Source organism: Ahaetulla prasina, chromosome 3, assembly GCF_028640845.1.
Source record: "Ahaetulla prasina isolate Xishuangbanna chromosome 3, ASM2864084v1, whole genome shotgun sequence".
In the NCBI taxonomy this organism is placed as follows: Eukaryota; Metazoa; Chordata; class Lepidosauria; order Squamata; family Colubridae; genus Ahaetulla; species Ahaetulla prasina.
Window position 1 is genome coordinate 62,523,717 of NC_080541.1, and position 229,679 is coordinate 62,753,395.

Genomic DNA, 229,679 nt, shown 5'->3' on the forward strand with positions numbered 1-229,679 from the left:
CAAGGTGCCTATTACTACTAGTTCTATCTTTGGTTTCTATTGCCACAGTTGTTCTAGTTCTATTTGCAGATCTTTGTATCTTATAATTTTCACTAGTTCTATTCAGCTGTCTCCAGGTAGTGTCATAAGCACTATCAGAATTTTTTTAGTTATTATTATTTGTAGCAATGAGTAGCACAAAGTTTTAGACAAGAAACTTTCCCAGCCCTACTTGAATGCAGAGAATGCAGAGATGATTAAATATTTCTTATTTCATATGACCATTTGTTCAACGTTAAGTCATAATACAAAACATGGGAAATTGCTTTATGCTTTGGCTATTAAAAATGATTTTAAATGTTTTTTAAAACATTAGTTTTTCAGTAATCTGTATAAGTCATTCAATCAGGTTAAGTTCAGGATTAGAAACACAATTAAAGGAGAATATTTGTAGCTCAGGTTTGAAATGAGGAGTCTAGGAGCTTGCTGACATTTCATTACCCAAACTTGGTAATATCATCAGCACACTGATGATGATACCTGGTTTGGGTAATGAAACAGCTGCAAGAAAACAATCAAACTGAGATAGCCTCAAAGAACCCTCAGAAATACAATTATTCAACGTTCATTTCCAAATGAATTTAATAATGTATCTGCTTTTAATTTGTTGAGATTATGGATTTCCTCATTAAATTAAGTCTTGGAGTTCCTTTTTTTTAAAAGACTATTTCAATGTTACATCAGACATGACATGAAAAAAAAATCACTTGCTGAAATCTATTGTTAGCCATGAAGCTGCAGCTATCTATAAAGTACATATTTAGCAACTAAACCAGGATTACCACTGTGGAATCAATGAAGTAGTCCTGAAAGTTTTTGCACTATTTATACTTTATATGAACCTTGCACACCAACTTATACCAGCAGAGATGGCACAGTCCTAATTCTTCCAAGAAAGAACAACTGTTCAGCAAACTGTACTTTGTACAAACTGTACAAAGCTGAGTTAAAGCGAATTTCTCAATTTATGTAACCATTTTTTAATTACAAAAGTCACCACCCTTTAGTTTAATTCTTTAATTATTTATTTATATATATCGCATTTCTAACCACCCATCTCTCACAAGCTTCCTCACACCTGTGATGTATCATTTAAATATATTGAAGAGAGCTATAATAGAGAGAGAATATCAGTTCATTAATAATGTGTTTTGGAATTATGTCAGTGGGAAGTGTGAAAGGATGCGAAATACAGCATGTTTGTCATTGCTTTCCTGAAGATGTACTCTTTTGCACTCAAAGAATAAAGTTTACATTTATGAACATTAATAAAATTGGCATTATAAGGATGAGAGTATTGGAAGAACTGTATTTTCCCTAATGTATTCTGCTCTCAAATGACTGTACAGATATGAAATGAAATAATACATAAGCAGGAAGGTTTGTTCACCCTTTTCTCAAAACACATCTAGTCATTTCTGATTTTAATAACTGATTATTTCATACTCTTCAGATTTCTATAGACTAGACAAAAATATTCTGTGTGATAGAGGAGCCAAATATATGTAAAATTAAATAATAATTAGGAAGCCTACAGAGATTTCTGTCAGGAGTTCAAGTCATCATGATTTCCCCATTATGAGTCCTATGAAAAATATCCCGCATTCACAAGAAACATCAAAGATTTATTAAGCTTTAGGTCTTAAATGGAGTAAAGCAGTCTTCCATAACCCAACCCTTTCTCATAAATTTGGGGAGTTGCAGTCCCACTTAAGGAGTAGGGAAGAGTGCCCAGGTTGGGGAAGCCATGAAAAAAATATAGCCAAGTAGCTAGAATTATCTATTGTTGTTTATGTAACCTTCTGAGTGCTTTTTATTCATCTCCGGCCAGCCAACAATTGCCTCTGGCAGAAAAAGTCAGCTTCATCCCCAACAATTGATAGCTCAGCCTATCAAACATGATTAAACTACACTATTTTCTGATTATTGTGGATCAGAAATAGTACAGCTGAAACACACATTGGTCAAGTTCTGCTTAAACATTGATGAAATAGAGTCCTCTAATATATGGGACTTGAATGTAGCCACACACTCTGGTCATTACTCTGTGACTGGCGGAAAAAACCATTTTTCTTTCCTCATCTATTCCCATTTCCTCAGATTTGGGAAGAACCACATTATTTGGATATCAGCTTTCTGGTATGCATTGGCTTTAGTTTTTATACCTGATTGTCATACGAACAAATGAGATGCATTCCTGTTGGGAAACACTAACTTAAAAACCTCTTAGGCACATTCCTTGAAAAGTTTGTAATGACAGGAATAGTGTGTTTCTTGAAAGATGAAACAATATGACAGAGATTTTGTGGAGGGAAGAATATATGTCTGTGATAGTCAGAAAAATAACCAATTAAAAGGATGACAAGGTGAACATTGGGAAATTATTTTTCAATTCATTCTAAAAGTGGCTGACAGTGGAAATAGAGCAGGGATCTGTTCACATTGAAAGGGTGGTACAGAAGTGAAATTATGCAGTCATACTTACTGATTAAATTTGGAAGACGTATACTGCAAAATATACCTTTTAAATATCTTTGTGCAATTTCTAATTTAAAAATATGTACAAAAATACACGTATGGAATTAATTGGGAAGGATGATTGGATTAAGAGATTGGAAAAGATGCCTGGAAAAAAAACAAGAGCAAAAAAGTACAATATTGACAAATTACATGAAGATGGTATGTTTGCATATATGTTTTTCCTTTCCCATTTGAACTCAAAGAGGTTAGATGGTGGAGGAGTTTACTAATAGATTTTAACTAGGGAGCTGAAGAACTTTATAGATTTCCCTCTCTGATTTCCAAGAACAAATTGCTGAGAAAACAGAACTGGTTACAAACAATGTTTTCTCACTAGCTTTAACACTACACTTTATGCAATTTTTTTCGATCAGTTATTCCTCTTTATTGACAAAATAGCAAATGTACATAATAAAGAAAGCTCTAGAGTTGTCTTGTTTTTTAATATGAATCTATAATTTTCTCAAATGAACAGTAAATATGGGTCTATAAGGAACATATAAAACACCAACAAGTGCTTCAAAAAATGCCTTTTGTGGAGGCTTTATGTGGGCAGTCAAAATGGCCACAGAAAGCTATGCCCAGGAACTAGAGGGTAGGAGATGTTCACAATGTCCAAAAGAAGTTGAGCAGATGCCAGCCGATAAATGTATCATCACAAGCACTTTGAGGAAGCAACATAGATCATGTTCACAGCAAGAAAAGATGTCAAGAGAAAAGACAAATATAACTGTAAAATGTATGTTGCATTTTTGGTAGGCTGAGGATTAGATAAAAACATGTCCTGTAAAATGGTTTGTGAGGCATCTTCATGCCGCAGTTAGAGGGAACATGAGGATTAGCCCCAAGAGACTAGAATACAGTTGATGAGCTAGGAAAGTATACATAAAAAGCAATGATGCTATGGGAAATTTTAGAAGAGATACTGTTTTGGATTATCTAGGATTACTGTAAACATAAATCATACATCAATATAAGAATAGCCATTTCTGTCTTAGATTCTGATTGAACCTTTAATGCATTCTCAGTTAATGACACCATCATATTATATTGTACTTTTTAAAACTAACAGTTATTTATCCATGCAAGGAGGTTTACAGCTCTTAAGTATAGTACATTGTGCTTTGGAACTGTATCTGAGTCAAAATAATATTTAAAGGGTGCATTAACATTGGTTTTTCTAAGTTTTCCATAATCTGGTAGCCTTCAGATAAATTTAACTTCAACAACCGTAATTTCCAGCCAATATGAGAGACATTTTTCAGCTATTTTATCTCTTTCTTTTTGCTTCTTTTTCGTTTTGTTTTATTAAAGGCAAAAATGGACTAAAAGTTGACTAGAGAGTTACAGAAATGGAAGTCTGTAAAGGTCTGAAGTGACCAATGCGTGCCTTCCGTGCATGTGCATGCCATTGAAAAACCAGCGATTATATAGGATGTGGTAGCGCCAGGATGAGTGGACAGGCCCAGCCTCTGGTCAGAACTACCAGTCTGCCTGAACCATTCCAAACTGGCAGCAGCCCACCACTGGGCAGAAGTGATGGGATTTTGATGGAGGCAAAAAGCTAAAAGAAAAAAGCCACACATACCATTGTGATCTATCTAATTCCGAGCACTCAATTTCACCCACTGAATTCTTGGGAAGGTATGGGAAGGTGAGCTAGGCTGGTTTGGTGCAAGCCCACTAGTTATGCAAGGCTGTCACAAGGATCAGTGCCACATTAGGCTGCTACTTTTCTCTTTTACAGTCAGTGAAAGCCTTTCTCAACTGGACAGCCAGCAAACCCCTCTGTCCTTTTGGCCCTAGGAGCCTGGCCACTCCTTAATGGGGCAAGTGTGACAGAGATATCACCATCACCTATGATAAACTGGCACCAAAATTTATCCAGTGTGCCTTACCAAGTGAAGCCTGGCAGAGGGCTGATATCCAGAGGTGAGTGTACATACCCCGAACTGAAAATATGAGCATGTGTGCGCCTTCTGCACATGCACACGGCATCGAAAAACCAGCGATTATATAGGACATGATAGTACCAGGGTGAATGGGCAGGCCCAGACATTGGTTGGAACTACCGGTTTGCCTGAACCGATCCGAACCACCAACAGCCTACCACTGCATTTATTTACTTATCCATTTGTCTACTTATCTATCTGTATCCTGCCTTTATTAGTTTTTACAAATAACTCAAGGTGGCAAACATATCCCACATACCTTCCTTCTTCTATTTTTCCCACCTGTGAGGTCAGCTGAGCTGAGAGAGAAGGTTACTGGCCCAAGGTCACCCAGCTGACTTTCATGGCTAAGATAGGATTAAAACTCACAAATCTCCTCCTTTCTAGCCTAGTGCCTTTAACCACTAGACCAAGCTAGCTTTCTCTCTTATACATGGATCCATAAAACAGGAAGTGGAAGAGAAGAAAAAAGTGGATGAGAGAGAAAAAGATATAAAAATAAATGGAACTAAAGAAGAATGAGCTACCCATTTGTAATATAAGCCTATAAATTTATTTATTTTTATTTATTTATTTTGTCACAACAGTATATATAAGCATAAGCATGAAATAGCTATACAATATATAAGCATATATATAAGCATAAGTATGTAATAACTATATTAATTGGATATAATGAAAGGAAACAATAGGACAGGAACGATAGGCACACTTGTGCTCTTATGCACGCCCCTTATAGGCCTCTTAGGAATGGGGTGAGGTCAATAGTAGAAAGTTTTTGGTTAAAGCTTTGGGGATTTTGGGAAGAGACCACAGAGTCAGGTAGTGTATTCCAAGTATTAACAATTCTGTTACTGAAGTCATATTTTCTGCAATCAAGATTGGAGCGGTTAACATTAAGCTTAAATCTATTGTGTGCTCGTGTATTGTTGCAATTGAAACTGAAGTAGTCTTCAACAGGAAGGACATTGTAATAGATGATTCTATGAGTTAAACTCAGGTCATGTCGAAGGCGGCAGAGTTCTAAGTTTTCTAAACCCAGGATTTCAAGTCTGGTGGCATAAGGTATTTTGTTGTATTCGGAGGAGTGGAGAACTCTTCTTGTAAAATATTTCTGGACACGTTCAATTGTATTGATGTCTGAAATGTGGTATGGGTTCCAGACAGTCGAGCTGTATTCAAGAATTGGTCTAGCAAATGTTTTATATGATCTGGTTAGTAGTGTAGTGTTTTTGGAGAAGAAGCTACGCAAGGTTAAGTTTACAACTCTTAAAGCCTTTTTTGTGATGTAGTTGCAGTGGGCTTTGGTGCTTAGATCATTTGATATGAAAACTCCATGGTCTTTAATACGGTGAGGGTCATCTGTAAGGTAATGTCCATCAAGCTTGTACTTGGTGTTTAGGTTCTTTTTTCCAATATGTAAGACTGAGCATTTGCTGGTTGAGATTTGGAGTTGCCAAGTCTTAGACCATTCTGACGCAAAGTCAAGGTCTTTTTCAAGGGTAGCTGTATTGTTGGTGGTGTTAAATAGTTTGACATCGTCAGCAAAGAGAACACAATTACTTATAATATGGTCACAGAGATCATTAATGTATAATATGAAGAATGTTGGTCCAAGAACGCTGCCTTGGGGAACGCCACTTTTGACAGGAACAGGATTTGATAGAGCATTGCCAATTTTGACCACATTGTCTGTTTGACAGGAAAGCTGTTATCCAATTGTGGAGGAGTCCTGAGGTGCCGTAGGATTTTAGTTTTAGGAGAAGTTTATCATGTACCACTGAATCAAAAGTTTTACAGAAGTATATGTAAATTGCATCTATTGCTTTGCCTTGATCAAGATTTGTAGTCCATAGGTTTTTGCAGTGAAGAAGTTGTAAATTGCATGATAATTTTTTTCTGAAACCAAATTGTTTATTAGAGAGTAGGTTGTTTGTTTCTACGTGGAGGGTAATGGATTGGTTGATGATAGATTCCATTACTTTGCAGGTGACGCAGCATAGAGAGATTGGTCTGTAATTTTCAACTAGGCTGGGGTCTCCCTTTTTTGAAGACAGGGATGACCGTGGCTAGTGACCAAAGTTTGTAACCAAATGTAATTTTACATTTACTTTTTATTGGTTATAGAAATCAAAGTTGGATAAGTGAAGGGCCCAGGATTGGTTACAAACTGGTTACAAAATACAAAGTTAGTGACCAAATGTAAGCATAGTAAATATGTCATATTTGTTACTGATATAAGTACTTTTCCATCCCTTTAGGAAACATGCTAATCTTTCTCTGTGGGTTTTTAATATTGCAATTTTGTTCACTTGTTAGGGAGATGGATGGTTAAGAAATATGAAATATAAATAAACAAAAATAAATATGTATTATAAATGGTTCCATGAACCTGGGAACATTTTAATCTCCTAGAACAGTGATGGTGAACCTATGGCATGCGTGCCAGAGGTGGTACGCAGAGACCTCTCTGTGGGCATACACACCATCGCCAGCTGCTCTTCTGGTTTCCGGCATGCCGACCAGTTGGTCTTCATGGGCACCAGAACGCTGGAAAATGGCCTGGAAACAGTGAAAAAAATAGGCATGCGCTTGCCGGCCAGCTGGTATTCGGGTTTCTGGTGCTCCAGCGCATGCACAAGCAGCATGTTCCGGTTTCGGTCCCGAAAAGGTTCGCCATCACTGTCCTAGAACTACTACATGTAAAATCTCATTTTATGTTCTTAAGATTTAAATATTAATTAATTCTGCAGTTTAGGTGTAAAATAATCCTCAGACATTTAGTGCAGTGTGATAGTTCAACGACAGAGCAAGAAAAATCAAACATATTAAAGTAATGATTTGTTGAACACCTCACAATCCTGGGCCCTTCACTTATCCAACTTTGATTTCTATTGCACTTCACACAACCAATAAAAAGACAAATCTATTCAGGACTAGATGACATTTTGCTTTGTGGTTTCCTTAGACACAGTAAATGCTCCTTTATATTATTTATTAAAGTTTAATATATTTCAGGAAGATAAAAGTATCACATATAGGCAGTCCTCAACTTACAATCACAACTGAGCCCAGAATTTTGACACTAAGTTGTTGTAGTCGTTTAGTGAGATATCCACGTTTCTGCCTTCCTCAGCTACCATAATCCCAGTTCTTTCCATTATAGTCATTGGTTCCCCAGGAGGTGGGAGAGGCCTTGGAAAGCCTGGCACCCACTGGCATATGGAAACCTGCCACAGGTTAGAAAGCTTTGACCTGCTAGGCCCAGTAGTGCTCTGGTCTCCTCCCTCCCAACTCACTACTCCCAACACCTGGCCTCCTCCCTGTTCCACGATACCTGGAAAGCCTCAGCCAGCTAGGCCCAACAGCATGTGGACCTCCTCCTTCCCCTCCACTCCTGAGGGACCTAACCTTCTCTACATCTCATAAGTAAACCAATTCCACCATCATGACTTGCAAAATTCTTGCCACTGTAGATTTGTAAAGTAGAATTCGCTTATCTGGTTATGATTCCTAACTGGTTTATCTCACAAAAGGCTAACCTCAATCTTGCACATCTGAAAGTACAATTTTCCCTCTATTCCTGTCTCATTTACAGCCTGAGAAACTAGGGAAGGTCACTTCTGAGTTTCTTGCCCCACCTAATATCCAGCTGCTAGCTATGCTGTCTCTGATCATTCCCTTAGCAGCGTGTCTCCCAAGGTCTTTCCCATATATCATTACAGAAACTGAAGGACTGTAATGTGCTCTATATGGAGATATCTCTGAAAACCCCTAAACAGCTAATCCAGAATGTGGGAGACCAGCTGTTGGTTAGTGTCTGTTGCCATGAGCATGTTAATCCTAAAGTAAAAGTTTTTACAACTGGATCTATTAAGATGCAATTCAACAATTGCCTGTATGTATGTTTAACTCTCTGGCTTATATTCTCAGATAAACACAGCTGTGTTTATTCCAGTATTTGGGTTTCCAGATGTGTGTGATCACATGTTCAAAAAGAGTTCTCTACCTTATAATGTTATACATTTCCCTCTATATTCTTAAACAAAATTTTAATGTCATAGAGATCTGCTCATCAACCTCAAATGCAACATTGCTTATCTGAATTAAGAGAAGGGCAGTGATTTCTGCATCTCTAACATATTGTATATTTTGTGCTCCATTTAACATTGGCATGAGGTATAAGATACTATACGGTACTGATATGAAGAAATTCATTCCAAATCTGAAGTGTATATAGTATAAATCTTAACCAAACTTTGCACTAAATCACTGTACATATATATATGAGCTTTGCTCACAGAAGCATGAAGCCGAAAGCACCAGCCTGAAGATGATGAGTGAGACCTCGTCGAAACGTCGCCAAGATACTCTCAACCTTACACGGGAAAAGACCCGAATATGCCAAGTGAAAACCTACATACATACAACTGAACACTATAACCAGAGAATAATTATGGAAGCCATCGAAATAGAGAAACACCCCCACAACATGAACAAACGGGACGACACCTCCCACCTACCAGACATCTGGAAACTAGCCTTAGTCAACAAACGAGTCCAAGCCATGAAAATTGACACCGGACCCAGGATAATACACAACGCCACCACCAATCACCCTCACCAGATTCAAAGCCAAACCCATCCCACAGACAAAACACAACCACCATCCAGAAGCCAGACCATGCTGGCACCACTGGCTGCTGTGCCCCCCTCCGATCCCCGCACAAAGCAAGCTGACACATGCCAGGAACACATGACAAGACCTCAGACTTCGAGCCAAACCAAAACCCAGGATGCTGGATCACAGCCATCTGCTCAAGACATCACATCACAGAATTCCAGAGGCCACAACACCAAAGCTCAGGAACAAAAGACTAGGACCACACCCACACAGAATGCTCTGAAACAGCCGACCAATCTGCAAACACCCTCTCCATTTACCAATCAAGATGCAACTAAACAGCCAACCAACCCACTCACAGCAACACTCCCTACCTCCCAACCAGTATTTATAGAGAGATGGCAGCTCCGACCACGCTTTGCTCGCACAAGCATGAAGCCGAAAGCACCAGCCTGAAGATGATGAGTGAGACCTCATCAAAACGTCGCCAAGATACTCTTAACCTTACACGGGAAAAGACCCAAATATGCCAAGACCTACATACACACACACACACACACACACACACACACACACACACGGTGTAATTTTAATTTTAACACCCAAGTCAGTACTTTTTACCTGTCACATTGACACAGGTAAAAAGAAGTGGGGCTTGGATCTCTACACTACAGCCTCCATCCTGCTTATTTTTAACCCTTCCGTCTGTCAGCAGATACCTAGACTATCTATGATATTTATGTAATTATGCTGAGTTAATTTATGAAAAAGAATTTTTTTAATTCATTTTTAAATTTTTAATTAAATTTAATCAGGATTATGCTAAATGAACTATTTTGACTTCAAGCATGCACTTTCTTTCACTTTTAGTGTGAAATAGTTCCTGATTCAAGACATTGTTTTGCTAATGAAACTTTATGAGATCAAGTGTGACTTTTTCCTAAGTAAAACTCTTATCTCTCCAAAATAGCCTATGGTGTAGCAAAACTTCCCCATTTTGCTGCAATATAGATACATGGACTTCCAATGCAAGTATTTTCAATAATGATACATCGATTTTAGGGAATTAAGCAGGGAAAGTTGGCATTGCAGTTTGATTTATTGACCACAGTGACTTACTCAGGAACTAGAATTGGGTTGATATTTTAGTAATTTGATAACAGTTTATTAGATCAAATGACAATGTCATGGGTTGAAACTATTAAATACTGGAAGATATTTGTAAATAATTCAGTCTTTGTCATAAAATATTCCACAATATCATGCAAATGAACATTTTAGTAGAATCCTGAAACTTATATTTTAGACTAAATTAAATGTTAAGAAGTATTTTTATAAAAGTAAATTATAAGTTTAAAAAAGTCACCTTGGAAAAATATTTAGAGCATGTGTTTTTGCATTTTGTTTCTTTTTCCAGGTCATTACAAGCTTTAGAAAAGTTTTAACTTATGGCTGGTTACAGCTGTTAAATTTACATTAACTGCTTTTGCTGGAACTATTGAGCCCATATCATGTGGAATTGTACTTAAAGAAAAACTAATCATGCCCCTAAGATGTATTATATTTTCTGGAATGCATCTTTGACACAAATATACTTTTCTTTTCTCCATTTAGAATAAAACATTTAAATACAGTATTTATTTTTCCAGTGAAAACCTGCATTTGAGCAATAATAACTTATGACATTCCCCCCCCAAAAAAGAAACAATAGTAGAGATGAATCATTGCAACTGTTAATGAATCTACCCTGGTATCCTGAAATTAAAATATTTTTATATCTTGGTTCCTTTAATTGCACACTGTTTCTGACATTTTAAACTAAAGGCATCATCTACAAATGTATCAGACCACTCCTACTAACAATCTTCGATTTGATAGTCCACTGAGAGAAAACTTGAGAGCATTCAATAGTGCCTCAAAATTTAAGTGCATAATGGAACCCTTAGAAGAACTTGATTTTTATCATATCAATATGGAATCTAGCATGGCTCATTAATCAAGCAAATCAAATAATAAATTATATGAAAGCCTCTTAGTCTAATTCAATATGATGCAAGATTCTTTAATGACTTTGTTTTAAAGATGGACCTGTTAAGAAACTACCAACTTTCAAATCTACCATCTAAATGGCAAACTACTTGTTGAAATACTGTATATTATTGATTTTAAGATTAAAGCATCAATAAGATTAAAGATTCTAATAAGATTATGGTGCCATATCATTTATAAGTTAATGTTGGTACTTTATAGTGGATCTAATGCTTTTGGAAAGTGCTGGTTTCAGTCACCAAAAAAGAATACTGGCTTCATAACTTTTTTACAGTATCTCCAAGCTATAAAGAAAGCTGGGACTTAACTGTTTTAGCTTTTTCAACTTCTGTAGATTTGTAAGAGACTACAACCCCACTGTGACATTTTCATTTTCCATGTTGCAGCCAAAAGTTCAGCAAGAGGCTGAACTTGTGGCTCTCAATTCTTATGTATCTAGGAAACCCATGTTAATGCTTGACCAGTGACCTAAAACATTCTGGGACAGATTCTAAATTAAGCTCTACATGCAACTCAACTCTCAATTAGCAGAAAATCAGCAGTGCAAAAACCTAATAGGATGGGAAAACATTTTCCCACTAGAGCTGTTCTATCATATATGTTAACAATGAGTCATAGCCTTGGGAGCTGCTGGGCAAACAATGTAGTGGAAAACAGCATGGAGTGGGTTAGTTCCACAAAGTAGGAATTCCCTGCTCTGGATTTTTCATTATTCAAACAAACCTGTTCAGTTGTTAAGCTTAAGTACCTTCCCTCCTCTCTCAAGTGTATTTCTAGCACATAACAGGTGATAACAACCATCTGCTCTTATGTATAAGCTTACCATTAACTTTTGTTATGTCTGAAAAGGATCCTGGCTTATTTCAATGTTAATCATAAATCTTGGTTTAGACAAAACAAACTGCAAAAACTAAAAAGTAAATGTTTTCCAAAGTGGTTTGCCATTGCTTCCTTCTTAATGCTGAGAGAGAATGACTGGTCCGAGGTAACCCAATTGGCTTTGTGTCTAAAATGGGACTCTATGATAATCTTCCTTTTCTCACCAGTATTAGGATTGGGGGGGCGGGTTGGTTTGCATTTAGAAATGTGGGTGGTTTGTCAGATATATCAGTATTTGTATTTATTATGTTTGGTTTGCTATTTAAAGTAAATAAAATATTTTACTATTAGAATAATGAAATAATACAAAAACCAAAATTCTACATTGGATACTAATAGTTGAATAACACAAAAAGAAGCAACCGATAAGTATAAGTATGATAGGAAAATTTTCTAGTGACACATTCTTCTCTTCCCTTCCATTTATTTCTCCAACTGCTAGGTACAATTTATGTATATATGCTTTATATTAAATATTAAAGATTATTGCCAGTATCTATTTAAATCCTTTCATGTTTTATTTTTGATCAGTGTCATAATTTTCTTCCTAAAAATCATATTTAAAAGGTCTTGCTGTGTAATATGTCATTTCAGAGGAGATATTTTGCTTAAATTCTTGCTTAAACCTTAAATAGATTAGACTTCTATTATTGATATATACTGACAATTTTGTCAATATTCTCCGATGTTGGTTTCCCAGTTGTATGTCCTAGAAAGTGTTCTTGGTTTGAGTAAGTGTTCAGTAATTCTGTCATCATTTATTCTTCCAGCAATTTATAAATATACCTACTGTGATAAATTCCTACTTTCATTTACTGTGGTTGCTTTTCACTATATTTTTCATTTGGTTTTATATTTTTATTCATGCAGAATTGTTTAAGATGGGTTTCATATACATTTCTAAATAAGCAAATAAAACAAAAATGAATATTTTACCATGTAGCTGTTATTGTTGTCCTTTAATGTTAAGAACAACAAATAAATTATCCTGAATGCTTTTGCCCTATCAAGATCCATCAATTCCTACACATATTCTGTAGTACTGTTCAACAGACAGAAGGGAATTAGTTAATGAGACCAGTCATTCAATGTTTCATTATGTTGCAATATATGGATTAGTGGACAGAGATTCAACTATCTACAATCCTAGTAAGCTTGACAAGTAGTTTCAGTCCCTAAAAAAGAGGTTGACCCAGAGAAAAACATTGGGGTTGGTAGCGAAGGAACACACCAAGCCTTGGTGTGTTTTTTCATGTATTCTGTTTACCCAAATGGGGGGGAGGGAGGGAGGGAGGAAGGAAGGAAGGAAGGAAATACATCATTGTGGAGCAGCAATATCTTAAAAGTTTAGTCTCCAAGATAATGACTCTTATAATTGCTTGTTTTGCTACCCCGCACATAGGCCAAATGATCCATTACTGAAGTTGCAACAAACACAGGTACTCAGATCTGTTACTGACATTCAAAAACTGAAGTGTTCATAATGTAATTCAAAAGGGTGTGTTTATAAACGTTTGAAACTACCTTGAGATTGACAGTTTCGACATTTTTGATGAAAAAACATGTTAATGTTTTTATATATGTCAATGAAAGAAAATCCAATAGTCTGTTTTGAGATTAATATTGTTTTATTCTGGATTTTCTATCATTTCTCTTTTTTGAGAGAGAGTGGGAGTTTCAACCAGAAAGAGTTTCAAATTAGCATTTCAATAAAGTAGGAGAGTTTGGTGCATCATTTGGTGCAATTGATGCATTTCAAGCACATCTGCAATTTCAATGAAAAGCAAACTATTTTATTTGTGATTTGCCCTACCAGAATGTGGGCTAGGCAAATTTATATAGCGGTAGCCACATTTTATTTATTTCATCAAGCATGTAATAGGTAACAGATATTAGTATAAACATAATTATAAATACATGAAATGGATACATATAAAAGGGAATATTAGGACAGGGATGGTAGACACGCTGGTGTGCTTATGCACGCCCCATTAAAACAAACAAACAGCAAAACCTGACCCTCTCTGTCTGCAGAACTTTCCCATCCTGTCACTCAAATGGCCTTTAAAGTTGCTTCTCATATTCTTTTGGAAAGACATGGATCAACTCTGTAAAATTATGCAGGGAAAGTCCATTGCGTGTCCCTCTTGCTACATCAGAAGGCAGCCATATAAAATTCCTGACAAGTGTTTCTCACAGTTTGGGACACTTGGAGGTGCAGTCTTACCCTCTCTGAATTGTTCAACTCTGAAAATAATTTAAGTTGAAGTTGGAGCTGCCTGTACTTACATGCAAATTAGATATAGCTAGGCTTACCTGAATCTAAAATATTTATCTGTTACCTAAACAATAATCTATTGAAATAACAGTGAAGGGTTTTTCCTAATAATATATTCCAGGCCAAACATACATGTTTCTTAAAACCTGATAATAAGCACCCTATAATGAGATATTATCTGAATATAATATAATGGAAACAAAAACCCACAAAAACATGACTGATAAAATCCTAAGAACAATGCACAATAAATATTTATACTAAATATATATACTAAGTATATATATATATATAAATAAATATACTAAGGAGAAATTTCCTGACAGTTAGAACAATTAATAAGTGGAACGACTTGCCTGCAGAAGTTGTGAATGCTCCAACAATGGAAATTTTTAAGAAACTGTTGGATAACCATCTGACTGAGATGGTGTAGGGTTTCCTGCCTGGGCAGGGGGTTGGACTAGAAGGCCTCCAAGATCCCTTCCAACTCTGTTGTTATATTATATTTATTTCTGACTATTAAATGAATTGCACTGTGAATCTCCTTACATTTCATTGAACTCAATAGGACTTAAATGAATACGATAATAATGCAATGGCTAAGGAGCTACAATTATTTTGTCAGTCCTGTTGGCATTAATGAAACATGCATTGATTTAAAAAATTTTAATGTTCAGTTGCACTATTTATTCAAATATAAGTTTGTATAAGGGAAGGTGATATGTACATATATTAAATTTAATTATTAGTGAGCTGAGTTTCAATAGAATAGTAAATCATCCCTGGCAGGTTATATATAAAAGGTATGAAAACTTACTTACGCAAACCAAAAATAGAAAATTTTATTTCTGCATTTGATCTGCGTATTTTCTATCTTAAATTAAAAGCAGGAAGTTTTAAAAGCTAAGATTTTACTATGAGTATGCTTTGAATGTGCTGGTAAAAGTAATGGTGGTAGATTTTAGGAGAAACCACCTCTTACAAAAATAGACAACACAATATCAACAGTAGAGACCTTCAAGTTTCTAAGTTCATTCATATCTCAAGACTTAAAATGGACATCTAACATCAAAAACGTTATCAAAAAAGCACCACAAAGAATGTTCTTTCTGTGCCAACTCAGAAAGCTCAAACTGCCCAAGGAGCTGCTGATTCAGTTCTATAGAGGAATTATTGAGTGTGTCATCTGCACCTCTATAAGTGTCTGGTTTGGCTCTGCAACCAAACAAGACAGACACAGACTTCAACGGATAATTAGAACTGCAGAAAAAACAATTGCTACCAACCTGCCTTCCCTTGAGGACCTGTATACTGCATGAGTCAAAAAGTGGACTGTGAAAATATCTACAGACCGCTCACATCCAGGACATAAATTATTCCAACTTCTACCCTCAAAACAACGTTATAGGGCACTGCACATCAGAACAACTAGACACAAGGATAGTTTTTCTCTGAATGCTATCACTCTGCTAAACAACTAATTCCCACAACACTGTCAAATTATTTACTAAGACTATATTACTATTATTATTCTCATCCTTCCTAGTACCTATCTCTTCCCACTTATAATTATAACCATGTTGTTTGTGTTTTTACAATTTATATTGTTTTGTTTCTAGTACGATTTGATTGCTTATTAGTAACCTATGACTATCACTAAGTGTTGTATCTTATGATTCTTGATGAATGTATTTTATTTTTCTTTATGTACACTGAGAGCATATGCACCAAAGACAAATTCCTTGTGTGTCCAATCACACTTGGCCAATAAAGAATTCTATTCTATTCTATTCTAAAAATAAATTACACTTAATATAATTCAGTGTTTAACTTGATTAATATTAAACCCAGATGTATAAAAAGCCAAGTACAGACAGAGAAAATAATTCATTGATTTATTCAAATAATGTGGGAATTTGAAAGAAAACTTAATGGAAGAGCTTTTGTGTTTGTTTTGTATTCAAAGGGGGGAAAACCTACTACTAATGCTGTTGCCATAAGCCTTAGCATTAAAGCTTCATCTTCCATCAACACACTGCATAATTAACTTATGGAATTCATGGCCATGAAATGTGGCAATCAGCCCTAAGCTGAATGCCTCTATAAATTATTCATCAAAATTATTTATTATTAATCATAATGTAATGGCTTTAAAAAAGGCATGACAAGTTTGTGGAGAATAGACATATCAGTGGCTGTTAGCCATCAAAGCAAACACAGAAGATAACTCCTGGCCACCAGATTACCAGTTGCTAAGAATAAAGAGGGGGGGGCAAGGTTCCCTGTATATACCTACCAATAGAGACTGAATGTATATTTTCTAGTGTACGTAACTCTGGATGAAGTATTTGAGAGCTAGACTTCCACATACTGTCCCAGATAACAGCCTTTCTCAGCATTCAACAGCCTGGCCAATGCTTCTGGAAGTTACAATTTGGCAATATTTATTTATTTATTGGGGACGCGGTGGCTCAGAGGCTAAGATGCTGAGCTTGTTGATCGAAAGGTTGGCAGTTCAGCGGTTCAAATCCCTAGTGCTGCCGTGTAATGGAGTGAGCTCCCGTTACTTGTCCCAGCTTTTGCCAACCTAGCAGTTTGAAAGCTCGTAAAAAATGCAAGTAGAAAAAATAGGGACCACCTTTGGTGGGAAGGTAACAGCGTTTCGTGTGCCTTTGGCGTTGAGTCATGCCGGCCACATGACCACAGAGACGTCTTTGGATAGCGCTGGCTCTTCAGCTTTGAAACGGAGATTAGCACCGCCCCCTAGTCGGGAATGACTAGCACATATGTGCAAGGGGAACCTTTACCTTTATTTATTTATTTATTTATTTATTTATTTATTTATTTATTTATTTTTGTATCTCATCATTTTAACCTGTTGTCCAAATTTTCTCAGATTTACTGGAGCCACTCAGAAGAAATATTTTTTAAAATTACTTTCAGAGAAAGAGCAAAATGGATTCTAGTTCTCCTGAATTATATACAAGGAGTGCTTGCAGAGTTGAGCTGGGTTTTGTAGTTTTAGCGGCGTTTATATTTTTGCTTTCTGTAAGGCAGATTTATTCTGGAAAGACAAAAATTAGGTACAACAATAATCACTGTGGTTATCCCATAGCCACTGAGAGCCAAGAGATAATGCTGATGATAGGATTTCTTAGCTGAATCCTATGTGGCTAAATATCTCAAACTATCTGCTATGTACCATATGGCCATGTCTGATGATAAACATGAAGCAGTTAGCAAGAAATCCAAAAGTTTAAACAAGGAGACTTAAGAACAGCTCAGAAACCTATTGTGATTTTTGTTACCAAGTAGAAAAGATAATAAACAAAAGCATGAAAATGTACTAGCATGGCAACTGAAGTTGAAGAGAAGCTGCCAAATGCATCATCAACTTCACAGATCATTCCAAAAATAGTCAGAAGCAGGATAGAGAAAAGTGCTACAGCACATGCTTCAGGCTTGATCAGATTCAAAATTAATCCATGTTCAGTTCTAGTTTATTGACATTGAAGGAGCTTATAGGTTCCAAGCAAAAAGGAAAAACTTTTGGTTTTGTCTTGGACTGATATTTACACAATGATGTAAGACACTAAAATATTGTAAATATTAAAGGAGATCTCTAAAGTATGGGGCCATAAATTAGTGGCCACAATACTAAAAATTTGAGGTCCCACCGGAAATTGGCAAATGGGCTGTTTCTGGCATTTGGAGGACCTCGGGGTGGTGGTGGTAGGGAAGGCTGTTTTTGCCCTCCCCAGACTCCAAGAGAGGCCATGGAGGTTGGGGACAGCAAAAAACAGGCTTTCCGGTCCCATCAGAAGTTGGCAAACAGGCCGTTTCTGGCATCCGGAGGACCTCTGAGAGGGGTGGGGAAGGTCGTTTTTGCCCTCCCCAGCCTCCTAGAGAGGCCCTGGAGGCTGGGGACAACAAAAATTGGACCTTCCGGTCCCCCTGGAAGTTGGCAAATGGGCCATTTTCGGCCTCCGGAGGACCTCTGGGGGGTGGGGAAGGCCGTTTTCATCCCCCCCGACCCCTAGAAAGGCTCTGGAGCCAGATGAGAGAGGAAAACAGGCCTACTGGGCCATCACGTGCCAGGAGCGGGGGGAGCCGGGGGGTAGCATGTGCATGTGTGGGGAGTGGGCCCGATACCCCCCCTCCCAACCGCCCCGGCACGTGATGGCAAGAAGGTTAGCCATCATTGTTATAGGATAATGGATGGGTTTGGGGAAGTTGAGATATCTATTTGAAACAGGAAAGTGACGTGCTATCGATTGCAAGTCACTTTTTTATATATTTCTTTTGCTCTTATTTCTTTTGCATTTCTTCTTTCCTTTTTCCTTTTCTTTCTTAAATTTTTACTTTTTCTTTCTTTGCAGTTTTTAATACTTTTAAAAATTTTCTTTCTGTTTACTTTGCATTAATTTTTATTACTGTAATTAAAAATTACTAATAAAAATTATATATTAAAAATGACTTACAAAATTATTTCAGTTCCCACTAAATTTTTATAGTTCGTTCCAAAATCCTGTAATAAAACTTACAATGTTCCAAAATTGTCTGAACCCTTAAATCATTTAATATTTTCTTATTCAAAATCCTATTTTAAAACCTATAGGGCTTTAAACTTACAGTTAATATTTCTTTTGATCAGAAATGAAGATAGACTCACCAGGTGACTTTTCAAACTTGTCATTCAGAAGATTCCTAATAGCTTTTAGAGGTTTAGATTGGCAGTTTCCAAAAATCATTAGGAGCGAAGTTAGTATCCTTTAAAAGGTTGTGCCATGGTTTGGAGCTTGATAACTGATCCCTTTGTGCTCCAACCCATGGCAGACCACTGTCCGCAGTCTCCTTGTGAGGAGCAGCCATCCAGAGCACATGTAGGCAAGCTCCCATTTTCTCGTTGCCCAGAAAGGTCCTGATGAAGCAGGCTGCTAACAGCCACAGTCATTGTTTTCTGTTCCCTTGGAGACGTGTTTAGCTCACAATGCCTCCATCAGAAATCCAACAACTGTATTATTTCATGCTCAGAAGCCATTTTACTTCCCAAACTGTTAAAGCAGGAACTTTCTTAATCTTGGGGAAGCTGTCCTTTTAACTGATATGAGATAAATGCCCAGGTATATAAAATGGGGATGTTTCTTAAGCTCGGAACATATTAATTCAGTTAGTTTATGGCATTTTCAAATTACTGAAAAATCTATGTTGGCCATATTGGGTTGGCACCACAATGACCATTTGTGTTACTCCCAATCCTGTTTAGTGTATTATGCATAAAAGGTATTGGTTGTCCATAAAAAGTGAGGATAAATGGGAATAATAAGGAGAATAACAACTTTGTGAGACAATTTTACACAATGATGAGCTTAATTTGCCCAGAGAAAATCATTTAAAGAAAAACTTATTACAAATGCTAAAACTCTACTCGTTAGCATAATAAAGATGCAAGTGTATAAAAAGAATTACCTTCAGATTTCTCCAGAGAAGACTAATGTATGTTCTCAAACCATTTGGGATGCTTTTTATGAGATATAAATAATTGGCACGCTAAAAAATTGAGTTTCATCATTAGCCAACAATAAGTTATCCTTTAGAGCTTTCCAAGCATTGTGGGATTGGGCATTTTTAAACCGTATTAAAACAGATTTCTTACAGCCACTTGTTTTAGATGAACATCTGAAAATTTTTATCATCTTTCTAGTGAAAAAGTTTTCTACAGCAAGTTCATCTTCTTTTTGCAGCCAACCTCAGCAATGGAAAAAGACAATAATAAAATGTTATGGTACATACGTATTATGGAAATTGCTGAGGATATAAGTTACTTTCAGGTAACATTATTAGCTGAAACCCAACCCTGAAATATAAACATCAAAATTCTCTAAATTTTGCCCTAGCACTAATAAATTCATACTGGAGACCTATAATATATGTCTATATGACCTGTCATTACTCCTTTTATTTCCAATTGTTATGCCTGACATAGTCAAGAAATATGCCCAGTTCTTCCTAAGTAAAAAAGAAATGGTCTATTTATATTTGGTTGCTAAATCTTGAAACTTTTTGTGTGTACAAGGATATAGTAAATACCTTAAAAACGGATATAACTTCTTCTTCAAAATTATTCTAAGTTGAATCATTACATTAGGGGGCATTTTTAAATTTCTCAGATGCATTATTGTAATTTTTTTATCTATACTTTTATTTTAAATATATGTTATTCATGGGAATTTTTTTTAAATAGGAGGAGTAAAGAGTATTATATGTATAGTTGAATTTTATAAAAGTAATTTTAAAAAACTCAAAACAAAAACCTACCACTTAGTCTTCGCTGGTAGAAAGCACTTTTTAAGTGCTATAGCTCCCTCTAGTAATGGAAAAAAAGCTGCAGAATGTGTTGTTTTTTCCTTAGGAAAGCTGCAGCAACTGAACTGAATAGGTAGGCCTGGCAGTTTCTTCTGTACCTCTATGGTTAGTCATTTGACTAAAGTGTTGTCATCCCAGCCACTGTAATTTGTCAAGCATGGTTTATGTCTGTATGCATGTCTGTATGTTTGTATGCATCTTGGTTTATGCATAAACCAAGACAGTATTGGCTTGTTCAAAAAACAGTTGTAAAACAAATCTGGATTAGTGTAGTGTGTGATATCTTGAAGTAGAGATTGCTTCTTGTCCATATCCCAGCAAGCCACATGCGCCATATTCCAATAAAACTCCCTCCATTCCCTTTCATGATTTTCAATCCTTCTAACTCCAGCAGGCAGCCAGACTTCGAAATGGAGAGAAAATAAAGATAAAAGGTAAAGGTTCCGCTCGCACATACGTGCTAGTCGTTGCCGACTCTAGGGGGTGGTGCTCATCTCCGTTTCAAAGCCGAAGAGCCAGCACTGTCCAAAGACGTCTCCGTGGTCATGTGGCCGGCATTACTCAATGCCAAAGGCGCACAGAACACTGTTACCTTCCCACCAAAGGTGGTCCCTATTTTTTCTACTTGCATTTTTACGTGCTTTCGAAACTGCTAGGTTGGGAGAAGCTGGGACAAGTAATGGGAGCTTACCCTGCTACACAGCAGCACTAGGGATTCGAACCACCGAGCTGCCGACCTTTCGATCAACAAGCTCAACATTCTAGCCCCTGAGCCACCGCGTTCCATGGAGAGAAAATAGTAACACATTAAATTTCCCAAGAGTGATGCCATTTTTCTCTATTGCTTGCACCCCACCTCTACAGTGTCTATTAGCCATCATGATATTTACTATTCATCCTTAGCAAGCTGCATTAAACAAACTGCTAAATAAATGTCTTTGTGAGTATCAAAAACTGTACTTACTAGAATACTGGAATATATTTTCGTTGCTCTCCATTTTCATCAGGCTCTGTTTGCATGCAACTTAGCAGTGCAATAGGAATGTTGCAGCCGCCTCTCCTTATTTATGTCTGTAGCAGTGGTGTTTTCCACAAGTATTTTTGGATCCAGTTGTAGAGAAGGTGATAAGTGGAGAGTAGCAGTTATATTATTCCTGTATGGTAAGAACTGGTTGTTACAATAGGCCAAAATTCAAAGGTATCCACTTTTATTCACCAAGATTTATTTGCCAAAAAGTAGAAATAAATAGATTTAATTAAAACCATATGATCCAAAACCAAATCACTTATATATCAATTCTTAGTCCTTTATTCAAAGGAAGTTTTCATCAATGAATGCTTTTTATACAGACAATCCTTTGCCAAGAGAAAATAAGACATCTTTACACAAGATTATAGTTCCCACCAGAAAGATTCTGAAATGTCATTAACTAGTTTGATTTGGAGGGCATTTGATGACTGATTTTCAATATTATTATTAGAGTTGTTTTATTGAGAAGATGGATGGTATATAAATTTAATCAATAAATACATTATTATGTTGGTACTGTATGGCCTGATGATAGATAGATGATAGACAGAATAAATTCATTCATTAATACATATTCTCCATACATCCGTACAAATCAGTATCTATCAAATGAGAATATATGTGCAATGATGTTATGACATAATGACATCAAAACACAAAGGCTATTACTGTATGTACTTAAAATATATACAATATATGATAACATTTGCATGAAAATATCACAATGTCATTTTCCCCTTGTACCACCATCTCTTGCCTCCCTTTGCAGATGTTGTTAGCATTCAGGATTGACAGATTAGTTGGTGCATTTTTCAAACTGAGCTCCATACACATTTTTAAAATAATTCAAAAAGAAGAAATGCAAAAAATATAGCTACTGTAATCCAATTTAATAAACATTTCAAATTCTGAGAAAATATATTTATAAACATATATATAGCTAGCAACCACCTATTGTTCATGTGTGTGCATGTGTTTATATGTGTAGATGGTTTTTATGCCTCTTAAAGATCTTAATGACTGAAGTAGCATATACTGTAAGCGTTCATTTTATATTGGTATATATCTCATACGCACAGAAACACACAAACTGTTACTACATATCTATTACATATCTCGCTCCCATTAAAGGATGTCAACTTCCCCGTGTATTTCCTTTACATAATCTCTATTCAAGACCCTACGGTTAAATAGGTCAAGATGCCAGCCACAATCGTGCATGTAAAAAGGGCAACCATCATATGGTTGTGACCCTCATGCTCACTTTTTTGGCACCCCTGCTTGGATCCGACACATGGAAAAGTGCTGCTTGTATCACACGCGCTAATCTTAAAGGCCAATATATGCATCAGTCTGAAAGGATCTGTCTCTAATGAGACAGGAACTCTGGCTAACCAGGGTTTCCTGCCCACATAAGATCTAGATACATATTCAGTATATACAGGAACAGTTGACCATTTTGTTGGCAACATGGGCATAATGCTCTTCTGCTTCACATATTCAATCCCCACGTTGATTAAATATCTGAGCAGCAATTAAGGGTCCTAGCTGTTTAACTGAAGAGACTTGGACAAGGCTATTGGTCTGTCTTAGTATCTCACCCTTGTGATACTCTGCATCACATGGACAGTTCTTAAGATGAAAGAGCCTACATATCTGAAAGTTAAGCTCATGATTTACCCACATGTAGGCAGAGCTTTAAAAGGTTGCCACTGAAATTGCTCACCATTGCTTTTTACTTACTGTTAATTTATAAATGCTATTTTGTACCAGGCTAACAACTTCACTACCAAGAAAACTTGGAAGTCTTTGACAAGACCTAAGTTTAACTCATAGAATCATCTACTGTAATGTCCTTCCTGTTAAAGACTACTTCAGCTTTAATTGTAACAATACAAGAGCAACCAACAGATTTAAACTTAATGTTAACCGCTTTAATCTAGATTGCAGAAAATATGACTTCTGTAACAGAATCATCAGTGCTTGGAATACTTTACCTGACTCTGTGGTCTCTTCCCATAATCCTAAAAGCTTCAACCAAAACCTTTCTACTATTGACCTCACCCCATTCCTAAGAGGACCATAAGGGGCGTGCATAAGCGCACAAACGTGCCTACCGTTCCTGTCCTATTGTTTTTTGTTTTTGTTTTTGTTTTTTTTGTTTTTGTTTTCTTTTCTTCTTCCTATATATATGTTGATGCTTATACCTCCTAATATTTACTCATATATATGTTTATATACTATATAATCCTTTTTATATGATGTTGTGACAAAATAAATAAATAAATAAAATAAATGTGTACCCAAGAGCAGTTTTCTTTCTATGTGAAATTTCTATAAGCCATATACATGCCGACTGAAACAGGAACCCCTTCTGCAGATGTGTCTCTTGAATGTCTTACTGGCAGTGTAACTTTTTTTTAACTTCTGGTAATTGCTTTAGAAGAACAAAGCTCTTTGTTTAAGGAGAGCTCAGGGAGATCATAATTGCCATAAGGTACAATTCTGTTTCCAAGTATTTCTGAATTGCTTTTCTTTCTGCATTAAATATTTAACATCTAATCTTGGGCCAAACTATAGAAACTCACTAAGGTCCATGGGTGATGACATCAGGAAGAGAATGGAGACCTGCCAGTGAAATGCTCTCTGAGATTTTTCACTATATAATCACAGCCGAAAATGTCTGCCTTAATTCAAAATAATATCCAACATCAAGAATATGCAAGGTTGCTGAAATTGAAAAGTGTGCCGTTTTCTATTTGTTCCATATGCCTGTGAAGAATTAAGTGTTCAGAAATGGGTATTAAAATACATCCAATCCCATTTTTTCTTGCTGAACACTGTACAACAAATATTTATTGTTCCCTCCCTCTACACTGTCTTCACCTCTTGTGGGTTTTCATGTGAAAGACATCATTCTTAGCACTTTCTTGCCAGGACTGGCTCTATCCAGAAATATCCAGCAGTGAAACTATAATTGGTACTGTAATTTTTTTTTTAAAGCAAGCATTGTCCAAAAAATTTGCTAGGTCAGCTAAAGGGCACCTGTTTTCTCAACTGAGATCTTAGTGATTCCAGATGCTCTGCTTAATCCAGACAGAATAAGCTATTAGGTTTTCCAAATGATAGCCTAGTGTGAATTTAAATGGTACAACGAAGTAAAAATCCTCATGGATTGCCATAGTTTAACACAGTTAAAACTGGAGTTGGATAATTTAAAACCTTGCTGGCAAACCCTTTCTTCAAGGATCCCAGGTAAAAGATACCTATGGTAGGTTGCCACTTTTTGATGTTTATTTATTTATTTATTTATTTATTTTATTAGATTTTTATACCGCCCTTCTCCCGAAGGACTTAGGGCGGTGTACAGCCGGAATAAAATACAGAATATATACAATTAAAAGAAATTAAAAGAAACTATTAATAAACGGCCGATAATTTAAAAAAATTTAAAAATTTAAAATCACTAAAACCCCAATTTAAAATCAACTATTTATGCCAGTCCTGCTTGAGTGAATAAATATGTTTTTAGCTCACGACGAAAGGTCCGAAGATCAGGCACTTGACGTAAGCCAGGGGGGAGTTCGTTCCAGAGCGTCGGTGCTCCCACAGAGAAGGCCCTACCCCTGGGGGCCGCCAGCCGACATTGTTTGGCGGATGGAACCCTGAGAAGGCCCTCTCTGTGAGAGCGTACGGGTCGATGGGAGGCATAAGGTAACAGCAGGCGGTCTCGTTACCCATTTAGATGGGGAGTTTTACTACCTTTAATGAAGTAATTGTCCATTTAGCCAGATACAGAAAAAGCAGGAAATAAGTTATGGATTTTCCAGTCCAAAGCCTAACATGCAGAATTAATAAACTCACTGGAATAGAGTCTAATGCTGAGAAAGAAGCAATAGCAAAGAAGGGACTCAAAATTCTTTAGCCAATCCACAACACCTCTCTACCTGATCAGATAGGATGGGTGGATGTGATTGGGATGAGATGGTTCCACAGATAACCTGATCTTATGCCATGAATGGTTTTAAAGGTAATAATCAATATCTTGAATTGGACCCAGAATACAACTCATGAAGCAGAGGTATTACAAGGACAAACCTAGGGGTGCCTAAGACTGCTCACACTGCTGCATTCTGCATCATCTGCACTCTTCAGATACTCTTCAAGGATAGCCACATATAGAGCACATTCAGTAGTCAATACAGAGGATGACCAAGACATGGTGACTGTGGAAAGGGCTTCTTGATCCAGTAAAGGGTCCAACTGCTGCACAATACAAAATGGAGTGACTGCCCTCCTAGCCAAGATTGTAGGAGTCATAAATCCAGGAGGACTTCCAGATTATACACCAGTGCAATCCCATCCAGGACTCAAGATACAGAGGAACCTCCTATCCAGAGTCACCCCATCTCATCCAGTGGCTTCATGTACATGTTAAAAAGGAGCAGAGAGAATACCAACCCTGCAACACCCTACAAAGCAGAAGCTGCAGGCTGAACCTCTTATTCCTTATCAAGAACAATTGAAACTGGTCCCGGAGGAAAGAGGGGAAACAGCCCAAAACCATACTCCTACTTCAAATTCCAAAAGTCAACTACAAAGGATACCATGGTTGATAGTATCAAAGGATACCGAGAGGTCAAGAAGAGTCAAATGGATGCAATACCTCCATCCCCTTCCTGCCAGAGGTTATCCAAAAGTGCAACCAATGCTGTTTCTGTCCCATATCCAAATCTGAAACCTGACTGGAAGGGGTCCAGATAATCCATCTTATCCAGAATTCTCTGGAGCTGTAGCACTCCACCTTCTCAACCAGCTTCTTTAAAAGAGGGAGATGGGACATGAGAAAAAAATTATCCAGAACAATTGAGAAGGTGTACAGGAAGTCTTTAAATGGTGTCAGGGACTTTCCCTCTGTCAAGGATGAATTAACCATTGCTAGGAGCAACCAACGTCTCACTTCAAATGACCTTGACCAACTAGAAGGAGCATAGATTTAAACCACAAGAAGCTGCACTTACAGTCCCAAAGATGATAGAATATTTAGAATAGAATAGAATAGAATAGAATAGAATATTTTAATTTGTATACCGCCCTTCTCCCGAAGGACTCAGGGCGGTGAACAGGCAGATAAAATACAAACATACACAATAGTAAAAACAACCCTTAAAAAACTGATTTAAATTTGCCCAAATATTAAAATAACATACACCCCCATAAAATTACAAAAATTTAAATTTTAAAAACCCATCAAAAGTCAATTAAAATTTAAAGATAAAAAAATCAAGCTAGTCCAGCCATACGAAATAAATAGGTTTTAAGTTCGCGGCGAAAGGTCCTAAGGTCAGGTAGTTGTCAAAGCCCGAGGGGAAGTTCGTTCCACAGGGTCGGAGCCCCCACAGAGAAGGCCCTCCCCCTGGGGGCCGCCAGTCGACACTGTTTGGCTGACGGCACCCTGAGGAGTCCCTCTCTGTGGGAGCGCACCGGGCGATGGGAGATCGAGGCCGGCAGTAGACGGTCCCGTAAATAACCCGGTCCTAAGCCATGGAGCGCTTTAAAGGTGGTAACCAATACCTTGAAGCGCACCCGGAAAACAACAGGTAGCCAGTGCAGTCTGCATAGGTGTTACGTGGGAGCTCCGAACCGCTCCCTCAATAAGCCACGCAGCCGCATTCTGGACTAGCTGAAGTCTCCGGGTGCTCTTCAAGGGGAGCCCCATGTAGAGAGCATTGCAGTAGTCCAGGCGAGAGGTAACGAGAGCATGAGTGACCATGCATAAGGCATCCCGGTCCAGGAAGGGACGCAACTGGTGGATCAGGCGAACCTGATAAAAAGCTCTCCTGGAGACGGTCGCCAAATGATCTTCAAAGGACAACCGACCATCCAGGAGCACGCCCAAGTTGCGTACCTTCTCCATCGGGGCCAATGACTCACCCCCGACAGACAGCTGCATCTGCAGCTGACTGTACCGAGATGCCGGCATCCACAGCCACTCCGTCTTGGAGGGATTAAGTTTGAGCCTGTTCCTCCCCATCCAGACCCGTACGGCTTCCAAACACCGGGACAGCACTTCGACAGCTTCACTGGGGTGGCCCGGGGTGGAAAAGTACAGCTGAGTGTCATCAGCGTACAGTTGGTATCTCACCCCAAAGCCACTGATGATCTCACCCAGCGGCTTCATATAGATGTTGAACAGGAGGGGTGAGAGAATCGACCCCTGCGGCACCCCACACATGAGGCATCTTGGAGTCGATCTCTGCCCCCCTGTCAATACCGTCTGCATCCGGTCAGAGAGGTAGGAGGAGAACCACCGATAAACGGTGCCTCCCACTCCCAACCAATGTTCCCTCTAATTTTTCACGAGTCTGAGCAAGCACACTAACTCCCTTGGACCACTGTGAGCAACATCAGACGTGCGCACTGTGGTCATGCCAGCATCGCATCCATTCAAGTCACATGATTTATTAAAAGAATCAAATTACAGCATTTACATTTCTGTTATAACACTTTTAATTAAGTGATTTAGCCCACTTACACAATGAAAATTACAAAAATCTTGTTCATGACCTGTGTAGTATGTTAACGCTATTGGAAGTATAAATATTTAATTTTAACTATGGCATAGCATGAGCTTCCAACCAAACCAAGCCAACTGTAAACTCCCGATTTTGAAAACATACTTAACATTTTTATTATAAAGCTCTGACTTGCATTATGAGCATAAGCCATTGTGTGAAGCTCCTGCCATGCACTGGGTGAGATTGTTCTACTGTGGTCTGGGAGACAGTCAAGTAACTCTTTTTCCACAAAATTCAGTATATGACACACTCATTTGATTTTTACAACTCAAACTAGTGGCAGTGTTCAATGATCAATATCCATAAAAGAAAATTGTAAATAAGTGACACTAGATGAGCACATTCTGATTGAAGACTTAAATTTCACCTTAATTTTCCCGTCTGTCCTTCTCACGTCTCCAATGGTTGTACACATTGTCCAGGTTGATGGCCTCGTCTGCTTGCAGCTTTGACTTTATGCGCATCAGCTGGTCCAAATGATCCACTTCAAGACGATTTCTGGATGCTGTTTTGATCCGATTCATTAAACTAAATCCTCTTTCACAATCCGCACTGGATGCTTGAAATGTAGCACAAATATCCACAAGCTGTGAGACGTGTTTCAGCTCCTCACATTTTAGTGTTGCAGCCACCATATCTGAAAATGTGCTGATTGACCCTTGTTTCAGTTTTTGCCTCATTATGTACTTGAATTCAGCATATTCACCGTTACTGGCCTCCACAGAATGTGGTTGGTGGAGAATAGCCTCATACTTCTTTGCCAATGTGGCAATGTCTGCTGCTCCATACTCAAAACTGATGTCTGAGCTCAATGCCTCAATGTCCAATGCAGACCACTCCTTTAATTCATCCTCTGGAAAACGAGCATCCAAGTGATCGCAGAGATTACGAATAAAACAAATAATCTCACCGGTATCTCTGCCATCAGCTGACGAGGCCCTCATCACCTCTTTGACGCGGTCACTCCACTTGATATCCTTTTCCCCTGTCAAGTATTGGGAACGCAGCTTCTCAATCTTTGCTCTTGCAAAGCAGTGCCCCTCCATCACAGTCAGGTTGCGTTTTTGAAAAGAAAGACACAGGTGTGCCAGCTTGCCCAAAACATCTCCTAGAGCAGTGAGAGTAAACTTGAACTTTGAATCGGTCAGCTTTTTGTAACAGTAATTCGCCACTGGATCTCTGTTATCACTGGATTCTCTCTTGCAGTATTCTTCCAGGACAGTGTAGTTCCTCAGAACAGCATTCACGGCTTGGTCCCGCGACAGCCACCGCACTTCGTTCAGAGGCCTGAATGACAGCGAATCCTCATCAAGAATCTTTGCTAGCTCTTCCAATTTTCCCCTCTTTACAGTGGATCTAGAGAAAGTGGAATAAACCGTTCTAAGAAAAGTTTCCACATCACGCATCAAAGGTACGTCTTTCCACGCATCATCAATGCCCAAGTCCTCTCTATGGGCTACACAGTGTTGCTCAGTTAGATGTGGTATTTGCTGCTTTAATAAAGCTGCAACTCCGTTGTGCTTTCCTAACATTACTGAGGCACCGTCGGAGGTCAGCATCACCATTCTCTGCATGTCTAGTTTATGATTGGTGTAAAACTGAGTTATTGCCTGCATAATATCCCGAGCGGTGCATGCCGTCAGCTGGACGATGCCGCCAAATACAGTTTTATGGTTGACGTTGTTTTCCTCTCTGTATTTAATATACAGGACTAGCATTTTGTGCACTGTTATGTCTGTGCTCTCATCTACGATCAGGGTGTGCCAAGGTGCATTTTTAACTTTACACATCGTCTCATTCTGCACTATTTGATTAATGGAATTCACAAACTCAAAGGCATAATTTTTGCTTCGCCAGCTTTCTGGAATACTCACGTACTTTGCCATGTGATCGTGAATTTGTTGAACCGACAGCATAGAGGCATTCATGTTGATGGCTAGGAGAATATCGTCGATGAGAACTTTAACTTGCTCGGGGTTGGATTTCTTTACGAGTGACAGCTCGTTCCTCTTCTCTCGATCTTTGGTGCTCTCCCTCAACAATGTACCGATCCCCATTCCCATCTTGCATCTTCTTACAATTCCCACCGCTTTCAAATGACTTTTGTGCTGAATGTGACGCTTGAGGTAGTCCAGCTTCCATTCTGTCCACATTTTCCCCTCCGAAAACTCTCTTGCTATTTTGGCTTCGCAACATGTTTTGCAGAGCAGACCTTTCTCGCTTGAAAAAGAAAAAATCTCACCCAGTTTCACAGTTTTTTCTTCCGTTTGCACATACTCCGACAGCCATTCCATCTTAAAAGAATCGCATTTCTTTTTTACTTTGGCTTGATGAGGGGATGTGCCACTGCCCGTTCGTTTTGCCATTATTACAAGGGGTTAGCATAAACAGCATTTAGCATTATTAGCGAGTCTTCACTCCACATTGGCCACATTGGCTAGCTAAAACACTGGTAGCCACAAATGGACGCCTGTCAATGACGTTGATTAGCTGCGTAAATACGTATGTGAATCGCATAATTGGCTGGAACAGCTAGTCACCGGTCACTCACTGACTCACATTGAAAAATAGCACAGAATGAATTATATGCGTTTATTTTATTTTCAATTCAGGTTGGATTTTTTTTCTTGTGTGCAGCACAGATTTTCTGTGTGCGGAGACCGTGTCAGCAGTGCGCATTTGCGCACGCGCGCAGTTTAGAGGGAACAGTGCTCCCAACCCCTCCAACCGGCGCAGCAGGATACCATGGTCAATGGTATCAAAAGCCACTGAGAGGTCTAATAGGACCAGGGCAGAGGAGTAACCCTTGTCCCTGGCCCTCCAGAGATCATCCACCAGTGCGACCAAAGCTGTCTCCGTACTGTATCCGGGCCGGAAGCCGGACTGGAACGGGTTTAGATAGACAGCTTCATCCAGGTGCTGGGATAGCTGACATGCCACCACACTCTCTACAACCTTCGCCGTGAAGCGAAGATTGGAGACTGGCCGGTAATTCCCTAAAACAGCTGGGTCCAGGGAAGGCTTCTTGAGGAGAGGTCTCACCACTGCCTCTTTCAAGGCAGCGGGAAAGATCCCCTCCCGCAATGAAGCATTTGTAATCCCCCGGAGCCAGCCTCGTGTCACCTCCTGAGTAGCCAGTACTAACCAGGAGGGGCACGGATCCAGTAAACATGTAGTGGCATTCAGCCTACCCAGCAACCTGTCCATGTCCTCGGGAATCACAGGATCAAAGTCATCCCAAACCACCTCAACAAGACGGGTCTTGGAACCCTCGCCTGGATCTACCCAATTTTGATCCAATCCATCCCGAAGCTGAACGATTTTATCGTATAGATAACCGTTAAACTCCTCGGCACGCCCTTGTAGGGGGTCCTCCCGCCCCTCCTGATGAAGGAGAGAGTGGGTAACCCAAAACAGGGTGGCCGGGCGGTTATCTGCCGACGCAATGAGGGAGGAAACGTAGAAACGCTTCGCATCCCTCAGTGCCACTAGATAGGTCCTACTATAGGACCTAACTAGTGTCCGGTCAGCCTCAGAACGGCTGGATCTCCAGATACTCTCTAGGCGTCTTCTCTGGCGCTTCATCTCCCTCAGCTCCTCGGAGAACCAAGGAGCTGGTTGAGACCGACATCGGGTCAGAGGCCGCAAAGGCACGACACGGTCCAAAGCTCCAGCCGTGGCCTGTTCCCAGGCCGCAACTAGTTCTTCAGTCGTGTCATGGGCCAGGTGCTCAGGAAACGGCCCAAGCTCCGTCAGGAATCTCTCCGGGTCCATCAGGCGCCTGGGACGGAACCAGCGATGTCTATTTACTTAGGTCCAACAGGATCAAAGATGACTGAACAAGAGCATTCCCCAGGCATCTCCATCAGACCTGCATTATACTTATTCTCCAACTGGGAACAGATCTGAGCGATTTTATTTGCCAGGTAGATGAAAATTACTCTATGCATCTCTGAAGATGAACCTCAAAGTCCCCTTTATTCAAAAGGGATCAGGATAAACAAGGCCACCAAGAGGAACTCTGCAGATGTTTTATCCCGACACCTGCATAGTATTATTTGTGTAAATTTGGTCACAGTTTATTAAAATTGCTTGGAAGTGAAAAAATAATTCAATAGGAAAGTTTGTCTTATAATACCACAGTTAAGAGGCAGTTGGATGAAAACTTAAGACACTTCGACTAAGAAAATGCTTTCAGATTGTTTTCAGTTGCTTTAAGCAAAATGTTAATTCAAATAGTAACAAGATCTATCATTTAAAAATAAGTACTGGGCAACAAATCACTATAGGTTTTCTTTTCTCCACCATGTAAGTTGTTCGGTTTCAAACTAGCTCCCTAGGAAACATTTTAAAAGTTGTAAATTATGTGAAATTGCTAAATATAAATTCTAAAGTATTCTAGTTGGAATTCCTTGGAATGCTACATATTTTAAGTACCATATACAGACCATTGCTTATTGATTCTGAAATAACGGAAGAGAAAATGTTGGGCAGGAGGATCAGCAATAGATGAAAGCTAGAATAGTTATGTAAGCTAGGGTGATAAGCCTCTTCCCTTTGTACTTGAATGTTGAGTGGAAAGTGAAATGGCTTTCACTTTTCTACTCAACATTCATCACAAATCAAGATCAGATAAGCTTTAGGGTAGATGAATGTTATAGCCATCTTGTTCCTTAAAAGGTAAAGGTTCCCCTCCCACATATGTGCTAGTTGTTCCTGACTCTAGGGGGCGTGATCATCTCCGTTTCAAAGCTGAAGAGCCAGCACTGTCCGAAGACATCTCTGTGGTCATGTGGCTGGCATGACTCAACGTCAAAGGTGCACAGAACGCTGTTACCTTCCCACAAAAGGTGGTCCCTATTTTTCTACTTGCATTTTTTACATGCTTTCGAACTGCTAGGTTGGCAGAAGCTGGGACAAGTAACGGGAGCTCAACCCATTACGCCGCACTAGGGATTCCAACCGCTGAACTGCTGACCTTTCGATTGACAAGCTCAGCGTCTTACCCACTAAGCCACCACGCCCCTGGTTATCTTGTTCCTTACAGCCATTCATTTCAGTGTATGACTATTCTTCAGCATCAAAACATATTTAGTTAGCACATCTCAGTTATTGTTAATGTGTATGGGTGAGGTTTTTTTCCTAAAGAAAACTGAATCCAGAATATATTACAATTGTTCAAACCAACCTACAAGGAAGAGAATTTGGATGCTATTAGTAAAAACTGTGAGAGGTTTTGTTTTGTTTTTCTAACAATCCTGGATTCAAAATAACGCATTGACAAGTGTAGGGCATATTTATAACTAGTTTTTATACTCTGTATTTTAAACTGATCTTTTATTTTGTTGAGAAGTTTAAAATGTTTGCTGTGTTTCACTGTATTAATTTTCTGGCTTTGGGAAAGACATGTCAGAAACATAAATACAATTTGAAAATGCTTTAAAAATATTCTATATAACGTTGGTAAAGTCTTAATGTCCAATCCAGCTACCATGCATCAGCATGTTTTTTAATCATTAATGAAAACTGCTTTTTTTAAAAAGATCATGATATGTTTACATTTCTTAGCCAACAGACACTGTTTCTCTCAAATTTAATTTGATTCTCAATTTTGGTGTCCAGTTATAACAAATTTTTACACAGTTACAAATTTGAAAATTAATGCTGTCTTTACTATCGTCTTTGAGTAAAGACCCAAGAAAACAAATATAATATAATAATGGATGTTCTTAAAATAAAAATGAACTAATTTTTGACCGTGGCAAATTCATTTGCCACATTCAAAAATCAGTTGTTGTTTTTAATCTTAAATTCTGCCAAAAGTTCAATCACAACTATCAAAATCAAATTAGATGCATTACCAAGCAAGTATAGTTCTATATGGACAAAAGTTTGCCTTAAGCCCCAGAGCGAATATATGCGTCAAGGAGAGAGGAGATATTGGATTATGGCTCAAATAGTTTTGTACGTTTTAGTGAAATAAAATTAGAGAAGTGGCTGCCAGCAACAGTAACCAGGAATTTACAGTATGCTCTGTGGGTTCTTGCCTAGACCTTGACTTTCATCCAGGACTATCACATTTGCTCCTGCCAGATGTTCGGGCTTGAGCCAAAAATCCCATATAGGCTCACAGGAAAAACAAACCTGTATCCTGATGCGTAACTATGAGATTCTGGCTCAGTTAACTATACAGCTTAAAGTTATCCCATGACTGCAGCTGGATCTGCAGTTTTGTTTGGCTTTTAAATCCTTTCTTAAATTTTAGCCTCATATCCCTTTATGATAAAGAAGGAAATTTCTGGTTTTCAAGTTGGGGTTCTAAATGGCATTGTTAAATTCTGGTTCATAGAAGAGACAAGACTCTGTCAATAGCTTAAAAGGGAATAGATTTGTTTTTTATGTCATCCCAACCCCCAAGTTCTTAGGTAGACAGGAAATTCTGCAGAACCCCTGAAGTTTCTTTTATTTTTTTGGTGCAGTAATTGAGCACTAAAATAGCTGCTTTGTCTATAAAGGCACAGGGGCAAAGGACAATGTAATTTACATTTTATTTAGAATATTGTTATTCCATTCTTCAGTAACACTGTTAAGGAATCACAATTAAAATTCAGCATTAATTAATACATCAAAATAACTAAAGATTATTTCATGGGAGAAAAAGAAGTAGAATTGAACTGTCAGCAACTTGCATTAAGTATTGTACATACTGGGGCAAATAAACTTGCTTTCTCTCAGAATATTGGGCCTCTGTGGCTCAGGCTGCTAATGCAGTCTGTTATTAACAGCAGCTGCCTGCAATTACTGCAGGTTCTAGTCCCACCAGGCCCAAGGTTGACTCAGCCTTCCATCCTTTATAAGGTAGGTAAAATGAGGACCCAGATTGTTGGGGGCAATAAGTTGACTTTGTATATAAATATACAAATAGAATGAAGACTATTGCTAACATAGTGTAAGCCACCCTGAGTCTTCGGAGAAGGGCGGGATATAAATGTAAATAATTTTTTTAAAAAAATATGAGTAACTTCACAGTTGGCTCCCAGACAAGATGCTAAACACTTGACAACTCGAATAGATAGATAGATAGATAGATAGATAGATAGATAGATAGATAGATAGATAGATAGATAGATCAAGCCATTGCTGAGGAATGACTCTCTTTAGCAACCTAGAAAGACAGCATACTCCAATGGAGAATCTAAGGCAATTGCCAGCCCAACCAGGTACATCAAACCAGAAAATCAGCTTCACAAAAAGACCAAAATTACACTGTATTGAAATTGATCAAAATGAATCTTGCAAGTCTGACTATGTTGTATCTTCTCCATGCCACTCCAGTAATTAGTTTCCCAGAACTTAATGTTTCAGCCCTCTTTGCCTAGGACACAATTCTTGCATATTTTTCTCAAGCCCACCTCCATTACTCTCTTCAGTAATGGACAATGTTCAGACAGGTTTATGTGCAGGGGCGGGTTTCAAAACCCGTTGCTACCACTTTGCTTGTGGGTGCGCTTGCGCTCGCGAGTGTGTGCAATGCTTCTGTGCATGCACAGAAGCTTCTGAGCATGCACAGAAGCGTCCAGGTAGGTGGGTGGAGCCTCCCACCACCACAGCTACCGGTTCACCCAATCCAGAGTGAACCAGTAGCAACCCACCACTGTTTATGTGTCAGAAAAGTGACAGTAATCAACCAACATCTTGATTGTTTAGAACTTTAACAGCAGCGCATTTCCCAGAAATGGCCAAATGGCTTGCCTTTGATATGATTGATATAATTGGTTATATTATGAAAAAGATATTGTTTGCATATTTTACAGAAATCAAGTGATTAGGCAGACATGATCCACATATTCACATTCTTGTCTACCCTGGTACCCTTCAATTGCTGACTAGGTATTGGCTGAAGTCAAGCCGCCCTGAGTCTTCGGAGAAGGGCGGAATATAAATGCAAATAAAATAAAATAAATAAATAAATATATTGGAGTATTCGATTGAGAAATTGGATTGAGAAAGACTGGGCCATCATGTAGTTGAAAGACAGAAATTTAGTTCATTAATTTCTCAAATTGTATTTCTACCAGGATACCATTGTATTTCTACCATCATGGAAGAAAAATGTTTGCTTGTTATAAGCAAAGAGATATATTGTAAACTTAAGCCATAACCTACTGAAGAATTATTTCTTATTCACTGTACAGTTTCAAATTGTTGTTTTTTTAATTTCCTTTTTTGGGTCTTGATTCTTGGCAACTGTCTCAATTAGTCCTTGCAGTTTTCTTGACAAGATTTTGGAAGTGGTTCCAAAGGCTGAAGTAGAGTGACTGGCCCAAAGTAGCCCAGCTGACCATTTCCCAATTTCTAGCCTGGTACATTGACCACTAGACCAAACTGGCTCTCTTCAAGCCTATACACCTACTCAAAAATGAAATGATTGACTTCAGTAGAACATGGTAAATAATATGCACATTTTATTTTATTTTATTTTATTTATTTATTTATTTATTTATTTGTCAAACACAACAGTATATATAAGTATATATATTCCCATCGCCAATCTCTTTCCACTTATGACTGTATGACTATAACTTGTTGCTGGCAATCCTTATGATTTATATTGATATATTGATCATCAATTGTGTTGTAAATGTTGTATCTTGATGAACGTATCTTTTCTTTTATGTACACTGAGAGCATATGCACCAAGACAAATTCCTTGTGTGTCCAATCACACTTGGCCAATAAAATTCTAGATTCTAGATTCTAGATTCTAGATTATTATTAAAAGTATAAGCATGAAATAACCATACGAATTGGATACAATCAAAGGGAACATTAGGACAGGAACGGTAGGCATGCTGGTGCTCTTATGCACGCCCCTTACAGACCTCTTAGGAATGGGGTGAGGTCAATAGTAGATAGTCTTTGGTTAAAGCTTTGGGGATTTTGGGAAGAGAACCACAGAGTCATGTAGTGCATTCCAGGCATTAACAACTCTGTTACTGAAGTCATATTTTCTACAATCAAGTTTGGAGCGGTTTACATTAAGTTTAAATCTATTTTGTGCTCGTGTATTGTTGCAATTGAAACTGAAGTAGTCTTCGACAGGAAAGACATTGTAGCAGATGATTTTATGAGTTATACTCAGGTCATGCCGAAGGCGATAGAGTTCTAAATTTTCTAAACCAAGGATTTCAAGTCTGGTGGCATAAGGTATTTTGTTGTGATCAGAGGAGTGGAGAACTCTTCTTGTGAAATATTTCTGGACACGCTCAATTGTATTAATGTCTGAAATGAGGTGTGGGTTCCAGACAGGCAAGCTGTATTCGAGAATTGGTCTAGCAAATGTTTTGTATGCTCTGGTTAGTAGTGTAATCTTTCTGGAGAAGAAGCTACGCAAGATTAAGTTTTTGGCGATGTAGTTGCAGTGGGCTTTGGCACTTAGATCGTTTGATATGAAAGCTCCAAGGTCTTTGACGAGGTGAGGGTCATCTACAAGATAATGTCCATCAAGTTTGTATTTAGTGTTCTGATTCTTTTTTCCAGTGTGTAAGACAGAGCATTTGCTGGTTGAGATTTGGAGTTGCCAAATTTTTGACCATTCCGACACAAAGGCAAGGTCTTTTTGAAGGGTAGCCGCATTGTTGGTAGTATTAAATAGTTTAACATCATCGGCGAAGAGAACACAATTACTTATAATATGGTCACAGAGGTCGTTAATGTATAATATGAAGAGTGTTGGTCCTAGAACGCTGCCTTGGGGGACACTGCTATTGACAGGAGCGGGATTTGATAGGGCACTGCCTATTTTGACCACTTGTTGTCTGTTTGACAGAAACGCTGTTATCCAATTATGGAGGGGTCCGGAGATGCCGTAGGATTTAAGTTTTAGAAGAAGTTTGTCATGTACCACTGAATCAAAGGCTTTACAGAAGTCTATGTAAATTGCATCTATTGCTTTGCCCTGATTAAGATTTGTAGTCCATATGTTTTTGCAGTGAAGAAGTTGTAAATAAGTTGTAAATATTTTGAATGCTTTAAAAAGATAATAATTTACTAAATTTATATTCTGCCCAATTTCCAACAATGTTAATAAATTCATCTTTGAAGTTGTTTTTTTAACCAAAAATTACCATTTCTCTTATGAACAATGGAATTCTAAATAGACATGTAAAATTCAGTGAGATGTCACTGGAGGCAAGGAAGAGCAAGTTAGGAAGAAATTGTTTCATTAAGACTGAGAAAACACAACACTAACATTCAAACCATACCAGGAATTTGGTTTCAGTATACCTCCATGAAGCAAGGAAGTTTAAGGAATTACACAGATACTTCTTTAGGCATTTCTATTAAACATGCCTGATAATTTTCTCCATATTAGTCATTCCTAAATATGTCTCTGTATCTTCAAGGTTTTTTTCTTCTTCCTTCATTTGTATATGTTCAAACCAGAGATGGGTTTCAGCAGGTTCTGACCAGTTCTGGAGAACCAGTAGCGGAAATTTTGAGTAGTTCGGAGAACCGGTAGTAAAAATTCTGACTGGTCCTGCCCCCATCTATTCTCTGTCTCCCGAGTCCCAGCTGATTGGGAGGAAATGGGGATTTTACAGTATCCTTCCCCTGTCACACCCACCAAGCCACACCCACCAAGCCATGCCATGCCCACCAAGCCACACCCTCAGAACTGATAGTAAAAAAATTTGAAACCCACCACTGGTTCAAACGTATTCATATATGTTAAGGATAGCATCATCAATATTTCAAAATAATGGTAGAATTTAGCATTTTTGGATGCTGCTGTTAGTATTGTTGTTGTTGTTGTTATCCTCCTGATGGTGACATTGTTGGTGGGTTTTCAAGAGCGGTGCATTGAAATTTCATTTTAATGTGTGCCATTGTGTATACAGATGCATAAAATGAGATAACTATCAATAAATTTTTTGCCAAGTAACTCAGGGGTCATTACTGTCATCTATTCAGGATCGATTTGTTTCCCAAAGCACATTGTCAAAAGAACTTAGACTCCTCCGTCACATATGTCTCCTTGGCTACAAATGGCTGCAATTTTAAGTCCCTTCATTTGAGACTGGGACTGACCTCTACTGAACTGAGAGGAACTATTTAGTAAACATAGTTAAAAATATGTGGGTATTTCAGTCTTTTTGGTTGAATGGTTTTTTTTCCCTTGCAAAACTGGGGGAAATTATAAATCCCTTAATGGAATCAGGAAACAGAATTAAACAAAGTAAAGACTTAAAGTGAGTCTGTTAATAATATAGAAATAAATTATGTATGTGTACAGCTATTTATCAACTGGCAATCTCATTCTGAAAGATTGTTCCCATTTGCATGATTGGCTGAAAGATTGTTCCCATTTGCGTGATTGGCTGAAAGATTGTTCACATTTGTGTGATGTATTTTAGGGCGAAAGTACATAATATATGAAATAATTGACATGCAGTTGTTGGTGTGCTTTTTCTTAAATCTCAGGAGAAGTAGCTCACTTGAAATGGATCAAGACCACCATGGTTAGGTGAGGAAAGAAGCTTAATCCTTCTTTCCAGGCTGCTTGTTTTGCAAAATGCAGCTGCCGTCACACAGACCTATGTAGGTTCCTTTTCTTTTTTAACTTAACAGAATAACAAAGTTTGGAAGGGACCTTGGAGTTCTTCTAGTCCAACCCCCTGCTTAGGCAGGAAACCCTACACCATTTCAGGCAAATGGTTATCCAATCTCTTCTTAAAAACCTCCAGTGTTGGACCATTAACAAGTTCTGGAGGCAACTAGATGACAAAATGAGCAAGGGGTCAGCCTCTGCCTATGATGCTTGCTTGCTATTGGCTGCCATTGTAACAGGAGGAGGGATGCTTTGCTGGCATATGGGTGAGGGCAGTGGTGGGATTCAAGTAATTTAACAACCGGTTCTCTGCCCTAATGATTTCTACCAACAACCAGTTTGCCAAACTGCTCAGAAAGTTAACAACCGGTTCTCCCAAAGTGGTATGAACTGGCTGAATCCCACCACTGGGTGGGGGGGAAGCGAGCTGGTGGAGACGTCTCAAAAAAAGGGAAGAAATTTATCACAGGCTTCAAGCAGCTATGAAAGGAACTGATAGCTGTCAAGGTCAACCGTTCCAGCATACCAGAGAGATGGGGCAAGTCTGAAGAAGAGCCCCACATGACACCTTGGGAGATGTGGATTGGACACTGAACCTGGTTCCTTGGGGAGAGGGATTTGGGATTGTTTTCAATGTTTAATTTTCACACCTATTGCCTCAGACCTTGCTTTTCTTTTGTTGCATTCAGTTCATACTCAGTAAAAGTAGCTTTTTCTATAAACATGGAGTTGGGGTTTTTCTTTCTTGGGTTTTGAACGGAGGCACGCCTGACAAAGAGGGGAAAAAACAACTTGCAAGAAATGATTACCTGCTCCATTTCTCATTCCATCCCCATGCCTCCAATGAGAATGCCCATATGGAATCAATTACTGATTATTTTGGGTAGCGGGGAAAATACTCTATCTTCAGGGTAAGATTTCCAGTATGGTGTAATGGTGCTGGCCTAGGAGCCAGGAGCCTGTGAGTTCTAGTCCCATTTTAGGTATAGAAGCTGGCTGGGTAACCTTGGACCAATCCTTCTTTCTCAGCCCAACTCCCCTCTCAGGGTGAGAGTGCAAGAACACGAGGTATGTTTGCTGTCTTGAGTTATATATTAAAGAAAGTGGGATAAAAATATAATAATGATGGTCTAAAAAGAAGTCAAGGTGGCAAGCAGAACTCTGAACTGTCACAGCTACCATCTGCTATTGTGTATTTTTTTTTAACCACACTGTGTGGATACTCCGTTTTGATGCAAAAAAAATAATTATAAGAGCAGCTACATAAATGCTATGTATTGAATCTAATGAATAAATTCACCCAGCTTGCTATGACTTTGTTTGCTTAATTATAGTTCAAAGAATAAACAATATTTGGATGAATGTACCCAGCGGGTTAAAACAAAATGGCTTGCTTGTTTGTGGTTACTACTCTATGTATAAACCAGGGGTGAAATCCAATTTTTTTTACTACCAGTTCTGTGGGCATGGCTTGGTGGGCCTGGTAGGGGAAGGATACTGCAAAATCTCCATTCCCACCTCAGTCCAGAGGAAGGATACTGCAAAATCCCCATTCCCTCTCCACTCCTGGGGGAAGGATATTGCAAAAATTCCATTCCCACCCCACTCTGGGGTCAGCCAGAGTATTTGCTGGTTCTCGGAACTACTCAAAATTTCCACTACCGGTTCTCCAGAACCTGTCAGAACCTGCTGGATTTCACCCCTGGTATAAACCCAGTTAGTTTCACTTTAGCAGCTGCCTGTTTATTCCATGTTTCAGCCTTACTAGATCCTTTTCTCTGAGTATAATACAAAGAATTATATAAATATGAATAGTACCACGAAACTGAGGCTAATTGTATGGCAAATTCTGAGTTCATAGTTGAAAAGAGGGTTAAGCTCATTTATGATCCCTTGTTCTCTGGTTCATTTAACCTCAAAACGAAAGACTGGTCCTCACATATTATCTATATCATAAACTTATGCTTTTTTTAATCTTTTATTTTTCTGGATACAATAAGCCTATCAGATTTAAATTGCATAAAGTTGGAGTTTCCTATGTTTCTTAGCTATTTTCTAGTCATCTGATAACCCTGTAAAATGCTGAAAATGAACTGTAGTTTCACATGTTAAAATAATCTTGAGTCAGGCTTTCTTATTCTGCTAGACTAGACGTTATTTTAAACCGAATCTACTACAGTGAATATAGTAGCATACATACTGGCTGACCTTGTGGGTCTTCAGAAACAAAGTTGAGTCAGACCTGCTTAATACTTGAGTGAGAGACTACAAGGGCTACAAACTACTATGAGAAGATGGAAAATATCCTGGAAGATGCCAATGAGGAATCACCTCCATATGTTGCCAATAAAGTTGTGTGCCTGTTTTTAATAGTCACAAGAAGTCGAGTACAATTCAAGGACATATTTAGCTTTATAAATGTCAGTAGGTTCTGACATTTATTGTGTTACGAAAGTTAATTTTAATTATACGATTTTGTAGGATAGTAGTTGCATAGTACTTTATAATTTTTTAAAAAAACATGTTTTTATTAAAAATCTGCATTATTCAGGCAATTGTTCATTTTAAAGCAGCATTACTGCTACCTCATTATAGATGAAGGGATAGATACAGCTAGCTGTAATCAGCATGTTAACACTCAATTTCAAATTCCAAGGGAACATGCTATAGTAGTTCCATGCAGAAGTTTAAAAGCTTTAGGGACAATACAGAATTCTGCCAGTTTTTATACCAAATCAGCAGTCCTGGAGCACCATCTTCTGGAACAGATTCTTCCAAAAGGATTATCAAAGTTTATAACAAGAACTGATAAATGAATCAAAATCAGGACCACAGAAAAATTCTAAATGTCTGTAAATAGTTTATATTAATCAAACAAAGGGGAAGTTAGAAACTAACATTTATCTGTCCTGCTTCTGCTTCTTCAAGAAATAATGGATATTTTGGCACATCTCAGATAGTCAAATCCTTACTCACCCTGTTAAAATAATTTAATGTATTTTTTAAAATACCTCATCAACAATATATTGAGTTATAATTGTACAGTCTTGTGACACCTTATAGACACCTTGTGACTCCCCCTATAGATATTATATTTCTTTTCTCCGCTTCCTTACTCGTTCAGTTCTCTTCTTTTTAAAATTAATCTTTATATATGATTAATATATTTTTTTTAAAAACTACTATAAGTACAATGTTTTTCATGCACCATATGTACCATGGTATTAATGGAAGTAAGCAACTATATAAACAATTGCTGATGTTATTGTCAGCAAAGTGACAATAAGTGCCAAAAAGATTTTCATGACAAGGTCTGATTCAAAGTCTAGAAATTGCTGTTTTCTAGCCAAGCGTTACAATATTGAGCATAAGTGCTAAAGGCGTCTTTTTTCCCTCTGAAAAACATTTGTAACATGATAACAATGTTTATGGGAAACCCAGTCTCAAACTCTTTTTACAAATCAAAAGTCAGATTCCCATATAGTGTATATGAACTGTGGAGAAAGTGGAGGCATAATATAAAGCTAGAATCTAGGATATCCAATGAAATTGAATGAAGACAGAAAAGAAAGTACTGTTTTATAAATCATTTATAAACTGTAACACGCTATCGCAAGATGTAATCAAGTCCTTTTTCCTGGCAATTCTTAAAGAGTATTAGCGAAAATTCATGGAGTTCATGGCGAAGATATTTTTTGTGCTTTTTCAATTAGCAACCACAAAGAAACACATGTGCAGTTTCTCTGTCTGGACTTCCTAAAAACATCTGGTTGGCTAGGAAAAGAATGTTAACTTGATATATCGTCTTTTTATCTGACCAGCAAAGAACTTCTCTTATGTTTAACATCTCAATATAACATTTTTAGCACACCAGAACATCCAACTTTGAATTTTTGGTCTAATGTGCTCCTTAGTAAATCTTGAGATTTTGAAAAGAAAGTTTGGCTTTAATGCTGTGGGAAATGCTTTTCATCCTGTGTTTATTTTCATATTCGTGATTTGACATAGCATGGCAGCACCCTCCAGTGATGCTTTCGAATAATACACATTGAGGCCTAGAAGTGCAGAGTTCTAAGTAAGTTCTGTCATATATAATATAATATAACAACAGAGTTGGAAGGGACCTTGGAGGCCTTCTAGTCCAACCCCCTGCCCAGGCAGGAAACCCTACACCATCTCAGTCAGATGGTTATCCAACATTTTCTTAAAAAATTCCAGTGTTGGAGCATTCACAACTTCTGCAGGCAAGTCGTTCCATTTATTAATTGTTCTAACTGTCAGGAAATTTCCCCTTAGTTCTAAGTTGCTTCTTTCCTTGATCAGTTTCCACCCATTGCTTCTTGTTCTACCCTCAGGTGCTTTGGAGAACAGCCCGACTCCCTCTTCTTTGTTGCAACCCCTGAGACATTGGAACACTGCTATCATGTCTCCCCTGGTCCTTCTTTTTATTAAACTAGACATACCCAGTTCCTGCAACCGTTCTTCATATGTTTTAGCCTCCAGTCCCCTAATCATCTTTGTTGCTCTTCTCTGCACTCTTTCTAGAGTCTCAACATCTTTTTTACATCGTGGCGACCAAAACTGGATGCAATATTCCAAGTGTGGCCTTACCAAGGCATTATAAAGTGGCACTAACACTTCACGTGAGCTTGATTCTATCCCTCTGTTTATGCAAATCACTCGGCTGACATATGATAGGGAGGAATGGTTAGGTTTTGTTCTTTACATATCACCTGAACTCAAAAACAAGTTTCTCTTAACTGAAGGATTTTAGAGGAGCAGGGAAGGAAAAAAATAACTTCAAAGAGAGAAATTGTTTTAAAAGTTGACCAATCATAATTTAGAATGACTTTATCAGATTTTTTTTTCAGGTGATTCCTTCTTACACGGCATAAAGTTGAATTTTATCAGCTTGAGATAAGAATTTAGCTAGACATTGAACCAAGAGGTTCATCGTTGACTTATATGGCTTAGCATAGGAAATGGGAAGACTAGGTATGGCAAAGCAAACTTTGAATGCCCAGTCCCTGTTTCAAAACCTTGTATCTCAGAATTTGTTGTGATCCATCAGCAGCCTGGGGAGCTGGCAACGCAGTCCGACAGCGATGAGGCTGAGGTAAGGCCAGGGCCATCGGGGAGTGAGGTACAGATTCCAGAGCCTCCAGAGACTGATAGTAGTGAGGCAGAGGAACAGGAGGAGCCTGTTCCTAATGCATGCATGAGAAGAGCTGCCAGAAGGCAAGAGCAGCTCAAGCAAAAAGGACAACTTGGGAGTAGGGCCAAGAGATGATTGGCCCCTCCTATAAGGCTTAAAACAGACCAGTAACGGCATTTGGGCTTTGCTGGAAAACAACATTGGTAGCTTCGTCTTCTTTTTTATTTATTTATTTATTTACATTTATATCCCGCCCTTCTCCAAAGACTCAGGGCGGCTTACAGTGTGTAAGGCAATAGTCTCATTCTATTTGTATATTTTACAAAGTCAACTTATTGCCTCCCCAACAATCTGGGTCCTCATTTTACCTACCTTATAAAGGATGGAAGGCTGAGTCAACCTTGGGCCTGGTGGGACTAGAACCTGCAGTAATTGCAGGCTGCTGTGTTTTAATAACAGGCTATCTTGCAGCCTGAGCCACCACGGCCCTGTTCTGCTTCGTCTATGTCTTGCATTTATTTTTGTGACTTCTGAACGTTTGCCAAGAAAGGCCTTTGGCAGTTTGCCTAATTGGACCAAGGTTTGCAATAAGACTAAGGACTTTGTGTTGGGAAGAATTTGTTTTAATTTGAGTTGAACGACGCTGGGAATGAAGTAATTCCCAGCTGTTCGAATAAGGTTTGTTGTTTTTTCACAAACTGAGTTTCCTACTACCTACCTGGGCCTGGGTCACAACAGAATTATAGAGGTAGTCCTCAACTTAAAACAACAGCAAGTTATTCAGCAAGAACTGCACAGGTCATAAGTGAGGATTCACAAGACCATGCTTTTAATTTTCTGCAGACTTCCCATTTATTTTGCTTGTGGGAAGCTAACAGAGTACATTGGAAATTACAATTTTATGACTGTGGGGACCCAGCAACTGTTGAAACTCTTAAGGACCAGTTATAAGTCCCCTTGTTCAGTACTATTATAATTTTGAGTGGTTGCTGAACAGAGACATAAACTGAGGAGAACCTGTCAAAGTATAATGAAAGATATAGTGCTGTGAAATATACACTACCAGTCAGAGCACTCCACACTATATACAGGTAGTCCTCAACTAACAATGGTTCATTTAGCGACTATTTGAAGTTACAACGACATAGAAATAAAGTGACTTATTACCATTTTTAACACAACTTTGCAGCATCCCCATAGACCAAAATTCAGATGCTTGGCAACTGATTCATATATTATGATAGTTGCTGTGTCCTGGAGGTCACATGAACCCCTTTTGCGACCTTCTGACAAGCAAAGTCAATGAAGAAGCCAGATTCACTTAACAGCTGTGTTACTAACTGAACTGCAATGATTCATTTAACAACTATGGCAAGAAAGGCCTTAAAATGGGGGTAAAACTCACTTAATGACTGTTTTTTTAAAACTATTACCCAAGTCTTGAAACAATTTCTTCTTAGCAGATCTCAACATGCTCTCCATGCAATAACTGCCTTGAGTTACCCTGTTATTGATATGTGATCACAAAAGCAGGAACTCTTTTACACGTTGCCCAAAACATGAATGCTACAATTGAGAGAAATCCTTCCTTCCACTCTCTCCAATAGTTGGCCCTCCAGTCAAGTCTATAAATTTGTCTTGTTTTCCCTGGAATGCTATGCTATCAATTCACAAATATCTTATGAAATGTTTTTGGATGCTTCTGTAGATGAATCACTTATCAGAAACACACTGTAGTTTCTTGAATAACTCATAGTGGCAGCATGCATAGAGTAATCAGTTCCATAAACCAGAAACATAAAACCTGAAGCCCCAAGACTATGTTTTCAAGACCACAAAAGATTGTCATCTAATTTTAGTTTCTAAGTGGTGATGGTGGTAATTACTAAATACATGACTGGAGAGTCATCATATTCTTAGATTAAATATCTAAATGAGATTAAATGAACTTTTAATTTTTACCCTAATTCCAGCCATTAATATTAGAGTGTAGGCTTTGATGAGTTCTCAGCCTGGAAAAAGTTGTCTACCCTGGATCTAAACCATAGTTTGTAAATCACAATGATTTTACACATTATGCAAAGCGAATATTAATTGAATTATATCGTCTTAATATGATGTATGAATATGACTATGATTTGCTTCTCATTTAAAGGAGCAAATAGGTATCTTTATTGTTTCTTTTTTTATAGGCTATCTACATTACTTTGGGGGTGATGGGAGATTGGTTTTATAAATTAACTTCTAACTGAAAGCACAGATTCACCGATTATCTGGACAAGTGCCTGAAGAAAATATTCTACCGTATTTTATATACTTACAACACAGACTACATGTTTCAAATTTTCAAGTAATTTACCTTTCCAATATTTATGATGTACTTTTTGTCTAATGACAGAATGCGCCAGTAAAGTATCTGCTGTTGCTTTAGAATTGCTGTGACCTTGAGTTTTGGTGATTGCAAACAACATTTAAGATCAATAAAAGAGTGGATAGCCAGATATTATAACTTAGAGAAGGTAATCAATATATCTTAAGTGAAGTCTCCATTTATCTGCTTTATTTAAAAAACTAATAAGAATACAAGCCTATAAAAAAAACTCAAATACAAATATACTTTGATGCATTGCATTAAACAATATATTACAGAAAGAAGAAAGGGTTTGTAACAAAACACTTTCTAATTTCTAATTAATGCAACAAAATACTGTACTATAATGACAGAATCATCCGGTCAATAAAAGGAGATTTCTTGCTGGCTACATATGATCCTCTCATCCTAGACTTTTCCCCTTTATTTTCTAAATTAATAAGCGAGACTTTTATAAAGAGAAAAGATCAGTGGTGGGCTACTGCTGGTTTGGACCGGTTCTTGCAAACTGGTAGTTCTGACCATCAACTGGCTCTGCCCACCCGCCCCACCCTATCCTATCCTATATTTCCTTCTTTCTGGCTCAGCTGATTCATGCGGCACAGCAGATTTCCATGCCTCCGCTGTTCTACTTACCGGGGCTGTCTTAGAAGGTAAGCAGCTGAGCTTCAAATTGCTGTATTTTGAATGCTGTGCACAAGTGTGTGTGCGCACGCAAAGCACGCACTCACAGAACTAGTTGTTAAATGAGTTGCAGCCCAACACTGGAAAAGATACACCTTGTATTTTACACTATCTCCTCTTTTTGTAGCTATTACAGATAGTCCTTGACTTACAACCACTCATTTAGCAATCATTCAAAGTTACAATAGCACTGAAAAATGTGATCTACAACCAGTCCTCACACTTACAATTGTTGCAGCATCCCTATGATCAAGCGACCATAGGTAACTTGGTAACCAGCATGTATTTACAATGGTTCTAGTATAAACATCCTGGGGTCATGTAATCTCCATTTGTGACTTTCCTAGCTGGCTTCCAATTAGCAAAGTCAGTGGGGAATCTGGATTTGCTTAATGACTGCATGATTCACTTAACAACTGAAATGATTCGCTTAACAACCATGGCAAAAAGTTGTAAAATCAGGAGCAACTCACTTAACAGCTGCCTCAGTAACAGAAATTCTGGTGCCAATAGTAGTCATGTTGAGGACTAGCTGTATGTAAGAGGCTGCTTCATTCATAGAAATTCTTCTTTGCCATCTAGAAACCTTCTGGCATGAGAAAGAGTGAGAAGGAGAGGTGGGAGGAGCTATGCAAGCTGTGAGGCCTATAATTCTCCAGTTCATTAAATCTAAATAATGCTGAAATAAGGGTAGGAATAATAATCCATAACCACTAACATAAAATAATGTAGTTAAGCCTGGAGCCACCAGTCTCCAAATTTTGGGCTTAGACAACTTAGAACTACGCAGATTTCAGTCTGACCTAAGCATAGTACATAAAATTATCTACCACAATGTCCTTCCTACCTGTCAAACTGTCAGCTTCAACCATAACAATACACGAGCAAATAATAGATACATACTCAAGGTAAACCGCTCCAAACTTGATTGCAGAAAATATGACTTCAGTAACAGAGTGGTCAGTGCCTGGAATGCACTACCCGATTCTGTGGTTTCTTCCCCAAACCCCCAAAACTTTAAGCTTAAACTGTCTACTGTTGATCTCACCCCATTCCTAAGAGGTCTGTAAGGGGCAGGCATAAGTGCACCTGCGTGCCTACCGTCCCTGTCCTTATATTCCTTTTTACTTACTCTTTTCATGTATCCAAATTATGTTTATACTTTTACCTGTTATACTGTTACCTGTTATTTATTGAGAAATAAATAAAATAAATAAAAATAAAAAAATAAATTCACAACTTAGCTTCTGTTGCTGACGTCAATCTTTCTCTGCTTAGATTTTAATCAGGACTAGAGGTTAAGTATCAATTTTCTCCAAAAATATCTTTGGAATCAGACTTTTTCAGAACTAATCATACACATGATGTAAATGGGAGGATTTGTCAGTTAATTGTTGCTTGGTCAGTCTTTTTCAAAAACCCAAATCCTAATTGTTACATCAAACATTTCAAAAATCACTGCACTAATATTAAACAAGCTCATGAAAATTATTTCTTTGTACCCCACGTACAGGCAGTTTTCTTGGAAATTTACCATATTTGAACTGCAGCATGTTTTATAAATTTCTAATATGTACATTGCATCTTGCTATATAGGAAAATGTAAAAGAATGAGTTTAAAACCTTCATATAGTAGCTCAAATAAATAATGCATTATAGGCTGTCTCAAATACCTGGACGATCATTTGTCTTACTTGAATGTTGAATGTCTATAGAAGCTCTTAGATCCGTTAGTGCATTAATCTTTAATTAGCTGAAAAATATTATGTTGAGAGAGTTACAGATGTATAATTCACATGCAATGGCATGATGGCATTACCACGGTATGTTGATTTGGGTCCTGGATTGAACTTGCAGAGAGGTAGAATACAAAAGTTAACCACAATATGGACAATCCAGCAAATATAGGCCTGAACACTGAAGTGATCTAAATCAAAGTACAGACAGTCCTCAAGTTATGGAGCTTGCCCATTAGGGCCAAAGGTCGAAATAATGTTAAATGAATTGCCTCAAGTAACGGCCAACTATACCTGTTCTCCCTAGTGCATTCGTTAAATGAGTTCATCAGTCATTATGTGGAGGTGGGGGGACATCCTGGGAGGCTTAATGCAAATGCTAACCCACCTGCCTCAGGCCTTCTCCACCCCAGATAGGCAGCAGTGGCACAACTGTCTGGCTAGCAGGAAACAATGGGGAAGGAACACACTGGGCACCCCTGCCTTTCCCAATTCTGCCTCTGTCCTTCAAGATGCCCTGCCAAGGTGCTCTCCCTTTCAGGGCAAAAAAAGAACCAGTTCTTTAGGAGCCTTTTGGAGCTTTGTCTGCTAATCAGCTGTCCACCCATCAATTGTCCTTGGGGACACTGCAGAACTCTCCTGCCTCTCTAGGCTTTGTGAAGAGGGCCCTTGCATAAAATGCAGGTTCAGGATGAGCTTCCCAAACCTTTCCCTTCCTTAATGCCCCCTCCTTCCCTTAGAAAGTCACATTTCTTCAGTTAAAAACAAAAAACAAAAAAAGCTGGGAGGGATGGACTTCTTGATCTCCCCATCCCATCACAATTAAGTGCTAAAACTAAATTCTCCCCTCCAATTAATATCCCTTTTAAAAACCTTACATTGGCTGCAGGCTGAAGAGCAGAGGAACCAAGCAAGCAAGGAAAGCACATCTTTCTGCAACTTTTTTACCCTGAAATAAAGAAAAGTTACCTCTAAAAGTTGTGCCACAAAATGGAGGATGTTGAGTCGTTGCAAGCTTTAGCTGTCCATTTGACTGCCTGTAAAGTCTAGCCAGAACTTAAGCTAGGTAGACTTCTTTCTACAGATCATTCATTTAAATGGAGAATAATGAAAGCTTAGAACTATGAGCTTTACTATTAGATTTAGGAATGGAATGGAATGGAATTTTACTGTAGTGTATACTTCCGTGATGACGAACCTATGGCACGTGTGCCACAGGTGGCACACATAGCCATATCAGTGGCATGTGAGCTCAGCTCCGGTGCGCCAGCCACCGGATTTTCAGGCTTTCTGGGCCCACCAGAAGTAGGCAGGTAGTTTCCTGCCTCTGGAGGGCCTGGGGGGGGGAAGGCCCATTTTTTTCTCTCATCTGGCTCCTGAGCCTCTCTATGAGTCTAGGGAGGGTGAAAATGGCCTTCCCCACCCTTTCTAGAAGTCTTTGGAGGCTGGGGACAGCAAAAAAGTCACTTCCTGTCCAACTGGAAGTTGGCAAATAGACCATTTCTGCCCTCAGGAGGGCCTCCGGGGGGATGGGGAAGGCCATTTTCACCAGGGGTGAAATCTTAAAACTTTCCCTACCAGTTCTGTGGGCATGGCTTAATTGGTGGGCGTGGCTTGGTGGTTAGATGACTGGGTGGGCGTGGCCAATAACAATAAATAATAAAAATAATAAACAAAGTATAAAAAACAATAAGAGGTACCAAAAACCAACGCAACACAACTGACTCACACACAATGTAAAAGCAGCTGCACTTCACACTTCACACAGCCACAAAAAGCTCAAAAACCAACTTTCACACTTTACACACACACAACTCACACACACACACACACACACAAAATGCCACATACAGCTTTCTGAGATTTTGTGTGTTTATATAGTTAGAGTGAAACACTACAGAAACACACCAAATCTCAGAAAGCTGCACAAATATTTTATTTTATTTTATTTTATTGTGGACTTCAAATCCCAGAGTTCCTCAGCCAGCAAAGCCAGCCAGTTCATCACCGAGGAAATAGATTAGCTAAGCGATTGTCTGGCTAAAAGTGAAACTGCTTTCGGACTGGAAAAAGAGCCATGCGTTCATCAGTAATCAGGTAAGTGCCTTAGAATCTCTACTCTTACTTGTAGAAAACATGTTTTCTACAAGTAAGAGTACAAGTAAGGTTCTGCTGATGAGGATCTCAGGTGAGATCGCCAGAGAAGACTTTAATTTTTTTTTAAAAAAATTTAAAGTCTCTGCTGATCTCAGCTGAGGGGCAGGATCCTCAAAGGCTTTTTTTTACTTTTAAAGGCATGTTTCGGCTGAAGCAAAACCGGCTTTTAAAAGTAAAAAAAAAACACCTCTGCAGATGGTGCGGCTCAGCAGAGGCAGGGGGGGAGGGACCAGGGATTTTTGCTACCGGTCCTCTGAACCAGCAGCCGCCATCGCTACCGGATCGCATGAGCCAGTCCGATCCGGGAGCATTTCACCCCTGATTTTCACCCTCCCTAAACTCATAGAGAGACTCTGGAGCCAGGTGAGAGAGAAAAACAAGCCTACTGAGCCATTGCATGCCAGGAGAGGGGGGGAGTCACCCACGCATGTGCGGGGCACATAGAATTATGGGTGTGGGCACACATGCACGTGATCGCCCTGCCCCGCCCCCCGCATCCTGGGTAACTTCAGAGTAAATTATTATGGCAAAAAATAGATCTTTTTCATTTCTTTTTTTACATTTTCACTACTTGTTTGAACTATGCCATACATAATGTCACAATGTGTCAGAAATCCATTACCTATATTTATACGGTAGAAAGTAATAGTGGATGGGTTGTAAAATTGTTATCATCTCCCTAAACATTTACGATAGACCTTAGAATTTGGGGAAAGTTCTTCAATCAATAGAGCTGAATAAGGTATAAATTAATCGTTATGAAGTTATTATGAAGCTAAATGTCCTGATTTTTTTCTCAGGGCACATTTCTTCCCATCTATTATTAAATTATAATCGCTTAACAAACTGGATACATAAACGTCAAAGCTCTCAGCATAGATGAGATTGAATATTTTTACAGGTAAAATATTATGAGTGTTCAGATGACAGCCTTAATTTTTATTGTGTTTTTTTAAATCCTACCTTTATTATTGTTTATAAACAACTCAAGATATACTCATTCCTTCTCTTCTTTTCCTCATAAACTCACTTGAAGTGAGTTTGGATGAGAGAAAATAACCAGCCCAAAGTCACCCTGGGCTTTCATGTGTAAAATGGGATTAAAACTCAGTTTCCTTCTTTCTAGCCTGGTGCCTTATCCACTAGAACAAACTGCACTGGAAAATTTGTAGTTTCTATGCTTTTTAAAGCATAAATAAGCAGTGTATGCATCAACTGTAATCTTAAACAAAATTTATTGACTATATGAGTATATAAATCATTTCCAATGAATAATATGAACTTGGAGCTAGTAACATATCTGCACGTTGGTATAATCTGTTTGGAAGTGAATCTTAATCAGTGCTAATTAAATTCTTAATATTGAACCAGTGTGCTTTCTTTTATGTCAAGCCATTTGAAAAATGTGTTTTTCTTGTGCACAAACTTTGGTGCAAGATGTTTTACAAGGTCTTTCTCAAGACCTTTGAATGACCTGCTGAAGTTAATATGCTACAGCCGGTTTCTATATCCTCATATTTTAATGTGAGACACTGCTATCACATGCATTGAAATTAGCAGAACAATACTGCTCCCAAATGGAGCAGAATATTTTAAACTCTATTTTATTTTTTAAAATTTGGATACATAACAGCTCTCTGCTTTATGTTCTGTTAGATTCACTAGCCCTTGGTTCTGCTACAAATGGGGCAGGGCCTCTTTGCTCAATCAAGTAAGCAAGTAAGACTATTTTAGTCAGCATGGAGCCATTTTTTGAAAAAACAACTCACTAGAGAAATTTTTTCCTACTTCCAAACAGATTGACTAGAATTTTTTTTCTATATTCCTTGTAGCTGACCACATCAGTATTCTTTGCACTGAGAAGAATAACGATATTTTTAATAAGCTGAGTACAGTACCTTGCAAACCATTCCCAAAGTATCTCAGTTTTGATAGGATTTTCTTAAGCCAATTAGATTAAAGTTGCCATGAAACCACGACCAGCTTAAATATGAGCAGTAAGTACAGTTGTAGCCTTAAACATGAAAAGTTGTTTAAGGAAAAATCTTAACCTGAATACTTAAAAATGAAACCAACTGAAAAGCATTGTTTCTTTTAATGTTTGTATGGGCTTCAATATTACAGAGCAATGTATAGTATTATAAATTGCGCATATGTATTTGCAATCAGAAAGTTTTCTTCAAATACTACTTTCAATATTTCAAACATTTAGGTAGCTTTACTTAACTCTAGAGAAATCTGTAGATTTCGGTTCATTTCAGTGCATAGAATTAGAATTAGAATTCTTTATTGGCCAAGTGTGATTGGACATACAAGGAATTTGTCTTTGGTGCATATGCTCTCAGTGTACATAAAAAGAAAAAAAATACATTCATCAGGAATCACAAGGTACAATTAGTGATGGTCATAGGTTACTGATAAGCAATCAAATCACACTAGGAAACAAATAAAATAATATACATTGTAAAGATACAAGCAACATGGTTATAGTCATAAGTGGGGGAGAGACAGGTAACAGGAAGGATGAGAAGAAGAATAGTAATACAGTCTTAGTGTTGGAAATGAATTCAGCCAACAAGCATGGGTCGATGAAAACAAAGAGTCTTTGTTAAAATCTATTTTGCAAAATAGGGTGGGTATATCCCAGCAGATCTCAACAAGGAGTTTGAGCCAGGAAGCCACACCTGAAATTTCAAAAGGATCACATTTTATAGTTCCCTATCACAACGCCCCCCATGCCCCTCCTACATCGGATCCAGGGACCAATCACAGCTAATCTGGGGTACCCTCAGAGACAAAATCATCTCTTTCTTTAATTTCATGTTCTTCAACACCTCCCTTTTACTACCAATACCTCCCTTTTTCTACCCATAAAATATTTTGCAAGCATGGCTCTTCCTTATCTCTACTGGAGTTGCACTATATATAAGAAATAACTACATCTCTACAGAAATAGAGCACAACAATGATGAAAATTATTTTGAATGCATTTGGGTCAATATTAAAGAGAGGGAAAATGATATGGCCATAGGTCTATACTATAGGCCACCCAACCAAACAGAGGAAGCAGATGAACTTTTTGCTAGTCAGCTAACTAAGGTATGTAGGAAGCACATCACAGTAGTAAAGGGGGATTTTAACTACCCTGACATCAACTGGGAGACAAACTCTGCACCAAGTGGAAGATCCAACAGGTTCCTAACAAACCAAGCAGACAACTTTGTTTCCCAAAAAGTAGAGAAGGCAACAAGGAGATCAGCCATACTGGACTTAATTCTCACTAACAGGGATTAAATGATAGAATGTGTTGAAGCTACAGGAACTTTGGGGGCAAGTGATCATGCAATATTGGAATTCGACATTAAGCAAATACAAGTAGCAGAACAAAGTCAAACTAGAGTCTTGGACTTTAAGAGAGCTAATTTCAATAAACTTAGAGAGAGCTTGAGAAGGATTCCATGGATGAGAATCCTCAAGAGGAAAACAACTCAAGAAGCTTGGGAAATTTTGAAAAGTGAGATTATAAAAGCGCAGTCTAGCACAATACCAATGAAGAAGAAAAATAATAGATCTCAAAAGAAACCAGCATGGATGCATAAAGAACTATCTGACAAATTGAAAGACAAAAAGGACAAGTACAAAAAGTGGAAAGAGAGGCAAATAACTAAGGCAGAATATCAGCAAATAGCCCGAGCCTGTAAAGATGAAGTGAGGAAAGCTAAGGCTCACAACGAACAAAGGCTAGCGACAAAAGTATAAAATAACAAAAAAAGCTTCTTCCAATACGTTAAAAAAAAGAAAAAAGTCAAGGAAACAATTGGCCCATTGCTGGGAGGAAGTGGCAAGAAGGTGACAAGCAACAGGGAGAAAGCAGATCTACTTAACTCATTTTTTGCATCTGTCTTTACACAAAAGGAAAAAACAATCCAACTGTCGTGTCCCACTCCTCCGCTGACGGCTGGGTCCGGGAAATCCGAATCAGGCTTGCCTCTGCAGCTCTGCCCAAAGTCCTAGCAAAGTCCTCAGAGCAGGCAGGAGACCAGTAAGTGACTTCAGCAAGATAAGTTTGACTTTTGCCTGACTCAGAGACTGCCAGAAAGTAGCTCCTTTATATAGGCCATGGGGTGTGGCTCCATGACTCAGCACTCATTAAGGCCTGCCCCTCCCTTCCCTCTGTTGCCTCCGCCTCTCCAATCTTCTGATGCGAGGGTCACTCCAATCAGCTGTTCTTGGGAGTAAACCCTCCTCAGGCTCACCTGCTGTGGATGAGGGGGAGGGGTCTAGCTGTCTGCTTGCCTGGGCATGGAGTCAGGGCTGGGGCAGGGAGATGCTCCTTCTTCTGCAGTTTGTGGGGGCATGGAGCCAGGACTTGGGCCGGAAGGCATACATTCCTCAGTGTTGGGGAGCAGGTAAGAAGGCCCCGGCTGCTCTGAGGGCGGGCAAGACACAACACCAACCTATCAAAAACAGCATCACAAAAAACAGATTAGAGGCTTCTGGGTGGCGCCACCTTTCTCGTTGGGTGCTAATTTATGGCACTCCGCATTGAATATGGTAAAAGCCGGATTTAACAACTGATCCCGGCTTCATTTCTCTCTCTGGTTGAAAGAGAGAGACAGAGCAAGGGGGAGGATTTGGGTAGATTCCCTAGGGCTTTGTTTTGTAATACAAAGTCCTGAACGGTCGAATCCTTATTTACCCCTCCCCACCTCCAGTATTCTCTGCGCCCTGAAAAGCAGGAAAAGAGGAAGGTGTCCACTTCTGCTAACAATTGATTTCTTTTGTGGATACGAAAAGCAGGCGGAACGAGTGTGAGGAACAATTATTGGTTTGCAAGTATTTTTGATTTTCTGACTTCGCCCCCCTTCAGTTTCGCTTTAGAGAAACTGAAAGCAGAGCGATACATCAAAGGGAGCTTTGCTGTTGAATCGAAACTGAATGGAGATTTTATCTTATTGTGTTTGACTGTGGACTGTTGGATTATATTACGCTGTTTAAGTACTTTACAAGGGGATTCTCAGCAGGAATTTTGTTATGGAGGTTCTTTCAGAAGAATGGATTCGTGACTTTATACAGGACTACACAGAAAGTATGTATTTAATTATTCAAAATACGAATTGATAAAAATGGGGACGTTTTGGATGAGAGTTTGGAGCAAATTAACCAGTGCAATTATTCGGAAAATGGAATGGAGGACATACAAATAAAAGTGGATAAATATGAAGATTTGATCGTGAAGAAACAAGGTGATCTAAAGAAGTTTTCTTTAAATAGTTTGGATGAGCTGCCTGAATTTGTGCTACAGGAGATTGTCCTCAATGGAAAAGACTCACAAGCTTAATGTTTCCCAAGAGTTCTCTTTTGGACTGATGGAATATCGGCAGTAATTTTGGATTTCTGGACATAAGGAATTACTAGGAAATATTGTGATTGACTTTTAAAAGGAGCAACGAAGGAAAGACAGAGATTAATGCACCAAAAAAATGGCAAGAGACAAAAGTATTATTTTGAAACAAGGTTTTTAAAATATTAATAGACAAAATATTAGTGTCCCGAAAGGCAATTTGTGATTATAAGAGACTAGATATTTGGATATACTGGATTTTGATGAGGAAGGACTAAAGTTGAATAGATATTGTAATTAATTAAATAATATTGTAATTTTCTATTGAAATTTTATAAATTTTATAATCTGTTGTATTGAATTTTAAATAGAATATTCTTGAAAGATCTTATGTAAGAAGGACTTGGGGAAATTATATGGTTATATGGTTATAGAAGCTATAAGGAGATATTCTCTGAACTGGATTGGATTTTTATGCTTTAGCTGATTTTAAATATTTTAGGATTAATTTGTTCTACTGATTTATATATTTTATTACTGTTTATTGTTAATTTTTGAAGGATTTGGTTATGTAAGGAGGAAGTCAGAGCTAGAGAGGAGAATTGGTATAATAGTTTTGGGAAAAAATTTTTTAGCATATGTTTGTTTTATTTTAACTATACCTTGTGTTTGTTCCGGGAAGCCAGGGGAGGGGAGGGGTTTGTGAAGGGAGAGGGGTTGGGGGGAAAGGGGGGGGGAAATTTTTTGTAAAACTTTTTGAATAAAAAAAAAAAAACAGGTTAGGAACACAAGTTAAAATAAGGAAGAAAATGGTAAGTGAACATCTGTCTACCCTAGACGAGTTCAATTCACCAGGACTGGATGGATTACACCCCAAGGTTCTGAAGGAACTGGCAGACGAGATCTCAGAACCACTGAACTATATCTTTCAAAGATCCTGGAGCACAGGGGAGCTGCCAGAGGACTGGAAAAGAGCTGATGTAGTTCCCATCTTCAAAAAAGGGGAAAAAAACAGATACAGGAAACTACAGGCCTATCAGCTTTACCTCAATACCAGGGAAGATTCTGGAAAAGATAATCAAGCAACGAATCACCGAACACCTAGAAGCAAACAAAGTAATAACCAAAAGCCAACATGGGTTTGTCAAAAACACATCATGCCAGACTAACCTTATTGCATTCTTTGACAAAGTGACAAAATTAGTGGACCAGAGGAATGCTGTCAATATAATTTACTTGGATTTCAGTAAAGCATTTGATAAAGTAGACCATAACCTACTATTAGATAAAGTAGAAAAATGTGGGTTAGACAGCAGCAGCACCAGATGGATTCGTAACTGGCTGACCAACCACACTCAACGTGTAGTCCTCAATGGAACTACATCCACATGGAGGGAAGTATGCAGTGGAGTACCCCAAGGCTCTGTTTTAGGCCCAGTACTCTTCAACATCTTCATCAATGACTTGCACGAGGGGATAGATGGGGAACTCATCAAATTTGCAGATGACACCAAGCTGGCAGGAATAGCCAACACTCCAGAAGATAGGCTCAAGATACAGAAGGATCTTGACAGACTTGAACATTAGGCGCTATCTAACAAAATGAAATTCAACAGTGAAAAAAGTAAGGTTCTACATTTAGGCAAAAAAAACAAAATGCACAGGTACCGTATATGTGGTACCTTGCTCAATAGTAGTAACTGTGAGAGGGATCTTGGAGTCCTAGTGGACAACCATTTAGATATGAGCCAGCAGTGTGCAGCAGCTGCTAAAAAAGCCAACACAGTTCTGGGCTGCATAAACAGAGGGATAGAATCAAGATCACGTGAAGTGTTAATACCACTTTATAATGCCTTGGTAAGGCCACACTTGGAATATTGCATTCAGTTTTGGTCGCCACGATGTAAAAAAGATGTTGAGACTCTAGAAAGAGTGCAGAGAAGAGCAACAAAGATGATTAGGGGACTGGAGGCTAAAACATATGAAGAACAGTTGCAGGAACTTGGTATGTCTAGTTTAATGAAAAGAAGGACTAGGGGAGACATGATAGCAGTGTTCCAATATCTCAGGGGTTGCCACAAAGAAGAGGGAGTCAAACTATTCTCCAAAGCACCTGAGGGTAGAACAAGAAGCAATAGTTGGAAACTAATCAAGGAGAGAAGCAACTTAGAACTAAGGAGAAATTTCCTGACAGTTAGAACAATTAATCAGTGGAACAACTTGCCTGCAGAATAATAATAATTATTATTATTATTATTATTATTATTATTATTATTATTATTATTATTATTATTATTATTATTATACCGCCCTTCTCCCGAAGGACTCAGGGTGGTGAACAGGCAGATAAAATAATACAATACATTACAATAAAAACACTATTTAAAAAACTTATTCAATATAGCCTAAATTTAAAATACAATACAAAATATAAAATAAACCCTAATAAAATCCATGTTTAAAAACCCTATTTAAGCCAGTCCTGCTCGGAAGAATAGATATGTCTTCAGCTCGCGGCGAAATGTCCGGAGGTCAGGAAGTTGTCGAAGTCCTGGGGGAAGCTCATTCCAGAGGGTAGGTGCCCCCACTGAGAAGGCTCTCCCCCTGGGGGTCGCCAGCCTACACTGTTTGGCTGACAGCACCCTGAGAAGACCCTCTCTATGGGAGCGTACCGGCCGGTGGGAGGCATGTGCTAACAGAAGGCGGTCCCGAAGATATCCCGGTCCTATGCCATGGAGCGCTTTAAAGGTGGTAGTTTAGAAGTTAATTTAGAAGTTGTGAATGCTCCAACACTGGAAATTTTTAAGAAAATGTTGGATAACCATTTGTCTGAAATGGTGTAGGATTTCCTGCCTGGGCATGGGGTTGGACTAGAAGACCTCCAAGGTCCCTTCCAACTCTGTTATTATTATTATTATTTTATTTACACAAAATGACTGTATACACAGCAAACAAGATAACTATGCTGGAGTTCGTATCACAGATCACTAGTTGAACACTTCCCAAGCATTTAGGACTGTGTGATGTATCGGCGAATTATGCGAGCAGATCCCAGTAAGGTGGCCTTCTGCAGCTGACCAATGGTGATCTTCTCAGCGCCAATTGCTTTTAAGTGCTTGCCTAGGTCTTTAGGCACAGCGCCCAGTGTGTTGAGTACCACTGGAATCACCTGCACTGGTTTATGCCAGAGTCTCTGCAATTCGATTCTCAAATCTTGATATCTGGTGACTTTTTCAAGTTGTTTCTCGTCGATTCTGCTGTCACCAGGTATAGCAATGTCAACTATCCACACTTTTTTCTTTTCCACAATCGTGATATCCGGGGTATTGTGTTCCAAAACTTTATCAGTCTGTATTCAGAAATCCCACAGTAGTTTTGCATGCTCATTTTCAATCACTTTTTCAGGCTTATGATCCCACCAGTTCTTTGCTACAGGCAGATGGTAGTTGTGACACAAGTTCCAGTGGACCATCTGAGCTACTGTGTTGTGACGTTGTTTGTAGTCGGTCTGAGCTATTGTCTTACAACAGCTCAGTATGTGATCAATGGTTTCATCTGCTTCTTTGCAGAGTCTGCATTTGGGATCATCAGCAGATTTTTCTATTTTGGCTTTGATTACATTTGTTCTAATGGCTTGTTCTTGGGCCGCAAGAATTAGGCCTTCTGTTTCTTTATTCAATGTTCCGTTGGTCAGCCATAACCAGGTCTTTTCCTTATCTACTTTTCCTTGGATCTTTTCAAGGAACTGTCCAAGCAGTGCTTTGTTATACCAGCTGTCAGCTTGAGCTTGCATTGCTGTTTTCCTATATTGATACTTGGTTTGCCGTACTTTTAGCAGCTTCCTCTTGTTGACCTCCATCAAAGCTGGTTCAACACTGTCTTTCACATAATCTGCCAGAGCATGTTTCTCTTCTTCAACTGTCTGCTTCACTTGCAAAAGTCCTCTGCCGCCTACCTTTCTGGGCAAATAGAGCCTGTCAACGTCACTACGTGGGTGCAGCGCATAGTGTATGGTCATCAGTTTTCTTGTTTTCCTGTCCAGGCTGTCCAGCTCTGTCTGTGTCCAGTTTACAATTCCAGCAGTATATCTAATAACGGATATGGCCCAGCTGTTTATAACCTTGATGGTGTTACCGCCATTCAGTTTACTTCCTGACCCTTTGCGTGTATTCTTTGCTGACCACATTTTTCACTTGCCCATGCTTGATATTGTATGCCCAGGTATTTGTGGCACATTTGTCCAGGCCGAACTCCATGCTGATGTCAGTGCTGAAAACTCGAACTGTATTGGTCAGTAACTGGATTTCAATTTCTGATTTTCCGTATAGCTTCAGGTCATCCATGTACAGCAGGTGAGAGATTTTCTGTGAATTTTTAGCAGTTTGATAACCCAGGTTAGTTTTCTGTAAAATTGTTGACAAGGGGATCATAGCAATGATGAACAGCAGAGGTGACAAAGAATCACCCTGGAAAATCCCTCTTCTGATGTTGACCAGTCCGTAGTTTTCACTTCCAATAAACAGTTCTGTTTTCCACTGCTTCATCGTATTTGCAATGAAATTACCGATGCACTTGCATATTCCGATAATGTCCAGGCACTTGATGATCCAACTGTGTGGTAGTGAATCAAATGCTTTCTTGTAGTCAATCCAAGTTGTATGCAGATTTGTTTTTCAGCTTTTGCAGTTTTCTAGAATCATTTTGTCAATCAGGAGCTGATCTTTTGTTACTCTGCTTCCTCGTTTGTTTCCTTTCTGCTCTACTGGCAAGATGCTATTTGCTTCTAGGTAGTCCTGGATCCTATCAGCTATGATGCCGGTCAACAGCTTGAACAAGGTTGGCAGACACATTATTGGCCTGTAATTTGCAGGTGTTGCCCCTTTTGCTGAATCCTTCTGTATCAATTGAGTTTTCCCAGATGTTAACCATTCATTGATGTTTCCTGTCTGCAGCATCTCATTGAATTGTTCGGCCATTTTTTTGTGTAGGCTGGTCAGGTATTTGAGCCAAAAGCCATGCAACTGATCTTTGCCAGGCGATGTCCAGTTCTTGATTTTCTTCACTCTGTTGCTTATCATTTCAGTAGTTATTTTCAGTTGGTCCATTTTGTTTTTTAACAATTTTGTCTCAAAGTCTCTGATCCACCCAGCATTTTTGTTATAACCTTTCTCAGTCTCCCACAGGTCTTTCCAAAACTGGGTAGTTGCCGTTTTCTCAGGTTTTTCCATTTTCATATCCCCCATCTGGTTCAGACTCTGATAGAACCGACTTTGGTCTGATTGGAACAATTGATTTTGTTTGTACTGGATGACTCTGGCTTCGTATCTTTCGATTTTTCTTGCTGTTGCTGTTATCTGCTGCTTCACAATTTCCAATGCTTTGTAAATTTTTCTTATGCTGAGCCCTATTTTTTTATCAGATGTTTCTTGATCTTATTATTCTACAGCTTTTTCCCCTGCCAATTCTTCAAGTTGCTTGCATCTGCTCCCAGGCTCTTGATTTTCAACTCCAATCTGATTTTCCACTGCAGTTTCCCATTCAATTTTCTAGGGGGCTGCGGCTGTTGAATCCCCAGTTATTCCATTACTATAGCTGCTGCACTGTAGGCAAGCTGATTTGTTTGTTCAATTGATGTTATCTGGACTGCTGCAAGTGCATAGTTCGCATCTGTCACCAATGGCACCCAATGTTTTCTATTCAATGTTGGAAGCCTTCTTCTTTCTGCATTTGTTGCAGCATGTGCCAAGATTTTAACTTTCAGTTCTTGCTGCCTGGCATTGAGTACTCCTGGTGTTTCAATGATGGCTTCAGGCCCTTGCTGATTCTGTTCTTGCAAAATATCTGAATTTTCTTCGAATTCAGGCTGTTCAGTTGCTCCAGATGTTATTGGATATTTTCTGCTGCTACTTCAACAGTCTGCTGTTCAGTCTGTGTTCCCGTTTCACAATTTTTCCGTATTTCTTCCAGTTCGACTTCACTGAGCACTTTGTTCTGAGTGATGAATCTTCGCTGATCAGCTAATCGTAATTCAGTTATCTTGAGTCTGGGTATTCTTCTTTTCATAATTTGTACATCATTTTTTGATAGCCTCATTTTTCTGGTTCTGCTTTGTAGTAGCATTTCATTACATTGCGGTTCTCTGACAAGGTGTATCTCCGCTGCTTCTGAGGTTGTTCTGCTTCCAGTAGCTCTACAGGCCCAAGCCCTGGTTGCTCAGCTATGGGACCCATGGCCTGTAGCCCACTTGTCAATGGATGCCCAGGTTCCCCAACATCCAACACGGTCCTTTGTTAACCTGAGTGACGACCGAGCCGGTACAGACTTCGTTCGGTTGTGTTTCACCATGAATCATTGCATGGGTTGTTGGGTGCACTCAGTTCTGCTCCTTGGCCTAGACCTCTCTGGCATGGTTGGACCTACTGGTAGTTTGCACTCCCACCAGCACAGCTCTCAGCTTCATTGGAGCAGTTAAGCTCTCCGCCACGTCAAGGCAGCACCCAGTGGGGGGATTATTATTATTATTGCCTTGGCATTAAGAAATGTCCCCATAGCTGGGCCTCTTTCTAACTGGTCTCAAACAAAGAAGATTTATTCTAACACAACATTGTTACATTTTCAGCATGTCTCTTCTCCACTATCTTAAAGCAGAATAATGTCTAACAAATTTAACAGAATAGCAGAGCTGGAAGGGACCTTGCAGGTCATCCAGTCCAACCCCCTACTTAAGCAAAATTGAATCTCCACTTATATCATTTCTAACCTATATACCTACATACTAACTGATTTTTGAATGTTCTTGTATCCTACATTAGTAAATAGTTTGACAGTGTTGTGGGAATTAGTTGTTTAGCAGAGTGATGGCATTCGGGGGGAAACTGTCCTTGAGTTTAGTTGTTCTGGTGTAGCGTCATTTTGAGGGTGGAAATTGAAACAATTTATGTCCAGGGTCTGTAGATATTTTCACAACCCCCTTTTTGAGGAATTTCAATCAAAAGCGTGTGTTAGAAGTGGATAAACACAACCCTATATAATGTATGGTCCCAAAGTTTGTATGATTTGTATAATTAGTAATTAATTTTAATCTCATAGTTTTTAACTTTGTTTCAGTGCAATATTACTGATTTTTATATTTCTGTTGAAACCTTGAATTGGTCAAAGATCATAATAAATATTTGAAATTGAAGCGGTGTAATCACTAGAAAAACATCCCTAAGGGGGGGGAAAAAGAGGAGGAAAGTTTCAGTTTTACAGAAGTTGGAATCATAATATTCCAGCTTCTGGATTATAAAAGCTCAGGTTTGAGTGACAAATGAAGTGCTATAATAATATTTTCATGGAAGGTCAAACATTTACATAAACAACTGTAACTAAATTCCCAGAAATTTTCAGAGGCAGAAATACAGAAGAGATGAAAAAAGAGAAGCTGTTTATTTGACAGAGAATCAATCCTCTATTGCCACTAGCCACAGCGGCTGGAAATTCAAGAAGTTGTAATCCACTACATCTGGAGGTCAGCAAGTTTCCCTCAATTTATTCGAATACAGGATTTATTTTATTTTATTTTATTTTATTTTATTTTATGTTATTGTTTAAGGCTGCCCAAATCCAAATGCTTGGGATTCATGAAACACAGCAGAAATAAAAGCAGTTCATTCATTATAAACCATTTATGCAGATATGAAAAATAGCTGTGGTCAACCAGCACAATGCCTCAAATGCAGTGATAGGAATGCTTCTGGGGCATTGTGTTTCTGCCATATAACCCTGTTGCTTCAGGTGCCTCATTGGTTACTATTTTATTTTCAAGGACAATTCAAGATGCTGGCTGTCAGCAGTAAAGCCCACAGAGTTTGCAGTTTGGATATCTGTAAGACTGCCTTTCTCAGATTGGCCAAATGAACAAAAAACCATCCTGAAGGAGGAGTGGGTATCCTATCTGGGTGCTCCTCTTTTTTTGGGACAGCTTCTGTCCTCCCACTCAGCAAAACTAATCCCCACTCCTCTGGCCTTCCAGTGACCTTCTGAAGATCTATTTCAGAAGGTTTCTGGAGCCAGTTTGATGTCAATGCCACACATTATCTTTAGTGAATTGTTCCTAACTGGTATTTTGTTGATTGGTTGTATATTGTTGCTATATAACAAAATTGTATTCTTATAAAAATGCAGATTAATAATTGACTCTTGTAAATAAACAGAAATCAGGATTAGAGATAGTTTGAAAGGACAATGGTGTTTTGAAAGCCTTTTCAGTCTATTGAAATGAGCTGGGTTTTTTTTTGCTATCTGACAAAATCTATAATTCTTTAAAAGCAGGTCTAATAGCTTTAAAGTTTTTCAAATTGTAATAATGATTCAATGTTATGTATTTCTAATCAGAAATGAGACATGGTTAGAAATTCAAAGGCATCTGGAGACCTTGCCTTAATATATTCACTCGCTGATAAACAATCAGGATAGGATACTGGTGTGTGGGTGTGGGTGTGTGTTCAGTTTCCAAGATTCAGTAACATAACCCAGTTCTGGTTGTAATAAACCTGACAACTCTGAATCTGTGATAAACTTATTTTCTTGGTGGGAACTGCTGTAAGGAGCTTGACAGATTGGTTTGTGACAGTTGCCTGCCTGGTGTAAAGATTACAAATATCATGTGCCGTTTAAATCTGAATAGTGCTACAGAGGAAGCAATAGCACTTAGACTTATATACCACTTCATAGTGCTTTATAGCACTCTGTAAGTGGTTCACAGAATCAGCATATTGCCCTCAACAATCTGGGTCCTCATTTTACTGACCTTGGAAAGATGGGAGGCTGAGTCAACCTTGAGCCCGCAAGACTTGAACTGCTGAACTGCTGGTAGTTGGCAGTCAGCAGAATTAGTCTGCAATACTGCATTCTAACGACTACACCCCACAGCTCTAAGCAGCAGCACCAATGAGGGCACTTAGCACCAATGAGATGGGGAAATGCTAGCCAGTACTAGAACTGAAATCTAAGCTGGACAGTCATTTATCTGAAACGGTATAGGGAGGGATGTCAAACCCCCGGCTGGATGCGTCATGCACTGGCCACGCCCACACCTGGTTTAGCAAAGAGGGGGAAAGTCCCGATATATCACGTGATGCTGCTGTGATGACATGAGTTTGGTTAGGGTCTCCTGCTCAAGGACAGGGCTGGACTAAAAAATCTCCAAGGTCCTTTCCCATTCTATGCTCTATGGTCTAAATTGCTAAATAGCAGACTGAAGCCCAGATTGCCAGTGTTTTCAGAAATGCTACTTGTTCCACATAGAGGGACAATTAGATTGGCTCAACAGTCTCAAAGCATCCTTGACACAATTACGCCAAAAAGAGGAGTAGAAATTTGTTAAATGCTGGGGGACCAGAGATGACCTGTCACATAGTCTTGACCAGTCCCATAGACACAGGCTCAACTGAATTGAAATGGAAGCACACTACTGGAGGAAGAACAGTTAGCCAAGACTGCATTGGAATCTGAATATTGTGAAACTAATCAGGGCAAAAATCTTGGGGTTACAGTAGATCTAGACTTTCTGGTAGCTATGAAAAAGGCAAATTTTACACTTGTATCTTTCGGAAAGGGAGGGGCTTAAAAATAAAATTGAAAACACTGTAATGCCCTTATAAAAAATATCTGGCATGTCTTTGTCTTTTATACAATTCTAGTCACACGTATTTGGAAACAGATAAAACAGAGCTAGAAGAATTGCAAAAAAAAGGGGGAGATGAACTTAATGAAACATTCAAATATCTATGTTATAAGAAAGACTTAAAATATTTGGGAATCTTTAACTTAGAAAAATCATGTCCGAGAGGAAACATAACTGAGAAAAAATAATGCACGGCATGGATAGAATGTATATTTCTTAAAACACTAGGTTCTTGATTGAGGGATTGAGGGGGCTTTGCAGTATTTTAAAAGACACTGGAGCACCAAGGCTACAGTACAAAATGTGTTGTTTCCAAAGGAATTATATAGCCAGTGAAATCGCAATAAACAAGTATTGTTATTATTCCCATTTAACAATTTTTCTAATAACTGTTTCCAAAATGAATTAATAAACTGCAAAATAAATGTATATGTGCATTTGAGGGAAAGACAATGCACTGGTTTGCAGCATACAGCAAGAATTAATTCTGGTGATTTAAAAACCAACAGCTCCACCTCAAGGCCCAAACAATTATAGTTTGCTTTTAATAATGTTCAGGGATGTCTATGGAAATTCTCAGTCATCCAGGTCATGGTTGTCCCAAAGGTGCTTTTTCAAGAGGGAACTGGACTTTCTTGTTTTTCTTTGAAGATGCTTTGCTTCTCATCCAAGAAGCTTCTTCAGCGCTGACTGTACGGTGGAGAATGGAAGGATTTATATTCCTTGCAGACAGCTGATCATTTGCATTCTTTTAGAAAGTCATTGAGGCCCCTTTGGAGGTTTATCTGTGTCCTCAGTGTCCTGAATGGTGCAAATGGGTATGGAGCCTTCTTGGAACTGCTGAAAGCACTGTGTTGTAGACTAGAGATAGATGATGTCGTATCCTTTCCCCTCTGTTGAGAGAGGGCTGTTCAATTTTGACATAGATGGCCTCTTTGACCCCTCTTTCAAATCAGCGGTCTGCTCTGTCCAAAATGTGGACTTTGCTGTCTTTAAAAGAGTGCTCTTTTTTTTTTAATGCAGATGGACTGCTGAATCTTGTCATGATGGGTTCATTCTCATATGTTGTGCCATGTGTTTATGAAGTGGTTGTTTTGTTTCACCAATGTCCAGATCTGCACACATCCCACTGCATTGTACTGCATATACCATGTTGCTCAGTTTGTGTCTGGGTGTTTTATCCTTGGGATGGACAAGCTTCTGATTTAGTGTATTCTTGGGTTTAAAAGTGTGTATGTATGTTGTGTTGGCTAAAGACCCTCCCGAGCTTTTCATGTTCAGAGATCTTAAAACTGTTTTAATCTTTGTCTGATGTTACTCTACCTTCTTTTCTTCAAATTATTGGTAAAAACAAACAAATGAATAGCAGACCCATGATGTGAATATTGCTGATAATTTGAAGGATACAGATATTACAGTTATATAGAGATCCAGATATAAAGACAATGCACAATCCATGTGAAACATCTGTCAGAGATGCCTCAAAGCAGATGTCTTTTCTTGTACTGATGCAGCTAACCTTTTGGACCCCAAGAAAATGGGTGTTTGGTTTAGGTGTTCCTGACAAGTGCTACATGTAGACTCATATATACTGTACTCTGAATCACATTCTGCCCTATGAATCTAAATCAGAGGTCTCCAACCTTGGCCACTTTAAGACTTGTGGACTTCACTCTCAGAACTCTGGGAGTTAAAGTCCACAAGTCTTAAAGTGGCCAAGGTTGGAGACCCCTGATCTAAATTGTGCAATCAGAAGAGAGATCATTTTTCAGTCAGCACAGGCCAGTCAAAACCATTAAGACAGCCCTTCTTCAACCAAATATAACCTATCTCCTTGGCTATCATTGTAAGCATTTTCACTCCAGCCAACATCAGAAATTGTTATTTAATATCTTTGACTGGGTTCTGGAAAAGGCAATGGATCCATATGTCAGATCTTATAATAATATCTTGCTGATGTTCCAGTGAACATTAGGCCATAATTAGCAGTAATTATGGCTTGAATGATAATAGTGGAAAGGTCTAATCAAATATGGTTGCTGATGGATTTCCTCACCAAACATTTATCTGCTTTTGTTACTTCCACAAAATCTTTTACTGATGGTTGTTTTCCGAGCAGTTTTAGACATTTTTATCCAGGTCAAAAGGTAAACTTCAGTTAAGTCTTATTAGTACATAATTATACTTCTCAAGGCACTTTGTAGATAAAAATGACCACTAATTCATAAGCCACTTTCATTGATTAAAGGCCATTATTGTTCCATTTGCTTAGATAGGCTTCAGTTGTGATGATAGTTCTTTTAAGAAATCTCTCCCCAGTAAAATTTGCAGCCTCTTTCGATTGAAGAAATGGTACAGGTAGTCCCCATTTAGTGACTATTCATTCAGCTATCGTTTGAATTTATGATGAGGCTGAAAATAGGGACTTATAGCCAGTCCTCTAAATTGCAACTATTGTAGCACATGTTCACATGATCACGATTTGCTGCTTGGCAACTGGCAACTGGCCTGCAGTTTACAAAGGTTACCTGATTGCCATTTGCAATCTTCACAGCTGACTTCCAAAAGCAAAATCAGTAGGGAAGCTGGCAGGAAGTCACAAGTCACATGTTGTCACCACTATGGCACTTAGCAACAGTGTTGCTGGTCCTAATGCAGTCGTTAAGTGAGGACTACCTGTACCTAAGAAATCTTTCTTATAGTCAGGCAGACTATACTTTACTTTACTTTCAGAAGGGGCTTAGATCAGGCAGTTACAACTTCCATCTTGACTTTTTGCTATCTCTGCAGATCCCCTTGTTTAGGACTTTCATTTCCAAAAACAGCCAAAACATTCATGTGTCATCATTCTCTTTTGTTTTGATGTTAAAACATCACAACACAACAGCGAAATATCAACAAGTTCAAAGAACTATTGAGGCTTGTAGATGAACAAAAAAAAAACATCTCAGTTGCTCTAGAATGCTCATTAACTATACCTGGGAATGAAAGCAGAATGAATTACCGTATCTTGAAAGATATCATGACTTACTGAAACATTACTTAAGAGTATAGTACCTAGTGATACCATGTGGCAGATCCAATTACTTCTCCCTCATTCTGCAGTTAAAAACTGGGTCCAATAATTCTATAACAACATGTGAGGAAAACACGGCTGAAAACAAAACCCACCCGCCACAACTAGATTGGCGTTCCCCAAGGCAGCGTTCTTGGACCAACACTCTTCATATTATACATTAATGATCTCTGTGACCATATTACAAGTAATTGTGTTCTCTTTGCTGACAATGTCAAACTATTTTATACAATACACTATTATAAAATACAATATTTTATACAATACACGAGCACACAATAGATTTAAGCTTAATGTTAACCGCTCCAATCTTGATTGCAGAAAATATGACTTCAGTAACAGAGTTGTTAATGCCTGGAATACACTACCTGACTCTATGGTCTCTTCCCAAAATCCCCAAATTTTCAACCAAAAACTGTCTACTATTGACCTCACCCCATTTCTAAGAGGTCTATAAAGGGCGTGCATAAGAGCACAAGAGTGCCTACCATTCCTGTCCTATTGTTTCCTTTCTTTATATTCAATTAATTTAGTTATTACATACTCATACTTATATATATACTTATATATTGTATAGTTACTTCATGCTTATACTCATATATACTGTGTGACAAAATAAATAAATAAATAATAAATAAATAAATAAATATTTAACACCACCAATAATACAACTACCCTTCAAAATGACCTTGACTTTGTATCTGAATGGTCTAAAACTTGGCAACTCCAAATCTCAACCAGCAAATGCTCAGTCTTACATATTGTAAAAAAGAACCTAAACACTAAGTACAAGCTTGATGGACATTACCTTACAGATGACCTCCACCTTGTTAAAGACCTTGGAGTTTTCATATCAAATGATCTAAGTGCCAAAGCCCACTGCAACTACATCACAAAAAAGGCTTTAAGAGTTATAAACCTAATTTTGCGTAGCTTCTTCTCCAAAAACACTACACTACTAACCAGAGCATATAAAACATTTGCTAGACCAATTCTTGAATACAGCTCGACTGTCTGGAACCCATATCACATTTCTGACATCAATACAATTGAACGTGTCCAGAAATATTTTACAAGAAGAATTCTCCACTCCTCTGAATACAACAAAATACCTTATGCCACCAGACTTGAAATCCTGGGTTTAGAAAATTTAGAACTATGCCGCCTTTGACATGATCTGAGTTTAACTCACAAAATCATCTATTACAATGTCCTTCCTGTCGAAGACTACTTCAGCTTCAATTGCAACAATACACGAGCACACAATAGATTTAAGCTTAATGTTAACCGCTCCAATCTTGATTGCAGAAAATATGACTTCAGTAACAGAATTGTTAATGCTTGGAATAAACTACCTGACTCTGTGGTCTCTTCCCAAAATCCCCAAAGCTTCAACCAAAAACTGTCTACAATTGACATCACCCCCTTTCTAAGAGGTCTGTAAGGGGCATTCATAAGAGCACAAGTGTGCCTACCGTTCCTGTCCTATTGTTTCCTTTCGTTATATCCAATTAATATAGTTATTACATACTCATACTTATATATATGCTTATATATTATATAGTTATTTCATGCTTATGCTTATATATACTGTGTGACAAAATAAATAAATAAAAAACTAAATATTAATATGTTCCACAACTACAGAGCACCAACTTTGGGGAAAGATAAGTGGAAAAGTAGGGGCTTCCTCACTCCAGCAGCAGGAAACCTCTATGGTGCAGTATTTTGTTGCAAGTCTCATTGTAATGATATATCTATTATGCAAGTTTGATAGTTGTATAGCAAAGGCCATTATATACCTGTCACTAAATATCTGAATGGAAAATATGAAGTGATGCAGACAAGCTATAAATATTAAAAGCACTATTGTCAAGATCATCTCAGTTATTAGGCAAAATATGGTGCCTGCCTCTAGTAACTAGATATGGGTATCCTGGAACAGTAGCAGAGGATTAATCATGTTGTGTTAATTATTGCATTTTCATTGTTAGGAGGAGCTCTTGTAAGATTTTCTGACTCAAGTGCCAGAATAACTGTACTAGCTTTTGGTTGTACCTTCATCTGAAGTTAGTAAAAATATCAACCCAGTGCGCAGCTACTGGAGAAGGGAAGGCAAATTCTGTGCTAAGACTTAATGGACAATAGATACAGCCAACACAGGAATATTCCAAAATAAATTTATGATGTGACTTTAAATTTTATATACACTTCTAGTCATATTTCAGAAGGTTGTTGTTTAGCTGGAATTATACAGAAAAGCGCAATCAAATGGGGTGGGGGAAGGTGGGGAGGAATTTGAATCACTGGTATGCACTTTTAATTTTAAAGCAACATTCATCTTTCTAATGAGGTTTCAATTTTTTATATATATATTCAGCATTGAGGTTAAATGAGTTTACAGCCTTATCTCATCCTTTTGCCAACTTGGAAACAATCTATTTTCCCGTTTTCTGTTTATACTGGGGATAACTATCCTGTATATGGGTTTTGAATGAGGACAATGTGATTTTTTGGGATTCGTGTTTTTCTAAAGACATTCCGTGCTTGACATAATCCACATCACTGAAGGTCTTTCTATTATCAACGAAGCACATACGGACTTCAGTTTCTATACTCTTTTCGCCAATACCCCATGTGCCTCAACAATAGTATCTCATGTTCCTTGGCCTTTTCAAAAGCCAGTCTGAACATTTGCTGTCTCTTTTGCCATACTTGGCTCCAATTTGCATTGGAGGATCCTAAACATTATTTTCCTAGCGTGTGAAATTAAGGATATTGTACAATGCTTTGCACAGTGCCTTAAGTATCCTTGTTTGTTACTAGAGTATAGATTGATCTCTTCCAGTTGATTGGGCATTGGCTTGTGATCCAGATTTGGAGAAAGTGATTGTATTGTACTTAGGTACTGTTGTTGCTATACCCTTACCTATTATAAAAGCAATGCCATTCTTTGTTTTTTGTGTCTGGAGTCTGACTGAAAGCTATTATAGCAAATCAGAAGCAGATTACATTGAGTAACTTCATGTAAACTTTCAGCAGAGGTATGCATAAACAATAGCTGTAGAAACCTAAGTCAATGCAGTGACACCGACATGCTTAACATATAAAAGGCTAGAGGAAGACAAATGAAATTGTCAACTCTTTTATAAGACAAATAAGCATACTAATATCAAATGATATAACCAATCAAATAGAATGGTGCAAAGACTAACATTTGGTCAGATAATTGTCTGACTAATCATATTAATTGTTTATTTAATATGGCTTATTGTATCCAGTAGTTTTCCATCTATCCAATTGTACTTTCCATACATTTTCAAGCCTGTGATTTCCCCAAGTAAACCTAAGTATCAATCTTTCATCCCTTGTAAACCAACCCCAACATAAGCACAAGCTCATTGGGGTCTTTACAATTTCTTCATTATGCTTGTTTGTGCTTCCCAACATCAAGGCTTTGCAGAGGATGCCGATACAGCCTTACGAGACCTGATGGAGTACTTTAATGGAAAGATACTCTTCCAGTCCAAATATCTGAGCCACATAGCAGTTTGATGTTGGCTTTGTCAAACGTGAATGACCTAGCTTAAATAGCAAAAATGTCCATTATTCAAGATCAAGCAATTCTCGCAGAAAAAATAAGTTTAGGAATCTTTTTGTATCTTAGGCATTTAAATGACAAAGCATCAAGATAACGGATGTACATTTCTTTCTCATTGCAATATTCTGCTACTGTCTTCTTGAACTGTGATGATACAGACACAGGTGGCTTCATGCTAATCCCTGTTGTAACTGCTGGTGTTTTATAAAGCACAATGCTAAGGAATAGACTCAGACAATTTGAAGGATTGCCACATTGTTTGTAGAAAAAACAAAAGTAATGTATAAGTATAGTAAGTATAAAAGTATAAAAAGTATAATAAGTCCAGAACTAAATGCTCTTTAATTTTACATATCAACTCCCACATCTATATTTGGAACTCATTAAGGAGAGTTGTAATAGAATAATGTTCACTAATCCATGAACGGAATTCCCATGGAATGCTTCCTGTTTTTGTTGGCTCTATTCCCTCGGTCCTGGTTCTGATCTCACACAAAGAATGAGCCAAGTGACAATTATAACTAAACTTTTACCAGTAAATAACGGAAGCCAGCCTTCATCTGAGAAAGATGGCCTTTCTGAAACTCAAATAATTTACTTCCATGTCCTATACAATAACAGATACAATAAATCCTCTAAATTGCATTCCCCGATTACAGGAATAGGAACAGAAAAGATAACTGCTGCCTTGGTTTTGCAGGCAACAAGGCTGACATTCACTTACACCTGGATTCCTGAGACAATTGCACAGACATTAGTAGTTTGTCCCAGCTATTAATATGAAGAGGGATTTTGCATAAGTCCCATTTCCCAATTACCTATCATCAAATTCTTATTGGTTTGTTCTAAATGCTACAAAGAATTCTCACACTTTGGGGATGTTGGCCAATCATTGTATCCATGGAAACTAGCTTTTCGGTGATATGCATGATTTGGAGAAGCGGGTGTCTGTTCATTGTTCTTTCCATGTTTCCAATCTCCACCATAACATTATACCTCTGAGAAGATATGAAGAAGACCTGACTTCTGCATAGATAATTTTTACTTTCTGTCACTGTTAGTGTTAGACTTCACCACTGCTGAGAGACAAATTTCAATATACTATCATTCCTAATGATTTTTCACTATCTTCAATCACTTTTCCTAAAATCTGTATAGTACATGTGCAGGGAAAATCAGTTTTCCGACGAATGAAACCATTTAAGACAAAAAATATGGCCTTGCCCTGTCTAGCACACATAGCAGAAGGGCAGGAAATAATCTCAGATTTACTCTACTGTGTGATTACCTATCAATATGTATGCATCAGTGGTGAAATCCAAATTGTTTTACTACCGGTTCTGTGGGCATGGCTTGGTGGGTGTGGTGTGGCTTGGTAGGTGTAGCTTGGTGGGCGTGGCAGGGGAAAGATACTGCAAAATCCCCATTCCATTCCCCATTACTTACGGGACCGCCTACTGCCACCGATTGCCTCCCACCGACCCATACGCTCTCACAGAGAGGGACTCCTTAGGGTGCTGTCCGCCAGGCAGTGCCGACTGGCGACACCCAGGGGAAGGGCTTTCTCTGTGGGGGCTCCCACCCTCTGGAACGAGCTTCCCCCAGGGTTGCGCCAACTTCCCGACCTCCAAACCTTCCGCCGCGAGCTTAAGACACATCTATTTATTTGCGCAGGGCTAGCCTAGGGTTTTTAGTTTTAAATTTAGTTTTAAGGGGTTTTTATCTATTTTAGTGATATTTTAATTTCGGCCTAATTAATAAGTTTTTTAATTGTTGTTTTTATTTGTATTATTCTTATGTTTTTAGTTGGCTGTACACCGCCCTGAGTCCTTCGAGAGATAGGGCGGTATAAAAATTCGAATAAATAAATAAATAAATAAATAAATTCCCTCCCCACTCTGGGGCCAGCCAGAGGTGGTATTTGCAGGTTCTCCGAACAACTCAACATTTCCACTATTGGTTCTCCAGAACCTGTCAGAACCTGCTAGATTTCACCCCTAGTATGCATGCATCATTTTCCACTCCTTTCTGAAATCTATAGATGACCACAATTGAGCCCAAAATTTCTATTGCTTAGCCAGGCAGTTGTTAGAGAGTTCCGTCTCATTTTACAACCTATTGGCCACAGTTGTTAAGTGAATCACTGCAGCTGTTCAATGAATCATGCAGCATCATTAAGCAAATCTGGCTTCCCCATTGACTTTGCTGGTTGGAGGCCAGATGGGAAGGTTACAAGTGGTGATCACATGACCCCAGCACAGTGCAATTGTCATAAATACATGTCATTTGCCAAGCACCTCAATTTTGATCATTTTGACCATGGGGAAGCTAAAACAGTTGTAAATATGAAAACTGGTGATAGTCTCCTCCAAAACAAACCTGATTCCAGATGAGTTCATTAACACTTCCAAACAGTTCTTATGGCAGCAATGCCAAGTGATTACTGCTGCCTTCTTCCAGGTTGTTTTCCGATATTTCAGCCTACCCTAGAACCAGTTACTAACCAGACCCAACTCTGGTTAGCTTTTCAAACTCTGTTATAATGGATTAAGTACTTGACATGGTTGCAAATATGCCTAACATGCTTTGCTTCAAAACCCATTTTTAATATCTGACCTAAGATGTAAACTTTATAAAAATAAGCCTATAGAAGACTTTTTAAAATATTATTTCTGGTCAAGGATAATTTGAAAACAATGAAGCCATGGATCTTAACCAGAAAATGATTTATATTGTATTGATTTTGACAGCCAAGATAGATTTCTAATTTTGGAAGCCCACTAGGTGGCAACGGGCTCATCATACTCCCTTTATCAATCCAACCAATTTAATATATAGGGATAAACTGGGAAAAGAGAGTATATACTACGCAACTTGCAGTTCAACAAAGGAAGATATAAATCAAACGAATAAATGAAATGAAATGAAATGATGTTCAATCTGCTAATTTCCTCTGGATTATATTTCTGATTTGTTTGAACAGATCACATACTTTATAATTTTAAAAAGATCTGTCCAAAATACCTTTATTTGGAGTTAAACTTCATACATTTATGTACATTTTATAGGCAGTATGTTTAAAATGGCAGTCTAAAAAATTAGCAATGATAGTGTACATTGTTAACATTAATCAATAGTAATTTATGTTTAAAAATGGGATTATTTTGTAAAAATATATTTTGACTTTAAGAAGAATGAACAAAAATTTCCGGGAAGTCAAACAAAGATATGGTTATTGGGGAACATGAACTTTTTAGCTATAAAATTAGTTGGGCAGTGGAGGGAATCATGAAAAAACACACCATCGAACATTCAAGTAACTGCAAAAATATATAGGCTTTGCAGGTAGTCCTCAACTTACAAGCATTCGTTTAGTGACCATTCAAAGTTACAATAGCACTGAAAAAAAGTCTTATGACCTGTTTTCACACTTACGCCCATTGCAGCATCCCCATGGTTACATGATCAAAATTTCCTTGGCAATTAACATACATTTATGACAATTGCACTGTCCTGGGATCAGGTGATCATTGTCTGTAACCTTCCCAGTCAGCCTCCGATAAGCAATGTCAATGAGGGAAACCATATTTGCTTAAAGATTGTAAGATTCACTTAACAACAGCAGTGATTCGCTTAAAAACTGAAGCTAAAAGTCATAAAATGGGCAAAACACACTTAACAATCTGCCTTGCTTACCAATGGAAATTTTGGGCACAATTATGATTGTAAATTAAGGACAATCTCTTCTTCTTTATGCTGCATACCCTTATTATTACACTGTACATCGGACATTAACACGATTGAGCAGGTCCAGAGGTATTTCATGAGAAGAGTACTCCACTCCTCTACTCACAATAGAATCTGTCAGCCTGCCCCAGATCAGTGTTTGAGAAAATAAAAACCCAACTTCATCATGTTGAAGAATTTGGTAATCTTTATCATACAAGTCTGGATGCGGTGAAAGCAAAGCTGGAACTGGAAGTAAATCAAATCCCCAGAGTCATATTCTCTCCTGAACCCTCCCCCTAGTAGAGGTCATACAATAATAGTTCAATGTCTTCTTTCTCCTCAGCCACGTGTAGTTTCACTTCCGATATTCTCCCTCTGTCAATCTTCCGAATGGAATGTGGAATCAGCAGCTGCCATTACATTCACGCGCCAACACAATTCAAACCTCTGGTTTTGAAAATGGCATTTCCCCTCTCCCCCACATACAATGTCAGCCGACGCTGGGAACAGTGAAAACCTCCCCCCCTTCTCCATAAAGCATGTAAGACAATCAGTAGAGCAAACTTTTAACAAGGTAATAAAATAGAGAAATACACTAAATTAAAGCGGAGGCTGACAGAATCCCTTATGCTACCAGACTTGCAAATCTGGGCTTGGACAATCTGAAACTGCAGCGCCTGCGGTCTGATCTCAGCATTGTACACAAAATTGTCTGCTACAACATCTTACCTGTCAACGACTTCCTCAGCTTCAACCACAATAATACACAGGCAAACAATCAATACAAACTCAAATAAACTGGTCCAAACTCGATTGTAGGAAATATGACTTCAGCAACAGAGTGGACAATGCCTGGAATGCTCTACCCGACTCTGTCACAGCCACAAACCCTCTGTTGTGGTCCGCCAGCAGCCTGCGGAGCTGGCAATGGAGTCAGACAGCGATGAGGCTGAGGTAAGGCCAGGGCCATCGGGGAGTGAGGTGCGGACTCCAGAGCCTCCAGAGACTGATAGTAATGAGGCATAGGAACAGGAGGAGCCTGTTCCTAATGCATGCATGAGAAGAGCTGCTAGAAAGCAAGAGCAGCTCAAGCAAAAAGGACAACTCAGGATTAGGGCCAAGAGATGATTGGCCCCTTCCATAAGGCTTAAAACAGACCAGCAACAGCATTTGGGTTTTGTCGGAAAACAACGTTGGTAGCTTCATCTTCGTCTTCATCTTGCATTTATTTTTGTATCTGTGACTTCTGAATGTTTGCCAAGAAAGGCCTTTGGCAGTTTGCCTAATTGGACCAAGGTTTGTGATAGGACTGAGGAATTTGTGTTGGGAGGAATTTGCTTTAATTTGTGTTGAACGACGCTGGGAATGAAGTAATTCTCAGCTGTTTGAATAATGTTTGTTTGTTTTTTCACAGACTGAGTTTCCTACCACCTATTTGGGCCTGGGTCACAACAGCCTCATAGCTTCAACCTCATACTGTCTACCGTGGACCTCACCCAATTCCTAAGAGGTCCATAAAGGGTGAGTGCCAGGGATGGGTTCTACTCACCTTTACTACCGTTTACAACGGGACCGTGTGCATGTGCTTCTGTGCTTGCACAGATCACCCATGATGACATCGTGGCGGGTGGGCAGAGCTTCCCACCAGTTTTACTACCGGTTCTATAGAACTGGACAGAACCAGGAGCAACCCATCACTGCTATGGGCATAAGCGCACCTGCATGCCTACCGTCCCTGTCTTACTGTCCCCATTTATCTGTACTTACTTCCTTTGTTTATTTATGTTTATGTTTATACTTGTACCTGCTCTCTTGTACATGTTTGACAAACAAATAAAATAAATTTAAAAATAAATATTAACAACATTGATTTGGTAGTTCCTGTTTAGTTTAATGCTGAATCATGTCTTTAAACTATTTGGGATGGATTTGACCCTGTGACTCCCAAGGACATGGACAGGTTGTTGGGGCGGTTGAATGCCACCACATATTTATTGGACCCGTGCCCCTCCTGGTTGGTGCTGGCCACATAGGAGGTGACACGAGGCTGGCTCCAGGGGATTATCAATGCTTCTTTGATGGAGGGGGTTTTCCCCGCCACCTTGAAAGAGGCGGTGGTGAGGCCCCTCCTCAAGAAGCCCTCCCTGGACCCGGCTGTTTTAGGAAATTATCGTCCAGTCTCCAACCTTCGCTTTGTGGCGAAGGTTGTTGAGAGTGTGGTGGCACGTCAATTACCCCAATACCTGGATGAATCTGTCTATCTAGACCCGTTCCAGTCTGGCTTCTGACCCGGGTACAGTACGGAGACGGCTTTGGTCACGTTGGTGGATGATCTCTGGAGGGACAGGGACAGGGGTTGCTGCTCTGCCCTGGTCCTATTAGACCTCTCAGTGGCTTTTGATATCATTGACCATGGTATCCTGCTGCACCGGTTAGGGAGTTTGGGAGTGGGAGGCACCGTTTATCGGTGGTTCTCCTCCTATCTCTCTGACTGATTGCAGACGATGTTGGCATGAGGGCAGAGATCGACCGCGAGGCCCCTCACATGTGGGGTGCCGCAGGGGTCGATTCTCTCGCCTCTCCTGTTCAACATCTATATGAAGCCGCTGGGTGAGATCATCAATGGCTTTGGGGTGAGGTACCAACTGTACGCTGATGATATGCAGCTGTACTTTTCCACCCCAGGCCATCCCAACGAAGCTATCGAAGTGCTGTCCCGGTGTCTGGAAGCTGTATGGGTCTGGATGGGGAGAAACAGGCTCAAACTCAATCCCTCCAAGACGGAGTGGCTGTGGATACCGGCACCCCGGTACAGTCAGCTGCAGCCGCGGCTGACTGTTGGGGGCGAATCATTGGCCCCAGTGGAAAGGGTGCGCAACTTGGGCGTCCTCCTGGATGGGCGGTTGTCTTTCGAAGATCATCTGACGACCGTTGCCAGGAGGGCTTTTTACCAGGTTCGCCTGGTTCACCAGTTGCGCCCCTTCCTTGACCGGGATGCCTTATGCACGGTCACTCATGCTCTGGTTACCTCTCGCTTGGATTACTGCAATGCTCTCTACATGGGGCTCCCCTTGAAGAGCACCCGGAAGCTCCAGTTGGTTCAGAATGCAGCTGCGCGGGTGATAGTGGGAGCCTCACGTTGCTCCCATGTAACACCACTCCTGCGCAGTTTGCACTGGCTACCTGTGGTCTTTCAGGTGCACTTCAAGGTGTTGGTGACTACCTTTAAAGCGCTCCATGGCTTAGGGCCAGGGTACTTACGGGACCGCCTGCTGTTACCTAATGCCTCCCACCGACCTGTACGCTCGCACAGAGAGGGACTCCTTAGGGTGCCGTCTGCCAAGCAATGTCGGCTGGCGGCCCCCAGGGGAGGGCCTTCTCTGTGGGGGCTCCCACCCTCTGGAACAAACTTCCCCCTGGACTTCGGCAACTGCCAGACCTTCGGACTTACCGCCGCGAGCTGAAGACCTATTTGTTTGTTCACGCAGGACTGGCATAGGATTTTAATTAGTTTTATTGTTTTAATATTTTATAATTTATGGGGTTTTATTCTAAATGTTTTAATTCGGCCATTTGTGTAATAAGTTTTTTAATTTATGGTTTTATGTGTATATTGCTGTCGTTTTTATTTTGGCTGTAAACCGCGCTGAGTCCCTTGGGAGAAGGGCGGTATAAAAATTTAAATAATAATAATAATAATAATAATAATAATAATAATAATAATAATAATAATAATAATAATAATAAATACTTTTAATATTACTTATTATTTGTGAAACATTACCTTTTAAATGCCCTTCTCTTATATTTATATTAATTATTAATTTCCTGTGTTTTCCCTCACTTTTTATCATTCTTCCCCATTTTAGCTGCAATTTCTGAAAAACCTCCAAAAGTTTGAATGGGTTCTTACTGATCCGGTGAGCAATTGGGTGAATTTAAAAAAAAAAAAAAGATAATAAAAGATAAAGTTTACAGAAGTAGTATTTTTACTAACTTGCTTTAACAAATGAACAAGCTAAAGTTTTAATTAAATCTTTTACAGTTGTGCTGTAAAGTATTCATAGGAAACATGTAGTTTTATAAAACAGCAATTAAAACAAGTCAACTAAGTAAATCACTGTTTGTACTGTTAGTCCTTGAATATTGCAGATTTTTCTTTCAATAAAGGATGCATAATATAAATTTCCACATTAGCACAAATTCAATATTTGTTTAAAGTTTATCCTATTTTAATTTATGTAATTCATCTGAAAAAAAATCTAGACCTGAAGCTTTTGAGGGAAATTTTGCACTAGTCTTTATTTTTACTGGAGCACACAGCAATAATTCACAAATAAGTAAAAAAGCATCTGTATCTGCATAGAAATATATTTGCTTTACTGGGTCAGGAGTAAATAAATCTGATTCTTCCAAGAAAAAATATGGGAGGAAATATGTCTTCTCCAAGAAAAATAAAGTATCAAATATAGAATCTGGGTTTAATAGAATAGAATAGAATAGAATAGAATAGAATAGAATAGAATAGAATAGAATAGAATAGAATAGAATTTTTTATTGGCCAAGTGTGATTGGACACACAAGGAATTTGTCTTGGTGCATATGCTCTCAGTGTACATAAAAGAAAAGATACGTTCATCAAGGTACAACATTTACAACACAATTGATGGTCAATATATCAATATAAATCATAAGGATTGCCAGCAACAAGTTATAGTCATACAGTCATAAGTGGAAAGAGATCGGTGATGGGAACGATGAGAAGATTAATAGTAGTGCAGATTTAGTAAATAGTTTGACAGTGTTGAGGGAATTATTTCTTTAGCAGAGTGATGGCCTTCAAGGAAAAACTGTTCTTGTGTCTAGTAGTTCTGGTGTGCAGTGCTCTATAGCGTCATTTTGAGGGTAGGAGTTGAAACAGTTAATGTCCAGGATGTGAGGGATCTGTAAATATTTTCACGGCCCTCTTCTTGATTCGTGCAGTATACAGGTCCTCAATGGATGGTAGGTTGGTAGCAATTATTTTTTCTGCATTTCTAATTATCCTCTGAAGTCTGTGTCTTTCTTGTTGGGTTGCAGAACCGAACCAGTTATAGAGGTGCAAATGACAGACTCAATAATTCCTCTGTAGAACTGGATCAGTAGCTACTTGGGCAGTTTGAGCTTACTGAGTTGGCACAGAAAGAATATTCTTTGTTGTCATTTTTTGATGATGTTTTTGATGTTAGCTGTCCATTTTAGATCTTGCGATATGATAGAACCTAGAAATTTAAAGGTTTCTACTGTTGATACTGTGTTGTCTAGTATTGTGAGAGGTGGAAGTATGGAAGGGTTTCTCCTAAAGTCTACCACCATTTCTACGGTTTTGAGTGTGTTCAGTTCCAGATTGTTTTGGTTGCACCACAAGGCTAGTCATTCGACCTCTCGTCTATATGCGGATTCGTCATTGTCTCGAATGAGACCAATCACTGTTGTGTCATCTGCGAACTTCAGTAGCTTAACAGATGGATCATTGGAGATGCAGTCATTGGTATACAGAGAGAAGTGGGGAGAGCACACAGCCTTGGGGGGGCCCTGTGCTAATTGTACAGGTATTTGATGTGATCTTGCTTCACCTGCTGCTTCCTGTTTGTTAGGAAGCTTGTGATCCACTTACAAGTCTGTTCCGGTACCTGTAGCTGATTTAGCTTAGTTAGAAGAATGTCTGGAATGATGGTATTGAATGCTGAACTATTCATATGTGTATGCATGCCTACCTACAATTCACACAATAACAAATGAGTATATTTCATGTATATGAGAAAAAGTTCCATAAATATCTCATAAATCTTAGATGCCCAAATGTGCCCAGAGATATATGCCTGGATCCCTGCCCCACCTCTTTAAGAAAAGTAGTTTTTAAAAATTGGAAGTTGGTCTGCTACATAACAAAGCAATAGTGCCAACATGATTTTTTTTTAAATTTCCAACACCATTCAAATGGCCCAGTTGAATTCTGTTAGAAAATAGAAATATTGGTGTGTTTGGATCTGTGCACATTTGTCCAAAAGGTAAAAATAAACAAAAGAAAATTTTAAAGGGTGAGTTGGCCAGGAAAGTGAAATTTTAGTGCAGTATTTCTCAACTTTGGCAATTTTAAGATGTGTGGACTCCAATTACAGAACACCCTCCCCCCCAGCCAATTTAAACTTGCTAAGGTTGAGAAACATTGTTCTAGTATATCAGTGCTTCATAACTGTTTGTGTCTCAGAGAAGCTTTTGGTGAGAAATGTCCCATGGTTTGAAGGAGACCTTATGGATGAAAAAGAAACTAAGTGCTGGATATGAACCACTGAAAATCTTTCTGGAGAAAAAGAGATCTTGAGATCACCCATACATATACCTGACAGCTGTTTTTTGTCTGAATATATGGCAGAAACTGATGCTTTTGCAGTCTCTTGCAAATAGATGGGAATCACAGGATTCCACCAAACTCATAGCCGCTAATGGAGCCTTTTATGGACTTAAAGATTTGACCAAACCTCACATTTTAATCACTATGGAGTTTACCTGTTATTGTTTTTTTCTTTTTTACTGCTTGTTTAAAACCTTCAGTCTGTTCTGGTCCTATTTGCTGAGTTAGTTTTCCTTCAATACTCTAAGAAAGAAAATCACGATTTTAAAGTTTAATATTTTTAATACACACCAAAAGGAAGATTACAGTGTTGATTTTAATTTTAAAACAGTTAAGGGTTTAGATGGACTTCATATAGTTAAATAAGAACTTTGGAGTTAATTAAAAGAATTAATTTAATTTTTAATTTAAATTAAAAATCGAATTAAAGAATATTTTCCAGTGAAAAATATCTATGGAAACAATTGATAAGATGACTTTGAAGGCTGGACACTAAAGAGCACTAGAAGAAGACAAAAATACCAATGGCTACCTTAAGAGAGTTCTAAGATGAAAGGACCAAAGATGTAATCATAAAGTTATCAGTTATTATAGAATTGGAAAATTATAGAAAATTTCCACTGAAAAAAATTGAAATTGATTTGAAGGTGGATTTTAAAATGATGGTCAATAAGAAAGAGATGGAAGTAATAGATTTGCAAATGAAACTGGATGATTTAATAATTACAAAATACATACAAATATTAAACCAGAAGAGTGATGTAGATAGAATGTATCTGCCCTCAGTGTGGAAGGGATTGCCACTCTCGAATTGGCCGTTTTAGCCACACTAGATGCTGTTTCCAGAGCACGATACCATAGCCTTTTGAGACTGTAGGATGCCAATAGAAATAGATGTAGATAACTTCTCTACATGAAATTTAGCAAAGAACTTGTTTAAGTTTCAAATATTTCATGAGAAGAATGAGTGAGAATATGAAGTGATGTGAATAACTTTCTTTTATTGGAATTACAAACGGTGCTTGTCAAAAATATCAATGATTCTGAGAGAAGAGACAAAAGACAGTATGAGAAAGCAGATGTTACAGTATGTCGCAGAAGTGAATACAACCCCTCTCATTTTGTAAATATTTAAGTATATCTTTTCGTGTGACATTGAAGAAATGACACTTGGCTACCATGTAAAGTAGAATAGAATAGAATAGAATTTTTTATTGGCCAAGTGTGATTGGACACACAAGGACACAAAGTAGTGAGCATACAACTTGTGTAACAGTGTAAATGTGCTGTCTCCTCAAAATAACGCAACACAAAGCCATTAATGTCTAAATTGCTGGCAACAAAAGTGAGTATACCCCTAAGCAATAATGTCCAAATGGGGCCCAAAGTGTCAATATTTTGTGTGACCACCATTATTTTCCAGCACTGCCTTAACCCACTTGGGCATAGAGTTCACCAGAGCTTCACAGCTTCCACTCCTCCACGTCACAGAGCTGGTGGATGTTAGAGACCTTGCACACCTCCACCTTCCATTTCAGGACGCCCCACAGATCCTCAGTAGGGTTTAGGTCTGGAGACATGCTTGGCCAGTCCATCATCTTCTCAGCTTCTTTAGCAAGGCAGTGGTTGTTTTGGAGGTGTGTTTGGGGTCGTTCTCATGTTGGAATACTGCCCTGTGGCCCAGTCTCCGAAGGGAGGGGATCATGCTCTGCCTCAGTATGTCACCGTACATGTTGGCATTCATGGTTCCCTCAATGAACTGTAGCTCCCCAGTGCCGGCAGTACTCATGCAGCCCCAGACCATGACATTATGTTTGATATGTTTGAACAGAAAGGGAAATATAAGTTAATAGGAGGGATTCAAATTGGGTTTAGTAGATATAACTTGTAAAAGTTATGCTGTTATTTCTGATAATGGATATTTGCTAATTAAGATGGAGAGATGAGGCTTTACAGATTGGTTTCTAGAGAATGGAGTGAGGATATGGGTTGAAGGTATGCTTGGTTTTAGTTTTAGAGATAACGATATATTTTTCATTTTGATCCATGGTGAGATGGAGGGGGAGATTTCTTCTTTTCTTTTTGCATGTTTTTATTTCTAAGGTTTTTTTTCTTTTTAATATATTTTTATGTAGATTATATTAGTTTTATTTGTATAATGTACTCTTCAATAACATTATTAAAATGTTATTAGGCAATTGATGAATCAGTGATCCCTATCTGAATTTCCTAAGTGACCAACCAAACCCAAAATATCAGAGTCCATTGTCTTAAAATCTGTCAATGTTTAAGTCTGATTCTGATTGACACTTGATTATTTGAAATTACTTGAATAAGCACTATTAGAAGAGAAGACATAAACTGAGAATGACTTTTATTTGTTTATACACAGGACTGTTGATCAAAGCTAGCACAGTTCATGGGGGTTCATCAATACCACTAAAACACCTTTACTGAAAATATTTAAAAGCTGGCAGGACATGCAAAAATTCACACAAAATATCATTTTTTAGGCTCCTGGAATCTATGAAAAAATATAATATTGGCAGTTCTAAATAATGACTGAGAATTTTGGGCGTGCTAACCGTACATACATAGAAGGCAACGGGTGAGGAAATCATGGGGGGGGGAGGAAATCCTGTCTTTGTTGGGGGAAAAATAAGATTAAGCAATTTGCATGTCTCATTTGATAGCAGGAAGTAAAGGGAGAACATTGTAAATCTGTTTATTCTTCCTATGATTTGTTGGCTGGGTAGGGCCACTGGGTGTGAAGCCTTTTGCACTGGAATGATTGCCTGTGAAAGGGGCGGCCCTTGAGCGTGGAAGAAAGGCAAGGTTGTCCGCCTCTGCGACCATCGCAAGGAGCCAGCAGCTTTCTATATAGATAACAGCTCCGTCTCTGCGGGATAACACGATTTGGCCTACTAGTTCCGCGTGCGCGCGCGTTGTATGTGTATGCGTGTATGAAGGACGACCCCTCCTTGAACGAGAGCTCTGCGCGCGAGTTTACTACGCACATGTGTACACATCAGGTCTCCCCTCCAATTCTTCTGTAGCTTTTAGCTACGCCGTGGACACGCAACGGCGTTATTTACGGTAAGGTGGAGTGGACCCGACGGTGGCTCCGTGTCAGGTGATCTGAGGCGAGGAACTACCGCCGCCGCCGCCCAACCAAGACCGCCGCAGCTGCTCTTGCTCTTGTCCGGAGGAGAAGGGAGGAAAAATGCAAAATGGCCCAGCAGAAGCTGCAGCGGGCTTATGAGGAGGGGCTGCCAGGCGCACCCCAACCCACCCCCCCGGCCCTGACGCGCGGGGACAACGCTAAGCGTTGAGTCCCTCCTTTCCCGCCGCCAGCCCAGACGTGCGCCCGCTTCCTTCGCTCCCCGAAGGGCCATCCAGACATGGGGCTCTGCTACAGCCTGCGTCCGCGGCTCTTTGGCGAACCCGGCACAGCAGCAGGCGGCGGCTCCATCTCCAGCGCTGCCGCCACGACCACCTCGGAGACAGAACAGCAGCCATCGCCACCGCCCACGGCAGAACCCTCGGCCCGGCCGCCGCCGCTTCTCCTCGGAGCCCAGGCCGGGAGAGCCAAAGGCAGAAGCGCAGCGAAAGGAAGCGGCAGCAACAGCATCAGCGGCGAGAGCGAAGGAGCCGCTGGAAAGGCGCGCGCGGGGGAGGCGGACGGGCCGCTGCTGCTCTTGCAAAACGGAGAAGGGAACGGGGCGGCTCCCCGGGAGAAAGAACGGGAATCGCTGCAGGGGCCGCCGGCATCTCAGGCCAAGCCTGCCGCTGGCAAACAACAGTCTCTGGCGCTGCAGAGACCCTGGGAGAAGGGACGCTTGGAAGAGCGGGAGGCGGAGAAGGAAGCGAGGCGAGTCAGCAAGAGCATTGACCGGGCGCTCAAGGAACAGAAGCGGGAATACAAGCAAACGCACCGCCTGCTGCTGTTGGGTACGTACTACCCCGCCTTGCCTCGCCTTAGCGCACAGGTGGCGCTGGCTGCTCCCAAAGATGACACATGACAGTGTACAAAAAATTAAAAAAAAATCAGCGGGTGGCTGAATTGGGGGGGTGGGGTGTTGCTTTGTGATAGGATGGTATTTAAACCCAAACTGCCTGCTCTGGCGCCGTTCAGGCTTTGAACAAAGCACCTTTCTGCCATGCCTCGCCGAGTCGAAACTGCATTCTCGGGATTTATGCAGTTCTTCAATCATGTAATCTTCCAGCCTTGTCCCCCCACTTCTGTGTATTATTTCCGGGTCTCCAGGTTTTTTTTTCTCTCCTCCAAATGACCTGATGCTTTTATTTCTGCCCTGCTAAAAAACCGGTGTTATAGGATGAAATTGTGGGCGTCCTAACCAAGCACCACAAGAGGAAAGATGTCCCAGTTTATGATTGTTAGCATAAAAGTATATGGTCTGTGGTGACCTTATTGATGAGAAATGTACAGAATCCCTGTGCTGTCATTTTGACAGTGTGAAGAGATCGGATTGTTAATAAGAACAGGGTTGTTTTTAAGGGTAAAATCTTAAATATATTTTTTTCATCATAATTGGTGGTGCCCTTTTGAGAAAAGATGGTGTGCATTTATAATGGATAAGCGAACCATGGAAATGTTAAGATATAAATGGAATAAATAAGTGAAATAATACTCATGTTTATGTACAATGTACATAATTATGTACAAATAATAAAAAGTTCCACGTTGTGAGGAATTGATGAGCATAAAAGAATTCAAAGTAAGACTTAAACCAAATCTGTTCAATGTTTTGGACCTCATCCTAAAATAGGACTTTGTACTAGAACGGGATGAAAATGTAGCCCTTCTCTGCAACTCATTAAGGCAGTCATATTTTTCCTTCAGGTTGACCTGACAACTGTCACAACCTGGTACCTCAGTATTCATTGTTAATTGGTTCTGGGAGGCACGATAAAGTACCAAAAACTGAGTACTAAACAAATTTTTCCCATAAAGAATAATGTAATGAGAAATAAAGCAATAACAAGGCAGTCAACACCAACATGTTCGAACTTGTGCATCTTGTGCATCCAGTACCAAACAAACAATGACAACATTTTCGCATCAAAATGCTGTGAGTACCAAATTTGGTGAGTTTCAAAGCAATTGAGTACCAAGGTACCAACCACTGTGGTTGCTTTAAAGAGCACCATACTAGACGTGTTATGCTTGCAGCGCTGTGCACTCCAAAGCATCTTTTCCAAATTATTCCCAAAGCACTAAGCAGCCCTTACTTATAACATATTTTTTACATAACATATTTAAAGTGTTTTAAAGCATTTAAAAGCATTACAGAGGACTGGAGAATCCATGTATGTCCTGAATAATAATCCTGAAGTTAAACTATGTAATCAAGCAATTCAAATTACTGGGATACTTAGCCCTTAAAAATAGTTTTCTAGTACTGTTTTTGAGAAGAATCTTTCAGATAAACATCAGATTGGTTTGCTTTCTATAAGGCAATTTGCAACTCCCACAAAATTGACAAGAAACTTGACCTACTTGGAGATGCCACCTCCTCCTCCTCCTCCTAGTCCTCCTCCTCTTATGTGTTGTAATTACATCTTTAATAGGCAAGGACTTTTTTTAATGAGGGCTTTCACCAAAGAAGTAAGGGTAAAAGAAACTTAATTTTCTGAATATAGAAATCATCCAGTATTTTAAAGTTATAAAAGTAAGCTATTTTTCTATAATTAGCTTGTTGATGTGTTTTAATTAATAATTAAACTCTCTAGGAAGCTCATTAGGCATGCTGCTTTTACAGCATGAATGCTACAGGGACAGTTAAATGAAGCATCTGATTTCCCTGAAGAAATAATCTGCAATCACATGTGTTTGATTTGTTCATTTTAAGTAGTGAATCAGTGGCTGTGCAGTCCAAAATAAGATTAGATCAGATATCTTTCATACTCATTATTCTATTGAAAAATAGTTAAAATTATATATCATTTTTTGTTCTCCAAAATTCCCTCAGATGTCTAAAAGAAAGAAACCAGTTAAAATACTTTAATTTGTTATGGTGCAGAACCATAATTGTTTCTAAATCATAGTCTCTGACTGGCTGGACATAATCCTGCATTATTAGGTGGTAGTAAGGGAGCAAATAGAATCCGTATAGCAGATTTTGGAGTGTCAGTCACAATTTCAAATGCAAGTGAAAGATGTTAAAAATGGAGATAATAACTGCTTTGAATAAATAGTGAAGTATGTGAAAAAGCTAGCAAGGAAGAATTGAACTAAAGTAAATAGTTGGAGAAGTAAAGAGCTATTCACTTGTGTAATTAAGGGTTGCCCCAAGGTTACTAACCAAATCTAATTCTAAAAAGCTAGTGACTCTTTAAGATTATGTGGGGGAAGAAGAAATCCTAAGTAAGTATTGAAACAAGATTGCAGTCTGTCATTCGTAAAATCCATCTCATAAGATGGGGGGAAAGTACATGTTAAACTGTCTCTTTAGAATGCATATGTGTTTATCTGAACTATGGATCCAGGATCACTAGAGACTACCTGTTTCTTCTAGAGTGCATTCCTGTTCAACACAGAGATTCTGCTATGAAGGCCATCTAAGACCATTAATAGATGCTATTATATTATGCTTGCATCTGCTGCTCTTTATTCCTTGTACTCTGTCACAAGATTTGTGTGGCTATGGTCAAAAGGACTAGTCATTTTAAAAATGGAAGATGTAGAGACAAGAATTGGGAAATAGTGGGGAGGTTCACTGGGTTCAACTAAATATGGTAATCGTTAGGGATGGAATGCAATACTGTAAAATAGATGTGGACATCTATGCATGCTCCAAGACTACTACTAATTCTCGTCTCTGGATTCAAATCCTCCAAATCTGTGTAGAAGGATTGAGGAGACCTCTGGAGGAGGCTTTGAGGTATGGAAATTTACATGGAGAAAGCTAGATTGTGTCTCTTCTGTTCTGGGTACAGAGTTGGCTTCCATTCTCATAAGTATACTGTTGCATTCTACTCTAGTTGAATTCTACTCTAGTTTATGATTGCTCTGGAATGTGCTTGTGCTCATTGCTTTATTGCTGTGAATTGTGTGTATGGGTGGAGCCATTTTAATTTCTTAAGGCAGGTATTTGGAGAACAGAATTCACTATTAATATAGTTGATGATCTGAAGGAATAGCAGTACATCTAGTATAAATAATGTTTTACATTTTTAAATGTCTATGGAGATTCTCAGTCATCCAGCTCATGGTTGTCCCAAAGCTGCTTTTTCAAGAGGCAACTGGACTTTCTGGTTTTTCTTTGAAGACGTTTCGCTTCTCATCCAAGAAGCTTGTTCAGCTCTGACTGGATAGTGGGGAATGATTTACGTTTTTAGATAGCAGAATAAGGATTATTTTATACTTTGTCTGAGATTATTAACCAATAAAGAAAAACTGAGGGAGAATAATATTAGGTATTTAAATCCTCACAGCATAAAGTACATTGCCTTAGGATCATATCTATAGTTAGCAATTCATTTACTATGTGAATAATAATCTCCCTTCACTGGGTGCCTCTGTAAACACTCCTGCTAAAGTTGAATCTTGTAAATTTTAATTAAACTTTTTCATGAAGGGAGCTACCTTCTAAAACCTAACTACAGTTTGCTTACATTAGTTCATGAATTTTATTTCCACAAATAGATACATATTTTAATTAGCAATTTAAATATAAAACAAATGTATTTTGTCTGTTCACATGTTGCCTTAAACACATTATTTTGTACAAAATATGTACAGATTCAGCTAATTTCTAAAAATCAGTTCTGAGAAAATTGTTAAATTAGATGCTAATACTGAAGTGTTTCTCTGTTCTTTATAGAAAAATGTATGTTGCTTAGAATATGACATAGATTAGTCTTAAAAACTACTGTGAATTGAAGTATGCATACTATTCTTATAGGTGTTACTATATTGTGGGATAGTACATATCTCATTGACTTCCTCATGGTTAGATATAAATGTTCACATAGTAAAAAAGGAAAATTTTCAGTGAATATAATTAACTTGAAAAAAATGTAATATCTCAAGTACAATTTATTCTAAAAACAAGCCAAACTCTACATTTTTTCATAATTAAAAGTGGCACATCAATCAATTAGCAAGTGTGCTTGTATTTTGTAAAAATTGACAAATGTATCCTGTTCTACAAATATTTAAAGTTCACAAGGAAATCTTGGCAAAATATCAAATATTTGGAGGATACTAATCATGGTAAAAAGCAGCAAATGTATCTATTTATTCAATTTATATAGTTGCCCATTTCTCATGTGTGACTGCTTGTAATTAAAAATGTATCAAAAATCAAAAACTAAAACTACTATAGAAGCAATACAAACATTAAAAACAAAATAATTAAAAGCCATACCGTACCATACCACAGCCTAAGTAAAGCAGAGATTTACTTATATAAAAATAGCACAATAAAACCCCCAATTTTATTGAAAATTCCTCCCTCTAGGAGACACAATGAGTTGGGGGACACTGGAGCACAAGACTGCAGGGAAAGGCTATCTGGGAAATAATGGTCTATTTGGGTGTTGGTGTTATTTCAGAAAAGATCCAAGTACTGATCTTGTTGATCTGAGCAAGAGCAATTTAACTGGTTAGAATAAGACTTGAGACATAAGCGCACATTTGGAGGTAATTCAATTTTGGAAGTAATTTTTGAATGTGTGTTTTATGATTGGTTACTAGAATTCCAATTTCATACGCTAGGACTGATTACTTACACCAGATCTAATTTCTGCACTGTTTACTCGTTTTGTTCTACCTGATAGCACAGTATTTGAAATTTTCTTGATTCCCAACTGGCAGACCTTATTTCTGCTATGCTCCTTGGCTGGAGGGTCCTTAGCTAAAATAAGATCTCAAACTTAGCAAATGCTGACATAAGTTTCTTTGTAGGAACAGGTTGAATTCAAAAACACACAAACCACACTACAATATAGTGAGATGACTGAACCGATCCAAATTGCCTTTCCTTTGAGGGTATAATCTGAACTTCATCTTATAATTGTTATATTCTGAGAAGTCTGGGAGTCATGAGGCTTTGGCAGAAGTAAATTGCATTACACATATGACAATAGAGTGGGATCTTTAATTTTCTGCCCTGGGATATATTTATAACTTTAGAAATATATTGCAGAAAGGCTACTGGTAGGGTTATCCATTTCATTTATAAAATACATATAGGACATAACTAATAAACTAGTATCATTTTAGCTGAATCCTATCTGCTGTCACTTACAGTACCCATCCTGAAAGATCATTTCAATTACTCATTTTATAATTTTATTCCCTTTTTTTTCTAGGCAGGTGTGTAGATATTAAAAGTAAGTCATATTAGCCTTTTTTGCATGCTTAAGAATTCTTATGTGGCCATTTGGGAGTAAAGATGATGCTGAAGGTTGGCCAAATTTCCCTTTTTAATTTTTGTTTTAATGTAGAAGGATGTGTGGTGTCAAAAACCAGACAAACATCAGGGAAAATGTTTGGGCACCTACAAATCCATTGTTCTTATTGTAATGGTAGGTAGAATAATATTTTGACAGAATAATATTTTTAAAAGGAACTTGCCAGCCATGTGACAAATTTATCCCTAAGTATTCAATAAATACTAGTCAAAATGCGAAATAACGCTTATTTAAAGAACCTGAAGATACCAGATAATTGGCATAGCTTTGCTGTAGAATGAAGATGGCCTACTAGGCTTTTTCAGAGGATATGTCTGGGTGCCACTGCCTGTATTTCATTATCTCCTGGCAGTTGAGAAAAACTGAGGCTGGCTTTAGGTGCCTGTTCTAGATCTTGTGTTTTTGGTCATATTCTTTCTCCAGATGTCAAATGTGGACATTACAAGGTGTACACTGTTGCAAAAAATATGATTTGAAACAATATGTTACATTGGCAGACTTGTGCCTCTAGTTGGTTCTAGTGGAACTATTCCCACCTGGTCCCTGATCTGTTCTCCCACTCCTAGTCCTCTGTGAGGACTACAGTCGCTTATGAGTTGGCATATTGGCGTCTGATTAACCTAAAGCAACGATGGTGAACCTATGAAACGTGTCAAAGTGACACACTAGAATTCAATCCAAATGCAGCAAGCTATAAGACTGCAGGATTTCCTGTAGACTTTGGAATAGGAAGGAGCACAACAAAGAAACAGATAGCAGCTGTGTCCAGGAAGGTCTTTGTATGGCTTCGTCTGGTGTGTCGGTTGCTTTCTTTTCTGATTCAGGGAACCCTTCAGTACAGTGATCCTCACAAATGCAGTGGGATTGCCCTTGAATGACCACCCAGGAAGATTTGTTTGGTACAGAATGCAGCAGTGTAGGCAGAGATGGTCATATGTTAATATGTCCATGCAACACCTCTGCTCTGCAAACGGTTTGCTAGTTTGCTAGGTATGATTCCTAGTCATTACCTATAAAAATTCTAAGTGGCAATAGCGGTCCACTTACATGAATGCCTTACTCTCATAGTATTTCCTCTGCTAATTCAATATTGCAGGGTCAGCATGCTTTTAATTAAACAATTCCACTTATTAGGAATCCAGAGCTCTCAAAATCCAGAGGTCTCCTAGATGGCAGTGGGCCGAGACTGCTGAAGTTAGGCAGTTTTGTCAGGACTCTGTTATCCAAGAAGGTGACAGCAGCAAGCATGTATGCATGACCCGCAACTGGCAGTAGGCTTAAACTGCTCGAGCCTGGCAGCCAGGTAGGCAGAAGGTGACAGCAGCAAGCATGTATGCATGACCCGCAACTGGCAGTAGGCTTAAACTGCTCGAGCCTGGCAGCCAGGTAGGCAGAAGGTGACAGCACAAGCATGTATGCATGACCCGCAACTGGCAGTAGGCTTAAACTGCTCAAGCCTGGCAGCCAGGTAGGCAGTGGGGACATGTATGCATGAACCCTGGTTAGCAGCAGGCTGAGACTCTGAAATGTGGTAGGCCTGCCAGGAGCCCAGGAGCCAGGGTTGTAGCAGCTAGGTGGCAGTGACGAATCCAGCACCAACTGTGGTGTGGGGTTTGAGCCGGGTTGGTGGAAGCAAGCCCCAGAGAGGGGAAGCATGGAGAAAAAGATGAAGATTACCTGGGAGCAGCTCCAGCAGGTATGCATTGGTGGAAGAGAGTAGCCCCTTCATCTTGGTTCAGGATACCAAAAGGTCAAGAGTTGGTGGGGAGATGGGTTTGGGTAGTTGAAATGGAGGCAGTTCATGCAGGATAGGAAACATGACTGTGTGGGGTGCTGCAGTAGTCGTAAATGTGAGAAATGGTTATAAGTGCATTTTTCTGCACTCATATGAAATATGGTCTCTGAAGAAATGTTCATAACTTGAGGACTACCTGGATGTGCTACGTTAGGCCTGTCAAACTGGCGGCCCGTGGGATGAATATGGCCCATAAAGGCCACGCCCACCCCGCTGCAAAGGCAAAAAAAATCACAATACAACACAATATGGCCCTTATGCTACGTAATACAAATATCTGGAGTTGGTTTTTGGAGGGGTATAAAAAAGGATGCCTGCTGAAATAATTTAGTGAAACAGAATGTGAATGAGGAAAGATGTATATTAAGAAATTCATTGTTGCACAACTGAAGATGAAAGATACTGCGAGATGTCTGTAGTAAGAAAAATATAGCTTCCAAGAGGTAGTTTCATCAAGAAAATGGTGAAATTTGGGAGGAAATTGAAGTGAAGGAACACTGAATAGAAAATTTTAGAAATGTGTATGAGAAATATAGTAATATGTCAAAGAACTGAATTAAATTGAACAAAGAATCATAGGGCTGGAAGCAGGGGTGAAATGCTCCCGGATCGGAGGGGATCGCGCGATCCGGTAGCGATGGCGGCTGCTGGTTCGCAGGACCTGTAGCAAAAATCCCTGGCCCCGCCCCCCCCGCCTCTGCTGAGCCGCACCATCTGCAGAGGTTTTTACTTTTAAAAGCCGGTTTTGCTTCAGCAGAAACAGGCCTTTAAAAGTAAAAAAGAGCAGAATCTTACTTGTACTCTTACTTGTAGAAAACATGTTTTCTACAAATAAAAGTAGAGATTTTAAGGCACTTACCTGATTACTGATGAACGCATGGCTCTCTTTCCAGCCCGAAAGCTCTAGTTTCACTTTCAGTCAGACAGAATCAATCGCTCAGCTAATCTATTTCCTCGGTGATCAACTGGCTGGCTTTGCTGAGGAACTCTGGGATTTGAAGTCCACAATAAAATAAAATAAAATAAAATATTTGTGCAGCTTTCTGAGATTTGGTGTGTTTCTGTAGTGTTTCACTCTAACTACACAAACACACAAAATCTCAGAAAGCTGTATGTGGCATATTGTGGGGGGGGGTGTCAGTTGTGTGTGTGTAAAGTGTGAAAGTTGGTTTTTGACCTTTTTGTGGCTATGTGAAGTGTGAAGTGCAGCTGCTTTTACATTGTGTGTGAGTCAGTTGTGTTGTGTTGTGTGTGTAAAGTGTGAAAGTTGGTTTTTGAGCTTTTTGTGGCTATGTGAAGTGTGAAGTGCAGCTGCTTTTACATTGTGTGTGAGTCAGTTGTGTTGTGTGTGTGTAAAGTGTGAAAGTTGGTTTTTGGTACCTCTTATTGTTTTTTATACTTTGTTTATTATTTTTATTATTTATTGTTATTGGCCACGCCCACCAAGCCATCTGACCACCAAGCCATGCCCACCAATTAAGCCACGCCCACAGAACCGGTAGGGAAAATTTTTAGATTTCACCCCTGGCTGGAAGGAACTTCAGAGGTCTTCCAGTCCAACTCAAGCAGGACACCTTATATCATCTGGTCAAATGATTATCTAGTCTATTTTTGAAAACTTGCAGGGATGGAGTAGCCCTAACTCCTAACTCCAGGAGGTAGCTATTCCATTGATTAATTGTTCTCACTGTCAGAAAATCTCTCCTTAGTTCTAGGTTGGATCTCTGTTTAACAAACTATTACTTCTTGTCCTACCTTCTGGTGCTTTGAAGAATAAGTCAGTCTCCTCTTCTCTGTGACAGCCCCTCAAATACTGGAAGACAGTTATCATGTTCCCCTAATCCTTCTCTTTGATAGTCCAGACTTTGCTCTCTCGGCTGTTCATCATATGATATAGCCTTAAGACTCTTTATCACAGGGGTGTCAAATTCAAGGCCCGTGGCTGGATCCAGCCTGCAGGGTGCTTAGATCTGGCCCACAGGGCCGCTCTGGAAACCGTGAAGGACCGGCCCACGGTGCCTCTGCCTGTGCGGCCCTTCCTCGCTCCATCCTAGCTGAAAACGGAGCTTGTGCAGACCGCACATGGCCCTCCCAAGCTCTGTTTTCTCTGGCAGACGGTGCAGGAGGCTGTCCCAGCTGAAAACAGAGATCGGGGCCCATTTTCACTGGCAGAGCACTCGGGCTACCACAGGCACATCCAACACAAATGATGTCAAGCTGACCACACCCACCCTGGCTACACCCACTCCATCTGCCAAACACAATCCTGATTTGGCCCTCAATGAGATCGAGTTTGACACCCCTGCTTTATCATCTTTGCTGCTTTTCTCCGCACACTTTCTGGAGTCTCAGCATCTTTTTTGTATCATGGCAACCAGAACAGTACAAGTGTTCCCTCACTAGTGTGTTATAAAGCAGTATTAATCACTGCTTGTGATCTTGATGCTATCCCTCTGTTGATGTAGGCTTTTTTTTTTTGGTAGCTGCAGCACACTGTGGCTAATACTTAAGTGGTAATCCACTAGGACACCTAGATCCCTCTTGTAGTTACTACAGTTGAGCCAAGTACCACCTATTCTGTACCTGTGCATTTGGTTTTTCCTGCCTAAGTACAGGACCTTATTTTTCTTACCACTGAACTGCATCTTGTTGGATAAGGCCCATGGTCAAGTCCTTCTGAATCTTGAGTGTATCTTCCAAAGTGTTAGCAACTCCCCCCACCCCCCAACTTGATGTCATCTGCAAATCAGAGTTCCCCTTCTAGATCATTTATGAATGTATTGAAGAGTACTAGGTCTAAAACAGAATCTGGAGGAACCTGACTACATGCTTCCCTCCATGTAGATGTAGTTCCATTAAGGAGTACACACTATTGATTACATTTATCCTGCCTTTCCTTTGGGAAATCAAGGCAAATTACATTGGGCTCTCTTTCCATTTTATCCCCGCAAAAGCACCAACGTGGAAGACTGGTTTAAGAGAGAGTGATTAGCTCAAAATCATATTGGTAACCTAGTCCAACAGCTTAACTTTAAGCTTTAAAGTAGCCTTGAGAATTAGCCCATAGGATTACTAACCAGCACATTTTTCAGTAACCTCCTAAGTTTTTTCATGCTGGTTAGGGAGTAGATGGTAATAATTTGTTCTACGTACTCTAAATCCTGCATGAAATGTATTAATCTATAACAGGGGTCTCCAATCTTGGCAACTTTAAGCCTGGCGGACTTCAACTCCCAGAATTCCCCAGCCAGCTTTAGCATTAGCCACATTTTAATTAACTATTCTTTAAATGTGTTTGTGCCTTTAAACTGTCAACATTTTAAAATTTATTAGGAAGCAATAAAATGGGCTGAACGCACTTTTTGAAATGACTTAAAATCAGTTTCTGTACCCATGGTGATAAAGCTTGAATAGTTATCCCCAGTTACTTCTTTTCATTTTTAACAACAACCCCCTGCCATTTCATTATAAAAATGGAAAGAACAAAATTAGAGTGCAATGCGATCATCTGCATTCCAGCACAGAAATAAGCCTCACCAAACCCAGTGTTTTTACTCCCACAAAAATAAAAATAGGATTAAAAGAAAATAAATTAATTTAAGTCCCCCCTTGCTGGAAGAATATCTTATTTTTAGAATTATTAAAAGGAGGCACTCATCTGAAATTAATTTTTACTTTCATTGTGTTGCTTCACACTTTGCTTTTCAGAAACAAAATGAAGTAAGGACCCTATCATTAACATTTCTGACAACTTTTGCTAAACATGATTTACTTACAATGAAAGCTATCCAAAGATAGGGCTGGCCTGGGGGGAAATTGTTTATTTACTTAATGTTTTTCTGTCCCACTGCAGTCAAAACCTTCTCAGTGGTTTATATAGAATACAAAATCAATTAAACTATCCATGGTGCAAATTTCCATCAAAACAATAAAATAACAGCACCAAAAGTAAGAATACAAACAAAAGGTAGAAATTGCATGATAAAATTAGGGGAAGTCTCTCTGAAATAGTTTGATCTTTATTATTTCCCAAAATATTAACAAAGAGAGGACTAGTTTGATCTTTGCTCAGCACTCCTACTTGAAGGGAGCACTTTCTCAGTTTAGTTCCCAGAATCTGCCGAAAATGTGGAAAACGATGTTCACACGTTCAGCTTCCACTTCAGTCCTGCTTTAGCTAATTGTGAATTCCAACAGCACTAAAAGTCATCTCTTTCTTTCCTGTTACATATATTATACAAGCATTTTTTTCTTTTAGATTCGTTCTATTTTCTTAAGTCTAGAATAGTAATGATTATGCTATTTTATAATTCTTCTACTTTTCCCTAGTTTTTTCCATTATTAAAATAAAATATATTGATTTTATATTGCTGTTATTTGCAAAGAAAAGCTTTTCTCATTTCAGTAGCTTAGAATGTAAGTGCATCCATGTTTTCAATACCACAATATGCATTAATATATCTGTAAGATGCAGAGACAGTTTACCATTTAGATGGCTTAGGGCCTGGGTACTTACGGGACCGTCTACTGTTACCATATGCCTCCCACCGACCCGTACGCTCTCACAGAGAGGGACTTCTCAGGGTGCCGTCCGCCAAGCAATGTCGGCTGGCGGCCCCCAGGGGAAGGTCCTTCTCTGTGGGGGCTCCCACACTCTGGAACGAACTTCCCCCGGGTTTACGCCAAATACCTGACCTTCGGACCTTTCGCCGCGAACTGAAGACACATCTTTTTATTCGCGCGGGGCTGGGTTAACTTTTATGGATTTTATAGTTATTATTAATTTTAAACGGGGTTTTAGTTTTTATATATTTTTAAATTTTTAGGCAAATTATAATAAGTTTTTTAATTTACATTTTATATATAGTGTCTTGTTTGTTTTTATTTGCCTGTACACCGCCCTGAGTCCTTCGGGAGAACGGCGGTATAAAAATCAAATAAATGAAATGAAATGAAATGAAATGTATTGCATGAAAAGCATTTTTGAAAGCTACCAAATAAAATAGTTTAATCTATGAAATTAAGCTAGCTTGCTTACATTTTATGCATTTAGTTTGCTTCATTAATTAGATCCTGATGGTGGCAGCACTTGTTAAGATATAAAGATCATACTTATATTCCCACTTGGAGAAATGCTAATGTAACGTTCTATTACTCAGAAATGTAGATAAACTAAAAATCCTCCAAGTGTGAATAAGGTACTTTTCTTTTTCTTTCAACAATTACTGTCACCCTGAAGATTTAATTAGAATTTCTAGCTAAGTAGGTATAATGTGAGCATTAAAATATGTCATGCAATATTAGCATAACCTTGGAGTTTTGATCCATAAAACCATATTCATTTTTGTGGTATTTTTTAAAGAATTGTAGATACGAAGTTAAGAAACCATGGCTATTTTCAAATAAAGACTATTTGATGAACTAAATAAACCTAAGATTAGCTATGAAAACAGCCATGAGCCCTATTCTTTACCAAATGTTTGTCCAGGAAAGCATAAGATATCTTGATAGAGAAAGTGCAGGACAAATACATACGTATATCCTGGGTGCCAGACAAGTAAGCCATTTGGGCATCTTCAGAATGGTCTTTCCTTTAATACTCTCAGCTTAAGAAGAAGAAGAGGCAGTCCCTCATGGAATTCGATCCCAACCTGTTAGGAATTTTAAAGTTTAATTAAATTTTATTCAGATAATACAATTTATTGCCAAGTAATACAGATCTTTTGTTATAGGTATCAAATGTCATCCTTGGGTTTTGTACTACTTAATCGCTTATCTGCAATTTTGTATTAACTACACTTTCTGGAAACTTTTCAAAGGGAACCCCCACATAAAACATGTCACAGCAGTGAAGACAAGGTGTGACCAAAACACCACAGGTAATTATTGCCAAATCCATTCAGCTGAGGAACAGCCACTACCTACACATTAATTGCATTTGTGAAAAAACACTCTTTGCCACAGCCACCACCTGTAAATCAAATAAAGAATAAACAAAGAGCACTCCCAAACTATTTCCTTGCTCTTTTATGGGAGTGCAACCATTCCAGAGCAGAATCTCAGTTCCCAAGTCTAATTTCTTCCTGTTGAAAAGCATTTCCGTCTTATTTGGATTGATTTCAGGCTGTTCTCTGTCATCCAAGCAGAATCAAACCTAGGTAAATTTCATAGGTGCTGATTGCTTCCTAAGAAATGAATGATACAGAGCAGTAGAATTTGGTATCATATTAATGGGATCCTATTCTTGGGTTCTGACTGACGTTTATTTTTCTGTAAATTTTGATCAATCTTGGGTGGCAAGATAGAACTATCAAAGGTTGCTTTGCTGTGTGTTCATCAATAGATTCGGATTACTGCAAAATAGAACTCTGTGCTATCTATCCTACTTTAAATTTGGTTTGTATTCAAAACAATATGCAAACCAGTGGGGGAAAGGTCGAGGGATTTTATTAAATGAAATAGATTAAAAGTGAAAATAATAGGCACAGCAAAGATCATCTTACACCCAGTCTGCCTGCCACAAATCTGCAAGGATACTAGTGGATAGACCCTTGAAGCTGGCATGTTATTCCCAGAATCCAGGTCTTCACTGAGGTTCGTCCTTGGAGAGATACTGAGAACTTGTAGAGTTGCTCAAATCTATCTCTTAAGTACTTTTTGCTACTCTTATTTCTAATTATTATTATATTATAATCACATTAAAATTTCAATAAAATACATGTTATAACTAATTAACACATTATATTAGCATAATATGAGGCAAACAGCATTTCTGTATTTTGTCATCAAAGTTTTTCTAAGTAACCATAGCCTTTTGACAAAGAATATTTATTATGAAAGATAAATCAATCTTAAAACTAAGGAACATATTAGAAACCAATGATGTGTCTATTTCATATACGGTATACAGTACATATACATATGTATATGTATTACATTATACAAGCTCATATACATAAGCTTGAGGAAAGGGGATGAATGAATGAATGAATATTATAATTTGTATACCGCCCTTCTCCCGAAGGACTCAGGGCGGTGAACAGGCAGATAAAATACAGATACACACAATAGTTAAAAACATCCCTTAAAAAACTAATTTAAATTTGCCCAAATGTTAAAATAACATACTCCCGCATAAAATTATAAAACTTTAAAAACCCATAAATTCAATTAAAATTTAGAGATAAAAATCAGGCTAGTCCAGCCATACGAAATAAATAAGTTTTAAGTTCACGGCAAAAGGTCCTAAGGTCAGGTAATTGTCGAAGTCCGAGGGGAAGTTCGTTCCACAGGGTCGGAGCCCCCACAGAGAAGGCCCTCCCCCTGGGGGCCGCCAGTCGACACTGTTTGGCTGACAGCACCCTGAGGAGTCCCTCTCTGTGGGAACGTACCGGACGATGGGAGATAGAGGCCGGCAGTAGACGTCCCGTAGATAGCCCGGTCCTAAGCCATGGAGCGCTTTAAAGGTGGTAACCAATACCTTGAAGCGCACCCGGAAAACAACAGGTAGCCAGTGCAGTCTGCGCAGGATAGGTGTTATGTGGGAGCTCCGAACCGCTCCCTCAATACCCGCGCAGCCGCATTCTGAACTAGCTGAAGTCTCCGAGCGCACTTCAAGGGGAGCCCCATGTAGAGAGCATTACAGTAATCCAAGCGAGAGGTAACGAGCGCATGAGTGACTGTGCATAAGGCATCCCGATCAAGGAAGGGGCGCAACTGCCGAACCAGGCGAACCTGGTGGAAGGCCCTCCTGGAGACGGCCGTCAAATGATCTTCAAACGACAGCCGATCATCCAGGAGGACACCTAAGTTGCGCACCCTATCCTTTGGGGCCAATAACTCGCCTCCGACAGCCAGCTGCGGCTGCAGCTGACTGAATCGGGATGCCGGCATCCACAGCCACTCCGTCTTGGAGGGATTAAGCTTGAGCCTGTTTCTCCCCATCCAGACCCGTACGGCTTCCAAACACCGGGACAGCACTTCAACAACTTCATTGGGGTGGCCCGGGGTGGAAAAGTACAGCTGGGTGTCATCAGCGTACTGCTGGTATCTCACCCCGAAACCACTGATGATCTCACCCAACGGCTTCATATAGATGTTGAACAGCAGGGGCGAGAGAATCGATCCCTGCGGCACCCCACACATGAGGCACCTTGGAGTCAATCTCTGCCCCCCTGTCAACACCGTCTGCGTCCGGTCAGAGAGGTAGGAGGAGAACCACCGATAAACGGTGCCTCCCACTCCCAACCCCTCCAACCGGCGCAGCAGGATACCATGGTCGATGTGCCAGACTAATCAGCAGTTATTGAAATATTTACTTGCAGTTATTGCTGTCCAAGGGGAAAACACCAAATATTGAAAGCATCTTGCCCCCAACAATCTGGGTCCTCCTTTTACCGACCTTGGAAGGATGGAAGGCTGAGTCAACCCTGAGCCTGTCAAGATCAAATTCCTGGCAGTGGGCAGAGTCAGCCTGCAGTATTACAATCTAACCACTATGCCACCACGGCTCTTATAGTTTTATCCTTGTTCAGTTCTTTAATTTGATGTCTTATATTTTAATATTATTTTTATTTTGCCCCATAATGTAGTCCTGTTTCCCTGAAGCTACATGTAGCAGAGCACTTTTCCCCTTATTATATCATGTAATATTGCTGTAAAAGTCCAGATAATTCCGATATTATTTTACCAGTTGCGCCAGTGGTTGTAGTCTCAGGGTCAAGTCATCTCATCTGGTGCTAGAGATGATTGATTTGGAGATAATTTGGAGTCTCATCTCTTTTTCATAACCTATAAATAAGGTTAACTACCTTTGTTTTAATAATTTCCCTTTGGATACATTATTAAAATTCTTTTTTCAACAGTCCTGTGCAAACACCAGAGCAGTGCTTAACGGTCTATTACAATACATAGTCATTTGGTTTTTCGAGATTGCAACCACTATTTAAACTGAGATGTTCCATGATAAATAGTTGCATGTATTTTATTAAAATAATATTTGTACTGATGTGATCTTGTACAGTCTTCAATATAAATAGATTATGTTTACTAGCAAGGTTTCATATAGATAGATGTTGTTAATAAAAAGTGGCAAGAATTGGGCTGGATAAAAAGAACACCTAGAGTTTTTCAGTATATGTTAAGTCCTTATAAACAAATTTCTGGCAGTTGATTTCTAAAAAAGATCAATAGTTTAATACGGCTTTTTGAACTGACTTCCCTTATCAACACCATTTTCTCTCATCAAAGTTTGTCTATCCACATGTAAAATTTCAGAATCCAGTCCAAGATCTACATTTGGAATCTACTCAGCTGTGGATAAACATCTCTTCATAGCATCACAATATTGTCATAAGACCAAAATTATACAAACACTAATGATGTATTATGAGAGTTATTTTAGGAAAACTATCAATTCTTTCAGAAGGTACAGTTGTGATTCACATCACAATTTATTTGTTTGAAATTTTGCTAGAGGAGCTGAAAACCATTTAAAATGGGATAATGAAAACAATTCTGAATAAAAATTAAAAAAAACATTAAAAATAAATATCAAAATTAAAAGACAATTCATTTTAACAAATCAGAAATGCAAAATAAAACCAATCTAAAACATAGCTAGAATATGGTATACTTGTTAGCTACAAATGATTATGTGGACAAGCAGGTATTCCATTGTTTTCTGAAGGAAAACAGTATTGAGCCAAGTTTCCCTAGAAAGAGAAAGACTCATGTTTGATGTGCTGCCAAAAAAAAAAGTCTACTTACCACTGCACTGTGATCTAAATCCAACAATGGAAACATAGGCTGGGCTTCCCTAGGTGATCTGAGTGCATGAGTTGGATGATGTTGGGCAAAAGCAATTTTTAAATATAGTAATTGAGCTTATATTATATAATAATAAGCGGATAGATGTGAATCTTAAATTAGGTTTAGTATCTTATAAACCAGGGGTCACCAACCTTTCGGACCTCAGGGACTACTAAATTCATAATTTTAAATCCCGCCGACCACTAATATGAATTTTTTAAAAAGATAAATAGTATTTAGTGCAATATAAAAAATGCAAATAATTTTTCTGCTGACCACCCTAATTTTCTCATGGATTGGTTGGTGACCACTGTTGTAAACAGTCAGTACAATACTTTAAGGATTCATTGTTAAAATATTCCACTTATTATTCTAATCAGGATGGTAGCTATATGCTTGCCACTTCCTTCTAGCACCTTGTCCAAAGTTTGGGGGAAAAAATTAAGCGCAGCACACCTTCCTATAAATAATTCATCCAAAAGGTAAGATCATCAGCACACGCTGAAATCTTTTAAGATTGCTGTATATTATTCTCATGAAAGCCTATGAGAGAATGCCCAGATACCTATGAATCTCATTTATTGGAAGGCATCTCAACTTTTTTTAAAAGTCTTCCTTAGTTTTGGAAATTCCAAAGCTATTGTATATGTCCTGGTTCTCTCCTTAACCCTAGACTAAAGGCATGCTAAATGATAACACTATTTGACACAATATTTTATTTAAAAAGAAAGATATGTATTGTGCAGTGTATTGACTTTTCGTGATCTGTGTCATGTTAATTTCCAGCTCTCTGTTGATATTCTTATCAATTATAGTATTTTTAGTTTCATTTTCTCTTGTGTGTATTTGTTCCCAGAGTTATTTTTCCAATACTGAAATCAGGTATTTTGTAGTCAGTGCAGTATAATACCATCTTTTCTTTAGAGAACTTTTTGATTTCAGATTAAACGGTGTACTCCATTGTAAAGCAAAGACCTCAAAGTAATGGAAGTGCATTGTTGTGCAAGACAGATGCTGCTACTATTCCGTTGCTGGGTAACAGGTGCTTGGTTACATAGTTGATGATTGTCATACATTCTCCCTCTCTCTCTCTCTTTCTCTCTCTCTCTCTCTCTCTCAGATTTATGAATATAATTGACATGATCTCAGTGGCAATTTGCAGGCCTGTAATCATTTTAAAACTCAGACTTTACTCAGGTTAAATGTAGCTATAACTGATAATGGTCTGGGAGCTGTTGCACTGTTGAAACTATGTTGGTATTAATTTAAAGCAAGTAAAAGCAAGAAAGAGACAATCCTTTTTTCTCCTATCTCCTATGTTTCAAATTACAGTGACGAGAAAAATATAATTCAAATAAAAATTCATTCGTTTTTATTATAGAATATAGACAATTGTTCAAGTAAAAAAATATGCATGATTCATTAATTTAACTTTTACTATCACTCAATTGTATTTTAAGACTTTTCAGAGTATAGCTTAAGATGTATTCAGAATTAAAGATGATCGTATGTTTGATAGTTAAGAAGCACATGCCAAGTAGAGTTCCCAAAATAGAACAAGTGTGATTGTTTTCATTTACTTCAGTTACAATAGTACATACTCTAAATATTGATATATTAAATATTTACTGTTACAACAATACTTCCACATTTCACTGCTTGATCAGCTGGCCCAGAATGTGGCACAGTCCTTTGCTTGGGTGTTCATTTTTTGTGATATGAAATCAGAATGAACATATATTTGTTTATAATTTTGATGATTAGCTTGACTACTTTTAATGACTTATAACTACATCTAGTGTCTGTGCAGTTTTATGCTTGTGCAGTGATATTTTCCTATCAGTCCTCGCCTCCCCCATTTTCTCCTGCAGTACTTCACCAATTGGTACTCTTCAGTTAATGGATGGTTACAGTTTGGTCAGCATACATAAGCACATATTTTTGCATTCTTAACCACTCCTTTTGATTCTTTCCTCATTGTATTAAGGTCCCCCTCCCTCCATAGAAGAAAAAGGGCATAGAAGAAAAACATCTGTTGACTGCTAGTGGCCCCAGCCTAGCCCTACCTTGCCAGCAGGCATCTGAGTCACTCCCTTGTTCTTCCCACGCCGGCCACCACCATTAAAAGATTTCAGATTTTGGCCTCTGTTCCAAAGCTTCCAATGGCTGTTCACCCATCAGGCTTTGCTGCCAGCCAATTGGGCAGAGGGGCCAGAAGGAGGCAAGAAAGAGGATGGGAATATCTCCCCTCTTTCCTTGCACCACACAATCTATAGATTTCTGGAAAGCCTACCCCAAAAGGCGTGGTGCTGAATCGGCCACAACTTTGCCAAATTTCAATTCCACAGAAATTATGAGTCTTGCATTTGGGATTCATTCAGTAAGTTAGCCTATTTGAGGACAGGTTGATTCAAAAATTGTTGCTGTAGGATAATCATTTTATAATAATCATTTTTAATCATTTATTAAATCATTTTTGATCATTTTTTAAGCGCACCAGCATGCCTACCATCCCTGTCCTAATGTTTTCTTTTATTCATATCCTTTGCATGCATTTATAATTATGTTTACACTTGTATCTGTCATAAAATACATGCTTGATGAAATAAATAAATTAAATTAAATAAATTTTACCCTATGAACGGTTACAAAGTATCAAACAGACACAAATGTTTTAGTGCAATAGTATATAGATAACAAATGCTTAGCTAAATATTTTTCTGGGTTTTTTTTCCTTCTTCATTTGAGGAAAAGCTCTTGCTTTCAGGGTTTGCTTGTTCCCAAGGAAAAATAACATTTTAAGGAGATTTGTGCAGTCCATGAGGAGGCAGAAAAGTGTCTGTATCTGTCTTTCATCATATATGACACTGCTCATCTGCGGCCTCTGATTTCCCATGCACTAATTAAATCCCAAAGAAAGATTTTGTGAGGGAAGTCTTCCCACAGAACTGCTCCATATAAAGAGCAAAAGTAATCAGGGAAGCCTTTAGAGATGTATAACCGAAAAAGAAAGAATCTTTCAAAAATTGGAGAACAGATTTAGGTAACATTATTAAGATCAAAATTAGTCTCAAAGCTTAATTCTCTGAGCACTCCTATTCTATAAAGAACCTATCTAGGCTGGAGGAAAAGATATAATGAAGATGTCCCATCTTTGGAGACCAGTATTACTTATATTGTTATTCGTTTTTTAAAATAAAAAATTTATTAAAGTTTCACAAAACACATAAAGTGGAGGAGGAGTCACAAACTGGACAATTATCGTAGTCCACACAATGAAAGGAGCATGTGGAAAGCATTTCAAAAGGGACTCTTCGTATTTTCCCTCCTCCTCCAGTAAAAGGAGAGGAGAGGGAAAATACTTCTCACACATGAAGATTCTGTTAATGTAGCCTTGCAATAAGGATAGTTGTGCTTTTTGACTGGACTACCTCAAAGGGCTAACACCCTATCAAGCCTTTGATTTTGCCTGATGGTTTTATTATTTAATTTCTTGAATTGCTTCTAGCCTCCAGCTAAAATAGCACCTCCCAATCTTTGCAGCCTGGCAGCCAGGCAGAAGGGAGAGAGAAATCAGGCCAGCACCCAAACGCACATGCAGCTCAACTTGTGCGAGCATTGGGCGCAAATTGACCTGCATGCGTGCACATGCTCACAGGCCTGCCACTTGCACAAGTCTGTTATGAATAGGCCACAGCGTGGTTGTGGGCTGCAGCCCAGGGGTTGGGGACCTCTGAGCTAGAAGAGCAGATCACAGGATGTGAAGTACATTTCCTTGGGAGTTCCGTTTGGTCTGCATTCTGTCTTTAGATCTGACAGACAAGATGCTAGGCATTAGATTTTTAATTTCTTTAAAATAGTTTTCTAATTTTCATTTTGCAGTGCATATTTTAATTATTGTTAGCTATTTTGAATACTTGATTGAATAGAAAAACAATGAAAATCAAACCTAGTAATGTAAAGATAGACTATTATGTGTTCCATGTGAACAGATGTTACATCTTCTCTGTGTTTAAACCTAAATATTTGTTTTTCTAGCTTATAAAAGCTCTGACAGGGCTTCTTATTTTTCAATCAGGTGGGCACATTTGGAATTTTGAGACAGCTACGATGGATATAGTCAGTCACAAGACTTTCATTTCTCAGAAAAGCAGATCTAATGAGGCTAAGTGTCAAGCAGCTTATCTAATTACTTCAACATAAAGCACCATTGGAATCTAAATTCGCTCTATTTATCCCAATACCCTCCCAAACATGCTGTAACAAACAATATTTCCACTACACAATGTCCACTTCCTCTCTTATTTCTTCATCTTTTCTAGGTTAATTTTTTCCCAATGGTTGTCTCATTTTCTCTGTCATTTCTCTTTTTCTTTTGTCTTTAACTTTGTCCATGCCATATTGCTTTCCTTATTATAGTCTTGGTGTCTCTACTTCCTGTTCCCATTTCTTCAAGTCTGTCCAAACCCTCAAAATTAGCAGCAATAATCAACTCCAGGTATCCATTTGTTGTTACTGTTGATTGATACATCCTCTTTGTCAAGCAACTGGAAACAGTTCAAAGGAAAAATATTGTCAGCAATTATTTTGCATTATCTTAATGTCTGTTGATCCATCTGGGGACCCAAGATAATCCAAGAATAGAAAGGATATTTGAGACATGGACTTTACTTTGAAAAGCTTATTTTAAAATACTTTTTTAAAAATAAAACCCACAGAGATTAGCAGGGTGCTTCTCAGAAGCAAGGGGGAACTGTTTTTGCACCTGCAGCACCATATAGCTCTTAATTATTTAAAGTTGTTGTTATTACATTCTTTTATATTTGTACCTCATGCTGGAATCACAAGATGAACAAATAATTATATAGTTTTTAAAAATTTTATTTATTGCATTACTGTTAACAGCAGTGGTATAAAAGGACCATTTATATGGTGCAAGTTTACTAATCACTGGATTAGTAGTTGTTTTTCTTGCCACCAAACTTTGCAGTATCAATTAGTGGGAAAGTTGCTAAACATTTCATAAAGAGATGATTGTGCATCCATTTCTTAATCTGACTCAGAAATCTTTCAATTAGAGAAAGAAAAGCAGCACATTTTAATAAAATCATAACATCTGGGAGGGACGAAGAGCTGTATGTGCAAGGCTGAGCCTGCATTGTAAGAAGAATGAGCTGGTACTAAAAGCCAAAAAAACAACAACCCACCCATGCTTTCACTACTTACAGTTTGCTGAGCATGTTGACTCAGAGAGAAAGTCCTCAGACAATTTGTTTGTTGTGCTTCCATCATCACGGGTCTATTAGATCATTTTAATTGAAAAAAAAAACCCTACTTTGTTATGCTGGCATCTTTCCAGTAATTGTTCATGCTAGTGCCAAACCCCGCTCTTTTCCTGTAACAGAAATGTCTTCTAGATTCTATTTTGGAATGGATCAGATATAACAGGTTATATCTGTTAACCTTAGACCTATATACTTCCAGGGTTTGATTCTGGAATCAGATCGTTTGCAAGTCAGGAGTAAAGCATACTTTCATATTAAATGAAATATCATGTTTTTTTAGATCCTATACAGCAGGGGTCTCCAACCTTGGTCCCTTTAAGACTTGTGGACTTCAACTTTGCTTTGCTGGCTGAGGGACTCTGGGAGTTGAAGTCCACAAGTCTTAAAGGGACCAAGGTTGGTGACCCCTGCTATACTGGAAGTTTAAATAGTTTCTTCAGAATTGGAGGTAGTTGTTAAAATCTTGCAAATCAATTCCTTTCCATTTACTACAGCTACAGAATCAGGAAATTCTGTTATGTTAGGAGGTTTTTAAAAACAAATTAAGGCAGTATTTTTTCCTTGTATTCATATTATCTAGCTTGCATTTATCCTTTGTTGAAGACTTCTCAAGCACTCCATGGCTTAGGACCGGGATATTTACGGGGCTGTCTTCTGCCGGCTTCAATCTCCCAGCGACCGGTGCGTTCTCACAGAGAGGGACTCCTTAGGATGCCGTCAGCCAAATAATGTCGACTGGCAGCCCCCAGAGGGAGGGCCTTCTCTGTGGGGGCTCCTACCCTGTGGAACGAGCTTCCCCCTGGACTTCAACAATTGTCTGACCTTAGGACCTTTCGCCGCGAACTTAAAACCTATTTGTTCCGTCTCGCTGGACTGGCTTGATTTTTTAAAATTTTAATTTGATTAATTGGGGTTTTAAATTTTTAGTAATTTATAGGGTGTAACTGTGTTTTAGTTTTGGCCAATTGAATGAGTTTTTTAAGGGTTGTTTTTAATATTGTCTGTTTTCCTGTATTTTAACTGGCTGTTCACCGCCCTGAGTCCTTCAGGAGAAGGGCGGTCTATAAATTAAAATGTTATTATTATTATTATTATTCTCTAACGGAGGCAAAATGGTCTCTGTGTGTGTATGTGTGTTTGTTTGTGTGTGTGTGTAGAACAGGTTTAATAGTCCTAACAAGAAGAAACAAATCCCTAAATGATCAATTTTTCCATTTTGACTACTGATAAAATAGAGGGCTAATGTTTTGCAAAGACTGAAAAATTATTCTGAAAAATTACTGTTGTTAGTGGTTATTTTTTTTAATTCAAATTTTATTTAATCCCAAAAGATGTTTTGATTTTAATGGGTAAAATATATCAGGAATATTATTTATGTATAAATTTCATTTCGTTCCATTGTGACATGATGGGAAATGATTTTTAATTTAACATTTGCAAATGTACCAGAAACATAATCATGTAGTACAATCTGGAAATCAAATAATTCAATTACCTAGGATAGGATTTATTTTATGAATTGCAGTTTGTTCTCTTTCTTTCTTTCCCTTCCCTTATTCCCTATACAGTTAAAAAGTTTGTGTGGCCAACTACGTGCTCTGGAGTCCAAATTATAATATTCCCAACAGATGCTTGTGTGCTCAACATCTCTGTGGGTAATTGACCTGCCAAAATTCTCCCCCCAAAATTATGTCAGTTAGATTTGCTCATTGCTTTCATTTGAGAGACTCTTAGGCAGAAAGCGCTGTGTGCAGGCTCACAGTTAGCCTCGACTTAACAAACATTATTTTAGTGACTATTCAAAGTTGCAATGGGTTTTCACCCTTATGACCATTGCAGTATCCCCATGGTTCATAATCAGAATTTGGGTGCTTAGCAACTCAACTATATTTATGACAGTTGCAGTGTTCTGGAGTCATGTGATCACTATTTGTAATCTTCTCAGTTGGCTTCCAGCAAGAAAAATCCATGAGGCAAAGCCAGATTCACTTAACAACCGCAGTGATTTGCTTAACAACTGTGGCAAAAAAAGTCATAAATTTGGGCACAACTCACTTAATAACTGTCTTGCTTAGCAGTGGAAATTAGTCATAAGTCGAGGACTACCTGTACCATAACAATCATCTACTCAGGAGGGATCCCACACAAAATTATTCTTTTCTATGGTGGAAGACAGATGGAGGATATTGATGCCCTGTTTTCTTACATTACTGGTGTGCCATATGGATAATGCTGATCTCATCTGATCAATTGCACATATGATAGGAGAGTTTATCTAACAATTCCTGAATTAAACATAATAAATAGCAGATATGCCTCTGGCTAAAACTTGTGCAAAATGAGGAAGTGGTGACTAATCATTCTTCCGTGAGAACATGGAGAATGGAAATGAATTGGGAGCAAAGTTAATAATTGTTCCTACTTCCTTGCTTTTTAAACAAAAGCCTGTAAACAGGGACCTCTATCTCAAGTAGTGTGAATTAAAGAATAAAGCTAGCTAAATATGTTTTTAAAATTCTGCTGGATTAAAAAAAATAGTTACAAAAGTTAAAATGCTGTAATTTGTCATTATATATACACAATGCTGTATGCAAGTATAGAATGTTTGCATATTTACACAATTCACAACCAGCTGTGATACAGTGTAATATATTCCTTTATATAGCTGTATTGTTTGGTATTCAAATAGGGAAATAAGCATATTGTATTTAAGCTATTTCTAATGTGTTTTTTCATCGCATATAAGGGGCGTGCATAAGAGCACAAACGTGCCTACCGTTCCTGTCCTATTGTTTCTTTTTTCTTATATATATATGCTTATACTTCCCTATATTTCCTCATATATATGTTTATATACTATATAATCTTTTTGTGTGATGCTTATGTATATTGTTATGACAAAATTAAATAAATAAATAAAAATAAAAAATAAATATAATTCCTAGGGCCTAGGATATAGAAATACACCTAAAGCAGTGGTAGAGAATCATTGGAGCATAATGAAAATGCATATAGATAATGAATCACTTGAACACTATTATCAAACGTGTCTTTAAAAAATTAAAAATGTAAAAAAATTGTCGGCACTAGTTTAAAAACAAAATAATGCTTCAAAATTAGCTACTCTGTAGAAGGATGATATCCTTTTTTGTTTTGAATGCTAGAGATTAGAATATAAAATAGTTGCATTGCTTTTAAAGATGAACATTTTATGCATAAGCTTAGCAGTGTATTTCAGAAAGAAGAATATGCATTGGAAAAGTTTTAAAGCATTTATATTATCATAGTTTTCTTATAATGAGAACAATGATATATTGCTTTTGGCATTTGAAACAAAACATTATAAAAAGAATGGGAAATATCAGACGAGGAGGTTTGGGACCTAGAAAACAATAATAATGATAAATGGATCATTAACTTAGCTTAAAGGAATTTATTGTAGATTTGATTTCCATATTCCAAAAAAAGATTGGAAGGATTCTTAAGAAGTAACCTAGGATAAAGTTATATTTATGTATATTAAATATATTACACTTGTACATATATATGTACAGTATATACAGTTATTCTGATTAACTTTTATTTTTTACAAATTAAATAGTTGTCTTCTTGGCCACATAAAATGTTGACATTTGAGAATACATTTTTGAGGTGGCCTAGTGGTTAACCTGAAACTTTGGATGGTTTCTTTCTATCTTGGGACCTTAGTTTGTGCTTCCCTAGTATTTGGTGAGCTAAATCTATGTAGTAATAGGATTATCACAAGGATACATACATTTTTCTCCCCTTTACGTTACTGTATGTTCAGATTGGTTATTATAAATGACCAATTTAGCATAATTATCTTATTTTTTTAATGTCCAGTATTTGTATATAACATGAGTTAGGTATGTTGCCTGTGCATGAATCAGGTATGGCATGTTGAATCAGTGGACTTTAATTCTAAAACAAAATTGAAATGGCAGAGGAAATGGAGGTATGGATAAGCTATCATCCAACAGCATAAGATGATTAAAAGTTATAAAACTCATCTGTTATAGATTGTGCATATAGTGGTGGTTTTTTTAAAAAACCAAAGTTATTTATGCAAACCATCTGCAAGTCTTCCTCCTCCTTAGTATAATCTAGTCAATAATTCAAATTAGATATCTGGCTTGATAATACACTTTGAAATTTAGTATTGCCAGTTTACTTTGTTCTTGCAGGTCTTGTGAAATCTTAAACTTAATCCTCTGCTTTTTATTTGATAATATAAAGTTAGATATTTGTCTCTGCTGCTCAGTTAATACTTTGTTTTCTATTCTTACTTGAATCTTTGAAAGAAGAAGTTAATATTGGTAAAAATAGTCATTTATACTGCTACTGTTTTATGGATAATTTTAGTTATTACCCTTTTGAAATATCTGCCATTATTTTTTCCCATTCTATATTTTTAGATAAATAAATTCTCTAAACTTTTTAATAGTACAGTTAAACCAGGGGTGAAATGTTCCCTGTTCAGACTAGATTGGTCGATCCTGTAGCGATGTCAGTGGGTGGTTCGGAGAACAGGTAGCAAAAATCTCTGGGGGGCCCCGCCCATGCCCAGCTGAGCTGTGCGATTGTCAGAGTCTTTTTTTTGTTTTAAAAGCATTTTTACAACCTTCTCAGCGGAATAGGTTATTTAAAAAATGCTTTTAAAAGTAAAAAATAAGATTGCACGCCACAGCTGATCACCCCCCCCATGCGCTGTTCTACTTACCCCATGCCTCCTTTTGGCGTGCACTGTGCATGCACACCTTGCATTTGGTGCGTACTTGAACCGGTAGTAAACTGGTTCAGATTTCATCACTGAGTTAAACCCTCTCATTTGCTTTTCTTTTTCAGATCCATTCCATGTAACTATTTGTGTCTTTTCTTATTAATACAGTATAGATACTTGTTTTATTAATACAGTGTACTGATTTTTTGGTTGTTGAAATAAAAAAATGAAACATTGGAAAAAAAACTTCTTCACATAATACATGAACTTGAGAAAATTCATAGTCAAAAGAAATATTGACCATTGGCTTAGTAGCTTTCTCAAGCTATCTGGTTTTACATTTTTAACTATAAAAAGCTATAGAAAATAAGTTACTCTGGGTGGAATGTTTTGTTTATCCTTATGTCTTTGATGCATTCCAATAGGGAATCTATTTTGAAAAGTATAGATCAGGGGTTTCCAACCTTGGCAACTTGAAGACTTGTGGACTTCAACTCCCAGAGTTCTTCAGCTTGAAGTTCATAAGTCTTCAAGTTGCCAAGGTTGGAAACCCCTGGTATAGATGATTCTTTTGGAATATATGTTTTGTTTTTCAGTTGATTCTCACATTTTGTGATCTAATAGAAATAATTTTTCTGGGATTATATTTCACTACAGGTAGTACTCGACTTACGACCACAATTGAGCCCAACATTTTTGTTGTTAAGTGAAACATTTGTTAAGTGAGTTTTGTCCCATTTTATGACATTTCTTGGCACAGTTGTTAAGTGAATCACTGCAATTGATAAGATAATAAACCAGTTAAGTGAATCTGGCTTCTCCATTGTCAGTAGGTTGCAAAAGGTGATCACATGTTCTTGGGACACAGCAATGGTCATAAATATGAACCAACTGCCAAGCATCTGAATTTTGATCATATGATCATGGGGATGCTGCAAAGGTCATAACTCTGAAAAGCGGTCATAAGTCACATTTTTCAGGGACTTTGCATGATCACTAAATGAACTGTTATAAGTGGAGGACTACCTTTGTGTTTTGTAAATTTGTGCTTATGTTATTGGTGATACTATCTAGCTACCTTATATTTTATAAGATTCTTTTTCACTTTTCTGAGTGGTGAGGGCTTTTTCTATGACCTTTTTGTTTGTTTTATATGTCCTGAATATTTAAGCTTTAGTTTAATTATTAGTGTTTTCAAGTAGTATTGAATTTTTTCTTCTTCTTACAATCCAGATGGTTTTCTACTATATTCTTTACCCCAACTCAAATACATTTTTCCTTCATCCAGCCTTGCAGATGACACCAAGCTAGGGGAATAGCCAACACTTTAGAAAGTAGGCTCAAGATCCAGAGACTGCAACCTCATCCAAAGCATGTTGAAATTCAAGATCCAAGTCCAGTTGTTTTCTGCCTTTTATTTTCTTGGGTGACAGTTTCTATACCCTTTTGTGTGCTGCATAATGTTGCCTATCCAAAAGGCATTGAGTGATAGTTGTGTGTGTATATATATAAAATGTCTGCTGGAAGGCATTCTGAAGCTGCTGACCCATATCTACATGTCAGAAATATGTTTTAACAAGATACTATGTTCTGCACTTTGAGGAAAATCATATTTACATACAGTAGCAGTTACTCAAATAAGAAAATTGAATATTCCTGTTACCATTCACGAAAGTATTTCCTTGTAATTTTCACATTTAGAGTCGTCATATAAAAACATTGGCAGGTAGAGGCCAAAAAAGTTAAGATGCTGTGTCTGTGTGATCAAAGGTCCAATACTTTTTAAAATATATATGATGCATGTATTTGGGTAACACTGGACTTGAATGGAGAAACCTACTCTTCAGAATTCTCCTCTCCCAAACACATACACACGCCCCGCCTTTATGTTTTTGAAGGATTGAAGCGATATGGACATGTTATTATGTACCATGAATGTCTAATAGCTAGTAGGAAGGGAAATGTTATCCTTTACAAGGCAGGTGGATTCTAGCACCCTGTAATTTCTTAGATGTTCCGAAATGATCCTTGAGGACAGTAAATAAAATTTTCCGCTCATTAACAGGACAACATAGATCTGCCTTATGATGTAAACATAAATCACTGGACTTCATAATAATAGCTGCCTGTGGGTGGGGAACCTTTAGCTCTGACACACTCCACTTACCAAGGTTAACCATTGGTTTTGTTCTAGACAGTAATGAGTGTAAATCTAGTGCTTTGCTTACTCAGTAGGTCAACCTGAATGCTGGCTTGTTTGGTCTTGCTTTTGCTTTGCCTCTTTATTTATCCTTTGACATCAGTTCCTCTTTTGTTTCGATCTCTGGTCCACCTATCTTCCAATTTGTCTTCTGAACCTAACTTTCACCCAGTCCCTATCAGGGTTAATTCCCGCATCTAGTTTTGACACCATCTTATGTCATATTTGCTACTCTGAATGCCAAATCTATAAGAGAAATGTTTTGAAAAAACATTTGAAAAAAATTTATCAGTGGCAAGGGGAACGACTACTTCTCCTAGCTATCCTGGGTCAGGAAACAATTGGTTGTTAATTTGCTTATCTTAGATGGAGTTTGTTCACTTATTTTAATTTCCTTTTCAGATTGAATAAACTTTCATTGTGATGACTGATTGAAAGGAAACAAGTCCAGAATAATCAATAGTATAATTTTCATTGTATCTTCCTGGTTCTGTCTTAACAGAGATCCTCTCAGAGAGTGTATCAAGCAAATTCCATGCCAAATGTATAAATGAATTGAATCCAGTTATATCCAGGATAATCAGGTTCAGTGAGAAAGACTTGGAGTTGTCTGGCAACCACCTGTTCAAGTCTCTTGCCCACAAAGGGAATATTAACAATCTGATAGTTGTTTAGGTCTTCTGTGTCCATAAAATGATTCTTCAAAATCATAAGTGGGGAAAAAAAAGAATAGTTACGCATTCATATTATGCAGGTAACTAATATGCATTTTGTATTATGTGTATTCATTATCTAATTTAATAAATTTAAAATTAATTATATGTCCTCATCATTTCTTGATTAGACTCCTAGAGTGTGCTCTACATTGGGTTGATTTTTGAACATCTGGAAATTTTGAACCTGCAAATACAGCAGCCTTGTTACTGATGGGCATTATGAGAAAAGAGCACCTATTTGTGCCTGAGACCTTGCATTAATAGATTAATAAGCATAATTTAGAGTCCTGGTTTTGACATATAAAGTCCAATATAACTTGGTGTTTAAGAACCTTCAGGATTGCCTTCTACTTGAATCAGCCCATTCAGTAAGCTGGTGGAAGCTTTTGATCTAAACCTACACTTGTGAAGTAATAAATTGGAAGCCAGGAGGTGATAATTTTAGTTGCTGCTTCAGTCCTGTGGAAAATCTTCCTTTTAGAATTATGATTTCCTCTATCATTTCTAATGTTCGGGGTCTTACTGAAATTGGAACATTTCTGAAGAGGGTTTGATTGAATGGTTTGGTTTCACCTTTATTTTATCTCAAGATTTTATTTATTTATTTGTTCATTAGATATTAATTTATTTGGTTGTGCTGTAATGTTTTAATTATTTTTCATTATCATGAAAAATGATAATGTCCAATTTAAGGCTGAGCAAACATACCAGCTTAAATTTATAAGTGGTTTACTCTTGAATAATACTGCAGTCAAATTACAAAGGGAGGCAGAGAGCGTGCTGTGCAAATGCATACATGTGTACTTCAGAAAATACAGGGAAGTGTTTTTCCCCTCTTTTTGCTTCAGGGAACTCTACTTCAATTTCAAAAGTCAATTTTCTGTCAAGTCTTTGGGTACTGCTTCCGTTTCTTTTGTTCTATTGTATTAACAGCCCTTGTCAATATAGCCACTATTCCAAAGTTTTAAAAATTCTTGGCAAATGTCAATTTTAAAATAATTCTCCGTGAGTTGGTGTTCACTCACCCGGCTTCAGTATTTTGTCCAATTCACTGCTTCAACATTCCAGCACAATCTTATGTGGCCATCCTGACTTTTGCAGCTTGTAATAGCTGCATGTCCTCATCGCTGGGTCGAAGGCTAAAAGGCCAGCATTGCAGGGAATTTGCAACTTCCCTGGTCGCTCCGGCGGTTCCTTCTTTCTTCGCTGTCCCTGCAGGACAGCTTACGGACCCCCATAATGGTGGGGATATCAGTGCTCCCCCTGGAGCTCCCGGGGTTCGTGACCGTCTTGTCACAACGCTGGCCACGCCTCAAAAAAAAGGGATAGATTTGATTAAAGATTTAAATTCGGGACGGAGGGTTGGAGTAGAATTTTTTTTCTTTTTTTTTAAGAGCAATGCAAATAGGGAAATTAAAAAGGGGGGAAGGGAAATATATTGATAAAATATATAAGAGGGTGGGGGAAAACCGAATTCGGTGTGATTATATACCTGGCTGATATTTTGCTCAAAAAACATATTTTGTATGTGGTTTGTTTTAAAATAAAAAAAATTTCCCCCCCCAAAAAAAGAAAGAAAATGCAGAGAAGTGAAGTCTTGTCTGATAAATGGGCACAACATAGGTAATGTAGACGTTCAGTCCAGAAGCATGCTATAGGAGGTAAATGGAGTATAAGTTCAGAGAAATGGGCACTGCAGCAAGAGAGGCATAGTCCACAAAAATCAAGTAATCAAACACCAGAGAAGTTTAATCAGCCTGTTGAAGTTGAAAGGTTGAGAATTAAGAAACAGAACATTGCATACTTTCTCTCCCTGTAGACATAGTTCCATTGAAGACAACCCACTGAGTGCGGTTGGTCAGCCAATTGAGAATCCATCAAGTGGTACTACTGACTATCTCATATTGTTCTGTCTTATCAAGAAGGAGGTTGCAGTCAATTTTGTCAAATGTCTTGCTGAAGTCTAAGTGTATTATGTCCACAGCAATTTGCTGGTTCACTAATTTAGTTATTTTATCAAAAAAGGCAATAATGTTTGTCTGGCATGACCTGTTTATAACAAAGCTATACTGGGGTCTATTAATTACCTTGTTTGTTTCCAGGTGCTCACAAATGCTTATTTTTCCCATGATTTTCCCAGATATTGATATCAAGCTGATTGGCCTATAACTTCTTCAAGGTTCTCTCTTGGTCCCAGTAATCTTCAACATCTTCATAAATGATCTAGACAAAAGAATAGAAGGGGAACTCATCAAATTTGCAGTCAACACCAAGCTGGGGAGAAATAGCTAATACTTTTGAAGTTAAACTCAAGATCTAGAAGGATCTTGACAGACAAGCATTGGGCTCTATCCAATAAGATGCAAATCCTTTAGTGAAAAAAATAAAATAAAAATAGTCCTTCACTTAAGCAAGAAAAACCAAATGCATAGGAACCCTGACATAGGTATAAAATAAGTGATACCTGGCTCATCAGAAGTAACTGTGACAGGGTATCCTAGCAGACCACCATTTAAGTATGGGCCAGCAGTGTGCTGCAGCTGCCAAAAAAGCCAATGCAGTCCTAAACTCCTTCAACAGAGGGATAGCATCGACAACTAGAAATAATAGCACCACTTTACATTGCCCTGGTGAGACTACACTTGGAATACGGCATCCAGTTCTAGTCACCATGATAGAAAAAATACATTGAGATACAGAAAGTGTGTGGAGAAAAGCAAAAAAGAAAAAAAAATGATAAGGGTGTGGAAGCTAAATCATATGACAAATGGTTGAGGAACCTAAATATGTCTAGTCCCATGATGGCGAACCTATGGCACTAATGCCACAGGTGGCACATAGAGCTATATCTGTGGGCACGTGAGTGTTGCCCTAGCTCAGCTCCAGCGCACATGTGCACACCGGACAGCTGATTTTTGGGCCTTCTGGGCCCACTGGAAGTTGAGAAATGGGCCGTTTCTGGCCTCTGGAGGGCCTCCAGAGGGGACAGTGGCGTTTTCGGCTACCCAGGCTCCAAGAAAGCCTCTTGAGCCTGGGGAAGGCGAAAAATGGGCCTACGAGGCGCACCAGTAACCTTTTTGCTGTCGCGTACCAAAAGCGGAGGGAAGTGCAGGAGGATTGCACGGGGATGTGGGGGGCATTAATTTATGAGTGTGGCCACGTACACACGCAACTCCCACACTGTCCCCCCACTTTTGGCACGCGACAGCAAAAACGTTAGCCATCACTTGTCTAGCCTATCGGAATGAAGGATCAGGGAAGACCCGATATCTTCCAGTTTTTGAGGGGCTGTTGCAAAGAAGAGAGGATTGACTTATCTAGACATCAGGACAAAAAGTAACAAATGGAAGCTTGTCAAAGAGAGATCCAACCTAGAAGTAAGGAGAAATTTTCTGACAGTGAGAGCAATTAATCAATGAAATAGCTTTCCTCCTGGGACTGTGGGTGCTTCATCACTGGAGGTTTTCAAAAAATAGACTGGACAACTATTTGGTGTAAGACTCCTGCCTTGAGCAGCATCTTGGACTAGAACGGGGTAGTCAACCTTTTTATACCTACCGCCCACTTTTGTATCTCTGTTAGTAGTAAAATTTTCTAATCACCCACCGGTTAGTGCAGTGCACTGTAGCGCCATTTAGTTTCACTTACATAACGTGAACTAAACTTATGCGTGGGTGATACAAATAGTATATTTTCAGAAATTTAAATTGTCACGGGGAATTTTATGAAAACCTAACATTTTTATGAAAATGTTTTTAAATAATGCTATGATTTTTTTTAAAAAAGTCAGTTAAATTAAAAAAAAGGAAAGTGCATCAGTATCGGACAAAACCCCTACCGCCCACCATGAAAGCTGGAACGCCCATTAGTGGGTGGTAGGGATCAGGTTGACTACCACTGGACTAGAAGATCTCCAAGGTCCCTTCCAGCCATATGATTCTATGATTTCTGTGAACATTTATTTTATTTATTTATTTATTTTATTTATTTGTCAAACACAACAATATATATAAGTATAAGCATGAAATAACCGTACGAATTGGATACAACCAAAGGGAACATTAGGACAGGAACGGTAGGCACGCTGGTGCTCTTATGCATGCCGCTTACAGACCACTTAGGAATTGGGTGAGGTCAACAGTAATAATAATAACAACAGAGTTGGAAGGGACCTTGGAGGCCTTCTAATCCAACCCCCTGCCCAGGCAGGAAACCCTACACCATCTCAGACAGATGGTTATCCAACATCTTCTTAAAATTTTCCAGTGTTGGGGCATTTACAACTTCTGCAGGCAAGTTGTTCCACTTATTAATTGTTCTAACTGTCAGGAAATTTCTCCTTAGTTCTAAGTTGCTTTTTTCCTTGATCAGTTTCCACCCATTGCTTCTTGTTCTACCCTCAGGTGCTTTGGAGAACAGCCCGACTCCCTCTTCTTTGTGGCAACCCCTGAGATATTGGAACACTGCTATCATATCTCCCCTAGTCCTTCTTTTTATTAAACTAGACATACCCAGTTCCTGCAACCGTTCTTCATATGTTTTAGCCTCCAGTCCCCTAATCATCTTTGCTGCTCTTCTCTGCACTCTTTCTAGAGTCTCAGCATCTTTTTTACATCGTCTTTGGTTAAAGACGTAGATAGTCTTTGGTTAAAGCTTTGGGGTTGCCTCATTTCCAGTAGAGAGGCAATTACTGGCAGATGTTCTTGAATAGGCCAGATTCAAGTATTACTCAGTTATGGGTTTTACATCGTTTTCTTTGTATGATTCTCCAAAGTTGCCAATGCATACTGTACTTGACCCTTCCTGCTACTCCTGATCCGCCAAGTCAGCTTCCATTGGTGCATTGACAACCAGTTCCTAAGAGTGACAACTCTTCTGAGATTCAGAGACTGAGGAGCCTGATCCAGCAAGTTGCCAGTCTTAGATTCCTTATGAGTGAGAAGAGTTCATAATTTATTAATACAGATTATAATAATAGTGGTTATTATGGAGTCCATAAAGTCACTTTTGTAAGGTTCTAAAGAGCAGTTAAGATATACGGTATATCTTTGTCTTTATGTGAATTTGTTCTCATATTCTGGAAGATCTTACTATTTGATATTATCACAATCAACACCTGTATTCTCATTCCCTCCCTCCCTCCCTCCAAATGATATAATTATGGTTTTCATTCTGACATTACTAGCAATGAGCTTAAAAATGAAATTATTTTACGTTTTTTATCTGAGAATTTACATCCACTGCAGCACATTAACATTTATCAGTAATCTGTTTGATTTGGGTGTTTAGAAATCTCATGCAGTCACATACTAGCTTTTAACATCATATATCATCTCCTGAAACACGAGAAGACACAGGAAGCAACTATAAAAGTGTCGGTGTTTCTACAGAGGCCAACATCTCAAGATTGTAAATCTATAATCTGTGGTTATAGTTAGGTTCACCTTTTACACGATGGACTTTAATATTTGGAGAGGATGAATCTTAACTAGAACCACAAGCCAGCAGAAGCACATTTTAAAAATAACCACGCTATGCATGATTCAGTATGGATTTTTAAAACAGTAATTCAGCTACCCTCAGTTGTTTTTCTAATTCCCACTATCCCTTTTAAGGATTTGTTGTGAAGCCCAACCAAAAATCATCAGGAGTTAGAACAGATCACGCAACCCAGCTCTCTTCCCTCCTCCTTTCCTTTCTGTCTTCATTTTGCAGTATTGTATTTCCACTATTTCCTGGTCTCACAGAAAGAGGCAGTGCTGAGTTAGAAAGACAGAAATAGACCTTTACAGAGAAATATAGGGATCGTAAGTGTGTGTGTGTGTGTGTGTGTGTGTGTGTGTGTGTGTGTGTGTGTGTGTATGCGCGTGTCCGTGCCTTTATGTGTGCGTGTGTGTGTGTGTGTGTGTGCACGCGCATGCTGGTGAGAGGAAGACAGCATTAGGCTGATTTCCAGGAGGAGCCTTCTCTCTTTTCACTGTGTGTTAGGCATTTTGTACAGATTTTCGTTCTGTTAAAAAACACTTACCTCTTCCGGAAGTTCTTTATATCTCTTTGGGGGAGGAAAAAGAAACCAACTGTGATCAGAAAACGGCCAGAAACCATTTTATTTGAACAACTGGTGGGAAGAAAAAAGAGAGATACCATCACAGGGATATAAATATCTTCTGATAAAAAATATTTGTTTGAATAGAATTATATATCAGTAGTGCAGCCTGACTTCCACCGTGAGGGAGAGCGATGGGGTGTTTGGGCAACAGCAAAACAGAAGATCAGCGTATTGATGAGAAAGCACAGCGAGAAGCCAACAAAAAAATAGAGAAGCAGTTGCAGAAAGAGCGACTAGCTTATAAAGCCACACACCGTTTGCTTCTGCTGGGTAAGAAGAATGCTTTCTGCAGGGTGTGGGGGGTGGGGGGAAGAGAGGGTGCAATAGTGCAGTTAGTTTTTCCGGGGAGGCAGATATTATAGAAAAATTGCTGTTTATGTGTAAGAGAAAATAAGATGGAAATAATGCAGTCCTGTTTTATTAACCAGAGTGGGTTTAAAATGGAGAGATTGACTAAAGTATATGTAACAATATTTTGGGAGGAGAGAGATGCTTTCAACCTGTGTTTTCCCATTTTCTCCTCTACCGAATGTATTTACATCATGCATTTTTCTCTTCTTTTTCAGGGGCTGGTGAATCAGGAAAAAGCACTATTGTCAAGCAGATGAGGATCTTGCATGTAAATGGATTTAATTCAGAGTAAGAATTATTAATATGTATGGGGGGGAGGAAAATTTAAAAAGAGTCCAAATAGGCCGTTTGGAACTCATTAGCCCAAAGAGGAGAACTGGTATTTGTACACATTTTGTCGGTGGTTCCATTACACGATAAGCATGGACTTTACAATGACGCATATATATTCCAAGAATCATGAATTTGTATTCCCCTCCCCCAGACACACATACATAAAATCTAGTCTTTCTACCATATTTTACACTGTTGTTACTGCAGTGCTTAATAGGCCCTTGTGTAGCAACATGGCGACTACTTACAACAAATACTAAATAATGACTGTATGCATGATTAAAGATATATCATCCATTCATTTGAAATAATTACTACAAAAAAATAATAATTTTCATCTTAAAATAAACATGGTTTATTGTCAGTAATATCTCAGAATTTTTTTAGAATTTAATAATAATTCAGATATGATTGAACTTCTAGAACTGAAGTCATAGAACAAGATGGAAGTATTTCTGTCCTACAAAAATTCTTTCATATTTAATTATTTGACTTGTAATATATCATATGACATTAATCGTTTATTTTAACTAACTTGTATGTCAAATTGTGTATCAAGATATGAGTGGTTGGGGAAAATAGTTTTTGGCATGGGAAATTATTACTTGGTGAACATTTCAGAAATAGCTGGAGTAACCAATTGATTTTTGCTGTTGTACACAGAGAAAAGAAACAAAAAATTCTGGATATTCGGAAAAATGTAAAAGATGCAATTGTGGTAAGATTTTATTATTTTTATATATACATATTTAGCAGTTGGATAAAACAAATTGCCAGATAAGGCTAAATGAACTTCTATCAGTATTTAATATGTCCTATTATTTTTTTTCCTAGACTATAGTTTCAGCAATGAGCACTTTAATACCTCCTGTTCCATTAGCTAACCAAGAAAACCAATTTCGAGCGGATTACATCAAAAGCATAGCTCCACTTTCTGACTTTGACTATACCCAGGTAACGTTTCTTTTTCTTTCTCCTTTTCAATTTTCAAAAAGAATAGGAGTGCCTTATTTTCCATTTGTGACACCTGGACTTTGTGATAAAATTATAATTAAATTAATTGGTATTGCAATAAGGAAAAAGAAGCTTCACTGATATAATGCTGCATTTTACTTTCCTAAAATATTTTAAAAGAGTATAATGTAAATAACAAATATGCAAAACTATCAGTTTTCAGTTTTGTGGTTTGTAAAATTTGAGACTGGTTTTAACTTCCTGTAAAATATTGGTGAAAATCAGTGATGCTTTGTTATCAGAAAGATTGTACTGCTTGTAGAAACTCCATTTTCATCCTTATGAAAACTTTGATCCAATATTTTGATTTAGTTTGTGCTAGCCATTCTATATAAGCCATTGTACAGCTTTTAATAATTTATTTAGAGCAGAGGTTACTTGCATATATTAATTATTCTGATATACACAAAAGTTAAGGTTAAAAATTTTCAGCTCACTCCTTTCTTTAGTCTCCTACATCTATCAGTCTCCATTGGGAAGATCTGCTAATAATTATAGATAATGCATAGAGCAAGAGGAATTGATGATAAAAAGAACACCATATAAAATTCAGCATATACCAAATTTTACTCTCAGAAATCAGAGGGAGATCATAGATTCTTAGTAGGTAATATGTTTTCAAAGATTGTGTTTTGTTTTGTTTTTTGAGTATAGGAAGAGGGAGTATACAGAAGGAGAAACAGGGCATAAAACTGAAGATTTGCTGGTTCCTATGCCTTGTTCCCCCTTCTGTTGTGTTCTATAATACCATATACGTGATCATTTCCTTATCATTTTTCATAATGAAACGGAATAGAAAGGAACAGCTACTTCCTACTTCTTCATTGATGTCCTGCAGCCAATAAAATTATTGAATGATTGACAGAAATCTGTTTCTGTTCATAGCTGGCAAATAGCAGTAAAATTTTCTTTTCTTTGTTGCACTCATTATGTTCTAAATATAATCTGAAAAAAAAAATAGGGCTTCAGGACTACTACTAGTATTGATCAAAATGAATTATGAGATTCAGCTGTAATAATGAAGATTTTTAGGTGTTTCTTTTCTCCTATGTAAGTAACTATGTCATTATGTTGTCACTAACTATGAATCCGGAATTTTTTTAGTCTATTTCCCCTGTTTTTCTTTTGGGATAGTACAGAGTTTATTACTAGTTTTATTAAGAATCACAATATGTTTGTACAACTTCTTTGTATGACAAATTTGGTAGAGGACTATCTCTGATTTAGGTTTGTGATATGGTACAGCTAGTCTATTTTTAAATAAATATAGTTTAGATGTTATATATTTGCAGTAAATGCAACTATTCAAAAACTGTCCTCATATAGCTTTTTACTTGAAATAATTTATTAAGCATAATAAGCTTTTCTTTTAAGGTAGCTAATATTTAACTACATAACTTTTAAAGCTTCAGTGTTGTACCAACTTGGGAAAAGGTATTACTGAATTCAGTGTGGGTTTTTTTTTTGGGGGGGGGTACCGGTAATATAGAATTGCCTTTCGTGGTATGCACTTACAAATGTAAATGCCAGAGATACTAATTTGACTTTTAGTTGTATCTGTTTGGTCTAACATTGTTGTTCTCCTGTTCTTTTAGTTATTAAAGTTGGTAAATGATATATGGACTTGACCATGTCATTTCCTGTAAAGAGGCAGATGGGGAATGTCCCTATGTCAAATATATTGAGCATTCAAATACTGCTGTATCAGAAAATGAGAGATTTGGTTTAAACCTAATAATAGGAATGTTGCTATAAAGTTAACTTGTTGGTTTTCTAATTAGGAAAAATCAACTATGCAGATTTAGTAGACCTCTTTTGGATTAAAGAAATATAGGAGTCCTTCTCAAAGAGTAAGACGGCAAAGCATTTCTAAAAATATTCACGCATAATAATACAGTAGCCTGCTATTAAACGCAGAGGCATCCGCAGGTGGTGGTTCAAAAAAGTCAAGATGTGACTGCATCATTAAAGCCCCACCATTTTTTCTTGTGTATTATACTCATTGCGCAGTTGATTGCACAGTTATATCTGCCATATTGACTTTTTTGACCCATACTGTGGATGCCCTGAATAAAAAGAGACTCAGCTAACACTCTTACGTTCTTAGCCAATATATATTGCATATAAACATGGGCTAATATTTTTGGGAAGGAATTCCAGAATATTTTAACTGCTTCTAATGGAGAATACCTGTTGTGTGATGCTAACCTAGAATGTGAGCAGTTGTAATTTAAACGGGATAAATACATCCGTTCTTTTGAACAACATCCTCACCTTAGGTTTAAAGCAGTGATATCATTGATTCAATGAACTTCCATTTTGAATTGTTCCCTTCATTTTACATCTTCAGTAGTGGAGGTGGAGGTGGTGATATTACATTAATATCCTGGCTTTCCTTAAGGACCAAACATCTTTCACGATGGAGTCCCTTCATTTTATTTTTACAACGACAGGCTTATAAGGTAGACTACCTCAAATCCAATCCGGCTACACCAGAGTCAAGTGCAGGCTGAAACCTGTCCCATTACTGCACCTTAATCATTATTCAACATTAGTATTGTGCATAGATACAGTCTTTTTGTATTTTAAGTGAAATGCTTAATCACATATTTGTAAAGGCAGAAATATGTGTAAACTATGGGGAGTCAGATTTGAATTTCTATACCAGGAAGGAATATATATATTTCCTTCGGTTATATAATTGTGCTGTCTGAATGCATGTTCAGGGGGAGATGAGAAAAATCTGTATCTTTGTTTACGGAACCTTTGAATGCAATTGGATTTTTCCCCTACTAATTTATTATATAAGTCTGCTACTACATAAATACAGATAAGATTTCAACTGCGGTTGAAATTATATATCATTTAAATCAGTTAAATTTAATTTAAAGTAAAATACGGTAAGGATCAGGGTATAGGTATAATTATTTGAAAATGAAGCTCTCCTAAATCATCAAAATGTATTGGGTATAGATTCAGATTGTGTTACTAAGAAAACATTCATGTTAATATATAGAGAATCTCTATTCTAATATAAACAATAGTTTATAGTAGTAAACTGCAGTAATTCTGACATCAGCAGTGGAGTTAGCATTTCTTTACAGCTGCTGTGTTTTCACTTTATTAGATTATTCTGTACTTTGATGCTCATTGCTTCTTATTTTGGACTTGTTACTGAAGATGTCTGAATGTATTGAAAGGATGTTCTAGTACAGGGGTCTCCAACCTTGGTCCCTTTAAGACTTGTGGACTTCAACTCCCAGAGTCCCTCAGCCAGCTTTGCTTTGCTGGCTGAGGGACTATGGGAGTTGAAGTCCACAAGTCTTAAAGGGACCAAGGTTGGAGACCTCTGTTCTAGTATGTTTTGATACAGTAATTATAACTTTAAATTACATTTGTATGCATGTGTGTGTGTGTGTGTTTTCTGTACTATAAATCTTTAGTTTTACAAGTATGTAGTTTTTATGCTATACACAGCTCAGAGTCACATTGCTTGACTTGGAGTGCCTTATCAATCTTATTAATAATTCAGTGTGTTATGATTTGAAAAAATTAACAAAGAAAATTATAGGAGCTATGGATTACAGTAGATGAGTCATGGTGGACTTGGATGGAGGCTGCCATTATTGAAGACTTAGATTTTTTGGGGAAGCTTTTGATACTGTTGGGAGCATAGCCTCTGGCCTGCTTGCAAGAATCATTAATTGGAGACATAGTATTGTGATGGTTCCACTTCTACCTAAGTGGGTAGGGACAGGTGGTGATATGGGATAGGGAGATTGAACCAAAGTTACTTTATTATGGAGTCCTTTAGGATTACCTATTTTATTCAATATCTATATGAAACCATTTGAGTCATCTGTTGGTAGACTTGGTTTCAGGGGAGGTGTGATAATTATACAATATACATTTACATATCTCCACACTTAGCCTATTGGGAGTTATGATGGAAACCATGACCCAATGTTTGAAGTTTTACAATAGGAACAGATTACATTTGAGATAGTCATTCATACCCTTGTCGTTTAGATATTAAATTATTGTAACTTATTCTCTGTGGGCTATCCTTGAAGACCACTTGGAAACTAGATAGTCTAGAACATGGCAGCATGCACACCTCACCTCAAGACCTACAGTGATTACCAGTAATTTTTCAAGTGCAATTCAAGGTTCAGGTCACTCTGGACTGGTTATCTTAGAGACTACCTTTCTCCAAGTGTTTCTGCCTGCCATAAAACAGAATATGACATATCTGAAAAACTAGGATAACTTGTTAAGGGTCCAAACCTATCAGGAGATATGGCATAGGTGTGTGTGTGTGTGTGTGTGTGTGTGTGTGTGTGTGTGTGTGTGTGTGTATGTGTGATTATGAGCATTCTTTGTAGCTATTCCCCTGATTTGGAATTTTTTAATTTTTTTTTTATTTGCATTTATATCCCGCCCTTCTCCGAAGACTCAGGGCGGCTTACACTATGTTAAGCAATAGTCTTCATCCATTTGTATATTATATACAAAGTCAACTTATTGCCCCAACAATCTGGGTCCTCATTTTACCTACCTTATAAAGGATGGAAGGCTGAGTCAACCTTGGGCCTGGTGTGACTTGAACCTGCAGTAATTGCAAGCAGCTGTGTTAATAACAGACTGTCTTAGCAGTCTGAGCCATCAGAGGCCCTTATAGAATAGTTTCTCCTCTTGGGTGAGTGTGGCCCCCACCCTCATGGCTTCCAGAAGTCAATGAAAACATGCCTTTTCTGGAATGGTTAATTAAAACTAATAGTGACATGTTAGCAGATATATTTAAAATAATGGTAATCATTTTAATATAATGATCATGTGAAAATTAGAAAGGGTTTACAGTTTCAGTTAATTATATTGATTTGTATGGTGTTTTATATGTAAGTTCTGTAAGTCAGCTAGAGTCCTTTTGGTTATACTCTGATCTCAAACACAGATTGGAGAAGAGTGCCTCAGCCATTATGAAGCACCTAATTAAAACTATGAATATAGTGCCTGAATTCCAACATAAAAAACCACTGCAGGAAATTCAAATTACAGGTCTTCTAATATCTATATTACAGAAAAGAAATAGAAGTATATACAAACCCAACAATGTTTCAACAATATAATGTTGAATATTGCATAGTGTATCTGCTAATAGCCTGGAACTCTCCTGTGTGAATATTCCATCAAGCAATTCAATTGGGATAAGTTTGTATTACATCTTATTGAGTCACACTTTTAGTACCGTAGCAATAAATTTCTATCCCTGTGACGCTACATAGCTTTGATTGGCAGATTTACCAATGGATGATTCCCCCCTTTCAGTCCCCACCACATTTTTCATTTCTTTCATCTTTCTTTTTTCCCCAAATTTTTTTTCTATTCTTATATTCTAAAATCTCTGTTTCTGCAAAGGAGAGCGGAAGCTGTCAACATGTGGAGCATATGTATAATCTTTTGATTTTTGGATAGCCTGAAAGCAGTAAAAGTGCACTGGTTTGTTGCCTAGCAGCAGCTATGCATATCCATACACAGGTGCTTCTGAAAGTGGGAGAGGAGTGGGAAGAAGTGGAGGAAAAGAACCGCAAGATCAGGAGGGACTTCCTCTGTTTTTTGTTTCATAATACCAATCTTTTTCCTAAGTGTGCTGCCTTGAATATTTACTTATGAAAAATGGGAAAAGTTGAAACATGAACCTTTCTCTGAGGAATCTCTTAGCAATAACATTTATGGATCAGGTTTATTTTCTTAATCTCTGATCTCCATCTCTGGAGTCTAATTCTTCCAAGAAGATGACAGTGGCACAGTCTATTCTATGAAACTGGCTAGGGAGACTGTTAATATTTTTTTTCCAGATGGTAACATTTGGCTCATAAAAATTGCTTCTGGTCAATTCCTGGTGGGGCTTAGATCTGATTCCTATTCATAAGGTTACCATATCTAGACTGCAGAAATCCAGACAATCAGTAAATGATACCTTAGAAATACACAAAAATCAAAGTTTTGCTGCCATATAGTAAAAATTTTGGTAGCCTTGATTTGTTAGTCCTTTCTGAAAAATTAATGGCTTCTTATTTAATGTTATGCATATAGAGGTACCTTTCAACTTATATCTGTAAACCACATTCCCAATTTCTTTGATTTAACTGAGTTGTTCCCTCAAGAACAAAGATAACACTGCTTGAAAGCACTGAGAGTCACCTAAGAATTATGCCCATCCTCTATGGTTCAGTTTTCCTAAAAATTTCCTTCTTTATAGCAATAGTAAGTAAATCAAAGTTAATGAATATTTTAGTGTAGGCAAAGAGCAGAATAGAATAGAATAACAGAGTTAGAAGGGACCTTGAAGGTCTTCTAGTTCAACCTCCTGCCCAGGCAGGAAATCCTACGCCACTTTAGACAAATGGTTATCCAACATCTTCTTAAAAATTTCCAGTGTTGGAGCATTTACAATTTCTGCAAGCAAGTTGTTCCATTTATTAATTGTTCTATCAGGAAATTTCTCCTTAGTTCTAAGTTGCTTCTCTCCTTGATTAGTTTCCACCCATTGCTTCTTGTTCTACCCTCAGGTGCTTTGGAGATAGTTTGACTCCTTTGTGGGAAGCCCTGAGATATTGGAAGACAGCTATCGTTTCACCCCTAGTCCTTCTTTTCATTAAACTAGACATACCCAGTTCCTGCAATTGTTCTTCATATGTTTTAGCCTCCAGTTCCCGAATCATCTTTGTTGCTCTTCTCTGCACTTTTTCTAGAGTCTCAACATCTTTTTTACATTGTGGCGACCAAAACTGAATGCAGTATTCCAAGTGTGGCCTTACCAAGGCATTATAAAGTGATATTAACACTTCACGTGTTCTTGATTCTATCCCTCTGTTTATGCAATGTTTAAAGTAGTATTTAAAGATAATTCTTCTAAAGAGAGTCAAATGCTCTGGAAGATTGAATCCAGTACACCTGTATTATCTGGTTTACCTCCTTTGAAAGCATTCTTCAGTTTCAGATAACAAATCATTTGCTCTCTAGAGCAATTAACTCACCCCACCATTTTCTAAGTCTTACAGGCTGTCACAAAGAAAGCATTCATATTTGGCTCATGGAGATAGAGAGCAGGGCAATAAAAAAATGAAGAACAAAGTTGGTATGTGTGTGTATGTGTGTAAATCTAATGCCAACTACGGTAATATAAAGTTAAAAAAAAAGAAATCAAAGCAAGCTAAATATGCAAGAATGAAAAAAAGAAAGAAAAAAAAATACTAAGAAATAGCTCCCAATCTTCTTTATGGTAGTACAATTATAAATTCTTACTCTATGATTACAACATAATTCTATTCTGTATAATCATAAAAACCATATTTTTAGAAGTTCTTTTTTTTTTTTTTGCTTGTTTGTCTTATACAAAAAATATGTAAGTGGTTTCCAGTCAGTAACAATTTTTTTCTGATCAAAGAAGTTAATTTAGCCCTTTCAGCAACTTCCATCATATTTACCAACCATTTCTCCATTGTGGGTAGTGCCAAATTTTCCCATCCTTGTGCATGTAGTAATCACAATAACAGGAGCCAGTTTGCTTTAGTGATTAAGATACCGGGCTAGAAACAAGCTGTGAGTGCTACTCCTGTGCTAGGCATAAAAGCCAATTGGGTGACTGTGAGCCAGTCACTCTCTCTCAGCCCAACTCACTTGAAAAGGTTGTGATTGTGGGAAAATAGGATGAGAAAGTAGTATTAGGTAAGTTTGCCATCTTGAATTATTATAAAGAAAAGTGGGATAAAAAGCTAATTAATTAATTTTATATTCATTTTTAAAAGCCTCTAAATCAGTAAATGTATGTGCATCCAGAATTTTCTACTTTTTTACACTTTCACCAAACTTGTTATACACATTTCCAACATAAATGTAAAGCTTCTTTATATATTTTAGACAATTTCCCTGTGACATATACCAATAGTACATTATTTTATAGAAGTTCTCTTTTATAAGAAACGGATGATCTAGTGGTCAATAGATAGATAAATATTTGTTTTTAAAATAGAAAATAATTATTTCAAATATGAAGTTAATTTTATAAACAGGAGGAAAGATGCCCAAGATTTAAGAGGTAACAGAATTATGGCAGAGTGGAACATTGGTGGCCCTAAGGGCAGCTGAGCGAAGAGAAGGAAAGGAAGGTGATGGGGAGCAGAAGTGACACATACCAGACTTGTACAGATTGTTTTATCAAAAGCCAAGAATAGCCATATGTTTCCAAGATTTGTATGTATATGGAATGCTTAATGTCAAAAAGTGCTATATAAAGTTAGTTTACAAAACTAGTGAGTTTCATATTGATGATGATGATGATGATGATGATGATGATGATGATGATGATGATGATAATAATAATATCAGAGTTGGAAGGGACCTTGGAGGTCTTCTAGTCCAATCCCCTGCCCAGGCAGGAAACCCTACACCATTTCAGACAAATGACTATCCAGCATTTTCTTAAAAATTTCCAGTGTTGGAGCATTTACAACTTCTGCAGGCAAGTTGTTCCACTGATTAATTGTTCTAACTGTCAGGAAATTTCTCCTTAGTTCTAGGTTGCTTCTCTCCTTGATTAGTTTCCACCCATTGCTTCTTGTTCTACCCTCAGGTGCATTGGAGAATAGTTTGACTCCCTCTTCTTTGTGGCAACCCCTGAGATATTGGAACACTGCTATCATGTCTCCCCTAGTCCTTCTTTTCATTAAACTAGGCATACCGAGTTCCTGCAACCGTTCTTCATATGTTTTAGCCTCCAGTCCCCTAATCATCTTTGTTGCTCTGACTTTCCTGACTTCCTAACTCAAAGCACAATATATGTGGTCTACATCAACAGGGGAATAGTGTCTAAATCATAGGAAGTACAAGTAGAACGCAACACACAACCACAGTTGAGCCTAGAATTTCTATTGCTAAGTGAGACAGTTGTTAAGTGAACCGTGCTCCATTTTATGACTTTTCTTGCCACAGTTGTTAAGTGAATCTGGCTTCCCCATTGATTTTACTTGTCAGAAGTTTACAAAAGGTGACTGCATGACCCCAATACACTGCAACCATCATAAATATGAGTCAATCTGAATTTTGATTACACGACTATAGGAATGCTGCAATGGTCATAAGTGTGGAAGTCACTTTTTTCAGTGCTGTTGAAACTTCTAACAGAACTGTTGTAAATCGAGGACTACCTGTAATTGTTCCATTTTATTTTGCACAGGTTAGACCTCAGATCCAGTTGTGGGTACCATTCAGATAAATTAGAACAAGAGGAGGGTGCCAAGGATGATCTAGATAGAAGTTAATTTGTATGGAGTCACAGCAAAGAAATTTGAAATATCTGCCCGTGAAGAGAAAATGCAAGACAGCTGAACTATATTACGCAAAAGAAAATCAGAAACTGGTCTTTTTCATACTAATGTGCTGAACTTGAAGCAGTGAATTGCAACTATAGGAAGCCTGATCCCAGCTGACTGATAGGGGAAAAAATAACAGAAGAGCAGTTCAGTAGTAAAAATATTCACAGTAGTTATGGTGTGTTCATTGGTTATATTCAGGCAGAATAGCTATATCTCAGGGCTGGTTTAATTTGGATTCATGCACTTAGTCGAATGATTGAACTTGATGATGTCGCTGGTCTGTTCTACTTTATATCATATCTCATCACTTCTCCATTGGCCAGAAAGGCAAATATTGTATATCCAATCAGTGTTTGAGAGGTACTGTATGTTGACAGTTTCTCTGCAGCTTCTTGGAAGACTATGTTGGCAACAAAGATCTACTTAGCTGGACTTAAGTATTCCAAAAACATGATTGTGTGTAATGAATGTAATCTCTACAATTATGAATCTATTTGGGTTAAATTCAACTATTGAAGATTTAGTTGACTGAGTCAATTAATCCCTTTTTTGGTATTTCCATAACCCTCTCCCTAATGAAATGTACTCCAGAAATAAACTTACCCTGGAATTTCTTTTGCTAGTTATTTTAACCTTTGGTCCATTGTTAAAGCTGTTAGAAAAATAATCTCGATGCACAATACTGAAAAATATAAAACTTTCAAATTCTTTTTTTAAGGATATTTATAAACATTCATTGTAAAGTTAACACTTCAAAACTAGCAATGTTTTACTGATTCAGTATTGACCATGAGCAATAGAAAGAAAAAACCAGGAGGAATATATCAAAATAAAATTATGACATATACCCTCTCTAGTTTTTTTATGGTTTTTTAAATGTGGAATTTTTATATGAAAGCTTCTTAGTTGAGCTAGAAGATAACTAGATAGAAAAATGCTAGCTTTTGTTGTTAACTGTGGCATAGTGGAGGAAAAATAGTAGAAAACAGTAAGACTTTTTCATTGCTCTGAAAAAAATTACAAAAGTGCAGCATGTTACTGGATACACAATTAATATTGCTTTGTTAACATTCTGTAATGTAAAATTATCTTCCCCACATTGCTATGATCCGCCTTTTCCTTTTTTGCAGTAAATGCTTTTCTGTGATTTTGTGTGTTGCTGGGTAAAGTTATTTTTCAGCCTGTTTCTCCATTGGTACTTGTTGCAAAGCAACTGTTCATGTCAACAACTTGTTCTGGATTTCTTCCTCTTGTGCCCTCGATGCTCTACCATGGTAACATTGTTAGGGATCTTCCACTTGAATCCTAGTGTAGCAGCTGGGGAGCACTATTGTTTAATAAATGGTGTTCACTAGAGAAACAGTGACGATAACAACTGCTAATACATTTACATGGGAATTTTCAAGTACACAGTGCTCTTTTATTTTAAAGCTAAACAGGTCTCATTATTCCCCAGGCAAAAGATTGCCTGTCATCAACATGTAGAGTTTCCAGAGAAGGGTAAGATAGAAGTGAAATATATATCACAGGTTGTTTTTTTTCTATTTAAGCTGAAACTGGATTGATTTATTTATACCATTTGTAGCATATTATAACCAATTCTAGGCAGCTTCCAATCTAAAATACGAACATAAAAACCATATTAAAACTAAAAAACTATAGTTTTAAAACTATAAGCACATCAAAAACATCAAAGGGATAATTGTCTATAGAGATTCTCAATCATCCAGGTCATGGTTGTCCCAAAGCTGCTTTTAAAAAGGCAAATGGATTTTCTTGGGTTTTTCTTTGAAAATATTTTGCTTCTGAAGAAGCTTCTTCAGTTCAAAAAGCAGCTTTTCTGTTCAAAAAGCACCTTCAAAAGCACATTTGGTACAAAAGGATGTTCAGGAACTTAAAGCAAGAAACCTCTATACAATTAACTATGGATTTGATTCAAGTGTTGTATGATACTGACTAGTTCAAAAGTTTGGAGGTCACAAAAAATGGTTTCTAGGTTGTTTTTAAACGCTAACAGTTGGAATATATAAAACCATTTCTATACAAGTAGTCTTCAACTTATGACCAATCATTTAACAACTGTACAAAGTTAACAACAATGTTGAAAAAAGTTACTTTTGACTTGTCTTAAAACTTATAACTATCTCAGTGATCCCTAGACACAAATTTAGGTGTTTCGCAACAGGCATGTACTTATGATGGTTTCAACATCTTGGGTTCGCGTGATCACCATTTGTGACCTTCCCAGGAGGTTTCTTTTTTTTTTTTAATAAAAAGTTTTATTTTAACATTCATATCCAATAACATATTTAATGTACCATCATATACAATTAATCGGACCTGCCCGGTCACCACCCCCTTCCTACTCTCTTCCCTTCTCTACCTTCTTCTACTTTCCACGACCATCCTCCCCTTCTCTTATCTACCTCCTCTCCTCCTTCCTCCCTACTCCTTTCTTCTCCCTCTTCTATCCCTCTTCCTTCCTTTCCTCTTCCTTCTCTTTCCTACCTCCTTCTCTCTTCTACTTCCTTCCTTCCCATCATTCTGAAATGATAGCCAGGCAGCTCCGATCTTACATTGATTATACATCTTCAATCATCTCTGTACATTAACCATCAATCCATTTTCTACCTCATCCCCCCTCCCCCCCCCTCCCCCCCCAAGACTTCCCAGAACCGAATACAGGGTATAAAACTAACAATCAAAAATTAAAATATAACACAAATCATAATCATAGTCACTTCTTAAAACCCCGATCTGAGAAATTTCCAATTGAGTTTGTATTTGTTCTTCATTAAAGTACATAGTTTTTAATATCCAACCTTCATCAATCAGTACCAAAACAACGTTCCATCTTCCAATATTCACCAAGGATTCTTCTGAAATGTCTTTCTTCCTTAAGCAGTCTCTCAAGAATAGTTCATATTTCCAACTTAATTTCTTAAATTGTACTGTCCAACCTCCAAGGATAAACAATAATCCATCTTTTCATATCTTCGGTATCATTTACATACATCAAATCAGATTACAAATATTATTATTAATCCTATATTATCTCCACAATATATCAATTGTAATAATTAAAATCTTCACTTTACCTTACTTATATCAAATAACATTATTAAAATTACACCTATAACTTATCCAAAATATATCAGTTATAACAATTAAATTCTAGTTAACCATATAACAACATTACATCCATCTCTCAAATATAATATTTAATCCAAATTAAATTTTACTATCTATCCTCCAAAATTAAACAATATTCCATCTTCCTATTCCTTTATACCTCAAATATATCAAATAGTACCCCTAAAATTACACATTTATATCCAAAATAAATCATTTACAAAAATTAACCATAATCATATATAATAAAATTAAACATTCTCACTCCCCTTATTTTCTATCTTACACATTTTCCACCATCTATTCACCATTCAACTTAACATCTATCGATAAAGGGTTCCCAATCTTTAATACATTAGTGTAGAAATCTCGTGCTTTAAAAACTGTATTAAGAAAATACTTTCTTCCTTTATAATTCACTGTTAAGCCAGCTGGAATCTCCCATCTAAAATATATCTGATGTTTCTTAAGCTCATCCACTAAAAAGGCAAATTCTTTTCTCTTTCTTAACATTTTAGGAGGAATTTCCTTCATCATTATTATATCTTGTCCTAGTATTTGAAATTTATTTTTATAAAATGCTTGCAAAATTCCATACCTAATCTTCTTATTTGTAAAATAAATAACCACATCTCTCGGTAAACACTTCTGCCTTGCCAACCAAGAATTAACACGATAATTTTTTTCAATATTAACTTCAAAATCTTCTGGTTCCACTCCATCTATCTGAGCAAAGGCCTGAATAAAAATCTCTTTCAAATTTTCTTCCTTACATTCTTTTAATCCTCTCACCCTTATAGCATATTCCATTAATTTATATTGTAATATAACCCTTTCTTCATCTGCCCTATCTACCTTAACCTGAATATCATCTATTTTATTTTCTAAATTCAAATTAATTTGAACTTCATCTATTTTCCTTTGCAAATCTAAATTAATTTGGTTAATTTCTTCCAGTCTTTCCTCTGTTGAATACTAGATAGCAATAATGGATTAATTGATTCCTTTAATTTTTTCATCTCCCTCCTCTGTTCTTCCACCATAACTTTAAAATCCAATATTTCTTTTTCCATTTCATCAAATTTTTCATCTATTTCTGAAAGATGAACCTCCATCAGCTCCTGTAAAAAAATCCTTAAGCCATCTTTAATATCTTCTTTCAATTTCTGTATCTGAAGTGAGGAAATTTCCAGTATTTTAGAAGTAGTTAAATCTCTTTGCTTGAAAGCCATTTTTAAACTAAGTAATACCAAGAAGAAGGGGGGGGAAAATAAAAAGAAAAATAAAAAATAAAAATTCAATAAACTTTTCTTCTTAAACACTGTAATAAAAAAATAAAAAAGGATAAAAAATAAAAATTCCATTTAAAAAAATATCTTGTTATATTCTTCTTAAAGATTCCATGCCAGCAATTGTAATAAGCATTTCCTTAACTTTCACTTTCGATATACAAAACGCCATTTACTTGCAATACACAAAACACCATTTCCTTTCATCATCTCCAATCTTGACTATGAATACATTCTCTATCAGGGAGTTAAAATCTTGTTACAATCAAATGCTAACGCTTCAGTTTTCAGCCCTGTCCGCGTTAGAGTCCTTCAATAATCCATTTCATTCGCGGAGATGGACGCTGCGTTTTGTTCTGCCATTTGGCAAAAGCGTTCCGGATTCTGGAGCTTTTTTTCGGGCTATAGAAGGAGCATTCCCATCAAGCTACCAGGAATCTTCCTGGTGCTTTCCTGGGGCTCTACTTCAGCCCGAATGCTCACCTCCCCCTCTTTGCCCGAGGGAAGAGATTTCCAAGTCGCTTGACAGCAGATTAACGCTGTCTAAGCAGCTCTACAGAATCATACGGAACTGGCGGTCTGAGATAGCCCGCCATTAACGAAGCGGAGCCACCCGGAAGCCCTTCCCAGGAGGTTTCTGACAAGCAAAGTCAGTGGGGGAAGCTGATTTTGCTTAACAGTTGTGTGATTCGCCTAATGACTATAGTGAATCATTTAATGACCATGGCAAAAGAGGTCATAAAATTGGGTGTGATTCACTTAACAACCTCAAGTTCTGGTCCCAATTGTGGTTGTAAGTTGAAGACTACCTGTATTTGCCAGTGATCTTTAAGGTCCTATTCCTAGTAAAGGTTATTTTTAAAATCCAACAAGTATCCAAAGAGATTAATTAAAGGGGCATCCTACACCAAGATAGCTCTTTAGACTTCCATGAATTACAACTGTCAACAATTCCAATCAGCCAGAAAATGGTTTAGCAGGGATTAGCAAACAGATCCAGCCTGCTGTCTGTTTTTGTACAACTCATAAGATAGAAATGGAAGAGCATGCATGCAAAGGGCAGAACACCAGGCCTCAGCTGAGTTCCTGAATGAAGAGTGGGGCCAGGATGTCCTGGGTGGTAGCCTATCAGCAGTCTCTATCTTGGCAGTCCAGTATAGTCCAATGGTTGCCATGCTCTTTGGCCATGCTTGCAAGATGTCCCCATGGAAGTAAAGGAACAGTAGGATCTGGCCCTTTGTAGAAATAGTTTGCTGACTCCTAGCTTAGAGACCCTTGGTAAATTCTCACCTAGTAGTAATTGAGAATTGAAATGGAAAACAGGATTTTCTTGATCATGCTTGTCTTGCTGGGGGTTTATTTCTATAAGAGAACATTTCCTCTTGGTGTATGAATGTGCCTTAGTGACCTAGTTGACCAAAGCTATTCAAATAAAAGCAACAATTAAAAGAACTGCAGAAACAAGGAAGAATATTTCAACATTTAATTGAAAACTTAAAACAGAAGGTTTTCGGGAGCTTATTTGTAATTATAGATGAAACAAGACTCAGAAACTGAACAAGTTTGATCATGTGATTAAATAGTTGCAGAATTTATATCCTGTAGTAGATTTGCAACTATGAGAATTTTAGTGGAAGAAAAGTATTAAATTCCCACTGTATATTTTACTTAGAAAAAATGGCATAAAATGTTCTATCATTAGTATATTATCCCAATCCTAATCACTAAAATGGATAGGTCATTTTCTAAAAATGATTGGAAGTGTCAGATCACTTTTTTCAAATCTGGTGGCTATGTTGTGAAGGTTAACAGGTTTCGAAAGTGATTCATCTCAGAATGAAACCAATCTTAAAAGCAGAATTTACTTTTTAACCTCAAATACTCTTACTAAATTTTACTGAACAGTATATTCCCACAGTACTACCGAGTTAGTTCTGTACATAAATACAGTGAGGATATGTTCTGCCTCTTATTGCAAACAAAGTTTGATCTCTTCAATGGAAGAATGACTAACCATTGTTGGAGTGTGTTTCTATTACCAGAATAGTTTTATACTTTAAAATAAATCAGACATACAATTTAATTGAAATAGGAAGCAATTTCTAGATTACAATTTAATACAGATTCATTTTATAATTAACATTTTGACATTTATATTGTTTCTAGTTTACACTAATTATGATTTTTCAGATTTTTAGAATGATGTAATCAGTTATTTACAATTAACTAATGATATATTGAAAAATTATAGTGTCTATAATACGTGTAAACCCCTTGTTTTCTAACTTTGTATTTTTTTTATTCTTTTCCTTTGTTTATATTTTTCCCTTAAAATTGTCAATAAAAATACATTTGAAACAAATATAATCTAAGAATATGCATAAACTATAATATTTGGTTCATAACTTAGTTTTATCCAAAACCAGCCAACTACTATAAGTAATCAACTTATAATCACAATTGGGACCAGAACTGCTGTTATTAAGCAAAGTGGATGTTGAGTCACCTGATTTTATGACCTGGTTTGCTATGGTGGTTAACCAAATTATTGCCGTTGTTAAGTGAATCGTGCAGTCATTAAACGAATCTGGCTTTCCCCATCAACTTTGTAGAAGCCAGCTGGTAAAGTTGGAAATAGCAACCACATGACCCTGGGACACTGCAACCATCATAAACATACACTGGTTGCTAAGTCCTTAAATCTTGATCACGTGACCAATGGGGATACTGCAACAATTGTAAGTGTGAGAACCCACTGTATATTTTTTTTCTATTTGAATCATTGGATAATTTTATTATTTATTTATTTATTTATTATTTATTTACTTATTTATTATTTAGATTTTTATACCGCCCTTCTCCCGGAAGACTCAGGGCGGTGTATAGCCAGATTAAAACAGTGCAATATACAAATTAAAAACAACAGTTAAAATAACATATTATATAATTGGCCGAAAATTAAAACCGTCAAATTTGACCCCAAAAATAAAATACCCCAGTTAAAATTATTAAAATTCAAAAAAGTTAAAAAGTTAAAAAGTTAAGCCAGTCCCGCTTGAATAAACAAGTACGTTTTCAATTCACGGCGAAAGGTCCGAAGGTCAGGTAGTTGACGCAAACCAGGGGGAAGTTCATTCCAGAGGGTAGGTGCTCCTACAGAGAAGGCCCTTCCCCTGGGGGCCGCCAGCCGACATTGCTTGGCGGACGGCACCCTGAGAAGACCCTCTCTGTGTGAGCGTACGGGTCGGTGGGAGGCATAAGGTAACAGCAGGCGGTCCCGTAAGTACCCGGGCCCTAAGCCATGGAGCGCTTTAAAGGTGGTAACCAATACCTTGAAGCGCACCCGAAAGACCACAGGTAGCCAGTGCAGACTGCACAGGAGCGGTGTTACCCGGGAGCAACGTGTGGCTCCCTCAATCACCCGCGCAGCTGCATTCTGGACTAACTGAAGCCTCTGAGTGCACTTCAGGGGTAGCCCCATGTAGAGAGCATTGCAATAATCCAGACGAGAAGTGACAAGAGCGTGAGTGACTGTGCATAAGGCATCCCGGTCAAGAAAGGGGCGCAACTGGCGAACCAGGCGAACCTGGTAAAAGGCTCTCCTGGAGACGGCCGCCAACTGATCTTCAAACGACAGCCGTCCATCCAGGAGAACGTCCAAGTTGCGCACCCTTTCCGTTGGGGCCAATGACTCGCCCCCAACAGTCAGCCGCGGTTGCAGCTGACTGTACCGGGGTGCCGGCATCCACAGCCACTCCGTCTTGGATGGATTGAGCCTGAGTCTGTTTCTCCCCATCCAGACCCGTACGGCTTCCAGGCACCGGGACAGCACTTCGACGGCTTCGTTGGGGTGGCCCGGGGTGGAAAAGTACAGCTGAGTATCATCAGCGTACAGCTGGTAACTCACCTGGAAGCCACATTTCAATGGAGTATATAAAATTTACCAAAAAAATAATAGTAATCTAATATTTTTATAAAAATTAGAAAACAAGTGTCACTTGCATCATCATGGCACACACTATTTCTTTTATTTATTTATTTTCATCAAGAATGTATTAGATAACAGATAAAAGTATAAGCATAATTATGAATACATGAAATTGATACAAATAAAAGGGAACATTAGGCACGCTGGTGTGCTTATGCACGCCCCTTAAAGACCTCTTAGGAATGGGGTGAGGTCGACAGTGGACAGTCTAAGGTTAAAATTTGGGGGGTTTGGGGAAGAATCCACAGAGTCAGGTAGTGCATTCCAGGCATTGACCACTCTGTTACTGAAGTCATATTTTCTGCAGTCGAGTTTGGAGTGGTTTATCTTGAGTTTGTATCTATTATTTGCTCATGTATTGTTGTGGTTGAAGCTGAAGTAGTCATTGTCAGGAAGGACATTGTGGCAGATAATTTTATGTACTACGCTTAGGTCTGACCGAAGTTGGCGTAGTTCTAATTTGTCTAAGCCCAAAATTTGAAGTCTGGTGCCATAAGGTATTCTGTTGCGAGCAGAGGAATGGAGGACTCTTCTCGTGAAATATCTCTGGATTCGTTCGATTGTATTAATATCCGATATGCAGTGCGGGTTCCAGACAGATAAGCTGTATTCAAGAATTGGTGTAGCAAAAATTTTGTATGCCCTAGTTTGCAGTTCAATATTACCGGAGAAGAAGCTACGCAGGATTAGATAACTAGACCCTTTATTATATGGAGGCAGTGTCAGAATGCACAAGAAGGGTGGAGTTTGTACTGTGATGGTGCAACGTTCATTTTTTTCATATGGCACACTCCTCCGATGTCTCTAATATAACAGGAAAAAAAACTTCCACAAAAATCCCTTCATATAATTAGAAGTAGTTTGATAAATTGCGGGGGGGGATGTATATTTCCACTGCTTTCTCATTCATTTTTGTTTATGCAGGGTTTATCATACACTTGTAGCTAAATTTTGTTTTTGCTACTTGCATTTTTATAAAATGATGAATGGATTTTTGTGCTTTATTAAAAAAAGAAGGGATATAATATTATTAATCTTACACAGAACCGAAGTGGGATTTTATGAATAGTCGTTCCCACAAACAGGAACCTTTGTCCTGATATCACCAGTTCCCAGTCAAGGAGTGATCAGGTGATGGCAAAACTTTCCATCCATGTGGTTATTGGATGCAGTTATTACTGCAACTTTGATAAAAGAAATGTAAAAAGGACAACTTTATTGACTTAGGACATAAAGTTGACTCCATGTAATTTACCTGTTTTCGGTATTTAGAGTATTGTTACCCATTGACTGTATAATATGAACATGTTGTCTATAATATGCACAGAGAAGAACAAACGTCAGAGTTATAATTGTAAACCCCCTTCCTCGTTTAAAAACTCTCGTCATGAAAAATTATAATAAACTCTGTGAATTTGCATCCATCCAGCTTCGGTTTGCACATTTGTTTTTATGGTTTAGGAAAGGCCAGTTTCACATATCTGCATTATATTACAAGATCCTGAAAAATAATAAGCTTCATTTTAACATTTCATTAGATGTGACAATAATTTTCCCCATAGAATAGTTTGTTTTTCAAAACAAGCTCTTCAGGGAAGGAAGTTTAAAGCAATTGGTAATTGTTCCTGTAGATACTAACGAACTTTGCCCAACACATACTATATTGTACTATTACTTGTTTGGAAACTTTTATTGTACCAGGTTTTCATGAAGCTTTAACAGAATCTGCAGCAGACTGATCATCATTACTGTGGTGCTAGCAAACATGAATTGAATTTGATAAACTACTTAGTATGAGCCTTGAATTATTAACCTAAGTTTGGGCAAAGTGAGAGAAGTGAATACAATTTATATAATATATGACTTTAAGGGCCTTGAAATATGTTGTGGTAAAATAGATTATATAAATAATATGAATGTTTTCTAGAACCTAAATTGCAAAATTTCTACATATTCATAAGTAGTGGATATGAGTAAACTCGATTATTTGAGTCATGAACTAAATAACCAACAAAGTTTAAGTGTGCAAAAGCTGTCAGCACATTTACTACAAATGGAGCTTTCAGGTGTAAGGCTGAACATGCAGAAAGCTCCACTCAATTCAGGATTGAGTTGAGGATTCCATAGCCACAACCCAAGATAAGAGGTTCTCCCATCCCGTTCAGGCATTTGTATGACTGCTGCCCGCAGCACCTATATGACATGCACAAAGGGGAATGCTTCAGGAATGTGATACCACTGTTAAAAAGGCATTTGCTATCTTAGGACATTAACAAAAAGAGTTAATAGAATGCAGCTCATGGGAAGTAATTGTTCCACTCTAGTCTACTGTGTTCAGACCCTGCCTGAAATAGTATGTCCAGTTCTAGTCACCATAGCTGGAAAGGGAGAGTGAGATATTAGAGCAAGTTCAAAGGAGGACTACCAGAACAATGGGAGGACTAAAAATCAAGCCTTGTAGGGAAAGCTTGAAGGATATGGATAATGATAATGTTTAGGAGACAGGTATATGGTAGCAGTCTCCAAACATCTGAACAACTGTCAGCTGGAGAAGGGCAAGATAGGAACCAGTGGGCTAAAAGTACAAGATGATTCAGGTTAGATGTGGGGAGGAGCTTCCTCACTGTTGGAGATATCAGGCAGTGGAATATGAAGTGCTGAGTTTGTCCTTTGCTGGAGATCTTTAAGCAAACTCTGGATGGCCATCTGTCAGAATGATCCACTGGATCATGCTCTGAATAAGGGATTGGACTAGAAAGACATTTAAAGCCCTTTGCAACTCTCTGACATTATTATTCTTTTAAGTTCTCAACTTTTTTTATTGAATTTACCCATTTTCATAATACCATAATTGAGGTGCGACTGATTTGTACAGTATATGTGTACAATGTGAGAACTTGAAATTTAATCCTCTAAAATAATAGATTTTAACCCAGACATCTTCAGTTATGCTAGCATTGACAGTCTTGTGCAACATTTAATCTTTGGACTCTGCTGCTCTCACTGAATTTATAGCTTTCTAATTGAATACGTAAGAGAAGTGGGGAAAAAATACTCTCTGGGAAAAGTCTCACATATTAGGGGAAAATAGTAGGAATGATTGCAGCTACTTGTTTTATTGCCTTAGATTCTTACTGAGTGAACAAATAATGTTAAAAAAGCGGATAAGGGATTTAGTCCATCTATTAAAACATTAATAGGCTAACTAAAGCAGATAAAACAAAGAATATTTTTCCTGGATTACAGGAAGCATAGCAACTGGTTGTCAGTATATTACCAACTTCAGTGTTATGTCCCCTACAGCCCTGGAAACTACGTAAAAGTACCTCTGATTTAAAGATTCATCTAAACTGAGATTTTTCTAATACTGAATCTACAATTAGCACATTTTCAGTCAACAATTCCTGTAATAAAATAAAATCTTCTGTATGCTGAGATCACTATCCTGTTGAAAAGCATTTTACGATAGTAAAAGAAGTTGTAATTCGAAATTCAACCAAAGATAAACAATTATTACCAACATTGATCTGTATAAGAATGTTATAAAAACAAGCACTGTAACATCAGATAATATAACTTCTTAACTCCGGCTGAAGTTTTGCACAATATTTATTTAGATAGTAGTATCTGGGAAAGATTTGAAAACATCATGTAAACCACTACACCCAAAATTTTATTAAAATTTGCCTTACAGTATCTTGAAGTTTGTAATGAGTAGTATGAAAACAAGTAGAATGTAATTGTAAATGATTAGTTTAATAAGTGTCCTGGCATCAGCCTCGGTCAAGTAGGCACAAGTTTGTAGCTGGTTAGTGATATAAATGTTATGTCTAAAAATAAGGAGGCACATGTTCAGATTTTATTCAGTAAGACGATAGGCTAATTAGGCCTACATCCTGATAAATTATTGTTGTGGTAATTTTTTGTTAAGCTTCGGGATCTTGCGATGTGCAGTTTTTAATAAACTAACTGATTGGGTTATCTGGGATTCTTTTTAGCCAGTGGACTCCAGTTAAGTAGATGGGATGGTCTCTAATAGGACTCCTGCCATATATAGGCATAATTCATGTTCTTCCTTGCTCTAATATGTGGCCCGGGTATGTGTGGTGACCTGGATTGGGACAAAGCCATTGTCTCATAGCTTTTCAAAAGATAACTGGACCTTAGGGGTTTTTTTTTCTCCTTGAAAAAGTTTCACGTCTCATCCAAAAAGCTTCTTCTTTGCCTCTTTCATTACTTCTCTTTAAGATGGGGTGATGCTGTCAGCTTTGAAAGATATTGTGGTATGTCTTCTCCTGAAAGGGTTCTCTTCAGTGTTTAATAATGATTACACAGTCCCCATGCTGTGCTTACAGTCTCTGCTCAATCCACTAAGGAAGATATAGACTAAGTCCATTTTGTAAAACAATGTCATTTAATAGGATCCAGCAGACTCTACTAAGGTCCCTGACCTGGGGCACAGGGCTTCTTTGAAATCTGGATGATTTCAACCCTATCTGCCTTCTGGAAAGCTGTAACGGCTTGGCTTTTTCCCAAGTATTAGGGTTGCTAGTGGAACCTTATGTGTGTATTAGTGTTGTGAGTTGGTTTTTAAGGTCTCGTGAAGTTATCTTTGAATTGCATTTTTGGCCTTGTTTTGTGTTTGTTTTATAATACAATTATTGTGAGTGCTGTTAACCACCAAAAACAATTTGTTTAAGATGGATGGCTATATACATTTTATAAATATAAATAAATAAGACTTTCCCTAGTGGGGATTCAGCTGAAATATACTCTAAAGTCAGGTTTCAGGTTTGTGTATGGACGGAAGCAGCTGGCTGGTCTTATGAATTACTTTTGCAGGACCTTGTCAAAGGTAGAACACAAGTTTGGTCCTGTCCAGTAGGTCCAGTTGCAAATTCCTCCTGTCAAGGGACTGTTGGGATTTGGATCAGATGAAGCAAGCTGAAAATGAACACCAGAGATATGGAGTTACTATTTGTTCCCACCACCTTGAAAGAGGCGGTGGTGAGGCCCCTCCTCAAGAAGCCCTCCTTGGACCCTGCTGTTTTAGGAAATTATCGTCCAGTCTCCAACCTTCGCTTTGTGGCGAAGGTTGTTGAGAGTGTGGTGGCATATCAGTTACCCCAGTACCTGGATGAATCTGTCTATCTAGACCCGTTCCAGTCCGGGTTCGGACCCGGGTACAGCACGGAAACAGCTTTGGTCGCATTGGTGGATGACCTCTGGAGGGCTCGGGACAGGGGTTATTACTCTGCCCTGGTCCTCCTAGATCTCTCAGCGGCTTTTGATACCATCGACCATGGTATCCTGCTGCGACGGTTGGGGAGTTTGGGAGTGGGAGGCACCGTCTTTCGGTGGTTCTCATCCTAGCCGACCGATCGCAGACGGTGTTGGCAGAGGGGCAGAGATCGACCGCGAGGCGCCTCCTGTGTGGGGTGCCACAGGGGTCGTTTCTCTCGCCTCTCCTGTTCAACATCTATATGAAGCCGCTGGGTGAGATCATCAGTGGTTTTGGGGTGAGTTATCAACTGTACGCGGATGACACCCAGCTGTACATTTCCACCCCTGACCACCCCAATGAAGCTGTCGAAGTGTTGTCTCGGTGTTTGGAGGCCGTGCGGGTCTGGATGGGGAGAAACAGGCTCAAGTTCAACCCCTCCAATACTGAGTGGCTGTGGATGCCGGCATCCCGGTACAGTCAGCTGCAACCGCTGCTGACTGTTGGGGGCGAGTCATTGGCCCCAATGGAGAGGGTGCGCAATCTAGGTGTTCTCCTGGATGGGCGGTTGTCTTTTGAAGATCATTTGGCGACCGTGTCCAGGAGAGCTTTTTACCAGGTACACTTGGTTCGCCAGTTGCGCCCCTTTCTAGATCGGGATTCCCTATGCACGGTCACTCACGCCCTCGTCACGTCTCGCCTGGACTACTGCAATGCTCTCTACATGGGGCTCCCCTTGAGGAGCACCCGGAGGCTCTAGCTGGTCCAGAATGCAGCTGCGCGGGTGATAGAGGGAGCCACTCGTGGCTTTCATATAACACCTATCCTGCGTAGGCTGCACTGGTTGCCTGTGGTCTTCCAAGTGCACTTCAAGGTGCTGGTTACCACCTTTAAAGCGCTCCATGGCTTAGGACCGGGATATCTTCGGGACCGCCTTCTGCTACCACATGCCTCCCACCGACCGGTGCGCTCCCATAGAGAGGGGCTCCTCAGGGTGCCGTCAGCCAAACAATGTCGGTTGGGGACACCCAGGGGGAGAGCCTTCTCTGTGGGGGCACCTACCCTATGGAACGAGCTTCCCCCAGGACTTCGACAACTTCCTGACCTCTGGACCTTTCGCCGCAAGCTGAAGACGTATTTATTCTTCCGAGCAGGACTGGCATAAGAGGGGTTTTTTAATTGGACTTTTAAATGGGGTTTTATTTTATAATATGTATTTTAAAATTTAATTTATCGGCCTTATTGAATAAATTTCTTAATAGTGATTTTATTGTATTTATTTTATTGTATTGTATTGTATCTGGCTGTTAACCGCCCTGAGTCCTTCGGGAGAAGGGCGGTATAAAAATTAAAATATTATTATTATTATTATTATTATTATTATTATTATTATTATTATTATTATTATTATTATTATTATTATTATTATTATTATTATTATTATTATGCATTGTGGTTTTCTCTCAGTCTCCAGTTTTGCTCTTAAGTGAATGGCATAGCCTCCGAAGGAGCAGGCCAGGTAACTATTCTCTAACTATTGCTAGAAGGCAACTGGATGTCCTGGCCAGGAAGGCCTTCATCCAGTTTTGATTGGTGGCATAGTTGCAAGCATTCTCGGAACTATAAGCTACAATGACTCATAGTTATTTCCCCATGGTTTAACTTCTTTCATGTGCTGTACATGAGACTTGGCTTTGAAGACCACTCATGAATTACATTAGTAATTATATTGATTGGTTACTATGATCTTATTACACCTGTTGTGTAGGAGGCCTTACATTGATGAATTTGGGGCAACATTCAAAGTGCTAGTTTTTACTAAAAAGCACCTAGACATATTTAGGACTGCTGCTCCAATAAAGTTGACACCTCTGAGATCTTTCAGGAGAAACTGGTGCTTGTGGTATCAAAATTTGGGGAAGGGGGAGGAGCATGGGAGATTGAAGCTAGGAAATACTATTTTTCCATAATGGCATGGAATAGCCTCCCTTCACAAGCTAAGCTGGTATCCTTGATGACGGTCTCCTGAGAAATAGTGAAAATTGAACTCGTCCTTCAAGGAATGATTATGTATCATCTGAAATTAGATTTTATTAGTGTATTGGTTTTGTGTATTATCTATGTACTACTAAAACTGTCATGTCTGTAACTTTTAACTAGGCAAAACAGTGCATCGTAGGGCAACAATTTTTGAACCAAGGTACCTCAAGTGGGTCTCCTGTGGAATTGACATTTGGCAAATTGTTATGACACAAAAATTATCATAAAGCATTTATGGCACCATACAAAATGTCATAAACATTTCCTGTAATCAACTTCTGATGTTTGACTGCTATACAGGCTACTTTCAAGGCAGTTACATCTGTGAATATCTTCCTGAATGTTTAAGAACTTTTCATTAAAAGCTCGGCCATGGTTGAAGGCATCGAGGAATCTGATCAGGAACTATCTCATCAACAATGGCCCAAGAAGTCATGGGCCATCAAGTTCATTATAGTGTGTTTTTTTTAATTCTGAAATTGTATATAGCACAGTATAGGGTAGTGAAATGTAGCGTAGTATAGTGTTTTGTATTATTTATATTGTAAGTTAATACTTACGTCTTTGCTTCCATTTTGGATTCAATAGGCTATCATTGCTCTATATTTCTCAGAATACTGAGGGTAGATTGCTGATATCCTTGATACATCATTCATTGTGAACAAAGCTAATCCTATCCATCTCAATTTGGACTTTAAAGTTAGGGCAGGATATGGTGATGTATCCTTGGTACCCAGTTGTTTTATTATTGGGGGCAGCTTGTGAATCTTGAAAACAATTATAGGATGTCCGGAAAGTGAGGAGTTCTAGCTGATTGTTTGATATTTCCCCCTCCTAGTTTATCCAATATTGACTGGTCTTTCTCCTTGTAAAAGGGTTGTTTTTTATTTTTGCTTAAGCCAATTGTTAAAGAAACCTTCTAACTCAAAAAGTTTGGGAAATTATCAGTGTGTCAAAATATATAATTTCTGGCTATGATAATCAGGAAAGCAGCAATTTTATATTTTTTCCTGAATCTGAATTGTGTAAGGAAGCATCACCAGCTTTTTCCTACTTTGTGATGCCCTCCAATTTCCAGTGAGAATTTTCATTGACTTGAAATTCTGGCAGTAGAGTTCAACTCATTTGGAGGACATCAAGTTAATCTAGATATATTCCAACAGAGTTTTCAGCCAGGAAATGGGACTGCTAGGTGTTCTTTTGCTGGAATTGAATAGAGGAGTCCATGCTGCAGTTTACATACTTCTGTCAGACATCAAGATGCAGATACATGTAGTGAAATGTCTAATCATCTGTAGAATAGCAGAAGATGAAAAATAATAGTTACAAAAGAGAGGTGTTTGATCATGTGACCATAGAAGTGCTGTGATAACAGTTGTAAGTGCAAGGACTGGTAAGTAATTTGTTTCAGTCCTGTTTAATTTGAATGGTCCTAAATGAATGATTGTAAATCAAGAAATGTCCATATATGACATGAAACAATTAAACACATATTTCTGCTCATTTAAATGCCTACTTACTATTTATGTGTAGTTGTTTCCAGATTCAAAATAAGGAAACAGATGCTGTGGTTTGGACATCCTTTCTTAAGTCACTATTAGCACTTCCTAGGGCAGAAATAAATAATAATAAACTTGCATATGTTTCTTGTAATCAGGTAAAGGCTTTTCTATTCTTGGACATTTTTTGTCACTCACCTTTGAATAGCTTTTTACTTCAGAAATATTTTTGCCCTGCATGTTTTAAGTCTCCTAATGGGTTTTTGATAATATTCATAACTGGCTACCCTGAAAGTCATTCTAAAATACTTGTTTTTCATTTCTGTAGGGACTTCTTGGTTGATCTTGGTTAAGTTCAAAGTTTGTTTCAGATTGTCTTACTCAAATATTCGACTTCTTTTCATCTTCAATTTCATCACTGTCCGCAGGATATTACCTTCTAGAATAGATTGATTAATTAAAGCTATTATTCCTTCTACTCAGATCATATTTCATGTCACTGGCTGCCACACACCAAGTAGCATAAAGTGATCCTCACATTTAACAATTGGGAAATGTTCTTTTCTTCAAATGTCGCACCCTTTTTTTCCTCAAAAGTAATTTGTGTACTTGTGGGCAACAGTCCAGTTTTTGTTTCATCAGCTCAAAGCACTTCTTCAAAAACACAACTTATTAAGGTTTTCTTTTGCATACATTAGATAATGTATCCTCAAATGATCCATCTGTTAAACTACTGAGGTTCACAGATGACACAACAGTGATCAGTCTCATTCGAGACAATGATGAATCTGCATACAGAGAGGAGATTGAACAACTAGCCTCATGGTGCCGCCAGAACAATCTGGAATTGAACATACTGGAGAAAACCGTAGAAATGGTGGTGGACTTTAGGAGAAACCCTCCCATACTACCACCACTTACAATACTAGACAACAGTAGAAGCCTTCAAATTTCTAGGGTCTCACGACCTAAAATGGACACCCAACATCAAAAACGTCATCAAAAAAGTACAACAAAGAATGTTCTTTCTGTGCCAACTCAGAAAGCTCAAACTGCCCAAAGAGCTGCTGATACAGTTCTACAGAGGAATTATTGAGTCTGTCATCTGTACCTCTATAACTGTCTGGTTTGGTTTGCAACCCAATAAGACAGACACAGACTTCAGAGGATAATTAGAACTGCAGAAAAAAACAATTACTACCAACCTGCCTTCCATTGAGGACCTGTATACTGCATGACTCAAAAAGAGGGCTGTGAAAATATTTACAGACCCCTTGCATCCTGGAAATAAACTGTTTCAACTCCTACCGTCAAAACGACGCTATAGAGCACTGCATGCCAGAACAACTAGACACAAGAACAGTTTTTTCCCCGAACGCCATCACTCTGCTAAACAACACTGTAAAACTAGTTACTAAGTCTGCATTACTATTAATCAGGGGTGAAATACTTCTGGTTCTGACCAGATCTCGCGATCTGGTAGTGATCATGGCCGGTGGTTCGGCGATCTGGTAGCAATCACTGAACCACCGGCGACTCCCGCCGCCCGGGTGTCATTACTTCCTGGTTTTAATCAGGAAGTAATGTGCTTTTTACCTTCTATGCATGCACAGAAGGTTTTGCACATGCGCAAAAGGTCTGTGTACGCATGTGACACGAGCAAAGAGAGAGCACGCACAGCGTGTGGACTTCCGAGCCGGTAAGGAAGGTAAGTAGATTTCACACCTGCTATTAATCTTCTCATCGTTCCTAACACCCATCTCCTCCCGCTTATGACTGTAGCCTTGTTGCTAGTATCCTTAAAATTTATATTGACTGTTTCCCTATGACTATCATTAAGTGTTGTACCTCATGATTCTTGATGAATGTATCTTTTCTTTTATGTACTCCAAGAGCGCATGCACCAAGAGAAATTCCTTGTATGTCCAATCACACTTGGGCAATAAAAAATTTTGTTCTGTTCTGTTCTGTTCTATTCTATTCATAATGGATTTGTGATAAGATCAGTTAAACGTCTTCTTTCTGACTAGTTCCCCATACAGCTTTTTGTTGTATAAGCAATACTATACTGTGGACCAATGGAAAAATGTCAATCCCCCATTATCCAAAACTAGGCATGCGCACCCCTAACTTCCTTTATAACAATTACTACTGACCTTAAATGCAAGCTATTTAATGCAAAAAGCCTTGTAAATAAAATACCTGAATTCCTTTTCTTGCTAAATATGGCTATATTCGACATTATATTTGTGTGTGAAACTTGGCTGAATACATCCCTCCCTGACTCCATTACCAAAGTTAGAGACTATCATGTTTACCGGTCTGATCGTGAAATCCATAGAGGAGGTGGTGTTGCTATCTTCTACAAAAAGTCCCTATATCTAAAAAATATTCAAGTTACACAGGAGTTTGCTCTTCCTGAGACAATTGTCTGTGACCTGTCGTTAAATACCTCATTTCGATTCTTACTATGTTTCAGAGCCCCAGATTACAACATCAAACATGCGAACAAATTAACTTCACTACTAACATGGGCAGCCTCCTGCCCATACCCTATAATCTTTCTTGGTGACCTTAACTTACCACTTATTAATTGGATCTTAAATGAATGTACAACTGAACCTATACATGCAAACCTGTACAATACTGTAACTAATCTGGGACTTGATCAACTAGTAACTAACAACACTAGATTCAACAACTGCCTTGATCTCATCTTCTGCAACAGTTTAAACTCTTAAGGACTACAAATAAAAGAACCGTTCTCCAATAGCGATCACAGCATGATTGACTTTTGTCTCAACTTACGCCCTCACAAAAATCATCATAATGATAGGATTCCCAGTTATAACTTTAAAAAAGCCAACCAAGTTCTCATAAACAATGAACTCTCATATCTTGTTTGGCAAATTCTATTCACTGGCTGTAATACTGATGATGATGATTACAACATTTTCTTGCGCGAAGTCAAAAGAATCATTAAACTTTACATACCACTAATACCCCCCAAAACCAGAAAAAATAAACTACCAATAACAATAAGACAACTACAATCCAGAAAAAAAATCTCTTTGGCAAAAAAACAAAACTACCTACATAACTAACTTCAAAAACCACTACAAAATCTTATGCCAACAAATAAAGACTGAATGCACCAATTATCACATTAAGCAAGAGGAAAACCTACTATGCACAAAATCCACCTGTGCCTTCTATAATTTTGTAAACAACAAACTTAAAGACTCGAGATCCATCCTACCCCTAAGAGGACCAAAGGACAAAGACTGTATTGAATCCAATCTCTTTAACACGTTCTTTGGCTCAGTCTTTGTAAACAGCAACAACACATACCCAATATTTCCCAGTCATAATACAGACAATTACATCGATTACGGTGATCTTATACATATCGATTTTACAAAAGACAGTGTTGAAAAGGCACTACCAATCTAAAACCATCTCTATCTATTGGACTATGTGCATACTTCTTAAAAAAGTTTTCCACTGCAATTGCAGAACCTCTAAGCGTAATTTTTGAAAAATCTTTTAGTACCAGCTCCTTGCCCTACGAATGGTCACAAACCATAGTCATCCCTATCTTCAAAAGGGGAGATCCTAGCCTAGTTGAAAATTACAGATCAAACTCTTTATGTTGCGTCGCCTGCAAAGTCATGGAATCAATCATTAACCAATCTATTACCCTCTATCTAGAGACAAACAACCTACTCTCCAACAAACAATTTGGTTTCAGAAAAAAAATTATCTTGTAATCTACAACTATGACATTGCAAAAACATATGGACTACACATCTTGATCAGGGCAAAGCAATAGATGCAATTTATATAGACTTCTGTAAAACTTTTGATTCAGTGGTACACGACAAATTACTTCTAAAACTAAAATCCTATGGCATTTCTGGACTCCTAAATGAATGGATAGCTGCCTTACTGTCAAACAGACAAATGGTCAAAATAAGAAGCGCTCTATCAAATCCTGTACCTGTAGTGGTGTTCCCCAACGCAGTGTTTTAGGTTCAACACTCTTCATACTTTACATTAATGACTTTTGCGATCATGTGTTCTCTTTGCTGATGATGTTAAACTATTCAACACCACTGACAATGCAACTACCCTTCAAAAAGATCTTGACTATGTGTCAGATTGATCTAACAAGTCACAACTTCAAATTTCAACCACCAAATGCTCTGTCTTGCACATTGGCAAAAAAAATCAAAACATAAAATACAAATTAGATGGACATGACCTTATAGATGACTCTCATTCTGTAAAGGACCTTGGAGTACTCATTTCTAAAGATCTAAGTGCCAAAGCCCACTGTAACAACATTTCCAAAAAGGCATTAAGAATTGTTAACCTAATCCTGCATAGCTTCTTCTCTGGTAATATTGTACTACTGAGTAGAGCATACAAAAGATTTGCTAGACCAATTCTCAAATACAGCTCATCTGTCTGGAACCCGCACTTCATATCGGACATAAATACAATCGAGAGAGTCCAGAGATATTTTACAAGAAGAGTCCTCCATTCCTCTACCCACAATAAAATACCTTATGCTACCAGACTTCAAATTTTGGGCTTAGACAATTTAGAACTATGCCAACTTCAGTCTGACCTAAGCGTAGTACGTAAAATTATCTGCCACAATGTCCTACCTGGCAATGACTACTTCAGCTTCAACCACAACAGTACATGAGCAAATAATAGATACAAACTCAAGGTAAACCACTCCAAACTCGACCGCAGAAAATATGACTTCAGCAACAGAGTGGTCAATGCCTGGAATGCACTACCTGACTCTGTGGTTTCTTTCCCAAACTCCCAAAACTTTAAGCTTAAACTGTCTACTATTGACCTTACTGCATTCCTAAGAGGTCTGTAAGGGGTGTGCATAAGTGCATCAGCGTGCCTACTGTCCCTGTCCTAATATTCCTTTTTACTCTTACTCTTTTCATGTATTCAAATTAAGTTTGTACCTTTACCTGTTATCTTATATATGCTTGACAAAAAATAAATAATAAATAAATAAAAGTTGTTTGCAGTGATCCATAGTTTTGTTTTGCAGTTTTGAGCAATTTTCAGGCAATTCTAGGAGTGGTGTTTTTATTTGGGATTTGTGTCCTCCCCTCTTTTAGTCTTCCAGATATTGCCTTGACTTCAGCAATCGCACAGTGTGAGAGTGAGCTGTTTTCAATTTTATATGCTCAAATGGCTTCTTAAGGAGCTGTTGTTTGTTAAAAGTAAAGAAAACAACACTCACAGCCAGAGAACTCAAAGAGTCAGAGTATTTGCTCACCTGTGGAATTATCTTCTAGCTAAGGGTAGTGAATCACCTTTTTGAATAGAATTAATATTTTTAAAACTGGCTATCTATCACTGGGAGAGTATTGCCATGTCTTATTTAAATCTGCAAATAACTGAATACAATTTTTTTTTATTGAAAAAGTTAAAGTGAATGGGACTGTCGGTGAGCCAACAGTGGGTCAAAGGAGGAGCCACTGCAGGACAGAGATGATGACAGTTGCTCTTTTAAAAATTATAATTTAAATCGAGTTGTTTTAAATCAAGCCTTTTTACTAGTGATTTAAATCATGATTTAAATGACTTGATTTAAATCACATAGGGACATAGATCTATTAAAGTCCACATATTGGCTATCTTTATTCAGCCAGATGTGATAGTGGGACTACCTATCCCACGCTGTTCTAGTTTATCAAAAAGGAAGCTATAGTCTGCTTTATCAAATACCTCACTAAAGTTTGAGTCTACTACATGCATAGCATTCCTTGGTCCAGTACGCTAATAATTTTGTCAAAGAAAACAATAAAATTTGTCTTGCACAGCCTGATCTTAACAAAATCATGCTGGTTCCTGGTAATAACCATGTTAGTTTTTAAGTGCTCACAAGCCCAGTGCTTGATTATCTTTTGCAAGATTTTCCAAGAAATTGAAGTGAAGCTCATTGGTCTGTAGTTTCCTGTGTCCACTTTTTTTCTTTTTAAAATACTGACACTGGCTCTTATTTATTTATTTATTTATTTATTTTATTTTATTTTGTCACAACAATATATGTAGGTATCATACAAAAAGATTATATAGTAAATAAACACATATATGGGTAAGTATAAGGAGGTATAAGCATATATATAGGAAGAAAAACGAAAAACAATAAAATTTGTCTTGCACAGCCTGATCTTAACAAAATCATGCTGGTTCCTGGTAATAACCATGTTAGTTTTAAGTGCTCACAAGCCCAGTGCTTGATTATCTTTTAAAGGATGGAAGGCTGAGTCAACCTTGGGCCGGGCTTGAACCTGCAGTAATTGCAGGCTTCTGTGTTCTTAATAACAGGCCTTACCAGCCTGAGCTATCCGGCCCCTCTTATAAATTTATTTATTTTATTTTATTTTGTCACAACAATATATGTAGGTATCATACAAAAAGATTATATAGTAAATAAACACATATATGGGTAAATATAAGGAGGTATAAGCATATATATAGGAAGAAAAAAGAAAAACAATAGGACAGGAACAGCAGGCACGTTTGTGCGCTTATGCACGCCCCTTATGATCCTCTTAGGAATGGGGTGAGGTCAATAGTAGAAAGTTTTTGGATAAAACTTTTAGGATTATGGGAAGAGACCACAGAGTCAGGTAAAGTATTCCAAGCACTGATGATTCTGTTACAGAAGTCATATTTTCTGCAATCTAGATTAAAGCGGTTGACATTAAGTTTAAATCTATTAGTTGCTCTAGTATTATTGCAGTTAAAGCTGAAGTAGTCTTTAACAGGAAGGACATTACAATAGATGATTCTGTGAGTTAAGCTTAGGTCTTGTCGAAGGCGACGGAGTTCCAAGTTTTCTAAGCCTAGGATTTCAAGTCTGGTGGGATAAGGTATTTTATTGTTTTCAGAGGAATGGAGAACTCTTCTTGTAAAATATTTCTGGACACGTTCAATTGTATTGATGTCAGAGATGTGGTGAGGGTTCCAAACAGGGGAGCTGTATTCTAGAATTGGTCTAGCAAATGTTTTATATGCTCTGGTTAGTAGTGTGGTATTTTTGGAAAAGAAGCTACATAAAATTAGGTTTACAACTCTTAGAGCTTTTTGCTATGTAGTTGCAGTGGGCTTTGGCACTTAGATCATTTGACATGAAAACTCCAAGGTCTTTGACGGGATGGGGGTCGTCTGTAAGGTAATGTCCATCTAGTATGTATTTAGTTTTTGGGTTCTTTTTTCCTATATGTAAGACTGAGCATTTGCTGGTTGAAATTTGGAGCTGCCAATTTTTAGACCAAGCGGATAGATGATCAAGGTCGTTTTGAATGATAGAAGTATTGTCTATGGTGTTAAATAGTTTGACATCATCAGCAAAGAGAACACAATTACTTGAGATGTGGTCACAGAGATCATTAATGTATAGTATAAAGAGTGTTGGTCCAAGGACGCTGCCTTGAGGAACGCCACTCTTGACAGGAACAGGATTCGATAAAGCATTGCCAATCTTCTCCAGTCTTCTGGCACATCTCCTATTCTCCAGGATTTCTCAAAGACTTCAGGAAATTTCTCTGACATCTGCTGGTTCATTTAAAACCCTGAGATGTAATCCATCCAGTTCAGGATGTCTTCATATAATGATGGAAATATTTTGGATTACTTTGCTGTGTTTTTTTGCCAAATTGTTTGGAAAGATACACGCATTGTTGTGCTACTGGATCCTTGGAAGGTCCTTGATCACAGTAAAGACCTACTGATAAGCTGGCTAAATTTCAAATCACTCTCTGATTCTGTGGAAACCCAACTCTATGAAAATTATTTTCACTTATAATCCTGCTGGTCTGGGTGTGTCTGAATTTACAGGATGATCTAAATCATGGGTGTCAAATTCGCAGTGTCATGTTGCCCTCACTTGACGTTTCGCAACGTTTTTTCCCTTCACGGACCTGGGTTGGGCATGGCCTGTGCATGACACATGCGGCCCATGGGCCGCCAGTTTGACACCCCTAATCTAAATTTTCCAGCATACTTTTGAAATAACATATTGCTATTATTTCTAAAAGAACAATGTGAAAATAGTTTATAATGATGAACATAATTGATTATACAGAATTATATAAACCAAACATAAAAGTTTAGTTACCTACATTAGGTAAATGAAGCATGATCAATATTGTTTCCCTGTTTTCCTATTTTGTAGTTCATTTACTACCTAGTATTGCTTGTGACTACTATATTGAATTAAGTGGTTTCATGTAGGCAGAAGAATTGGAGAAATAGCAAAAATGTAGAAATGCTAATCATAGCTGGTGACCAAAGAGTGTCATTAATTGAAACTTTAATTAAATGCTTTATTTTCAAATAATAGTATCTATAGAGAAACAGTACCTTTTATTGAACTATTGTGTATGAAATATTGTTAAAAATATATATAAAGTTGTTCTTAAATGTTACTAAGCAAATATTAAATGGCTTGTATCAGTATCTTCAACAATGTGAATAATTTTACGTGAATTCAAGTTGTATTTTATCTAAAAAATAAAGTCCCAATCAAATCTGCTTGTTGGGAAAAGAATGTAAAAGGTCTTATAATGAATGTAATGAAATTACCAAAATGTTCTGAGTATTGTTACAAAAATGTATTTAGTATACAGAAAATTGTTTTAGTGAGCACTTGGTATCATGGTGTAGAAAAATATTCTGTTAACTTTGTAAAATATTACATCATACAACTGTCTAGGAGCTGTGGAATATATCTGGAAGAGAAGGAAGTGGTTTACCAATTATTCTGCTAATAAAAAGTACAATTAGAATTAGATCCCCCAAATCAATGATGAATAATCAAATGAAATTGGAAAAATATTTCCCCTGTTTTTGAAAATAAGAAAAAGAAATGTTCTTATGAAAGAAAATAACCCTTAGTAATTAGCAAAGTAATTGGATGATTACTGCATACCTAGAAATTATAGTAGAAAAAATATCTTGCCGGTGACCAAGATTATTTTCTCCCAAGGGTCACTGTCTTAATTAAGTGTACACTAAAGCAGGTGTACAGTGAGACTTTGAACATAATACTAAGCATGTCCCATGGCTGCTAAGTTGGCTATTCCTAAATGGATTTTAATGACTGTTATGCCTTAGGCTTTGTACTAATGAAGGTTTTGTTGTAAGTGGGAGAGAGAGAGGAGAGAGAAGGGAGAGAGAGAAAGAGAGAGAGAGACTCTGCCCTTGTGAGAGATTTGTGTATTAGAGTCCTCTTTGTTTGTCTTTGTTGCTAGTTTAGCACAACAAGCTGCTGTGTCCCCATAGCAAAATATTCTCCTTCTTTGAACAAATCCATGTACACAGCATGGAGAGATGCAAGTGTTAGAGCCATAAGGGTATATTCAGTCTCTTCACTAAAATGTGATTATCATGGGACTAAGGTTGTTTATTTGAGCTCTAGGTGTACAGATTTTTATTTTAAATTATATTTAACATTGTGTTAAGCAAATAATCTTGAGAGATAGCATTAACATTTAGAATGATTATGCATTTTCCTGATGAGAATGCCTAAATTGATATTAGTATTATGTTAGTTCCTGTTTTAACGTTCATTCCATTCTGTTCATATTATCATATAATTTAGTCAAATTCCTGTCCACATTAATACCACAGATGTTTGAAACAATTGAATAAACTTGAAAAGTTAAAACAGTTTTTTTTATTTCAAGCTATTCTCAGCTAAATAGCTACCAAAGCAAAAATTGAAGTAAAAACCCAAAATACTTGTTTGATTCCACTTTTCTTAAAATTGCCAGTGATAGTTACCTATGAAATTATTTCATAATTATTAAAATAAGTTCTGCTGTTTTTAAGAGTAAGTTTCTACATTAATCCCCCCTCCATTAATACAATACAAGAGAGAAAAACTCCTACAGGAATAACAACAATCTGTTTGTTTTGGATTATGGCACTTTTAAATAAAAAACAAAAAGTTAATTCCTGTGAATTGCATGTAATGCTGTTTGTTTTAGAAAGCTGGTGCAAACAGTCATATAAAGATACTAGCTTAATCAATTTTCCAGTCAGAGAACAGAATATGATACTATATAGCCAAAAATAGACTGCTAAAGAAAACCCTAGAGAGGATTAGAAAGACAGGTTCAAAACACAAATTTGACAAAGTGAATGCAAAAATTCAGCAAAATAATTTCTTAGATTATTGAAGAGAGAGTATATTTCATGTGCCACATTTTTTTAATTTTGAGCCAACTTGGTCCTAGTTATGAGAAGGAGCTGTACTAGAGATATTTATAACTACATCACTTCTTTAAAAAATCCTGACTATATTCATTACTCAAGGATTCTACTTGAGACTGAAAAGTTTAGTGGCAGCACTCAAATATATTTTCCAGCAAGTCTATATTAGGAAAATTCATGGTTCCATTTCCTCCACTATATTTATCAAACCTCTTAGTCCAGATTTATAATAAATAGTAGAGGGTTGCCATTGTCGACATGATTTGAGATAATTTGTTGCATGAATTTAAGTTTATGTGAATCAGTTGAAGAGCTGTTTCCAAACATTGGACTGTTGTCTCATAAATGATGGAACAAATGACTTCATATTATAAGAAGAAGAAAAAGATTTAAGACTAATCACTAGGAAGAATTTCCCGAGGTTATGAGCTGTTCAGTAGTGGAACAGAATTTTTTTAAAGGAAGTAAACAGTGATTAGAGGTTTTTAAGTAGAAACTAGGTGACTACCTATCAATTCTTGCCCAGTAATGGATTTCCTGTACTGGCAAGGTTGTTGGATTAAGTGATTTCCAGCGTGATCATAAAATGTTATCCTATTGACTTCAGAAGTGTACATTTCTGAATAAAAAATACACAACATGCATCTTTCCTGATGAACCTTCATGGGTTTTAAAAAGTAAAAAATAAAAGCATTTCTGGAATCACATTCCTTGATTCTAATACCAGTTTTTTTTGTCACACTGACCATATTATATTGATTTTCAAATATTGAAGGTTTCCCCTCTCTCCCTATAAACTTGTGTGATCAGTTCCCTCCATTTATATAGTTTTTGTTGGGACATTCTTCTTCTGAATATTTTTACCTGCGTTAAGTATTGATACCCTTCCTAGAACTAAAAGCTTTCTGCTCAAGCCTACTTCTGAACATAATCTTTTCAGTTTTTCATGCAGTATTGTGCTTTCAGTATATGTTTCCATCCATTCCAGTGATTAACACATTAAAAGTGTTAATTTTGTGACAAATTGGGAATAGTAGCAGTGTTTAGGAAATCTCACATTGTGCTTCCTTATTTTACCCATTCTTCTCACACCAACAAGGGACACAGTGGCTCAGTGCTTAGGACACTGAGTGTTAGACCATTAAAAGTCTACAGCTTGGCAGTTTGAGACCCACGTTCCGAGAGACTTAGTGAGCTCCTATCACTTGTCCCAGCTTCTTCCAACCTAGCAACTTGAAAGTATGCAAATGCAAGTAGATGAATAGGTATGGGGAAAGGTAACAGTCTTTATTTCACCATATGCTTTGTGTTGTGGCATGATGTCATGCCGGTTACATGACCATAAAAACCCTGGCTCTTCGACTTAATAAACAGATGAGAACTGCCCCCTAAAGTCAGTCATAACTAGTGGGGTAAAACCTTTTTTTTTCCTTTTCTCATATCAACTGCTAGAGTATGTAATGGAATCAATGCATTTTTATGTTCTTTATCTAATATATTTATTTAATTCTCATTTTATAACCAGTTTTAAAACAATTACTGTCTCTGTTCTCTCAATAAGCTGTGTTTCTTATTTTCCTGTGTAGGCCTTTAACTTTCAACTTTTACCATTTTTCTCAATATTTTTTCTTCTGTGCTTAAATTTATAGGTACACCTCGAAAAAAACACACAAAGTGCATTTCATGTAGTTAGTTTACATAATTTATCATCATCAAACTTTATTTGGTCAAAATCCAGATTGTTATGTAATTTATAACTTTATGATTTCATTCTAGTTCATTTTCATAATTACATAATTGACATTTATAGGTCTTTGGTGTCAGTTTACATAATTTGCATAAATAAATTTACATAGATGGCATAAAATGTAAATTATGTAATTATACAAATTACATCTATGTAAATTCAAATATAAAAGATATTTGTATTGAATGTATTCCCCCATTGTCTATTAAATCAAGATTGAGGACAAGGATAAACTGGTGAAAAAAGTTCTATCTTCAAGCTAAATTATGGGGAAGAGTCCTTTGTAGTTGCTATGAACAAAATTGGTAATGTCTTCTTGGAAGGTCTCAAAACCATGTTTCTAGCATTCTGCTATAAACAAAGGATGCATTTTACTTGTTTTGCATCCATACTGCCTGGTAGCTAAACTGATTGAAGTTTTATTATTTTAGATGCTCTACAAATTCAGGAAAATATAATTCCTGGACTTGTCCATCTGTGTGATACATCCTTACCCACCTTGTATTATAATCCCACTCCTAAGAATGTTGCCCTCCATAAATGCTAAGTCTGACCTCAGAGAACAAAATATTGCCCATCCCTGTGTTAATTTTCAAGTCTACCTTTATTTCTTGTTTCATTTCTCGTGCTTTATTTATAGATTTTCATTTCCAAACATTCTAGGAAGTTTAACAAAAAGCTAACCTTTTTAATATCCCAGGCAGTTTAATTCTTTTTGTTTTATTTTGTAACAGATCTTTTCTGATGTTGGCTCTGTTCTGATGTTATTTTTTATATATTGTATTTTTCAGGATTTTTTTACCTTTAAATTGCTTATATCTCTTTTTATTGTCGCATTACATAAGAATTCAAAATTCAATTTAAGGGAATTAAACTTAACCCAAAGGTGCTTTTCAACAGGCAACCAAACTGAATCAGGGTGCAAATGGGTGTGGAACCTTCTTGGGAATACTGAGAGGACTATATTTTAGACAGGGAATAAGTGATGTCACATCCCTCCCCTTTGTTGAGAGAGGACTGTTCAATTTTAATATAGGTTGGCTCTTTGACCCCTCTTTCAAGCCACTGGTCCTCTCTGTCCAGAATGTGGACGTTGCTGTCTTCAAAAGAGTGACCTTTGTCTTTCAGATGCAGATGGACTGCTGAATCCTGTCCTGATGGGTTTGTTCTCCTATGTTGTGCCATGCATTTGTGAAGTTGTTGTTTTGTTTCACAATGTACAGATCTACACATGTCTCACTGCATTGCACAGCATATAACACATTGCTCAGTTTGTGTTTTATCCTTGGAGTGGACAAGCTTCTGTCTTATTCTTAGGTTTAAAGTGTGTACGTATGTTATGTTGAAAATCCTCCTGAGCTTTTCAGATATTCCTGCAACGTATGGAATGACAACGTTGCTTCGTTTGTTGTTTTCTTCTTTCCTTCCATTCCCCACCATTCAGCCAGAACTGAAGAAGCTTCTTGGATGAGAAGCGAAATGTCTTCAAGGAAAAAACCAAGAAAGTCCAGTTGCCTTTTGAAAAGCACCTTTGGGACAACCATGACCTGGATGATTGAGAATCTCCATAGGCAAAATTAAGCTTAAGTTAGTAAGAATTTGGGATTAAAGTTTCAAAGCAAATATATCATGGCATGTGGCAAACTTTTAGAACTTTTTTTTTAAATCTGATACTGGAAATAAATAATTCCCTGAAATGTAACTGGAGTGATAAAGGCTTTAAAAACAAGGGTCTAAAATTGTCACTTCATGCTGTTGAGATGACCACTATATAAATCAAATAAATAAATAAAATTCTATTAAATTAAGATAACTTCATCATGTAGCAGTTTACATTGTAAACTAATTAAGTACTTTAGATTTTCCTTAGAGTATTTTTAAAATTCAATTTTAAATTAAATACTCTGATTTTAAATACTTATGGACAAATCATCAGTGAAACGGTTTACTTCAATTAAGGCTTATTTGAAAATGGAACGGTAACTTACATTAAGATACAGCTATCATTGTAGTTAAGATTAGTATACAATAAACTAACATTTGTAGCAGAATTTTGTGCAGAAAAAAGACAGATTGTATTTTTACACAAAACTTTATAATATTTGTAAAAAATAAACTGTCACCCAAATATTCTGTCGCTATTATGCTCTTGAATAGAATGTTTCTCTGCTATTTTCATTTTTTTGTACATTTAAAAAAATACATGTCATAAGAAACTGATTTCAGTCTTTTAGAGTATTTTTAATAGCAAAATCTATATGTACTTCCTATTTTCCCGTTCATATGCTTTGAGGCAAGCAAAGTAATTTTGGAAGTGATAATATAACATTCTTGGACCCCCTGAGCCAATGAATAATACTGTATATGAAAATAACATTTCATTTTTTTAAAACGGGCATTTATTTTCTACCCTTTCCACTTCCTTTTCCAACAACATTTAAAATAGCATCTTACATTCTAATACCCATTCATGACTCAGGGAGAAGTTAAATTCTAAATGGGAATTGTGATACATAAAATCTATAATTAAAACAGTCTTTATCCAAACTGAACTAGTAAAACCGTCACCAAGTACATTACGTTCTAAAGATTATACATGAAATTCATAAAGTAATATTTCAGCAATTTACAATATCTCTATTTAAAACATAGATATATACCTAATATAACTTTTAATAGAATTTTTTTTCTTTTTTAAAATAAAAGTTAAAATAACATTTGAGAGGCAATATCCTAGAAGGCTCCTTTGAAGTGTTAAAGATGTTACATGATTGTTTGCATAGAGTCTCGAAGTGCTAATCAAGCTTCCTGCTTAAATGTTTTAATAATAGTGGAATGATTTATTCCAATACTTTATAAAATATATTATTAAATTTCCAATTTTCAGGAATTCTTTGAACATGCAAAAAAGCTCTGGGATGATGAAGGAGTAAAGGCATGCTTTGAGAGATCAAATGAATATCAACTGATTGACTGTGCACAATAGTAAGTACCACTTCTAGGAAAATCCTTTTAAAACTGTGTTCTGTGTTTTATTACTGAAAGCCAGTGGAAATGTGCATAAAGTGTTCCTATGTCTGGGATTCTGTCTTGAAAGGCAAAAGAAAATAATTTCCATTGTAATTTTGTCTGAATCATTCATTTAACTAACATAACATAACATCAGAGTTGGAAGGGACCTTGGAGGCCTTCTAGTCCAACCCCCTGCCCAGGCAGGAAACCCTACACCATCTCAGTCAGATGGTTATCCAACATTTTCTTAAAAATTTCCAGTGTTGGAGCATTCACAACTTCTGCAGGCAAGTCGTTCCACTTATTAATTGTTCTAACTGTCAGGAAATTTCTCCTTAGTTCTAAGTTGCTTCTTTCTTTGGCCAGTTTCCACCCATTGCTTCTTGTTCTACCCTCAGGTGCTTTGGTGAACAGCCTGACTCCCTCTTCTTTGTGGCAGCCCCTAAGATATTGGAACACAGCTATCATGTCTCCCCTAGTCCTTCTTTTTGTTAAACTAGACATACCCAGTTCCTGCAACCGTTCTTCATATGTTTTATCCTCCAGTCCCCTAATCATCTTTGTTGCTCTTCTCTGCACTCTTTCTAGAGTCTCAACATCTTAACAACTAATAAATCTATTAACCCCCTTTGTTAATAATTACCGTTACTGATATAGCAGTATATAAATTGTAATGTGTTTTTGTTTACATAATATAGATTCAGTTTTCAGTTATAACACTGTTCAAAGTCCTTGAGTTTAAATAAGATTGCATATGTATGTGTAATAGATTTGGTTTCTTTTCTTTCAGCTGATTTGAAATTTTTATTTGTATAGGAACTTTTTCCTTCTAAATAAGAAAATTAGGCAGTTTGATTTTACTGAATACTGAAAAATATCTAATACAACAGATAAGCTGTGAAAATGTAGTGAAATCTTTTAGGGGGAAAATAATGAAAAACATACAATAACATGGTTGCATAAAGATGCACATCCTTAAACTAATAATTTGTTGAAGTTTTAGTTTCTCCTGTTTCAGAGACAAAAAAAAATCTCATTAAAAAATAAATTTTCCACAATATTATTGTTGTCACTTCTGTTGTTGCTAATTACTGCAAGAGCTATCTGATGTGGTTTAAAATAAGCATAAGCTAGTGGTCTATGCTTATTTATGTCTCATTGTAATGACTAAATAATGGATTGTTTGCATAGCTTTACGAATACTTTTTAAGATATAGTATCCCTTACTACTAATACTACTGTAAGATACTATACTTTCTTAAAACGTTACATGCATTAGGATAATGCTGATTTGTAGCTATTGTGAGTACCAGAGATTTCAGATTGCTCCAGTTGCCAAGGATGTTGGCTATTCTCATTTGTTGCTTAACTATTCACTTAACAATATGTAGATGTACTGTAGGGATTAAAAAGTTATAAACTTTCTATTTCTCTGCATAATGGTGAAAAACATTATTTTGGCTTGGTTCTACCAATTTTCAGGAACTGTCTTTTTAATTTTTTATGTATAATATAACCAACAGGGGAAAAGAAAAGATATTGAGTCCTTCGGGACAAGGGCGGTATACAAATTAAAACATTATTATTATTACATTATTATATTCTAGGCCCAGGATTCATCAACTTCTCTAAAACTGGGATAATAGGAATACATCCTAATCATAGTGGGTTCCACTTACCTTCGCTACCAGTTCAGAACAGGGAGCGCACATATGCGGAGCTTCTACGCATGCGCAGAACCTTCTGTGCATGTACCCCGCCGTCACCACTACCAGTTCACCCAAGAGAACCGGTAGAAACCCACCACTGATCCTAATGCAGCTATGCATATACCTCTATAAATGGCCTATCTTTTCTTTTTCCTTTTATCTCTTATTTAGATTAATTGATACAGATGATCTCTTATTCTGAGAATTTACATTCGCCATTGGGAAAGTGATCCCTGGTCTTATATCTTCTTCCTCTTTGGAAAGAGGACAAAAGATTCCTTCATTTTTCCTTATCTCTTAGTTAGCAACATCTATGGAAATTTTAAGCTAGGTATAGATGCTAAGAGGCCAAAAGCCTGTTAAATTATTTAAAAAGCTATTGATCCAGAAATCTTGAAGCTTGGCTTTTTATAAATTGTTTTGTTGTGTTTCAAGAAAATGTGCCTGTAACTTTGTGTTTGACAAGATTAAACGACATTTGCAAGCAAAGTGTAAGATCCAGTGTTTTTCCACCCCTAAGCACTGCAGTTGTGATTAGAAACTCTTTATTACTTTATCCATATTATTAAAAGACAGAGCTGTGAGAAACATTAATAAGCATTCTCTTTTTGTGTGTAACTGGTTTAGTACAGAACTCTCAAATACCAAAGTGTACACCAAGCAACATTGGCTACTAATTAGATTTGTAGAGGTAGTTGCTAGGCTCTTGTCTATCAAGATTTTTTGACTAAAGAGAGTTTGACTTTTAGATGATTGAATTTTAAAGAGGGGTTAGCTCCTTTTACTACTTAATACTGTTGCTGGATTACTTTTGCAATCTGAAAATAATTTGCATAAAATAGGGTGTACTTGCAGGATTGTATGACCACTAGATTCTACCTAGAAACTGATGATTAGTGCTGGATTGGATATCCAGAAGTGGAGTAATAACATTTGAACTACAGTTAGAGGTACTTTTTAAGAAAGCTACACATGCAACTACTGGAGCTGTCTCATTTTTCTTCCTAAGCAACATGTCAGAAAACTCAACTAAATATACTGTACAAACTTTCCACCTTCACTTTTAATTATCTGATCAATTAGGGTAGTAGGTCCTTGGTTAGTGTCTTTCTCTGACTATTAAATGGCTGCAGGCTCCTGCCTTTCTTATCTGAGAGTTCCCTAAGCAGCATTTCACTCCATCATTACTCAAGGTCTCCATAAGAGATTGTGTTTTGGTCCTATATCCCAATTTCTATCTCATAACTATTCTAGCCTGACCAGGGGTGAAATCTAAAAATTTTCCCTTACCAGTTCTGTGGATGTGGCTTAATTGGTGGGCGTGGCTTGGTGGTCAGGTGACCAGGTGGGCGTGGCCAATAACAATAAATAATAAAAATAATAAAGTACACAAAACAATAAGAAGTACCAAAAACCAACTTTCACACTTTACACACAACACAACTGACTCACACACAATGTAAAAGCTGCACTTCACCCAAAATGGCCCCTGCAACAAGCAGGAACCTTACACAGCCACAAAAAGCTCAAAAACCAACTTTCACACTTTACACACACAACACAACAAAACAAAACAAAACACAACTGACACACAAAGACACAAAATGCCACATACAGCTTTGTGAGATTTTGGGTGTTTGTGTAGTTAGAGTGAAACAGTACAGAAACACACCAAATCTCAGAAAGCTGCACAAATATTTTATTTTATTTTATTTTATTTATATTTTTAGATAAAAGCAGCTAAATTTAAAACTTCCTTAACGTTAAATTGCTATGCCTAAAAAAAAACCTCCTAAAAAAAACCCCAATTAACTATTTTTTTAAAGCTCCCCCCCCAAAAAACCTCAGTTATTTATCCAATTGAAGGAACAAGACATGCAGATAGAATTGCTCACTGATGAGATGGATTGCAGGCAAGCAGATTGAGTTGCTAGCTGATACAATTGATTGCAGCAGCCAAAGCAAGGCAGGAAAAGCGAGCGAGCCCGAAAGAAGCAACAAGCTGCCAACTAGGCAAGTGGAGACCGGGTGATTGGGTGGACATGGGCGGGGGGCCCAGGGATTTTTGCTGCCGGTTCTCCGAACTATTCACTCCCATCGCTACCCGATCGCCTGATCTGGTCCGAATTGGGAACATTTCACCCCTGAGCCTGACCCTTCCTCTGCAGATCTCTTGAGGGTCAGGGACCCTTGAGAACAAATTGGTTTTGTTGGAGCAAGAGGGAGGAATTGCTGAAATTATATTTCCCCTTGCACAAAGAGAAAATAGTTTTCAATCGTATAGAAACCTTTACTTCTTAATGGCTCTGTGATTCACACTGTTGGGAATCTACACCTGAGCAGAACTTATGAAAGAAGAAACTCAGCTGAATATTTTGATTGGAACCCAGATCTATTTTCTCCAACAACAACCCTGTGAAGTGGGCTGGGCTGACAAAGAATGACTGATCCAAAGTCACTCAACTGGCTTTTCATGCTTAAGTCAAGATTAGAACTCGTGGTTTCCTGATTTCTAGCCTGGTACCTTAACTGTTAGACCAAACTGATTCTTTGTGCTTATTGGATACTCCCCCTTCGCAAAAAAACTCTTGACTAGGCTTGAGGATCTACTTTTGGAAGGAACATTTCTTTTTACTCTAGTCAGATGACAGAGCAATATACAAAAAGTCAATTGTACAAATTTACTATACTGAGGCTAGATCCTGATCCCCAAAACCAGGGATATTATCTTTATATTTGCCCCTTGAAGATATGCCAGCTCACAGCAAGTAAATTAATTATTTCCCTGCACATCTTCCAGATCTTGCCTATTTTAATCATAAAAATGGATTTATTCTATTGGGAACAAAATCCCTGTTTGAAGACATACAGTAATTACCCATTTCTTAACCGTTTGGTCCAATCATTGTTCATATCTATTGCAATCTCAGCATTTTTTTCCTAATGTACCCAGTTTGACATCAGCTTCAGACAGGATATTCTGCAAGGCATCTACCTAGCGGTAGGAACTCTGCTGTGGTGAAAGAGAATTTTTCCATTGTTCCCACAAAGTTTTGGAATATTTCCTATGTTTGAATGGCTAGAGAGGCAGCCAGAAATGTCCCCACTCTTTCTGTCAAACTTTCCTAAAATATTTATTCTCTATATTTAATTTGATACACTATGTATACTGTATCGCTTCAAGGATAATTCCTTAAAAGGCAACTTTCAACCAAGTAATAGAAAGCATCACACAATCTGTAAAAACAACAAAATTATATAAGCAACAATTCAGCTAAAAAATAATCTCATAAATCATATCGGTACATTCACATTAATATTGATAACAAAATGCCTGCTAAATAAATATTTTGTAAACAAAGTTGAATACCGAGACAGAGATAAATTCTGGATCTCCCAAGGAAGGGGATTCTGCTGTTTAACAGCTGCTACAGAAAATATCTCCTTATTAGTTTGTTCATCTATATTTCAATCTTATTCAAAAAATATTGGGACAAATGTATCAAGTTCTCCAGAACACCATTTTATATTCCCAACTCTGAGATAAATAGGTGTGAGAACTAATAAGTGGCATGTATGATTTTGAACATAACATTCACTTTGCATAGCGTCCTTGAGTATCTAATTTAAACTGACCAACAAAAAATAGCAAAATGAATATATGGACTAAATAAACTCATTATACATATAAATTCATAAATTGCTTCATTGTTTAATTATTAAATGGTTGGCTGGTAGGTTGGTTGTGTGCCATCCTGCAATTGAATCACCTTGCAGCAGTTCATCCTCTTCATCTTTTTACCTTCCACTTTTGAATTTGTTCCAGTTTCACCCTTAAACAGCTAGATAATATTTCCAGTATCTGAAAACTAGATGCTTTAAAGGCTTTCTCTTCATTTTACTTTGGGAATATTCATTATAATGTCCGTGCCAGAATCCTTAGAGTGCTGGCATGATACATAGCATGGTACACACTTAAGAACTTTATCTTATACATCTGTATTTGAAAGTTACTAAGGAAGACCAGATTCCATCATCATTACAGGTGCATTGTATTCTTGCATTGAATACTCACTAAGCATATTTTAGAAAGCATCCACACAGAAACCCCTTTGATAATGGAAAGAAGGAGAAAGATAACCAGGCTGCATGCCTTCTGCCATGAGAACTAAAATCCGGTTGATGGATGAACTAAACAGCAACCTAATTTTGTCTGAAAAGCTGCTGATTTAAATTTTAGATGACAAAACTTTTGCAAGTATTTTATATGGGCTATTTATTAACTTTTGAACTTCTGTTTTAGAGAAAGTTGATTTTTTTTTCATTTCTCATACTGTCTATATAATTTGTATTATTTTAGCTACCAATAAAGCATAACAGCTACAGGCTATGTGATAAATGCATGTTGTGTTTTAGTACGAGTTTGCTGTGGTATGACTTGCGCTATATGCGACTGATTTTGTATTCACAGTATATAGACTTCTACCAACTTTAATATCCTATATCCTCCCCATTTCCATTCAGTTCAAGCCACAGAAAGGGGCATTGCAGGAAAAGGGAAGCTGGTTTATGGCTCCCACTTTCTTATTTACTCCTCACTTTAAATATGTCATAAGTTACTTGTACTCTTGAATTGTGCAGAAACAAGGTAGAGGAAAAAGTTGTGAGACATGCAGAGATCTCCTATTCCTTGCAATACCCCTTCCTGCTACTGGGATGGGAAATAAAGAAAACTAGTCCTTACGCCCTGCAGCAGAAGGGCTAGTCTGCATAGCCACTGCATTAAAACCCTCAAGCAGTTTAATTTTATAGCATTCAGTGTATTACAATAGTACAACGTTGGTCCTATTTTTAAATGCATTCTGAATAATGTATAGCTGATAAGAATCAAACAATTTAAGAATCGTTCCAGAAGAAAGAGAAAATGTGTTTAAATGTATATTAGAGATACCTTTAATGATTCCTGCTTTGTGCCATAATCAGCTGCATTGCATCAACTAGCACAAACTAATGTTTACCTTCTAGTATTACAAACTGGAGCTTTTTTCTCTTTCCTTGCATGTGAATATATGCCAGATATTTTTGCAGTAGGAACAACAGAAAACCAGAATATTCCATGTGAACAGATATGTATTGTAAACTTAATACCGTGGGAGTTTGCTAAATTTGTTTTTTATGTGGCAGTACTGCAGATATAAATCTTAATATTGTTTGCACTAGGACAAGGGTTAATGATTTGACTTAGAAGCCAAAAATATGTCTTTGACTATAATATGGTTCATATACTACTGTATTTACCTGGCAGAAAGACAACCCTGAATGAAGATAGTTTCTACCAAAACAAATCTATATTATCTTGTCCTTAATAAATCCAAGATTTTCCCATTTCTAAGTTAAAGTAAATACAAACCCTCTTCTTCCTTTCATACAAATACAATAAATACAGTTAAGAAAACTAATTTTCCTCAAAATCTAGACTACTTATCAATGACACATTTCACTTCTTAAGAGCATAAATTTGATCTTCTGGATGAAGTCTTAATTATATTCCTTCAAAACTATTTTTTTTATCAGCATGCTCCAGAAATATCTTCTATTAGTTATACTCCCATAATTCCCTTTTTTTCTTTCTTTTTTTTTTCTTACTTCTAACTATATGTCAAGAAATAAAATTCAGGTCAGCTATCCAGGTTCTTTATATTAATGCTAAGAATTAAGTCTTGAGGAAAAACGAAATTTATGCAAGCTTTTGAAAACTGTATTTATTCAAGCCTGTGGGAAATTTATAGCTTGGTGTGTTTAACTCTTCGTTCTTGTGTCTGTAAATATTTTGTACATTATCTAATACTTAGGGAATGTCAAACAACTGATAAATATGTATCAAAATATATGTCTGGCTACCATTTATATTCACATGATTTCTAGCCCTTTTAAGACAAGCTGAACAATAATCATTTTGGTGCAAAGAATGTTTGCTTAAATAGGTTTAAAACCAGAATACTTTTGACTGATAACTTCTGATATTACCAAAGGACACGAAACATTGCTCTTGTAACAGTTCCTACACTCATGGGTCATTTAAGGCTTGGAAGTACAGGTATGAAGTATTCAAATGTGAGATGGACAAGAATGCTTCAGAGCTGGTCTCACTATACCTACTAGCTGCTTCTTAAAGGAGCCACATGTTTTCCTGGGCTTATGTGATTATTGTGAGGATTCAGGAACATACAAAATTGAGTTAAGGCGGTAGCAATAGAATACAGTCTTGTGTCACCAAGATCTTAAACCCCAATATATATTTCCTAAGCCTGTGCAGCTGCCTATGGTAGCCCAGAAAAAAGCCATGGCTCCTTTAAGGAGCAGCTAACTGAGTGTCTACGCCAGATCTATAAAACCTTTTCTTGTTTTGGATCTAAATACCACTTGTATGAATTTGAGGATCCTCCTGGACTTGCAGATACTGATCAGAGAACAGGAGGTATCCATGGCCTGGAGAGCCTTTGCACAATTGTGCTTTTTTCTCAACAAGAGGGAGGCCCTTCAGACAGTCACTCATGCCCTAGTCATCTCATAATGAATACTACATGGGACTGTCTTTTAAGACATCTAGATTCACTTAACAACCATGGTAATTGGCTGAACAAATGCCACAAAAGACATAAAAGCAAGTCAGTCATTTGATACCCCCCTCTTTATGGTTGTCATGACTTACAACCATAATGGGCATAAGTCAAAGACCACCTGTAATTAAATTCAATTGCCCACAAAATAAGGTAGTGATTTAATTAAAAAATTGCCTCCCATTTGCATATATCACACATTTTCTCTCTCATGTATCTGCCCCCTTTCCCCTTAGAAATGTGTACACTTGCATACTGCTTTGAGCAGAAAACCCAGAATAAGAAGAAAAAAACAAGCTAAGCTTAGATTGGGGTTTAAAGCAGGGGTGAAATCCAGCAGGTTCTGACAGGTTCTGGAGAACCGGTAGTGGATATTTTGAGTAGTTCAGAGAACTGGCAAATACCACCTCTGGCTGGTCCCAAAGTGGAGTGGGAATGGAGATTTTGCAATATCCTTCCCCCAGGAGTAGGGAGGGAATGGGGATTTTGCAGTATCCCTCCTCTGCCACGCCCACCAAGCCACACCACACCCACCAAGCCACACCCACAGAACCAGTAGTAAAAAAAATTGGATTTCACCATTGGTTTAAAGTAATATGAGAGGGGTAGTAAATAAGGAAAACAATTTAAGCTTGGAAAAAATTAGGGGGAGGGAAGAAAAGAGACAAAAGTTATATTTAGGCATTACAAAATAATTGAATTTAACCATGGAAGCACTAGGGATTAGTCACCCCATAAATTGGATGGCAATAGTTAATAGCATTCTGAGATGCTTATTTTCAAAAGCATCTGTGCTATAGCTGTTTGCAGCCATTTGTTCCTTTTCAACAGTAATTATTGGAAGAAAATCCTCATCTTTCTAGCAGGTAAATAGGATAATGTCAACCAACTGGCATTTCTAAGTCTGATGTTTATATCTTTCTGTGAATAAAAATTTATGACTGCCTTCATGGCTGCTCTTAAACTGGTCTTTCAGATGTATTAGCACTATCTCCCTACATGATCCAAGCACATGCATCATGTTCCTATTTTGTTCAAATTACAAGCAAGAAAAATACACAGGAGAAGAACCTGCCTAGAACACTTTCCCCAAATTTAGTAGCCTCACTATTGACTGGGAATTATACAATTTGTAATCCAACACGTTGAACACTTATTTCCTACGGTTGGGGGAAGACTACAAGCTTCTCGTAATGATAATTGGAACTGGCAACTCTGTCACTAAGCACATGTGGTTGCAAAATGTAACATCATGTGATTGCACCCCAGTACAACATTCGAAACAGTTCCAGTGTCATCCAGCTCCCACTGACTTTGCTTGTCAGAAACCAGCAGTGAAGGTGGCAAAAAGTAATCATGTCATCACATGACATTGCAGACGTCATAATCGCAAGCTGGTCACCAGGCGCCCAAATCGTGATCATGTGCCTCCAGGGATGCTGCAATGCCACGACTACTACAAGGATCCATCATAAATTCCCTTCATTCAGCACGATCCTAACTTCAAACAGTTGCTGAATTCATCCAGGACTACCTGCACTTTAGTACATCTGCAGTAAGTCCAGAAAAAACAGGCTTTCCTTGTTACTAAATTGGGAGCATGTCCTTGTAGATGTGGCCATATATCAAGAGGAAAATGAGAGGGGGAGAGAGGGAGAGAGAGAGAGAGAGAGAGAGAGAGAGAGAGAGAGAGAGAGAGAGAGAGAGAGAGAGAGATTTTCAAAGTATTCAAATTATGATTTAACAGGCTGGGAATTTTGGTGCAGTAAGTAGCACCAACGGGAACTGAGAAAAGGCTCTGAAAATTAGGCATGTAGTAGGGAATATTGTGCTTGGATAGGATGATCGACAGCATATTTGTGTTGGGGGGGCACTGCAACTTTTCAAAATTTCTGAATTTCAAAAGCTAAGGTTATGTACCCTGAGATTTCTATCTCCAGGCTATTTGAATATTAAATTTTAATGACTGAATTTCAAAATAACAGTATTTTCTCAATTCATGGAACAAAACTTATGAAATATATAAACTTTGGGTCACTTGCATACATTAGTTTGAAACAAAAAAAAAGTTTCAACTAAAACAGATTGATTTTTTTGGGACGCAAAATCCCGTGAAGGCCTCTATTAACCTTGCCACTCCATGTGAACTGTTTGGAATACTGAATGTTTAGAATCATTTGCCCACAGATTATGTCATCTATTAGAGTGCATGCAGTGTTCTCTGCCCTCTGCAGGTTGTTTCAATCTTATTGAAAAGGCAATTAACAAAAGATGCTCAGCATTTTAAGCAGATATTTTAAGAGTTTTTCTAAAGGCAAGGTAATTTTTTTTAAAAAAAAAAAGATCTGCCATTTAAAACAGGGTGTTGCTTATAAAAATTCCTGTTCATGAGCTGTAAGTTGTCATCTTTCATTTATATACAAACAAAATCTACAATTGTGCCAAACTTCACATTAATTGAGTAAAAATTGTCATTAATATAGCATATTTAAAAGTGCTGGAAATTGATGGATTTATCTCCATTTTTGGAGGATTGTCAAATTTCTCTTGAGATATTGAAGAAACACCTGATGTACTTCTTTCTAATTTGTCAAGAAATATGGTCCAGCTTTAGGTACTGGTATGTGATGTTCTAGACAATAGCTCAGAAACTTCAGTTTTCCTGCCCCATTGAAGTCTGTTTTGTCCTAGCTGATGGCAGAAAAAGTGCTTTGGGATTTGCTTTTTCGTTTATACAACATTATTCTTCGAAAGCAATCAAGCAGTTAACATTTTGAAATCAATTTGCATTCAGTCTAAAAAAAATAGAACAAGGAAGAGGGAAAACATAGAAAACTAAGAAACATCTAGCCTTTACCAAATCTTTCATATTATTATATAATGAGTTTCATAAGAAAGGATATAGCTCCTGCAAGACATAGTTTTGCTGAGAACTTCCTTTTAAAAATAATCTTAAGAAAGCACTATAAATCTGAAGATATATTTGATGTATTTACTAGCATTTGAATGTTGTGGGGTATATAACAACAGCTGCCAAAGTAGTTGTTTAATAGTTCTTTTTAAAATTTCTTGAATGTAAAAAAGTTGCTGAGATATATATAATTTCAGAATCTAAAGTATTCATGTTGAATTCAGTGTGGTCATTATAGAACAAAATAATTGACTACTCTACTCCTTCATTCCACAGAATGTAACCATTTATTTTATTTTTGAACATAAATTCTATATTGTTATTGAATAAAACAAGTGTGGATCAAAATCAATACTTCTGAATTGTCTGCCTACATAAGATAGCTTGTCAAAAAATGTCTGCTGTATTTCCTAGGCAACTTGGCTAAAAATACTTATGACTGTAAAGATAGATTATAATATCAGTAACCAAAAATACATTTCATTGTACTTTTTAAATAATTATTAAAGCCTTGTATTTAAGCCTTATTTATTTATTATTAAATTTGTTTGCCAACCATCTTTATATTTATGTGTATGTATGTTTGTATGTATGTGTGTGTGTATACACACATACACACGCATGCACACATACACACAATCTCATCTTGGCACAATTTTGGCAAGATGGCAACAATTTTGTAATTCTTATTTAGTATTTTAGAAATTACTTGAAGATTTTTGTTTATATTAGTTGTAATACTTACGTTTTTATTTCTGATAATCCATACTGAATATTTGCTGTAATAGGGAGAAATAAGATTGTAGAGATGAGTTTATAGAACTGGGATGAGATATTGAATGAAGAGATGTTTGGTATTATTTTAAGAGATAGTGGTAAGTTCTTAGTGTTGATTATACTTTCTGGGGATAAAGAGGGATTTTCTTTCTTTTTTTTCTTTTTCTGCACTTTTTAATTTTTAATGTATTTATTCTGCATTTGCATAATTTTAGTAGTATAATATAATCTTTAAAAAAATATTGGAGAGTTTTTCTTGTTAGCACAAAATACAAAGGAATTCCAATATCTGAGGGGCTGCCACAAAGAAGAGAGGGTCAGTCTATTCTACAAAGCACCTGAAGGCAGGAACAGAAGCAATGAATGGAAATTAATCAAGAAGAGAACCAACCTTAGAACTAAGGACAAAATTCCTGGCAGTCAGTTGTAACAACTTGCCTCCAAAAGTTGTGGGTGCTCCAACGCAGGAAGTTTTTAAGGAGAGATTGGACAACTATTTGTCTGAAATGGCATAGGCTTTCCTGTTTGAGCAAGGGGTTGGACTAGGACACCTCTAATCCTCTGGTCCCGTCTAACACTGTTAGTTTGTTGTTTTTTTAAGGAAAACACCAGAGGTACATGTGAAGGAGAGTTTCCCTTTTGGTAGAGAGGATTCATTTGTATATCTTTCCCATGTAAATAGTTTGAAAATAATGTTTTTCTAGATTTTATTCAACCCACGTGCAAAAAAAAAAAATTGTGTTGACTACGAATCCACTTTCTTTCCTTTTTTTTTCCCCCCTTTCCTGATGCCTTTTAAAAAATAACAGGATGTAGAGAAGGTATATCTGCTGGGGGGTGGGGGGCGGGCTTTCTAACAGTTATAGTCAGGAACAGCATTTCTATGAACCACCCAAGGAAAAAAAAATGGCACAAAGACGTCAAAGAATATTCAGTACCTGCCTGGCTTCCAATGAAAAGGTGTATTTCATAGCGGAGATCCAGATTGCTGGGCTTTGCAAAAAGGTATCAGAAAGAGCAGTTAGAGTAGTTGGACATTTTAATCCTATTGAGTCTCAACGTGGCATGAAGGATGGTGTTTCTTTGTTAGTGAATTTTTTTTCCTAGCATTTCCCCTCAAATGCACTATTTGCTTTTTTTTTTAATCAACTGAGTATTGGTCCATTGGTTGCAATAGGAATGAACCAACAAGCTTATCCAACCCTGAGATTGTGGGCTAAAAAAGAGAGACTGGCCCAAATTCATATCTAAGGCAGGAATAGAACTTTCAGTCTCCTTGTTTCTAGCCTGGTGCTTTAACCACTGGACCAAAGTAGCCATGTTATTATCTAACAAGTGCTCCCTACATTCTGTTTAGCCAATGCTGTAAATGTCTTTACTACTCCAAGAAACTGACATCTATCCCAATTGTAATTGATTTTCATTTATTCTTCAAATACCTGGGTGCTGCAATTTCCACCCAGCAGCTTGTGAAGTGCTGTTAAACTGTTACTTTGGAAAAATACTAGAGCACTTTTTCCTGCTCAATGCTCTACTGTTCATTAAGTCTTATTATCCATCTTATTGCCATGGTAATAGTTTTTGCATACTTAAGTAAATCAGATTCTGATCCTACTTGTTCTTTCATCTCCTCTAAGAAATTTATCACAGTTTCACTTCCCTGATATCTTTTGTGAGAATAATATATTTTTCTAGAAAAAAATTAGAAAATAAGCATGAGCAAAACTTCAGCTGACTCATGGCATCAATTATTCCTAAAATTTTGTCTGAACAGTGTTTAAAAGAAAACATTGACTCCCTGGAAGATACTGATTGGTTGCATCAACATAGATACATAATCTGTCAATCTAAAAAAATTCCTTAGTATAATGTATGTCAAGTAAAACTGTGTTTTTATGTTGTGTTATTATATTTGTCCATTTTGGCTGCAACTTTATTAATCTATAAAAATATGAATGGAGATGGAACTGCAGTTTTTGATGTTTTCAATTTTTGGGTTTTATGGTTAAAAATGTATGTTTTCTTTCAGCTTCCTAGAAAGAATAGACAGTGTCAGTCTGCCTGATTACACGCCCACAGATCAGGTGAGTAAATGGAGTAACAAATGTGTATTAGTGTGAGAGTCACCTTTAATAAATTATATGAATTCAAGCAGGCTTAAATTGGAAAATACGTTGAATTCAATAATCTTTTTATTCATTTATCCCAGCCATAGCTTAACAAGTCATATAAGTTCGTTAAAAATGCTCTTTATGATTTCCAGTAGAAAAGGAATTTTGAGAGTAGCTTTATGAGCCCACAAACTTTAATACTTCCCTTATTGTGTGCCAAGTTGTTTTTGAAATTGAGGAAAGGTTTAAGAGGTTTGTGGAGTGAAATTTTGGGGTGAAAAGAAAATTACCCCATTCCATGAACAAAAATAATTGTGCTGGTGCCTGTCACATTATAATTCTGTCTAATATTTAAATAATTGTTCAGAATTATCTTTAACATTGTCTGATTTGAATTCATACAGTAGCATGTGCTCACTGCTTTAGTGATATGAAATTGTTGATTATCATGTTTCTTCGCAGGCCAAATTTGCTTAATTAAAATGAAAATTTCATTTTAAGGCCCAATTGTTTTTCATTTCTAGGATCTCTTAAGGTGCCGGGTTTTGACTTCTGGGATTTTTGAGACAAGATTCCAAGTAGACAAAGTAAATTTTCAGTAAGTACAGTAATAATGATCTTTAATGTGTGTCATGTTTTATAAAACAGTGGAAACAATTACATGCAGACATAATTAACGTTTTTAATTATGAGGTTTTCTTTTAAAAAAATGCTCATTCATGGCATACAGGGTAAGAGATCAAGACATATTCTTGAGTCAATGCTGTCCAGAATGTTGCTAACATAGGAAATTATTTAACATTTGCTAAGTATTTTTGTTTCACGAATTAGTCTTTGGACCTTAAAATTTAGTATAGAAGATTAGTATAGTACAGAATATTAATATAGACACTAATGTTTCTGTTAGTTCATATATAATGAGTTCATATATAATGACTTAAAGAACAACAATGCATTAATTGATAGAGTTAATTTAGTGGACAACTTTAAAATTTCGCTAAATAAGAAAGCTCTTTCATAAATAATATAGTGCACACAGAATATTGTTATTAATATTTCTATTCTTTTGGCTGTAGTAAGTTTTTCCTTACCTAATAATTTTAATAATATCAAAGCTGCCTGTTCATTTTTGTCTAAAATACTCTCAAGGATAGTCACCTCTAAGGATTATCTAAATATATAAAAGCAAAAGCCACTCACGCCATAATCATGAAATCTCCAGAACCGTAAAGCCTACAAACTTGAAATTTGCCACGTATGTTCCTCTTAGCTTCTAAGGTGCTCACTAAGAACGGATTTTTCAAAATGACCATCAGAGCCTTAGTATTTTCTATATTATGATTAACATGGTGATGCTAAGGAGTTCTACTCCCCCTCCCCACCTCAAAAGAAATCTGTTCCAGATGCAAAACTCAAGCAGAGAAGAGGAGGTTCACTTTCAGTTTTACTTTCACAGCAGCAAGCAGCTTTACTACAGAACAGTTGAGCTAAGCCATGCCCAGCCTCCTTCCTGTCTCCTTGCTCACATAGCAAATATTGTTTGAGGTTCCAGACACCCTCTCAACTCTCTCACACATTGACAGGATGCTAGCCAGGAGAATACCGATGGATGCTGCAGGCTGAGACATTCTACTCCCCCTCCCCCTCTGTTCTAACTGCCAGTTGCATTATATTAACACACATTGATGCTATGGAGTTACACATTCTACATTAAGTTTCAGGCTGTAAGTGTCAATTTATCAAGCCTGAGCACATAGTTTCGTAGCGAAGCACTGGCGTCCAGGTAGCATTATTATATATTACAATTGTTGCTCGTATCATTCTAATAAGATTGACTACATTGCAAAAGTTTCTGAAATTGTTACTGAAATTGAAAAGCTCATCCATCCTTCCTTACACAGGAATCGCCTTTCTCTAAATTGGTTTGCCCAATTCTTTTTATTTAGCTTTGAATATTGCTTTAGAATTGCTGTTACATTTGTACTCTGTTACACTATTCCTCTCTATTTTCAGCTGAGCTAATCAACACTAAATAGCCACCTATTATTTAGTCTGTCCTTTCCTAAATTTGACCAAAACGTAGCCCTAGCTACGTTTTGGTGAAATGAGACTTAACTAAAGTTTGACGGCAGATATTACAAAATAATGTTCCATGTTGCTTTCATGCAGTATTTATTGCATTTTCATTTCCATTTGCAAAAGTAAGTGCACATTAGGCAAATGTGATTTTCTTTGTACATTCACAAAGAATAATAGTCTCTGGCTTTTCAACAGCATGTTTGATGTAGGTGGTCAGAGAGATGAAAGAAGAAAATGGATCCAATGCTTTAATGGTAAGAAATATTTTCATATTCTGTATTTGGTCTGAATGTTTGTTGTTTATTTCTTATTGTAAATATGTATTATTTTCATTTATCGGGGCTTATTGTTTCATCCTTTATAAAATCTCATAATTTTGTTTACATGTATAATTTACATTTCATTTATCATCATACGTGAGAAGCATAAGTGTTTCTGATTAAGTCTTACTTTTTATGTTCTATCTATGGTATGTTCTTCCTTAGATGTCACAGCTATTATCTTCGTTGTGGCCTGTAGCAGCTACAATATGGTCATAAGAGAAGACAACAACACAAACAGATTGCGCGAGTCCTTAGACCTCTTCAAAAGCATCTGGAACAATAGGCAAGATACCCATGCATAAATCAGCTGCATTGGTTTGGTAAAAATGTATCTAGGATGGGTGGAGGATTTTTGAGAAAAATCTGTTAGAACAAATCAAGATTTCTATTCTGATTTTAATAATTGTTACAACCTTCAGATTAGTACCTGGTTCATTATAAACAGAGACTGATGGGATGTAGTAAAATCTTGACTTAATGGACTTCCCATTCTAAAACAGTTTGGACAATTGACTCAATGTACACCGATTGCATCAGTTTATATTGTTTTTATGCCAATGATGTTATCTCAAAGAGCATCAGTTATATCAATTCAGATTTAATAAATATTTGGTTTCAATGTATATCCCTTAACTCCCAGTTGGTCCCAAAAAAAGATTTTCTTCCTTAGATGGCTGTTTTCTCTTAGAAAATATAAAAGTTACCAGGTATTATAAATCTGTTTAACTGTGTTGGACTCTGAATTAATTTTTGGGTCTTCACAGGTGGTTACGGACAATTTCTATAATTTTGTTCTTGAACAAACAAGACATGCTTGCTGAAAAAGTCTTGGCAGGAAAGTCTAAAATTGAAGATTATTTTCCCGAATTTACACGTTACACTGTACCTGAAGATGGTAAGTTTCTTAACTAAAGTCTCTTTCTACAAATTACTTAAATAATTTGAATGTTTATGAGATTGATTACTTTTGTGCCATCAAGTCAGTATGAGCTCTTAGATATTTTTTGCTGCATGATATTCTATCCCTAAGCTAGTATTCCAGTGGTATAATCATTGATTCTACCCACCTTGCTGCTGGTCATTCTTTTCTCTTTCCTTCTATTTTCTTAGCATTAGAATCTTCTCCAGAGAGCTACATCTTCCCATAATTTATGCCTTATTTGTTCAATGAGCAATGATTTGTTTGTTCATAGTATTCTCAGGAGTGTAATCTAACATCACAGTTCAAAAGTATCAAGACTTTGACTTGCTTCTTCAAAGCCCAACTTTTGTTTCCGTTCACATACCAATTGCTCCTTTGCAGTTTTCCATATCAGAGTAGTATCATCACCCTAGTGTGGATTATTGATCTTTCTTTCTCTGACATTACAATCACTCGTCTACTTTGAATCCAGCTTTCCTTAATATAGATGACAGCAAATAGGTTGAATAAATAAGGGGAGGGTATTGTCCCACTTCTTTGTCAACCAGAACCCAGTATGCTTCACTGTTTTCTGTCCATATTGTGACTTCCCGTTATATGTATTGGTTTTGCGTGAAAATAAAGACACCATGCACACGTTTTTAAATTTTATATTGCATATATTTGAATAGATCTATGTTCATTACAGCAACACCAGATGCAGGAGAAGATCCCAAAGTCACAAGAGCAAAGTTTTTTATTCGGGATGAATTTTTAGTAAGTATTGGTGATTTTTTAGCATTGTATTAACTTATAAATTTGTGTGAATACCGATGTTTTATATTTCTATAAGCTTTAATCATTATAAAAGCAACTCTATCTTGAATCCAGTTATCATTGAATTACAAACCATTATAGTCCCTTTTTTAAATCATCACTTCTCTTTATAAGCTATGCAAAGCATGCACACACACAAAAGCAGCATGCTACCATAAAATCCTACTTTTCTTACCCTCAACATCTTGATTGTGGCCATACATGAAACATTAACTGCTCATATGGGTTTTTTGTGTCTGTTTTTTAGCTGTGAGTTGTAATAAGCTGCAGTGAAATAAACTTATAGTACTATATCACTTTTTAGTGAAAAATCAGGCTAAGCTTACCTGGTGAGTAGGTTACAAAGTTAATGTATTCAATTTACTGTCTGGTTACTTATTCAGTTTTAGACAAGTTGGGCGTTTTATCTTTGGAACATCCAGGCATTCCTTGAATAAATGTGTTTAATGCATAATTTTTTGACACGTTAGCTTGAGATGATGCTACACTGACCAAGTCTTCCCGCATCTTGTTGTCATTTCCCAGAAGTGCTTTTATCCAACTTTGTTTTCAGCAACTTTTTCATTATCTCTTACAGCGAATAAGTACGGCAACCGGAGATGGAAAGCATTATTGCTATCCACATTTCACATGTGCAGTTGACACAGAAAATATTCGGAGAGTGTTCAATGATTGTAGAGACATCATTCAGAGAATGCATCTTCGTCAGTATGAACTATTGTAATTAAGGACACCATGGAGTCCGTGGTTTTAAGCATCTTTCTTTCTTGGCTTCCTCAGATGAAGTAGAGGAAGAGATACTAGATCCATCTGCCTCCTCAGTTCGTTTACTTTTATTAGACTTTCTAGCCAGCCCATGCTTTAGGGACAATATGTGTGTTTTATTTTTATATGCCACTTCTTTGTCATTCCACTGAAGTCTTTGGCTACCTCTGTTTTCTTTGGTTTGGTTGTAAATTTTTGTTTATGTTTAATTAATTGGACATAGTCTGCTAATTTTTTTTCAGCAGACTTTTTAGTTCAAGCTGGTATCTGCTAGTTAGATGGCACTATGTCATACTTAGAATGTTTTTGGAGGGTTCCTTTTGTGTCATGACACTGAAGAGTACTTGATAGACAGAAAGAAAGGGAATAATGCACTTTGCTTCAGAATTAGAAAATACTGTTGGGGATGTATACATGCATGATGTAGCAGCACTATGATATTTATTACACTGAGTTTTTAACGAACTGAGTTGCAGGTCAACTGATGAAGTGACCTCCTCTTCTAAGCCATTGCTGGCCCAGGAATAGAGTAGGTAAGCAATTTTGGGAGGTTTGGAGCTAAGAGTCTCTTTACACCTCAGGCTTTTGAATTTAGAGCTACTTTTTCAGCCTATTGCATTTAGGCAGAAAATTCACCTTCACATACCATATTTCTTCTGTCCACAAATGATTCAATTAATTTAGATCATTTTTGGACATCAGTCTTCTATAAAAAATATAAATATATATATAATATATATATAATATATAATATATATTTTTTTTGTTTTACTGCTGGTTTATTATATTGTACAGACTGTAAAGTGTAATATTATTTTGTACAATTTTATTGAAGAAAATACTTGTAGAAGATCTTTGTGCCTTGATTATGGCTGTACCTGTAAAATGAGCTAAGATGTAAGTATGTTTTTGATTGCGCTGTACAGCTTGATGTCAACTCTACCTACAGCAGTGACTGGAGGTTTGAAAAAAACTCTGTAGAGTTTAGGGTTTTTTTTCTGATTTATATAAAATGTTCTTTAGTATAAAAATTATAAATTATGCAAATTTTAGTCATATTAACTTTCCAAGTAAATAATTGCTGCTCCTGTGGCAGCAATAGCCTTTCATACGCAGCTTTAAAAATTTATTTAAGTGTCCAAATTGCAACCTGGTGTTAGTTTCATGGAAATATCTTGTTTTACCTTTAAAACTATGTTCAGTAATTCTTTGGTCATTCATAAAGCATTCACAATTGCAGATTGTGAATGTGTAAAGGCACCATTAGATAAGGTTTTTTTTCAATCTTTGTTGCAACAGCTGCTTTTATTGTGCAAATTGCAAGAAAGAAAAAAGGTGTAATCCTTGTGTTTGGCCTAAGAGAATTACAAAATGACGTATTTATTTCTCTTAATAAACAGATCTTAGAAAATGGTTTAATTTTAAATATTGTAGAATCAATATCATAATGTTTTTTCAAACTTGAATAATTTATGCAAATGACATTCACAAAATAAGTTGTGGTACAGTTCAGCATAAAAGCAAGAATTGGTGTAGCAATAAGGCATGCCTTTCTCGGTAATTATGAGATTGTTTTATATTTTATACATAGGCATTATGTCAGAGTACAGTTTCCAGTGCCTGAGAAAATCTGTACCAATATTTAAAATTTATAGATGCAATAACAAATTCAGAACTTCATAGATTATAACACTTGGATTATCTTTGCCTTTTGCTATGAAGATAAATTGCTCTTAAAATATTTTGATGGCATAATGTGAAACTATTTTTAAATTAGGAAGGCATGTTTATTGCATATGTAACCCCAGATCACTTTTAGAAACTGAGAAACAATTGTATCTCTGCAAAAGAATCAGGCTAGTAATCTGTCAAAATACTCTGATTTTGAAGCATTTTAGATCCACTCTGAAACTGGTACTTTGACATATTGTATTCAGTCATAACCTTGTTGTTTCCAAGATGATTGAAAGACACTTATTTTGATATGATGAAGACATACCAGTCTAAAGATTCATATTTCCTCTAAAAACAAAGCAGTGAAAATGTAAACTGCCTGGGTTTTTTTTTATAGGATGGTTCTGTTATTGAAAGGAATAGCGTAGAGTTATTATAATTGTATCCCTTCGTTGTTTGCTGCAAATGTCACAGATTATATTCTATTGTTCAGACAATTTTAATCTAATGCCCTCCAAATAGATTTTGTTTACAACTTCCAGAACTCTTTCCAACATACCTGGGAATTTTGGGATCTGTTGTCTCAGTTCTTGGATGGGCAACATGCTGAGGAAGGCTAACCTAAACTCTTCTTTACTGAATAGAATTCTCTTTAAAGTTTATATAAGTAGATAAAGAAAACCAAGTCTATAAATTTCTGCAGCTTAATTTATAATGCCTTTTTATGTTGCATACTTAAGCACTTTTTTTAAAGCTATTAATCAGATAGGAATGGAATGCAAAGTTTCCTGGTAAGATTTCTCTTGTGGGGGAAATAGTCAGTCACGCAAACTGAGTCATACCATAAAAACTCTTTGTGAATCTAATTGTAGTTGTTTACATCTTATTCCAGGGGAAAATGTTCAACCAAGCTTCTGTCCATGTGTTCATGGATATCGAGTGCACACCCTTATTCTGAATGTGCAAGAGGCTTCTTCTCAGTTTTCTACCTGGTTTGCTAATATTCTGCAAACTTATTAGCAAAGGGGTTTTTCTGTTGTTGATCCTGTCACATGACTACCATCTAAAACTTTACATCAAATTTAAAAGTGACTCATGAGGGTAGAAAATTATGTCAGCTATTATAATTACGTTTTGCTTCTGTTTTGGTAATACCTTGCTGTAAAATAACTACATCTTGTATTGCTGATATCAAGGAAATGAAGTACCACTTCAGATGGTCACGCAGCAATAACACTTTAAAATTCTTTTTCTATTACAAAGACTGAGCCTCTAACAGCATAGGGCACTAGTGCAGACACAAAAGGAGGCTTGTAGAGCTTAGTGTACAGTTACAAACTTTTAATATACATATTTGATACAAAAAAAATTTAGCAAGAAAACCATTCGTTTGATTGTAGATTACAATATTTTTGTACAGCATGAAGCAGTTACTTTATCCTGTAGTAAACAAAAAAGTCCTATCAACTGTCTAGAGCTTTCTGTCTGTAAGAGCAGTTTGCCTTTGGGCTAGCAATTCAAGTATGCATTTGCTGGCATGAATGTAGTCTGATGGATTGTTCTTTAGCTTTGGTGTTTCAGTGACTGATTCCAAGTGTCTGACTTTTCATAGTGCTTTATACTTAGTGATTAAACGCTGAACAAAATGGTAAGGGGAAAGAAGGGGCTGAAAGTGAGCCAGAATGAGGACCACCAGCACAGATCCTGCTGTACAGTAAATGGTTATTACTGTGGTCTCATATGGAAGAAAGCACTTGTAGAGCGAGACCTCCGTTGATGTTATGCTGCCCTGGAAAATGGAAGCAAGAGTTTAGAAGGTCTGAGGCAAATGGCTGTAGATATTGAAAATTCTATTAAGGGAGAGGGAAGCTGAGTTCTTCTTAAAGTAGCAGTACTTTCAATTGCTCATGGTTCAAGAGATGCAGACAACTCTGAAACTTCTAAAGATAGTTGTTTTGCAATTAAGCACTGAACTGCCCTGTGGAAACATTTTGTGCCATGTGAAAAAGGACCTTCCAGAACACAACAGCTGTTGTTTGACCGGACAAGGGAAGACTTATATAGTTAACAGCTTAAAACCCTTAATTATACTAATGGTTGCTATATAATTGGGGGAATCAAGCATTTGAAATTGCATGAAATAAAACACAACGTAGCTCTATTCTTATAGAATTGGGAAGGGAGTGGGATTATGGATAATCTAGCCTCATAGGTAAGCATCCACATGTCAAGAGTGCTACAAACATGATCTGCTAGATTATTTGTTAAATAAGGACTTTAAGTAAAATATAGGTGAAAGTATGCTTTTCAAGGAGAACAGTTTAAAGTCATGTTACCTAAAATGAGACAGATATTCATCTATGAATTAAAAATTACAATAGAGCTATAATTGCTTTGCCTTTCCTGAAGCTCAAGGAGCCGAAAAAGTAAAGTTAGCGTAGAACCAGTTTTGAAGATAGCATCATTTAAAACAAGGCTTAGAACCAAGAATTTTTTTTGTGCTCCGGGTTTATTAAGAATTGTAATCTAGTATACCCAAAGCAAACTGTGAATTAAGTTCCTCTGAATAGAATTTTGCTGCCCTATAATATAATTTGCACTTTTGAAAAACAAAGAATCCCAGAGGGAAAAGGTGGTCTTGTGAATAAATCAGTCAAGCAAAAACAAGTCTCGATACTGTTTGTTGCAGACTACTGATGATTGTTGTAGTCAGATTGTTTACACTGCATCCTCTTTATAGAAACGTACTAAATATGCTTGCATTTAGAATTGTAGACCATAAACCTTACTTTGCACTCTACAAGCTAGACGGCTCTCCATGTGTATGTGCTTTATAAAGCGGGTGCTTTGTATTCAACTTAAGTGTACTTTTGGAGAGGATGGAAGGAGCTGTTCTGTTTTGCTTTTTTTTTTTTACAGGTAGCATCAGTCTGAGAAAATAGCTGATTGCTATGTTGATTTATATTATGAAAAAATATCTGATAAAATAAACATTATTTAAATTTACCATTATGAAACTAGGATTGTTTCTGTTCCTCCAACTGAATGATGGAACACTGATTTCATGAATGTTATCATTATGAAGCACTTCACAGGCACTATGGGTATGGCCACTCAGAATCAATCGAGGATGAAACCACCACAATAGCTATAAAGTGGAATAAAACAGCACTGTTACCATTTCTACTTTAAGAAATGACTCCGCCACACAGCACATCTTGCTTTCAGTTTCCCCTCAGTCATTTCAATCAGTACTAATTTATTAGAGTTGTTAGCCTTCATCCATAAAATACTATCAGATCGCCTCAGTAATACCAGAAGTAACTCAGTTTTGACACATAACTGATTCCAAAACACTTGTCCACCACATCTTTGGGAGAAGAATGGTTCAGCATTACACAGGAATCTTTGACTTAGTAGGGCTCGGGGAACCATTACATAATGGTTAAATTCACCCTGGCATATCATGAACAAATAAGCATGCTAGGGGTGATATGCTTGAAGCTAAAATATTTTTTGCTTCATGGTACTCCTCAGATATGTTAGATCTGAGATTTCAAACTTTCTCAACCAGCAGAGATTTGAGCCACAAAGACTCATATAGAATTGCAGAAATGCCTTGCATGATTTTTTGGTTCAAAATTGGAGGCTCTGGAAAATTCCTGACAACCAGAAGCATAGTTTAATCTTAGCTATTTAGGTTGTTTGGGAGAATGAAGCCAGGGACAATAGTTTCCACATCATAAATGGTTTATTTAGTCACTGCTTTCATGACACATGAGGAAGCAGTTGAACAGTATACCCAAGCTTGACTGTTCATTTACACTCAATCACCATGAATGACTCTACTTAGCCTGTTCCCTACCCTTTGTCTATTTGTAGGCAGTGAAACATACATGCCCTATATTTAAAGATACAATATATATTTTCCTTAGGATATCCCTCAATAGATTCTTCATTATCAAGATTCTTCATTAGAGCTCATTAGTAATATGATGGCCTAGGCAGAGTTACAGGGAGTTTTTCAGGAAGTTGAAGCAGAATTCCTAACATGTACATCACCTGCAATCCAACTCAGAACAGAGGTGTACAATTTTGACTCCTAATACAAAGTTGCAAAGTAGGCTCTTTGGTTGCAAAGTAGGCTCTACGCTTTGCACAAATTAGATCTTCTTTAAATAGATCTGTATCATTGAAAACTGGTGAATGTTTTGTAAGCAAATACAGTAAAAGACAAAACTTCCCACATCTGGTTCAGCATCTTTTTTTAACAATGCAACAATATGCCATCATTTTTCATAAAAAAAGAAAACTGTTCCCCAAACTCCAGATGTCTTGAAGACAAAGGAAACCCCCTCTTGCATAGGTTACTTTGTGACTGTATTTGCATATAAATATTTCCTAAAAGAAAGAAATTCCACCGTGCATCTTCTAAAAAAAGGAAAATTCAGAGATTTTCTTTGTTAACATAACTTAACAGTTAACACTTAAGTAATGCAAAGCCTGTGGTCAAAACAAAAATACCTTCTGGGAAGCTTCCTGAGAAAGCACATCATATTTCTCTCTAAAGAGGTCATTCTTTTTCTCCAGGGAAACAGAATCTTCTCCTGTACATTCTGAGTCACTTCTTCTATAAAGAGGATAATGCTGGGAAGAATGAAAAGTACAAAATAGTTCCAAATAAAAGTTTCTCAATATATCCATGGTAAATAAAGTGCAGAGATCTCATTCTATCAACTTACCTGCAATAGAATTGGAGCCGAGATTGGGACCTTATCCACATTACTACAGCTTTTTTTATGTTGATTTTGTTCCTGCCAACAAAAATCAGAGATTATTTACAGCAACCAATAAAAATGTTGTCATGGTTTTTAAGGAAAACTTAGTATTTCATTAGAATTGAGGGGATGCTGCAGCTACATAAAATTGGATGTTCTAAAAGAAGATACCTCTCTTATGTTCAAAGAATGGGTGAGTGAGTTTTAGGTACCACTTGAGTTACATACAGAGACCGGCAGAAAATGTCTGCACGATGTAAAGTATATTTTAGCAGAAATCTCCCAGGAAGTTTTAGAACGATGTCTATGCACACAATACACAAAAAAAGAAAGCAGTCATAAGCACTGAGGGTGTCAGCCCTTCAAGATAGATCAGACTAGGAAACCAAATTTTTGAATTCTAATACTACTATTATTAATGAGGTTAGGGTAATAAAATCTGCAAATGTGAATATGCTTCTCCCCCCCTCCCTTTATCTTCAAGGGAACTGGGGAAGGGCCTGAGATGCTTTCTTAATTTACAGTTGTGTCTCTAATTCTAATTTCTTTTGTCTGACAGACTCAGTTATTGCTTTTTCTTCTGCTCAAAGTCACTCTCTCAACCCATTGCAGAGGAAGAGCACTAAGTAGGCCACCTTCAGTTCTTTATAAATTTAACAAATACCAAACTATCAGATTTAATTAATTTACAGAGTAGGTAAGCCCTGCTATATCAAGGATTTACTTTCGGAAGTGCTGTAGGGTTGAGAAATCCATAAATAAAATTAGTATAATTCAGAAAGGACTATCTATCTATCTATCTATCTAATTCAGACACAAAAGGGACTTCTGAAGATGATTAAAATAATAAAAACAGCAGATTTGATAGCACTGCTGTTCTATTGATATTCACAATTTTATCCTGGTTTTCCCAATGCCCAAGAACAGAAACCTTCACCCATAAGGGCTTTTTCATTCATTTCAATGAAGTGAATGCATCATTTTTAGAGGAACAGACTGAGATTTGCTGAAAGCTTGTGAGTGCATTGGAGGAACAATTTGGGAAGGCTTAGTTTAAAATAATTCTGGAGGAATTGTTCTTTACCTTGATAAGCTTTCCCAAAAATTGTTATATGCCTACCTTCAATGAGCAATTCAATTGGTGGGAAAGTTCGATGAGTTTGGCTTCTGCTGTTCTGCAAATTATACACCCGTCACCTTCAAGAGCAACACTATTCACTATAAGAAAGCTAAGAATATAAGAAGGAAATATGCAAGTTATTGCCAATAAATTAGAAGATCCCATATCCTTAACTTGGAAAGTAAATCCACACAGCATAAGACGACTTCTCCACTGAATATAATTCTAATGCGCCCAAGTGGATTCCCATCCTCCAAAGAGGCCTGGAAGATGCAGAAGAAAATTCCTTCCATCAGATACCTAATACCTTTGGGTTACAACAGACAAGTAGGGCCATGTTACAAATAAGAGGAGAATTCTCCCTGGGTTTGCTCAGAACCTGCCCAAAGTAGTGAATGATCAAGAAATAAAAATAATCTTCACAGTGGATACATATAATCATAAATATTGATCTTAACATTGAAACTTCATATGATTCTCTGTTTTTAAATGTTAACTTGGAAAAACCCAATCAATGTATCATTACTTACTAGGCATTAACACTGATAAAAATGGAGTTTAAACAATGTAGAATCTTAAAATACTAATGGGAACTGAATACACGTTTCTATATAAAGAGCTGCAGTTCAATTAAAACCCAAACGTTAAGAGCAGAATTAGAACTAAATTTTATAAATATGATTATTTTATATTGCTAAGAAATTAATACCAGATAGGGAAAATACCAGATAGGGAAAAAACAGATCACAAGCAACAGTTTTTACCCTTTCAGCAGAAATACATTAAAAATATTTTCTGGATAGCCAAAAATTAACTTTAAAAATATGTTTATGTTTTAAAGAAAATGTAATGTGATGCCATCGTAAAACTAATGTTTTGCTGTAAATGCCCAGATACAAAGTCCAGGCACAATAATAAAAATCCCAGTAAATAAAAAAAAAGTTACACTCACTTTATCCCTTTCCGGGTTATTATTTTTTCTGAAGAGAAGTTGAAAACTTTAGAGAAACGTTCCAATTTGAATGATGTCATCCTAGGAGCATATAATAAAAGACATAGCATTTCATTATACCGTAATAAACACCATAAGTCCTAGCATGTAGAAAACATATTATGATTGAATTAGAGCAAAATTTCCCCATCTTCAGTTTGGTCTGTAAAAAGTGGACCATCGTCACTACCAACCAATATTTTAATCTATATCCCACAATTTTAAAACTGCTCACTCATAATGAAAGCCAATGTCATGATTTCCAACAATACCAAATACTTCTGTGTGGTTTGGATGCCAAAATATTTTTTGATAGCGCCTTACATCATCTGACCAGGCCTGCAAAAAAACATGTTTAAACTTTAAATGCTAGAATCTTGTTTAAATAAAAATACATACTGATTATTATTTTTAGGTTTTTGTTTTTATTATTCCTGAATTTGCTAAGAATAAAGGACCAGTAAACAATGCCTTGAGATAAAGCAAGCAATTCTATAATATTTATATTGAAATTCATTTTTATATTTTAAAAATGAAAACAAACTAATTCCTACACTATTCAGAAAAAACAAATCTCAAAAGAAGATAAAGGACACCAGTAAATTTCTTTAAATAGAGCAGCTTCCATTAAGTTATTTTTTCCCATATAGGGCTCTTGAGTGTTTAGATACTAATATATTAGAGTAATTTTTAGAACCATAAAAAACCTTTTCAACTCAACATAGACTTCTACATATTTTATTTTTATTAGCCCTATTTGTCCATAATGTGTCCAATTTACCCAACCCACAGTTCACTTTCTTAACAGTGTTCTGAATATAAATTTGGCTTCAATGCCGTAAAAATAATCTACCCAAGACATCTACTGAATTTTACACTGTTCAATCTGTCAAATTCAATTTTATACAATTGCTCTTTTGTCTCATTTTTCATTCTATTCTATTTCTTCATTAATTTGGTTTTTTCCTTCTCACAAACCTATAAACTTTATCTGCATTTTTCTTTGTCCACATTTTCCTAATACACACACACAAACATATATATATATATATATATATACACACACACACGTGCATGTGTGTGTGTGTATTTGTACATGAATTATCTGAATACTTTAGTAAAATGGTTAAGAAAAGAAAATATTTCAGCTGCATTTGAGTTGGTGTGTAGGACCAGAAAATGGGAATTGTTAAGGTTCATTTTAAAATGCAACTTATAGGAACTTGCAATAATACACAAAAGTTATCTGTACTAAAAGAGTTGATGTCAACACTGCCAATATTCTCTCAGTTGGCATATCTATTGTGCAAAGTACCATCTATAAATACAAACTTAAATACTGACAATGCGTTCATAATCATAAACAGCTTTCATTTAATAATTAAGATTCTAATAAAGAACTGTAACTACTCCTGGCCTTGGGCTTTTATTCGCTTATTAAAAGCATCTATTTTGCTAGGAGACCAATTCAGGAACACAAACCTGGGAAGAGCTCCATTTTCCTTCATCAAAGATATCGCCTAGGATAAAAACTATTTCTGGCTGCAGAAGCCAGAGGGCAGTTTGGAAGGCCCTCTCCATTTGCCATTCCCTAGCAGGGGGAAAAAAATATAAGACCACCATGTTTTAATTAACATTACAAATATTATGAAGCAATTATAAAATCTGGATTAAAAATAGCTGGATATGGAGTGGCCTCCTCTTTTACCATTGTATGGAATGTCATTTTTAATAACCTGGAACAAACATCTATGTTTTGGGGTTTTGCTTACACTGGAGAACAACAAAGACTCTCTCAAAAAGTTCTATTTTGAATCTTAACAGAAAGTTGAGAAAACCACCAATAAGAAATAGAAGAAGGTACTTTGAAAATGGCCTGGTACGCCCAAAGACCAGTTAAACTGCTAAGCTATAAGGGTGAAGCATATACATTTTAGAGAAAGGAAATAATCACACTTTAAATTACTATAATCCCAAAGTAAAAAGAACTAACCTTAATTAGTCAGACAGCAGAAAAAAATACTGCGACTTTTCCACTATTATGACACAAATTCAAAAGGGGAGCAAACATTCTCAAATTACTTGTGAATTCCTGACATTATCCAAAAACAGCAGACCACCCACCTAGACTCTGTGACTTACAGCAAGAATGGGAAGACTGAAAAAAAGTTTATTAGGGGAAAACCTCGCCATATAAAATGGAAAGCTTTTAGACCTTGAAGACACCAGATAAATTAACTGTAATAAAGAGATTGGGAAGGACAGTTAGATGAAATTATGTAACTTGGTGACAGGATACTGTAACAAGATTTATTCTCCAGGAAAATATATAACAACATGACAACATGCTGGTAAATATAGTCCTTGGTATACAACAACTGGGACTGAAAATTTGGCCATTAAGTGAAGCAGTCATTAAGATGTGATTGCTTTGCTTGTTAAGCCCATGTGATTGCTTCACTCAACAACCACAATTTGAAACTAGTGTCTCTGGGCACTGATTAGTAGAGGGGGCATGCATAAGTAGAGGGAGTTTGCATAAGTGCACTAACATGCCTATTGTCTCTGTCATTATATTTTTATTCTCTTATTCTTGTTCTCATTTTTGTTTGACAAATTCCAATAAATTAATAAAATAAAATAAATTATGAGGCTGAGCACAAGAAATTGGCAGGCAACTTTGATACTAAACCTCAAGGCTGCTTGCCCCAAGAGCAGCTGCCCTCTGCCTCCTCCTCTTATCTCCTTCCTTTAAACTTTTATAAAACAAGAAAAAAATCAGCATATATAAACTATTGTAAAATTAAGATAAATAACCATATTTTATTATGCAACACATGTATATTAAATATTTTCTTGCCTGTGCTGAGGGCTGTTTTATGAGGCTGCTATGTGTTTTATATGTGTATAAATCTTTACTTGTTTTCATGTGAGCTGCTCAGAGCCATGTACTGAGATGGGTGACTATATAAATCAAATAAATAATTTTTAAAACACAGTATTAAGCTGTTTCAAACATTGCAGAACACCTGTACTCTTGAACACTGTTTTGGTTTTAATGTGTTAAAGCAACATGGAATGAATAAGAAGATATTAAAAATGATTGTTCCTTCAAATAATGAGTGGGAAATTTTGCTCAGTGAATTATAAGATTCATTCTTCGCTTCTTACGAGAGCAACTACACCAAGATTTTAGCAATATTAAATCAAATCACCATTTAATAAGTTAGAAAGTAGATGATCAGCTTATAAATGTTTAGATTTGTAACTTTAATTATTCAGCATGCAGCAAATGCTTCTACAAACCAAGAACAGCAAGTTATTGATATTTTGGTTCCTACCTCCTTAGCTTGTCCAACCAATGTCCATTGATTCTACCAAGCAAATGAGGATCTGATAAAAAGATGGTTTTCAAGACAGAATGTGAATTCTGTTTGTTAGTCCCCAGAGTCCGATTTTTCAATTCTGGCCAATGACATTGAATTATAACTACATAATAAATTAAAAATTCACAGAAAATGAATACTGTCAGAGTAAAACAAATAAGTTTCAGCATAAAAATGCCTCTTTTTCTCAAAGAATAATGGTTCATAGATCTTAAGCCTAGAATTGCCATCTCAGCCTACTGCAGCACATTTTCCATAGAGGTATCACCAGTCCCTTTTTCAGGTCCTAAATCAAATGTACATTATTGTGTATTTCATGTGGTTCTTCTCATCAGCAAAAAGACCTGTAAGAGACAAGGAAATAAATTTTATAGGGCCCATACTGAATGCAAGCTACATTATCAGCCTCATCCACTTATATATCTAAATTCAACAATGCAATAAATAAGAACGTATAGCAGTTGCTTAAAAGTGATTTGGTTATAAGCCCCACTGAACTCAATACTGTATAGCTTCATTCTTCTAACCAAAGTGTATGACATTGCTCTATAATATTTTATAGTGACAGATTTTTAAAATTTACCAAATAAAATAACTGAATTATAATAAAAAGGCATATTTATCACCAACATGTGTATTTAAAAAAAATACTGAGAAATAGTAATATTTGTGGTGCTTATTTTTTTTTTAATTGAAATTTTTGGCTTCAAAATAACTATTTTGAATAGATCAAAAGCTGATCAACTTTAAACCAGACTATTCTGATCTCAACATTGCTGACCATAAAATGTTTTACATACCAAACATTTTCTGATTCTGTACTGTAATTCTCCATCTTATGAGCCCTTACTCCAGCTTTGTGCCCGTTTCTTTACCCAAAAGAGCCATCCTTCATTTCACACTTAAAGAGATTTTCATTGAAATCCTGAAGGGTTTTCAATGCTTTATCTACTCACTCAATATCTATGGAGATTCTCAGTCATCCAGGTCATGGTTGCCCCAAAAATGCTTTTTCAAGAGGCAACTGGACTTCCTGGTTTTTCTTTGAATACCTCAACTTCAGCTCTGAATAAGCGTCTTGGATGAGAAGTGAAATGTCTTCAAAGAAAAACCAGAAAGGCCAGTTGCCTCTTGAACAAGCACCTTTGGGACTACCTGCTCATCACTCAGCAAAAGAAGTGAAAGAGTAATCTTTACGGTATTTTTCAGACTATAAGATGGTCCGGACTATAAGGCACATCTAGCTTTTGGAGAAGAAAACAAGAAAAAAATCTGCCTCTGCCTCCCAGCAATTTGCCGCCTTGTAGGAAACAGCAAACAGCCTAGTCAGCTTCAGCACAGCCTGATTTAGCATGAGCAGCTGATTGGCGGTTAGATCGGCCTCCCGGAATACCAACAATCAGATGTTCCAGGTTGCGGGATTGCCCCATTTTCAGCCTCCGCCTGTCCTTTCAGCCCGTTTTAGGCAGCGGGGATTGCCGCCGCCACTTACCGCCATTGAATGGGATGTGCGGAAAAAAGGGCGTGCAGAGGCCAAAAATAGGGCGCGCAGAGGCCAAAAATGGGGCACGCGGAGGCTGGAAATGGGATGTGTAGAGGCCGAAAATGGGACACATGGAGGCAGCAGTAGACAGAGGTGATCCCCGCAGCCTGGAACAGCTGATTGTTGGTATTCCGGAGGCCGATCCAACTGCCAATCAGCTGCTTGTGCTAAATAAGGCTGTGCTGAAGCTGACCAGGCTGTTTGCTGTTTGCTGCAAGGAGGCAAACTGCTGGGAGGAAGAGGCCAAAGGGTGGGGGTCTCCGGGTGGGCGGGGTTTCAGCAACGTTCACTCTATAAGACGCACAGACATTTCCACCCACTGTTTTGGGGGGGGGAGTCTTATAGTCTGAAAAATACGGTACTGTTTCTGTAACTATCAAAAGAACAGTTGTAAATCATTTAATATTTAAATTAATACAATACTGCAACAATAACCCTTTAATTTCTATTCATTACTATAGCTGTGGCACATTCCATTTTCTTTCATTTTATGCTTTTTTTGTAGGTTGCAAGGATGTCAAAGGAGTCCAGCCAAATTGATAGTTATTTCCAGAGACCATCAACAAATGTCACCTTATTTTCTAAGGCAATTCTTATCCCATAACAATTAACCAAGATTAATAATGTAGGTTGGATGGAAGGCCAAAAGAAAACGCCTTCCTCCTTTCTGAGCAGACTCACCTCCTTGATGCAAGACTATGCCCCTTGCTTTGAACAGTCTGTGTGTGTGTGTGTGTGTGTGTGTGTGTGTGTTTGTGTGCGTGCCTTTAATACAGTGCTTTGCCCTTTTCATACAGGCAGCATTCATGCTGGAAGCCAGCTCTGCAGAGGGAATTGCAACAGAGGGGGAAGGTACTGATAAGCAGCAAGCCAGACTGCCAGGAAATTGGCTGTTACTGTCACCGTCGGTGCAGCTACTCTGAGAATACTCCAAAAGCAACTTAGATTCTGCCAAAGTCCATAACTAAATGTCTGTGGAGATTCTCAGTCATCCAGTTCATGGTTATCCCAAAGATGCTTTTTCAAGAGTCAACTGGACTTTGTTTTCCTTTAAAGACGTCCAAGAAGTTTTGAGAGCTGAAGAAGCTTCTTGGATGAGAAGCAAAATGTCTTCAAAGAAAAACAAGAAAGCCCAGTTGCCTCTTGAAAAAGCACCTTTGGGATGGTTAGATCCTGCCAATGTTTTGCAAACTGCAGCAGTTTAAGAGAACTGCTGATTCAAAGCAAACATCTTTTGCATGACCTTCATGAATGTGAATGGCTGTCTTGAGGGGGAAAACAAAACAAAGCAAAATGTGATTTCAGGGTGTTAAGCAAAACTCAATAAATTCATATTAAAAAAAATTATTGGGAAATTATTTTGTTTTCTAAAGTTGTACCAATATATGGTAATATATAGCAAATCTAGACTGCATACTAAAAAGCAGAGACATCACCCTGCCAACCAAAGTGCGTATAGTCAAGGCTATGGTTTTCCCAGTTGCAATGTATGCCTGTGAAAGTTGGACCATAAGAAAGGCTGAGCGCCAAAGAATTGAGGCCATTGAACTATGGTGCTGGAAAAGACTTCCGAGTCCCTTGGACTGCAAGGCGATCAAACCGGTCAATCCTAGAGGAGATCAACCCTGACTGCTCTTTAGAAGGCCAGATCCTGAAGATGAAACTCAAATACTTTGACCACCTAATGAGAAGGACTTACTGTAGAAGAGCCTAATGCTGGGAAAGATTGACGGAGATGACGGAGAACGGGGTGGCTGAATGGAGTCACTGAAGCAGTAGGCATGAGTTTAAATGGACTCCAGAGGACAGGAAAGCCTGGAGGGATGTTGTCCATGGGGTCGCAATGGGTCGGACATGACTGACTAACAATGGTAATAATATAACAATATAATATAATATAATATAATATAATATAATATAATATAATATAATATAATATAATATAATATAATATAATATAATATAATATAATATAATATAATATAATATAATGAAATGATAATACACACAGAGAGAGTTGTACTTATTAAAAGTAAACAGCATTCTTTCTTTCCCAACTCTAACTCCATGAAATAAACTATTTTAGTGGGGTGTCATTTTATCAGGTCACTGTATCACACATTTTGACATTCTCTGGGTCAACTTAGTTCAGCATTACCATAATTTTCATTAGGACCAGCTAAACCAGGGTTGTCCAACCTTGGCAACTTTAAGACTTGTGGACTGCAACTCCCACAATTTCCAAAGTCCACAGGTCTTAAAGTTGCCAAGGTTGGACACCCCTCAACTAAATCCTCAGGAAGAAGAGAGCACACTTTGGGGCCAAACATAGTTGTCTTCCCAAAAGAAGATCAAGGAGCACGAAGCGATTGCTGGGCACAATTTCCAATATTTCATCGAGCAGCTCATTAGCCTTGCTTTGAGTGGATGAAGCACTCACCCCATCGAAAGCATTAATGCTAAAGTCCAAAGGTTTTCTCGTTACTTTATGACCTTTCAGATGGCCTAAAAATGAAATATGACAAAGAACACCCATCTTCAACGCTTCAAAATCACTTAGCTCCGCCGTGATGAACTGCGGCAACGGCTTGGCAATGCAAAATGCGTGACACCGAACCACGCAAATCACGCCTCAGCGCCACGCATGAACCCGACCCATTTCTCGCTTGGAGGAGCAGCAGCGAGAGCACTTCCTTAAGTTCTCCCAGCGCAGAAACCGCGGAAGACAAAAGAGAAATCGTTTCGAATCGTAAATCGTGATCGAAAGGCGAATCTTTTTCAGCCAGCAAGAATTCCTCTAGTTTCCCTCCTTCCGAGCCTGCAAACAAGGCAACCTTTCCGCACTATTATTATGGTTATGATGATGTCAAATTTCTTCGCGCCCATCTCGCCGTTCAAGGAGATCCTGAGCATTGCTGCAACTCACCGAGGAGGGAGGGAGGTGGGGGAGGGAGGCAGCGGAGCTTCCGCTCCAAGAACTAAAAGTCGCCCGTGGGAAAGCTTCGCCTCCGCTTCGTGAGGTCGTCGGGAGCAACTGACGCAGCCGCCTCACCACCAAATTCCCGGAAGAAAAGAGAGGTTGCAATGAAGGAAGGCAGGGTCACCCGCCAGGCACGTGTGTGCGCGCATCTATAGAGAAGTCTTCCGTTTTGCGGAAGTTATACCACACCGGCTGGGGGTGGAATCGAAGGAAGCTACTTTCCGCGCCTCTCATTCGCCCGCTCGAGTAGATCGTGGCCTGAGCGGGCATCCCTACCTGGATTGCGCTGGCCTCGCGAGGTGTTCGGATGAGTAATTCTTGCCGGCTCTTCACATCCCCGTTGGGCTAAGATGCCGCTCTGCAGGTTCCTACCGGCTAGGCGTTTCCATGGCGATCGTGGCTTGCAATTGGGCGATCGGCGCATTCGGATACAATCGAGGCAGTAGTGTCGCCTGGGTTCAAGGAACCGTTCCAAAACCAGGCAGCACCGAGAAGAGAAACGGTGCTGTTTAAAATTAGCCTAAGGTACCGGAGGAGGGTGGACCATACCCTTATTCAGGGTAGGAGAAAACCAGAGATCGATAGGCTTGATTTCTGAGCAGACTTCTTTATTAAAGCAGGTCAAGCAGAATCTTCAAGTTTTAGGTGCAGTCCATAGCAGACTTCCAAAAGTTTTTAATTTTTAATATAATACACAGGGTACTATTAGGTTTACAGGGGGAAAACTGTTTTAAATGTGTATAAAAAGCAAGAAGAGCTTCAATTTGCAGATTTTTTTGTCCAGTGGCAATGGGTTTTCCTTGATCAAGCATAGCTACTCCTAAATATTTGAAATAGGTTGCCTTGTTCTTTCTTTCCATTTATGTTCTATGGGTGAGCCTCAGCTTCTTGAATAAGGGCAAGACTCATACACAGCCTTATCTAGGACTTAACCCAGTCATCTGCTAAAGTGACATATGTGGTTTCTGTCCTGTGCTCAGACCTGAACTCCAAAAGAAATAAATCTACTTCCTCTAGAATAGTCTGCAACTGAAATTGAAGAACTATCTTCAATAATTTAGGTCAGCAATTCTTATATTTAAAAATATACTTTTAAGACGATATACCTAGAGAATATATATATCAAAGAATAAAAGCTATATAATTTACATTTTTAAAAAAGTTCTTAGCATTTTATGTAACCCTTAAGAGTGTGATAAGAGACACTATCAATTCAAACAATTTATTAAAAATGTTGTTAAAAACTGTCGGACATTCTCTTGTTTGAACCCAAATCCTAGATAACATCAGATGTTCTCACAGTCATCTCATTAAGATCTGCCCCTAGGGAGCCCAAATCTAAACAAATATGAGTTATTTTATAGGCAAATTATTTAGCAAGTATATCATAGGATTACAGATAAATCATCTTAACTATCCCCAGCAAGAGATAAATCATTTTAGTAGTTTAAAACAGAGGTCCCCAACCCACAGGCTGTAGCCCACTAGCAGGTTGTGGCCCAATTGGGACTGGGCCATGTGAGCAGTTGGCAAGCTCACACATGGTCAGCTTGACTTGCACATGTGGTGGGTCAGCTGCACTTTGTGCAAATGATGGTTGGCACGCACACACATGCCAGTCCATGGGCTGGTTCCCCTCTCTCCCCCCACTGCGCCACCAAGCCATAAAGTTTGGGAACCACTGGTTTAAGACCTGTTACATATTTTTTTCCGTAATGTTATTCTCTCAATAACTCTGTAAGGAAAAATGGGCTGAGAATATAGCCCAAAGTTATTGTTTTAACAATGACTTCCTGGACATATCACACACATTGATTTTCAAAAAAAGTTCCACACATCTAAGTTATAAAATAACCTTGAAATACCTTCAGACTGAATAAGCCATAGTTTGAGCTAAACATAGGTCCCCAAGTTCAAACATAAAGAAGCACTACAATTAGTTTAAAATCAGAATCAATTACTTCTATTTTCCTCTTTAGATATATGCCTCCAAAAGACAGAGAAAATGGATGAACTTAAGTACTTTGTTCACATTCACTTACTGAATGCTAAACCACAGTTAAGCATTGCATTAAAGCCAGTCCTAAATTTATTAAAAAGAATAAAAAATATACAAATTGTACAAAATGAAAAATGGGTAAGAGTCATGATTTTATTGTACAAATTAAGAAGTTACTCTGTTGAGAGTTTATTTTTCTGTGTACTCAGTATACTTTAATAATAATCTTGATTGAGCATGTTATTTCCATAAAGATGTACGAGGATTGCCAGCTGTCATTGTTGATGTAAGACTGTTTCCATAAGTGGAACTTAACTGTTTTAAACACTTTTCATAGTGGGTATTCAGTTTTATGGCTTCTTGTAGAGCATATTTTAAATCTTCTATTTCATCAAAGAAATCCTGAAAGGTTATGACACAAAATATTTTACTTAAATTCTACTTCTGAATTACTTTGTCTCAAACTTTGTTCCTTGCTACAAAGAACATCCTCTCTTCGAATAATTACAATATTTGTTAATTGAAGAAATTGTTATCAGATCCTACAGCTGTAATAATGAATCCTATATTTGTAATAATAAATTACAACTCCTGCCCTAACACCAACTCCTTAATTATACAAGTCTGTGTTTTGTTTTTATAAATTGTACTTATGTGTATAAAACCAGTTAAAACAATGAATTCAACTGACCATATTGCTAAGGTTCCAAATGTAATACAAAGACATAAAACAAATTCCCTTTCTACAGATAAACATAGTGTCCAAATCAAATGATGTATACATATATCTCTTAACAGATATATTACAATCTTAAAATAACAAGAAATTATTTGAAAATAGAATTGACTGTACATAGAAGAAAGGATTATATATTTAGGACTATTTATTATCCATCTTCATATTATAATCTAAAGCATGAGTTCATCCTATACAGTATCACACCCTGCACTTAGAAGTTTTCAAAGAACTATCTGAAATACACAGAACTGTACATTTAACAGACAACTGTATCTTCAATCCAGATACATACAAAAAGGATAAGAGCATTGTACATTCTTAAATAAGCTCCCTGCTTGGAAGGGAGAGCATTACTTAACTTATCCCTATCCAATGATCAGCAAAGCCAAAGCTTCTAGAGCATGATCACAATGTAATAATGCATAAAACTTTATCTCCCATAGCAGACATTTTCCATTTGCAAATGGGAGCTTTCTCTACATTGCCTCAGGATTTTAAAAAAACAACTCACCTTATCTAATGCCGCAAGCTCATTTTTTAACATTCTTCTTTCTTTGGAGAGCGTTTCATTTTCCATCTTCAGTCGCTGTGTCTCAAAAAGCAGCTGGTCTAAAGTACAATAAATAATCTCTTTAAAGTCACTAAAAGATAAAAAATTATGTTCTTATTCTTTTTTAACTGTATCTTAGAATTGTTGTATCTGAAAATCAGATTTTCCTCTTAGGAACTGTATCAGACCTGAAAATACAATATTTCAATTTCAGTTTTATGGTCTTATCATCATCTGATTTTATTTGCTGAAGAGTCAAAAGTATCTTACAGAGAATTCAGAATAATGAGACAATCAAAGGAAATGCAGCTGGGAAAAGAGAAAATCTCAAGACTCTGGAAAACCTAGATCTGCAAGCAGTGGTATAAAGCAGTTGTCAGTCTTAAAATCTTGGGGGGGGGGATGTTAACAATATGAAGTTTAATGGTATGTTTAAGCAATCACACTATAAACCAAGACACTGGGAGTTCTAGTCCTGTTTGTTTTATGGGTTTCTGGTCCAAGTATAGAAAAACATTTTGGCTTTATAGGGCAAGGAATTCTCTACAGCAGCAAAGACCAGTTCATATAATGCAGGGGCCAGAGAAGTAGTACAGATAAAATACGGTTAAAAAAAAAAGGTGTGGTTCAGCAACAGCACTTACAATATATTCAAATTAGCACAGAGGATATGTACCAGATTATAATTTAAAAAACTATTCAGAATTGCACATCATTAATTTATTGACAGCACTTTCTATAAGGTGATAAGAATAACACTTCTTCGCTAGCAATACACATCTCTCATCATAATATAGTTACATTGACAGAAATAAAGCCAGTAAACTTTATGAGAAGCGATGGTCTATTTCCTGGTTCTAGTCTGAAAATAAATAGTACATACCATCAACTCTCCTTAACAACAATAAGCATTCATATCATTCTAAATTTAAGTTTCTAAATCAGGGATGGGCAACTATGGCTCTTTTAGGACTTGCTGCTGGCTCAGGAATTTTGGGAGTTGAAGTCCACAAGTCATAAAAGGGCCATAGTTCCCCACCTCTGCTCTAAATAAAGGAGACTACACAAAATATTATTATGGCACTACTTCACTAAGCCATGTTTGTATCTTAATGCAAAGTGTTTTTAACTGCTAAGTCTGTTTGGAGTGGGAGGGGGTTAATTATATGCATTTTCAATGCAAGAGCAATCTTCAAACTACTGGATTTCAATTTATTGACACTAAGGTAGGTAGGTCTTTGGCTCAGGAGCAACACATGGACTATCAAGGAATCAGGTGCAACTCCTTAAATCCTGTGGATCCTCCTGCCTTGCCCCTTCCTTTCTATGAATATACATTACATCTCTCACTGTACAATGTAAGTGTAGATGTAGAGGTGAATTTTTTGTGAAACACAGCATACTAAGGCTCACATGCTGTCTCTACCAAGTCATGAATAAGACTAGCTTTCCATTTCCTTTTTTGCTTTTAAATAAACCATACTTAAAAATATCTATAGCACAGCACAGCAAAAATATATGTAATCTTTGCTTGTTTTTTTCCTCTTATCACTGTGAGCTGGTATAAGCCACCCCACTCCCACCCACCCACCCCCGCCCCCAGCTTAGCAGCAGAGAAGAGAATTGGGAAGGTTCTTGAATCAATTCCTGCTCACCCAGCCCCAACAATCTGAACTGAGAAAGCATCAGTCTGTTTCTGGGACTCTGGGATTATGCCCAGTATAAACATTTAGAAAATTCTAATTTTCATTTAGTCATAGATGAGAATATGTAATAAGTTACACAAGATCAAGAGCCAATGAAGCAGATATATGAGGAAAAAAAGTATTACCTAAATATTTGCAGGAACAGCTTCCCTTCTTTTTGCACATACATTTGTCAGATGACATTCTTCTCTGAATTGGAACAAATTTGTCCTTTTTTTTACATTCCAAGGCATTTATCTTTTGGTTTGCTAAATGAAGTTGGTGTTCCAGATCATTAATTTTACCCTGTTTAAATAGTTGAACAACTTTAAAGAACAAGTAAAGTAACACATTCTTAAACATACTAAGGAAGGGCAATTGGGGCATCAATTCAGAATTACGTTTTAAAAAAACCTGCATCAGAAGTTAGAAATAAATATGTGATTTAAAGGGTCACATATTTTTTAAGTCACAAAGAGTCATTGTCCTATTTAAACAAAGCTTGGAAATGATAAATGCCACTGACATACTTTTGCAAAATGGCTTGCATTTTAAGGCTGCCTCACTCATGGGCTGGATATGAGATTAAAGCAAGATAGATGATAGATAGATAGATAGATAGATAGATAGATAGATAGATAGATAGATAGATAGATAGATAGATAGATAGATAGATAGATAGATAGACAGATAGACAGACAGACAGACAGACAGACAGACAGACAGACAGACAGACAGACAGATATAGATACAGACACACAGACACACAGAATTAAAAATAAGACATGTATCATAAAAAAGCCAAATTATCCTACATCATTTCAATCCGAATGATTATCATGTTAACTTAAAAAGGGAAAGTTTATGACTGTTCTTTCAGTATATGAAAGAATTAGAATTCAAGAACTCATTGCCATAAACATTGTCTGTACACAGATACTCCATGACATTGTTATTTAACTTTAATAGCAGTGATGGACAGAGATACTGTACATGTGACAATTTCTTATTAGAATGAAACCGCAACGGAATGAAAAACAGTAAATGTATCTTGCAATATGCTTATGAAACATACAAAAATACTGTACTACTAATATTTTATATATACCAAACATATTTCATTTTTTTTAGTTTACTTCAAAGTGATCAAATGATTAAAGCTTACAGACAGCATTGCAACTGTTTCATTTTGTCTTTGATTTGCTTTGACTTCTTTATTGTACCTTTTCTTCAGTTCATTATACATCTGAAGCACTCTGGAAGCAAAAGAAGAATCATTAGTCTTCCAAAAATGAGTATCTATACAAACGTTCACTGAAAAAGAATGGAAGCTATTTATCTATTTTAGCCACAGTGATGGCATGGTGATCTGTATAGAGTGTGCTCAACACAGCCTCCAACTGATAGAAGTTCCCTGCTTCAGCACCTCTCTCAAGTAATGCAAGAATTGCAAGCAACAATCACTTTCTCATACATGGCTGAGTCTCTGAATGCCTGAGATCATCTTCCTTCAAAATCAGTAATCTAATACTGGACAATTCATCACACTTTGGCTGCTTCCAATTAATGGAAGTTCTGTGTAGGATCCCCATTGTGGACTCCCTGGCACTTGACATGTTGTGCTGTGTTAGTTAGTTAGTTAGTTAGTTAGTTAGTTAGTTAGTTAGTTAGTTATTATCACAACATCTTTTCCTTCAGTGGATTGTTGCAGCAGTCCCCAACCTTTTTGGCACCAGGGAACAAACAGGTTTTTCATGCACTGGGAGGGGAAGAATACAACCTAGATCTTCACACACAAAGTTTACAGTAGGGTTTGTGCTCCTATGAAAATCTCATGCCTGATTACCTGAGATGGAGATGAGGCGGTGATGTTAGCACTGGGGAGCAGCTATAAATACAGATGAAGCTTTGCTTGCTCAACTCCAACTTTGTGGCCCAGCGCAGTTCCTAACAAGCCACAGACTGGGTTGGGGACCACTGGACTGTTGCAAATCCATGTTTCTTTTCCTCTCATGTTCACTGCACAAGCAATGGAATAGGGGTATAATGAACCCACTGGTGTCCCATTGGGAGAAATAAAAAAAACATGCATCTGCTGCAGTCCACTGGTCCAGCAATGGACCAATAAAATATTGAGGGATTTTTTTTTAAGTGAGTATTTTACCAGTAACATGGTAATGTTTTACTATAAAACTTTATTTTTATAACTGTAGATGACTCATCTTTGGAAGCTTTCTATTTGGCATTATGTAATTAAAAACACGCACCACAAATACAACTTTTGTTCTATCATGTTATAGAAGAGGGAACTAGCAGAACATTTTTATACAATCAAATAAAAGAATATAACATACTTTAACAAATGGTTCAACACAGAGCAGGAAATAACTCGAAAATGGATCCATATATTTATGGATAAATGTTTAAGGAGTGGTTGTAGTGTCATTAAAGGCTTTTGTTTGCAGACAATATTGTACTCTTAACCAAGAGCCCAAATTATTTGCTAAAATGTATGTTTGACTAGGGTTCCAAAACTCACCTGGCATGTTCCCTTAGTACATCATGTTCCTTGTGATGAACCCCATCACCTTTATGGTACCAGTGAAATTCTGTTTGAATCTGCACACTAAAATAAACAGCCAATTACTCTTTCTTAAGATTGAATAAATATTACTAATGTAATGAGGTTGTCTAACTCTCATAAAAAATCCAATAATGTTAAGAAAGAATACTAAAATTAATTTTTAATTTCAAAGAAAATAAATACATCTATATAAAAACACATAATCAGAGAAAAAAGACATGGATAGTTATGTGATCATAAACTGAAGTATATAGTAGTCTCTAACTTGATAATCTTCGATAATCTCTGACTACATTCTCATTATGCCTGTACATTTTAGGACTATGGCTACTCTACATTAAGATGATCGGAGTTGTAAATTAAGACATTTAGGAAGGCTAGTTTAAAATTCTCCATATTTTCCAATTCAAATATTGTATACATTGATTAAAAAGCCTCTGCCAGCTTTTCAAACTACTGTAATTTCAATTCTCATACATATGATTTCCATTTAACTCTCTAAACCCAAGTTCATCTTTCTGGAAGTAAACATTCTCAAATTCAGTAAAATCTATTTATTGGACATAAAGGATATCCCACCAAGTCAGGCAGAGAACTTAGTTCCATTTGCCTATATTCTGCAAACACCAAGAATTTTTTCATCCTTTAATGAAAGAGCCTTTCATTAAAATAACAAAAGTACTAATCCGGTCTTGCAAATGCCACACTATGTCCCAATTACAACAAGCCAAAACCTTTCAAGAATTGGGCCTACAACCTATATAAATATTAATTATAGACCAATCGAATCTATCAAAATCTGTTATGCTAAAATATTGTATTGGGTAATAATACAGATATTTAGCTTAATATTTAATCATTACATTTCTATATGAATTCTTAAAATTTTTTTTAGGAAAGAATGACTTAAAGTGTGTGATGTGGCCCTCAATTTAACTCATTCATCAATGATTCTATGTAAGGTTGAATCAAATATTGCTTTAATCAACAAACCAACAGACGAAAAGCTAAATCTTTATACATATTAGACTACTAACTGAAATCTTAGATTCTTAAGAAGCACGTGCTTAGAGTATAGCCATTCTTACTCTTTCCTTGTGACACAGGCAGGCAAGCACTTCTTTTGCTCATGTAGTTTATCATGCAGCTGCACTACATCATATTCCAGCTGCTTGTTTTTTAGGCGTACATGCCTCAGCTTTTTAAGGAGCAGCTGATTTTCTTGATTGAGCTGGAAAAATGAAATATTTTTTGTGTTTAAAAACAAAGAGTTGCCCAGAGTTGACTTATTGGAAAGATGGGTGACATATAAATTTAATTAATAAACATACAAGTAAATGCAGCTTAGTTATTTAATGTAATGTAGTAACCTTCATAGTATAAAATAACTCATGTTCGTTGTTGAAGGCTGCCCTTGTTTTAATCAAACACTTTAAAGAGCCAACCTACACATACTTTCAAAACTCAAAAAACCCAAATGTCCCTACTTCGTAAAATTATTAATCACTGTAGCCTATAATTTAAAGTTTTCCCCCAATAGGTATCTTTTATTTCTAATTCTGACATTAATATATATAAATTTTATTAAGGTGAGAAGCATATTGCAAGTCATCTGCATACGTCTGTTACATAGCATATAAAACTCAGTTTTTTCACTTTATTCCCACTTTTCAATCAGTACATCATCTGCTAGTCTGCTGCTTATCTAAACTTCATTAATTTTAAATACATTCCACTTTCATTCTCTATTCACATAAAGTATAAACTCTGCAGGTCTAGTTTATATGGGCATTCTGAGCTTCCCAAAGCCTGTATGCTATAATATTTAACTAGTGTTTCTCAGACTAGCAGTAAAAACAGCCCCTTCCAGCTCTAACCTTTTACTACACACGGTTTTTATATACCATTTTTACTACTGGTTTCCCATTAAGAAATATTTTTGTATCCTAAATAAAATATATATCCAGGAGTAGCATTACCCCTGAGAAACTTTAACAGAATCAGCTGTGCAGCCATTTAATTTGAGCATATATATAAATTTTGGGATAATTTTTACTAGGAGTACAAATTTAAAAAGAGAGAATGGAGACATTTTTAATAGCTATAAAATTTACCATGGGGGGGAGAGAAGACTGCTGGAGGAAAAGACTAAAGCTACCTTCCTATTAATCACGCAGCTATCCAAAGGCACAAACACTCCTGATATGGGGAAAAAAGAAAGCTGTACTGCTTTGGTGAAGTATATACCCCCAACACGACATTCCAAGCCCGATTTAGCATTGGGGGGTGGGGGGGAAAGTACTGGTTCCTTCAGGAGGAAAAATATCTATTTTCTTAATTGCCTCGGAGGTAATAGGCACTTGGCTCTTGGAAGAGGGATGCCAAAAGTTGAGCGCTAAAACTGGGCGCCTTGCGTGATCTGCAGAATAAGGATACACGGGAATTTCTAGGAAACCGGGTAAAAACCCTGGAGCCATCTTCTTTCCCTCTCTCCCCACGAAGTGGGTCTCCGGAGCAGCCGGCCCCGAGCGACGCCCTACATCAAACTTGTCTCTCAAACTTGGCAATTTTGGGACAGGTGGACTCCAACTCTCGCAATTTCCCACTTGAGCTCCCGCTTGCCTCAAAATGGCCCAGACTGAGAACTTCTGCCCTGCCTGCAGTGTCTGCTTTTCCCACCCAAAACGGTTGTGGATTAGGGGAACTGCAATCCAACCCAACCCTCTCGGGCTGGCGCAGGTGGAGGGAAACTCGGCTGCTCCACGCGGCCCCGGCCAGATGCTCTTCCTCACTCACTTGGACGCATCTATGAACCGAGGGCAGAGCCATCCGCTTCCCTGCCACGGCTTCCCACACCGGGTAGAGGCCAAACATGCGGGAGGAGGGTCAAGGCGGCGTCCCCTTCCAGAAAGAGACGCGCCCAACAAAGGAGAGCGGGCGGGATCCGCTCGGGCTCAGCCGCGGGGTTTCCCAGCGGTCCGATAAAACGCCCAAGCAACGGTCAAATAGCCCCCGCAACCGCGGCGTCCACTTCCCCGCCTGTCCCGTATCCACTGGCTCGCGAGTTTCTTCTTCAAAGCGGAGGCGGGAGTGTTAACCAGAAGCACGAAAAGATTCGCCACCCGGGTTAACACGGCTTTAGCGTATCCGAACGAGGAAGCTCGCACCCTCCTCGTAGGCGGTTCCCACGCGCGCGCGCTTTCGTTGGGTGGAAAAGTAAACCCACGTTTGTTTACGGAAAAAATTTCGTGACGCCATAATAACGCGACAAAAGGATCAGGTCCCTTTCCAGGACTTCCGCTCCATGGTTCCCATGGTGACGGGATCCCGAATCGGCTGCATCTCCTCCCCTCTGGGTTAAATGGGTGGTGTAAGAAACATGTGCTTAAAGAGTCAGATTCGAAATTACATTTTTCTACTCAAAAATAGTTGAAGTCGTGTGATGGTAACCTTTATGGAATGTGTATGCGTAAATTTTGTATAATATTTTTATGCAACAATACTCAATTTTATATTTAAATAGAAGTTTGTATAGAAAAATGTAAAAACCTAACGTTGATTTTGGTTAAAAAACACAATTCCATAAAGAATTTTGACTGCCATCACTTCAACTGGCATTTTTTTAAAAACAAACTGGGTTTTGGAGCCTGATACATTTGTAATTCCCACAAACTGCTTGGTTAAGCTCTGAAAAGATGGAATCAGTCAAGGGGAAGATAAAATATTTTATTCTATCAAAAGCTAAGTAGTAACATCTTGAATAATTATACTCTATATTCTTATCAACTTCTTTAAGGTAAGATTTAGCTGCAAAGGAATATGTAATTATTTATCTTTGTCCTATACTATTCACATTTTGGAAGTGGCAATGTTCATCATGGCATGCATTTTGTGATTGCACAAAGCTAAACAGTCTGTGAATGTTCCTACCCCTGCTCTCAAAGTTAAGGAAATAGATATACTGAAATACTACAATTAGTAGAAACTTGTTATTTGTTTCCTGCAACATATATATATGTATGATATAGGATGTCTTTGTATACCTGCATGCTGTAAATATTTGTTTCCTGTGACACTGACATATATATTATGCCCTTTGTAGTTATAACACAAACATGCCACACTGACTAACTTTCTGGACTGTTATTGGGGTCTGTTGTTAAGTATCTGGCATTTGTCAAACTATATGATCAGAGCCTTATCTCTCCCCCACCCTGCCCCCAACGTATCAGATTGGAAATGCTAACATTCAATCTGTGTTGAGTTCCATTCCCTTCACATCAAGGGATCAAGTGGTCAATTGTGAGAACAAAGGAAAGAGGCTTTACCCTGTTCCAGAAAGATACACAAAACCACAAATTCCAGGGATACACAAATCAAAGATGCCAGAATTGGAGGTTGATGACATTCCTAAATAGTATAAAAGGGATTCAGATTCCTTCTCTTTTTGTAGTTGTTACCTGCATGTATCTTGTATATGTTTGGAACAGCTAACCATTTAAGCTTGATCAAGATTAAATGCTATTTGTTATTCAAGCTTCTGTTTAAGTTTCTCGTTTGGCATTTATGAGCTTAAACATAGCACCAACACTCTTCATATTATACATTAACTACCTCTGTGACCATATTATAAGTAATGGTGTTCTCTTCGCCGATGATGTTAAACTATTTAACACTACCAACATACGGCTACCCTTCAAAAAGACCTTGACTTTGTGTCGGAATGGTCAAAAATTTGGCAACTCCAAATCTCAACCAGCAAATGCTCTGTCTTACACATTGGAAAAAAGAATCAGAACACTAAATATAAGCTTGATGGACATTACCTTGAAGATGACCCTCACCCCGTTAAAGACCTTGGAGTTTTCATATCAAATTATTTAAGTGCCAAAGCCCACTGTAACTACATCGCAAAAAAGGCTTTAAGAGTTGTAAATTTAATCTTACGCAGCTTCTTCTCCAGAAATATTACACTACTAACCAGAGCATACAAAACATTTGCAAGACCAATTCTTAAATACAGCTTGCCTGTCTGGAACCCACACCCCATTTCTGACATTAATACAATTGAGTGTGTCCAGAAATATTTTACAAGAAGAGTTCTCCACTCCTCTGAATACAACAAAATACCTTATGCCACCAGACTTGAAATCCTGGGTTTAGAAAATTTAGAACTCCACCGCCTTTGGCATGACCTGAGTTTAACTCATAGAATAATCCGTTACAATGTCCTTCCGGTTAAAGACTACTTCAGCTTCAATCGCAACAATACAGGAACACACAATAGATTTAAGCTTAATGTGAACCACTCCAATCTTGATTGCAGAAAATATGACTTCAGTAACAGAGTTGTTAATGCCTGGAATGCACTACCAGACTCTGTGGTCTCTTCCCCAAATCCCCAAAGCTGTAACCAAAGGCTATCTACTATTGACCTCACCCCATTCCTAAGAGGTCTGTAAGGGGCGTGCATAAGAGCATCAGCGTGCCTACCATTTCTGTCCTAATGTTCCCCTTGATCGTATCCAACTCGTATAATTATTTCATGCTTTACTTATATATATGCTTATATGTCGTATAGTTATTTCATGCTTATGCTTATATATACTGTTGTGACAAAATAAATAAATAAAATAAAATATTATTATTGGACCTTACATTCTGATAACGTCTGCTGGTGCCTCCGAAAGCTGGCCATCCTTGTTGGAACATCCTTGTTCCAACTCCAATGTTTTTTTTAAATTTTATTTTATTTTATTTTATTTGCATTTATATCCCGCCCTTCTCCGAAGACTCAGGGCGGCTTACACTATGTCAAGCAATGTCACGTAACACGAGAAGTCTTATTCTGTAATGTGGAATATTATTTGATCCTTTTCTGAATTTAAAGGTCAGATATAAGCTATCTTTTGATTGTTTCCTGATTGCTTATTTGTACCCTATGACTATCATTAAGTGTTGTCCCTTAGAATTCTTGATGAAAGTATCTTTTCTTTTATGTTCACTGAGAGCATATGCACCAAGACAAATTCTTTGTGTGTTCAATCACACTTGGCCAATAAAAAAATTCTATTCTATTCTATTCTATTTCAAGACAGAACTACAAGTCTAGGCTGCCAAAAACCAGATGATCACTAGATGGCAGCAAAGACTGAAATCTGTTTCTTTGTTCAAGGACAGAAGAGCTTACTTGGAGGTTGTGGCACAATCATTTTAGTCCTTTAATTAAACCCCTTCCATACAGAGACTGCTGATCTGGATTGGCATCATGCCCAATTTTCAACACAGTTGGTCTTGAGGGAATCTTCTTAGTTAATTAAATTCATTTCATTGGTTCTACCAGAGAAAACACTGCAAACATAGCACTGAAACATTTTCATTGCTGGCTGTACTACTGTAGGGTGGCAGTCAAAATCACTTTGTCCTAGCCTGTTGAATCCCTCCCCCCCTTCTTGAATTAAAAGTACCTTAGGGTGAATGTTGCCAATCATCTGTTTTAAGGGCAAGATTTTTCCAGCCCTTCATAATAACAAAGAAGTATGGTAATAGGGTACTGGCTGAAACACTTTTGTGCTGCTTCATTGGCCAGTTGAAGGAAGAACTACTTAATCCATGAGATTCCTTGGCAATTAGCAATGAAAACAGCCCCAGTATTGCATAATTCTTTTTTTTTAACCATTTGACAGTGAAACTATGTAGAAGTGCCACTAGGGGGGTTATTGGAGGAGAGAATGAAGCTCTTTACAATAGTCACTTACTACAAATATGGAGAGTTCTTGCACATTTTACTGAATTGGGTCATAGACTGATTTTATTTATATTCTGTCTTTCTGCCCAACAGTCTGCATTGTAGCAACACTGTAACTCATGAAAATTAGTCCTGTTGATACAAAACAATTTAATGAAAGCATATTTGCAGCTGGCCTATATGGTACACTGAAGAGCATTGTTAACCCAGTATTTTAGAGAAAGAGTTAGGGTTAAAAAAGGAATAAGTGACCTGCTTAGGATTGTTGTATTATTAACAAGATGAAATCAATTATTTTAAAATGATTTGCAATGAAAAGAGAGAAACTTAATTCTACTTCATTCCAAAACCTTTTGAAAATTGTTGGCTAGTGGTCAAGATTGCTTATGTATATGTGCGGCCCTCACCCCTAAATATTCTAAAACCATCATTTTAAGCATTTGGGGGGGACACCATATTAATATTCTGAATAACTATATTTGCTGGTTGAAGTTGTAATTAAACTAAAATTGTGCTAGCTAACAGCATGTAAGGGATGTGGTGGCTCAGGGGCTAGGACGTTGAGCTTGTCGATCGAAAGGTCGGCAGTTCGGCGGTTCGAATCCCTAGTGCTGCTGTGTAACGGGGTGAGCTCCCGTTACTTGTCCCAGCTTCTGCCAACCTAGCAGTTTTGAAAGCACATAAAAATGCAAGTAGAAAAAATAGGGACCACCTTTGGTGGGAAGGTAACAGTGTTCCATGCGCCTTTGGCGTTGAGTCATGCCGGCCACATGACCACAGAGACGTCTTCGGACAGCGCTGGCTCTTCGGCTTTGAAATGGAGATGAGCACCGCCCCCTAGAGTCGGGAACGACTAGCACATATGTGCGAGGGGAACCTTTACCTTTAACAGCATGCAGTTTCTGTTTGCTTCCATTCTTATTCTGGCATAATGCTGGAGAGGAATACAAACAATGTTTATATTTTAAACAAGTTTATGGATAGGATCTTCATTCTAGTTCAAAACAGAAAAAAACTTCATACTAGTCAAACGACAAAACCTAATGGATCTTGAAATTTATCTATAGACTTTAAGTATACAAGAAAGCAATGAGAATTCCCAAATTTATAAATCTCAAAAAGAGATGCTGTTGACTGGAGCAGGACAGCTTACAGAATCAAAGTCTTCAGTCATTCACACTTAACATTTATAGTAGCACTATCTAAATGTCTCCCATTGTTTGTATCGGATTTTTTTCTTCTTCACAGTAAAAGAGTAGCAGCAAATCCTGCTTCCTACTTTCATTCTGCAATTTGTGATTAAACATTTGTTTTTTTTTTTGTTTTTTTTTGAATAATTTTTATTTCCATTTTCCAACATCATAATTATGTACAAACTATTATCCATCATTAATCATTATTTTTTATTTATAACTGATTCAGGCCTGCCCGATTGCCACTTCCTTTCTACACAACCTCCCTCTCTACCCTCTACTACTTTCCCTCTCTACCCTCTACTACTTTCCCATCCTTCATCTCCTTCACTTTACTACTTCCTCTCCTCCTTCTCCACTCCTCCCTTCTTCCACCCTTCTTTCTCCCTATCTAACCTTCTTATTCCCTCCTCCTTCTCTACTCTTTCCTGCCTACTTTCTTCCTCCTTCTACTCTTTCCTGCCTACTTTCTTCCTCCTTCTACTCCTCTCTCCTTTTCTTCCTGAAATGGCAGTCGAGCATCCCCAATATCATTTTAATTTTTTTAATTTCATATCTTCAAAATTACTGTACATTAATAATCAATCCATGTATCATTTCCCCTTCCCCTCCTCCCCTTCCCCCAGACTTCCCAGAGCAAATACCGGGTATTATAACCAACAATCACAAGCTAAAGTATGCAAAATATACATAACCTCCCACCTTTAAAAATTTAAAACTTTAGATCCCCTCACATTAAGAATAAAAAGATAGGAAAGAATAATAAAAAAAAGAAAAGAAAAGAAGCAGTACCAACTTCACATATTACTTCTTCTTACAGTTCATTTTTAAAATTAATCCATCTTCTCAAATTCAATTTTTTTTTCCACTTGTATATTCCTTCAAATTTCATAAGTCCATTTCTCAAATTACAGTCCATCTTCTCGAACTCAAATTTTTATCATTTATATATTTCTTCAGTTGCCATAACATTTAATGTCCGTTCTTCTTACAGTCCATTTTAAAAATTAGTCCATCTTCTAAAGTTCAATTTTTTTTTCACCCACTTATATATTCCTTCAAATTTCATAAGTCCATTTCTTAAATTATAATCCAACTTCTCAAATTCAAATTTTCATCACTTATATATTTCTTCAATTGTCGTAAGATTTAATATCCAATCTTCCAATACTACTCCATCAATCAAATATCATTTCAAATAAAATCTCTCTAATATAATATTTCCAGCTTAACTTCATAACTTTTACTATCTATAAACGTATCAATTAAAATAAATAATCATTTAAACTACATCCACAATATAACAGTAAGCAGTTAAAATCATTACATCCACATTATCTAAATTCATAAATTTCACTTTCCATCCTTCACAATTGAATAATATCATCCCATAGATTTATACCATACAAATAGCAAATAACAAAAATCCTATAATTTATATCCTAAACAAATCAATTCCAAAAATTAACCATAATCATCATATTCACATCTTAAACATTCCTCCCCTCTCCCATTCTATTTTACATCATTTCCAAACCAGTTAACTTAGCATCTAACAACAAAGGATTCCCACTCTTTAAAACATTAATATAAAAATGTCTCGCTTTCATAACTGAATTAAGAAAATACTTTCTACCTCTAAAATTCAGTGACAAACCCATTGGGACTTCCCATCTAAAATATATCTGATATTTCTTAAGCTCATCCACCAAAAAAGCAAATTCTCTTCTGTTTCTTAACATTTTAGGAGGAATTTCCTTCATCATTTTTATATCTTGTCCCAATATCTGAAATTTATTTTTATAAAAGGCTCGCAAGATTTCATGCCTAACCATTTTAGTTGTAAAATAAATAACCACATCTCTAGGTACTCTATTTTGTCTTGCCCACCAAGAATTAACACGATAAATTCTTTCAATATTAATCTCAAAATCTTCTGGCTTCACACCCTTTATCTGTGCAAAGGCTTGCGTAAAAATCTCCTTTAAATTTTCCTTCCTATTTTGTTTCAACCCCCTCACCCTTATAGCATATTCCATTAATCTATATTGTAATATTACTCTTTCTTCATCTGCCCTATCTACCTTTGCCTTTATATCTTCCATCTTATTATCTAAGTTCCAATTGTTTTGATTTTTTTGAATATCTTCTATTTTCCTTTGCAGCTCTAAATTAGTTTTATTAAATTCTGCAAGATCGTCCTGCATCTGAATACAAGAACTTAATATTTGCGCAATTGCTTCCTTTACCATTTTCATTTCCCTCTTCTGCTCTTCCACCATTTCCTTAAAATCCAACATCTCTTTCTCTATTTCATCAAATTTTTGATCTATTTCTAAAAAATGACTCTCCAAAAACTCCTGTAAAAAATTTCTTACTTCCTTTTTGATTTCTTCTTTTAATTTTTGAATCTGAGCTGAAGAAATTTCAGCTGAAATTTCAAAGTTTTTAATAACTTTTGGCACTATTTGCTTAAAGGCCATTTAAAAAAAAAAAAAGGATAGCTTAATAATAAACCAAAAAAAAGAAAGAAGAAAAAATTTTAAAAGAAAATTTCAAAAAAACCCTATCTTTTAAGTCTATAATCCCAAGGAAGATGAAAAAATATAAATCATAAGATTCTCATTTCTTCCAGTTAGTCAGTATCTTCCTATATATCTTCTTTTTCATCACACTTTTGGCACTATTTGCTTAAAAGCCATTTAAAATATATATAACAAGTCAAGCCCAAAAAGAGAAAAAATATAAATCATAAAATTCTCATATCTTCCGTTTAGTCAGTATGTTTCTATGTATCTTCTTTCTTCTACTTCAACACTAGCTGTTAGTAAGCATTTCTACTTTCGTTTTCAGAGCACACATTCCACAAAACCGCCATTTGCTTTCTTCTCTCCTATCTTCACAGCCAATAAATCCTCAGGGTTTCACAATCTTCTTACAAGCAGATGTTAGAACTCCAGTTTTTGCTCCGTCCACGTTTAAATCCGTCATTAAATCAATTCTTGTCGTGGCGGTTGGATGCTTCGTTTGTTTGCCATGACGGCAAGTGCCTCTTCTAGCCCGGAGCTTATCAGATTATAGAAGGAGAACTTCCCACCAGATAAGGGCATCTCAACCTCAAATCTAATTGCTCAGCTTTCCTCCTTCACCCGGAGGAAAGAATACAAGCTGTTGGACTGATTTACGATGTCCTAACAGCTTTTACAGACTAGGGAGTCAGCAGCTAAATCATAGCTGCTTTCTGCACGAAGCAGAGCCAAACCGGAAGTCGTGATTAAACATTTGTTTAGTGATCTGACTTTGGAATATTTTGGCAGGAGTGCTGAAATACTTTGCATGCCAAGTTATTCTTAATTTAAACACCAGTTGTAAAGATTACAGAGAAGTTAGTACATGCTTTGCTCATTGCCTTCCTTTTTTTTCCTCCAGGCAAAATACAAAATACTAATGTTTACCTCTAATGTTCTGTCTGAAACAAAGAAACAAAACTGTTTTTGTACCTGTAACTGTTTCTATATTAAGATTGTAAATTGTGGCTTACATTCGGATATATCCATTTTTTATATCAAAAGATAGTTATCAGAGAAGAGAACTGTTTTTCTTACAGCACCTGATCTATACCTTATTCTTCAACTATCTTATTTTAGCAAGTCACTATATGAATTCTCCTGTTCTTCCAATTTACAGTGCAATTATTAAATTCCTAAACGGAATTTAAGGGGTGCGGGGAATCTTAGTCTGTTGCAACAACGAAAACATTATGGTATCATAAAGATTATTACATAAATTATGGCATAAACTTTCATGGATTTCAGTTTTCTTTCTTTCCTTTGAAAGAGAAAAAGTATGAAGAGAAACAAAGTATGAAGCCTCCTTCCTATGTGGAGCCTCCAGTGCCCCATACCCTTGTTTGTCAACAGGTGACTTTGGCATATTGATTTATTTGGGGAGACGACTACTATTTTTTTTTTTTTTTTTTTTTTAGCAACAAACAAACAAAAAAAAAATACATTATTACACCCTTGTGCTATACATAAAAGGAAGATTTGGGTCTTCGGATATATCCTCATGATTGCCAAAATCCACGTTCTCGAGGTACAGGTACTGAAGCGTCCAATGTTCCAAGCGCAAAGTCCACAAATGGTTTCCAAGTCTTCCAAAAAATATCTTCTTTATACACACCACTTCTAATTTTAATATCACATGTCATTTTATCATTTAAAGCTAATTTCCACATTTCAGAATTCCACTCTTCTATTCTAAAAATCACATCTAGTTTCCAATATCTAGCTATTATAATTCTACCTATTATAATCATAATTCTAATCAATTCTTTTTCATATTTTGTTAATTCTATTTCCTTAATTACCAACAATAATATAGTTTCCACTCTCAATATTATTACTTTCCCCATCATTTCAAATATCATTTTCTCCAATTGTTGCCAAAACTTTTTAACCTTATCACAATTATACCACATATGTTCATAAGTCCCCAATTCCATCTCACATCTCCAACATTTTTTACTGATTTTTTTATCCATTTGTGACAATCTTACTGGAGTCAAATACCATTTCCAAACAACTTTATAATTGTGCTCTTTAATCCTTGTAGATAAAGTTCTCATAATTCTACTCTTCCAATTCACATTCCAATCTGACTCTGATATTTCAATATTAAGATCTTTTTCCCAATTTGTCCTCATCACTCTTTGTAATTTTTCATCAGAATTTATAATCTTATAAACCCTACTAACGAGTCCCTTTAGCCCAATTTCATCTTTCATAATCCGAGATACTAAATATTCAAATTCGGTTTCACATCTATTTATCGAATAATTTTCCCTTAGTTTTTTTGTCCATTTTTCTATCTGTATTTTTCAAACCAACTTAACCCTAATTTTTCAATAATTTCTTTATTCCTCCTTTCATTTCCATAACTTTTATCCAATCTCTAATAATTTCTATATTTTCCTCTTTAATCACTTCATTCGTTTTATATTATTTTAATTGGCCAAATTCCAATTGTCTCCCCCAAAAAGATTATATCCGGAATTAAAATTTTAACAAATTTATTCCACATTTTACTTAATCCCTTTAACCAATAACTTCTACTTACACATTTTAAATTTGCTTTATCTAAAAACCACCTTGATCCAAATTTCTATATCCTTTAACTCTAAGTCTCTCCAATAGTTATCTTCACCTTTTAATATTTTTACCACTATCCGGATACCATACGCACAATAATAATTAAATAATTTGGGGATTCCTAATCCACCTTCCTTTTGATTTTGATACCACATTTTCTTCACTTATCTAAGTCTTTTGCCACCATTACAAATTTATCCAGTTTTTCTGATATCCTTCAATATCTTTCTCTGTCAAATTTAGTGGTAGCATCTCGAATAAAAAGTTGAACTTAGGCAACAACATCATCTTACACATTGCAATTCTACCAAACCAAGACAACTTTAAAATTTTATATTTATCTATCTTCTTCTCAATTTCGTTAATCACCACATCATAATTAAGTTTTTCAATTCTTTAACCTTAAGTGAAAGCACTATACCCAAATATTTCAATGTGTTTTAATCCTTATCCCAAATTGCTCTTGCATATTCTCAGACTCATTACCATTACTATCCATCAATAATTCTGACTTTGACCAATTTACTTTCAATCCTGTCATTTCCTCAAATTCTATCAAATGCTTATATATCTTTTCAGATCTTTCTCTACATTTTCAAAATAATTAAAGTATCATCCATACAAATTTATCTTATACCCTTATATCCTTCTAATTCTTCATCTTTTCTATCATTTTGTCAATATTTCCATAGCCAATAAAAATAATGTTGGGGACAGGGACATCCTTGTCTCGTACCAGCTTCTAATTTTATCTCTTCAGTTAATATTCCATTCACCTTCACTCTTGCACTGCTCTTTTGGTACAATTTTGAAATAACATGTATAAACTTATTACCAAAGCCTAAAGCCTCCACAATTACTTTAATAGTTTCCCATTGTACAGAATCAAAAGCTTTAAAAATATCCAATGATACTATACCAATTTTATCACCATTATATTCAGCTACATCTATAATATTTAATACTCTTCTAACAATATCACTCATGTATCTACCCTTCACAAAACCTACTTGATTATAACTTATATATCTATCTATAAATCTATTTAATCTATTACTTATAATAGCAGTAAATATCTTTGCATCCTGATTAATTAAAGAAATGGGCCGATAGGACTCAATCCTTTCTAAATCTTTATCTGGTTTAGGAATTAGGGATATCACCGTTCTATTCCATGACGAAGGTACTTCCCACCATGTAATATTCCATTGAATAATTTTTGCAATCTTGGTATTATTAATTCTTTAAATTCTTTATAAAACTCAACAGGTAATCCATCCTCACCTGGAGCTTTCCCTAATTTTAATTTTTGTATTATTCCATTAATCTCATCTTGTGTTATATCTTCTTCCATCAATTCCTTATATGTTTGATCAATTTTCACCACATACTTTTCTAAATAGCTTTGCAATTTTCCCGATTAATTGGTTTCTTTGAATATAGATTCTGAAAAAAATTTCTAACCACTTCACATTTCTCTAATTTTTTATAACATCTTATACCTCTATCATCTATCAAAACTCCAATTTCTCTCTTCTCTCTTTTATCTTTCGCCATCTTTGCCAATAATTTAGAATTTCTATTACTAAATTCAAAAATTCCTATTTAAAATCTCAAATTTCTTTTTACTAACTCTGTATCTTCTTCTATCATTTTATTTCTTAACATATTAAGCTCCTGAAGAATTTTTTTTCTTTAGTAAGCAAAATTGATTTTCAATTCTTTAACCTTAAGTGAAAGCACTATACCCAAATATTTCAATGTGTTTTAATCCTTATCCCAAATTGCTCTTGCATATTCTCAGACTCATTACCATTACTATCCATCAATAATTCTGACTTTGACCAATTTACTTTCAATCCTGTCATTTCCTCAAATTCTATCAAATGCTTATATATCTTTTCAGATCTTTCTCTACATTTTTCAAAATAATTAAAGTATCATCCATACAAATTTATCTTATACCCTTATATCCTTCTAATTCTTCATCTTTTCTATCATTTTGTCAATATTTCCATAGCCAATAAAAATAATGTTGGGGACAGGGACATCCTTGTCTCGTGCCAGCTTCTAATTTTATCTCTTCAGTTAATATTCCATTCACCTTCACTCTTGCACTGCTCTTTTGGTACAATTTTGAAATAACATGTATAAACTTATTACCAAAGCCTAAAGCCTCCACAATTACTTTAATAGTTTCCCATTGTACAGAATCAAAAGCTTTAAAAATATCCAATGATACTATACCAATTTTATCACCATTATATTCAGCTACATCTATAATATTTAATACTCTTCTAACAATATCACTCATGTATCTACCCTTCACAAAACCTACTTGATTATAACTTATATATCTATCTATAAATCTATTTAATCTATTACTTATAATAGCAGTAAATATCTTTGCATCCTGATTAATTAAAGAAATGGGCCGATAGGACTCAATCCTTTCTAAATCTTTATCTGGTTTAGGAATTAGGATATCACCGTTCTATTCCATGACGAAGGTACTTCTCCACCATGTAATATTCCATTGAATAATTTTTGCAGTCTTGGTATTATTAATTCTTTAAATTCTTTATAAAACTCAACAGGTAATCCATCCTCACCTGGAGCTTTCCCTAATTTTAATTTTTGTATTATTCCATTAATCTCATCTTGTGTTATATCTTCTTCCATCAATTCCTTATATGTTTGATCAATTTTCACCACATACTTTTCTAAATAGCTTTGCAATTTTCCCCGATTAATTGGTTTCTTTGAATATAGATTCTGAAAAAAGTTTCTAACCACTTCACATTTCTCTAATTTTTTATAACATCTTATACCTCTATCATCTATCAAAACTCCAATTTCTCTCTTTTCTCTTTTATCTTTCGCCATCTTTGCCAATAATTTAGAATTTCTATTACTAAATTCAAAAATTCCTATTTAAAATCTCATATTTCTTTTTACTAACTCTGTATCTTCTTCTATCATTTTATTTCTTAACATATTAAGCTCCTGAAGAATTTTTTTTCTTTAGTAAGCAAAAATTGATTTTCCAATTCTTTAATCTGATTTTTATCTCTTTCCATTTTAATTTTATAATTTTTATATTTCCTACTTGATAATTTAATACTCTCCCCTCTAAACACCGCTTTCATCGCATCCCAAACAATTTCAAATTTAACCTCCCGTTATCATTTAATCTCCAACTTTCCTCCAATTTTTAAGTATCCATTTTTATCCTTTTCATTTTATACAATTTCTCGTCATATCTCCAATAGCTTCTTTTTTTCTCAAAATTAAAATCTAAGTCCACCATAACTTCTGCATGATCAGAATCTTTAAAAATTCGCACATCTACCTTATCCACATTGTTCAACAAATCTTTAGAAAGAAAAATATAATCAATTCTAGAATATGTATTGTATATCTTAGAGAAAAAAGTGTATACTCTCTCAATTCCTTTAACCTCTCTCCACACATCAACCACACCATTTCGAAGCATCCACATATTTAAAATCCCCATTTTATTTGCTCCTCCACAGCGGGTGGGATTAGTACTGTCTATTTTATCTCTGATTAAATTAAAATCCCCAGCCACAATTACTTTCCCTACACTTTCATTCTCCAAAATTTTTGTTATTTTTTCAAGAAATTCTCTTTGTTTTTCATTCGGTAAATATAAATTAACAAGTGTCACTTTTTCCTCATTAAGATTTCCAACAATTATTACATATCTTCCATCTTCATCCAAAATTACCTTATGTTTTTCAAAATACACCCTATCTGATATCAGTGTTGCAACTCCTCTAGCTTTTGAAGTTCCAAATGCTTTTTCATATATTTGCATACCTTTTATATACATTCTATTTGAATCTTCAGATTTCTGATGGGTTTCTTGTAAAAATAAAATGTCTGGTAAATCCTTTTAATCTTAAATTCCAATCTTCTTCTTTTAATCTGATTCCTGTACCCTTCACATTCCATGACATTATTTTTATAACTCCCATTTAAAATATAAATTTTTAATCCTATCCCGCATCTTCCTTTCTGTGCCCCCACCACCCGACATTAAACTACCATATAAACAACAATAAGAAAACAGAAAAAACAAAACAAAACAAACAATAAAATACAAACAATCTTCTTCCCCACATCCTCATCGGTTTCGCCTCTATAAAGAGAATGGGGAGAGGGACGTGCCAATGCCGGGCACTTCTTTCGGGCTGTCTATTTAAATTCATCACTCAAAAAAAGATAGCGATGACCCGCATTCAGCTTCATATTTTCCAAGACTCTTATCTGCTTCTTCTCCTACTGTATCCTCACGACTCTTCTTCTGTTCAACCAACACAGGTGATATTTCTTTCCTCTTTAACCCTTTAGAGTCTTGCCTCCAATAGCCCCTTTTTCTTCTTCTGAGATTGATGTTTCCACGTATGTTCCACCCATCTGAAGCATTTGATCTTTTATCTCCATTAAATCCTCCATCTCAATCAGTCCAAGCTCCGTAAATATAATAATGCATCTATATCTGGGGTGATTATCGCATCCTTCCTTTATAAAAAATTTCAATTGTTGTGGTGGCCTCAATTGTATTTAATTCCATTATCTCTCAAAACTTTTGTAATTGGTTTTAAAAAATCTCCATGCCCTTTCTTCTCTTGATATATCCGGGAAGACTTGAATAGTCTTCCTTCAAACTCAAAGCATCTCCCAACTCTCTTAACTTGGCCATAACTTCCAACTTATCACCAAGATTTGCGAACCTGACAAGCACATTCCTGTTAGAACCATTTTGCCTTCTATATCCAATTCTAAAAACACTTGCCAGGTCTGCTATTGTGAACGTAAGTTGCGTATCCAAATCATTAATCCATTTCAAAACCCGCTGTTTCAATTTATCCTCCCTTTCTTCCGAGATTCCTCTGATAACAAAATTATATTTCCTCATCTCTTCTTCCAAAAGACAAATTCTCTTATCTTGCTGCTCATTTTTATAAAATATTTTGCCAATTTGCCGATCTACTTTTGCCTCATGCACATGCAGCTGCTCCATTTCATCTTTAATCATTATCATTTCCTCTTTTTGTTTAGCAAAGTTATCATTCATCTCTTGCTTTAAATTTTGCACTTCAGATGTCAGTTTAAATGTCAAATTATCTATACGCTCTGATAGTCCTGCTATTTTTTCCCCAATTTTATTTAAAGCTGCAGCAATTTGCTGCGTTTCTGAAAGTTGTTGAGTCATTTTGAAAAAAACAAAAAAACCAAAAAATTTCTCAAACTGGGATTCCAATTTTTCAAAGAGTCTTAGTGAAGATCAAAGGACAGCAGTCAAACCAATTTTACAGAGGGTCTTGATGAAGATCAAGGGACGACAATCTTTAATTGAAGCGAAACGGCTTATTTGCACTCGTTAGTAGCTTATCAGTAACTTATGAGTCATATTCACTCCACAAAGAAACACAATTACCTCACAGTTTAATCAGCGCCATTTTTTCTCCACGTCGGCAGAGGGAAAAAAAAAAAAAAAAAAAAAACCAACTTGGACTTCAAAACAAAGTCCTTTTTGTTTTCTGTAATATAAACAAGCTATTAATTTCCTCTCAAAGAAAAATAATAAAAAAAATTATCCACCTAATAAAATCTTCTTCAGCCAGTCAGTCCAGCACAAAGATCGATCTCTTCAATTAAAATTCTTCTCATTAGCAAGTTCAGTCTTTGATATTCCTTAGCCTCAGCATGTAACACAGAACACGATAATTATAATAAGGAAAGCAAAAGACAGCAGTTTATTCCAAACTCATCGTGTCTGCCAGTTCGGTCATTCCACGCAGTAAAAACTCCTTAATTCAAACAGTTTCAAATGACCTACCAGTTTTAAATTCAGTCTGCTGGGCTATTAACACTTCCACTTCATGATTTATTAACTTTCATCCATAACGGTGCATTCCAAACAGCATTAATCCTCATAAATCTTCATTATTAAGCCCTGTGAAGTGAAGGAAAGGTCCTTACCCCACCACGGTCATGGCCACGCCCCCGACGACTACTATTTTGGGCTCCACGCAACCACTTTAAATCAGCTATCTATTTTGGGTTCTACCAATGTACAAAAGGACTTTGAGTGGCCAAATAACACACACACCTGATACCTGTTTCACTTATGTAATGAACCAAGCTATCCATGCAGTGTGATAGTGTGAAACAATAATTGCCCCTTAGTCTCAATGCTTGTGCAAAAGCAACTAGCTGGTCCCCCCCACTCCCCTGAGGAAGAAAACCTTTTGCTTCTTGTCCAAGAAGCGTCATTAGTTCTGGCAAGATGG

At 37.1% G+C, this 229,679-nt stretch overlaps 3 protein-coding genes across 8 annotated transcripts; 1 reads left to right on the forward strand and 2 right to left on the reverse strand.

Moving 5' to 3' along the window:
• Positions 1-86,602: 86,602 nt before the first annotated feature.
• Positions 86,603-187,649, forward strand: GNAL (G protein subunit alpha L). 3 transcript variants are annotated; one of them, XM_058175214.1, is made up of 12 exons: positions 86,603-87,791; positions 124,504-124,576; positions 125,285-125,339; positions 125,456-125,575; positions 167,079-167,176; positions 181,250-181,304; positions 181,856-181,929; positions 183,606-183,664; positions 183,896-184,016; positions 184,498-184,628; positions 185,344-185,411; positions 186,049-187,649. In XM_058175214.1, exons 1-12 carry the CDS (start codon positions 87,242-87,244, stop codon positions 186,193-186,195), a joined length of 1,551 nt encoding a protein of 516 aa, XP_058031197.1. In that variant the 5' UTR covers positions 86,603-87,241; the 3' UTR covers positions 186,196-187,649. The 3 variants fall into 3 exon arrangements, with proteins under 3 accessions (XP_058031197.1, XP_058031198.1, XP_058031199.1); XM_058175215.1 differs by having other exon boundaries at positions 185,327-185,411; positions 186,049-186,186; XM_058175216.1 differs by lacking the exon at positions 86,603-87,791 and adding an exon at positions 123,767-124,207.
• Positions 187,650-189,229: 1,580 nt separating this feature from the next.
• MPPE1 (metallophosphoesterase 1) lies at positions 189,230-202,945 on the reverse strand. 3 transcript variants are annotated; one of them, XM_058175217.1, is made up of 10 exons: positions 202,655-202,937; positions 198,141-198,529; positions 196,282-196,390; positions 195,035-195,138; positions 194,761-194,841; positions 193,809-193,917; positions 192,653-192,724; positions 192,435-192,557; positions 190,918-191,058; positions 189,230-189,699 (listed from the first exon to the last, which is right to left on the reverse strand). In XM_058175217.1, the coding sequence occupies exons 2-10, from the start codon at positions 198,413-198,415 to the stop codon at positions 189,517-189,519; spliced, it is 1,197 nt and encodes a 398-aa protein (XP_058031200.1). In that variant the 5' UTR covers positions 198,416-198,529; positions 202,655-202,937; the 3' UTR covers positions 189,230-189,516. The 3 variants fall into 3 exon arrangements, with proteins under 3 accessions (XP_058031200.1, XP_058031201.1, XP_058031202.1); XM_058175218.1 differs by lacking the exon at positions 202,655-202,937 and adding an exon at positions 202,169-202,643; XM_058175219.1 differs by lacking the exon at positions 190,918-191,058 and having other exon boundaries at positions 202,655-202,945.
• A 1,895-nt stretch (positions 202,946-204,840) lies between these two features.
• Positions 204,841-213,530, reverse strand: LOC131194344 (centrosomal protein of 290 kDa-like). Of its 2 annotated transcripts, XM_058175221.1 has the most exons (8): positions 213,062-213,530; positions 212,380-212,464; positions 211,354-211,496; positions 210,221-210,307; positions 208,847-208,937; positions 207,828-207,987; positions 205,958-206,055; positions 204,841-205,109 (listed from the first exon to the last, which is right to left on the reverse strand). In XM_058175221.1, exons 2-8 carry the CDS (start codon positions 212,380-212,382, stop codon positions 204,948-204,950), a joined length of 744 nt encoding a protein of 247 aa, XP_058031204.1. In that variant the 5' UTR covers positions 212,383-212,464; positions 213,062-213,530; the 3' UTR covers positions 204,841-204,947. The 2 variants fall into 2 exon arrangements, with proteins under 2 accessions (XP_058031204.1, XP_058031203.1); XM_058175220.1 differs by lacking the exon at positions 212,380-212,464 and having other exon boundaries at positions 213,062-213,528.
• Between the last annotated feature and the right edge of the window lie 16,149 nt (positions 213,531-229,679).

Bases quoted from the DNA above. Each gene is read 5' to 3' on its own strand.
- GNAL (XM_058175214.1), top strand. From the start codon at position 87,242: ATGGGGCTCTGCTACAGCCTGCGTCCGCGGCTCTTTGGCGAACCCGGC. The intron at 87,792-124,503 runs GTACGTACTACC...CTTCTTTTTCAG, and splicing joins GCACCGCCTGCTGCTGTTGG to GGGCTGGTGAATCAGGAAAA. The intron at 181,305-181,855 runs GTGAGTAAATGG...TTTCATTTCTAG, and splicing joins ATTACACGCCCACAGATCAG to GATCTCTTAAGGTGCCGGGT.
- MPPE1 (XM_058175217.1), bottom strand. From the start codon at position 198,415: ATGGCAATTCTAGGCTTAAGATCTATGAACCATTATTCTTTGAGAAAA. The intron at 194,842-195,034 runs GTGAGCAGTTTT...ATATGCTCCTAG, and splicing joins GACATTGGCTTTCATTATGA to GATGACATCATTCAAATTGG. The intron at 192,558-192,652 runs GTAAGTTGATAG...CATTCTTCCCAG, and splicing joins CGGCTCCAATTCTATTGCAG to CATTATCCTCTTTATAGAAG.
- LOC131194344 (XM_058175220.1), bottom strand. From the start codon at position 213,139: ATGTTTGGCCTCTACCCGGTGTGGGAAGCCGTGGCAGGGAAGCGGATG. The intron at 210,308-211,353 runs GTAAGAATGGCT...TGTTTATTTTAG, and splicing joins GCCTGTGTCACAAGGAAAGA to TGTGCAGATTCAAACAGAAT. The intron at 205,110-205,957 runs GTGAGTTGTTTT...ATAACCTTTCAG, and splicing joins AGCTTGCGGCATTAGATAAG to GATTTCTTTGATGAAATAGA.